General features: G+C 40.5%; 20 protein-coding genes and 1 long non-coding RNA gene across 44 annotated transcripts; 9 read left to right on the top strand and 12 right to left on the bottom strand.

Moving 5' to 3' along the window:
- Nucleotides 1-475: 475 nt before the first annotated feature.
- Nucleotides 476-7,874, bottom strand: LOC122396408 (ubiquitin thioesterase trabid). Of its 4 annotated transcripts, none has more exons than XM_043394769.1 (9): nt 5,934-6,087; nt 5,583-5,726; nt 4,070-5,124; nt 3,689-3,970; nt 3,304-3,505; nt 2,905-3,182; nt 2,601-2,830; nt 2,093-2,528; nt 476-796 (listed from the first exon to the last, which is right to left on the bottom strand). In XM_043394769.1, exons 3-9 carry the CDS (start codon nt 4,795-4,797, stop codon nt 718-720), a joined length of 2,235 nt encoding a protein of 744 aa, XP_043250704.1. In that variant the 5' UTR covers nt 4,798-5,124; nt 5,583-5,726; nt 5,934-6,087; the 3' UTR covers nt 476-717. The 4 variants fall into 4 exon arrangements, with proteins under 4 accessions (XP_043250704.1, XP_043250703.1, XP_043250705.1 ...); XM_043394768.1 differs by having other exon boundaries at nt 5,930-6,072; XM_043394770.1 differs by having other exon boundaries at nt 5,846-6,045.
- Nucleotides 7,875-7,876: 2 nt separating this feature from the next.
- On the top strand, nt 7,877-17,622 carry LOC122396407 (NADPH-dependent diflavin oxidoreductase 1). Of its 3 annotated transcripts, XM_043394765.1 has the most exons (12): nt 7,877-8,018; nt 8,117-9,580; nt 9,660-9,739; nt 13,260-13,380; nt 13,764-13,845; nt 13,979-14,118; nt 14,285-14,430; nt 14,617-14,702; nt 14,777-14,923; nt 15,000-15,308; nt 16,284-16,486; nt 16,575-17,622. In XM_043394765.1, exons 1-12 carry the CDS (start codon nt 7,930-7,932, stop codon nt 16,708-16,710), a joined length of 3,003 nt encoding a protein of 1,000 aa, XP_043250700.1. In that variant the 5' UTR covers nt 7,877-7,929; the 3' UTR covers nt 16,711-17,622. The 3 variants fall into 3 exon arrangements, with proteins under 3 accessions (XP_043250700.1, XP_043250701.1, XP_043250702.1); XM_043394766.1 differs by lacking the exons at nt 7,877-8,018; nt 8,117-9,580; nt 9,660-9,739 and adding exons at nt 10,187-11,166; nt 12,474-12,521; XM_043394767.1 differs by lacking the exons at nt 7,877-8,018; nt 8,117-9,580; nt 9,660-9,739 and adding an exon at nt 10,193-11,166.
- Nucleotides 17,623-20,049: 2,427 nt separating this feature from the next.
- Nucleotides 20,050-22,212, bottom strand: LOC122396413 (E3 ubiquitin-protein transferase MAEA). Of its 2 annotated transcripts, none has more exons than XM_043394781.1 (5): nt 21,921-22,212; nt 21,320-21,623; nt 20,934-21,246; nt 20,438-20,747; nt 20,050-20,356 (listed from the first exon to the last, which is right to left on the bottom strand). In XM_043394781.1, exons 1-5 carry the CDS (start codon nt 21,957-21,959, stop codon nt 20,255-20,257), a joined length of 1,068 nt encoding a protein of 355 aa, XP_043250716.1. In that variant the 5' UTR covers nt 21,960-22,212; the 3' UTR covers nt 20,050-20,254. The 2 variants fall into 2 exon arrangements, with proteins under 2 accessions (XP_043250716.1, XP_043250715.1); XM_043394780.1 differs by having other exon boundaries at nt 21,320-21,722; nt 21,921-22,210.
- Nucleotides 22,213-23,902: 1,690 nt separating this feature from the next.
- LOC122396411 (C-terminal-binding protein) lies at nt 23,903-53,597 on the top strand. 6 transcript variants are annotated; one of them, XM_043394772.1, is made up of 8 exons: nt 23,903-24,265; nt 44,813-45,256; nt 45,372-45,659; nt 45,744-45,932; nt 46,012-46,101; nt 46,244-46,400; nt 47,133-47,310; nt 49,404-53,597. In XM_043394772.1, exons 2-8 carry the CDS (start codon nt 45,059-45,061, stop codon nt 49,735-49,737), a joined length of 1,434 nt encoding a protein of 477 aa, XP_043250707.1. In that variant the 5' UTR covers nt 23,903-24,265; nt 44,813-45,058; the 3' UTR covers nt 49,738-53,597. The 6 variants fall into 6 exon arrangements, with proteins under 6 accessions (XP_043250707.1, XP_043250711.1, XP_043250712.1 ...); XM_043394776.1 differs by having other exon boundaries at nt 46,244-46,385; nt 49,404-53,596; XM_043394777.1 differs by having other exon boundaries at nt 49,238-49,493.
- Nucleotides 53,598-53,668: 71 nt separating this feature from the next.
- LOC122396412 (protein glass-like) lies at nt 53,669-60,410 on the bottom strand. The gene is made up of 7 exons (XM_043394779.1): nt 60,328-60,410; nt 58,905-59,093; nt 57,668-57,998; nt 56,918-57,190; nt 55,801-56,136; nt 55,119-55,286; nt 53,669-54,415 (listed from the first exon to the last, which is right to left on the bottom strand). Exons 2-7 carry the CDS (start codon nt 58,966-58,968, stop codon nt 54,250-54,252), a joined length of 1,338 nt encoding a protein of 445 aa, XP_043250714.1. The 5' UTR covers nt 58,969-59,093; nt 60,328-60,410; the 3' UTR covers nt 53,669-54,249.
- Nucleotides 60,411-67,989: 7,579 nt separating this feature from the next.
- Nucleotides 67,990-74,403, bottom strand: LOC122396073 (ATP-binding cassette sub-family D member). The gene is made up of 8 exons (XM_043394188.1): nt 73,511-74,403; nt 70,978-71,216; nt 70,531-70,908; nt 69,646-69,740; nt 69,390-69,573; nt 69,219-69,316; nt 68,453-69,112; nt 67,990-68,193 (listed from the first exon to the last, which is right to left on the bottom strand). The coding sequence occupies exons 1-8, from the start codon at nt 74,056-74,058 to the stop codon at nt 68,146-68,148; spliced, it is 2,250 nt and encodes a 749-aa protein (XP_043250123.1). The 5' UTR covers nt 74,059-74,403; the 3' UTR covers nt 67,990-68,145.
- Nucleotides 74,404-84,395: 9,992 nt separating this feature from the next.
- LOC122396279 (osmotic avoidance abnormal protein 3-like) lies at nt 84,396-94,133 on the bottom strand. Its single transcript, XM_043394518.1, has 6 exons — nt 93,879-94,133; nt 91,060-91,131; nt 87,058-87,830; nt 85,909-86,598; nt 85,066-85,562; nt 84,396-84,913 (listed from the first exon to the last, which is right to left on the bottom strand). The coding sequence occupies exons 2-6, from the start codon at nt 91,129-91,131 to the stop codon at nt 84,501-84,503; spliced, it is 2,445 nt and encodes an 814-aa protein (XP_043250453.1). The 5' UTR covers nt 93,879-94,133; the 3' UTR covers nt 84,396-84,500.
- A 570-nt stretch (nt 94,134-94,703) lies between these two features.
- LOC122396280 (cytochrome c oxidase assembly factor 7 homolog) lies at nt 94,704-95,866 on the top strand. Of its 2 annotated transcripts, none has more exons than XM_043394520.1 (3): nt 94,704-94,891; nt 94,956-95,099; nt 95,292-95,866. In XM_043394520.1, exons 1-3 carry the CDS (start codon nt 94,792-94,794, stop codon nt 95,753-95,755), a joined length of 708 nt encoding a protein of 235 aa, XP_043250455.1. In that variant the 5' UTR covers nt 94,704-94,791; the 3' UTR covers nt 95,756-95,866. The 2 variants fall into 2 exon arrangements, with proteins under 2 accessions (XP_043250455.1, XP_043250454.1); XM_043394519.1 differs by having other exon boundaries at nt 94,956-95,090; nt 95,292-95,854.
- A 1,461-nt stretch (nt 95,867-97,327) lies between these two features.
- Nucleotides 97,328-101,798, top strand: LOC122396281 (gamma-interferon-inducible lysosomal thiol reductase-like). 2 transcript variants are annotated; one of them, XM_043394521.1, is made up of 5 exons: nt 97,328-97,437; nt 100,207-100,368; nt 100,482-100,676; nt 101,168-101,323; nt 101,411-101,798. In XM_043394521.1, the coding sequence occupies exons 1-5, from the start codon at nt 97,360-97,362 to the stop codon at nt 101,510-101,512; spliced, it is 693 nt and encodes a 230-aa protein (XP_043250456.1). In that variant the 5' UTR covers nt 97,328-97,359; the 3' UTR covers nt 101,513-101,798. The 2 variants fall into 2 exon arrangements, with proteins under 2 accessions (XP_043250456.1, XP_043250457.1); XM_043394522.1 differs by having other exon boundaries at nt 100,485-100,676.
- Nucleotides 101,799-102,260: 462 nt separating this feature from the next.
- Nucleotides 102,261-107,691, bottom strand: LOC122396308 (protein sister of odd and bowel-like). Its single transcript, XM_043394585.1, has 5 exons — nt 105,798-107,691; nt 104,893-105,230; nt 104,236-104,397; nt 103,318-103,720; nt 102,261-102,494 (listed from the first exon to the last, which is right to left on the bottom strand). The coding sequence occupies exons 1-5, from the start codon at nt 106,663-106,665 to the stop codon at nt 102,388-102,390; spliced, it is 1,878 nt and encodes a 625-aa protein (XP_043250520.1). The 5' UTR covers nt 106,666-107,691; the 3' UTR covers nt 102,261-102,387.
- Nucleotides 107,692-110,217: 2,526 nt separating this feature from the next.
- Nucleotides 110,218-112,296, bottom strand: LOC122396309 (aladin-like). The gene is made up of 5 exons (XM_043394586.1): nt 111,814-112,296; nt 111,632-111,749; nt 111,089-111,558; nt 110,704-111,013; nt 110,218-110,621 (listed from the first exon to the last, which is right to left on the bottom strand). The coding sequence occupies exons 1-5, from the start codon at nt 112,170-112,172 to the stop codon at nt 110,379-110,381; spliced, it is 1,500 nt and encodes a 499-aa protein (XP_043250521.1). The 5' UTR covers nt 112,173-112,296; the 3' UTR covers nt 110,218-110,378.
- A 485-nt stretch (nt 112,297-112,781) lies between these two features.
- LOC122396523 lies at nt 112,782-163,868 on the top strand. 8 transcript variants are annotated; one of them, XM_043395029.1, is made up of 7 exons: nt 144,301-144,731; nt 151,238-151,748; nt 152,959-153,339; nt 155,032-155,330; nt 155,992-156,370; nt 158,319-158,434; nt 159,684-163,868. In XM_043395029.1, the coding sequence occupies exons 2-7, from the start codon at nt 151,667-151,669 to the stop codon at nt 162,024-162,026; spliced, it is 3,600 nt and encodes a 1,199-aa protein (XP_043250964.1). In that variant the 5' UTR covers nt 144,301-144,731; nt 151,238-151,666; the 3' UTR covers nt 162,027-163,868. The 8 variants fall into 8 exon arrangements, with proteins under 8 accessions (XP_043250969.1, XP_043250964.1, XP_043250966.1 ...); XM_043395031.1 differs by having other exon boundaries at nt 152,959-153,333; XM_043395033.1 differs by having other exon boundaries at nt 144,302-144,731; nt 152,959-153,327.
- Nucleotides 123,389-167,100, bottom strand: LOC122396525. Its single transcript, XM_043395035.1, has 4 exons — nt 166,927-167,100; nt 146,839-146,905; nt 130,563-130,788; nt 123,389-123,499 (listed from the first exon to the last, which is right to left on the bottom strand). The coding sequence occupies exons 1-4, from the start codon at nt 166,932-166,934 to the stop codon at nt 123,435-123,437; spliced, it is 366 nt and encodes a 121-aa protein (XP_043250970.1). The 5' UTR covers nt 166,935-167,100; the 3' UTR covers nt 123,389-123,434.
- Nucleotides 167,101-168,489: 1,389 nt separating this feature from the next.
- LOC122396404 (transcriptional activator protein Pur-beta) lies at nt 168,490-194,189 on the top strand. 4 transcript variants are annotated; one of them, XM_043394762.1, is made up of 8 exons: nt 168,490-168,891; nt 171,050-171,100; nt 181,031-181,149; nt 181,253-181,355; nt 181,801-181,931; nt 182,174-182,398; nt 183,065-183,244; nt 192,649-194,189. In XM_043394762.1, exons 1-8 carry the CDS (start codon nt 168,855-168,857, stop codon nt 192,964-192,966), a joined length of 1,164 nt encoding a protein of 387 aa, XP_043250697.1. In that variant the 5' UTR covers nt 168,490-168,854; the 3' UTR covers nt 192,967-194,189. The 4 variants fall into 4 exon arrangements, with proteins under 4 accessions (XP_043250697.1, XP_043250694.1, XP_043250693.1 ...); XM_043394759.1 differs by lacking the exons at nt 168,490-168,891; nt 171,050-171,100 and adding exons at nt 171,330-172,248; nt 172,517-172,811; XM_043394758.1 differs by lacking the exons at nt 168,490-168,891; nt 171,050-171,100 and adding an exon at nt 177,858-177,983.
- A 195-nt stretch (nt 194,190-194,384) lies between these two features.
- On the bottom strand, nt 194,385-195,782 carry LOC122396405. The gene is made up of 2 exons (XM_043394763.1): nt 195,286-195,782; nt 194,385-195,214 (listed from the first exon to the last, which is right to left on the bottom strand). Exons 1-2 carry the CDS (start codon nt 195,502-195,504, stop codon nt 194,387-194,389), a joined length of 1,047 nt encoding a protein of 348 aa, XP_043250698.1. The 5' UTR covers nt 195,505-195,782; the 3' UTR covers nt 194,385-194,386.
- Nucleotides 195,783-196,777: 995 nt separating this feature from the next.
- Nucleotides 196,778-200,485, bottom strand: LOC122396401 (nucleolar protein 14 homolog). The gene is made up of 6 exons (XM_043394756.1): nt 200,365-200,485; nt 198,328-200,100; nt 198,110-198,239; nt 197,869-198,033; nt 197,284-197,792; nt 196,778-197,207 (listed from the first exon to the last, which is right to left on the bottom strand). The coding sequence occupies exons 2-6, from the start codon at nt 200,052-200,054 to the stop codon at nt 196,961-196,963; spliced, it is 2,778 nt and encodes a 925-aa protein (XP_043250691.1). The 5' UTR covers nt 200,055-200,100; nt 200,365-200,485; the 3' UTR covers nt 196,778-196,960.
- A 528-nt stretch (nt 200,486-201,013) lies between these two features.
- Nucleotides 201,014-203,808, top strand: LOC122396403 (conserved oligomeric Golgi complex subunit 8). The gene is made up of 10 exons (XM_043394757.1): nt 201,014-201,152; nt 201,307-201,378; nt 201,442-201,566; nt 201,644-201,919; nt 202,052-202,265; nt 202,335-202,495; nt 202,559-202,834; nt 202,896-203,084; nt 203,168-203,323; nt 203,452-203,808. Exons 1-10 carry the CDS (start codon nt 201,098-201,100, stop codon nt 203,788-203,790), a joined length of 1,863 nt encoding a protein of 620 aa, XP_043250692.1. The 5' UTR covers nt 201,014-201,097; the 3' UTR covers nt 203,791-203,808.
- Nucleotides 203,809-204,166: 358 nt separating this feature from the next.
- Nucleotides 204,167-206,059, bottom strand: LOC122396313. The gene is made up of 2 exons (XM_043394595.1): nt 205,105-206,059; nt 204,167-205,026 (listed from the first exon to the last, which is right to left on the bottom strand). The coding sequence occupies exons 1-2, from the start codon at nt 205,725-205,727 to the stop codon at nt 204,462-204,464; spliced, it is 1,188 nt and encodes a 395-aa protein (XP_043250530.1). The 5' UTR covers nt 205,728-206,059; the 3' UTR covers nt 204,167-204,461.
- A 316-nt stretch (nt 206,060-206,375) lies between these two features.
- Nucleotides 206,376-209,399, top strand: LOC122396586 (ATP-dependent RNA helicase DDX24). The gene is made up of 9 exons (XM_043395124.1): nt 206,376-206,677; nt 206,768-207,478; nt 207,548-207,693; nt 207,826-208,118; nt 208,201-208,423; nt 208,478-208,589; nt 208,660-208,777; nt 208,849-209,026; nt 209,099-209,399. Exons 1-9 carry the CDS (start codon nt 206,492-206,494, stop codon nt 209,397-209,399), a joined length of 2,268 nt encoding a protein of 755 aa, XP_043251059.1. The 5' UTR covers nt 206,376-206,491.
- An 88-nt stretch (nt 209,400-209,487) lies between these two features.
- On the bottom strand, nt 209,488-230,378 carry LOC122396350. The gene is made up of 5 exons (XM_043394663.1): nt 229,956-230,378; nt 213,501-213,644; nt 211,752-212,053; nt 211,108-211,364; nt 209,488-210,795 (listed from the first exon to the last, which is right to left on the bottom strand). Exons 1-5 carry the CDS (start codon nt 230,266-230,268, stop codon nt 210,051-210,053), a joined length of 1,761 nt encoding a protein of 586 aa, XP_043250598.1. The 5' UTR covers nt 230,269-230,378; the 3' UTR covers nt 209,488-210,050.
- On the top strand, nt 210,955-213,844 carry LOC122396351. Its single transcript, XR_006259032.1, has 4 exons — nt 210,955-211,076; nt 211,152-211,407; nt 212,727-212,889; nt 213,053-213,844. It is a non-coding gene; the product is annotated as an uncharacterized LOC122396351 (long non-coding RNA).
- Nucleotides 230,379-287,142: the final 56,764 nt, after the last annotated feature.

Consider the following 287,142-nt stretch of genomic DNA (forward strand, 5'->3'; position numbering starts at 1 on the left):
TGGAATTTGATTATATATTAATTTAACACCTAAATTTCCATTCACCAGTATTTCCATCGCCGTGGATTCGCAATCCGAAACTGGCAAAAATTCACACTATATTTTTCAACAACATTTAATATAACTGCCTCGTTATAAACGTACTATTACGAAAATTAAAATTAAATATCGTCTATATAGTACAGAGCCGTATTTTTTTTTTTTGCAGCAGCATATCGAACTTATGAAATAACAACTAACCAAGGTTAAAGCACTTTCAGCCGTAACAAAAGTTAAATTTGTTAACTCGCTGCCTATGACGCGGAATCGTACTTTGGCTATAATAATTAATAGTCCAATTAATATATATATATATTATATATATAATATATATATATATATATATATATATATATATATATATACGATTAATAATAAATTAATACAACAAATACTCATATTAATTCATAAACATGCGATATAATTAATAGTACGGATCAATAAGATTTCGAATATTCAACGGTTTCGCTGACCAATATTAATGTACAAAATTTATACGGAAAAAATAATATATTGCCAATGAAAATTAGTGAGTCGTAACATCTGTACACATTCCCTGTCCACATTCAGAAAATTACATATCTTCGAGATCTTGCGTTTATGGATATTGCGGCAACAATGAAATTACGGAGAAAAGTCTTCTCGTGTAAATTTAGTAACTTAACCGGTTACACCTCGTTATTCGTCTTCCGTGTCGCCGTCGCTACTGTAATCTTGCAATACGGCTGGTCTCAAGAAGGGTGCATTGTTCGTTTGACTGCAAGGTTAATCATCATACGATTAAATTCAAATTTCCGATTCTTATTTTTTTATTCCCATTCAATTTTCCACACGTTCACACTCTTTCATTTTCACATCTACGCGATTAGTTTCATATACAACAGTCATCATTCATCCTCCAGTCATGTCAAGCATTCCTTCAACAGCATCAACATTCCACTTCATAAGTATCAGCTTATTACTGTATTTTTTAATCAAAGTTGCGACTCTGAACGCGAAGTAAATCCTTCTTTTCCTTCATACAGTCTCCAGACACAATCAGTTGCACTCATTTTCTTCCTCGACTGCCTCGTTCATCAAAAATTCATACATGGCTTGAATAGTATTGATTCTTCAAAATAAATTAACACTTTCCAATCAACAACTCCTAATGAAATTTCATTGCGAGAACAATACGACGATTTATTTCAAAATTTCTCTAGCGTCGATCGATATCGCATGGGTTTGATCGATAGCAAGTTCCTCGTCGTTTTTAGGAAACAAAGCTTGCGTATCTTGTCCGGCGGTATGTTGATTTTCTCTAAAAATACGTTTTTCTGTCTTCGTGGATGTAAACCTTGCGATCTTGATCTTTTTCGATCTATTTCTGTCGCTCCATGAACTTGTTTTCTTTACAAAACCGAAAATATGCTAACCACTCCTGTCGTGAATATTCTTCTTCTTTTATATATTTACTTTATTAACGCACTTATATTTAAAAGAATCTTTAAATCAATAAAAATTCAAGAGACAAGACAAAGATATTTGCTATGTCCTAGAAAACATGGGAAATGGGGACTTCCCAAACACATTATTAAATTGTTGAAACCACAGTGGGAAACAAATAAAATTAATCTTCAATGTTTGTAAGATTTCAAGTATCGTGAATTAAGGGATTCGTAAAGCCCCTTAATTCTATTTATAATTCACAAAACGTACAGTATATATTTACTAATTAATATATATTCAATAATAAAAAATATTTATAGTTGTTATTTTTACTCTTTCGAATAAAGAACTTATTTAATAAGCTTCGTATCAAATTAATGTCCTCGCAAGTCATTTCAAAGTTCACAAGGATTTAAATGAGAGGTTAGAAGTAACGAAAATAATCCGTGGACTCCTATTACATGAACCTACCCAATTACATAAACTGCTTTAACGAAAGTACCAACAAAAAAAAAGTCGACTTTGACCCAACACATGAGACTACCTCCTTAATCGCAAGATTAAGTAGAAAAGTCGGTTGTAAGACATCCGGTAAATATAGTTTAGATACAGAAACTATACTTACGCGAGCCGTCGATAATGATTTAACCATTCTTCCAACATTTGTGCTACGAGTAAAGGTCTCTTGTGAAGTTTTTGTTGCGCAACAAGTACACCACCTTCGGTCCTACACACGTCGAGCCATTCCTTTAAAATAGATTCCTCTCGGCCAACTTCCTCTGGACTCAGAAAATGTATTGGTAAGAGTTTGTGTTCACGGTCCATTAACGGCATGAATGTTGTTTGCATTTGTATTTGCAACTGCTGAAGTGGACCGTTGCCACCGCCTAAACCTACACCACCGTGAGATGAAATGGGTGGTATTCTAGATGACGTGTATGGTTCGATGGGAACTAGAGCCGTGAAATGACCACGTGTGTAACCTAAAGCAATAGGCGATCGGATACAAAACGAGGGTTCCCATAAGAGTGGAAGATAAACACCTTCAAATCTTGCGTAACCTATAACAAAAAAAAAAGATTATTTAGTCGCGTAACGATTAATTAAGGCACAGATTACGTGCAACAACCTACCTATGTCTTCGCCCCGAAAACTTTTAACATATTTAACACCATAAACAATAATAGGTCTCCTTAAAATATGAGCAAGAGCAAACACGTGCAACTGTTCCAACGCGCTTCCCGGCTGAGCAGCTGTTGCTAACAAGCTTTCCCAATCTTCTTGCCACTGAGTTTCTTCTAATGTAAAATCTAACATTCTAGATGCTTGCGACGCTTCGTATTCCCTCCATCGAGGGTAGAAACTGTAATAATGAAATCAGATATAATTAATCGATTCTCGAAATAACATTAGTTGTTAATTGCGGAAATTACTCACAATTGACCAGCTTGTTGTAAAGAATCGGCGAGAGCTCTTCTTAAAGCGTTATCTCGGTCGAAAACACCCCAAGTAGCTTGCATTGCTGAATCTAACAAACAATCTCCAGCAGATCTATTCCAAAGTGCATGTAAGCGACTTCCTAAGCGCTCGGTAATTTCTAAAGACCAATTCAGCGCTGGTGGTTCTCCATCCCCACCTTCTAATTGTTGTTGAGCCTCTTTATCTAATAACTCTTCTAACATTTGCTCTTGCACGATGCTTGGTAAATCTTCAACCTGACGAATTAATTCTACACTTAGATTTCCGTGTGATACGCATAATTTACATTACGTCAAGAAATTAATAGTTTTAATAAACTACAATACCCCGAAATAAGAATTATAATGTTATAGTAACCTCGGCAGGCAAAGCGAATGTAGCTATGTCAGTGACAAAATAACATGGAAAAGAACCCTTGCGCAATCGGATACTATTGGTGACGTGTCTGCGTACTTGAGCAGCCAAATCTGGTGCAACATAGCTTGGTACCCTTTTTATTCCAGAACCAGAACCTTCAATTTGTGATAATAATGTCGCTAGAATATCTTCTCTTTGAAATCTGTCAAAGTTATGACAAATTGAGTAAGAAGTGCTTGGAAAATTTTGTCTTTCTAGCACAATAATACTGTATACTATATAATATACGGTAACTTTTATTGCGCTACGTATATAACGAACAAGTTGAAACACAGCCAAAGAAAATATTAAAGAAATCGTTCGTCAAAAATTATTTTCCACTGACCTAATAGCTAAGTGTACTAGAGTATGTCCGACATCAAAAGCGCTACTTCTATTTAGAAGCAGAACTTCCGAATGCGTCAATTGACGAGCAGGATCGCCGCCACTTGCCAAATAAGCTTCGACGGGAGCATTGTCACCTTCTACAATGCCGAGACATGCATTTAACCAGCACCAATCGGTATGACGTCTTAATTGTTTCACTCTACGCTCGTAGTCGCAATTATTTGGGGATTGAGGAGTCGACAAACTGTCGTTTCTGCTGTCAGGATATCTATGCGAACTCCTACAATATAAAAATACTAATGACGCGTCTGAATAAAGATTATACCGTTGTACAAAGCTATCATACATGATGTCAAAAAAAATCGTAAAGTACATTTACCTTCGTCCTACAGCCATGTTCTCGTCTCTCTGGGTTTGATGAATATACGGTGCGTGCGGTGGAGACGACAAGGTACGCTGATTATGATCCTTTTCCGGACTCGGCAAAATAACGCCCATGTTATTAGGTGTTTTATCCCGTTTGTCCTTTTCTTTAGGATTACCACACATCACACACTTAGTGGCTTTTGGCCAATTTTCGTAAGTACACACAATACAAGACCACTTCTCGGGATGTAAATTAGTTTGTATATTGTAATATTTTTCTGGATGTAAATTTATCGGAGGTGGATTAGATCCTGAATTTGGTGGCGGATCTCCTAACCTGAGGGGTGCTAGATGCTCGTGCAAATTCGAGGCTATGGAGTGTATCGACTGATTAAGACCTTTAATAGATTTTTTATTTCCACACTGAACACAACGTGTGGTATTTTGATAGTTAAGGTAGGTACACATTGCACAAGCCCACTTTCCACCCGACGGTACATTTTGACTATAGTTTTGAGGACTAAGATTATAAGAATCCGTAGGACTTAAATGAGTTACTGGACCAGATGCAACATTTGATCCAGAGCGTTGCGGACTCTGATCTCGAAGACGATAAATGTCCTCACCTAATAAAGGTTTGGCACCCCTGCACATTGTGCATTTCAAAGATGAAGGCCAATTTTCGTATGTACAATATTCACAGGTCCATTTCGACTCCTGTTCATCGATCCTGTTATTCATTTTCTCTGTATGGCCCTTTATCGTGAAAAACTCTATTGTTTCTAACGCATAAACAGTGTAGTACCGACTCTCAAATCAAATGTATTTATAAAGCATGGAGATAGAGTTGAAAGTTACATTAAATATCTGACAAATTATCGGTACTTATAATAACAGAATTTTGCATATTTTTTGTCGTAAAATGTGGCGCGGAGGTAATTTCCATAAACATTGATGATACTATTCGTTAATCATAGAATGAAGTTTATGTCATGTGGTAAACATGTCGATTGGATATAAGAAAATAAAAGCTGCCACAGTAATGTGAATGTAGACAGCTACCAAAATCTGAAAAGAAAAAAAAAGAGGAGGTATGAAATCGACGAAAAACAGGCGTATACAAATAAATACGTGTGCCGTTAAAGAAGAACAAACGTTAATTTCATTAATACACATAGTATTGTAACCTTAACATATTTACGTTCGCGGACGACGCAAAACGAGATACTCGTTAAAAGAGCCTATTTATTTACATCGCAGATTCGGATCGGGCGTATAAATAACATAGACATAAAAACGACGACAGTATGCGAACGAGCATTTCCAACTAAGCATGATATAGAATTCTTTGGCGAGACTTTAAGCGTTTCAAAACCAAAACGCGGCAAACTGTAACAGAGGTTTGAAATGTGACTGACCTCTGGCGCTTTTATGTCGCGCGAGCGTCACGTCAAAGAGAAATGCAGACACGATTTACGGAACAAAGCGAATCCCGTGCGGCTTATAGATCGCTAGAGATATGCTACCTGGCAAAAATTGAACCTGGTGCCCCAAAAGTTGTTGTCACGCGCGAATAAGCTCCATCGGTGACCGATGTATCGGCCGATCGTTGTGAAACTGACGTGTGAACAGACGTGGGATCAAAGGTATCACACACTACGGCCAGCCCACTGTAATCGCATTTAAACAAGAGAGCAGGTTAAGGCACAGTCATGAAATCAATTTCCGCGAGGACGAAAGCCCGCGCCTTCTCTCCTCGCGTTGGAATCGAAGTAAACTTCTTCCCCACCGACGAAGACCCGAGGCACGTCACTCGTCGAACGGGTAAAACGCGACGTACGAAACAAGACGAGAAACCTCTCTCTGCACTCACTCACTCCTTGAAAAATAGACGCGCGATTTTCCTTGCGGCTGCACTTTGCGCCCCTTTCCCTTCTAGGAGTCAAATGCAGTCATGATATTTTCCTTCGAACTGGCATGCAAAGCTGCGGACTTCGCTGAGAAAGTAGGTTTTGACAATTATCCGCAAACAGATGTCAGTGCTGCCAACGTCATGTGACGATGCCTACCACACTCGTCGTCAGAGGGTTACGAGCATCAACTGATTCTCGCAAGCTCTTTAATACCACTTAATTACTTTACACTCGTGTCGAGTAAATTATTAATCGTAATAACTGTTTACGGATATCTTGACATTTTTTCAAATAGTAACGTGACAAATACAAGCAGTGGTTGGGAAACGGTTCTAAAAATAACTGGTTTCAAACTATTATATGTCGGCCCCAAACTAAAACAATTACGAGAAACGAACAATATTATGACAATGGGTTTCTAAACGGTTAATCGCCTATTCGGGTACCTTGTACGATCGATTAAACCAAGAATATTAATTTAATTGCCTCCAAATCTAATAAGACGTAAAATAGGGGTTACTAGATAAGTCTTTATCGATGTCTTCAACTATAATCGGATAAAAATCAACTGACCGATCACTATTATTGACAATGAAGAATTATCCCTGCTATACTCGTCACTGAATCCTAAAACTGCCATTTTAATCTTTAAACGATCAGCAGGGAAACTATCTGCTGCAGATCTAAAATACACGTGTACACGTGTCAAAATTGAAATTATAATCGAGTAACGAATAAACGAATAATAAATAAAATTTTATCTGCTACTCCCTATCTGAATAACGGTCAATTTTGGCGGGTACACGTGTATTTCAATAACCATGTATTAAATAATACACAGATGTTAACACGAATATACTAACTACGCACACGTATACGCGTATGTCTTAAATATACGTTGAAAACCATAATCACTAATAAAAATCAACCGAATATCGTAAAAGCACAAAAGGATGTTGATTTAAAATATCGTTACCATAGGGCTCGGGGGCCGTAGTATTATTGACACCTTCTAAACTTATCACCAGAGGGCTACAAGCAACAATCGATTCTCGAAAATTCTCTCACAGTATTTCTTTAAAATAGAAAATCCTTCTGTATTCAAATTTTCCCGCGTTTAACTCAACCGACGAATTCTAACTAGCAAACACCAGACAAAGCGAAAATCCCTTTCTTCTCGTGTTGCTTATTACTGAACTCAATTTTAGTCGGCACAGCCACTTCATTAGTAAAAGTCGTCGTTCCGTGCAGTTACGTCACGCGATTCTGTTAACCACAATCCTATCCGTTCATTCCTTTAAATTAGCTCGTCCTTGAAGGAGATCAGAATCCTCACACCAACGATCATCACCTTAGAAACACACGAAAACGAGCGAACTTCCTCGATTGCTACATATTATGGTTACACTGATTGTACCATGTCCGCTTCCGGTTTTTAAGTCACACCACGCACTTCTTTTTATCTTGCCCTTGACACTTTGATATCAATTTCGAGAACGTACGGTAACGTCCAGTATTCAGGAATATGCCAAATTATTGAAGTGCAAGACTCAATAAGTGTTCCTTCGGTACGTTGATTAAGATATGCAAAATGTTCACTTAAGAACTATTCGTTCAAGCAACGTACAGGGAAAGCTATTTTTTATTTATAAATATCTCGGGCCACAAGCCAAATGGGACTTAGCCTAGACACTTATCCTTGACATTTGATTGACTATGACTGTCACCGTACTCAATGCACATACAACTAATGCGGAAGGAAACAACATTTTTTTTTTTCTTTAAAGTTTACGTACCCTGCTTACAATAGTTGCGTTTTTCTAGATATCGTCTGCTAAGCGACCAATGACGTCACTTTGTATCAGCTGGAAATCACTTGCGTAATGGTTATTTACAAAACGGCACAATTTCATTCTAATAAATTTTTACACGAATGTTTTATACGGCATAGAACACTGAAATGAATAATATGAAGATCACAATATTGTACGGTAGTGAAACCGGCACTGCTCAAGACGTAGCTGAACAAATATGGAAAAGTGCCAAAAGGTTTTGTCATTGTCCTTCCTTTATTTTGTATACAAAGAACGCAGATTGTTTTGATTTAATATACACTCGTATAAATTAATTTCCGATTTCCGTTTCAGAAAACGTTTACGTAGTACAGTCTCTGCAATGAACGACTATGACATTCAAAATCTTGACACAGAAAAAATAGTAGTATTTGTGGCTGCTACAACAGGCCAAGGAGATCCTCCTGGTAACATGGGACAGTTTTGGAGACTTCTACTGCGCAAAAGTCTTCCCGCGACATTGCTTGCTAATGTGAAATATGGAATATTAGGCTTAGGTGATAGTTCGTACCAAAAGTTCAATTTTGCGGCAAAAAAATTAAACAAAAGGTTGATGCAATTGGGAGCAGAGGAATTGCTACCTATTGGACTAGCGGACGATCAACATGATTTAGGAATAGATGCTGTTGTGGATCCTTGGCTAGAAGAATTATGGACAAAGATTAATGATATATTTAACATTTCTACTCAGGATTTAACTAATGATCTAGATAAAATAATTGAAAGATTCGATGTTTCCGAGATAAATGTAAATTCTGTCGACAATGGATATTACTTAGATAATGATATTTACATGAATGAAGTAGTTACAAACAATGAAATGAGAATAGGCACAGTGATTGAAAACGAAAGAACTACCACAGAAGATCATTTTCAGGATGTTAGATTAATTAAACTTAAATCAGATGATATTAATTATCAACCTGGAGATGTAGTGTACGTTAGACCAAAAAATTCTAAAGAGCAAGTTGACAAATTTTTTAGCATATTAAATAGTAATAATGTACAATTAAGTCCGGATATGAAGATTCAAGTATCAGAGAAAGAAGTCAAAGTGCCTACTGTTTTAAAACAAACTTTGACTCTGCAACAAATTGTTGAACAGTATTGGGATTTAAATTTTAAACCACGGAGATCTACCATGCAAATATTATTCTTTATTAGTGAAAATGAATTGGAGAAGGAAAAGTTCCATGAATTTACAACTTCGAGTGGCCAAGAAGAACTATATAATTACATTAATAGACCAAGAAGAAATATTTTAGAAACGTTCGTAGACTTTCCTCATACAACCAGTAAATTAAATGTAAAGCTACTATTCGAGATTATGTCTCCCATAAAACCTCGTGCCTTTAGTATAGCTTCAAGTTTAAGAGCCACTGAGAATGAAATTCATCTCTTAGTGGCTGTAGTGAAGTACAAAACGAAGTTGCTAGAACCAAGATATGGTTTGTGCTCCAACTGGTTGGCAACATTAACAAAAGGCGATAGAATGATATTTTGGATACAAAAGGGAACATTTAAATTTGCATATGATAAACCAATGATACTTATTGGTCCTGGCACGGGTGTAACACCATTTCGATCAGTATTATTAGACAAATCAGCATTGCACAACGATTTAAGTAATTGTGTCCTGTTTTTTGGCTGCAGAAACAAAGAAAAAGATTATCATTGTAAAAATGATTTTGAGTATTTGTCGCAAAAAGTACATTTAAATCTGTTCTGTGCATTTTCTAGAGATCAAGCGCATAAAATGTAAGATTATTTTTAAAATCTGTGTGCTTTGGTATTGTACGTTTATTTTTCATACGACTGAGCTTTATGAATATTTCAGATATGTACAACACGTGATACGAGATCAAAAACAACTATGTTGGAATTTTCTTAGCAAAAATGGTAATATTTATTTAGCAGGTAATTCCAAAAACATGCCAAATTCTGTCCGCGAAGAATTCGTCAATTTAGTTAAAGAAATAACAAAACTAACTGATAAAGAAGCAGAAAGTTTTGTTAAACGATTAGAAAACGAAAATCGATATCAGGTTGAAACGTGGGGCTGATTAAAATCTTGTAAATAATTGTTAAAAAAATATATGTAAATAATACAATGACGTTTTAGTCCAAACTTATGTCTATGTATTTGTTGCACATGAAAAGATTAGCTTCCTTGAACCATTCAATTTAAAAAAAAGAATGAAGTTAATATTTTTATTGTTTTCTGAGAAAACAGCTTTATACATTTTGTTTGGACCACGTGGTATATAACTTTATTGCTTTATTTCTGGATCGTGAGTCTGATCGACGAAGTAACTGCAATATCAGAATTTTTTAAAAATACGATACTATCAACAAAACTCGGAATTATAACCTATATAAGTGTAACATATATTTTCTAAAATTCTTGAGATTGGGACAAATTGCGGGAATTCTAAAATGTCTGACAATTGTTTCTTCGAGTTTACGGAAATCGAAGTTAACATATTTCGAAAATTCTTAAGCACGATCATTAATCATATTATGGGAATGTATCGAATACACGTACGTCGTACGAAACTTCTTTGATATGATGCACGGTAATTGATAATTAAGAGCCGTATAAGTGATGTCATTGTAAGAGAAGTTACAAGCTACGGAAAAACAACGCCTTCGTATGTATAACAGAATACCTGTTTAATTGCGTTGACCACGGAATAGTAATTGCTCCATTATATAAATAGCATCAACCGTCATTCGTCGTACGAGATTTTTCTCTTTCTCCGATTTAAATATCATAGGCGCGCGCGGTGGCCGTAGTGTTTCCTCGGATCAGTTCGTGAATCTCCGCGCAGCGTGGTAGCTGAATTGCCGAACTCTAACCCTGTCTTATCTTAACCTATAAAAATAAAGCAGAAACATGGTACGTCGTGCACATTGGGGAACAGTTCTATTCATAACTCAACGCCTTAACCACCGGATCATGCAGTGATACTATAAAAGGTTGTTGCAAAGCCATTTTTTGCGAAGGGTAACACGAAGAGAGTAACTGGAAGGACACCACAAATGTTGATCAAATATCATTCGCACCTACGTTTCTCAACAATCAATTGAATCTTCACGATTGCCCGTCCACCTGATAAAACAGAAATCGCATTTAGACGAAATAGCCACGAATTATTTATCAACGACTGACCGACACGTGAAATACATTAACCTACGATATTGCACGGCCTTTAATTCAATTCAAGTTTTAAAACTCGGCGGAAAAATGGCTGGCAGTTACACGAAGAAGGAATTCGGCGTGGGTAGCGAGGAACAAACTTTGTTAAAAGATTCGAATGGGACCCGCATCGTACCTACGAAAGGTATATGATATTTTCTCTCTGTCGCTTTCTTTCTACGCTTTCCCGAGCCGTGATCGTTTTAATCTCGCTTCTATATTTTAAATAACGGGGATTCTACCCTTCTCGGAAATGTTTTTGTTTTTTTTTTTTTTTTTATTTTCATTACAAATACTTGACCAAACCGGTCCCTTGGCGGAGAAGATTTACACAGTGTATCTTTGGTGATAGACTCCAAACGTTTCAGAGTGTAACATTGATTTATTCAAGTACTTTCTTGTAAATAACAGTGTGAATTGAATATTTATTATGAAATGTTAAGTATTACTTGCGATAATAAGAATAAGTATAAAAATCGAAACGCTTTTCTCGCAAATTAGTAAATTGAAATCTGGAAAATAATTCGTAAAAATCGTAATCATAGATATTTATTTTATATTTTATTTTTTAATTCGTTTGTTTATTATTATTATATAAATTAGTGTTATGTTGTATAAAGAGAATGTTGAAATTGCTTGGCAGCTGTCTTTCTTCATTTTGTGAAATTCATCAAATACTTGCTTTTCTTCTTTGTTTTTTTAAAGAATTGATGATCTAATCAAATTTATCAACGAAACGATAAGAAATATATTTAATTTCTTTAATAATGTTTTAATAGATTGTAGGTATAATAATTTGTATATGTATACAACACATCTCAAATTTCGAAGTGTTTTTCTTAATTTGAAGTACCTTGAGGTATCGTTATCTGCATGTAAATCTATCTATCTCTATAAGGATATCCATTACATCAATTGAATGATGAAAAACTTAGAAAAGATAAGGAAATAGATAACAAGAAAAGATAAACGCAAGATATGTTTTTTGACATTATTTTCTAGCATTAAAACATAATAATATTACTTGCAGCTTGTAACTCTTGCTTTGATTGCAATCTCTATTTTCTGGTGACTCATATTACCTTTTGCGCGTAATTTGATCGTAACTTTCCAAATGAACACCAAATTGTACATACAAATCTATGCAGAATTTTGTACCCAAATTTTTAAAGAAATGTAGGAAATATAGATATATTTAACAAGAAGAACATGTAATTAAATAAACAATGCAGATACTTATTTTATGCTAAATGGTAAAACATGTTGATATTAAATTACAAAAAGTCATTGTTTGATTTCATTAATTAAAATTTTGGTATGCACAAAATATTTTGTATCATTATATTGTGTTACATGCTTACAGCATAGTGTTGTATATATTATACAGGAGTATAATTTAAACCGAAATGGGATACAAGTAAAACAAACCTTGTATGAATGTCTTCTCCATAGGTTACGTTAAAACTTCCTATAGTACATTTAGGGTTCACGTTCCAACTGGTAATTAATGTTTCATCTCTTTTAAAGTATAAGCAATTTTTTATTTATGTTCCCAATGTTAAATATTCTTGCAGTGTGTGCATTCATGCTTTGCATTACATAAGCTTATTGTATCAATATGAAATCATGTATATACAGGGTGCGTCCGAATAACACGTACAAACGGGAGAGAGGAAATTCCTTATAAAAAAATAAGAAAAATATGAGGAATGAAATTTTTTCATTATCGGCTTTGTTTTCGATATAATCAAGATTGAAAATCGGTCGAGTATTTTACGCAATTACGGCTAATTGTAAGATACGATTTAGCAAACAACGTATAGCATCTATCGTGTTCGTAAACAATGTTCTATAATTTTTAATAAGAATAGAAAAATCCTGTAAACATTGTAAATAAACACATTATTTATCGCGTAATATAAAGCGCGTGATATACACGACCAGTTTTCAAACTTGATTATCTCGAAAACAAATCCGAAAATTAAAAAATCTTATTACTTATATTTCTATATATTTTTTCATAAGGAATCACTTCTTGCCTGCTTGCACATGTTATTCGGATGCACCCTGTATATATAATGCATGTGTATAATGTTCGTGTCGTCTTCATTGAATTAATGAATTGCTTTCAATTGAAGCATCATTAAAGTGTTGTTAGTATATCTCTAACTGACGCAGTACTAAATTTATATCGAGCGTTGTGCAAATCATATAGAAGATCTGGATCTTTCATCTTAGGTACCGAACCTGTTCGGCTTTCCCCTGGATGGGAAGGTACAGGTAGACCTGACGACGAATTGAATTTCAAAGGAGTAACAATGGATCAAGCAGACCTTGAATTGAATCCTCCCAGGGATAGGTAAATACTAGTTTATATTTTTTACATATTTTTCTTTAAGTTATATTGGATAACAATTAGAGGTACCAAATTTTTAGCACTTTTGAAAAGGTGCTATTGATAAACAAATTTGACCAAAAGTATAGGAATATAAAGAGAATCAAAAATAAAATTTTCAATTTACACGTTTTTAAACGCGTTCAAACGTAGAAAATAGAAAATGTGCTTTGGTAAGCAATACTTATCTAAAATTGTACTTGATAGATGATCAGTCATTCTCATATAGTATTTCCAGCATAGTGGAAAGATGTAAATTGGAAAACCAGTCTTTTATTCCTTACTTTATTAATATATTTTAATATCCTTAATTGTTTGTACTAAAATGTTTGTATATATAAATTTAGATTAAATATAGTGTTCTGTATAATGGTACTTCATGGAATCGGTGCTTTGATGCCATGGAATATGTTCATAACAGCAAAAAATGTAAGAAGCTTCAAACTATGTTTTCCTTATATATTCTTTTTTTTCTTCTTTTTTTTTTTTTGCTTTCTAGCTTCTTCAATTTCCAATTTTATACAGACCACATATTTATGATTATATTAATCATTTTTTTCAGTATTTTGTTAACTATAAATTATCTAAGGACTATACAGGAATTGATACAAACTATGCCACAAATTTTCCCGCCTGGTTAGGGTTTGCATCGCAAATACCGAATCTACTCTTTAATTGGTTAAATGTATTTATACAATTTGGGTATGTATTTTCAATAACGCTCGTTTAACGTTTCATAACGTTTTTGTACTCGCAACGAACATAGACTCTAGTGTCTTCATCGTTCGGTAGATTATTGCAGTTTCTGATTAAATTAAATCTCACGAGACGACAATGTTGACGTTTAAAATGTGTGTTGTACTTTTAGTGGGAATTTGACAACACGTATAGTATGGGGCATCTTCATACAAGTTTTAATATTTGTATGTACCGTTATTTTGGCAATGACTGATAGCTCTGGCTGGCCTGGTATTTTTTTCTGGATCACCATGTCTTCTGTTATTGTATTAAACAGTAAGATGTAAAACATTTTGTTTATTCAAAATTTTTGACATAAAAGTCGTATGATTTTTCAAATTATAATAACATTCTACAATTGATCATTTTATCGTTTTTAAAATGCTATCAATTTTTCAATTTTTTTTTTAATTATTTTTCCTTTGTATGTACAGTAGTTTTATTTGTAAAAATCTATTTCAGCCGCTAATGGAATCTACCAAAATTCTGTGTATGGTATGGTTGCAAAGTTACCCATAAAGTACACAGGAGCTGTTGTCTTAGGCTCGGTAATTAAACTTGCGATAAAAACATTTACACAAGATATGCAGATGCAAATGTGTTATTTACACGCTATTTTCAGAATATAAGTGGAACATTCACAGCTCTGATTAACTTCCTTGCTCAATATATGGCACCAAATGCCCGAACTGCTGCAATATATTACTTCATAACGGCTCTGTTCGTTCTTCTTGCATGTTTTGACACATATTTTGCACTTCCAATAAACGTAAGATATACTCATCTCATAAATTTAGCGCCAGCATGAATTACACGGAACGTATATTAATTGTTGTCGTTTATAGAGGTTTTATCGATATCGTGAATTATTATACCAGAAGGGAGTTAATAAGAGACAGTTGGAAAATAGTGCAAGAGGCAAAACTGATACGCCGCCTTATTGGAAAATATTCTGCCAATGTTTTCCCCAATGCTTCAATACGTTTCTTGTGTTTTTCGTAACTCTTAGTCTCTTCCCTTCTGTTCAATCCGATATAAAGAATTCGGATGTTAATTTTATAGTCCCGACGGATTATTACAGTACCGTTATGTGTTTCCTCACATTTAACGTAACCGCCCTGATCGGAAGTTCTATCGCGTCGTTTGTTCAGTGGGTGAGTAAATTTATTCGAAATTTATTCAAGCATTTATTCATCAAATGCTTGATTCACAAAACAGTGAAACCTTTGTATCCGCGGGTTTCGGTTTCAAGCCTTTTCGCGGATAGTAGCAAACTTTATGTATACAGTGTTCAGCTACCCCTGGGAAAAATTTTAATGGGAGATTCTAGAGGCTAAAATAAGACGAAAATCAAGAATACCAATTTGTTGATTGAGGCTTCTTTAAGAAGTTATTAAAGTTTAAAGTTCCGCCTGTAGAACGGCGGCTTGAGAACAGCTGCGCGCGCACGATAGTGGCTCTCACGCAGAAAACTGTAAGGCTCTGGATACGTCAGTGAGTAGAGTCTCTCGCGCTGAGTAAGAACCACTATCACGCGCAGCTGTACGCAGGTTGCCTATCTACAGGCGGAACTTTAAACGTTAATAACTTCTTAAAGAAGCCTCAATCAACAAATTGGTATTCTTTTTTTTGCAGCAAACCGCGGGTTCGGAGATTTTACTGTAATTGTTTCGATAACACGAGTCTTCAATGGGTTATACAAACAGCGAAATTTAATATCATTATTAAATAAACAAAATGTTAAACTTTCCTACCGTCGTCTTTAAAATAATATTTAAAATGATTTCGTTAATTTAAAATAGCCAATATTATTTAACGCTTTCGATAAAATTCAAGACGATAGTAATACGTACACGTGGAATCTTTTCTCGCGTATCTTTTCGCCTTGCAGTCGAGAACGTTTAATATGTTGTATACTTGATAAGAATATTAAATTTCGCTAGAATAATGCATGCACGTCGAATCTAGCGTTGCAGTCGGGAAGGTATAATATTTTGTGCGTTTGATAAGGATATTAAATTTCACTGCTCGAGTAACAAATGCAGACTCGTTTTATTGATTTCTCGATCCAGCAAATTTATACGCGAGAAATATTTTTAATTGCCTAATTTTTATTTCCATTTGTGTAGCCTAGTAAAAGGTATCTGGTGATCCCAGTCGTTTTACGTATTTTGTACATACCATTGTTTTTATTCTGTAACTATCAACCAAACAATACTACAAGAGTATTACCTGTGTATATTAATAATGATTGGGTTTATTTCGCGATTGCCGTTACAATGGGTATAAGTAGCGGCTATTTCTCATCGCTGTCTATGATGTATTGTCCTAGGTGAGGCTCGTTAATTTCTCAACGAAGAGGAAGATACATTTTTCTATGAATATTTTCGTAAATTCGTAATTACATATTCTAATTTCAGAATGGTAGATTCCCAATATTCTGCAACAGCTGGTATGTTTGGTGCAGCATCATGCATTACAGGAATATTTACTGGACTATTATTTTCCGCAGTCATGCCCAGTTTGGTAGCACATATCTCATTCGAATCATCTTAATATGCGCACCATTTAATTATAAAGAACTGATCGCGTTTTAAAAGACGTTTACCGAACAGAAGAATCAAAAAGGCCACAAGAAAAAAAAATAATGAAAATCTGAATTCATTGACATAAAGTACAATCTGATTTTTTGTTGTTTAAAATATTTTTAAGATTTCTAATTTAATTGATTTCTCGTGCAGACGTGAAACCGAGAATAAATTTTATTTAATTGTACGATAATTTCGTCGAGTAAAAAGTAAATTATATATATTTATTAATTTGAATCTAAATGAACACGAAATATTTTATTTTTTAATAAAAAGTATTGGTGGTAAACAAGAGATATAAAAATTATCTGGAATTATCGAATTTGAATTGTAAAAGAACAACTTGATATTTCACGATCAACTAATATTTAAGATTTGAACAAAAAAAAATAGAAGCTTGTTATCACTTGAAATTCTTAATGTTTAATCACTGCCCCGATGGAACTATTGCTACTAGATTGGACCAATAAGCCTTACTAACCACGTATTACTAAGTTTTTCATGTGCATAAGTTGAATCAGAGCCACTAAAATAAGCCCATCAAAGATTTGTACATTTAATTATTTGCATTGGGGAAACAATTCTCGGTCGCCGCCTAATCTGATGTAATTTTCCTAATTCAGACAAATGAGCTTGAAATTCAAACACTAAGTCTTGTAAAATTGCCTCGTGTTTAAATCTCGATCTCATTTTCCCGAATTGGAAAAGTCACATTAATTTGGTGATAACTGAGAGTCGTTTTTCGAGTGCAAAGGGTCAATGATTGTTATTTACATAGACCGAATTTAAGATAAGACTGTACTTTGTTAACTTTTTTGTACCAATAATGTAATCGATCCAGAGCTGTACTGTATATAATTTGGATGACAAAAATACTTTACGATCATTTGCTGCAGTCTTATATGCTCGGTAACTGTAATAAATAACTTAAAAAAAAAAATATTTACAATTTTGTGAAAGCATACGTATGCATTTGAGAAGCACATCAGGCTACTTTTTACTAAAATACATGTAAGTTTTGCACAAACTAATTAACGTTTGACAAGGTAAGGCACATTGTTTTATTATAATTTATACGTTTATATTCTTATTTGTAGAAATTTCCAGGTTGTATTATCTTTTACAAATGTTATACCGTAGCGATTTTGCATACATTAACATGTTAATTTTATATTGAAATTTTTCGTAGTATTTAGAACTAATATTTATGGTCACTGAAACATGAGATCTGTTAATGCTCGTCATTTTAAGCAAGTTGTAACTCATGAAAGTGGGGTACAAATGGTTATGAAAAGATCTGATTATCAATAGTTTCTATAAAGGTTACGACAATAAGGTTTTGTTCCCTTTACCAGATATATCATTTTATATATTTTCGTATTAATTTGTTCGTTTTCTGCATTTAAAAATTCTCTTATAATATGTAATACTATATTCTTACTATGTACTTCTTTTTAATCAACATACTGTGCATTGAAACATGACTAAGACAGCATGTATAAATGAATAGTAACATGCCAAGGTAAAGTTACATGACATGTTACAAGCTCAATAAAGCTCCACTACAATATTTTCTGTACATTTATGAGATGTATTGTACTTATTTACACATATGTCTACTGAATCTTTTACACATACTGAACATTTAACAATAAGTTTATTTTCCTTAAATAATCTGTAAATGATACATACTGTTTGTATTATTTCGTTTATTTGTACGAAAAAATAAGTTCTCGTTTGATTGATAATAGCTTGAAATTTACTTGTATTGGGAATAATTACTTTTTACTAGTTTTAGTGAAACTAAGAAAAGTATACATCATTGAGCATGATTTTTGTTCAGACATAATTAACAGAATCTGTAAATACATACCGACTAAGTGCTTCCACATGTTGTAACATGTGATGATTAAAAGTTTACATTTTTATCATACAGGCTGTACCATCAAAACAATACACTTACTTGTCTCTTATTTACAGCAATATGGAAAAAATATGGCAGATATAATTTGAGATTTATTCCAAAACGTGAATACAATGCAACGGAATAATGTTTTCAAACTTCTCGTGCAAATTACTACGTATTCAGTTGTAGCATCGAGACCTCAAGTTGACCTTGAAGTTTACAAATTTCAGTCGAACATCAACTTTGCTTTCTTTGAGTTAAAATTTGCGTACTCATTATTAAATTATCGAGATAATCTATCCACGTAATAATAAATATTTCGTGATACGTTATTTCACGGAAGTTGAAGAAAAACGTGCGGATATCAATGCAAGAAAAAAAAGATATACATTTAAATGTGAAAATGGCTGATTCGAAAAAATAATTTTTATTGTTTTGTATTAATTGTTTGGAATTGTTTGGAATTTATATTATGCCAGAGACATATTTCTGTATCGTGAAGAAGTAACCGAGATACTTAGATGTGTTGTTTCCGGTGGAACATTCCGTATACGTTTGGTAACTTGTAAATTATACTGTTTCACCATTTATAATACCGTTTATCATCTATTTCTATCAACTTATACATAAATAATTATAACCAATACTCTTATAAATTTTCAAATTATACTTCGCTAAACTCGTTATCGTAATCGTATACTCACGAACTTAAATCTTGCTGATGAAGGAAAAAAGACTTAAATTACTTAAATTACCTCAAATATTGTATCCCACGTTGACCACAAATTTTATTCTAAAACATAGAATCCGAATTCCTAGAAGGACAATCCTCCGCATAAAGCAATTCAGACAATAAATTATAAATTAAATTTCATGATACCCATGAATAAAAGATCGTTGAATTTAAAGCTGATAGAGGCATAGAGGGGATATTTTTATATTGATTCAGCCGTGGACATGTTACATCCAAAATTGCTTAATGCATATCATATATTATATAGATTAGGCATTCGTCAGTAAAATACATACTTCAAAGTTATTTATTATAAAAAGGGTATGCAAGCGATGCATCTGTTTCTACGTAAAAATGGTATTACAATAAATTATGTAACAAGTTGACGATCAGGTTACATTAATGTTGTTATAAATCTTACCATTATTATGTCGAAATGTTTTGGGCATGCATAGTATAAATATAAACCACTGTAAGATACTTACAAAAGTTTATGGTTAAAAATGCGTCTTAAAACGTAAATCTATGGAATTGTTTTGACCGTTTAATATATTGTAGAGATGATGTTAAATAAATGAATAAGGACCATTCTGATTTCATATTTAATAACCAACTATATTATAATAATCTGCACACCGTTTCATATTGAAAAACTAGTACGTGTCCCGTTACACACATAATCTGCCCGCGTAGCTCTGTATTTTATTCTAGAAGGTAATCACAAATAAAATTTACAAAAACAATATTTCCTTAAAAATAGATGTTATTCCCTTTGTTAATATTGGTACACGGTATTAAACAGTAAATATTTAGAGTTAGAATAAAATAAGGATGCACTGTACATAGTACAAGTTGTGTTTAAATCAGATAATTTTACATAACATAAACTTTCTCTATTTTTTTATACGGAAACACTTCTTTGGTTTTTGGACAAATCACAGTACCATTATTTTCTTGAGCCATTTTCTCCAACGCCTGGAATATAATGTAACAAGTTAATTTAAGGAAGTATAATTTAATAAGGGTATTTTATGAAAAACGAATGGTTTAATTTACTTGCTCCCCGTACACGTATCCGTTTGGCATCATCATTGGTTGATTATACTCGTTTAATGGTTTACCGCTAATACTACAAACGAGCCTGGACTGCGAACAATGAGCGAAAGGCAGTGGAGAAGCTAATTCGTTAAGTGCTTCATTACATACTGGACAGTTTGGATTTCTGCCTTCTTTATTTGCACTGTAACACTGAGGTGTCTTTAATGCTGACAGACCTGCTTGTAGGGCCACAGTAAAGACACTTTGACTTGCCAATTGGAAAAGTCTATAATTTTCATGTCTGAACTGTTCTATTAATCTATCCCACCTATAAACAGTGTAACACTGTCAATCTAGATAGAAGGTTTTTATTCGAACAATTTATCACGATATTAGTTATTCGTTATTCGTAGTGTTCATCTTGCGAGTCCCGTATAAAATTTTATTCGTAACTCGAGAATAAAAATATACTTAGATACGGTATTACAGTGATGCCTTAAAAAATAATAATTACCGTTTCTCGTCTAGTAAATCTTTATACGGGCTGAGAGATGTATTAGCTGGAAAAGCTAACTGTCCCATGCAACACTGAATTTCTTGCAACTGATAATCATCATAATTAGCAAAACATTTTCGGGCATGCTTAACGGCATCGAGTCTTCTATCGGCTCTCACTAATTCTATAAACTCCTGTACTCTCAAATTGAATTCCATAGTACTTCCTAATTTCCTTAATTTAGATCGATTATCATGGCACCACCCAACGCATCTTGCAGTCTCATGATTTGCCAAAGACTTTTCGACCTCTCTGGATACCATAAAAACGTCTAGAAATATAGACGAAGATATAGAATTATATTCGTGTTTTCAGCCATTGAACCATATTAATAATCAACATACCTATGTTTGTTAAATCCCTAAGCTCGCTACTGTCTGCCAACTTGGTGGCAGTTTTGTAATAGCCTTTACGAAGGAAATATTCTACCAACATTCTATCGAGTCTCTGTCGCCGCCATTGATTTACAACACTCGGTGCGGTATTAGCATGTTCCTTTAAATGGTCTAATCGTCTTTTGCAGACCATTCCTGCTTGTAATTCCTCTGCTATAGACTCCTCTGCTTTTCTCTTCAGAACCTGAAGCCTAGCTACAACTCCTCCCAGTAGTCTGCTTATTTCTCCAGCAGGAACACCTGCTCCATCACCCTTTAACAATTCATTAGCTGCTGCTTGTACATGCGAGACTTCCCTATCTAAGGTTTTTTGTGCAGAACGAAATTTTTTATTGAGGAGTTCATAAGGAACCTAAAAATATTGTGTTAATTTATTCCTTTTCTTTTCGTTTCGATTACAATAAAATATTTATAAATTTAAAAAAATATGATATTCGTATATAATCATCGTACGTATCATAGGTAATAACGCGTCTTCGACTAATCATAAATAATTTTAAATAATTCGGTCGTAAGAAATGTAAAACAGAATTTAAGAAGCATTCGGTACCTTTAATGTTGGATGCTCGAGACTTTTAACATCTGACATATTGGTTATCTTCGAGGTATGCGTAAAGACGTATTTAAAAATCCGAAAAAAATTACGTCTAATATATCGTAACTAATATACTTTGCAGTCACGTATCATAGTCATCCATCTCCTTTCGCCCAAAATATCGCATGCGAGTATACAAGAGTAGGACAGTTTTGACACACGACTGTTTTAAACAGTCGTTAAATTTCTTGTTCCCTTTTAACAAAGTTAGTCAGCAGTTTGTTTACGCATGATGAAAACGTTAGTGTTATAATATAAATCCAGATGGCTCCATTAATGAAAGAAATAAGGGATGATCTTAAAGTGAATCATGAGATCCAACTGTTCGTTGCCAACTAAAGAATCGATTATCTGTCGTAAAATTAACGTCTGGTACAAACGTTGTTTGAAGGGATTATTATTCCAAGAGTTGATTTTTTAATTACGATTTTAAGATAGCAAATAAACCTTGCAACATTATAAGCAACAAAAGATCTACCTTACAATTTTAAGTACACATTCTGATATTTTCTTTTGTTACATTATGTGCTTATTTTAACAATTTTTGTTGTAGATAATTTTTCTTTTTAGTTAAGACTATAGCTTATAAGCGACGTTGATTTTTAAAATGATTTGATTGTCAGCACATTGTATATCTAGTGAATTACGTCATATTATGTGATAATAACGCCATCTAGCGAATCATGAAAGAGATAAAGGTAACTAGATTGGTACCCATCATCATCCGGCACGAATCATTGTCATCAAGTCTTAAGTTCTCAAATCTTTGTCTTAATCTTTTCTTTTACTTATTAATTACTTCTCTTGTTTGCAGTTATTGAAGTTACTACCTCCATGGATGGAGTCTACATAATTTGTAATGTATAACCAGATTTGTTTAATTGGGTTTAATTTACAGTATACGGCAGTGGTCAAAGCATAATTTTATTATAACTTCTTGTCACTTCATTGACGATATGTACTTTATACATATTTGTAACATTATTAATAATTACGTTTAATTTAGCTTCTATTCAATTTTCGTCAAAGCAGATATTTGTCAACAAAACTTCATACATATTTTTAATGTAGTAAACAATTGCAAGCAATTCAGCTTTTAACCAATTTTCGACGAAGTAAATTTGGTACATTATCATTATTTTACAGTAATAAGATGTATTGTCCATTACAAATACGGAGTGGTTTTTAAGTTTTGACAGAATTTTTGAAAACTATTGTTCAAAAGAATTGTCGTTCAATTCTCCAGAATAGTCTTCAGTTAGTTTTAATTTATAAGTCTGATACAAAATTTTGGTTAAAACAATTTTAAAACGATTTTTGAAATAGAAAATCTCTGTTATTAGTTTTTTCATCTTTTATGGTGTCTTTTCGATTTTCGATCCACCGTACGATAGATTCTGGCGATAGCATCGTGTCGACATAACGGACCAATGAGAATTCGGTCACGTGACAAGTTCTGTTTACATCTAACTTCATCGTTTCATAGAACATACTATACAAGTATACGATTGAAAAGATATCTAATTCAAGTAAGTTTAAATGTAAATTTAAAGAAAATTTTCCAAAGTACTGTCAACAACACGTATCTAAAGAAAAGAAAACAAGGACAATATCGTTACTGTACGTAAGCACTACAAACATAGGGCATTAGGGTTGAAGAATAGTCTGGTAAAGAAATTCATCGTGTTTATAATACTTAAAAGTAAATTTTCCATTTTATTATTGGAAATTATAAGCAGCGATGTATCAAAGGAGAAGAAAATAAGACGTTTCCGCGTGGTAATTTTGAAAAGTCTTGCAAGAATTCAGCCGATATTTAACCGTTCGGCAGCGTCGTAATCGGAAAGAATCGGTTATCCTCGGGTACATTCGGCCGGTGACGGAGAGTATCGGTGGCGCGCGCGAGTCACTCGGATGGCCGGGGGCCGCCATTTTCCTCCAGCGAGGGAGACAGTCGCGAGCGTAGTTCCGCGCATTGTCGACCAATTTTTTCGTCGAATCGAGGGATTTTCGCGAATAACTGGGGCGTCGGGCGGGCGCGCGTGACCCCAGTGCCCGTATCCGAGCGAGTATCGTTCCACGGGAGACTCGAAGTCACCCGTGGACGCCGGGAGAGCCCAGCCGTGTGAATCGGAATATAGAGTCGAGGCGCCGCGCGTATACTCCCGTAAGAGACACATTGTAAGAACGCCGTGTGAGAGAGTGAATATAGTTTGGTGATCGCAGTGTAGCCGGTGAAAATACACGAGTACCCAGGAGTACTGTGGCCCGAGGAATATAAGGGGAATCGCCTCCGACAGGTTAGTGGAGTGGCCCTCGCCGTGGCTCGTTTTTCTCGCGTAGATCGCGCCGCCGAAGAACCCAGTGTACGCCGTGTGCGTCGCTCGCGCGGCCCCTGGTGTGCACGGTGCATGCGTGCACACACGCACCGGAGAAAATTCCGCGGGTTCGTACGTGTGTATTCGTATGCGTTTCTATCTACCGTCCGTGCGCGTACCAGCGTACGGTGCATACGTAGTTCTTCGTTTAACCGTTCCACGGCCTTTACGTGTGCGTGTGTATGACACTCGGTGTGCGAGTATGCTAAACTAGTGTGATATGGCGGGAGACGCCGCGCCAGCACCGAGCCACGCGCCTTTCTTTTTATTCGGCCCTTCGCTCGCCTCACCACTGGCCCGATTATCGTATCCTCTCTTACCCCTAACCACTTTCCAACCATCGGAAAGTTCTACTGAATTTTCGTCTGTGCTTCACGGAACACCGATCTCCGTCGAGCGCTCGAGTGCTCTCCTTTCCAATGAACTGTGAAATCGTATCTTGACGTTGACCTTCGCCAACGTCTTCGGCCTTTCCGTTGGAAATGGTCGCATGCACGCGCTCCTCGCATTTCTCTCGGCGTGTTTTCCCAGTGCGGATCGACGGATGCGAGAACAGTCATCCGTATAATTTGCAAGTCCATTACAATATGTTAATATGGTAATTAAGTGGCTTATCCGTTTTGTTATCTTCAGTGACAATAATAGCACGAGTTTATTCGAAACCAATTATTTCCATTAAGCGAACTGGCCGTGCAACAAACACACCTCGGTCTCGTTCACGTTTTGTTAGGAAGCGCACGTGCGAGCGTGGGACGAATTTTCTGACACATTATCGTTCGAGTATGAAAATTGTTATGAAATATTGTTAGATGGCAGCACTTTGCGGCCGTGCTTCGAAATTTTGTTTTATTTACACAGGAAGAATCGCTCGTTGAATTTTCAATCAACCCACCACCGGTGTATACGCTCGCGCGCATCCCGACGTCGGATCGGGATCGCGTGACTCCTCTTACATTTTAATAAATCACCTTACCGAAAGTATTTGATTTACTGTTCGAGGGATACGCTGGTAGAGCAAAGTGGCCCCGATTCAGCATAGTTTCCGATATAAATCATTTATTCTGCTAAGTGTACATGTCGTGTGGCTGACCGCCATTTGGATAGACGCTTCTAGAATATCATTCATTTGTATCCGGCTCTTCTTCTGTCGACGATCCATCTTCCTCCACGTATCTATTTATTTCGCTGTACGTCAACGACGCTACCTTTCGCCCAATTACCGGGAAATTTTCTCAAGCCGCGATATAAATTAGGCACGCATCTCGCGCGTTTTCGCAAATTATCACGCTGCGTTCGTGTTACGAATTAGCATCTTCCAGGGATTCGGATATACTTTTTTGAAAACTATCGTCGTTCGTGATTATGGGTGACACAGCGAACGCGTGCTGGTTCCCAACTTTTTCAACCGTTCAAGTGTCCCCGTAACGTCGAGTGAGTTTTTTATACCAGTGGTTCGTGACCTTTTTTTTCGTTCATGACCCATTTTTGGCAATTTAATCGAACTTATGGGCCTATATTTAAAATCTCTATGTGCAAGTCGTGAACCTCCAGATATCTACGAGCCACTGTTTTACGCGTCTTCGTACAGCCCGCATCCTTTAATTCGATATAACACGTGTTTCGCTCTTATGGTGTTGATGAATCCTCCCAAGCACCCGTAGCCTCTTTTGTTCTTTCAAAGAATATTTTGTTACAGTATTTGTTCGTTAAATAATAAATTTACAACGCGTTGCCATATCGTTGGATCGTTCCTATTAATTGAAAAATTATAAATGACGCCACTTTAATTAGGAATGCTGTAAAATAACGGGTACACCATTATCAAATATCAGGGTCAGTGGTAGTCAATGCGTTAATAATTAAAAGTCAGATTAAAATAGTGTTTGACGTGTTTATTTTTTTTCGGATAAACAATAAATAGGGTTACAGGAATTTTGTTTACTTTTACTCGTTGTTTCGCGTAAATTAATTAATACGATAAAATAAGTATCGAAAGTTAGCGAAAGATACCGTTTGATAAATATATAACGTGACGATAAGGTCGATTTTGTAAAGTAGGCGCGGGTAAATGTTAAGAATTTAAATAATCACTATTTAGCATTTCTGAGGTAACGTTGACAATCGTGGCAATACTTAAACGCGCGCGTGTGCGTGTGTGTGTGTGTGCTTAGTTTTTCCACGAGTTCGACGTTCTTGCCGGACTTGGTTAACAAGCTTCCGTTCGACGCGATAAAGCATGTTAACGACCTACTAATCTGAAACGCAGGGTTCGAATGACTGCACAATATTGGAGACGCTATACCGCGCGTCCGATGACTATAAGCTTTTCCAAAACGTTTCAATGTCGTCCCATATACAGGGTGTTCTCGGCCAACCCTGGGAAAAATTTTAACGGGAGATTCCAGAGGCCAAAATAAAACGAAAATCAAGAATATCAATTTCTTGACTGAGGCTTCGTTAAAAAGTTATTAAAAAATTTCAAATCATTTCGAAAAAATTATTTTTAGTTCCGGGGGTCAATTACAATCATTTTTGATCATTAGATATACTCTCGAAATCCTACTCTTTTTCGAGAAAAAAATTCGACGAAATTAAAAAATTTCAAATCGCTCAGGAAAAATTATTTTCGGTGTTGGGGGGCAATTACAATCATTTTTAATCATTAGACATACCCTCAAAATCCTAACCAGTTTCGAGAAAAAAATTCAATAAGTGGATCAATTTTTCGGTGAAATTAAAAAATTTCAAATCGTTCTGGAAAAATTATTTTCCGTTGCGGGGTCAATTGCAATCATTTTTTATCATTAGACATACCCCCGAAATCCTACCCACTTTCGAGAAAATTTCGAGAAGGTGTGAAATATTTCGACAAAATTAAAAAATTTCAAAACATTATAATAAAAATTATATATGCAAAAGTTATTATTTATAATAATGAACATTTCGGCCATTAATTCAGGTGTACTTCGCTATTTAGACTAGTACGAATTATATACAAATTAATCAATCGAATAACAACATACGTAGAAACTATAAAGTCAAAGGTAGAGCATATTACTATACAGGATGTTTCGTGATATTTCTGCCAAACTGTACTTAACTTAGAGGTCAGAATGAGAAAGAAACGTTATATAAAGTTTGCGAATAAACGCTTTGTTTGAGAGTTAAAAGCGATATTACACCACTCGATTTTTACGTTTCTGGAACTTTAAAACAAAAAGTTTACTCGACGGGAGCGACTTCGTACGAAGAACTTAAGCAAAGAATTAAAAACACAGTTATTGAAACTCGGTGAGATACCGAGTAACTTCGTAGGGTAATAAATTCAATTGTCTATCGATGACAAGCTTGCATCCAAGCGGGACATCATTTTGAAATGAGATTTCAAAAATAGGGCAACACGGAGTATAGTTTGCAATTGTTTCTTAGATGATAAAAAACACGTATATGACTGTGTATAATAAGTTTGTATTTAGAGAGACGCATGGAGAAAAAGTTATTCGTTATCTAGATAAAAATGGTGGCAAACTGTGTTCGAAGATTAGCGATAAGTCCTAAAGGACGTCGGCGCCAAGCGGAATGCCGGATTGCGTAACTTTCGCCGAATTTAACGCGAATATGGAACGAACGTCGTGCACGTTTTCCTTATTTCGTTATGGCGGTGTGCGAGGCGCATGCACGTAACTTACTTATTCATCGTTGATTGTGTCGGTATTTAAACGAGCTCCCGTTCTGGCCTTACGTAATTTGCTGAACACGGAGAGCAGCGGTGTACGCTCGGTTGCTTATTCAGCGATGTTGTGACCTGTATTCACGTCGCGACACTTCTGTTTCTTTTTACTAGAAACCCACTCGTGGCTTGGGCCCGTGCGAGCGCGTCGTCGCTTATATTTACGTTTCCCTCGTCGCGGCGCCGCGTAAATTCATCTCCCGCGGCCGTCCACGGAGAAAGGAAACTAGCAGAAGCGTTATCCTTCGAGAAAGTTAAGTCGTTCGACTCGACGAAGGAGGTCGTCCCGCACCACCGTCACTGACCAGCCGAGTTTTTTTTAGGTCCTCTCGCGGTTCGGAAGAATATCTTCGTTGCCGACTTAGCATCTTTCGGCATGCCACCGAGATTCATCGCTTTGAAATAAGGTCCCGAGACTTCTTATCGAACTTTCTCTATATTCGGACGTTTTATGCGTCGATCAAATATCTAGATATTCGCGGCGTACGAATAGCGTGGTACGAAGTATTAGGTTAAATAAAATGTGTGGTCGTTAATACGTTCACTGACACGTCAGTTTTCCATATTTAATCCAGGACGATTGTTTCAATTTTTGTATAAAATTCGAACCGTTAAATTTTCAATCTGGCCCCACTGCGCGGCGTTTATTGTCGACGAGCGTTTCATGTAAACACGCTAATCCGGTGTTCAATTTCGCCTGGTCGACGCGCAGCCTTCCCGCGGACTTGTTATCCGCCGAGTCGAATCGTAATCGGGTCAAATAATCAAATATCGCTGGTCGCGAGACGCTCGGGCAGAGTTTTCGTGGTTCGCAAGATTCGTCATGTATCGATGATTCATGGTTCCGCGCCCGACCGGCGAGGTCGCCAGGGATCTGTTATTGTTTGTCGAGTCTCCCGTTCGCGCCGAAAGAGATACGGCGTCGTGTTGATTCTTTTTTATCGTTGAAAACTGTAACAACGATGGCGGCTTCGTCGCGAAAGTATTTCAAGCATACCTACCTATTAATCACTGCAAACTCGACGACCGAGGTAAGAGCACGCTTCGAGCGTTCGCAGAACTCGTTCGATTATATTTTCCCTTTGCCGGACGTAATGCGCCGAGCGAAATTAATTCGTTATACAACTTGCATAAGCCTTCGATGGGATACAGATGTGCCTCGGGTAACACGTAACCGCCTATTTAGAAATGTTATCGCGTGCACTGATAACGGAACGATATTGCGAAAAATTCTACGCACACCTTATTTCGCGATCTAACATTTCTTCGATATTTATAGCCTCGAGTACATTACAGCAGATAATCATTTCGCTGCTTCTAAAAAATTAACAATATCCGTGAGCAATGCGTTACAAATTACTATCCAGTAGATTCCTTTCTATTTTTTGTATAAAGAAATTTTTCATAAAAATACTACGTCTGTTATAGCTTTATATTTTTAATTACTAAATTTGTGCAATCAAAAATTGGTTGATATTAAACGTTCTTCAAGTACACGTTAGGTTATGTAATAAGTCCGTTCGCGTTTCTTCGTAAGAATATTAAATATTGCCAATTCTTTATAGAACTTACTCAACAGGTTATACTAATATTTTAAAATGTGATATACAAGGTGTTCGGCCACACCTGGGAAAAATTTTAGTCGGAGATTCTAGAGGCCAAAGTAAGACGAAAATCAAGGATACTAATTTGTTGATTCAAGCTTCGTTAAGGAGCTATAGAAACATTTTCAGACACACGGTATATTTTCGGTAAAGAATTTTTTTCTCGAAAGTACGTAGGATTTCGGAGGTATGTGTATTCACCAAAAATGATTGTAATTAACCCCTTCAACCAAAAATAATTTTTCCAGAATGATTGAAAATTTTTTAATTTTGTCCATCTTCTCGAATTTTTTTCTCGAAAGTGGGTAGGATTTCGATGGTATGTGTAATTACCAAAAATAATTGTAATTGGCCCTTGTAACCAAAAATAATTTTTTTAGAACGATTTGAAATTTTTTAATTTTGTCGAAAAATTGATCCACTTATTGAATTTTTTTCTCGAAACTGGTTGGGATTTCGAGGGTACGTCTATTCACCAAAAATGATTGTAATTGACCCCCGGATCTAAAAATAATTTTATCCGTGAATGATTTGAAATTTTTTAATTTATTTTTCAATAACTTTTTAACGAATCCAAGAAATTGATATTCTTGTTTTTCGTGTTATTTTGCCCTCCAGAATTTCCCTTTAAAATTTGTTCACAGCGTTGGCCGAGCACCCTGTATGTGTGACGAAAATAAATGTTTAATAACACCCGATCGATCTGTCGAATAGATCGGATACAGGCATTAAAAGAAAAAGTTAATTTGAAATCGCCAACGGAAGGAGGGATCGAAGGAAAGGGGCGTGAAAATAAAAGACGGCTGTAAACAAGGACGCAGAAAGCAGTAAAGTTTCTGTAGGCTTTGTCCTCCGTCGTCGCTCGTCTTCCATCATTTTTTGTCGCGTAATTAAAGCGTGAAATCGCCGAGAAAAGGAGAGGCGATATGGGCGAAAGCTGGTCAGACGAAGAGAGAGACAGAGGTATGGCGGGAAAGGGGAAAAAGTGTCCCTGTCTCGTACGAGGCTCGGGTGGAACCAAACCGCGGCGGTTATTATCGATCTCTCGGCATCGTTACACTTCGTCCGGGATCCGTACAAGTGCGGTAAAAGGCACGAGAGAGTGGTTACGTCGATTGTCCACGAGCTGCAGAGAAGCGACGTTCTACAGGCTGGCTCGAAAATAAGTGACCAAACTTATGTGGAGGGACGAGTGTTCTCGTTACCTTGCGGGATGATAAAAGGTCCCGCGGTCGTAGACACGGAAACGCCTCCCGCTTGAACCGTAGCCATTTTTTTTCTTTCTTAGGCAATCTTCATTCAATCCACTAAGTACCAGTGTTCTACTTAGACGGCATTCGAAACATTTTACTAACCTTAAAAATGATTCGAACTGTGGTACAATTTTTCAGGCATAAAAACAATGTTTTTAACAATGTATTCCGAATTGAAAGAACATTCACTCCATTTTCATTATCATTATCGAAACGTCTTGGTTACGTACACGTAGAATAATACATACACAAAATACATAAGGCGAAGGCGAGGTGCAGGTAGAAATGATGTTTTAAAACCCAACATCGGATGTTTACTGAAAGTATGTTTGCACAAGCTTACGGCACTGTTGTTTGTTTTACACCGTGTGCTGTAAAAGTGTCTTGATATTATTAGATGTTTCCAGGTGCCAGTGATCTATTTATAGAACGCGTTGTGACTTCAACAAATAGAATTCTTTTCGTGCAAAAATTGTTCTTATTAAGTAAAGACGGACGATAAAGTGGCGTGAAATTTTAAAAATAACGCCGCCGAATATGCACAGGCGAATATAAACAATACTTTTTAACTGGACTGTTGGAGATTGACGGAGGAGGTCAATTACATGGCCCGTGCATCCTCCCCACTTAAATTCTTTCGTACTTGGGTTCACGGGGACGTTGAAAACGCTTTATTTACGCCGCTCTCGCCGACAGTGTTCAAGATTATATTTTCAAAGTTGAAAACGTTCCGAGAATGTACGACACGTGTTCCGTTAGGGAAGAAAGCCATTTTCAACAGTTTACTAAGAATACCCATTCCAGTATTAAGCCCTTGCAAACTTGCCAGGCGTCTTTGTAAACCTCTGTCGCAAACAAAAGATGGCTACGACTCGGAAGGGGATGTTCCGTGTCTCTATCCGTGAAACCTTTTTCTCATCCTCAAGGTGACTATTGTTGTAAACTCGGTAGTCATCCTAATGAGAAATATCCGCTGGCGCCAACTACATTTACATCCATATAGACGTGTTCACTTTATACCTCAAAGTTCACATAATGTTTAAATAACTTTTAAATAAAAAAAAATATTTTATAACTTGTATTCCTTTTTTTCGAACAGCCTGTCACTGGTCTAGTAACATTTATCCGAGGAGGCAAGAACGAGTCTCCCTTGTCCCGTTACAGTTAACAAGCCAGATCGCGTTCTTCAAAGTTTGATCGTCCATGTTGGAAATACTGTATATGCCGGATCGTTCCGTAGAAATTTCAATGTAACAGCCTAAGTGGCATGTGGATGGGTGCTCGACAAAGAGGGAAAGGGAGAGCGAAAGAACGGCCTGGACGTTGTAACAGGTGCCCCCACCCGTCCCCTTGTTGCCCCCCTCCCTCTTTACCTCTCTTCCCACACTGTTCTCTTTAGGTTCGTTTCATTCGTCCCGTGTATATCTTATAACATTTCCTATCCTCTTTCCCTCCGTCGCTACTTAGCCTCTTTTATGTAAGGCTAGTAAACTGACCTGACTCAACTATTGGGTATGCTACAACCTACTGCTACGTCTCTCTCGCGAGGAAGAGGGGAGTAAAAGGTTCCATTCCTCCTTTTACTCGGTTTCGTTGTTGACTTTTAACGGGCACGAGGTTTCTTAACTTAAGGGGGGAGTCTCATATGAGACCTCAAAAAAAATCAATTTTTTTTTTTATTTCATTTTTTGAAAGTTCGGCCATACCTGGGAAAAATTTTAATGGGAGATTCTAGAGGCCAAAATAAGACGAAAATCAAGAATACTAATTTGTTGATGAAGGCTTAGTTAATAAGTTATTAACGTGTTAAGTTCCGCCCATACTGAATTTTTTTCTCGAAAGTGGGTAGGATTTCGAGGGTATGTCTAATGATAAAAAATGATTGTAATTGAGCCCCATAGCCAAAAATAATTTTTTCAGAATGATTTGAAACTTTTTAATTTAATTTTTTAATAACTTTTTAATGAAGCTTCAGTCAAGAAATTGATATTCTGGAGTGACGAAATTTTGCAATTCTAATTTTTTTGACTTAGTCAACCTTGAGAGCTGCAATCATCTACGCCAGTGTTTAAACACATATTTACTGTGGACGTGGTAACAACATTGAAAGTTAATAAAAATTAATAAATAAATTATTTTGTATTCCCAAAGGATAGCTTAGTAAACGTTACAGATGTAACATTTTCTTAAAAAAAAATTAAGAAAAATGGTTGAACTTTCTATCATTCACATGGGACTCCCCCCCTTAAAGGTGAAACATTTTCAATACGCTGTTGTTATTTATCGTACATCCTGTTATCTATGCGCGTTTGAACGACGAAAAAAAGAGAAAATCAACGCACAGAAGTAAAAATAGACGGTAGATTCGGTACAAAGGCAACGTGCAATTATATTATTAACCTAACCTCGAATGTCATTGAGAAAAGTGCACGCTTAAGCGTTCGCGTGTTTCGTGCACTAGAAACGAGGATAACGATGAAATATGTAAAACAGTCTCCGGCGAAGTATTTCAAAGAAACGACAACTCCACTTATTCAGTTAGCAATTTACGCAGCGTGGATGTTACGCGCGGCGTGCTCGCGGAGCCAAGGTTAAATCTAATCGAGTTTCTTTATTTTTTCTCTCTTCTTTTTTTTTATTGCGATCTCTAATATCGTCTGAAACTAATAAACGTTTGATAAATACTGGAGCACGTCGCACAGTGGGCAATTTAAACGATCTAGATCGACAAATTTCTTAAGAAACATGTCCGTGAATATTTTGTCACTATCTGTTTTTTTTTTTTTGTACATATTTACGGTTTTTAACGATAATATAAACGCATCGTAATATAATAATAATAATAATAATTCCGAAATCCTACGCACTTTCGAAAAAAAAATTCAATAAGTGGATCAATTTTGCGGCGAAATTAAAAAATTTCAAATCGTTCTAAAAAAATTATTTTTGGTTCTGGGGGTCAATTACAATTATTTTTGGTGAACAGACCTACCCCCGAAATCCTACCAACTTTCTAGAAAAAAATTCAGTACTGGCGAATATTTGAACATTAATAACTTTTTAGCGAAGCCTCCATCAACAAATTAGTATTCTTGATTTTCGACTTATTTTGGCCGCTAGAATCTCCCATTAAAATTTTTCCCAGGGTTGGCCTAACACATAATTCTAAAGATTGTACAGACATATTCTTTTAAAGTTATCATAATCTGTTATTTGCACTACCAGAATGTTTCTTACGTCGTACCGGTACGATTTACGAACCATGCTTAACATGTTCACTACCACGCATCCAGCTTATCGCATAGTTTACGTGACACGTATCTAATTGTGGAGGAGTATGAAAAAAACGCCAACTCTATTATTATCCCAACTATGCCGCATAAAATAAACATAAACACGTTATTTACTAATCATTACCATACGTTGCGTTTTACTCTTTCTCGTTGCTGAAAACATGTCAACGTAAACGCAAATAAATACTTTCTGTTTGAGATGCGGCAAAAGTTTTAAAATGTAACGTCTTAAAGGTCGAATTACAATTTCCAAAGTTTGCTCGTAAATTGCTACCAAATTCAAAATAGAAGACAGAGGTTCCACGCGTTTCTAATTCTAGCGCCCTAAAAAGATCACTGCAGGTCCAGCCCTCAAGGGCACTATCTTCATAGTTCCCTACAGTTTTTGTTTTTCGAGATCGCTATATTTGTTCCACGCAGTGTACATGGACGATACAAGTACCTATCGTATCCGAGGCTATTCCAGAAAATAGTTTTACGTAGTATGGCGGCCCTTCTACGACCTGACAATAAACATGGGGATTCATGGCATCCGTTGACGCCTACCTAACCGTATCTCGAGATAACTTTTCCCCTTTGAATACTTAGACGATACGAATTCCTGGAATGCGCAAGTAATTTCACGCGTACAATTTTTACAACGTTATTGATAAACTTTCAATTTTCATTCGCGAGAACCGTCTTTGCCTGCACAAACGAACGCTATACCATAATAGAGCGAATAGTAAGTAGACGTGATTACGGATGGCCAGGTTTCCAAGTGTAATAAGCGGCGCTATACCTTTTGCGTGTTCTAGACGTATTGTTTTGCGTTATTTACGTAATGCATGACCATTTATCTATTATTATAGCTATCCATGTTCGCAAGAGCGGCAGATACGAACAGCGATATCTATGTACATTCTCGATCCATTGTACAGGTCATTGTAGAAATCGATCGGGCCTGTAGCCTGAATAGCGCTACCAGTAATTACGCTTTTCCCTATACTCGAAAAGAAATCAGCGTTGCACGCGTAACAGTTTGATCGTTCCGCGCGCTGATTACGTAGAAATTGTCATATATCTTTTCGCGAGCCTGCTCGACGCACAGTGGCTAATTTCATAGATCTGGATAGACAAAATCAAAATACTAATGTTATCGAAACAGCCCCAGATCCTATAAATTTATTTCATATACAGGGTGTTCAGCCACCCCCGGGAAAAATTTTAATAGGAGACTCTAGAGGCCAAAATAAGACGAAAATCAAGAATATCAATTTCTTGAGTGAGGCTTCGTTAAAAAGTTATTAACAATTAAATTCAACAATTTCAAATCGTTCTGGAAAAATTATTTTTGGTTGCGGGGGTCAATTACAATCATTTTTGATCATTAGACATACCCTCGAAATCCTACCCACTTTCGAGAAAAAAATTCAATAAGTGGATAAATTTTTCGACAAAATCAAAAATTTCAAATCGTTCTAAAAAAAATATTTTTGGTTCCGAGGGTCAATTACAATCACTTTTTGTGAATAGACACACCCCCGAAATCCTAACCAGTTTCGAGAAAAAAATTCAATAAGTGGATACATTTTTCGACAAAATCGAAAATTTCAAATCGTTCTAAAAAAAATATTTTTGGTTCCGAGGGTCAATTACAATTATTTTTTATGAATAAACATACCCCCGAAATCCTGCGCATTTTCGAGAAAAAAATTCAGTACGGGTGGAACTTCAAACGTTAATAACTTTTTAACGAAGCCTTCATCAACAAATTGGTATTCTTGATTTTCGTCGTATATTGACCTCTAGAATTCCCCATTAAAATTTTTCCCAGTTGTGGCCGAATACCCTTTATACGTAAAATAAACTCTTAGGTGAGTCAAGGTAAATTGATGCTAATTTCCTTAAATACAGCACGCGGAGAACAAGATGTCCGTCGTGTGTCAATCTTTTTGTTTACATCAGTGTTCGAGCTTATGTTCAGTAACAACAATGAAATTGAAGAAGCATGACTTGGATAACGAACACGCGTTAGATAACTCCGCTGTATCACCGTATAACATTACCACATAAGCGTAGTGCCATGCCAGAAGTATAAAAGTGAATCCGATACGAATTCATTAAACGGTCTGCCCTGCAGCGAACTAGACGTCTTTTCAGTAAGGAAAATCACATTCGACGATTCGTGCCCGACACGAGTTTCGCTTAACGGATCGCTCGAGCGTGCCTCTCGAGTAGATCTATATTTGTTCCGTGCACCGTACGGTCTGGAAGCGTTCGAAACACTTGGTGTTGTTACCGTAATCGGTTCATAAACGAGCTAAAACAAATAGGGATAGGTCCGCGGAAGGCTGGGGGGCAAAAAAAAGAAAAAGAAAAAGGGATTCGTCGTCGCGATGTAGTCCGAAGGTGAAGTACGACCCCGGGATAATGGGGGTAGCGCATCGCCATTGTAAACAGACTTGGAAGCAGTAAGCAGCTCCGGGATTTAGTTCGATGTGTCGGAGGATGGGGACAGAGGGAGGTGGTTGAGCGAGACGGGGAGTCTGACGATTGGGATGAGGAGAGTCGGGAGTTGGATGGTTGGACAGCGGGGAGGGGTTGGTGAATTGGGCGGCGGGGGACGTATCCTGAAGAGAGGGGCAGACTGTCGAGGGTGGGAAGTTGCCGAGACATCGATCGAGCCGACCATTGCTTGCCACACTCCACTACTAGGAGTCAAGATGCCATATCCACTACGAGGAACTAAACTCCATGAACTACTCTCTGCTGCTCTCTACGCACTTGTCCTAACCCGCTGTAACTCTGTATAGGTGTGGGGACGGCGCGCGCGCGCATAGGTCGGGGAGCCGGTGGAACGAACGTACGCGACCGGTTGGAGACGAACAGCGACGGCGGGCGGGAAGGAGAAAGGTAGAGGGAAACGGGGCCCAGGAGAAACCGAGAAGACGCGAGTTTTTTTTTGTCCTCCGCGTACGTGTTACGTGGCGTGCAAGGCTGCGTAGGTGTATGGGTTAGGGGGCGGGGGGGTACGAGGAAACAAGTGTACCGGGGGGCCTCCGCTCATCGCTGTTTCCGCGAGGCTCGCGCGCGCACAGGAGAGAGAAAATCGTTTGTATACACTCGCGGGTCCCATGAGGTCGCCTATATACGCGCGCCGTACATACTTAGGCCGTTCGTGGACGACGTTCTTGCGGACGGCGGAGAGCGTGAAGTAAGTTATAAATTGGCCCTCTAATACGCGGACGAACTTGTTCCCGTTGTAACAACCGTTGCGACTAATGGGTTATAGCTCATTAGGTGTTGCTAATGGATTATCGTTCCTTTTAAGGCCTGCTCTGGGCTCTTCCCGCTCGAACGATTTTAAATCTTGTTCGGTAATTGACACGTCGGGCGTCGCCGAAAGTCGGGATGTATGGCATCTCAGACAGTTATTATTATTTATTTATTTTGTCACTGTTCCAACAGGAGGGAGTTAAAATGGTCAATTCTTATTTGTTGTTTCCTTTTCTTTGTTAGAACCTAAAAATTCCACAAAGACTGGAAGTCTCGGACTTGGTTTTTCAAAACGGTCCCGTTCGCGGCTTCGCGAGACTCGTGAGCGGTAGAAACAAATTTCGAGTAACGTTTGTTTTGTTTTAAACATGCAATGTATCGAAGGTTCGGCAGGCAACTCCCTTTGTTTCCTTGGAAGTGATTTATTCTATGAAGCACATCCAGAACGGGTGCGGAAACAATAAGAAAAGTTGGCTGGCGGTTTATGTGGAAAATTCTGATTCAGAGCGGAAGAGGATATAGGGAACCGTAAAGAGGAGGGGTTGGCAAAGTCGACGGAGTGTATGTAACTTTGAAACTTAACAAGGGTATATTCATCGCGTGCCCTACCATGAATAGGGGACATGAGCTGGCACATGTCTTGAACGTACTGGCATTGTTCTTTTTGTCTATGGTTCTCGATCGAGTCCTTCTTGACCCGACGTCATGCGAATGAACGATCCTTGCGTGGTCGCTGGAAGAGATAGCGAAGTCGTAAATTAAGCGAGGCGCGAAGTAGGGTGCGCGTCAGAGGACAGAAGGCTAAAAAAAAAGAAAAAAAAACACCAAAAACTAATACTAGTACCTTTCCTTTCTTTCATCGACTGTGTTCGGTAGCTGAAACAAGGGTTTCGAATTTCATACGACTCGAGCGTGGATGGGAAGAGTTCACTGTATCGCTTCCATATCGATTATATATCGCTTTACCATCATCGTTTCAAATATTATTGAACGTTCCTATCTTTTACACGACAATTTTAACAAATGTCGAGGACATCTCCAAACATGGAAAACTGGCATAGTACCGCTTTTGCGCGTACAGGAAATCTTTGCGGATGTAATATAATCAATATTGTCTATCTCTCGAGGGCAACAACTTACCCAAATATAGAAATTTATAGTTTTTTTTACAAGGTCTTTCGCGATTTTTCCCGGCAACCAATGTGTCAATAACGGCTAATTAAAATTTTCGACCAAGTTTCAAATCTTTACATCGAACTTTTTGGTAATTACGACACTCTGGTAGATCGCAAGTTCCGCGAGCGAACAGTTCGCCAAGGTGAACTTCAGATGCGCCGAGAAATGTTTTCAAAGTTAACTCGCGAAGTTGAATACTTCGTCTGCATGACGTGACGAGTTACTGCGGGAGTCGATTTGACCAAATGTCGTGTTGTAAATGCGCCAAAGAACATTTTAATGTCGTCAAATGTGATATATTCTTTTCCTATAACGTAACAAGTAACATTTTAAACGACTTTGACGAGACAATTTCTTAAAAGTACCATATAATTCTATGCTAAAAAACAATATCTGTTATTCGCGCGTATGCATGTTTATCTTAACTCTCTACAGCGATGAAGGACTCCCGTTTATGTAAATAAGTATACGAAGCTACAAAACAAACCGAAGAACTAAATCAATATGAATGAGTTTTTTTATACGAGTAGAACGTATATTATGATACATTGTAAAATTTACTATCTAGTTTTATTTTCAACAATGCCTTCACAATTAGACAGGGTTAGGTTACTCGAATTTTTTTCTCGAAAATGCGTAGGATTTCGGGAGTGTGTGTATTCACCAAAAATGATTGTAATTGACCCTTGGAACCAAAAATAATTTTTTTAGATCGATTTCAAATTTTTTAATTTCGCCAAAAAATTTCACATCTACTCGAATTTTTTTCTCGAAAGTGAGTAGGATTTCGATGGTATGTGTATTCACCAAAAATGATTGTAATTGACCCTCGGAACCAAAAATAATTTTTTTAGAACGATTCGAAATTTTTGATTTTGTCGAAAAATTTATCCACTTATTGAATTTTTTTCTCGAAACTGGTTAGGATTTCGATGGTATGTGTATTCACCAAAAATGATTGTAATTGACCCTCGGAACCAAAAATAATTTTTTTAGAACGATTTGAAATTTTTTAATTTTGTCGAAAAATCTATAGGAAAAAACATTTAGAAGCAATTGCATTCTGACAACTATTAACTTCTTACTAGAAGTAATCAAAGCGTTCGCTCTATTAACTTGTTAACTGATTGATATCTCGGTAAATAAGCATAGACACTCAGGAACGTGTTTAATTTCATTTTAAATTTACTGCAAAAACAATCGATCGATATCGAATCCGATTGGAGCAAAAAAGATAACGTTCACGTTATAATATAACGCAGAAAATTAACATTTCGTACTAATTGCTATATTGACGGTAATAAATCAGTCGTAGGTATCGGTTTTATGCAACGGTTTGGAATACTTTGCGACGCCGTTCGCTCGGAACAGTTAAAACGATATATTTTTGTTACTTCTGGATCTTTCTCCAGGAGCGCGCCGGTGCAGCGAATGTTTTTTTCTTCGCGGGAGAACGCTCGTAACTTCTTTCCGAACCACATACGCGAACCCTGAAAGATAAACCTCCTCGTAAGTACCGACTGGACCGGTTTCTTTTTTTGCTCTGGCATGCCATCAAAGGAGGGACAGTACTCGGCCATGCTGACTGGTATCTGTTACAAAACGATGCTTACAAGCTTCTACACGCGTATGTGCAAAGAAGGGCAACGATGAACGTTAAAGCGAACTCGTACTTTCCTCAGAATCTCGCAAACTTTGTCTTGGAATTTCGATCGCCGCTTAAAGTGGCGGGGAGAGTTCAGGTAGAAAGAGAGAGGCGGGGGAGAGAACATCCTTCTTCCTGAAACATTTCGAAGTGTACGGGTTTCACCTAGTCGTTTCCTAGTCACTTTTGCTTTCCTTTTTTTTTGTTTTTTTTTACAGTTTCGTTTCAATTCTCTGTTTCGTTTTACGGTTACGGCGAACAAGCTTTAAATCAACCGACTCGAAGAGCGTAACTCGCGTCGTCCACTGAACGGCGGAAAGAGCAAATCGCGACAAAGCGTCGTTAAATTCTTCTCAAACACTCGCGGTTCGGGGAAACAGACCCCCCTCCCCTCTCCCACCCCCCTTCGTCCGTTCCTCTGCACGCAGATGCGTGCGCTGTACAGTCGAAAATGTTATTTCCGACCGCTAACCGTTTCGCTTCGCGCGCGGTCACAAATTGACGCGTGCGTCTGTATAACCAAACGAGAGTGATATTCCAGTCGGTCAATGGCGATCGATTTTCTATGCGAAAGCTCGCGGAACAGTGGTAATTCCAAAACACATTACTTATTCCCGCAGCACCGGTAGAATGGGTCGGGATAGCCAAGACTGTACGAAGCGCGAGACGAAAGGAGAAAGAGAAAGGGATGGCGCGGAGGGAAAGGGAGAAGAGGATGGAGGGCAAGAGCAGGCAGGCAGGCGTTGGAGAACCGAAGTTTCGCTTTAGGAGCGGAGAACTTAACTGAGTTAACTTTGCTGCCGAACCAAACTTTCCGCCAACTTTAAGTAGTCGCCTCTCCTCTCCCTCCTCTCGTCTCCCTTCCTGCACTCATGGCCGTTCGCCCGCTGCCCGCTGGAGAGACGTACGCGGAGGCGGAAGGTACGGAGCAACAGCCCCTCTCCTTACCCCTTTCCCGACCATTCCGTCGTGGCCAAGGATGAGAATGCACGAACGCCGACACCGATACTCGTCATTATAATTGGACGAGTTTCTTCTCCTTCTCCCTTCTATTTTTTTTTCTCATTTTTGTTTTTGTTTCGCGCAACTTAGAGCAAACTCTCGCTACCTTTTGTAACGGCCGTTTTGTTTAAGCGTACTGTTTATTGTACGCGTTTAACAGACTGCGGAATCGCAGTCGATGCTCGCCAAGTTTAAAGGCTTACGGGCATCGATTGCACATGTTTCTTGTTCAAATCCGTCACGTTGATGGTTACATTAACACGCAGCTTTTTCTTTTAACACTTTGACTACCACTATGATACTAGAAAAATTCATTCTCAAGTTAGAATAGAATTTCTGAATTTTAACAAGGTTACGAAAATAAGTACCGAAACAAATTTTAGGTTATGTAGCTTACAATGTTTTAATCTGGCAGTGAACGTGTTAATCAGGATAATTATTAATAAATTCAACACAAATTACTAAAAAATTTGAACAATGCCCAACAGTGATTTAATCGTATTTACGGTTGATTTTGCGTTTATTAAAATCGTCAGTGTTTATCGTATAATATTTATTTACAATTCAAATATAATTTCGATGGTAAAGAGTCGGAACAACGTTTCTTTTCGTCGATTCCAAACGGTACAGTTTTCTTAAACGATCCCACCGAGAAAGTTTCGCGAGCCTATTATTAACGAACCGTCAACTTAATTTGCGAGGCCTTTCTCGAGTTTTAATTCTCCTATCGTTTAACATAAAAAACTTGCCGCGATTATTATCGCAACGAAGTCGTTTGAATTTCACGTGTCACTAACAAAAACCTAGTCACCTCTCCGCGCGGCAAGTTTTGAAACAAACTTTACTTTATCGTGGCTCGATTGTAGGAAGGGAGTGAGAGAGCGAGAGAGAAAGAGAGCCGGCAGAACGAGCTTCCCTTCCACCAATGGTTCTCCGCCAAGTAAAGTTGCTCCCAGGTTAGACAATAATTGGATAACTTCGCCCTCATAGCTCCCCATCCCACCACAGCAGCTTCACCGCCCCACCCTTGCCACGCCGCCCGATCCCCCCTCTCCCTACCATCCTTCGTCGTTGTATCTGTAACTCGAAAAACTCTGTTGCACACCCAAGATTAAGCTAAAGGGTTGAATTCAACCGCTTACCCGAAACGTTCGTTTTAAAAGCCCGATGAATTTTTAACTTGCTCGAAAACGTCTTGATAACTTTCGATGAACCCTCCCGTGGTTCGTAAAACCACAGTACCATTAGCCTCGTGATTCGTAAATGTTGATATTTCACGCTCGAGGCGGTGTCTGGTATTTGATCTCTCTCATTTCAGAGTCTAGCGTACGATTCGTGACACAACAGGTGTTTTTTTTTTTTTTTTTTTATTTCAAAGGCCTTGTAAACAAAAACAAACGTATCCGATTTAGGTAAATTAACTATAAAATTGTTATTGCGTTAAAATAATTAGTACGATAATGCTAAGTGCATTCTTGTTCTAACTAGTTAACCGCGCGCAACCGCGTATAGTAAATACAGCGTTACAAGTCTCTTTCTGAGCGCACTTCCTCGACACATTGCTCTCCCTGCCACTAACCGTGTATTACGTATGATATACGCTGCCAGCTGTCGAACAAGGGCTTAATCTCGCCTCCTTGCCTCTCCTCCTTTTGATGATATGAGCTTGCAGCATTTTCGCTGAGTTGGCACAACATGTGCCCAAGTCAAAGTGCTTGGGTTTGCACTCTGCGTTAGTATCGCATCCTCGCTTTCGCTGAGGCTAGCAGCGATCTCATTTTGTAGCCTTCTCCGCGGGTTGTGTTTCCGATTACTTGCGTGTATTGACCGGCAGATCAAACATTCCTCCTCTGCTCATCTTTCCCGTCACGGCCGTGCGTGAACGAATCTTAATGTGTATCATTTATCTCGTATTAAACCAATCACATGGAATGTTCCCGCTTCGGTGGGCCAGACTGACTGCAACCGTCGACAAAATCTCTGAAAACGCCTCGTAACTAGCGGATTTCGATCTGTATCGCACCTGCGAACGAGCAAGAGAAAATCTTTAAATCTTTCAAAAGTAATTAGGTTTCGATCGGTTGAATTTTAAATGTAATCGATTCGATAGGAAATTTTGTTTCTTCGTGCTTGATATATTCGACCTAAATTTTATCGTACAAAGTTGCTGAATTTTCCTTTTATGGGACAGAGAAAGTTTTCCGAGTTACTTTCGATCGATCAATGTTTTTTGACACCGTGCAGAGAATATTACAATTTCGATTATTTCGATCGTAAAAAGTACCATATCGAAGTACTTTCTTGTTAGAAGTTTGATTTATTTTTGATGATCTTGGTTAAGTATTGCGTGGTGACGGCGTCTGACGAGGGCGCCACGTGTCAGTTTCTCTACTTTCTTATGGAACTTCGCTGGTTCAGCATTTTTCCGTTCCGCCATATAAAAGCACCGGGGCACTAAATCGACGCTGATCCAGCATATTTTTCTGTTTTCGTATAGTTGCTTGCGTAGTAAACATTTTAGCATAAACAAATATTCTGGAAGCCCGTATTTATGGGTTATCGAACAGTTGATCGGTATATCAAGCGTGCGAACGCACTATGATTGGTTTACAATTCCTGCCGAAAATGGGCTGAAAATGTCGACCCACTAACCAACGCCAGGCACTCTATTAACAGTTCTGAAAACATTTGCCCCAGCTAGTAATTCTGTTCTCAATGTTCGGTGTGTTCTGTGCGATTCTTTAATTCCTCTGTTTAGGAACCAAGTGTAGGAAGTTCGTATGTATTTTTGTTTGCTAAAACACGGACATTGTGTTCTTGGGTTTTCTTACGTTTTCCGAGCGTTTCTTTCACTGTGCTGAACACAACGCAGTGCGCAGGTTAAGCCGGCGCGTTTCAAGGTAACCTAAAACGTTCGGTTTTGTACACGCTGTTAAGTGTTTCCCTTTTCGTAACGTAAAGTAACGTAAAATTTTCACGGATAATTAAATGTCGGTGTTTCGTGGATCTCGATAGATTTTCGAGCACACGATATCGCGTTCATGTGCGAAACGTTTGTAATTATGCGTATCGCATGGATTTCTCTTCCATGAAGAAATTCATGAAGGCGTCGAAATGTATGTTTATTAATCTAAAGTCCGTATTTTATGCGTATTGCATTTTTTTCTTTAGTGAAATTTTTGCTTACGTAGATAATATATTTGCATAAACGTTTTAACGAATCCTTTTCAGATTTTTTTTTTCATTTTTATTTGCGCTTCTATTATTTTCCAAACTTTGTCAAACATTATGTGTTTAACTTTGTTTTGTTTACCTTAGTTGCAAAATGTGTTTTATCAATTGCTGTAACAAGTTTGTTTACAAATGTTGATACAGTCGAATGAAGCGAATAGAAATAACATTTATGGTTCTGTTGCAATTATTCTGATAATTTGTCATTACATTAGCAACATAATCAAGAACAAGTTTAATGATTTATTTTAAATATTTGAATATATTCAATTTTCAGGAGACGGTGTTCAACAAGTCGTGATGCGTTGGAGGTTCGGCGGTCCTTGTCCAAAAACCGACCAGAAATCAGTGTTAGAAAAGCAATTTGTGTGACAAAGCATAAAAGTGCAAAATCATACTTCAAGACATACGAAGAGGCTTCCTTACCAGTGGACAATAGGACTTCATTGGAAGAAAACAAATATTTTTAGTGACACTGAGAGTACAAGTGAAAAATATAACAATTGGGGGGGCTGTTTGACCGATGGACAAACGGAAGATGATGCCCAAACGCCCTCGAATGGAGAACCTGAGGGGTCCTATTGCAAATGGACCCATTCAGACACGACCGTTAGTGGCTTTGTTAGATGGCCGAGACTGTTCTATCGAAATGCCTATCCTTAAAGATGTTGCAACTGTGGCCTTCTGTGATGCACAGTCTACATCTGAAATTCATGAAAAGGTAAATTGCTTGTGTTCAAATATATATAACGCTAAATATAATTTCGATCGTGGAAAGGATATATTTTTTTTCATAAAATTTTATAAAAAAAGACACAACCGTTCTCGTTCTATAGGTACTAAACGAAGCAGTAGGTGCGTTAATGTGGCACACCATAATTTTGACAAAAGAAGATCTTGAGAAATTCAAAACTTTACGAATCATTGTAAGAATTGGATCTGGGGTAGATAACATAGATGTCAAGGCAGCAGGAGAACTTGGCATCGCTGTGTGCAATGTGCCTGGTTATGGCGTCGAAGAAGTAGCTGACACCACCCTTTGCCTCATTTTAAATTTATATCGGCGTACATATTGGTTGGCAAATATGGTACGCGAAGGGAAAAAATTCACAGGCCCGGAACAGGTAAGATATTCTCAAATGCGTACATCTTGTGGATCTCCGTCTTGTTACGACTCTATCTAATTAATCTCGATGTTTATACGTTAGGTCAGGGAAGCAGCAACAGGGTGTGCAAGGATACGGGGTGACACACTTGGAATAGTTGGGTTGGGTAGGATTGGTTCCGCGGTTGCACTGCGTGCCAAAGCGTTCGGCTTCACTGTCATCTTTTATGATCCCTATCTACCAGATGGAATTGAAAAATCTCTTGGTCTTAACAGGGTCTACACGTTACAGGTTCGATATTAATTTTGGTTTTTGTTATAATGAAACAGCTCGTGCACATGTCTAATACTTCGATTGCGTTTTATTACAGGATCTACTATTCCAGTCAGATTGTGTATCCCTGCATTGTACCTTGAACGAGCACAACCATCATCTAATTAACGAATTCACTATCAAACAGGTACAATAGATGCAAAAAGTTTTCGTATAATTTAGATTTTTAGTTGTTTTTTTTTATTTGCATATTTGGATTCTTTTTTTAAACAAATTCTATAAAGCGTATACAGAGTTGTGTTTCGTTCACTTTACGATCTATGTTACAGATGAGACCCGGCGCCTTTTTAGTCAATACAGCAAGAGGTGGTCTGGTAGACGATGACGCATTAGCCGCAGCGCTGAAACAAGGCAGAATTCGTGCAGCAGCACTTGATGTACACGAAAATGAGCCATACAACGTCTTTCAGGGTCAGTCCTCGCAGTGTGAGTTTTATCTGTCCATACCTAACCCCCTTCATGCTAACTAATATGTCCCTTCATCTTCCTGGTCCTCCTTCATTGTTGATTGATATATCGAGCACGCGAATCGGAGGTATCATATAACTAGTAACAAAACTGGAACGACGCATAATAAGAAACGGCATTTAATCGGATACAATCTTAAGTAGATACGAAATATAATCGTTTGAGGTTATTACTCGATGTTGTATATATTTTTAAGTGCTCATTTCGTGTTTGACGGACGACTAGACAGTTCTGTATTTCTTATACATTTATTATCAATGCCTAACTCGTTTTATGTGGTACATTTTATCGATCGTTATTCATTAGAGAAGTATCAGTATCGAAAATCGATATATATCGATACCACCTTAGCGTAGATATCAAAATGGTTAGGTACAAAATAATTCCCTATCTGGTACGATATTAGTATTACCACAGATTTCCGATTGTGTCGTTTCCCAAAATGCCTTCGTACTTAAATGCTCGAAGTTGACGACTACGTTTCCTTTATGATTCATTAACCAAGTATCTTGTTCAACGTTAATGAGATCGTTAACGAATCATTTGTATTATCGTGAAAATATCGCATACTTATACGCTTTGACTACATTAAGATCGAATTTTTTTACTATAAACAGCAGACGGAAATGTCGATTTGATTCGTTAATATCGAAACGATACTAATCGAACGGATATCTGTTTGCATCGCAGGTCCTTTGAAAGATGCACCCAATCTGTTGTGTACGCCACACGCAGCATTCTACAGCGATGCAAGTTGCACCGAGCTTCGTGAGATGGCAGCCAGTGAGATACGAAGAGCCATTGTCGGTCGCATACCTGATTGCTTGCGAAACTGTGTGAACAAGGAATACTTCCTTTCCTCGACCGGGTAAGCATCTGTTCACATTAATAAGAGAACTATTATTCAGCTTGATGATGTTGATTCATGCTTGTGTTTAAATAAAACTTGTTTGTTGATTGAGTTGTTTCCAGCATTTTATTGTAATTGTAAAACGTTTTCGACTCTGGGTATTGAATCGTCCTCGGTACATGAGTTTTATGATGAAGATCTAAATAAGGAACTTTACAATATTTTTGAAAATTATAAATACTGAAAATGTGGAGCGCAACATATATATATATATATATACGCATTAAGAAAATAATATATATATTTTTATGACGAATAAAAAAAACGAGAAGAGAGATTTACATGTGTACTTTTTTATTTTTGAGATATCTAAGCATAATTATATATACCGCTAATTGAAAACTAGAATTAATTATAAGGCAGGTTTGCCTTTTTTTTTATAGTTACTTCTTTCTGTAGGGATGTTATAATTTTGTTTCGTGTAAAGTAGGACATTATGCATTGGTTGAATTTAAATTGAAATTGATATTTACAAGAAACTTTTAAAGCTATTGCACGCGTGTTTACAAAGATGGAAGTATAATACAGTCGAGCTAGGCGAAAATAGGGTAGGTTACTAGATGGTGAGTTTTTGGCGCGAGAGTTAAATCATGTATGGAAAACATCTATCGCTATTTGTACGTGTGAAGGAACCCTTAATTAAACAGTTTGTTTGTTATTGTTGAGCTTGAGAAGATTTTATACCGAGGCTTTCTTTTTTGAACATTTTGTCTTTAATCGGTATTGAAACCTGCACAACTATAGTAGAGAATTTAGCATTCGTGTAAATGTTCCTCCACACATACAGTTTCGCCTAATTTTTCAAACGTAAATCTCAATTTAAAGTGAGCATATATTTTTTTTTTTTTATTTTTTGATTCTTCCCTCTAGAACTTAGGTATATATGGATTTAGTAGCTTTTCTTTTTCTATAAACAATTATCTACTGTTTTTAGAAATTGCAATATAACGTTTCGACCGTTTGCAGGTTCTCTTCAGACGTTCTAATACATGTTTTCATTTTTCTTCGCGTGTACTTCTACGAAGAAGGGCGTAAACATATTTTGTAAGATCAAAAATAAAAATAAAATTATGTAAACAGAAATTTATGTATTTAATTATACAAACATCGAGTATTGCAGCTTATGTTTAAATGGAATTTTACTTTTAAAAATCTTGTAGTAGTTGTAGCGAATGTGATTTACAGATGCTAGTAATACTGATCGTTAACTTGAACTAGCTATAAAGAAGAAACCGTAATGAAACGACGAGAAATTTAGTTCTTTATATTGTTGATACTTATTAGATGTAAGATCGAACGCAGGAAATCCGAAGAGGGCCTGTAAAGGTTGGAAACGTTATCTGACAATAAAAAATCGCTGGAATTTTATTCATTGGTGGTAAATTTTATGCTGCCATTACAGAAAGTATCAAAAAGTAATATTGCTTTATTTATGAGACAATAAACTGTACTCATTTGTGTAACAGGATGTTCTAGTGGTTTGTTAAAGTGTGGCATACCAGGATGCGAATAACATTATTATAAGGAATTATAAACATATAAGACTAACAAAAGTAATAAGATAATGGCATGTATACGTGTGAAACCAACTATTACTATTGACTGCTTTTAACCAAACCCGTGCAAAAGAAAAGAGAATATTTTAAAGTTTCTGTTTTCTGGATCTTTACCATAAAACTCATGTTATCAAGGACGTCTCGGGATGAAGAGTCGAAAGCGTTTTATAGTCGCGATAAAACGCTTGAAGCGACTCAGTCTACGAGCAAGTATTATTCAGCTTATTACAAGAAAAAAAAAAAAAAAAAAGAAAAAGCGTAGGGTATACTTCAGTATCGTTGCATTTGTTTCTCTTACACCGGGGAAAAAGATATCGTAATTTTTACAGAAACAGATTTTCAAGCAGATGTTAACTCGTATTACACGGAAAGAGAATCGAGTGTGTAAAGTAACGTGGTTAGAAGCGTTCGAACCTCTTTGGATTTCCTAAGATCGATTGGGCACTTTGTAAAAGGCATTTATCGAAGTGGCCAATTTCTTTTCGCTTTCTCCAGCAGCTACCCTGAGGGGATCAACGGCGGATACTATTCCGGGGGGCTGCCCGTTCAACAGGCGCATTCAACGACTCCTCACGATTCTGCACCCCCACCTCCTGGTGGGCATTCCGTCGTCGGCGGCGGTGGTGGTGGGGGTGGTGGCGGACCGAACTCCTCTGCAGGCGGTGCAGGCGCCGGGGGTCCGACAGGCCCTACGGGTCCAACGGTAGGCGGCGGTGGGGCTGGAGGCCCCGCTTCAGCTCCTCCTACTGCTGGATTAACCGGTATACCACACAGCATAGTGAGCGAGCCTGACCCCCGGCCAAGCCCACCTGCACCGAGCCCTCGTTGACCTTGAACCCCCGACGTCCACTCCAGCACCACCCTCCGATCTAATTTCCCTTAGCCATTCGCACACGACCTCCGACGACAAATGGCCGATTGACTAACGTGTGTCGTGCACGATGTGCCCCCAAAAAAATGAAAAAAGAAAAATAATAATGTCCGCTGCTTCCGAGGAACTCGAGGGAATCCATCCTTGAGCAAGAGAGTGAAAGAGAGAACGGGGGGTAGGCGGGAAGAGAGAAAGTAAAAAAGGGAGTGAAAACAAAAAAAAACAAGTGAGAATGAGAGGGAGAGAAAGAGCGAGGTTGCCTGCGTACGTCAGTGTTGCGTGCATGCCCCGTGTGTATGTTTCGAGCTTGAGTCTGCGTTTGGTGGGCTCCTGGAATAGTGCATTTGATGTAACATTGTGACCAAACCAAATACAGTTGGGCAGTAATGATGACGAGAGGCGTGCTGCGAGTTGTCCTGGCTAGAGTTGGAAATGACAAGCGGTGGGAATGACAAACGTTAAGAATTCTCTGTGTCGTAATTTTGTATAAATCACTTCGTATTTAACGCGCACGTGACGCTGGACAACGCAAACGGGGTGGGTGGGGGGGAAAAAAAAAACGATATTTCGTTCTTCTTATTTCTCTTTCTTTCTTTTTTCTTTTCCCTATCAAAGTTCGAAACACCTTTGATCGAGAAGATTGGTATTAGTTCCTCGAGCCCATGATCAGTTCTTCCTACAAATACCCGCAGCATCGAGAAGTACATTGGCTAGTCATAGAGTACAAATCAAACATGGGTGACGTTGAAAACATCTGGCACGTAGTTGAAAAGTATGTTAAAGCGAGTTTAGCCTAAATGTCTGTGCAAATTTTATCGATGATATATGGCTCTTCCAGTCGATAGGTCGCGAGACGTAGGGAATAAGTATCACAGAATTGTTTTCTTTTGTATTCCCTACTCGTATCGGTTCCATTCGTAATCGTTTTAAGTATTTCATACGCGAGCGAAATAGGAATCTTTCATTTTTCTATGCAGATATTAATTCATTTGGAACATGAGATCAAACATGTTCTTAGCGAGTCATGCATTATTTTGCCACACTGTATTTGGGTTCGCGCATGCTATTTTAGTTCTTGTTTCCGAAAGAACCATACTCCCGAGAGCATATACGATTTTGGCAACACCAGTAACTTTGACAAACTTTGTTTCTTTCGTGGACGTTGTAACTCTCAATGTTTGGTATATTATATTTAAACCGAAACGTAGTTGCTCATAAACATGTTTTTATGTGTTGCTCGTGACCATGAAAATGCTGCGTACACGACAAAACCGTGATAAAGAAAGAAATTAAGAAAATGTCACTAGTAATGTCTCATTTGTAGTAAAGTGGTCAGAGGTTAACAAACATTGCGAAAAGAAAATGGAAACGTGCGTAATCGTTGGGGCATTCGCTGTGCCCGTTGGTAGTACTGAGTAGAAGTTCGTCAAAATTGAATGCCTTCTTTATTGTATTTTTAAATGTCGATATCAATGCAGTAGACGCATTTCAATTGCCTTACATATTCGTGTATAATTAAAGTAAGGTTTGTTTGTCTTCAGATACCAGTTGGTCAATGAAATGTACTAACAAACTTCGAAGGAGACAGTGTTCGTGAAAAGGAAGAAAAAATTTTCGTTAAATGTAATTTTAGAACTTTTGATTATTAGAAAAAAAGGAAGAAAAATATGTTGTAAGTCTTCGTGTGTTTTACAGTGGATTCCAGGTGTACGTGGACGACAGATGTTTGAGTTACAGAAATGTGATCTGTTCCATTAAACGCTATATTTTTATGTATACCAAGAGCAATAGTAGACAAAAGATATATATTTCTGAATGAGAATGATTTATATAAAGAATTTGTGTACCAAGACTGTTTTTCCGCCTTTTTGCGAATGCTATCTGTCTTTGAAAGTTCATTGGTGTTGATTGAATCTTTATGCGCGAGTGTATAGTAGAACCATTTACTTTAATAAACCGAAGAACATTGTCATCTTTGATTTCGTGGCATCTATTTTTGTACTTCTTTCGAGTTACATTCATGAATGCCTTAACGTTTTTGTAAAAGAATGCAGCATCTTCATCCGAAATTTGAAATTCGTAATATAATAGGTAAACGTAATGTAATAGGTATCATTTGTGTTTCCGATGGGGACGAAAAACCATTTATTATTTCGACGAAGGAAATACAATACCTATCGGTTAGCGGTCTTTAAGCGTGTGAAATTGTAAACGGAAGAAAGAGAGAGAAAGTAAGAGTACACGAGCGAAAGATAGAACGAACAGAAACAAGTTTTATTAATTGATAATTATAATATGATTAATTATTGTATTAAGTAAAGTAATGCGATGTTACGAACACTTGAATATATTATCGAAAGATAAATCATTAAAAAAGAAAAGAAAATGGAAAATTTTTTGAGAAAAATTATTAAAAAGCGATGATAATAAGTAAATAATAAAAAATAAATAAAAAAAAAAAATAAAAAAAAATGGAAAAAAAAAAGAGAGAGAAGAAGAGTATGAAAGATCTATTTTAGAGACACACATATCTATTCGGTTCTTTTTTATATGATTTCGTTAGAACTACAGGTTAACCCCGGAATAACGGCGTTGGTCATTCATTTCTTATTATGTAATTCCAAAATTTGATGAGATGCGGTCGCGAAGCGTTGAACTTGAACACACTGTGTATCCCGTGTTTCCGCCGGGGCACAAATTGCGAGAAGTGATATATGTATAGATAATTAATTTTCTATTCTCAGCGGTCGATATGCCAGATAAAAAAAAAAAAAAGAAACAAAAAAAAAATGGAAGAGTTTCGTTGTTATTTAAAATTGTTCGGAAGAAAAGAGAAAAAAAAAACATAGACTGAATCGTTTGGTATTCATCGATGCCTCTGGGATGCAACCTTACACGAGCTTTTTGCTTTGAAGCTTTCAAGCGAATGAAAAACCATTCCAACTGATGTAGAGATCAGATTACCAAGCAACACTTGATCGATAATACGAGGCGATGTAGGAGCGAACGAGAGAGAGAGAAAAAGAAAGAAAGAAAGAGAGAAAGAGAGAGAGAGCGAGCGAGCGCGAGAGCAAGAGCGAGAGAGAGAGAGAGAGAGAGAAAGAAAGAGAGAGACGTAAACAAAAAAAAAACGTAAAGCATTACAGACACATACAGCGTGACAGAGATGACATTATACATTTTTAAATAGAATACGCTACGTACACAAATACTAGAGGTACGTCTGTAGCGCGACGAGATGGTCCAGGAAGCTGCATGCTTATTTAGAGGACTCTATAGAGGTGAGGGCCAACTCGTCTTTGCACAGTCGTACCAGTACATAACGTAGAAACATTATACATACTTTTTTTTTTTTTCAAGAATATTATTACTTATAAATACATCATTATATATAAAGAGAGAACGAGAGCGAGCGAGAGAATTTTGACGAGTGAAGAAGAGATGCTACTCTAATGAAGAAGACAGAGTTGTTCTTATATAGTTTTAATTGTGAAAAAGAGGCAAATTAATGTGAGGGTTCATGAACCAATATCTACCCACTTAATTACCAACTAGCCAGCAACATGAAGCCTCCTTTTCCTCACCCCCTCTTCCCACAAAGAAATAACGTGGGTCCTGATGCTGTGGGATTACAAAAAAAAAAAAAAGAAACTCACATATTCATTCATCTGTTTTTTAATCAGTTGTTCTCATACGAATATTATATATATATTATATATTATATATATATAGAATATAGCGTATATTCTATATATATTATATATATATAGAAAGAGAGAGAGAGAGAGAAAGAGAGAGAGAATCGTTTTTTTTTTTTTTATCAAAATGGCGCCAAAACACCTTCATTTTACAAAAAAAAGAAGCAAACTGACAAAGAAAAGCCACATGATGAAAATTGAAGGTGGTAAAAACAGCAACATTAATATTATAATTAATAATAATTATAATAAATACAATATTTGTACAATAATCAACGGTGCTGTGGTGGATGCTGTAGGTCTAAAACTGCGATACCCTGTTCACCTATCCTGACCTGTTTGTAATAATTCGTAGCATATAAACGAACGATCGTGGGAGATTTTACAAGTCCAAAAAATCTCTAAAATACAACGGTGCCGACGTTCCCCGTTTTATTCGTTTCCTTCGATTCGCTGTCACGATGAAGGGGATGAGTATAATGAATTCTTGAATAAGTTCCTAATGCCAAATACAGCACATACTGCGATTATTACTTGTCTTATGTATCGTTTTAAAAAAATATCCAAATGTAAGCCCTTAAATAACAAAAGCGTTCACGTGGACGCTTCGCGAATTCGAGTCAGTCAGGTGGCAGAACTCCTACGAGCATCGTCTGTCGCAAATTTATTTATTTTACATTCTCTCCGGTAAGCTCGAGCCAAGTTGAATCACAGGTATTCGACAACATCGCGGCAGGGCCCGATCGTTGTCGATGATCGATATCGAGCTGTGTCACGTCAAAGAACCGCCATGGACTCTCATATGCCTGTTGAGATTGCCGCTTTGACTGAACCTCAGCAGACACAGCTTGCACTGGTACGGTTTCTCGCCGGAGTGAATTCGAAGATGCTTCGTTAACGTAGAGCTATCCGAGAATGCTTTCTTGCAGAATCGACATCTGAAAACGAAGGATCGCCAGTTAAAAGGTAAAGTTATTTACGTGATGCATATATTTCGTTTCACGCAATTGCTACGATTATTAACCCTCATTTGCTCGTTATTATCGTCCAGCAAAGTCCGCCATTTTTATATGGTAAAACGCTTGGAAACGAAAACCGATGAATTTTTATATAAATGTGCTTTACGTTAATCCAAATAACATCTATAATTTACTACGGTGTGATATACTTTGAAAAAACTTTTCAACGTGCATCAATGAAATAATTAAATTTATTGTTTCTTATTAATGATTTTCTTGTTTGTTTGAATCTGCTTTCAGGACACGTCATTTTCATCCCGCGAGAATCATTAACAGCAATTTTTGTTTTTCTTTTTGTGAACGTTATAACAATAATTAATAAGCACCCTCTAGCTGCAAGGTCTTCAATTTGCTTCGAATCGGCTGTAGATTACACGCGCCTGCACTAGGTCGCACCCTAGTGGCGAGTACTGAATTAACCTCGTCGTGCATGGGGAAACCACATGTATCATCAGTGGTATCCGTAGGCGCGAACGCGTTAACCTATTCGTGCACTCGTTTGCATAAATTTTGGAAAAATTATTAATTCGAGTGCCGTGTGGTCGTATGGAACAGAACACAACAATTTCCAGGCAACGGTATTCGCAAGAAATTTCATTCGCGTAACATTTAAAAAGCTCACCTGTATGGACGTTCCCCCGAATGCGTTCTCATGTGTGTCGTGACGGAACTGCTCTGCGAAAATCTTCGGTCGCACACTGGACATCGAAACGGTTTTTCCCCGGAATGGGTTCTCGCATGAGCGGTCAAATTCGCGGCTTGACTAAATGCCTTCGAACACGCATGACACCTTTGAACAAACGTAGAGTTTTCAACGTCGCGTTAAACAGAGTTTTGTTTGTTTTGCGAATGTGTTTAGGAAAATGGAAGCTATATGAGTGGCATGATGTGTTGTTGTAGGTGAATACCGGCAGTCGTAATGAATTTGCTTCGTGGAGGTGACAACGAGTAACAGGTTAGGTAACAACATTTATCTAATTCTAGTCGAAGCTCAAATATTGCAACTGGTATGATTATGGTAAATTAAAATGTATAAAGAAAATAATTCTGTTTAAGTTAAAAGAAACTGTCGAGTTCTAATTAAGCATGTGTTTGATCAAAGTTGACTAGTGTAGTAGGCTATATTTATCAGAGGATATCGACGACAGTGTTAATAACAATTGGCCAAAGACTAAACAAATGAAAAAAAAAAAGATCAAAAGGGAAAAATTACATTTCCCGTTTCGATCGTCGCTGGTCGAGGTTCGAAACCTGCATCGATCGAACGTATCCGAGCGATAATTGGATTCCGACCCGTCACTAACCTAAACGGTTTCTCGCCAGAGTGGGTTCTGAGATGCGTCTTGAGGGTGCTGGGACGCGCATACGATTTCCCGCAGATTCTGCAGAGATTAGGTCTGCCATTGTCGTCGGACGCGACTGGATTCCCAGTGGCGCCAATGCACAGCGCATGCTCGCTGGACAATTGCAGCCTGGAATGGCCGTGCGTCGGGGGATGAGAATGCGGATGGGTGCTGGTGCCGATCAGGCTATTGGCCGGGGGTTGATTCACCCTCGTCTGTTGCTCCACGGGATTATACTGCTGGGCGGGACTTAACAGGGGTTCCACGCCCCATGCCGACGAATAGCTCTGCTCGTACCTACGCGCACACACATAGAAACGACTGAATAACTCTGCTCTTGCACCCGTCGAGCGCGTGACCCTACGGGCAGCCAAAATGGCGGGGGGTTGTCTTGCCTTTTCGGAGAAACATTCCTAGTTACTCTATAATTTATACGTTGCTCCAAGTAATCGAAGTAATAATAAAAATAATAAGCAATATTTTAATCCGATTTTGAACAAGAGTTACCCAATTTTAAGTATTTTCCGAGATATCGGTCGCTCCGTGTTTAATTATTATTTCCAGCATATTTGCTACGTTTTTGTCGACTTGGCTATATTTTATTACTTTTCGGAGAACGCAGATTATCGTTTAACGCACGAATCGCAGAAAAAGAAGATATATACATGTATGATTTCGAATCGACGCAATTAAAAAGACTTCACCCCTCTTCATTTTCCCGATACAATCACGAAACGAACCAATCGGTTCACGTTTCGTTTCGTACGGCTTCCAATAAAGTCTCGAATTCTCGCAAACAGTTTCGCTGTATAGAAATGATTCAGAAAATAATAAAGGCATCCGTGTTACCCCGTAGCCGCTATTAAACGCCTCTAAATTTTTATTTGCGTGCGAATATATGAAAAACTTCCCTACACGAAAGCAGTTCAAGTGATTTCAATGTGTATCGAATTATGTTGTTTGAACCCTCACATTATTAATGCAAGTTGTTGACAAATAAATTGAAAATGGTAAGTGTAATTATTTGTTATAAATAAATAAAGTAAGAAATTATTAAGTATCGAGGAGTCGTACTCACCCAGAGTGCATGTTCATGTTCATCGTCATGTTCATGGAAACGTTGACCGACATGGCTGGAGTGGTCGCGTAATGCGTTGGAGGGACTGGTGGACCGAGATTCTGAGTGTAATCTTGAGAATAATGATGTCCCGATCCACCAGTGGTGTAATATCCTCCTGTGGGGCTACCAGGATGGACCACAGCGTGTTTCAGAGACAGCAGGACGTCCGCGACGCCTTCCCCGTTTACGTTTCCTGGTCTTGGCGCGCATTCCCCTCTGGTGCAACCCCAACTGCAAGTAGAAAAAAAGATTTTAAGGGAGCCTTTTACGTAAGAGCTCTAAAACTGCAGAGCGTCCAAGATAACCAGTTGATGTGTCTTCAAAATTGTTAATATTGCAAAACTATGAACAATAAGAAATATTCTTGAATTTAAAAATATTGGCGATACCTTTGTGCAACAGTCTGTCCGTAAAAGTAATCGCGATACTTGAGAAAGTTACGCAGACGGCAGCGTTATAGTTCCAAGTAGAAACGCCAGGCATTAATCGGGCGAGAGTACGCTCATGCTTATTGCATCGTTAAAATCTTATTAGACTAGTTTCTTCGTTCGAAGAAGATTGTAAAATGGAAATATTGAAGATTTGAGCTTCCGTTCTTGCTCTAATATTTTAATATTTTTAGGTTCGTCAGGCATGGTGTATCGACTACGACTGGGTCAGGCCATTTAAGTTCCAGCAAGAACAAAATGGAGGACTTCTGCGACTCACTTGTAAGTCCCCGAACAGGGACTGAAGAGGCCAGGTGGCAAGGGGTCCAAATCCAGAGGCGGCAAAGGGAAACCAGCCATGTCGTCGACCCAGAAGCTCGCCCCGAACTCGCTGACCACTTGATTCTGCCCCGAGTTCTGGATCTGATGGCTCTGATCGGCACCGATGTCCTCCGGGGAGTTCTGAAGGTCCTGCAGGCGTAGGGTGCCTTGCAGAGCGCCCAAAGTCTCCTCGTTTTGATTGTCCGTTAACGTGTCCTCGCTGGATAGCACCCCGAGGGGTCCAGTACAGAGGCCGGAAGGTATAGTGGCCTCGATGCTTCCCACGGAACCTAACAGTTGAGGAAACGTTAACAATAATGTCTGTGTGAAGCGATTATAATGAAATATGATGACGATGATAGGAGTACAATTGTAATTTAGAAGTTTAGTGCGTTTGCGAGACGTCTTGTGCTTGTGAGCTGAGGATTTAAAGAACGCAATAATATAGAATAGGGTGGTACTTTAGTAGAATATAATAGGCTAGAATAATTGTTTGGTAGAATAGAGCATTCGATTGAATAGTACTCTACTATAATAAAATAGAGCAGAATGGTAGTTAAATGAAATAAAAAGAGAATAATAGTTTGGTAGAATAAAATAGTACTTTGTTAGATCACTATAGAGTAGAATCTTGGTAAAATAGGGTAGAATAGTACTTTGGGGAAGAAAGAATTTGGTAGTATTTTAGTTCTACTGAAATAGCAAAGAACAGTTGAAAAATTATGACCAGTGTACCTGTAAAGTTTCATTAAAATCAGACACTTTGAGGACGTTGAAAGGAGCAACTAGCATTAAACTCGAGTACATGAACATTCTTTGGCAACAGGAGTAACTCTATAATTCAAATTACTATAAATTTTGTCTACATTCAGCCCCTCATGAGTAACATTTGAGCCAGAATTTGAACATCCCGAAAAAAGACATACAAAACGCAGAGCAAAAGATTAATAGTAACTCGTTCTGTGTTTCCACCATTGCCAAGGAATACTCACATACTTTGCCGAAGAGAAGAATCGAAGGAAACGAGAAATTCACAAGGCTCTAGGGGTGGTAGAACTTAGACCGTCTTCTGCACATCTTTCAGCTCACGTTTGCACAAGACGCACAAAAATACTCTGTTCGCATAAATTTGTTGAGAATTGGCACAAAACAATGGTAATTTGAACCGTGTTCGTGGCGACGACACTGTGGCTCACCTGTGCCGAGGGTGTACGTCGGCTCGGAGGTGTTCACCGCGTGATGATTCTGCAGAAACTCCATCTCTGTGAAATATCTGGTCGCAGCCTCCCTTAGAAACACCCCCGTTCACCCCGCCTCCCTGCGAAATACGCGGACGGATCTCCTCCTCTCCGCGGAGACGACGTGGTCCAGCCCCTCTGGTCGTCCTGGCAACCGCACATTGCTCCGTGAGTATGACCGACTTCTTCGTCAATACATTTCGCGATATTTCCAATTCGACCGCCGATACCGTCGCGATTCGCGAACGCTTTCAATGGCTCGTTCCTAATCGCGATATTGTTTCCAGGAGAATGGACGATTCGGGACAATTTCGAGCTCTTCGATTTCTCTGTGTTCGAATAATCGGAGTCTCAAGAGTTACTCGAATACTATTCGAACACTGTGAACTACAAATCGACCAAACCCAAATCGAGCTGGGCTTACTTTTTTACATTTTTCTGTATTCGAGTATTCAGAGTGAAGAATACAAAATACTATTAAGTTCATACAGTATTACAATACTTGAATTCTCGAATACTATTGGAGCACTTGACTATTTAAGTATCATTGGAATTCTTATGTGTTCGAGTGTTGTGCCCAATACACTGGTATCTAGATATTTGTAGCATTAAGGATCTTGAACTGCACAAAGATTTGAACATTGAATTACTAGAGTAGTATCAATCCTAATGTATTTACAGAGCCAGCTGGAATAGCTAAGACATTTCTCAAAATTTATCAGTATCATATCTTCAACAAGGTAAATAATAACTAATACAAATCAAAAATTATAACTGCAGAATTAAAAAAGAACCAAGTACTCGGAATGGAACTGTACAGTTCAACAAAATTCAAAGAATATCAAAAATTACATAATGAGTTCTCATTATTTAAGCAAATGAATATAACTACATTTATTTAACAAATAATTTGTTAAAATACAAAATTTTATTTAATTGCACTAACTACAAATTAATAATTCACTTCTTTATTTCTAATATTCTTTGTATTCCTTCAAACTTCACGATCGTAAATATTTCTTTATTATTTTACTATTTTATAGCAAATCAAGACTCTGCCCTCTAAAGTTTCTGAACAAATTATCGCACACTAGCTAAAAGATTATCCCCAGTGACTCAATTTAAAAATAACAAAATTATCATGAACTGTCGTTAAATTGTTTAAACATTATATCCTCCGTATGTCATCGTTAATACTGTCCCCCGTGCAGGTAATTAGCGAATCGCAAGGTCCAACCGTTAATCGCGTTGTTGCCCACCTGAAAGACTCTCAAGTTCCTTAATAGTAAAATCATATCAACGCAACTTCATGAATGACTTTTTTTATGAATGACTGAAAGGAAAATGCACGTGCATGTGGACCCGGAGCGTATAGAAGTACCTTTATGGCTTGGAAGACCTGCCCGGTTTCCTCTAAAGGCTTCTGCAGAAAATCTGCCAGATATTTTCATTCATAGCCTGAAAACCATGTGCATCTTCCCACGTGATTCGCGTCTTCGTGCTCGACGGGCTGAAACGAACATCACGAAATTCCTTGGCCGCTCCTTCTTACGTCCCCTAAAAAAATGGCACTCTGTTTCGATCCCTCGGAAATCTCAAAAGGCAAACGCTACCTCGCACTGTGGTTAATTAATTAACGTAGAATTCTAAACTGTAACGATCGGTTCGATATCTGCTGATACGATCTGTCCGAAACGCATCGAACGTCTTCACCCTTTGGCACCGTCAAAATCTACTTGGTTGCTTGGTTACTTCGATATTTTTTACATTCAATCTACACTACGAGTTTTAAAACACCATCACAGACACTTCTAATGATCCCATACGAGCTTCTTCCTGTTCTTGTACAGATTCTTTATCTTCTTCTCGGACATATCTGTAGTTCTCTTCTCTATTTGGACAGAGTGCAGACTCCTTTCGGTCCCATCTCGTCCCTTCATTTTACATCGTGAAGTTTTATCTAGAAACGCTGTGAAGACATAACAACCGCACAAGGAATCCTTCGACACTGTATCTTCCTAGGCACTACACTATCGAAGGGGAATCACAGTAACATAGGAACATAGAGTACACTAGAATTCGGTGGACCGATACTGACGACGTTTTCCTTTTCAGATTGAACACCGAGCCGAAGACGAGACGAAGGATCCTCGAGCAAACGAGAAGTCCCGAGGGCCACTACCGCGTGCTGGGTGCCATGCTGGCAAGATGCCCTGTCAATGTGTCTTGGCTAACTAGAGATCTACCACCTACTATCACCCACTCTCACCCCTTACTCACTGACTACGTGCCATCCGAGCCCCACTCCACCATGGGCCGGCCTCTTCTTCGTTCTCTTTTTTCCTCTCCCTCGGCTCCCTTCGTTCCACGTGCGTGCCATCCTCGTCTTCCACGTGCGTACCCCTACCCCAACGTAGCAACCTTCTGTCCATGCTTCTGCAGCAAGGTGTTTGCTCACAAGATTTGCAAAACGTTCGTTCGAACGGAAAGTCAATACTTTTTTAACGAGATATCTCTAGATATTTGAGATATTTGCAGTTACACTTTAGTCTTAACAACCTTAACTATTCTTCCACCCCTTGTCGCAAATATATTTTTAGGAATATCAGGATTATTTTTACACAATCAATCTTTCGGTTAATTTGTAGATGTGCAATCTTGTTAACTTTTTGTTGCAGAGGACCTTTCATTGTCAAATGACAAGGATATGATCCTATAAAAAAAGAATCCAACCCCTAAAAATCAGGACTTCCAAGTATACATTATATTTCATTAATAAGAAGTGCCTGTTCACTTTGAAGAATTTAGATTTATTGTATCTAGACAGTATTGTAATCTATAGTATTGTAATCTAGAAAGGATAATTTTCATATTATCGCTTAGCTACGTTTACACGAATTGTATTCGAGGTATGTCCTGATTAACCCATTTTGAAATTCATGGGTCATCTCGCCATAAGGATGACACTCGTATCAACGTGTGAAGAGTTAATTTTAGGAAAAGCTTGGCGCAAGTGACGCCGTGGCTGTAAAAAATGGTGGTCGTTGGGGAAGGAAGGCGCGAGGTTCGAGGCGATATCCATGTCCACGAGCGCGCAAGACGCAAGACGCAAGACGCTTCGAATACACGGGTCGAGCCGTCGTCGATGCCGACGACACGGGATACTAATCGTTCATTCGGCGATCGCTGATCGGTGATCGGGGGCCTCCATCGAGCCACGTCTCTGCTACACCGATATCCTCGTACGAGAGCGGGACGGGGAAGTAGGATATTATTTTCTTCAGATACCATTACCACGTCGATCACGGTGGTCCTGCCTCGCAGACGAGTGGCCCCGATACCCTCGAGATCACTGGCTTGTAATGCCTTCCCTTTCGTGGATTATTGACCAGTGAACGGTGAGCCCGGCCACGGGAGACCCAGACGGCACCTATTCCACTTGCTGCCGTGAACCGCCACCCTCTACGACTGTACCCAACTTGTGAAATCTACTTGGATCGCGGAGAACACTCTGCAAGAAGATGTACGGTACCAACGCAAGGATACCAAGCCGTAAACGAAGAGGTGGGATCGGAAGATAGGGTAGAAACACGAAACGTCAAGATTTATAGCTACGGATTTCATGACTTTGTTAATTAAAGCCTGAACAAATCCAAAGTTTCGTCATTTGGCTTGAGACTTTCTGCCCTGTGCAATGTTCCTTACCGTAGACGATGAAGAAACTATTGCAGGGTTTCCCAGGTACATGTTTCTCCATAAAAAGGTGTGTACCTTTCTTGAGTTCCCTGGTACAGATTCTTCAAGGTAAACACTTCCCAAGTGGATAAGTTTTTTTTAAAAAAGACAGAATTTAATCGTTTAACTTGAGGTTCTTCGCCGTTTCTGCGGCGAGTTTTCCTCCTCGATGTAACGAAAAGATCGAAACTTACGTTCGTCTTGGATATACGTTTCGCGAGATAGTTGACCTACAAATGTATGCTCACAGTTTGCAAAGAGTAATTATACCATATAATTTACTTCGTGCCTTCGTTAAGATCAAGTGTAAGCACGAAGCCTTTGCGGTTCGCTATTAAATTGTTACGTGTGCTCTGTATAGCGCATTTAAAATCGTGTTAGCGCCCGCTACGCGTTGATTTGATCAGACTTTTCGATCAAATATTCCCTGAATTGGGAAATTCAATTTCTATTTATGCATCGATTATAAGGTACACAAGATTACAGTTAAATTGGTAGCACGAAGGTTTTAGGCTCTTCTTATGAGCGGTTGCCTACCTCAAGCAACTCATGCCCAAGTTTCCCATAAAAAAAAACAACCTAACTGCCCATTCTCGTCTCCCACGACCCAAAACCGCCATCAACCGTCGTTCACCCTCCCACGTTTGGTCCCGCAAGAATGTCGCGGTGCAAGGAACTCCTCCAGGTCGCTGGAAACGTTGCAGTTCCGTGGAATTGCACGTTACGGCCGAAAGAGAGAGGGCGGGGTCCGGTTTTCTACGGGGTCCTGCGTAAATACCGTGGGCCCAATCGGCTGGAAGCGTAAGTCAATACCCAGGGTGTACACTCGGCGTGCTGCGGGCTCTGATCTCCTCTATGCGACCCTTCCCCCCTCCTGCTTCTCATCTTTACACCCTGTCTCACTCTTTTACACTTTTGCCATATTCGCTCTTGACAAACTCATATTATTTATAATTGTAGCAAGCTGTTGTACCAAGAAGCACATAAGTAGTGTAATTCATTGATCTTAAATCATACAATTCTTTATTTATTGCATGATCCTCGTATGTACAAAATAAGAGAAAAATTTGGAATTTTTTCTAGGTCTGCAGGGGCAAGGGACACGAAGAGAACAGGATCCCTGGTATTCCGGGCGTTTGGCGTCGGACAGCGCGGCAATGGGTGACACACGGTCGACGCCGGTACGCCGTCGTGCGGTCGACTTCCTCTTCCTGTGCCCACGTCGGAACTACGTAGTCAGGTGTCCGGCCTGACGGTCCCGATTATGTGGACATTCGATAGTCGGATGCGCCACGACTCGTGAGAGGCGATTGCTTTATCCAAGAACTGTGTGCGTTAAAAAAAAAAGGAAAGGTTCGACTGAACGTTCCACTCGTTTCCACACTACTTGCGGAAGTACACCTTTAGCGTCGGGCTCCTGCAGTTTGTTCCGCGGAAGTCAGGACTGGATTGATTCCAACCAATGCCCTAAGCACACCCCTTAATTGCTTAACTGAGAACACTAATTTCTACGTATTTAACAGTATTTACTAAGACTCTGTAGCTTAGTTTAGATGATAGGACATATACGGAGCTTCCAGAATTTAAAAATGAAAATTGTACGCTAACTATTAGGAAGGTTAGTGAAATTTTACAAAGATTGTCTTAACTATTGAAAGCTAGAGAATTTATTGTATAAATTAACGTAGATGCGATCTCTGCATTCGTTTCTGTTTGCACCCAATTTGGGGACGCGGAATCTTCCATTCATAGCCACAGATAAGGTCTAGGACGAACCAGTATAGTTCACCCCCTGGAAGCCACAATTACTCGCAGGCACACCTGTGTTTGCTCGCACCTGAAATCAAAGAGGCGATTACATCGTTACATCGGCGATTCGGACGAGGCAAACATGCGTCGTGCATCCGCTACGATCACGTGTGCGCGTTAGGTGATCACCTAACCGGCAAATACCTCTTCCCTAAATACTTTGGGCAAATATTCGTGATCGCAGGACGCAAAGAACGCTGAACATTTTTAACACTTTGACTACCTAGTCGCCTGTACAATTATTTTTTAAAAAGAGAACCGTAGACTGTTTTGCATTGGGGGCCCCAGCATATATTTATCGATGTCTCGAGTATACATAGTAAAAATAGTGAAAATTGTATATTTTCGTGGCTTTGGACCGGGAATACCCCCTCGATTTCGTACAGAGAACGTGTTCATCATCGCGACTCCCGAGTTGAGTGATTAGCCAACATGATAGGATGACAGTGGCCGTATTGTTCGCGATCGAGAGTTCCTCCTACCGGTCCCATCTCCCTGCGTTAAAGTGATTGCGTATCGGATAATCTCCGACGGTACGATAAACCCCGCTTTGAACGATGGAGATGTTACCAAATACGTCACGGGTACTTAATTACGTTTGCGGCGTACCACCTCTTGCGGCGGGAACAAGGTCGATGTTCCAGACTCCCGTGTAATTCTGACAGAGAACCCCCTCCTACCAGATTCTGTGGTTTTCCAGTTGCACGAAACAATCAACGAATCTAGTTTCCGTGATTCCAAACAGAATATAGCTTTCGAAGCGCCTAAAGCATTTAATACCGTGATATTTCCTATTTAAGTTTTAATTTATTTGATAGGCGCGGTTCTTAATTATTTCCTATGTTTCTGTCTCGCCTCCCCGGACCTAGATGTCGCACCCCATACTTTTGAGGTTACTAGCGACCGCGTTAAAACGGTCGAGAAGGAACACGATCGTTCCAGCAGGATACCCGCGATCGTTGGAGATTTGCAAACACGAGAGCCTCTTTGTCGCTCGGGGAATCCCATCGGATGACAAGATAGCGATCGTACGACCAGTTATTACGTTCTTTATTCCGCAGATCTTTGGCGTATGCGGTGACGGTGGCGGCTGGCTGGCACGCGCCGTGTGTAATTCAATCGGGTATTTCGACGAGGACGAGAGGAGGGGTGGAAGGAAGAGAAGAGGCAGGGGGTGACAGGGTGGAAAGCGAACGAGGTTTTAATCCCCGAGAAACTGTTACAAACGGGCTCCGCTAATCATCCCGACGATTCCTGTCTTATTTTCTTAGCCGGCTATTCGAACAGATGCAACTTGGTCGGCTCGCCGCTTCAACCCTTTCTCAAAATAACGAAACTCGATACGTGCCGAAGACGTTCGGTTAAATTGGCATCCGCGACGGCGGTTAGGTTAGAAATAACAAGGCAGTCGATGCCTCTTGGACGTACAATCCCGGTAATGACGTTAACTTTTCTGGAAGGTAGAGATCATTGTGTCTTGGTCTATTAGACTTTTGAACAGCTTTGTGGAATAGCCATTACCGTGCCTTTGTTTTTATTGTTTGTTGTTTAATCCATCAAAGTGTAATTAACATTCAGTTCTGTCCACATGAAATTTTACCTGTCTGCATGTAGAGCAAATCAAAATATATAGGCAGAAGTACTTATTCTATAGTAAAAATTGACTAATGATAACTTAAAATACAATGAAATTCTTATGAAATAGTAAGCATATTCATGACTTCATATCGCATAAACAATGATCATAAACCACAATGAAAATATATTTTCTCTTACATGGTGAACATTCCAATCTTTATAGCTCAGTACCTATTAAGTACAAACTTTTAACCTAAAAGTAATATTCTTACAACTTCTTAGAAGCTAACAATACAATAACCACATAGCAAAAAGTACAACTGAAAAATAAATAAAATAGAATGCTTACAATAGTGCAGACTATTATAAAGACTAATTAATATTTCCCCAATGAAAGGTACAACCACTAAGCCTAATAATATGTTGGACCTCCATGAAACAATCTCTTTTAATTTCTTGATTAAGTCATCTGTCTCCACTTTAAAAATGCTTTAAAATTTAAATTAAAAGTTCCATTCCCAGTCATGCCTATTCCAGAGCTAGCTTTAATTGCCTATGGATATTCTAGGCGTGTGTACTTGCTACCATTGTTACCGTTACCGTTACAATTTTTAAATTACATTATTTAAATTGTTAAACAGGATCTGTGAGAGAGAGGAGGACTTGAACCATGGTGCACCGCGGGGAGAGAGAGAGAGAGGAGCGTCTAATTGCGCCAGCATTCTGGAATTGCTTTAAAGCATTAGCTCGAACGTTGCAGAGAGGTATACAACCCCCCAAGATGGCTGCTCCCGGGCGTATCGACGTTTGGCGTTTGGAGGGTTTCCCAGAGGTAAGCTCATCGGAAATTGTGGGTCTTCCCTCCCCTGGCGTCGCCCCCGCCGCCTTTGCTGGCCCTTCAAAACAAAGAAACACACGTAATTAAATTTTTGTCCGGCGCAAATTAATGTGTGCGCCACGGTGGACACCGGCAGACCGCAGCTGCACCGCTGCCAAAGGAAGTTTAATCCACGATCCGACTTTTAATCGAGCCTCCCGTCTCTCCCAACCTCGCACCCTTTCTTCGTATCGTTTTCTACCTTTCCCGGGGTTCCCCGCCAATCGCCTCTCTTCCCTCGTGTTTTATTCCACTTCTCGTTATTTTTTTTATCATGCCCGTCTTCGATCATTCGTTTCACACTGTTTCTACTAAATTACGAATGTGGAAAGATCAATGATTAATTACGTACCGATAATATCAAGTTATTTTTCATAAACTGATAAGAGAAGGTCTTAGATTTTTTGGATAGCAATCGATAGCAATTATTGGAATTATGTTTTATTCCTTTTGCAATTTTATAATATATATATAGTTAGTAGCGTGACAAAGTTTCTTGATTATTGGTTTTCTAGGTCCATTATGAGGAGAAAGCTGTTTCTCATGAATTAAATGAATATTTCTAGAGCGTGCTTCTGTTTTCTCTTATTATATTTGATTTTTACAAAGATAAATGAGTGGAAACGTACGCACGTTATTTTGCATACACCTTTGCAAATATGCCATTTTTACAGTAATAAATAATAGTATTATTTTCTCAGATAATGTCTCAGCAATTATTTTTTTATATTCATTAGATGCAAATAATCACGGTTCCAGAAAAAAATGATTTATTGCTCGAATACACGTTATCTTAACAAGCTAATCTTTGACAAATGTGTTGTATCTAAAAAAGAAAGCCAAGACCACTTTCAAAACTAATTTATTCATATATACAAGGTTGTATATTAAAATTCGCGCAGAGAATGGGAAGTAATTGTCACATTCCTATCGACATATTTTCGTTGTTAATAATCCAGGAGTAATTAATTGTATGCAAATGTAGGAATCAAATAAATATCAAGGTACAGGTAATTCAAACAATTTTTATTCATATTTCACGTAATTAAATAGCAACTTTTCCTCATATAAAAATAGATTATTTAATCAGAAATCGCAGTTAACTTCTGTACAAAATACATTCTCGAAGATATATTTACAATTTCGCAGATTTCTACATGAATTTGCTAGAACGGTTTCAAACATCTCGCTGAGTCCTTTTCAGCTGATTCCAACTTTCGAGTCTTCCGGATGGATGTCACGAAATTCCTGCAAGAATAGAGAAACGCGTTAGAAACAACATTTCTGATTGATGTTTGCCTCTTGCATGTGTATACTTTTGTAAATGTATTTTATTTATATAGTGCACATAGGCTGACAACTTTTAGATTAAATAACGTTTAAATAGAGTAGGACTAGCTCATTGTAAATAGAACAGATCAAGCAAAGCCACGTTCCATTTGTAGCCATAAGGCTGGAGCAAAGATTGTTTTTGTTGACAACGGGAGGTAAGAGTTTCTGAACGTACGTGCAACATTAGGCTTCGTTTCACTTCGTGTTCCTCGGTTTGATCGAGATCATGGTTCACCAACAGGGTTGAACTTTCTGCGTCCAAGGGGCCGAAAGCCCAACTGCCTTCCCCGTCAAAGCGTAACAGCAGTTTGTGGTATTTCGCGAGCGAAGCCACACGGTGTGTGATGGTCAGTAACGTTATGCCTTTCCTCTTGGCAGTTTCGTATATGACCCCCTCAGCCTCGAGGCTCACTGCGCTGGTGCACTCGTCCAACAGAGCGTATTGCGGCTTGTGATAGAGCAATCGAGTCATCGCGAGTCTCTGTTTCTCACCACCAGACAAAGTAGAGTCCCAATCACCGAATGCATCTAGTCCCTCCGGTTCCCTCTCCGCCAATCCTCGCAAATCGACCTCTTCCAACAGTTTCAGGAGCTCCACGTCCGAGCAGTCCTCCGTCTGCGACTCTGCAGGATATATGATCTGGTCTCGCAAACAACCGACGGTCATGTACGGTTTTTGCGGTATATAGAACAACGCTGGCCTCCCGGAGTAACTCTCGGCTGGTCTTATCAAAGTGCCGCCGTACACTGGCCACAGGCCAGAGATAATGCGGAACAGTGAACTTTTTCCACATCCGTTTGGCCCGGTGATTAATATATGATCACCAGGTTTTATCTAGAAAAATACATCAAAATATATACACCCCTTTGTATTATTAGAAGTCGTTTCTTGGAGTTACGGTAATCCAAAGGTTACTTGGATTTGGCTTTAAGTCTCTTACGTGAATCGTTAACCTAGGCACAATGACTTCACAGTTTGGTGTAACTATTGGCACATTGATCACGCTTATACTGCCATCCGTACTTTCCTCGACGATTCCTGGAGAAATAGGTGTTTGTATATCAGTATTTCATGAGCTACGTTTATGTTACAGGTCCTAGGGACAGCTTACCTTTTATCACCGGTGCACCGTCCTTCATTTCAATTATTTTGTCTAAAGCGTTATTTCCAGTACCGTTCGCTATTCTCAGCGGACTACTAACGACGTTTCTTCTATATTTACAGAGCGCAGCGTCTTTGAATACATCTAACATCTCGCTGACTCGCGCCGCGTATCCTGCCAGTGCTACTAGTTCCTGCAAACAATTAAGTTATTAGATACTTTAATACTAGTCGCAATTGCGTCGCGATTTTAACTGATTTCTTACTTTGTAAGACGACATTAGTCTCTCCACGGCATCCGCTCCAGAGCTTAAGAGGTTCTTAGAAGTCGTCAAATATCTAGTCCTCTCGCTAACGCCGCCTATTTTGCAAACAAACAGCTTTAATGGTATTTAATTCGCTCGCAGTCTTAAAGAAAAGTAACTATTCCTTTCTTGTCGATTTCTTCTAGACTACTTGTAACTACTTGTAACTTATAACTTTTCTTGTCAGACTATCCGCCATCTTGCACATATACTACCGTTTGTAAGTATCAGAGCTCTTAAAGATTGGTCTTTATATGATACATTTACTGATATTATTATAACTATTCTTTTCAGACTATCCGCCATCTTGGACATATACTACCGTTTGTAAGTATCATAGCTCTTAAAGATTGGTCTTTATATGATACATTTACTGACGCTATTATAACTTTTCTTTTCAGACTATCCGCCATCTTGGACATGTACTACCGTTTATAAGTATCATAGCTCTTAACACTTTAATAGCCGCATGTATCACGCAAAGACCGTTGTTCGTCACCACTAATATTGTAGACCAAAGTGAGATACATGAAGATGGAATATTATTATAAGGAATTATAAATGTAACCTCAACAATAAGTTGTATGTATGATGAAATGGTGACTGATACAGGAGATTACGCACACGTGACAGTGGCGAACATCTGCTAGCCCGCAAAGTCACGTATACGTGACAGCGGCCGTCAAAGTGTTAAGAATTGGTCTTTACATGATATTTACAACTATTTTACTACTTCGTACAACTACCTAAAGAAGACTCGTACGAAGCATGGAGCATCAAGATCAACAAGAAAAGAATAGCTGTCTTTTTCCAAGCGCTATGCGTTTGTCGTCAACGTGTACAAACCGTCGCCGTCGTCATTGTCGCCCGCACTCCCTGAAGTGACCGTAGTGTAAAGTAACGGCATAGCAATAACGAGGAGTCCAGTGCCGGACCACACGTACTTCATAAGCAATTGCTCCAGCATCACGTACCACAATTTCACTCCTAGAACCCGTCTCAAATGTGAGACGAGCGACTTGTACGCGGTACTTAGATACCGATGCTCCGTACAGTGTCCGCCATAAAATGCAATCTCTTCCGCGTGCGCACTGATACGAGCATGGGCTTCTCTCAGCCGTCCGCGTCGCGATGCTTCTTCAGCCACCAGTTGACCAAACTTTGGAGAGGCGAGACGCAAGATTTGCCCGGTTAGAGCGATCACCGTGGACGCCAATAATGGTCCTGCAAAAATAAAAATGAAATTCAAATTTCAATATACAGGCGCGTCTCGATTATTGAGAATCATCTTGCCTTGTATCCTCCTTGCCCCCATTTTGGACGAGAACGAAATAAGCGCGAGGCCCACCAACGCGCAATCCAGCAACGGTTTGGTCAGACTCGAGTACAGGTGCGCCACAGAACTTGCCAGTTCAGACAAATCGTCTGTCAGTCTTTGCTCGGCACCACCGAGTCTATTGTCTAACGCCGCTACTCTATAATAAGTTTGCTGACTCAGATACATTTTGTAGGCATGCTCCACCAGGCGTCCCCTTTGAAAACAGAAGAGAAAACACTTGCTCGTCAATTTGAACCGCACGACAGCCTCGGAAGTTAAAAACAATGGATCAAGATCACGCGTGTATGCAGTGTTCGAAGGTAGTCAACTTTTCTATTATTTTTTTTAATACTTTTCTTATCTTCCAGACATTAAATTGTCCATTTAGGCGGGCATCGGTCCTTGGATTTTATTTAAACATATTAAAAACGAAAATTAGCTCCGTGTTTAATATGAAATTATATTAACTATAGATTGTTCATAAGGAATGAAATCTATAAATTTTTTAAAAAACGTATGGTATATTAGACTTTCGTATAATTACGATTTGATCGTTTAGAGTTATTTATAAATTAAATATCGAGTTATTCGTGATACTTTTTAAAATATATTTTGCTCATCTCTCTTCAAAACCCGTTCTGAGGGGAACACCCGCTCTTTCTATTTGTGAATGTCGGTTCGTGGTCACTGCGGGTTACACTAACCTCACGTGGGTAACCCGGTTTTTCACTTGGCTTAGGCAACGGTTACAGTCCTTGGATTCTAATATCTTCCTTATTATGCGCCATTGTCATTTTTAAATAACATTATCACAAAATATTAGTTCCCCATCAGGCAACAAAAACATTCGAAAACGGATCTTTTTATCGAGAAAGAATCAAATTACTCGGAAGGTAAATGTACCGATGACTAGTTTAGGTGTTTTAGACAACAGTATATTATGAATACGAAGCATCTAATTTATGTTATTCGAAGTTTTTAAAGCTATCCTTTTTAGCATATTAGTTACACTTAGGTTCTTTTTTACATATTATCTTTTTTACGATTTATTTTTTATTTTAAGTAAAACAATTTAAGGTGAGAATAACAGAGTCCTTCAGCTTAGCTAGATCATTTTAATATTTGTTATTTAAATGTTTGTTAGTCGATTTCTCAGGAGAAATGAAACAGTCAACTTCTGTTTTATAACCACAAATTTTCATTTTTCAGCTGTGTTTGCAATTAATGCAAACTTTGATATTCTAATGTCTGAATCCATTCTCCTTTGTGTTTCCTCATTTTGTTCAATTTGTGCTCTACAGTTGTAATGTGTAAATTGTTAAGAAGTACCTAATGATTCGAGCATAGTAACCTATCAAAGTGGACACCAAAGAATATTGAAAGTAAAGACAGTTTTTCATCTGCTTTAAACTTTAGAATATATTTAAACCAGACATGAAAACAAAGTATAGAAAAATTGATACAAATAGAAAGCATCAAAGAAAAAGGGAAGTAATAGCATGAAAAACATAACTAGCAAAAATCCAATTAAAATGAAATGAGAATACTTTGTAAAAGATACAATTAATTACAGCATTTATCATTTAGCTCTTTTCCTGCTTAATACAGTTAATGTTTGTAGTAACTCACAATTCATATCGTGTGACTAAATGCAATAAATGCATTTCATTGCGACTACATAGTATTCCTGTCGAAACAGACAATGATTTCAATCTTGGATCAAATGCAGAAGACAAATGTGCAGCAAAATTAGGTACAAAACAATCCATTCGTGCAGAGTTTCAAATTCTGCTGTATCTGAACAATGTACAGAGACATTTGGACCGGTTAACAGACCATCTTTGTACAAGAAAACTATTTCCCTTCTCTAGAAACAAGTTCCAAACAAGTCAATAATTTGATGAAACATTTTTTCATAATTTTTAAAGTTATAAAATGATTTATTTATCGAATACGATTTTGAAATTTATTTATTATAAGATTAGAATTCAAGTTTAAATGATAAGATTATAAACAAAAATTTATTTGATTTTAATTGAGAAATTAAAAAATGTTAATTACAACTGTCTGTTCTTAGATCATTTATCGTTTTCGGAAAATGATCTTGGAAATTAAAACGTAAATACGGGGCACGATTAAGAGTGTTGAACACATTGATTGCTATAGTCTAGATTGTCTAGTATCGTATTTTTTCAAATTATGCAAGGATTAGGTGAATGGGGCACTTTCCCCCTCCTAGCTATTTACAAATAACTAAATTCTATATTCAATTTTTAAAATAAATAATCGGTAATTAAACTTTGCTCTATCATTTTCGTCCCATTCTAGGTAAAATTCCGCCCACGCTCTTGGACACCCGTACTTGTTATTCTGCATCATTCCGAATGACATTATTTATGCACCGGTTACCGGTGACCACCACGACAGCGAACCTGTTAAATTCTCTTCCTTCATTTACACTTCACGAGCTCAACCATCGATCAAATGAATAAATCGATGCAAATATACCTAAAGCTAAGAGCCAGTCGGCCCTCCAGGTATCTGATCGCCGAGTTGACGAAAGTAGCGGGAAAAGCGATGGCGAACCATCTCGCTAGCATCCTCAGGAAGCCGCGTACATCTCTTAGCACGATCCTTTTCACTATCTGGCCCTCCAGAGTGGCGACGTAAACCGAGAGAAAAGTCCTCGTGAGGAGCGTGAGAGTGGCGCAAGTGAGTAATCCGGCTTCGCGCGTTCTCCATCCAGGGACCATGATCTTCAACAGCGCGATCAGCTGTTTAACGAAGTTCCGGTCCAGACCGACGTTCTTCCCCGCCTTGACCGGGGATTTACCGCGAACGTCGGTCTTGCACCGGTTGGGAACCATCGACGGGCTGTCATCTCGTTTCCTCGTTTTTTGCAGGTACGGCGCGATGCTCGAAGCGACCAACGGGTAACCGATCTTTAGCAGATACAGCGTCGTCACCGCGCCAACGACGCCACGCGTGAGCAGTTCCTGCCTGATGCCGTATTTAGCGGACGTCTTGTCGATTAGCTTCGAAAACACCGACGACATCCTGCCCGTGGCCACACTCTCATCGGAGTGTATATATTTATATGCACATATATGTATCTATAATACTATGCGGTACGAACGTATATACCGTGTACGCATGTGTATCGTGCTCGCGCGGCGTAACGTACGAGAATCACTTCGTTCGAAAGCGAGTCAACGGGAACTAGTCGTCATGTTGATCGCTTCTCTCCCGTGGAATACCGCTTATCGCGCGCGGATCGCCTATGCGTGCACGACGTACGCGCGACGAAACAAAAAATACACACTGGCACACGCTCACGACGACTCCGCGATCCACGTAGACCGGCCACCAGCTGGCGACTGCTCGTTACGTCTCTTGCTGGTTTGACGCTACGTTCTCTTTTGGACCCTCTCCGCGGCAACAGGCAGCCGTGGCTGGTTGTCTATCGCTGGACTTGGATCCGTGCTCGTCGATCGCACGTCACACGTCGCGATCCTGAAACTGGAGTTCCTAGACGACCACGCGCGAATTTTTCTGTCGCAATATCCACGCTAGCATAGTATTGAAAGAACCTTTATTTGAATTCTAAGGCAACAATAAGCTTCTTTCAAAGATACAAAAAAAACTGTTACACCGTAAACCTAATTGTTCAAGAGTTATGACATTTTTAAGTTACAGCAGAGTTCAAATTATATTCAAGCGGCGAAGTATTTGAAAAATTCCACGAGTCTCGGACCCTCTGCCCGTCCCCCATGGTTTTCGCCGCAAGGAATAGTTACGAGGAATGTAATCAGATCCAATCATTCGCATTTCCATCACTCACAATGAGATCACGACGAAAGATCGTGAAATCGTTGGCACGTTGAGCGGAGGGCAGAGTACAAAATTCAAACTGTAAGTGGTGAGTCAAAAATAACCATATATATATATATTTCAAAAAGTATTCGAATAACAAGCAGCTCATCGGTATTACCTGCTCTATAATATATAATTAGTCGACTACACTTAGGAGGCATCTTCAACATGAATGAAGTAAAAGCTATGAAATATTACAATTTGATAAATTAAAAAAATTTTGCTTCAATTTTAGATAAAACTTGCTTAGCAGGTAAGATGGCCGTATACTTTTGGGACCAACTGTACCTCCATAATGTGCGTGGCCTACTAGGGCTGAACAAGCGTAAAAATGTTTTGTATTAAGTTCCGCGGTGGCAGATTTTCTATTACTGTTTTGGACAAACTTCTATTAGCATCCGAATGACCAGCTCGCTCGAAACTTGACCACATGGTGCATTTCTGGATCAAAGTGCCGCTACTTAACTGTATCCGTAACCTTCCTCTCCTCGCTGCGGAGATAAGATTACACGTACACGCGGATTAAACGAGTTATTGGACATCTTCTAAACGCGACTTTCGTACGCGCTGCCTCGAGCCTCTTTGTCCTTTCCTATTCCTCGTCCCTTCCTTCGCCCATCCCCTCTGTCCCCTCCTTCGATTTCGCTCGGTTAAGGGCGAAATGTCAGTGCCAGTTATGCCGCCTGATCCTCGAGACTTTCGTCCGTCCGTGAGTCGTGGCTGGGCATCTACAGTTAACTCTTATTTTAGGCACCGACGTTGCGCACGGCTTGCACGTTTTCTACCGGCTGTTTCAAGAAACGAAGACTGTTATTGTTACTATACAGTATTGGGCACAAGCATTGGCGGAGTTTTCTATACGAGCAGTTACAATGGCGGGCATACAAGTACTCATTAATATGGAAATGTCACTTTAAAAACGACGGTTCCGACTGGGAATACCCCCTTAAAAGGAAAATCTAGTTTTTGTTCTGAATGCAAATGTCCAATTACTCATGTATGTGTTATACATTTAAAAAAAAAAACCAACCACAAGAGAATCAAGTGTTTCGTACATTATACTGTTAAATGAAAGGAGCTTTGAGACTAAAAAACATTGGGAAACGCTGGTCTCTAGTAAGAGTCTACGGACAGTCGCCGATCCTTGAGTACACTGACCTAAGCGTTCCGTGAATCGTTTTTATCTCGCGGACACTTCGTCTTCTCAGAGCTAAAAATTCGTTATCTAAATAGATCTTCCTGGTTGTAGTAGCATGGACGTTGAATGATTTATACAGTGAGTCACAAAATTATTGGCACAAGTATACAGGGAGTGTTCGACGCTTTCTTTTTCAAATGTATATTCGTGTCGATAATTTTGTGGCTCACTGTACCTTGTAGAGAGTCGTAGATCTTGTACACCGCGCGAAACTGTTCGTGTGCGTGTTTGTAAACTTGTTGACTATTTTTGGACGGTACGGGATCGTCGTAACGATGTAAATAGCGATGCCTAGAGCGAAGGAGGAAAAAAAGGAACGCATGTGTACGCATATCTTTTTTTTTTTAACAATTATTTCTTACGGTTATTTGCATTCGGAAGCAATGGTGTCAAAAGATACCTGGCCTTAAAAGAGAAAACTGGAGATCAGAATTGCGAATGGTTTTATAAAATTACACCTTTCACTTTTGTTTTCTTTTTTAATACAATTATCTAATTTTCTCCAGTCGGGCATACAGCTCATGAGCGTGTATAATAATATTTCTGGAATCGTTCTTGGTTTTGTTTGTGTTTCATTGCTAATCTTCAGCTATCTAATCTAATAACTTCGAATAGCAAATTAAATATCACAGCGATATCACATCGACGTAGGCGTAAATGATATCATACGTGAGTGCACGTGCACTGGACGCTTCTTCAACATCGACTTATACAGGGTGTTCGGTCATCCCTGGGAAAAATTTTAGTAGAAGATTCTAGGGGCCAAAATAAGATGAAAATCAAGAATACCAATTTGACAATTGAGGCTTCATTAAAAAGTTATTAACGTTTAAAGCTCCGCCTGTACTGAATTTTTTTCTCGAAAATACGCAAGATTTCGAGGGTATGTCTATTCACCAAAAATGATTGTAATTGACCCCCGCAACCGAAAATAATTTTTCCAAAATGATTAGAAATTTTTTTTTTCCGTCGAATTTTTTTCTGGAAAGTGCATAGAATTTCGGGGGTGTGTGTAATGACCAAAAATGATTGTAATTGACCCCCGCACCTGAAAATAATTTTTCCAGAACGATTTGAAATTTTTGATTTTAATTGTTTATAACTTTTTAACGAAGTCTCCATTGACAAATTTGTATTCTCGATTTTCGTCTTATTTTTGCCTCTAGAATCCCTCATTAAAATTTTTCCCAGGTCTAGACAAATTCAAAATTCCATGGTGCCATAAATTCGAATATGAAATAGTTTTGCAACACAGTTTCGCCAGAGCGTCAAATTTAAATATAAATGTTATCCTTCATACGCAAAATCGTGGTTAAAAAATTCAGTCGTCGATATGTAATCAGTTCTCGTATTCACAATACATCTGTTCAAATATGCACCAGTGTGAATATGTCAAAAAAATGGATATGTTTCAAAACACTATGCGACATGCTGTTTCGAAATTGTAAAAAATGTGACCTGCTCTATGAAAACGTGAAACGATTTAAATTCGATGTTAAATGGAGTGATGATTGTTACTCTTCTCAGAGTTGTATCTAGTTTATAATTTGCATAATTTAAAAATTTATTAGTATTAGAGTCATGGCGGTCGTCGATGACCACCATGGCGCTGAATGTTTCAAATTGACTTGAATGCTTTTCTGTTAGGAAAGGCCTTCGCGTAGCAACCGTGTAGAGAAATACGAACAGCAACAAGGTCAGCGCTCTGCTCTGATTCATGTTACGTGGCGGAGCGTCTTCTTACTCTCTCGGAAGCATCATTTTCTGCAATTTCACGTTCCGCCGAGGAAGACAGCTGGAAATTAAAGGCTGCAACGAAGAAACTTATTGCGCGAGCCAAACTCCGCGTTATTTTCTACTTTGCAAGTTCAAGTTGAGATCATGTCTACCGTGATGCAATCTCCAGATACGAGACTCGTGTTTCTTCGGCTCTGGATATCTCTCACGATCTATGATACGTTAATCGAAAGATAGCACTTTGTGATTTCGAAATACATTGGCGTATAGCAGACATCAAGTGTTATTTACATTAAAAAAATGCGCATACACACAACTGAAAGTAGTAGTAATTTTTGCATTGTTAGCGCTAATTGAACACTTCTTTTCTATTGTATTACCAGCGAACAAACTGTTGAATGACATTTATAAAAACGCAATTGGCATTTGCGTATCGGGAACAACGCCATTGCTGTGCAAATAATCGACGCGGATGTAACGATAACAGTTAATGAAATAGTTAATGTCATGAACTCCAGAAAGTGGATATCGATAGAAACGTTCTGATCGTGCATATTGCAATATCACGGTATGTTAAAAAGAATTAATTATCATGTGTTTCCTTGTTGCAGAAAAAGTTGCGTTTGTAACACGTTCTAGAATTGACCCGACTGCGGGGAGGACTTGTGTTATTTAATGTCGTGTTTTGCAACGGGTTGGCCAACGGCTGGATTGCAACGAAAAAGGTGTACTTAAAGCGTCATTAAAGAAACATCGAAACTTGGACAAATTTTAAACAAGTTAAAAAGAAGCAGAAGAACGGTCGTTGCGTGAGTTTTATTTTTATTTCATTTAATCGTATTATTAACTTTCGTTATACTTCTTGGGTATCGAATTCGATGTTACAGCCCCGAGTGTCGATCCTTTGAAATTCTATCATGTTACACTGTATCGTCTGTCACGAAAATAATTTCATTTACGACCGTAATTTACGTTTTTTGTATCTTCTATTATAGTCGAGTCGAAAGCGTTCTTTTTCGTGCGTGTACACATGTAACGCGAATCACAAAGGATTTTGAGATCGGGCACGGCGAGATGAAGCGTCACAACAGGGAAAGCGGACTCCTTTCGGCCTTTACTGGCTGCGATGCTGTTTCGCGCTTCGTGTAAAACAGAGAAAGTAAAAGTAACCCATCGGCTGGCTGGTTTCTTCCATCATTCGCTTTCGTTCTCTCCGAATGTTTGCGCTTAACGAGGGGACGCACGCCTCTACGGCGCTTCGACAAAACGTTTTACGATATTTTCACTGGCGATGACTTAGTCAGGATCAGTTTCTCGGACCAACGTAAAATGGCGGGCACCGTTTCTTGTACGTTGGAATGTTTTAAAAGCGAGAGTCGAGACAATATCGTCAATCCTTATCTAGAAAATAAACTAAAAATAATGGTAGCGCGTCCACCGATTTTCGCGATAGCCCAAGGCCGCATGCGCGACAGAGGAAACGAGGCAGAGTATGATTTATTTCGTAACGTTTAGAGCGTTCAGGATGACATTAACGATGTCCACGTAATTCCGTTTTCTTGCACTTAAATCTATATGTTAGTGTTTTGTTGATCGTCCAAGAGCTACATAGATAGACGGAGGTCAGAGTATTAATCTCGAGTACAGATATTTACACTTGATAAACAAAGTAAAAAGAATGTTTCGTAATTGACAGCGTTTTTAACGTTTACGTCAAACGATGGGAAAGGTCGTCGATGTTTCGTTGCATTAGCGATAGAGACTTGTAGTGAATGAAATTTAAAAGTTAAAATGGTAGGATATTTTATCGGGTTGTTTCACGAGCTCGTGTATTTTGTATTTAGTTCGATAGTCATTGAGATGCGTTTTATAAAGACCCTTGGATCGTCTTTATTAGTTTGAACGTGCATCTTTCAGCCAGCTTCCACGAGAGTATTCATCTTCTCGCGTGAAAGAAAGCGACTGGACAAGTGAATGCTAAAATGGCCATTGACACCACAGTGGCGTCACCTGTGAATGTTAAACGAGCCTCTCGCGTCCAAATTGATCCAACTCCCCTTTCAGTAAATTTCACAATCTCTGCAGAATCTGAGGAAACAACGTTTAGAACAATTTGAGATAAATTTTGTCCACTTTTTGGAACAATTTTAGATAAATTTGATCCAATTTTTATTTTACGTTTATACAGGGTGTTCGGCCACCCTAGGGAAAAATTTGAATGATTCTGAAGGCAAAAATAAGACGAAAATCAAGAATACACATTTGTTGATGGAGGCTTCGCTAAAAAGTTATTAACAATTAAATTCAACAATTTCAAATCGTTCTGGAAAAATTATTTTCGGTTGCGAGGGTCAATTACAAACATTTTTGGTCATCACACATATCCTCAAAATCCTACGCACTTTCGAGAAAAAAATTCAATAAATAGATAAATTTTTCGACAAAATTAAAACATTTCAAATCGTTCTAAAAAAATTATTTTTAGTTGCAGGGGTCAATTACAATCATTTTTTGTGGATAGACATACCCACGAAATTCTACGCATTTTCTAGAAAAAAATTCGAGAAGCTGTGAAATTTTTCGACGGAAAAAAAAATTTCAAATCGTTTTGGAAAAATTATATTTAGTTACGGGGGTAAATTACAATCATTTTAGGTGAATATACATACCCTCGAAATCCTACCCACTTCCGAGAAAAAAATTCAGTACGGGCGGAACTTTAGACGTTAATAACTTTTTTACAAAGCCTCCATCAACAATTTGGTATTCTTGATTTTCGTCTTATTTTGGCCTCTAGAATTCCCCATAAAAATTTTTCCCAAGGTTGGCCGAACACCCTATATAACGACTTATTTCGTACATTATCATTATTCCTTTTCTCACTTTCACAAATATATCGTTGAGAGTATACCGTGCGTTTGGTTATACTGTACGGCTAGTAGACTACTGTTATTAAACATTCCTCTGAAATATTCTCACGAACGACCGTAAATTGTCGATATTTAACTCGGCGTACAGTGTGTCTAAAAAGTGCAATTAAATACGCGCCATTTTTCATTTTTCTATTTTCTTTAAACAGATACCAGGAGTCTGATGTCGAAGATCGATTGATTTAAACACGCGGCGCAACGCGATGGCGAGTAGATCTCTCTCGGTCCGGTCTATTTTTCCTGCGGCTCTCGAACGATAAACGTAGCATCTGTGCCGGCTGAAAGTCTTACGATTAGAAAATCGTACGGGTGAGTCACCGGCAGGGTAGCCATTAGGAATGAAAATTCGCTTGGGGAACGTAATCGCGCAGCCCAATTATCGGGCCCGAATGACCGCGCGCATCGCGTTATGCAGACGCCGTTGCGGTTCACGGGCTCCATCTTTTCCACAGAATCGGTGGAAAGTAAGCGCGTTATTTTAGGAGAGAGTCACTCGGCTGCTCAATGAACCCGTGTAGCCGGTACTCTGTAATTTCTCTGGTGGTTCGAGAGGAGATGCTCGATCGTCGATCGCCTCTGTTCTGACACCGCTGGATCTTAACACTTTAATGGCCGCACGTATCACGCGATCATCGTTGTCTATCACCACTGATATTGCAGACCAAAGTTCACGAATATGCTAGAAATACTATTATAAATGTGTAACATCGACAAACGTATGATAAAATTGTGACTGATATGGTAGATCACGCGTACTTACGTGACAATGGCCGACGTCTACTGGCTCACAAAGTCACGTATACGTGACAGCGGCCGTCGAAGTGTTAACAGCGAATGCTCCTAGGCTTAAAAGGATCATACGCGTCAGGCATTATTTACTTCGTTAATTGCACGTGTCTTAATAGATCTAGGCATTTATTAACCTATTTGCCTACAGAATAATTATTATTCTACTTTATTATACCATTTAAACGAATAACAACTTAAGAGAGGCGAAACATTGTGACGCATTTACGTCTTAATTGTTCCACAAAACAACTTATTATAAGCGTTTATTATTTTCTTTGATCACCGGTAATAACATTTTTCTCGGTAGAGGAAAATAACGTGACACGAACAGAGAAGGAAATCGTGACTCATTTGCTGTTTTTATTTCATTTTATGTACAATCGCAGATAAATATAGTGCTGCCATCTTTCCGGTATTCGTACGGAGACTCGGTTATCGGTTTCGAATGTCTGTCCGGTTTCCAGTCAATTAGAACGGATGTAAATAGAAATGGGACGATTACTTTGCTAGACGTATAAAAAAATAGGAGTTATGTATTTGAAACTGAACGAAACATGATTGGATACCAGTACTCGACGATTTGTAAAAAAATTTAAAGTTTGTACAACTCTTTGTAACTAGACACAGCGAATATACGACGAAAACAGTTCTTGATCGTCGTCTCAGAGTACAGCATACGTCCTTTCAACGTACACGCATGATTCATTATTTAATCGCTGCAGAGACAAGGAAGTTGTTCGTTTAGGAAGAGGATAGCTCAAACTAGAACATAAGAATGGTTTTCTTAAACCGTTAATTATGTAGACCTTTAGATCACCTTCGGTTTGTTTTTTTTTTAAAGCACAATTTACTACGGCGAAGAATACTGATCGTTGAACAACTTTTTTTTACAAGATATTTTCATTAGTACAGTGGAACATTCAAACATTTCTTTCAATACACAATAGTGATTCTCATACTTGCAGAACAATGTGTCACAGAACGCCAGCACGCCCGCGGAACAAAACAATAGGACAATGGAAAACCATTATTATTCATGTTGCTTTGATTCGCAGAAAAGCAGGTTCGGTAACTGTCAAGTTATGTAAACAGATTAACCTACCAACAAATTTTTGCAGCTTTCCGACCTTACTACCGCCCTCTGTCACCGAGTCCTGCAATCTACGGACGTTGCAATGCGGAAAGGTGGCGGCCTTGATCGAACGACATGGTAAAAGACCTAATTACTGTCATCCGAACGATCAACAACGACTTCGTCAAATTGTTCTCATTATTTGCTTATCAAAAACACGTATCGATCTTTTATTCGTTACTATACAATGTTTCTACCAAAAGGAATTATATGTCTCACAGTCGAATCAAGAGTTTCATTTCAGTTTCGCGAGGCTGACTCGAACAAAAGGACCGGAAACGTTCTATAAAAATAAATATCGACGACAAGACATATAATTAATTCCTTTTACCGGGAGCCCCTTTTTATTTCGCTTTATCACGTCCCTGGTCGAAACGTTCTAACGTGACGAGCGCCGAAAATGCTCCGCCAAACGGCCGTTCCTCTAACTACGCATTTTTTTTTTTCTCGCGTCGCGTGACTTTCTTGCCCGTAGTTTCTCCTTTTTATACGCACGCGATTGCATCGCGCCTATTTCGGACGATTTGGAAATTTTTATCGGGCAACGTTCCCTTAAAAGTGTGTCGAATTGCAAAAGACCCAGAAGCGTACAAGTGTATTTATGCAACAGTAACCAACGGGGTTAGTTTCGTCGAAAGTAAATCATCGCGATCGTTCCAGCTCGAAGATTGTCTACGAAACGGTACCCATGAATCCCATGATATTCATACTTTTTCGACAATTCCTAAGATGGACGATGCGACCGGCGACTTTGGTCCCAACACAGGAAGGCAGATCTCGTTGTTAATATCATGTACAGGGTTTGTCAATAACAATTGTTCGAAATAATTTGTTTTTCCATTCGATGGGATTCGAAGCGTTTCACTTTTTTCGTATTTTATATGTCCAGAGCTATCAAGGTAACCTCGAAATTTTTCTTAATGTACAGTGTTTTAACCGATAAAAAGATGAATTCCATGATCTATAGAGGCCAAAATGAGACGAGAATCAAGAATAGCAATTTGTTGATGGAGGCTTTGTTAAAAAGTTAAAAAGTTCCGCTCGTATTGAATTTTTTTCTCGAAAATGCGCAGGAATTCGGGGGTATGCCTATCCACCAAAAATGTTTGTAATTGACCCCCGCAACCGAAAATAATTTTTCCAGAACGAATTGAAAATTTTTTTCCCATCGCAAAATTTCATACCTTCTCGAATTTTTTTCTCAAAAATGCGCAGGATTTCGAGGGTATGTCTAACCACCAAAAATGATTGTAATTGACCCCCGCAATCGAAAATAATTTTTCCAGAACGATTTGAAGTCTTTGAATTTAATTGTTAATAACTTTTTAACGAGGCCCCCATCAACAAATTGGTATTCTCAATTTTCGTCTTATTCTGGCTTTTACGCGAACTATCGACTTCTTCGTGACACCACTCGTCGCAGGACAGCCTGTACGTATTTCAGAACGACTTCCTGAAAAGAAGTACAACCGAAGTTAATTTACCATCACTTTTATGAGAAAGTCCAGAAACTTCTTACGTACCAGGTCAGTTCTATAAAACGATATCGTAGAAAGCAATTTAATGGGTCACGCGTCGAAGTATATACAGCTTCGTTATACCATTTCAAATGCCTCTAATAGCACGCGAATGGCCCTGGGCAAAATTTCTCAGTAATTGTACAGGGTATACCATAAAATCTGGACATTGAGGAAATGAATAGACCCTATTCTTTCAGCAATCCGCGACAACCACCCTAACGCGATCTGATATTTTTATTATTCAATCGAAGGTACCTCGTGAACGTCCATCGACGTCTCCCTGATCCATAGCTTCAAGGTTCCATCGTAGTTGTATCCTTCAATACGTGGGGGAACGTGCATGCCCGACCAACGTGGGTCGACTCTCGACAGCTTCGTTCTGGATCAGCCTCGTCGATAGCTTCTCGGATATCCTCTCCGACACAGCCTTATTCCCAAACTTAATGGTCCCGTTTGTACCCTGTGGGTAGGAGGGCAACGCCTCCAATATCCGCGGGGGGTTCTTCTTCGCCATGTTGAGGAAGGGACATTTGTTCAGCGAGTTCTCCTCCGCCATCCAACCCGGTCGAGTGAAACGTCCAGTTGGCAGACGTTGGGTAGGTTTGTAGGCATCCGCATCGCCAGTCACCGGCGCGCTACTTTGTAGATTAAGAGCGTTCAGTTGGAGATAGTTGCCTCCGGCCGGAATCGAGTCCTCGGAACCGCCGGACCTGCTAATCCGATTATTCAGCTCTGCAATGTTAAAAGCAACAACATAGAACGAAACACGATCTGTTCTTTAAACAACTAAAGACATCATCTGATTGTTGCGTTTAACCAGAACCCAAAGTGTAGATTAGTTGAACAGAAGGAATAAAATATTTCTGTTTTCCAGGGTAATTTACCAAAAGTTTTAGCCTCCCTGACGTGCGCCAGAAGTTTGTCGATTCTGTTCCGGCGGAAGTACGTGTCGGCGATGTCCAGCTTCTTCGCCTCCTCGCTGCTCTCCTCGTTGTCTGCGTCGTTGCTCACTTCGTCCTCGGCGGTTTTGCTATTGCTATTATTGTTAAGGTCAGGGGTGGAAGGCACTATGGAGTACGGTTTATTATCCTTGGGCACCAGCGACGGCGGAGGAAGAGGAATGTGGGGCGAGGAGACGTCCGGTAGTCGCCAGCGACCCAGCTCGTCGCACCACGTAGCCGCGGCGCGCACAGCGGCCACGTCGCGAAACGGACATCCGGGTCGCAGATGGGGGACCATCACGTCGCAGATCTGAGTCGTCAGCAGCTCTCTGCGCAGAAGGTCGCGACGTTCCGCGTCCCAGGAAGCCTGGAGGTCGGCCGCCTCGACCTCCAGTTGCCTCACCCGTTTCGCCATCCGCTTCAGAGCGTCTTCCGTGGACCTGTTTACGAGCACAGTCAGTCGACACGCTAATGTAATTTGTCATTGTAGTTTCTGCGCGTGGTTCAACGTCCTACTATGTACGAATTAAACTCAATGGGGCCAATTAAGGCCACCGAGGAGTTAGGCACCGCCATGCTGTTTGTCTACCCCACGATTCTGTTTGTCTATCTCACGATACTCTTTAGTTACTCCGTACAGACTATCCCACCGATGGTGCCTGACTTCCTCAACACACTGTTTCACTACCAGTAACAAAGACTCTAGAGTAACATTACCAAATGACTCTGCTCCGACTATACTACAGTGTTTTGACTCCCTCGGATCAACTTAAATGTACAACGCACCTAAGCTGACCGTAGACTTGGAAGACACTTCCGTTGCCCTCTTGGGCGCTAGACTCTAACGCCGAAGCAAGAGCCTCTAGCTTTTTTCTCCTCTTCTCCCGGCGTCTCCTCAACTCCGTGTTCGCTTGCTCCTCCCCACCGATAGTCAGTTTCTCCAGCCTCTTCAACACTTCTTGCATCGCGGCTTCGCGTTTTTTCCTCCGTCTCTCCTCGCGTTCCAGGTCCTGTTCGTCCATTGGCTGTTGGGAAACGGGTTTGGGAACCGCGTTGTTGATTACCCCAGCCTCGTAGCGGGACTTGAGATTCTCCAGTTCCTCACGGAGCCTCTGGGCCGACAGATGAGAATTCTCGCATTCCTTCTTCAGTCTCTCGACCTCCTCCAATTCTCCCGGTCCGGGACGCTCGTCGTCGTCCTCTTCCTTCCCAAGCATTTGCTTTATGATCGACTGGTCACCCGACTCTAGCATTTTGCGAAGACGTTGCAACTCCAATTGGTACTGCCTCAACAGAGCATCCTTTGGATCCTCGTTGATCACTGGTTTGTTCTTTATACATCTGGCTCTGGCTGCGTACCTAAGGGTGCTTAGAGTCTCCTCACCGTCTACGTCGCTGGGGCTCACGCAAGCGATCATCAATGTTCTCGCGTTACCGCCCAGACTGTCCCTTAAGAGTCTCGTCAGCTTACTATCCCTGCAAGATAAGTTCGAAGAGACTTTTAATTTGTCATCGATATCGTTCGAATCGAATAGCTAGTCTAATATTGCGATAGTAATCGGCTACACTGCTGTGTCTGGATAGAATCGATTGGCCACTCGAGCCTATTGATCGCGAACAGCTATCGCCACTATACCGGTAGTATAGCCCGCCGTTTCATCGTTAAAAGAATGACCGTTTGTATGAAACACGCAATATCAGTTAGCTGTGCTAGGAATGAAGTTTTTTTTTAACTTCCTAGTTTATGCTACATTGGTATAAATGTGAAGGTCGTACCTAGAGCGTCATAGCCATAGTTCAGAAAGTGGTCTTGAGCGGCCAATTGATTTTGTTCCGATTTACATACGTAGATTGCCTTTCAACAAACTAACGGGTTGTCCAATAAGAACAGTAGTATTGAAGTAGAAAGAAGACTAGAAAAATGAATCAACGTACCTGTATGGCACGTGTCGCCCGTGGCCAGCGGCCAGAGCACTGATCACGTTCCCTAGAGCGGAGAGGCTCAAATTAATACTGGCTGCTTCTTTCAGGCGATCGCCAGTGGCTCCCGTCCTCGCTTGTCTTTCCGAGCCAGCCAGGTCCACCAAGTGAAGCCTGCCTCTCTTCACCGTGTTCTCCGTTTTGCTGTCGTCGTTGATGGCCAGCGTCTCCAACGACAACGTCAACACAGCGTGGCTCCTGGAGCTGGCTGCGTTCATCTTGGTAGCCGCAGCAGCTCGTCTCTTGTCGCCCTGTTCGACCAAACGGGCGCACTCAGCTGCATCTTTGACGGTGACCTCCCTCAAACCACCAGCCACGTACGTCCCGCGATTTGGATCCTCCTTCAGGGTCAGAAGGTCGCTCATACCGTCTTGCAACAGGTCTCGTAACCGTTCGTTGTAGATCTCCAGGTAGCTGAGCAACGCCAGGTACCTCATCTCCGAGCTGGCGGTCGAGGTGGCTTCGAAGAGGTGGTCCAAGGTGCGCTCGATGAATCCACGCATCGTGTGCGACTTCCCGCAGCCAGTTTGCCCGTAGGCGAACACTGTACCATTGTAACCGTCCAGAACCGCCTCCACGATCACTGACCCAACGTTCTCGTACACCGTCTCGGTGCTGGCCTCTGGGCCAAAGGTTGCGTCGAACTGGTACACCTTGCCATTCCCGGTCCCGCCCGCTGGACACTCCAGTGTGCAGCATTTTGTCAGGCCGTCGATCGTCACTACATTCTGAGAAGATAAGCTAATGAGTATGAAGGTATGGTAACATTTGTATAAGTGTTCTCTGTGGAGGTGTGATTACTAGTGTGTGAGTGAGCATACAGAGTGTAGATGTGGAATTAAGGTAGGTGAAACACTATTTTATTGTTGTAAGGCTAGTTTACAGGTCTGTTGTTCTACAGATCTTAACAGAGTCGAAGATACTAGGGTCTGTAGTGTGGACTACATAAGTTAGTTTAATTGAGTGATCAATGTTTTTGACACTGCTTTCTTGGTTACTGTATTTGTAGCTCAACTAGTTGGGTGAAGAGGCGAATGGTGGATCATCGCCTAGGTCTATAGCTCGGCTAACGGATATCATCAAATGATGCTTGGAAGAAGCAAGACTATGGAGTTCAAGAGTAAGTTCAGGGTCCTTATTTATCTTGTCGAGCTATACCTGCTTTCCACTTGACTTACATCCGTTCTGTGATCAGTGGTTCTCAATTCCTCTATTCATCTGTGGTTACCACCGCGTTTTAGAAAACTAAGTCAGATTAAGTTATTTGAAACTACTTCAATCGACTAGCCAGGTATTACTTTTGCCTCCCAGATATCTTGCCTTTATGGAAGATATATAAAAGAGTTATACACAGTGGGAATAACCTTGAGTAGTCAATTTATCTTGATCTGACACATAATTTTAGACGTAATTTGAAAGAAGGATTTGTTCTCGGTCTAAGAATTATCCTCTATTTTTTGAAGATAGTATCGTGCACGCGACGTTCAGTGACGTGCAATAACGTATCCTTGAAACGACCTTGAGCTTCATATCTTCATAACCAAATGAGTTATTTATGTTCCCTTTTCGACAGATCTCTCCGCATCCTTTGGCAATATAGATAATTGCTATCCGTGACTGTGACTCGAATTCCGGTTCTGAAATTGTTCTTATCGCCTTCGACACGTGTGACCGACACAGAAACGTAAATGTCGCAGTAAATCAAGGTGTCGTACAAAATAATTCATAGGCGGATAAAAAAATATGCTTATTTCAGACCGAGCATAAGTTATTCGCGAAACTAGTCGATCGATTACCCCAAGGCGGGAATGTTGTGCAACATTGGAATAACATCGAACGCATTAGCGGAACGCGTCCATTACTCGCGGGCATCGGTTCGACGATAGTTCGCGCCCGTATCGATTCGGTTTCGCAGAAATGGTAAACTCAACGGAAACTCCGCTATCAATTTTTTTTTTTTATATATCTGTTCGCAGAAGTTAATCAGAGATCGCAGTTTAGGAGGCTTCCGGGTATAAGCTGCGTGTCCTTTTCGAAAGTTTTCGTTACGTGGCTTACATTCGGAAGCCCGGGAAAGCTAAAAACTCGCGAAAACATGGCGACGTGGTGTTAAAAGTTTAACGATACAGCAGAATGCCGATTAACCAAACATTGGTCACTTGACATGGCCGTCCATCGATAACCTGGATGTTGTCCAGAGTGTCGATAGTACAGATCTGGAATCCCCGGATTGTACTGGTCAATGGCAAATACGCGTTCTTCGTTTAGGCGATCAACTCCAATAACGAATATTGGCTTCGTTGGTCTGAGAACTGATCGTTGTTGATGGGAGAGCATTGAGGGGTTAAAAATGGCGGACGGGTAGTCTGGGACACTGCATATCTCTGTAGAAAATGTTATCTTGGTGGACAAGTAGTATGCCTTGTAACCGGGTTGTAATTGTTTCTTATATCGAGGTGGCACTGTTTACCGATCTTTTCTCTCGCTGAGGGATTTAGTGGCTTTATGAGCCTTGTCAGAGCCTTGCTCGCGTTATCAACGTCGCCTGTCTTGGCTTCAAACTCGGAAGAATGCACGCCTTTGTTGGACGTCCATCAACATTTCCTCCTACGGTCTATCGCTGGGCAACGAGAGCCCTAAGTCGTCGTTAAATTTACCATTCCATAATATATTCAGCGAGGTACGAGGAACGTTTGCACGCTAGCCAGGGAATCGGCGATCGGGGTGCACACACGGTGCATAGATAGCAGTATCGAGCCAACGCCGCGTACGTTTTTACGTATGTACGTCCACGTGCTTATCGATGGGAAAGAAATATATATGTCAAATCGATAGGGGGCACAGTCGTGTCACCTCTGCTACGCTCATCCATGACGATACACGTGAGTGACACAGTGGCGCGAGAACACACACATACACATATAAGATCGTGCATACGAATTTAGGTGTACGTGTGTGCGACTTCGTAGTATGACCAAGTACATAATCGAAGCAATTTCGTTCTCGGTACTTCGTTGTCGAGACCATTGTGACATTTATGAGTACTTAAGAGGGGGGACCAGAAGCTTCACACGTCGAAATGTAATTTAAATCAAAATAGGTTTAACTTGAGGACGATCAGACGAGAACTGAACCTCCAGATTCAGTAGAAACTTACACCAAACGCAATGTGGTTTGTAAGAAAGATGCCTTTACAATGTGGATGTAGAGATCAATTAGAGACAAATGTACAGACTTCGTCTGGTCAAACTAGAGTCAAACCATTGGACACTACAGTGTCAAACAACATATGCTAAAAGGAAGCACACACAAAAGATAGTCTTTGCAATGAGAGTAGTGTACATTCAGGCGACAGACTTCATCTGGTCAAGCTAGAGTCAGTCTACTCAACGCAGCTATGAAGATCAATTAAAATCAAATCTACGTGCTTCATCTGATCAAACCAGAGTCAAATCATCATAAGGAAGCATACACAAAAGAATCTTTGCAATGAGATTATTGTACACCCAGGCTGCAGACTTCATCTGGTCAAGCTAGAGTCAGTCTGCTCAACGCAGCTATGAAGATCAATTAAAATCAAAGCTACATGCTTCGTCCGATCAAACTAGATTTGCAATGGAGATATCAAGATCACATAGACCTAAGAGACCTTCATTCGTTTAAGCTGGAGTCCAAGAACTCTATGAGCCTCAAGTATCTCGAAAGCCTGTGGTGTCTCTGGAAAATCGCCTAGCAGGAAAATTGCAGCTGCGGTGCATGCCGTTGGTCGCGTGTTTTGATACGGTCGCTAGGCTACACCGCGTTCGATATGGCGACGAGTTTTCCACACACCTCGTCGGATAAACAAAACGAGAAATAAACGAAAGTGCACACGGTGCAAACTGGCTGGCGGCCTGGGTGCACGCGTGGAAGCTAAACGCAAGGTGCACGTTCCTCCGTCATCCTCTAACGACGTACCCTGCATCCCTGCTGCAGTTCCCGAGCGTTCATCGGCCGACATCTCACGGCCACTCTCACGGACTCGCTCATCTAAAAATAAAAGAGAACAATAGTTGGACTACTGGCCGTGTCCGCGGTCAGGATTCGAGTCGAGTGTTGGCTACCTATAAGATGGCCTTCGAGGCGAGAATCCCCGAGGGAGGGGACTCATGGTCTGAACGTGAAGGGGTTGGGAACCGAGTATACAGGGTGGGCCACGTGCAATAGTACAAAATGTTTTTGAAAAATTTTTTTCCCCCCACAAATTAAGTATTAAGGATGATGTTGGCCAATACTAGATATAATTAATTTTTTTGTTATTTGTTTGAGGGGAATGGGGAAGGGGGTACTTCAAATTTGATCTCTCAATCTGGTCCAATTTTTTGCTTTATTTCAGATTTTACAATCAGTCGTTGATCAAGGTATAAAAAAAAACATTTTTCAATTTATTATTTCATGGGTTTCGTGTACTTTGTGTGGTCAACAAACATCGTCCCTGAGCAAACAATCAATTTGTCATACGTAAAATCGACGTGTAATTTGGGGTTATCGCAGGGGGACAATTCTGTTAAAATACTTCGTTTATCGAATCGTACAAAAAGTCTATCAAGTATAATCTAATAATTAACATTTAACAAATACTTTAAAAAAAAAAGTTGAAAATATTAATTGCATTTGGTCGTCTTTTAAATGGACGAGACTTTTTATCCAACGCAATAATTCACTCGCTATCACTACACATATCTAATATGAATTTCAATCCGATTGTAAATTAAAAATTCATGAATATTGCAATGATTTTACCCGGGATGCTTAACCAGATCATATCTTTGGACATAAATATAAAAAAATGTACGCGTAACCGATGTAAATGCGACGTACGGTTGCGAGACATTTTGAAATATTCGAAAAGAAAAGAAAAAAAAATAAATGCCTAGAGAAATTACACGGAGGCCGACGCTATCTCGACGAGGATCGGCGTCGATAAATCAATGGCCGCCGTCAGATGTTTCCACAGTCCCTAATCACGGATTCAATCAATTCCGTCGTTTTCGACGCCCTTGTCGCCGACGCCACTGGGCATTGTGCTTTTCAAGAGCACCCTCGTTTTTGGTCGTTAAGTGTTTCATCGGTGCGCCACCGAAAATGTATGGGTTGCCCTTGAACCCGGTTACGCGTTGAATCACCCCGAATTATGACGTACGCGCACACTTTTGTGCTGGAATCGAGTTTGCCAAGCGCGACTCGACCAGACAGTGCTATACAGGGTGCTTCACAAAATGTGGACGTCGTCGATCAAGCAGAAAAAACGCAAAATACACAAATAAGATAAAAGACACTTTAAACACGACTGAAGATAAAATCGAACAGTATACCAGTGTTGGTCAAAAGTTATTTCGAATAACAAGTCGATTTTAACCATTGCAATACCAGAGTGAAGAAAGGATGTATGATGAATTGGAAAATAAATTGATTTATTGCAAGGAACTGTGTGGTAACAACGGGTATATAATAACGACGATGTGCAATACAGATTTGAGTAAGAGCAATGAAGCTGATGACCTGCGGTAATTGGGTGTAGGCAAGCAAGGGTCGCGAGGATCTCGTGGTTTTGAAATCGCTTTATTGCCAGTTGCCGTGAATAGAGATCCTTGGGCAGCCGTGTGCGTGGGTCCGGCTCCGTGGATCGTTCAAATAATTAGTTGTTGCAAGCCGATTTCCAAGAATTCTAGGACGACGATGACGAGAAAGTCAGAAACCTTCGTAACTATCCGCCATCGTTATGTAAACGCGCCGATAAGAGTGTCCCAATATCAGCCAAAAGAACGATGCGTATTTAATTAATTAATATCGAAGAAACTCGATTGTCTGGCGGGTGAATAATAGAATTACTATAACCCGTACAGACTTTGTTAATGTGTTTATGAGAAAGGTTACGTGACGCGATAGTTACGATCAACAATTTCCATTCGGTATATCGCGGAACTTGAAGAATGAAGTTCCCAAGTATAAGTTCAACGCGTGTAACATTCGTTCCGCGTGCTTTATATTGCGTTGGCACTTTATATGTAGATGAATTCTGATCACGGAGGGTAGATAAGAAGGCGACCCCCTAACCGAGTAAAGTCTCAAGTTTGACCTAGTAGAAGGAACACTTACGTTGGCTATAGTTATCGCCTATAGCGGCCAGTTGAACCGCGTAGCAAATAAGATTTAAAAAAAAAATCTCGTGAAATTATTTGCAAAATGACATTTTTTGACAATACCATTACCGCCATCTAACGACTAACCTTCAAATTGTAAATTTTGAAAATGCTTTCTTTTTTATATATTCTTATCGTTAATCGTAATGTGTATAAAACTTTTGACATTTTAAAATATTACAATAACGGAAATATAATTATTTCCCTTTAGCCAGAATTTATATTCACTGCTGTTATTTGTATGCGTGCATAATGACAGCCCTTAACGAATGAAGCACACAAATGAATGTAATTGCATATCGTGATCGGTTTCTTTAACAGCTGTTTGTGGCGCTGCGAATTGAACAGGTGTTCTATAAAACTCCTTGTTGCACTGACAACTTCGTAAAGTTCTTTTATGAAACGTGCGACGCGAATGAAAATTTAACTGTGCTTTGAAAAAATACAATTTCAATAATAGACAACAGTAGCGTGATAATTTTGAGAGGTTATTAACGAAAAGTTGAATCGTTGAACAAAACGATAATAAATGAACAAGTCGACAAAACTTTGGCATAAAACGCGTATACAATCGAGGCTGCGTTCACTACTTACTTCAACGGAGCACGTAATTTCTTTCTCGACATATGAATTGTTCTGTAATCACAATAGTGTACGTTCTCATGTGTCTTAAGAGTGTAATTCGAAACGTACAGTGTACCGAATGACGAGCACACCTGGACTGACACGCGAGTTCCAATGTTGTGAATTACCGACACCTTCGTCGTAGACTTGCGCTTGTTCGAAAAATCACAGGAATGCGCGCGCACGGCGGACTATCGTTCGATAGGTCGTCTCGAATCAAATATCGAAACCGTGTGCCATTGCATGTTTGCACAGAGTTTGGAACTGTTAGCCGTGTCGGTGCTTCGTATTCGGATTATTTTCTCCCTAACAATTCAATTACCAACGTTTCAAAGCTTATTTCCATAATAAAAAAGAGTGAGTGCACTGTTACATGAACGATTACACCGCCATCGACGGCAAAATGACCAAGTTCGTCGAGAAATAGCTATCGTCACAAGCATCTTCTGTTTCCTAATACCGTAACAGGTATTTCTAATATCATAACTAACTATACAAATTGTACATCTCCTCTGTGAATTAGATTTTAATCTGTTAGGTGTTAGTCTGTTAAATTTTACTACAGATTCTCTCGAAACATAAAGATTATAAAACCAAGTTAATTAAAAAACATTTCAAAATATTCTTTCCTCTTTCTTACAATTTTTTCTGAGGACCTATTTTCAAACTTTGTCCACACATATGTTTTGTATCGTTTAAAATGCATACAAGTGCAATGTGCTGTTTCGAAAGTTTGAATAACACCATCTAACGGGTCGTCCGCGAACCAAGAAGCACATTGTAAATGATAAAAATAAATGTGCCTGTGATTTCCCTCATAGGGCACGAATTTGTGTCACCGAGTGTATTTTTCGTGTCGAGTATATGCTTGTATTTACCCGATATGGCTTATAACTTAAAGGACGCCGAAGAAGTCAAAGAATATCTGAAAAATCTTTATATCGAATATCAATTCGGTTGCTATAGCGAGAAAAATCCCGAAGGTAAAAGCACTGCGCCGCGAACGATCCTAACCTCTCGATTCAAACATTTTGCTGGTTTTCGTAGTTTGTCATTTGTTGGGCGACTACAACGAAAGTATTAAGACCGACAATAAGGAGGCTGCTGATATATACAAGAAGACTTGCGATGATATGAATTATGCCAGAAGTTGTACAAAGTATGGAGATTTCGCATTGGTCGGTAAGTTTCGTACCTCGCGCATTTCCCAAGATGGAGTGCACGGTGTCCCGCGAAATTTGAAACGCGACGGCGCGTTTTCGATAAGAATAGTTTTATTATTTTCCGTTTTGTGGCGGTGCCCTTTGAATGTTAATAATTACATGCAACGCACGATCGATGTTATTGGAATCTTATATTTAAGGTGCAATATGTACACAATAGGTAAAGGATGCGAGAAAAACGTTAAAGAGGCGTACAAATATCTGAAGAAGGGTTGCGACCTCGATGATACAAAGGGTTGCTATCATGCAGGTGTTTTTGCGGTAACCTCGGAGGAACTGGAGAAAGACAGAGCTGTTCAGGTCGCAGATGGAGTGAGAATGCTTAAAAAATCTTGCGACTTGGGGGAAGAGAAAGCTTGCTTTCATTTGTCGAGCATTTACCTAAATGGTATAAAGGGACACGTTGATAAAAATACGAGGGAAGCCTACAAGCTGTCTTTAAAGTGTTGCGAAATGGGGAATCCCTATGCTTGTAGTAATATAGCTATAATGCATAAACAAGGTGACGGTGTGCAGAAAAATAAAGACCTAGCAACTGTTTTTCAACAACGTGCGGAATTGTTGTTCAACGAATTAAAGAAATACAAGAAGCAAATAAAATTCCACCAGGGCATTGATTTGTAATTGCGTTTTACCGATCGAAATTGTTTTCTGTATAGGAAAGAAATATTTAAAAAAATTGTAGATTTTTAAAACTCGCCGACTTTGTTTTGTGAACAAAATGAAATATCAATTTTGATGTTTGCATTTATTCTAACGCATTGCGCGAAGGAAATGTATATACAATAATTAATGTTCAAAGTACCTAATAGGAATAGATGAATACATTGTCATTTATCGATCAAATTTTGAATTTTTTCCCTTCCATTTTTAATCGATTACGATCTATGACACGGTGTAAAATATTGTTCATGGAAATATTTATTTTACTCGGAGGCAAAATGGTTTGCTCGGTAATCTTTCGTGTTTATTTTAATATATACTGGCAAGAGATTAACACCGTTTACCGAGGACGTGTTAGATCGAGGCGGGAGACCTAAAGAAATTATCCAATTTAAAAATAACACAGGGAAGAACCGAAGGTCGAATAAATTAAGCGTGTAATGACGCAGGCCCGTGAAATTCTGTTCGTTACGTCCACAATTTGTTAAATCAAGGTTTGGCTTCGGAGAATTTTATACACAAGTAGTTGTAAAGAGTCAAGCCTGCTTATTGTGTTTAATAACACGCGCCAGATTCGTGTTATGCTCTGTAAATATACATCGTGAATTTTGATCAAGTTTCACGATGTTCGCAATTACGTAGATCGCGAACAGCCCGTGCATCGGCGATTCGTGACACAAAACATTCACTTTCAGCGAGAAAGTCGTAGACACCTGCGTTTCACTCACACATTGTTAGGTTACTCGAAACGTTCCCCACGGAGGGCAAACAACCTGCACGTCCACGTTGCAACTAGAGAAATGTGTTAATAACGTTTCACTCGGTGCAGTCTGTTTATTTGTACCCGTACCTTCCTCTAGCCTAGGTTTTCTCATCGGTGTTTTTATTCGAAATGTAAACACAGTTCGAATCAACCGATAACTGACTAATGTAGGCGTAAAAACTATAAAAGTGGTATCTCTCGTGGAGGCACCACGTACGATTCAATAACTTTTATAAAAATATATCAACAACGTTGTCAACGACCTCTCAGCCTATTTAAACAAGATAAGCTAATTGTTGGCGATACATAGCTTTTCATTCGTATTGCTTCGTTTAACGCAAACGATATGGATTTATCGTTTCGAATATTGTTAGGTTACGTTAGGAGCTGACAGTTCTGCTTTGGACCAGAATTACTAGTTTTCAAAGTTGCCTTAAACGGTCATTTAAATTTCATAATGCCCTACGGTATTTCTCGACGTTGGCTCCGAGAAAACAGGTTTCATTGAACTTCCTCATTAACGAAACGCGTCGTGATTCTCGTACAGCATTAGCCAAAAGACGAGTCTTCGTCGCGAGGAGGAACAATGCAAGATACACTGTGCATCGTGCGGAGACATTTAAAATATTGCACAGCGTATTATTGATTATCCCATTTTACTCTCTAACCCTTCTTCCCCCTCTCTCTCTCTTAGCGTGTGCCCCTTCTATATTTTCGAAATCCTCTCCCCTCCTTGGCATCGGCCCGACGATGCTATAAGCAAGTTGGTTTAAAGCTGTGCCCGCTTTATCACCGGGCCAGAATGACCATGCGGTGCTACCTGTTCGCGTCGAGCTGCGCAATCGCAGCTTTAGCCTTTGTTGCCTTCGCCAGTGTTCCGGTGAGTCAAGAACATTCCTTTTTATTCAATACCATAAATTATATTTCCCTCATAATTTATTCTCCAAACAATTCTGTTTCGAATTTACACTCTTTTCATTTTATAACCTCGTTCCTGGTGGTAGAAACATTTCTTTTATCCCTCCAAATTTAAATAGTCAATTTAAGCGTTGCTCGTTCTTGCAGTATTTTTTAAAAGTAAAAATCGCCTTTCTTTTTCTCTTGAATTTATATTACTGTTATTAGAAGTGTCATAGCATATTAATACACTAGTAAATTATAGAAAATTTCCAATTGTCACACTGTAATTTGAATAAACATCGAGGACATCTCTAAATATGGTAAAACAAAATGGTGGAGATATTTCTTTTTTCCCTCCAAATTTAAGCGTTGCACGTTGTTGTAGTATTTTTTAAAAGTAAAAATCGCCTTTCTTTTTCTCTTGAATTTATATTACTGTTATTAGAAGTGTCATAGCATATTAATACACTAGTAAATTATAGAAAATTTCCAATTGTCACACTGTAATTTGAATAAACATCGAGGACATCTCTAAATATGGTAAAACAAAATGGTGGAGATATTTCTTTTTTCCCTCCAAATTTAAGCGTTGCACGTTGTTGTAGTATTTTTTAAAAGTAAAAATCGTCTTTCCTTTTTCTCTTGAATTTATGTTACTGTCATAGCATATTAATACACTAGTAAATTATAAAAAATATCCAATTGTCACACTGTAATTTGAGTAAACATCGAGGACATCTCTAAATATGGCAAACCAACGTAATTAACGTGTTTAATTATGTCAGCGTAATAAAACGCGATATTTGAAAAATGTTCAACCTTGAAAGTCCAAGACTACTTTATTTTAGTGTATCTTTTTAAACAGTGTTTCGTATATACTTTTGCACGGTTCGATTTAGGGTTCTGATACTTTCCTATTTTGGCGCGCTGCACATTGACGGTGGACATTAAAATGAAAGGGAATCCGGTTCTCCGATCATTTTTTTCCTTCCTGAACGTTCTGCAATATTTAAAACCTGTTTACAACAGAGATGTACTCGGTGGTTCTTTGTTCCAACAATAATAAAAGATTTTCAGCGCGACGATAAAAAAATAATAATTTATTTACGAATAATTATCGATGCTCTAATACTATGCAAGATGATTCATAATTGATACGCTTATTAGTGTAGAAAGAAAATGTAAACCAGACGGAAGATATATGTTGCGCGAACACGTGTTGTTTAAACTGTTTTTCAGAGCATAATAAATTAAATACAGTGCACGGTGCATCGTGTATCATTGTATTATGAGCGTATTCTATTATTGTATCGTTTGACCGCTTTAAGTAGAAGCAATAAACGTCATTTAGGTATGGAATGTTTAATACTTTCGCTCGTTGATAATGACCAAGGAACATTAATAAGTATTTAGATTATCTTTGTGAAAACCTGTTAACGACATTCTTTGTATTCCAGACAAACGAGTTTGCATAGTTTTAAGAGTGTAGTTTACATCTAGGGTGATTCACGATAGGGGGGCGGAGGCGACCATGAGCAATTAGTTGATTTTGTCACAGCTGTAGATTAGACTATGCCCAACACATTTCTAAACAATGTTTTTACGTAATCTTTTATTTTTAACGTCTTCGTTGCACAAGTTTTATATGCAAAGACTAAAAATATAAAGTAGCAAAGTGGAAAATAATGCTAATGCAAAAGCTAATCTTAGCATAGTGTGTTTACATAAGCAATCTTTTTCATTTTACACGGTAATTTTGTTCCAGGAATTATTGGTATACAATTATGAGCCGCCTTGTATAGTTATTGGAATCGATTGTTCAAAACCGCGGGCATTATTTGTTTGCAAAGAATCTAATCAGACTCTTGTCATCCAGAGATAATAATAAGACTGCTTCGGTATAATGGCAAATGGAAATTTTTTAATTTCAACGTTTTAATTTCAGAGATAACGAATATTAATACATTATCGATAAATATAATTAGCGACATTCCAAATTGATAGATAACATCGGGTACTTTGCTCGTGACGTTGATCGAGAAAATCAAGAATACCAATTTGTTGGTGGAGGCTTCGTTAAAAAGTTATTAACAATTAAATTCAACAATTTCAAATCTTTCTGGAAAAATTATTTTCGGTCGCGGGGGTCAATTACAATCATTTTTGGTGAATAGACATATCCCCGAATTCCTACCCATTTTCGAGAAAAAAATTCGAGAAGGTGTGAAATTTTTCGACGAAAAAAAAATGTCAATTCGTTCTAAAAAAATTATTTTTAGTTAGGGGGGTCAATTACAATCATTTTCGGTGAATAGACATACCCCCGAAATCCTACCCAGTTTCTAGAAAAAAATTTGAGAATGTGAAATTTTTCGACGGAGAAAAAAATTTCAAATCGTTCTAAAAAAATTATTTTTAGTTAGGGGGGTCAATTACAATCATTTTTGGTGAATAGACATATCCCCGAAATCCTACCCATTTTCGAGAAAAAAATTCAGTACGAACAGAAGTATAAATATTAATAACTTTTTAACGAAGCCTCCATCAACAAATTGGTATTCTTGATTTTCGTCTTATTTTGGCCTCTAGAATCCCTCATTAAAATTTTTCCCAGGCGTGGTCGAACACCCTGTATAAACTAATCAACGAAGTTTAGAACAGAGTATAGAAATTTGTTCGTTTTATAGTCAAAGGTGAATATCCTAAAACAGGCACACGGTTATCAGATATTTCCTCGATAATTGTACAGGTGGCTGGCGATGGGCTATCGAAGCAGGTGATTGAGGTGGACGTCTACTATGAATCATTGTGTCCCGACAGCATGCGATGGATCAAGAATCAACTGGCTCCGTCGTACGATGCTTTGAAGAATAACATTCACGTTAATTACATTACGTACGGAAAAGCATCGGTAAGTGAAGCGTCATCGTAAACAGTTCGGTCCAAAGCCACCATTTTTTTGATGGCCAGAATCCTAGTTGGGGGTTACCCTATTTCATGCAAAGGTAACGAAACGATTTGCAGCAGAAGAATCTCGAAGACGGCCAATGGCAGTTCACGTGCCAACACGGGCCCAACGAGTGCGAGGGGAACATGGCCCAGGCATGCGCGATCCACGCGATCCAAAATGAGGAACCGGCCGACAGAGTCCAGCAGCTCACCGAGGCCCTCGTTGTTTGCGCAATGACCTCGAGTTTACCGTCCACGGCCGTTCCCCAGGTAGCCATTTATCTTTTTTCATTTCCCGATGATTGCCTGGGCATTCATCAGTCCCATAATCGCTGAACGCATCGTCGACTCCTTGCGCAATAAAGAGATAACCATACACCGGGGATCTCACATTTAGTTGATCGACGGTCTCTGGACCGGACAAAAGAAGCGGGTTCAAGAACTTTCTCATTTCATTACGAGTGATTGATTATGCGACTGGTTCTGCTTTTACGACTCGTTAAAAAAAAATACAGTTTCCTCGATCGATTTGCATCGTACGAGACGGTGAAAAATGGGGCCCTATCGAGAGTGAAGTTTGTTTAAATTTTATGTGATTGAAAAGTATGTATTCGAGCACCCCCATTTTGGGGGACATTTTCTCATCGTTGTGAACATCGGTCGATTGAAAGCAAACAATTTTATGGGTATAATTTAAAAATTGTTTAAACATTGATAATTAAGGTTGCAACGTCCGCGAATAGTATTAATTGCATTTCCAGTGCGGTGAGACGGTAGGATTGAGTCAGCAGACGCAGAATAGCATCAGGGATTGTATCTCGGGCCCACTGGCCAAGGAGCTCCACGCGGCCAATGGGAAGAAAACGGCGTCCCTGACACCGCCCCTTTCCTTTGTTCCAACGATAACGCTGAATGGAGTGAGTAATTAACATCACGTGCACGTAGTCTTCGGAGAGGATCGTACGAAAGCTTAATCGCCTTTTCTCCGTTCCTTGCGTTCCCAGGTGTACAGCAAGGAGAATCAAAGGAAGGCGCTCGACAACTTCCTTAAACTGATTTGCGACAATCTGGAAGGGACGAAGCCCACTCAGTGCAGCGCCGCTTGAAAATAAACGGTTGCTCAACCCTTTCGCCGGCTGAAAACTCTCTATAGTGGGTCGTTGCTTTTTATACAAAGTCTATTGCAGTCTGCCAGCGTCGCTATCCAATCGAAACGTCGTTATAGCAGGCTATTAATAGCCTTCGTAGGACGAACTGTCATGGCGGACTTGGAGAATATTTCATGCAATTCCACTGTCAGGGGACATCGTTATTATGGTGTACGTTTAAATACTTTTCTGTATTAGAAATGCGACTGCATTCGTATCGGCAATAAAATCTTTTTGCGACGAAGAGGTCTTGGCATTCAACAAATTCAAGATGAAAGTTGAGCGTTCAATTAAACTCCAACGACTCGTTAAAGCAAACCTGGTTATTTGAACTCTTTACTACTATTTTGAACACTTCGGTTTTACTCTGAAACAAATATAATTATGTATGGTTCTTCCACGAGAAGAAGGCACAGTGTGGTTACATCCCCACTCGTGCTGCAGTTCGCTGATTGACTGTCACCGTTTTCAATCAATAACTGGAGTGGGGATGTAAACACGCTGTACCTTCTTCTCGCAGAAGAATGGTACTATGGGTGAGGTAGAACAATAGTATCAAGTAGGATGAGAGAGTGAAAAACAAATGATAATCAAAATCTCTATATTTTCTTGCTTATAATATATACAAAATGCCTATGTACAAAAATATATACGATTCCGTCGAACGTAACAGCGGCTATAGAAAAGTTGAGTACAAAAAGGGAAAACGAGTCTTTGGAAGTATGGCACGTGTGGCGGGAGGCCTCTGTCTTTTATAATCACGATTACAGCGTAGGAACGAGGATAACGACGAGACGAAACCAACTTGTCCTCGTTGCTTCGCTATAGTGCGCCTAACCGTCGATGAACACCGCGTCGTCCAGGCTGCTCAGCTCGAGGAACTGTTGCTCGATGTCCGAGCCGAGCTCCTGGAAGTCGGGCACGTCCTCCTCGCAGTATCCTGTAACAGAAACATTGTCCTTCGTGTATAATGGCTCCTACTCCGGGTCCCTCTGGGTCCGATCGACCATATTTTTATTCCGATGAATAAAATCGCGGCCGCGAGGGGGCATGGAATTTAAAGGGGCATACGGCGTGTGTCGCACGTGGCGGTGCGCCCGCGTCGTATGTTTTGGCGCGTGCGTACGTGCGTGTGCTCCGGCCAAAAAACTCGGGGAATATTATTTTAAGACTCGGTGTGGGGTAAAGGCATAAAGCGGCGAACCTCCTCTGAGATTAAGCATGGAGGAGCCCCGGGGCTAGCGCACTGTCATCGGCGTCGTTACCACGCGGCCATTCACCAACGGGACAGAAAAAGGCAGCACGCGCGACCGCGATACAATAACGTATTCGTACCAAGAACAACTTTGGCTGACTTTTTCTGTAAACGCCGCCTTGCCCACGGTTCAGGAGCACTGACTCCGACTATGGACGACGCCGACCAGCGATGGGACCGAGACGGTACGTACCAGAAGTCGAAAAGCTTCCAAAAATAACTATTTCACAATGGCGGACGTTTTACTTGCCCGTATCTTACTTTCTGTATCGCGTAAAACCTTCGGGAAGCTTGTGAACAATATTTGATGCACGTTATCCTACTATTTACACTATTAATTTTTTTTATTATGTAACAATGGTTTTTCAGGTGGACGTATACTTGAGGATCATCATCGTTGCTAACGGAGATTATTTTGATAATTGAAATCCAATTTTACTGTTTATAAATATACCATTTTAAAATTAATTTTTAGGTGTAAGTTGACTCTCGCTAATGTATCCCTTACCTGCGCCGTCCACGTGCGAGCAGCTGACGTCGTCGATGAGAAAACGTTTCACAGACTCGATCGGGACATACTCTTGATTGCTCTCAAGGTTCATGGAAATCCTATCGACTTGACACAGATTCGTCTGGAACAGGTCCGCGTCCTCGTCCGCGTAAGACTCGGAAGACTTATACGACCGATAATTCGATTCCGCGACGAAGGTGGACGCCGTTTGCGCCTGCTGTCTGGAAGTCGTAGAAATCAGATCGCGTCGCGGCGCGTTCGCCGGGTTGGCGGGATTTTTGGACTCCGACAGGCTGGGCAACGGCGTCGCGGGCTCCGAGTGATTTTTCACGTGCTTTCTGAGGCTCGACGGGTCCGTGTACCGTTTACCGCAGCCAGCCACCTGACACGCGTACGGTTTCTGCAAATTTAAATAAATATCTTCATGCAAACGCTGTAAACCAACAGAATTCATTGGAATAAGCAAGACTTATGCTTAAACATTTGCACCACATTCCAACATGATTCAGTTGTAATTTAATCCTAACCGCAAGTATGTATTACCGTTTAATACGGCATCGAATTAACTCTGTTGCCTTGGAATAGCTGCATAGTTATGTAAATACGCGTATCAAGAGACAACTAGTTCAGGAACTGAATACAAAAAAATTTTGTAATATAATTACTTGCGTTTAAAACCATTTTGGGATATTAAAATATTCCCCATCGAATATGAACACAATTATTGTAACGATTAAGTGTATGCAATATGTAGTAATTTAGACTTAATTTCTTTTAGTTAGATATGAAATCCAGAATAAATTTATTGCTCTTCCATATAGGAAATTTGTTTAGCAACTGGAGTTTGTTAAGTTACATACTGTTATAATAGATTGTTTAGTTAGGTGATCGGAGATTTAATTGATTAAAACGTACCGTATCGTAGTGAGTTCTCTGATGTTTTGCACGATCGCTGCTGTTACTGAAAGCTTTGGAACAACCGCGATGTTGGCAAGCGTACGGTCGTTCCCCCGTGTGAGATCTTTGATGGATCTTCAGGTTCTCCAGCCGCGAAAATGCCTTTTTACATCCAGTGAACTGGAAAGATTAAAGAAAATTTAAGTAACATAAAAATTTATTTAATTTTAATAAAATAATTACATCAAACGAGGAGTAAATTGTCGCAGACAATTTTTACTGAAATTCGTTTTCTTGAGGAAGTTGTGTTTCGAGTGCAATTATTCCGAGTCGTTCAAGGCCGAACTAACAGATAAGTCGTGGCATAGATAAGTTTAATCAAAGTACGATAGTACACTATCGATCATGTACAGGGTGTTCAGGTTGTTACTGTCCAGGAAATTCGTGCAAACGAGTAGTATAACGAACAAAATAGACCAGGACAAAAACCTTGCGTTAAGAAAAATAGTAAATAATAATCTACTATCCGAATTAATAAAGAAAGGTGGTGGGGACACTGATAGTTCCACTATATTAATATTAAAACTGTTCTGCCAAAATACCACCACGTGTATTTGTTTACGTCCGGTGACTCGACTTTGGTGATCCATAGATCCGTCGTTGAGAAGTACGTACCGGACATTTATTGGGTTTTTCTCCGCTGTGGACCCTCATGTGTATCAGTAATTTGTATCTGGCGTTGAAGGGTCGTGCTCGCGGACATCCCTGCCAGAGGCAAGCGAACTCGTCTTGTCCGGTTCCGGCGCCAGTGAAGCCCTCGCCATCTTTGTCCTTGTCCTTGTCCCTGTCCCTCTGAACTCGCCTCCCGTGCCCGTGGGCGTTCGACGACGAGGACTCGACGTGCCTTCTTTCGATGTGGCGCACCAGGCCCTCCTGTTCCGCGAAAGCGCAGCCACAATCTATCCATCGGCATTGGTACGTCGACGTCAGGTTGTCGTCGGCCGTCGAACAGTCTGGAATGCGTCGCGACGCTTGTTAGGAAGTGCTCGAGAGAGGTTCGTGCTTCTTAATTGGTCTGTGTTTATTTCTCCCCTTTTTAAAATAACATTCCTCCTTTCAGTGAGTTCCCGACTGCATCAGGGTACGACAAACTACCGGGTTGGACGAGTTTGGACCGGTTCGAACGCGTTTGAAAACTTTAATAATGTAATGCTACCTCAGAGACTTATATTTAAAAAAAATTACGCTAATTAATTAAACTACCCTAAAGTAAGCAAGATTCTATCTACTTGAAGCTCAAGCTTTACAGAAACGTTTAATAAAAATTATATTAAATACACAATATTTCTTACAAGTTACACAAATTAATATCTGCAATTAAAAATGGTATATTTAAGTTTCTTGCAGATGACACTGTTTTGAGCATTCCGACACTAGCTTCATCAGGAGTCTGACGACGCACTGATGTAGGACAACCCTATCTAACCCTAACCCTAACAAATCCTATAGCACGTCCAATACCATTCTAATTCAATACACTTTTTTCAGGTTCCCCGACAAGCACGAATAACATAACTCACCGTAGGATTTGCTTCGCCTCTCCGTCTCGGACGCAGCCTTCGACACAGGTACGCGTCGATCGGTCAGCAGCAGTCCCTCGTTCCTAGGAAGAACAACCTGGTTCCCAAAACCATCGCCTAAACCAGCGTCGTTGATGAACGTCATCGCTGAGACCGACTGTTGACCGGACACCAAGTGTCCCACCGCGTAGCAGGACCCGTTGAGATTGGAGAACGGGTCCTGGAGTTCCTCCAGGTAGGTCGACGAAGGCGAGGAGGGCGAGTCCACGTTGTTCAGCAGCGACGTGGGGTCGCCTCTGATCAAACTGAGGTCAAACTCGTCCGTAGCGGTTTGCATGGACCCGGTGAACCCTTGAACCTCGGCTTGCGAGTGCAAGATGAGGGGCAAGGACACGGTCATGTCGTCCTGGTACTCCTGGTAGTCTTGGTAGCCTTGGTACTCTGGGTAAACCGTGTTGCAGAAGCTGCGGGAGAAGGAGAACGCTGAACCCACTGGCGGCAGCCTTCCGTTCGAGCAGTCGGAGGCGTCGCTGTGGACGATGTTGATCCAGGTCGGCGTGGTCGCCTCGCTGCCCGTGCTTCCCGGTGACCTGTCCGTGGCGGAGTACTGCTGACAGGGGTACTGGAACGCGGCTGTCAGTTGCTCCCAGTCCGTGTACTCCCGTGGGCTGCAGTTGTTGGGCATTATGGGGGAGGAGACACCGGTGTCCGCGTGAGAGGTCGCCCAACAGGCTTGCTGAGTGTTGCTGTTCATAGCTGCGATCGGAGCTAGGTGCAAGGAGTTGAAACCCTCCTGCTTGATGCTTCTTGACACGGCGCGCTGAACGTCTTCCTCGTTCCTGTCCGCGTGGAAGTCTTCGAGGTGCATCTTGATGCACGAGTGAAGTCTGAAAATTTTGTCAGAGACGTTAGAACTTTGCGGTAACCGGCTACGAGAGGAAGTCAATGTCTTTGCGACAACGAGATACTATCCACTCTACACTCAGCATGCATGAAACACTGTGGAGCTATCGCACATTAACGCGTCGCTGGTCCAGATCAAGTATCACAGTCCTCACTTACAAGACGAACGATCCGAGGTCCTAATCCACTGTTATCGGTTATGGCAGATTCCAGGATAGCCTGGCACGCGCGGCAGCGATCTTAATCACGATGAAGAGGCAGGGTGGCCTTGTGAACGCGTCCACGCCACGCGATGTAACTGACCCCGAGATAAGAGGATAGGCCCCGGTCCGACTACACCCGTTCCCGCGTCTCCACGAAGACTATCGGCCAGGACAAGACATCGCCGCGTTTTTCCAGCAGACAACGCTACAACGGACGAGAGGATCTCTCCCCTCCACCCTTGCCGGCCTCTCTTGCCCGCGAGGAGCAAGGGAAGAAGCACGACGAGAAGGGTACGCGCCGCCCACTCGCGTGGCCGTTTCATTCCCCCTCGAGAGAGAGACGCGCTCGTCTTCTGCATCGCGACCTTCTCCCTCGGTCCTCTGACTTAGGGCGCGGGGCACATCTGCGCGCACGTCTGTCGTCTCCCTTTTTCGTGCCTCTTTCCAATTCGTGGCCGTCCTTTTTTCCGCCCGCTTACCGCACATTCCTAGAACGATCATGTTTTGGATTGTCTCCGCGCTCCTTCCCTCAGTTTCCCAACATTTTCTCGCACCACGCAAATCAGGCCCTGTTGGGCCCTTTTATATAACTCCTACAACGATAAGTTTCGATACCTTTTCTTTGAGCCAGGGTTCTATTTGTCATACAATGGGCCCACTGGGCCCTACCACGACTCTCTCGTTTACATACAACGAATAGTTTCGGTATAAATTTCTAACATATTTAAATCAAAAGTTTCTTAAAAATTGTCGAACTTCAGGGCCTGATACCCATTCTTATAACTTCATCTTCCTCACTGTACCTGTTACCTTTCAGTGGGTCTCATCGCAAAATCTTCGCCACGTTTTTCACGCAATGGGCCCACCGGGCCCTCCCGTGAGTCCCGTGTTGATCTATTCGGCAATTCGATGATCGCATATCGGGCATCGGCATCCCTTTGAGACTGTAGAAATATTCCGAGCCGAGGTGCAGCAAACGGAGTGAAAAGCAGAAAGACGAAGAGGGGGGAGGGGGTGGTTAGGCCGATCTTTCGTCGGTCGAACCCCGAGAATCGGGTGCGGGGCAAAAAACGTAAAACCAGCTGCCGCACACGCGTCACTTATTAACAACAGCTTCTTCGCGCGCACACATGAGGGCAAGTCGTTCACTCCTTCCTCCTATTACAGCCTACTATTATTTCACCGACCTCCCCGTTCCTCCTCCTTTCGTTGCCTTTCAGGCTTTCGCGCGAATACGCCCGATATCGCCGACTTTTATTGGGGATCCGTGGTTTCGGACATCATCGCCAAACGGGCGGCCTTTGACACGTAACTCGAGACGTTCGAGGATTAGTAGCCGAACAAGTGGAATTTATTTGGAATTTAAGAGGCACTTGAAGTCTAATCGAGCGTCTCGAGCGATGCCAGATACGGTTAAAATTTACAGAGGGAATATTTTAAAGAGGCACACATAAAAAATGTTCAAAATTCATTTTATTGTGGTGATTTGTAATTGAATTACTTTTTCATTGGTAAATTATTATTTACTTTCTAAAAGTTTCTCCTAGAGGGGGTTAGTTTTCACTGCAAGTGCATCAGGACGAATGAATTACGTACGAATTGACACTCCACTCATCGGCTACCTAATTGAAAACGCATTGTTATGATTCCAGAGCGATTCTCGCGACAGCGTTATCTTACAAGCTGTTGCTCCCAGTTTCTTCCAAGCGGGCGCACACAGAAGCATCTTCCATGCGTCCTCCTACTCACCCCTTGTATACAGACGCGCGTGCATCTTGACTCCTGCACGCACGCACACACATGCGCCCACAGTTGCATCTTATGGTCGGGTTATACGTCATATTACGGGTAGATAAGTGATAGAGTGGCACATGTGGCCTGCCAGCCCTCTATGCTTACATTATACATACTATGCCCGCTCTCGGCCACGCTTTTTTGTCCAGGCACCTGTCAACTCCGTTCGTACCATAGTCACCGCATGTGTACGACTGCCATTAAAATAAATATACTGGAAAAAGGATTTCGATCGTACACCCCATACGGATGCAATAACAGAAAGAGAGAATGGAGGGGAACGGATAGGTATCTTAACGAACGTTTAATCGGTGCGCGGGGAAAGTAAGTTTTGCAATTTAACACTATTTCCATCGTGCTTTTATGCATACCTATTTCGACCAAAAGGTGTCTTTTCACACCTTTTCTATGTGGATACAAATAACCGTAGAAAATAAGTTGAAATTTTAAAAGGTGTCTTTCGACTCCTTTGGTAGAAATAGGTTAAGAAAAGGACGAAACTAAACTACGGAGGTAGCGCCACGAGCATTCAGGGAACTGATACGAATCAGGAATAACATTAGCTCGAACGTTGAATCAGAGTTTTCATTTGCAATTATATATATACGTGAATGTTTTAAAAATTAGTTGAACTATTGAAATCTATGTTTTCATACTCGGAGCCCCGGTACGATCTCTCTATCTAAGTTGTATTTACATCCGCCGCTATCGTAACACGGAACGACTTCGCGTATATCTGTGCAAACTGACGATATAAAAAAACATAATCGAAAAGTAAACACGCAGTGGTTACACTGTACTACTATGTAACCGATTGCGAGCGTGTTTCTGCAGAGATACGGGAATACGTTAGGGCTACAAAATTAACGAAAGCAAATAACTATTCGTATTATTAGCCGAATAAATATAATACCACGAATAATGAATAATTATCAAACTCTGGCCGCGATTGGACGATTGGACTATCGACTGGCCAATCGGTGTCATTCGACGCTGGTCAGAGCAAGGAAGACCACGGAAGATTGACAAGGATCGATGCTCCAGGGATCTTATTTAAATTGTTGGGCTAAACTCGTCATTTTCTTGCATGCTTCTGTGGCATTCGTTCCTCTGAAAATCGTGAGTCAAGTGTCAGCCGAAAATGATGAACTATGTTTGAGAATTATATATTTAGGACGAGGGGTTTCTAGAACGATGGAGCGGTTAATTTGTGTTTGGAGTTGCGACGGTGTGAGTATAGTAGACAGAGCGTATTGGAAATAGTGCGGGACGCATCACGCACGTACGTGTCGGCGTTCAGCATTCGGTCAAGCGACGTAAAAATAGAAAGACGTGCGCTCTGCATGTGACTTCGTATAATTAGGTACCGAACCCGAGCCGTCGCGTTGTATATCCCATACGTTAGAAAGCTAGAGCATCGAAGAGTCTAACAAGGGACCAACGATCTGTAAATTAATCAGGGAACAGATTACGAGATTGTTATGTAATACTCTGACGAAATGCGACGTAAGACTCCAGGACACCGTACGATTCATTATTTTATTATTAATCGTAATAAAAATATTTAGACTCTCGTGAGTGCAGCTGATATACAGATATATACAAATATTAAACAATGTATCAAAACGTAAATATGGAAGTTTTATCTTAACCATAGTATTTAAATTATGTGTCTCGTTTCTTATCGAATACGAGCGCAGTAAGGACGAACTAATTCTTTCTCGACGATAGGGAAGTGTTGTACACGGCTACTGCTCCAAGCGATTGTTAAACATACAGGCGAGCGCTCGTCGCGCTTTTGATAGAAATTCATACAATTAGGAACTTCTCCGGGGAATCCTTTGATCAGGCAACCTGGTTTGACGTCGACTACCCGCGACATCGTTCCTATTTTCGTTTCAAATAATGCGATACAGGGACTGTCCTAAACGAGTACGAAATATATCGTTAGAATTTTTTATTCAAGACTTTAGACGTCGTTGAATCGAAAGTAAGAGAGATCATACCTGGAAAAGTATAGCGAGATATCTTCCTGTCGGATCCCACTCCATTGCAACTATTCTTCCGCCAACAGAAATATCATTGCACACCTGTGTCAGATCTATCAAGGGTACGGCAAGCTTTAGATCGTCGATCGATATTTTTTTGACATCGAAAATATTTTCTTGCAACGGTAGGGAGAAGACCGTCGCAGACTCTTCGGTCGATGCAAACAATAGAGTCAAATTGGGGCCGAAACACGCAGCCGCGACGCGGCCATTAGGCATTGTCCATTTATCTGCGTGCCATAACGTCGCTACCCCGGTATTCCAAACTCTGTACGCAACGATTTGTATACCGGTGAACGAAGTATCGCATAAAGTAAAGAAATACATACGGAAGTCGGTATACCTGAATACATTTCTACACGTGGCAGCAAACAGTTGAGATCCACAGGGGGACCAACGTGTGAAACACAATCCACCACTTCCTACTCGTCTGAGCGGAACACCTTCCCTCTTAGAAGTATCCCATATAATCATATTCGTATCTGCCGGTGAACAAGATACCAGCAAGTCACCCTGTGGATGCCACGTAACGCTTGTAACGGGTACATGATTTCTCCGCTTTAGCAATACCGCATGACTAAGGGAGTTACTAGCTGCACCCAATTCTATCGTCCAAATTAGGACACCCGCGTGACACGCCACTGCCAATTCCCTGCCAGCATAGGGCCTCCAGCTAATGCAACAGACTGATTTTTGAGCACTGTGTCTCAGTATCGGTACCACTGGTACTCCTTGAGAAAAGATACGTATACGATCGTCCCTTGTAACTACCGCTAATCGCGCGCAATTTGGATGCCAAGAAAGACATCTGATCTATAAAGTAATATTTAGACGTGCACTATACATCCCGTAAAAGCTTATCGTGTTGATTGCATGGATTCCTTACGAGCGACGTGTTCCAGTCCCTGGTTTGAACTACATCTGCGACCGATCCCGATCCACTGGTAGGCAAAATCTCTCTTTGATAGATTCCCTTGTCCATTAAATCTAACATCCATTTAAGTCTGAAATAAAAAATGTAATAATCTTCTACAAGCATTTAGATTAGCTTAACGTCATTATCAGAACCTTGTAGCTATCCAATGTATAGTCTTTGTAATTTCTCCAGGATCTGTGGACGCAGCAAGGTAGATAGCTTCGACCAAGCCCTTTTCCCTCCATACGCTAGCAATTTTCTTAAAGATACTATCATGTACCGGTAGAAACAAGTCGCCAGCGCAAACGGTACACGCTGTTTCGCGAGTAGTAAGACTATCCGGTGCGATCGAGACCTCAGGATACTGACGTATGTACTTGGCAAAAGGTTTCAACTCGCTTTGCATAGCATCGTATTCACAATAATGCACGGCATGTCCTATAAGGCCAACAACGGCTGTTTCGTCTAGCGAGGGAGACTCGAAGTCGTGTAGCGACAAAATTTTCATCATCTTTAACCGTTTTAAACGTACTCTGTTTATCTAACCTACAAATACAGACCGTGAATGAGGAAAACTTGTAGGGTGACGACTTCAAACACGAGATAATATGTTTCTGCGGCGGCGATGTTCACGCGAAAAGTTTGTACGATCGTCGGAACGAGTGCGATTTCGAAAAAACCGCTCTAAGATTTCTATTTTGACGGAAATATCGTTCTCGTACCTTGTTCGACCGGAGCCGGATAAAATGGCATGCGATAGTTTACATCGGTCGCCATGGCAACAGCCAATCGCGGCGCGGTAATCGCTACGTGTCCACGCACGCGCCTGGCAGCCGCCGTTCGAAACGTTCGTGCAGCGTAGAAAAATTTCGAGCCGAATATACGACCATAGGCTCGCATGACATACAATATTTGCGTGATCACGTTGTACGGTTTGGCATAAACGATCCATGGACACGCGTTTTTCGCGGGCAATCGGTTTCGTGTTGGAAAAACACGACGAGAAACCGACGTGCCACGACACGCGTCGAAGATGACAGAGGCGTTAGGTAGGGGAGCAGTCGGCGCAGGGTGGGGACCGTAAGGGAGGGGTGAGGTGGGGACAGCAGTGTGCGGTCGCTATTCGTGCGGCGTGGATTACGTATTCGAGTTGTCTTCTGCTACGGGCAGGCCTTGTTCGTCGGGAGTTTCGTTCCAAAGCTTTTTCTCTCTGGAAGATCACGGAGACGCATACGTCGGAGAACAGTCGATAAGATGCTACCGCGAAGGTAGTGGCGAGAACTGTCGCGATCGACATGATTTCGGTGGAGCTTTCGTCCTAGAAAGTCGGCCGAGATCGCTGGGAAGACGAGAGACAGAAGGGAGGAGGACCAGCTCGGTCTTCACGAGAGATGGGCAAGAAGGGTTCTAAGCGGAAAACCCGATGGAGAACTCTCAGCATTGGTAGTGAGTGTTTGATTGTCAATCGAATTCGTTACCGAACATGCGATCGTCGTTTCCCGGGCATGCTTTCGGGACCCTCCAAGTACCGCAAACGAGCTGTAAAGAATGCCACCGAAGCGATGTTCACGATGCGAGAAAAATCGTTCTACCCCGTCCGTAAATTGCGTTTAACGCGATGGTCAATCGTTAGTTTATACGGAATCGATAGTGAAGTAACCTGTACGAAAAATTCTAGTCGGCGAATCGGAATTCCCATCCTAGGGGCATTTTCTCCAGCTCTCGTGCGTACATCCCCACGGTCGCACGTTTCGACTACTCCATTGATCTGTTGCCAGAAATAAGTGCTCTTCCCACGATACACGTCCGTAAACGTGTCATCGTTGGAACGCAACTAAAAATTGCCATTTTTTTCGTCTGCTTGTTATCGAGCGTGCGGGGACTCTATCTGCCCCTCAACACCGCGTGACGCGAGTGTCTTTTCGTCGACGGACAAACGTTTGAGAAACACTTTTCGTCGATCCCGGTTGTTTCGCGTATCCTGTGAAGTGTTCGACGATCGAGATACAGCGGGGGGAAAAAAAAAACTGCGTTCCCGTCACGATAAACAAGGGCACGGGGACTATTGTGGCGCAGATGAACGTGCTTACGCAGTGGTCGTTTCGTCCGGTGATAGAACGCGTGATATTACAAACGAAATTGACCGTTCTGTCCGGGACCGAGCTGTTTCCCAGCCGACCATCGATCCATGCACCCTCCATGACTTTCCTCCTTCGTTGCAACGTGCTTGTCTAGCTAGAGCAAGAGCTCTACACGCGACCTTACGTACCGTCAAGCTGATTCTCATAGAAAGTCTCCCCTCTCGCTCTCTCTGTCTCTCTCTTACGGTCGTCGAAGGTGTATCATCGTCGTCGATGACCCCTTGCAATATACGCTGCTTCCATCTATGCACGGCACCGTGACATATCCAGTTTAAACTCGAGCGGAAAATCTGCACATTTTGTCCATTTCACTGAAACAGATTGGCTATCCATGTGATTCCCCCATTTGAATCCATGCGATTTGGAACACACGGACATTCCTAACCTCTATTCCGATAGTCGAATACACGGGTATCCGTCTAATTTAATGTGCCCGTGTTTTGGAACAGATGTTATCGTAATGTTTGTCGAGACGATCGGGTAACGAGAAAATGAGAAGAGGCGATTACGAATTACGGTTGTCCCTCGAAGTACGCGGTTTTTTCGCGGTCTTTACGATATAGACCGCCCCCCCCCCAGTGATACGTGCATCGAAGTTAAAGCAAAGTGTGGAAGATGAATCGGTGCCTTAGAAAAATATTTTTAATGAAACGCAAGAAGAGACGTGTTAGACCAAAGTTACAGTGTACTTTCGTAAGGTGTAAATAATACATGTATAAGTATGTGCTTTGTTTCCTTAACCCTTGTATTATCGTTTCCGGTTAACAGAGATTTGAAGAGAGGGACGAAGAGGGAGGGGAGTCCCAAAATTACGCGGGTACGTCGGCGTCCTGAACCCCCCCGAGTACTTCGAGGGACTATATTTACGGATATACATATACAATAATAATATAGCTTGAAAAATACACGTGTATTTCACGTTACACGGATTCCCTGCGCACGTGTTCCATCAGCACACGTTAATAAATATGTATATATAGTTAATAAAGTTCGAATTGAAAAGTTTGAGAACCGCTGCGGTAATCCAAGACGCAAATAAGTCGATGTATTTGTAAACGCGTGTACACAACATGTATTTATACATGTTTATACCCGAGTTGGCCATAACCAACTACATTTGTTATTGATTGCATAATCAATTAATTTAATTGCGATTAAAGATTACATTGTCGTCGTTAATTGGTTCTGGCTGCAATTACAATTGTAACTGTCGAATGTGATTGCTCGACAATTGCATTTACATCGTTGTAATCGTAATTGTAACGAAGAGATTACAATTAACTCCTTTTTTTACAAATTGATATATAAGAAGGTTTATAGTATTAAAAAAAAAATGTTATTACGAAACGTTAATAAGCAAAGGTGAATCAGAATATTACGCATTATGATTCACGTTTGTCACGATAGAAGAAACAACCTGTACACATGCAGATTATCGTAGATCTAAAAATCATAGATCTTATAGATCAGTCTACGCGACGGTTCATTCGTATGCGTGACCCGATCACCTGATGACAAAATACATGTACAATTTAAATATTTCGCCACTATCCTCGATATTCGAACCTCGAATGGCGGACTCTGGGTCCATTTTAACCCGAATCTGAATTTAATCATCGTATTTTTGTAAATTCTTTATTCGTTAATGTTGTTGTACAAGTTCACTGTAAAATTATTGATTAAACACCAAAACTTAATGTCTCTGAGAGTAATAGTTTGCATGGGGAATTTTTTTTTTTCGCCGAAAAGTTTGTTCACCTTCTCGAATTTTTTTCTCGATAGTGTGTAGGATTTCGGGGGTATGTCTATTCACCAAAAGTAGTTGTAATCGACCCCTGCAACTAAAAATAATTTTTTCAGAACGATTCGAAATTTTTTTTTCCGTTGAAAAATTTCACACCTTCTCGAATTTTTTTCTCGTTAGTGTGTAGGATTTCGGGGGTATGTCTATTCACCAAAAATAATTGTAATCGACCCCTGCAACTAAAAATAATTTTTTCAGAACGATTTAAAATTGTTAAATTTCGTCGAAAAATTTCACACCTTCTCGAATTTTTATCTCGGTAGTGGGTAGTATTTCGGGGGTAGGTCTATTCACCAAAAATGATTGTAATTGACCCCCACGGCCGAAAATAATTTTTCCAGAACGATTTGAAAGTTTTGAATTTAATTGTTAATAACTTTTTAACGAAGCCTCAATGGAGAAATTGATATTCTTGATTTTCGTCTTATTTTGGCCTCTATAATCTCCCATTAAAATTTTTCGCAGGAATGATCGACCACCCTGTATATAAAATTTTGACCAATAAGTATAATAATCACATTTTTTCACGATCATCAACCTTTTAGACGAATAGGACTCGATGAAATTAAGTTTACATGTAATTCTGATGCAAAAATAAACTCTCCTATCTTTGCACCTGTTTTAAAAATTCAAAGCGTGTCACCGAATACAGTCAAGGCTGAAGGAGATTACGAACAATGAAATTTTCGAAAAAAAGTGCTGAAAATAGTGCATATCAAATCGCGCAAAAGATAGTTTCGCAAATGATCGTTGAAAAGATTGGCTAGACAATGAAAATGGATAAGTGGATACCGCGCGAGCTACGTTCGAATGTTCAACGATAATAACTCTAATTATAATAACTATAGACAATGCGAAACGAAGCATCGAGCGAAGACAAATAGAAAGGATAAAAGAAAATACCAATCCAATCTGAGATTAGTTAATAACGATTAATTTTTATGCTTTTTGTTGCATAGAAATCAAAAATTTTGTGCGTAAAATAACCTCCATAGACAGATTGAAATCGATCTATGTATTTGCAATGCAACACAAGACCTTGTGCATCAAGTACGGCGATACAAAAACTATTGGAATATGAAATTTTATCGCATCGTTCCAGTTCCCCTGACCCGCTACCAACAGATTTGCATTTCTCTAAGCATCTGAATCATGTTTTACAAAATATATTATTTCGAAACGAAGACTCCACGGAAAAAGCATTATAAAAATTTCGACTTTCAATTTCTGACAAACTTAAAATTTGAAGTATCTTTGAGATAAAACCAACGCTTCTAATAGTTCCACGATGGCCGACTTCGATACAAACAAAATGTACACTTGTGTGCACAGAGATAGTTACAATTGCAATTATAAAATCTTTTTTAACCACGAATCTGATATCTAAACTAATCGAACTGAATTCTGTTTCTCTGTCTTACATTCTTCGCGATACTTCGGTTACTATGTAGCGTTAGTATACTTTTCACCGAGTCGAATTTCAGTATCCCGGAACGTGACCTTTGCAGGCCAAACTCTCCAAAGATAGAACAGCCTGCCTAGCCTCAGGGTTGCGTCGTTTCGAACTAGGCCTGGAACTATTATTCGGATCCCTTAACGTTTTAATATTTTATAAATCTCCAAATACCAAGAGTATCTGAAGATTCCACTATCAAATATTTCTATATAGGGTATTCAGCTACCCGTGGGAAAAATTTTAATGGGGGATTCTAGAAGCCAAAATAAGACAAAAATCAAGAATACCAATTTGTTGATTGAGGCTTCGTTAAAAAGTTATTAACCTCTAAAGTTCCACCAGTACTGAATTTTTTTCTCGAAAATGCGCAAGATTTCGGGGGTATGTCTATTCACCAAAAGTGATTGTAATTGATCCCCGCAACCGAAAATAATTTTTCCAACACGATATGAAATTTTTTTTTCCGTCGAAAAATCTCATACCTTCTCGAATTTTTTTCTCGAAAGTGCGTAAGATTTCGGGGGTACGTGTAACGACCAAAAGTGATTGTAATTGACCCCTGCAACCGAAAATAATTTTTCCAGAATGATTTGAAATGTTTCTTTTTCGTCGTTTAGGCACCTAATTAGATTTTCGGTAAGGAATTTTTTTCTCGAAAATGCGTAGGATTTCGAGGGTATGTGTAATGACCAAAAATGATTGCAATTAACCCCCTCAACTAAAAATAATTTTTTTAGAAGGATTTAACAAATTTTTTTTTCGTCAAAAAATTCAGTACCTTCTCGATTTTTTTTCTCGAAAATGGATAGGATTTCGAAGGTATGTGTATTCACCAAAAATGATTGCAATTAACCCTCTCAACTAAAAATAATTTTTCCAGAACGATTTGAAATTGTCGAATTTAAGTGTTAATAGTTTTTTAACGAAGCCTCAATCGAGAAATTGATATTCTGGATTTTCGTCTTATTTTGGCCTCTAGAATCTCCCATTGAAATTGTTCCCACGGTTGTCTCAACACCCTGTATAATATACGATTTGCAGCCAAGTGCGGGGGCATCTTTTGCACCCCCGCCAGAAACGGCCCTGCCAACACGTGTTTACGAATACGTCGTATTATTTCACCGGAGATCGGAATTACAAAGGCTAGACGCTGATTAATTTGTACTGTTGTCACTTGGCCCGTAGTGGAATTTCTTTATTTCGATGTCGTGTTTGGCATTCGCGGACAACATCGAATGACACGGACACGCGCGCGACCAATGTTAAGTCAGAATAGCGGTTCTTAAGTCGATTATTCTAAAATATTTTTGTATCAAGAAATTCAAAAAAAAAAACTATTTTAAAGTTCCAAAGTAGAATATACCACCTTTATAAATTCACGGTTCAATTTAGTCATTTTCAAAGTAGCACTCCCGTTAGATAAAAATTCTTGAGAATCATCGGGTTAGCTCTAACAACGATCGAGTATCACGGTGTTATCGTAGACGCTTTTACAGTGTCTGCCCTCTTTATCTTGCATTTTTTCCGACATCTCATATTTATGTTACTTGGATCAGCGTTTATCGGGCTACCACGTGTTATCTACGCGCGAGAATGTTATGGGGGTTCTTTGGTCTAAGCAGCTACAAGGTCTCGTTTCTATCAAACTACTCGTATCGATGATAATCGTGATGCTTAAATTCCAAAATAATATTCAATTGATAAAATTTAATTCGAATCAAACACTTTACTGTTAAAAAAAAGAACAAAATATTCTAAAAGTTTCGTCGACGCGAGTCCGGCAGAATTACGTGCACGAACGTCCTGGATAGTATTAGCAGAGAGTAATGGAAGTGTAATTGAAACATTTGATAGATACATTTTTGAAGATGAGAGTGATAACGAACACGCAACATAGGCTTATTCGTTGCTGTTCATACATAATGATACAAAGGTCTTAAAATTACTTCTTCTATCTGACCTTGCGTCATTTTAAATATCATTATATGTTTATCGATTTATAGCTACGCGTTAAAAATTGACAGAGACAAGCATGTACATTGAAATAATTTTTAACTCGTAAATACATCAATCCGAGGACTATACGCTTCACAGAGATTTTTATTTCGCACGCGTTTATATTTAGACTCATTTTCTTGCATTGGTGATTAACAAGAAACTCGAGGTTGTAATAACCGAGACAGACACAGTTTCGTTTACTTTCGTTTCTATCGAACGAATTATTATAATCGCCGAGGGTAAACAACGTAGGTCACGAGCGTAAACGAAAACATAAACACAGGCGGTGCAGCGGTCCGTCAGGTATTGCGTGTCCGGTTGCAGTTATTCGATACTTGGTTCTTCGTTCGAATGATCTCAAAAACTCGAACGCGACGTGGTTTTAGCGATCTACGTTTCGTTACAAACGCAGTTGGGCAAAGAAAAGTTCTTTCTTGTCTTTATAATTTCGTGCGTCTTTCCTGTTCGCCGCGAGTGAAAATGGCGCTCGACGAATATATTTTTCTGTGGCTCCGGGCTCTCGAGTAGCTAATATTTATTTTTAAAACTGCAATCTACCGGTGGAGTTGCGTAACAGATTTTTTCACGCGCGCAGGTTAATGTAACCAGTCCTCGCACGCGAACAGCGACGAATTTCCCTAGCGCGAAAAATCTTTCGAAAAGTCTTGGAGAAAAAAAATGGCGGCTAGCATTCTCGTCTCTTGTTTTATACGAAACGGCGGAAGAATGAAATCCCGTTGTATTTTTTTCACCAGAGGGTAACGCGCTTCTCTGACAGTGAAAATACTTTCTTGAAAGTTTACGCCGTTGTATCATTGCGCAATATTTTTACGCTGCTTTAATATTCATCGGGGCTTGAATAATTCGTCGTTCCTTCCGCGAGACAAATATTTTTTAACAGCCGCTTTCTACTTCGTAACCTACGCTTTGATTGTTGAAAGCGAGAGGAACCTTTTGCGTTGTACGGAATGAAAATTCGAGCGTTTTGTAGGTTAAGTTCGTTCACGAATTGATTACCAATTTCAAAGTCACGATTGATACGTTGTATAGATTGGAAGATTAAATGCAATCAGGATCCTCGTAACAGAAGCAGAGGTTTAATAAAATTGTTAGATTATAATTAATATGTCGTATATGGAATAAAAATTCGAGCGTTTTGTAGGTTAAGTTCGTTCACGAATTGATTACCAATTTCAAAGTCACGATTGATACGTTGTATAGATTGGAAGATTAAATGCAATCAGGATCCTCGTAACAGAAGCAGAGGTTTAATAAAATTGTTAGATTATAATTAATATATGGAATAAAAATTTGAACGTTTGTAGGTTAAGTTCGTTCACGAATTGATTACCAATTTCAAAGTCACGATTGATACGTTGTATAGATTGGAAGATTAAATGTAATCAGGATCCTCGTAACAGAAGCAGAGGTTTAATAAAATTGTTAGATTGCAATTAATATGCCGTACTATAGAGGGTGGCGTTACGAGGAACACAATGCTAAATATAATCGGTATGCAGTCAGACGCATGAAAGAGCATTCATACGAGAAGTTGAATCGTTCGCTTTAACAGAGTTGTTGGATCACGATAAATATTATGCATTCATATACAGGGTGTTCGGCCATCCCTGGAGATATTTACATGAGCGATTCTGGAGGCCAAAATAAGACGAAAATCAAGAATACGAATTTGTTGATCGAGGCTTCGTAGATTTGCAGAAAAGAATTTTTTTCTCAAAATTGCGTAGGATTTCAGGGGTATGTGTATCCACCAAAAACGATTGTCATTGACCTACGCAGCTAAAAATAATTTTTTCGGAACGATTTGAAATTTTTTTTTTCGCAGGGGAATCGGAATTTCAGGGTCAGACATTGCATTTTCGTTAAGAATTTTTTTCTCAAAATTGCGTAGAATTTCGAGGGTATGTCTATTCACCAAAAATGGATGTCATTGACCTACGCAGCTAAAAATAATTTTTTCGGAACGATTTGAGATTTTTTGATTCAATTTTTTTATAACTTTTTAACGAAGGCTCGGTTAAAAAATTGATATTCTTGATTTTCGTCTTACTTTGGCCTCAAGAATCTTCCATTAAAGTTTTTCCCAGGGGTGGCTGAATATTCTGTATACGGTGGCGCATAATAAAGAAGACGCCAAGTGCCATGAGTACACAATCGCGTATGCAATGGTAGTTCAATAATAAAATAAAGTACAGCGTGTAGAAGTAGACGCGAATACACGTTTACTCTGCAAGGACGAGTTACAACTGTATCCTGTCATTAACCTAACCTAACCGATCAAAGTAACAGAGAATCATACTCTAAAGTTCGCAGACATATACTACACAATATATACCACTACTTTTCAAACCTTGATGTAAATTTGTTTAACAATACGTCCTTTTTATATCAGATTGTCTTAGAAACTAAATAATAAAATAGAATATACATAGTCTGTAAATGTAGAGATAAAAACATACAGGGTGTTCAGGCCATATCTGAAAAAAAATTTTAATGGGAGATTCTAGAGGCCAAAATAAGACGAAAATCAAGAATACAAATTTGTTGATCGAGGCTTCGTTAAAAAGTTATTAACAATTAAATTAAAAAATTTCGAATCGTTCTGGAAAAAATATTTTTGGCCGCAGGGGTCAATTACAATCATTTTTGGTGAACAGACATACCCTCGAAATCCTACTCAGTTTCGAGAAAAAAATTCAGGAAGGTGGACAAATTTTTCTTTGAAAATGAAAAGTTTCAAATCGTACTAAAAAAATTATTTTTAGTTTCAGGGGTAGATTACAAGCATTTTTGGTCAATAGAAATACCCTCGAAATCCTATTCACTTTCGAGAAAAAAATTCAGGAAGGTGGACAAACTTTATTAATAATATTGTTAATAATTTTTTAACAAAGCTCCAATCAACCTTGTATACAGTAAAAATTTGTATTTGAAACCAGTGTTGGTTGTATTTTCCTCTCGTATCTTCGTACATGCGGTATATTCGAATCAGTATCCGCCATTTTTTATTTTTGTACCGGGCGCAGCTCGAAATATGTATTCCAATTCTTTCTGCGATCTCTATTTGAACACGCATTGATCACGATCATGGTTAAATCTCGTTTGAAAAATGCAATTGGATGGGGTACGATTCAAACGGGTCGAATTTTTTCGAAAAATGCTACGTCAACGTCGCCGTCGCGGCGCGCTGGGTTGTTCGAGAATCGATATCGAGGTGAGAAGCGAGGCTCGGCCGGTTACGTAACAAGCAATATGGCCCAACTTCGAGCGCACGTGCGTTCACGCGTATTCATCCACGTTCCTGCTGTTTTGTCAATGTTATACTTAGCACCTCTCCGCACGCGCCACGCATCTTAAGTTCATGACTATTTTATGATCATTCGACCGACCGACTGTTCCAATTTCAGAAAATGCTCTCAATATTTTTAGACTTTTTTGCACCCATATTCGTACTAAACTTATTCGCGAACTTTAAAAAGATACTTTCCACTAGGAGGCCATCTTTTCCAGAGCGATCTTTGGTATCAAATAATTATCATTCAAGTAACTTGTAATTATTGTAAATCAGCTTCACAGAAACAAACAGTTTAGTCGGAAGAGCTGTGAAAATTTTTAATCCTTTCTGAACTTATGGTTCTTGTCGGACCCCTTAAGTAGTCTCGGTAATTGACTCGCACTACTGAATGCTCAGACCACGTTCTACTATTCTACTCGCGTTCGCGGATCAAAGACCGTGTACCCGTTTCCACGGTATTTTGCAATACAAAGAAAACCATCATGCCTATTTGTACAGTGTTATTTAATATTTTTATTAAAAAATCAACTTGAAATAACGTATATTTCCATTAGTTCGTTGGAAGCTTGGATCTCCGCTTGTTCGCCGCGAAACGTTTCGCTGCATAATTCCAATTGAAACTTGTATACAACGGAAGTTTGTTGTTCGACGTAACTTTTATCTAGATAAGAATATTGACCGTCTCTGACCCGTCCATTCTAAATGACTTTCACTCTTCGTTCTGTTCGCCGTTCAATATTATCGTACTTTTACTTAGCAATAATGCTTGTCTCCAAAGTTTCGATTCAGCCCCCGGGGAGCATTCCCATTATACCTCAAGACGTCTGTACGGGGGTCGAACAGACACGTTATGGTATTCGTGGTCCCATCGCTTCGCTCTCATGGTAGCATTCATTTCCAAGTTCGAGCACGACGACGATCGAGGCGCGTCGGCTGCTCCTATTGATTTGTTCGTTCTCCATCCCCTCCTCCCTTACACGCTCCCACCCTCTTTCCGCGAAGATCTTTGACCCCCCTTCTCCCAAATACGTGTGTGTCGCAGAAAAAGCCCGTGAATGTCAAGGCGGGTCGCTGGCGAACGCGCGTTTTGGGGTGGCCCGGTTCCAACGGGAACCCCCGATGTCTGGAAAACGAAACAAACATTAAATCTTCCATAAAAAATAATGGAAACGTTACACGATGCGAATCAAGTAATTCAGATCCTACTTCCTGTTTAATTCTTTCAGATAACTGATCTAAACAGGAAATAGGCAACGGTATTATTGTACATTATTTTCAAGACAAATTCAATTCGCGATAAACGTACAGTCAAATTAAAATGAAGCATCAAACCATGATAAATACTTGGAATCCCCCAAAATAAACAACAATTGGGGGACGCCAACCAAGAGAATTTCACCGATAATTCTAAATTATTATTTTCGAAAGAAACAATGTTTTTGAATCGTGTTGCGTTCGTTCGTTTGAAATATTTACTCATCGTTGTTAATAAGCACTTGCGTGCAATTAGACGTATACTTGAAGATAATAAAATTGTGTAAAATTAACTAAATTGCATGGTAAAGTATGCTGTGAGATTAGGAAAACACGCTTAGGTAGATTATTCGATCGATGAACGTCGGTGCGGAGAACGCCTATGGGCGTTTGCGGCGGGGATTAACCGTTCCATGTACGCGGGAAATACTTTCAAAATTATTGTACCAGGACCTACTATCGAACTAGAAAAGCTAGGTGTGGGGGTACACTGTGTTTAAAAATTAGATGTGTTGTATACCAGTATGTATCATCATGTTCAAAACTCCAAAAGATCTCAAACTTCTTTCCTTAGTGATTTCATCGTTTATCTTGACTTACACCTGAACCTTGACCACTGACTCATTTTTGGAAGCTCTCTCTGTCTCCCCACCTTTCCCTCTTTTCCAACCCTGCATATATAACCTTTGCTTTTCCCAAAAAGAAGACTCCCTGATTCTGATTCAGTTACACGAACGTGCAAGCTTTTAGTCTAAGACTACGAATAGTCAAATTGTATTTCCACGCCATTAACCTAGCATTCCGACGGTTATTAAAGTACTATTAAGAGGAATACAACAGATGTTGAACCTTATAGATATCTTATAGCAGATAGCTGTCCTCCAAAACCAAGCTAACGTTTCTCTTTCGAGTCCACTGGCGCGCGAATCGCCCTATACATAGCGTACAGATCCGCCTCGCGGCGCGCTACGGTTTGAGAAACACTGTCTTGGATGACGTCGACAATCGGAAGGAAGAATTCCGCGGGCAAAAGCTACCGTTGGTAAAAAGCAGGAAGCGAATTTTTCCGTGGATCGCGTGGAAGCGTCGTTTCTGCATCGGCGTTGCACGTGTCGTGGATCGTAGACCTTTCTGGCGTTCCCGCGTATTACGTAACGAGCGGCTCGGGGGCCGCGCCGGTAATAAAGCGCGGCTTTACACGCGCTACGTGTGTCGCTGTGCGCAGATGTGTGCGTACCGTGTGCGCTGCACGGGCTGCGCATCGGTCTCGCCGCGTTGTCGCGATGCTAGGAAGATTTAGTGCATACTGCTCGCCACTTTTACCCTGACGATTTCATTTTCTTGCGGTGGTACTGGTCGGATGAGAGGAGAGGTCAACGGTTAAACTACAGGACGGCCAACAATACGCGTTCGCGTTACCGTCGAGCTCGTGGCGTGTGCATTTAATCGTTCGCCTTCGTTCCTTGTTCAAAAACGATAATTCCATCGCTTTACATGATTATCCTATCTCTGTTAGTGTCATATATTCGTTGAAATAGGTTTCAGTCTCGTCCCTCTGTTCTTGTCACCCGAGCGAGCGACTTGTGACGAGGGAATGGTGTATCGTCGGTTTTCATGGCAATTGCAGTCGGCGTTGCTGTTTTTAGAGGAAATTGTTGTACCGCCGCGTGGTGGCGCGCGCGTTTGATCGACGCACGTGGGAATGCAAGGCGCTGAGACGCGTCTGGTCCCGCGATACGTGTGAAAACTGCGTGCGGAACGGGCCGCCTCGGGTTCAGGTTATGAATAGCACGTGAGTGACCACGAGGGCCCCCCGTCACATGCACGGCCATTCGACTTTCGAATCGCTCGGCCGTCACGAGACGTTTATACTTAACTCCGAGCGGTGTGCCGCGCGACACGCGAACGGGGGAATCCCGCGCGGGGTGGACGAACCAGTACACCGCCGTTTTCGCGTTTTACGACGCCAAATTTCCGACGCGTTACGACACCGGTTGCGACCGCGGCGAATTTTGTTGATCAGAAATATTACGTCGATATAGTCAGGCTTCTGTAACTTTCCGTTGGAATGCAATCGCATGATCTGGATGCAAGCCCTGCGTAAATATGAATATTGTAATGATCGTTGTTCGAGTATTATTATTTGAATATTCAACGATTCAAATACTCCACAAGGGTTAATAAGAATATCGAGGAACGATAAATCATAGTGAATGTTTCTATTTCTTGAACCAATATGTGTCCAGTTGGTTATATCGATAATAGAGTCAAATTGTTTTTTAATATCTCTTGTTTGTTAAATATTAGGGTTACTTTCAGCCCCGTTGTATATTTGAATCGTTTTTAGCGAAACGGTGGATCGAAAGAAGGGAATTTGTTTTCGCGGTTTCGCTCTTGCATCGGGAGGTTGAAGAACTTTTGTCAATTTGCCAAATCTAGCGTCGCCGGACTCTTCTATCGACGCTCTCCTTTTGTGCTTTTCTGTTTGCATAGCTTCGACGTCTAATTTCAATTCAGAAATTGCTCTTCCATTGCCAGTTGAACGTACACGTGTTCGGTGTCGAGCCCTCTATTATGTAACAATTATTTTACAATAATTATGTAACGTGTAATGGGAAAGAAGAAGTAACGAAAGTTTGCGTAACTGGTAAAAGTGCAATTTCTTCGGAAAGCAGCAACGATAGTCGCAACTATCACTAAAAAAAGGAAACTAGAATGAATACCGGTATTGCAATACCAAAAATACCGAGTATCGATACTTCAGGTACCAAAGCATATCGAATACCGGTATTCAAACTATAAAAGAGTATGATATTGGTTCTGTAACTATCAAATAGAGTCAATAATAGCGCTATAAATATCAAATACTTTTGAATATTGAGCTCTAAGTACCAAACATGTTGAATACCACACTTTCAAGCCCCATATACTTTGAGTACTATTAGCTCAAGTATCAGTTGCTATGAGCATCAGTATTTCAAGCACCAAATACTATGTATATTGAGCTCTAAATATTAAACTCTTTGAATACTAGTATTTCAAGTTCCAAATACTCTGGGCACTGAGCTCAAGACACCAAATACTTTTAATGCTAGTATTCTAAGCACCAAATACCCTGAATATTGAACTCAAAATACCAAATACTTTGAGTGCCATTATCTCAAGTACCAAACACTCTAAACCTCGAGCTCTGAATACCAAACCCTTTGAATACCAGTGTACCAAGTACCAAACATGTTGAATACCATAATTCCAAGCACCAAGCACCAAATACTCTAAATATCGAGCTTTGAATACCAAACACTTTGAATACCAGTGGACCAAGTACCAAACATGTTGAATACCGTAATTCCAAGTACCAAATACTCTAAATATCGAGCTCTGAATATCAAACACTTTGAATACCGGTGTACCAAGTACCAAACATGTTGAATACCGTAATTCCAAGTACCAAACACTTTGAGTGCCACTATATCAAGTACCAAATACTCTGAATATCGAACTCTAAACACCAAACTCTTTGAATACCAGTATTTTAATTACAGAACACCCTCGAGTACCGTACTTTCCAGATATGAAATCTTCATTATCCCGTCCAACGCGATCCACAATTTAAATAGTCGATCGTATCTCGGTCTTTTATTTCACCGTCGACGCAACCGGCTTTTAACTTGTACGATGCACCAGGTATTTGAATTCTGGTATGCGGTTTCTCGGAAGCGTTACATGAACGCGCGAAAGCGATTCACGGAAGGCTCGCGTCTGGAAAATTCATAACGACCAACATTTTTATTTCCTACTTCTCCGCAAACATTACGTCTCGCCAATCGTCTCGCGCGTGTTTTTTTTTCGCGTCCTCGTTCGACGCGTCCGCGACAATCTTCCTTTCGCGGGCAGGCCTCGGCGGCGTACGCGATGCCTGGGATAATTATTCAATGGTCTAATGAGACTCGAGGAGTCGTAACTCACGGTGAGCTATTGCGCGAAATCAGTTGGCAGTGCACGGCCGCTGTTCTGTACAATTGCCAACGAAAGGGTTGGTCCATTGAGTTCATTGAGCACGGTTTAGTAACACTTCTTCAAATATTTCGGCGTTGCTTGACGCACCGAAATAGCCCCGTGGGTTTTCTGGCCGCGGAAAACGATTCTAGCCTGTTCGAATTCCGTCCCGCGAGGGATGAATTTATTGGGGCCAGGCGTGAATGAGTTCATTAACAGTTCACCGTACCGAAAAAGAAAAATTAACAGCCGCTCCGATTCGGAACGGATGTCGCGCTATGCGTCCCCTCGATCGTCAAGTTTAACTCTTCGCGAGAAACAATCCCGAAGCAGGTGGTTGTTTCGTATTGAAATCATTGGAAAATAAAGTCACTTCGTTAAACGCTTTCTTCGAGCAGTCTTTTGTTCCAATATGGACCACTGCATTTTCAGTACGGTCTATATTAGCGAGATGAAAAGTTTGCGAAGACGTCGAATTCAAAATTTATTTTAGCCCGATGGCTGCTTCAACGTCGAAGCATCGAGAAGATAAAGTTGATGCTCTCGGTTATAAATTTTGACGCGATCGTTCGGGGAATACCATCTTACATTTTCGATGTAATAATATTTATCGATCCCTGAATAACTTGGGACGGGGAATACTTTTTTTTTTCCCCACGCAAAGAAAAAAAAAAACCCCCCTCCGAGTACTTAACGACGTTAATAAGCGTAATGCACGCCATTACGGGCTCGTATCAGTGGTAAAACGAAACCGTGCGCGAAGATCCTTTTTCCCCTCCGTCTAAGCGTGTCACAACACGCCTTGTTTTCGCACATATGCCCGTCCCGGGTATCGAATTACCGAGAATGCCACCGGGGCATGTATCCACGTTTCCCAAAACAGAGTCGAAATCCTACGGTATCGCGTGTCGCGGGATGGTTATTTGTTATTTCAGACGGACACCGTGATTCCCCGTGGACGCTCGTTTCCAAGAAACTAGCGTTCCCTTCGTTTGTCTAGCTGTGTAAAAAAAATCGTCCCGATCCGGAGGATCGAGGGATGCGTTTACGCTACGAGGAACATGAGAAATTCTTGGCTCGACGTCGCTAAGGCTCTCGATGTTGACGTTCGTTTGCTTTGCTCTTGGGAGATGAATTTTCACAGACGGTGAAACGAACCGGTGACGTGTGATTTGTCCACAGCTTGGTTCAAACCTAATCGAATCTCATGTACATTGTACTGCACGTTAATTCGAAGACTATCCCTTAACACTAGATTTATAGGCATTGATCGCACGTATATTTATTGATACCTTTCATGTTGACGATTACCTTACAATACGATTTTTCTTTTAATTAGAATATGTATTCATGCTGTTGCATCAGTCAAATTCAACATAAGTTGTTAAAAAATAATATTTAATCTAGTATTAAGGGGTAATACCACTGTAAAAACCCGAAATTAAAAGTTTTTTGGTGATTTTTTTTTGGATGAATGGAAAAGTAAGAGGATAATGATATTCAAGAATGTTATTAACCATGTCGTTAGGGGTTAAAAAAAATATATTTATTCAAAAATAGTGCAAATAACGACACTGGAGCCACTCTCGCGAGGCGTGTTTTGAATTTGAGGTGCAATGAACTGGCTTTGTATCTGGAAAAAAACAAAAAATTTTCTATTAATCTACATGAGTGTAGCTAGAGAAATAAGTAGGGGATCTTCGATAAATTAATTTTAACATTATTTATTGACAAATTATTGCCCCATTTTTTCTACAAAATTGAACTTTTTACTTCATACTTACTCGCTAATCATACAAAAATTAATGTTTCCAAAATCCCCTACATATTTCTCTAGCTATAGTCATGCAGGTTAAAAGAAAAATTTCTTTTTTTTCCAGATACAAATTTGCATGTTGTTAGTTCCACTGTTTGCCGCAAAACGCCTCGCGAAAATGGCTCCAGCGTCGTCATTTTCCACTATTTTTGAATAAATATTTGTTTTTTAACACTAAACGACATGGTTAATTAAAAAAAAAATCGCAATAAAACACTTTATTTTCTACAATGGTAATATCCCTTAATATAAAATAATTTGAACTAAAGTATTTAACTATAAATACAAATATGACCATTCGATGGAATAAATTATTATTGGAATAAAAAGTTTGTCCATCTCTGCCCATAATTGTGGATTTATAGTGATCTCTTTTTTAGGCTTGTTAACGCGACAGTTAGTGACATCTGTCAAAAAACGTTGCAAATAATTTGGCATTGCAACATAACGTATCATAAGAGATACTGCTTTTATTGAGTTATCATTTATGCGAATAATCGTGTTTAATGCACTATAAATAGATCAGCAAATACCTATACAGTCACTGGTTGATCTGTTTACGAGGTCTTCGCTCGTTTCATACGTTTGAGTAGGTTTTTATGAATAATTGTAATCCCATTTGCGATGGTTCTGGTTCTCCCACTGAATTGGGAACTTACTCCCTTTATGAGATTCTTGACTCTTGTGTCCATTTATGATGCTCTTTGTCACTTCACCGGAATATATGGCTGCTCGTTCTATTCATCTGATTTGCTTGAATATCACGAAGCCTATCATTAAAGCCTTTCATTTACAATTCACTTTGGTAATAGTACCATGTGTGTACAAATTAAAAATTTTGTGTAATTTCAGATCTTGAGAGATTTTCACGTTGTTTTATGCCTTTCTGAGGCTCAGATCTTCCCTATTGTAAATATTCCAAGTAATTTCACTCGCTTGAGCACACAATTTCACTTGTCTTAGAGCATAACATTTCCAATTTTGCTCGTACCATTTGTTCAACTTTGTTCGAGAGCTATGGAACACACTAAGAGGAAAATTGTGTATCTAAACAGGATTAGAAATCGTACAGAGAAATTGAAAAGAATAAAATGTGTGAAAAATGAATTTTACGAACCTCGACGAGTCCGAACGGTGGTTCCAAAGTTCAGAGAATGGCTAGCTCTTTTTTCTTTTTTTCGAATAATGTGTACGATGATTCGAGGTCGTCGCAGCAGTATGTGCCTCTCGTGATTGCACGTACGAACGCAAGGAAGTCGCCAGTCGATGATATTGATTTGCTCGGGCGAATGGCTCGAACCAGCAATCCGATTTCGTGCTCCGCAAACATTGTCCACTGTACGCTGCGTGGAACGTTAAATAATTAACGGGGAACGCGACTAATAAATAAAAGGGAAACGCACGAGTCGACGGGGCGTAAAAAGGTACATGTAAGGAGAGTTAAATATAGTCGAAGCGCGATGGAATAAAATATAAACGATAACTGCAATCTATAATGGAGGTGCACGCATGCAAAGTGTGCGATAAAAGCGAGCAAAGGTCTGGGAAATTATTTCTGATAGCTAATGGAGAACATGAAATGGAAGTTTTCTATTTTATTTTTTTTTATACCGAGTGTTCGATCAACCCTGGGAAAAATTTTAATGGGGGATTCTAGGTGCCAAAATAAGACGAAAATCAAGAATACCAATTTGTTGATGGAGGCTTCGTTAAAAAGTTATTAACATTTAAAGTTCCGTTTGTACTGAATTTTTTTCTCGAAAATGAACAGGATTTCGGGGGTATGTCTGTTCACCAAAAATGATTGTAATTGACCCTCGGAATCGAAAATAATTTTTTCAAAATAATTTGAAATTTTTTTTTCCATCGAAAAATCTCATACCTTCTCGAATTTTTTTCTAGAAACTGGGTAGGAATTCAGGGGTATGTCTATTCACCAAAAATGATTGTAATCGACCCCTGCAATTAAACATAATTTTTCCAGAACGATTTGAAATTTTTTTTTTTCGCCGAAAAAAAGTCCATCTTCTCGAATTTTTTTCTCGAAAGTGTGTAGAAATTCGGGGGTATGTGTAATGACAAAAAATGATCGTAATCGACCCCCGCAACCGACAATAATTTTTTTAGAACGATTTGACAAATTTGTTTTTCGCCCAAAAATTTCAGCATCTACTCGATTTTTTTTCTCGAAAATGGATAGGATTTCGAAGGTACGTGTATTCACCAAAAATGATCATAATTGACCCCCGCAACCGATAATAATTTTTCCAGAACGATTTGAAATTGTTGAATTTAATTGTTAATAACTTTTTAACGAAGCCTCCATCAACAAATTACTATTATTTTGGCCTCTAGAATCTTTCATTAAAATTTTTCCCAGGTATATTTCATAGCGAAAATGTCGAGTCGTAAAATTTTTGTTATGGTATGATTTGAATTTTGATGGCATGTTTATTTTTTCGCCACGCTATTAATTAATAAAATACCGTAAAAAAGGGGGAAACGGTATGGTACGACGGAAGGTTTTATAGCATAAAAATTGTGAGGGTATCTTTCCCAATCAGGGCATCGACTTTTTACGGGAATTCTTCTTTCCGCCAGCAACTGGGGGAATCCATGCATCCTCTTTAATTTTTCACGTGCAACGGAATCGATTGAGCGACGGCTGCTCACCGAGATACATTATCGATTCGCTTGTTCGTTCTTGGAGACCGGAAATTCGTCCATAGACCGCTATCAATTAACAACGTTCGGTAATTATTACCTACCAAGAGATCCATTACCCTTGGTCGTTTTCTTTCTATTAAAAATACTCCTACTTTCTAAATTCGTCTAAATCAGGTAAATCTACAATATTTTTAACACAGTGTCGCTGCAATAGAAACACTTTCAATTTTAAATACTTTCAATTTTAAGTATCTTCAAATACCAATAAGTATTTCACGCGTTAGTGGCATAAAAATCGCTAGAATCATTTTTAAATAATACAAATCGAGAATGTACGCGAGTTCTTTTGCGGCTTCTTTGCACTCTTGGGGCGTCGCGTACATACTAGTACTTAACATTATTTTTCCTCGATGGACATAGCACCAGAGAGTCCATGAATTATTTAATCTCTTCGAAGATAAAATATTATTTATTATAGAGATTTAACTTAATATTTCTTATAACGTTTTCGATTAAATTTAAGCCTCTAGATATTTTTTTTTTTATTTTAATTTAATAACATTTAGCTTTTGGCAAAATTCAAACGTCAAATATATTTTCGTCTCGAAAAGCGTTTATCAAAAAATTCTATTCTCAATTAATTTGTTCATCTTTCTCCCATATTATTCAGTATTGATTAGCGATGCATCGTTGATCTATTTTTTTTTTTTTATTCTGATTCTATGTATCAGAAGCAATAAATCATTAGTACAATAAATGTTGAGATCTGAAGTCCACCTCGTCCAAATGAATAAATCGACGTTAATGTGTTCACATTGTTAGCATACTTGTACTACGCACATAGCGACGGTATACTTAAATCAATTTATTCCCTCATTAGCCTAAACACACGATAGATAAATGATTTCGTTTACTTTCAAAGTTTATGACGAGCTTTGTAAACATAATTTCACTGAAACAAAATTATCCTATTTTATTCTTCTTGGAATTAATTTAATATACTCTCTCATTAACTTCACTTTATCCCAAGTGTAATCGTCGGTTTAATAGGATTATGGTCTAAAGTTCGTCCACGTCGAGCAAATAAATTAATTTTAACAATATATTAGCATCGTTCGTACATCCGTGTCCGTGGAAGATAAATGTTAGAGAGTTTATCGTGTTGAACCATACAATTACACTTAATAAAACTCGTATTCCATATGTATCATAACAGTAACTTTCAAATCTAAACCAATCCTCCATTACGAAACAAATAAACCGAGCATGCATGGAGAATGATAATGCAAAATCTAGAATCTTACCAATCTCGTTTAAACAAAGTTCCTCCAACTCCCAAAATCAAATTTACCAATTTAACTCGAAACCTTCAGAGCTGCGTTTGCGTCGCGTACCAAGTCTGAAAATAAATTTACACAGCAATAATGTTTGATATATTGCGTAGCCCAATACACGAAACAACATTGCTACATAAATTTCGTTACAAGCAATTACTCAAACCGGCCGACGGGAAGTTAGACGGCAGTCAGAATTAGAAGTAGAATTAGAATTAGAATCAGAATCAGAATCGATCCTCTCGTTGGTCTCGTTCAACGTACAAATGAAGAGACTAGGTAGGGGTTAATGTCCTTGCCCGTATCCCGCCAAATAAATAAATCAACGTTAACAACACGGCTCTTATTGCTCCGGTACAACCACATTCGTATATCATAGTGATTGATGCGCGATGCGGACAGGTATGCGGTCTCGATCAAAATATGTAATAGCCGTCGCATTGCTAGGGGGAACCTTATAATTCAAACCAGTGGTCACTTTTGCCCAGCGCGAGACGCGTCGAAGAAGCAAAGGGGTATAACGAAGAAGCTGACTTGGCAAGGTGATTGTGCGACAATCGTGCCGAAGGTGTCACGAACTCGAATCTAGTAACCTCTCCTCGCGGTGGGGGAAGACAGCCAACCGATGTTTTCGACAACGTAGCTAGCCGGTTCTATAATAGTCCGACGTTCCAAATCACTTATGTCTGCTCGTTCTATCTGCGAGCCACCTTATAAGATCATCAGCCCGCCAGGACCACGATGAACGGCGTTCCTTCGTCGTTTTAATCGATTTTCCGTTACTCGAAACGCGAACCCGCGTCGCAGCTTAGAATCTGTTACTTCACGCTTCGCGAACCTCTGGCTCTCCTCTTGCCCACCATTGTTCTACGATCGATCCCTCCAGCGACTGGTATCTCTGCGAACTATCGTCAACGTTGAATATTATTTTACATGTTTCTCTACATGGTGTAAATCCTCTAGCCTCTACCACAGTTCCTCCGCGTTCCGCTCTTTCGTTTGTTTGGCGTGGGTCACCGACGACCCACGCTAAATGTATTTCGTTTCAGTCGATATCTTCATTACGATGCATGAAAAATGTATATTTCACGAATTCGATACTACTTTTGTTTGGTTTGTTCAGCGTGGGCCGTCGGTGATCCACGCTAAATATATTTCATTTCAGTCGATATTTTCATTACGATGCATGACAAATGTATATTGCATGAGCTCGATAGAAATTCGATACTACTTTTGTTTGGTTTGTTCAGCTTGGTTCACCAACGACCCACGCTAAATGTATTTCATTTCAGTCGATATTTTTACTACGATGCATGAAAAATATATGTTGCACAAATTCGATAGAAACTCGATACTACTTTCGTTCGATTTCTTTAATAATTCTGGACTCTAGTCGCCATTGTGGACTTGATATCCTACCCTACTCAATTTTGAAAACAACTCTTCGTCTTCTTCTCTTTACTACCACACAGTTCTGCAATAAAAATATATTTTTGTTTTTCATAGCGGTGGAAGACTGACGTAAACATTAATTTATTAACTTACTAACGGAGGATTGAAAGTAAATGCATGTTCGTCCATTAAAGTTTCACCGATTGTTTCATTTTTTAAACGCATTAGCGTGCAGACATGCTATTAATATTGATTTATTTATTTGCCGATGGAAGGCTGCTCGGCCTTCGCCCCTATTCGATCCGATACAATAATCACGTCTGCGATAAATATTTAAAATTCTCACTTGAAAACTCTCCACGACTGTTCACCTTGCGATTTCTGCCCACTTTGTTTCCCTTTCCTGGCCATCTATTGTTATTTATTTTCCGGCTGTTGGTTCCCCTGGTCTCGTATCGTTTTTCATCGACGCTACTCATTCCCGGGCAGCTCTTGGACTCTACTATCTGAATAGTTGAGCATTCTTTTGGTCTTTGCATCTGCTACCAGTTCTGCATGCTTTAATACGCTATGAGTATACAGGCACGTCGCACCTTCCGCGCGATTGATTTTTTTTCTAGCATTCTTGCGAACTCTTGCCTTCTTTGAGCCTGGTTAGCATCCCTGTCGCGTGTATTTCACTTTTCGATATGTTTTGATGTTCCTAACTAGCCTTTATCGCCACCATCCGTTGCTCTTTGTATAAAAGTTTAGCACTTGAACTGTTCTCGTATCTCCTTTCGCACAGCACCGTTCCTACATTCTGCTATTTCTAGGCAGTTGCGAACTATGACCAGAAGGCATAGTAGTTGCGGAATACTTTCGTCTTTGCATCTGTTATTAGTTCCTCGGGGCTTAAATACACCATTAGTTTATTTATGTTACAATTGCTGAAAAAATTGATCCTTTTCTAAATACTATCATTTTTTTTAACTATTACTACTATTTTTCACGTGGTTCAAACTTCATTAATATTCTTGCTGACCACTTTTTATATGTTAACCATTTCTACACAGTGATACGCTTCCATGATCCCACAACTCTTTGTGCAGAGTTCGGTATTTGAATATTTTACAACTATTCGGAACTTTAGTTTGTTCCTCTTTCAGTATTTCTACAATTTGCTAGCTTGCAACTCTTGTCCCAGCATTACTGATCTATATTCTGCTATTTCTAAGCAGTTCCGAACTGCACCTTAATGCCTACAGACTACATTCTTATGTACTCTTTCCAACTTAGATTATTTCTTTCTGCAGCCACCATTGTTCTTTTCCTCTGATATCTAGTATTCTTGCAAACTTTTACCAGTTCCGTGTTTATCCAAACAACTGCGAATCCAGCATTTTAGTTCCTATTTATCAGAGTTATTTCTATTTTATGAGAAATAGATTGATGCATGTTCCCAGTGTGCCTTAAGCAGTTACAAATTCTTTTGTATTAAGGTCATAGCTGCATACTTGTGTATTCTCTTCTTTGGATCTGCTTGAAAGTCCATTGGCTTCAGTCTTGAGCTCATTGTTCCTTCTACATGATCTCCATGCTCTGGGTTTCCTTGAAAACTTTTACGTTTCACGAATCTATTCTCATATTTTTTTCCAGTAAAGTGCATTAATAGTAACAATAATGGTAATGTCTTTATTGTACTCGAATTGTCGGCTGAAATAATACTAGACTTGTCTGACAAGTAACACAAAGTCGGTGCATTTCTCAAAGGACTGGTTTTCTATCCCACAGGATGAACATTTTCATTTCGTGCCAAAATCACAGGCGGCTCTCTGACGCGAACAAAGCGCGAACAGTCGGCCGCATAATCGCGGTCGTAGCCGCGAATTTTTACACGCCATAATTTATTTTAATCGATTCGTAACCTAAAGTGCATAGTTCAAACGCAACCGTGGAATGTATTAGAATTTTAGATCCGCGTCGGGCACCGTCGGGGCATGAAACGTCGTTTTTCCACTCGCAATTGTGAAATGCATCTTTCGAAAAGAAAAAAAAAAAAAAATTTCGTTTCTGTCGGCTTGCACAACCGCACGATAACGATTTAACGTCGTAAAACGGTTTAACTCGATTCCACGCGGTCTCTTATCGTTCCCATTGACTCGCGCCTAATCGCTGATTACGAAAGTCAAAACGAAAATGACGATCGAAAGCGGCTCAAGGCTCGTCGGGAACGCCATGCTTCCGTTTAAGTAGCTTGAGAAATTTCTGAGCCTTAAAATCGAAACGGGAACTTCTGGTAAGAGGAAGTGTGTTCTTTATTATTCGTGACCAGCGATGGGTTTGAACGACTCGCGAGTGGCACGATGAAATATTTGTTCAAGTTCTACCATTTGAATTAACCGTAAAAATGAGTATTCCAGAGGCCAAAATAAGACGAAAATCAAGAATACTAATTTGTTGATGGAAGCTTCGTTAAAAAGTTATTAAAGGTTAAAGTTTTATCCGTAATGAATTTTTTTCTCGAAAATGGATAGGATTTCGGGGGTATGTGTATTCACCAAAAATGATTGTAATTGACCCCTGTAGCCAAACATAATTTTTTTAGAATGATTTGAAATTTTTTTTTTCGTCGTAAGATTTCACCCTTTCTCGAATTTTTTTCTAGAAAGTGGGTAGGATTTCAGGGGTATGTCTATTCACCAAAAGTGCTTGTAATTGACCCCTGTAGCCAAACATAATTTTTATACAATGATTTGAAATTTATAATTGATATTTTTGATTTTCAAAGTTATCTTGCATAATAATTTGTTAAAAAGTACACATATGCACATAATGACATAAAAGTTTAACGCAAAATATTACGTTTGATGGTTAAAATTTGTATTTTTTTCAAGGAATAACAGGCAAATAGTGGTTTATCTTTCGTTCCTTATTAAAAATAGTGTTTTCGAATTTTGCGTGTCTTTGTTGTCAACTATAGAAGCGAAACATGGGATAAAGTAATACCTCGCTAACTGATCCTGAATCGGGTCAACACTTGTTCGGCTACGAACGGAAGGTTGCAATCTTCTTCAATTACTTCGCGAGGCAGTAGCGTAATTCAGAAGTTGCAAAATAGTGAAACTGCAATTACATTAGCGGGAACATATAGCGTCAGGAAAATTTTTGATAATTCGTTCAAACGTTCGATTTTGTTGTGTTAAAAATGTTACTCTTTATCGTCGCTTTATCATCGCCTCCGATAAGACTGCTTGCGATCAATAATGTTTAGCAGTCACGGTTAAAAGCGTGCTCGTATGAAATACTAAAAGACGCGATTTGAAATAGTGGCTAATCTCCGAGGATTTACAAACAAATAGAGAGTACTTAAATAGAAACAGATATCGTATTTATTTCTGGTTCGTTATCTCGGGGCGATTAATTCGTTACGATCGCGAGATTGTCGTTGATAAAGTGACAGATCCTGGATATGATTAGAAACTGATTATTAAATTGGAGAAGTTTAAATCGATCGAACACTTCAGGCTCTGATCCTGAATAAGCTCATCGAAGAAACTTTGATGCAATGTACGCGTCAAAGTGAGTTTAGAACAAACCGTGTATCTGGATAGCAAAGTAACTATCGTCGGAGTAATCAATTGCCTGGAAATCGAATATAGGATTAGAAAATTAAGAAGCTTCTGTTCGTTCTGCTTGTTATCTGATTAGTAAAGCGATAGATTAGGCGATGAACTAGCTACTTTATTTATTATTTAATTAATTACAAATAGAGGAGGTAGTAATTCCGATTATATCACGAGGATTCTACTAATTCCAGTTAATACTTGAGAATTTTTTAGAAAAAGAAACATTTTATCATTGTTAGTTTAAACTTCTAGATTCATTTGTTTGTTGTTCCAAAGGAAACATCAGGCTACAAAATGTAATGGACGCATACAGCAACATCTGTTCTGCCTCTTGAAAGGTTGTACAGCTTAGAGGTGGACAGTAGCCTGATAACAGGTTGGCAGGATAAGCTCTACAAATACAGATAAAATGTTCCTCTCAGAATATTTGGATGCGTGGGCGTGTTACGTAAGCGCCAATCCTCACGCAGGAACCCTAAACACGACCTCCAACTTTGCAGATTTGTATCGTTTGCGAGAATAGAATCTTATATTATTGCTAATTTCTAACTTTTATGGAATCAGAATTGATGAAAAGATAATTGAAAATGAAGAGAACTAAAAATACGCGTTGCTTGCATTTTTAAACATTAAAACCCTCCAATCTGTTTAGAAGTTATGATTCTTTAAACACACGCATGAAATTTCGGAATCGGAATTTCAGGATCAGACATTGTACTTTCGGTAAAGAATTTTTTTTCTCGAAAGTGGGTAGGATTTCGGGGGTATGTGTATTCACCAAAAATGATTATAATTGGCCCCCAAAACCAAAAATAATTTTTTCAGAACGATTTAAAATTTTTTAATTTCGTCAAAAATTTCACACCTTCTCGAATTTTTTTCTAGAAAGTGGGTAGGATTTCGAGGTTATGTCTATTGACCAAAAATGATTGTAATTGCCCCCTGCAACTAAAAATAATTTTTTCTGAACGATTTGAAATTTTTTTTCGCCGAAAAATTTGTCCACCTTCTCGAATTTTTTTCTAGAAAGTGGGTAGGATTTCGAGGTTATGTCTATTGACCAAAAATGATTGTAATTGCCCCCTGCAACTAAAAATAATTTTTTCAGACCGATTTGAAATTATTAATTTTGTCGGAAAATTCAACACCTACTCGAATTTTTTTCTCGAAAATGCGTACAATTTCGGGGGTATGTGTAATCACCAAAAATGATTGTAATCAGCCCCTGCAACTAAAAATAATTTTTTTAGAAGGATTCGAAAATTTTTTTTTTGTCCAAAAAATTTCGACACCTATCCCGTCTATTTTTCTTAAAAATTGTTTTTGATTTTTAATAAGCTGAATTATGGGTAACGTAATAACACAATTTATTAGTAGAAAATAAAATATATAAAATTCGAACGCTTTATATGTCAATATTTAGTATCGACGTCGCTGCTGTATAATTAATTTGATGTATTGATAGGAACGTTATGGAGAGTTGCTGTTCGAATGCAGTAAAATAGAAAAAAAAACGGTGGAAATAGAGGGGAAGTATGATAGAAGTGAATGGCGGTAAAGAAATGGAACACGAAGGAAGTAGAAAATAGAAATAAGAGAGGAACTTATCGGGGGCAGGTTGTTCATTTTGTAGGAACGGTTCGTGGTGCGCAGACGCTTTTCCATTTTCATCGATGATACAGTGTCGGATCGTAGACGCGAATTCGAGGCTGCACCCGGCAACAGATTCTCAACTGCGTCTATTTGTCACGTTATATCGACCGCTAATTTATCCTGGCAACTGCGCTACTAGCTTTTCTAGGCTTTTTAAACAAACGCCGGTCGGCGAACTCAGCCAACCATTCGGTATTGCGAAATGATTTCACATTGATTTTAACAACCATTCAACGATTTTATAACTAAAATTAACTCCTTTTTTACATTATGCATTGTTCTACCAAAATGGCACGACTAATTTTTTGTACACAAATTTCAGAAACTTTTGATTCTGTGTATTGATGGAAAAGTGGAATGCAAAGAATGCGGAGAGAATAGAGGCATGTGTGTAGCTAAGTTTAGTAATTCAGGAATCGGGTTAACTACTATTAATAGTAGTTTATTAATATACACATGTGAAATATTATGCTGGGTTGGTTATATAGGTTTATAACAAGATATCAGAAATAAACAAGGAAGTAGTATATTGGAACTAATATGAACATTTATGTGACTTAATAACCATCATAAAATTATTCATAAACATACTATTAACTGCTAAAATAGCAAGCAATATTTTATTAGATGTTACTCTAGCAGAAATGGAAAATATACAGCAACTAACTTTTAGAGAAATGTTATCAAAAATCTTCAAATAAAATCCTTGATGTCTCCGAAAGACTTCATAGGCATAGGTCATTAAAGTGGCTATTGTTTACAGAAAAATTCATTTAATTTGAAAAAATGAAATTCCCCTCCATCGACGTTTCTCCGAAATATTTTTTTAGCATCGTTAGAAAGAAGATATTTTCAAGTTAGGTAAATTGCACGCCAGGTATAATTTTATTTGAGGTAAAAATATTTCACGCGGTACACGTTGCACGAGGTGCATTGTACATTGCATAACAGAAGGCAACTTCGTTCCTTGCTCCGTGGCCAATCGTTCGTTCGCGCAGCCGCGCTTCCGTTTTTATAGTATCCACCCTCTTCCCTTTTAGCCACTACGTCGACTACATTGCCCGGCAATATTCCTTTTCTTGGGTCAGTGAAGATTTAATTGGCGATTTGCTTTCGCGATGAGGATTACCGTGGCTCGTTGTTGGTACTGCATCGATTTTTCCCTGCATTATGATGTGCAATGAAAACCCTCGTCCAAAATGCAACAATTCTATCGATAGCGAAAGTATTGCTCGAAATAAAAGGTCACGCGCGGGTCACCGATCACCTGCACGATGAGAACTGCACTGCACGCGATGATTACACTGTACACGATGGTATTATTAAATATTGGAACATGTTTCATAATAGTGCATCCCTCGTTAAATATATTTTACTCCGGTTGATATTTTCGTTACACTGCATAGAAAGTATACAGGGTGTCCGACAACCCCTGGGAAAATTTTAATGGAAGCTTCGTTAAAAAGTTATTAACGTTTAAAGTTCCGTTCGTAATGAATTTTTTTCTAGAAAGGGGGTAGGATTTCGGGGGTAGGTCTATTCACCAAAAATAATTGTAATCGACCCCTGCAACTAAAAATAATTTTTTCAGAACGATTTAAAATTTTTTTTTCCGTCGAAAAATTTCACACATTCTCGAATTTTTTTCTAGAAACTGGGTAGAATTTCGAGGGTATGTGTAATGATAAAAAATGATTGTAATTGACCCCTGTAGCCAAAAATAATTTTTTCAGAACGATTTGAAATTTTTTTTTCGCCGAAAAATTTGTCCACCTTCTCGAATTTTTTTCTCGAAAATGCGTAGGATTTTAGGGGTATGTGTATTCACCAAAAATAATTGTAATCGACCCCTCCAATTAAAAATAATTTTTTCAGAACGATTTGAAATTTTTTTTTCGCCGTAAAATTTGTCCACCTTCTCGAATTTTTTTCTCGAAAGTGCGTAAGAATTCAGGGGTACGTCTATTCACCAAAAATGATTGTAATTGACCCCCGTAACTAAAAATAATTTTTTTAAAACGATTTGAAATTTTTCATTTTCGTCGAAATTTCATTACCTACCTGAATTTTTTTCTAGAAAGTGGGTAGGATTTCAGGGGTACCTCTATTCACCAAAAATGCTAACAATTTACCCTTGCAACCGAAAATAATTTTTCCAGAGCAATTTGAAATTTTTTAATAATTTCTTAACGAAGCCTCAATCGAGAAATTGATATTCTTGATTTTCGTCTTTTTTCCCAGGGGTGACCGAACACCCTGTATATTACACGAGTTAAATAAAAATTCGATGCTGCTTTCGTTCGATAACGTCGTATTTTTAGTGGTAATAACATCGATTGGAATAAAAATTCATTAAAATGCATTAATGAATGCAAAGACTCTAACACCATTACCATCGTTTGGGGTGATAGTACTTGACGCGTTTTAAAGTTGTAGAATTTTACAACGCGACGAAGTAGCGTCGGGGAAAGTTCCCAAAGGAGGGTGGAAAAAAAAAGTTGAATCGCAGGGGTGAGCTCGTTGACATCGGACTATCGTCGTAACAATATAATCGAATAACGCGTCTGCGGGGTAACGTTAAACGGATTATTGTTCTTTTACCTCGTAATATCTTGACGGGACAAGAAGCACGCGACTACGCGTACGCATTAGACGAACGAGGGGGGGTGAATAAGAATGATAACTCATACTTTCGTTCCGCGGTTAATAACTGCTAAGAAGTTAAGAAACAACGTCTGTTTTAACTTGGCAAATATATAACCCCGGTATTTCAAGCTTCGCTGTTATTGGATTAACAACGAGCCAGAATAAATTTTTATTAGAGGGTTGATAACCCCTTACGAGCCTCCTCTTTTCCTAGCCCCCGCGACCGTAATCTTATTTGGTTAACTATACATAATTGCAATTTCCAGTGAGCGATAAAAATATATTAAAAATGTTTTTATATTAATAGCGGATGTTTTACACCCTTTATATTTTTTATATTACAAGATACAGTTATGATTACTTTTGGGGGGTGAAAAGTCAGCTCGAACCGTGTGTACATTTAACGTTAAGAGATCGGGGTTCGGGTTGTGTGGTATGAAAATAAACGATTGCTCCTGAGGTTGCAGTTTTAAAATTGCCCTTACGCGATGAGCTAACCCATTCAGAAGGTCGTAATTAATTATTGCGGGGCGTCGCGGGGTTCTTGAACCAAGAAAATAATTGCACGTCGAGGGGGTCGAAGGAAAACCGTGATACCCTAATCACCCTGTACATTCACTCTCGGTCGTAGACACCGAGCGACTCGCCTGACGACAAGACTCGTCTTGCGCAGATCCGCGAGCGGAAGTATGAGAACTGGCTTGGAATCACGCATGCGACAGGGGGTGTTGGCCGAATGCATCTGTAGTGGGGGGGTAAGTAGGGGCAGACAGACGAAGGAGAGGGGGTGAAAGGGGTGAGATGCACGTACAGCGTGGAAAAGTTAAAGAGGATAGAGAGTGGGGAGGGGAGAAAGTGTAAAAGCGATGGAAGGGGTGAAAAATGCAAACACCGAGGACCGAGGAACGTAGGGAAATATTTGGACAGGATGGATCAGAACTGGGGAAAGAGTGAATCATGAAAGTGGTGGTTGGAAGAAAAAAGATCGAGCGGAGAAAATTACTGACTGTAATTGTGTAACTTTAGTATACTTAAAATTGTAAATTCACTGTCATTAGGAATACTGTAAAATACGAGGCACATCAATATTTGTATAATTCGAGAAAATGTCGAGGACATATTTAACCACAGAAAAGTACTTGTAAAATAAATGGGAGGTCATTTAAAAACGTGCCATTAAATCTCTATTATTTGTCGCTAATGACTTTGCAGTTGGCGTTGAAGAAAAAAAAAATTTTCCAAGTCCCCCGAAACACGGTTTGGTCATTGTCGCCCTTTTTAATTAAAACTATTTTCCCCCCTAAAGAGGACGATTGTTAAAACAATCTGCGAGAGAAAAACGAGCTGTTGGGTCTGAGGGGAGGGGATGATAGTAAAAATCGCGAATAGGAAAAGGAAGGGTGATGAAAAAGAGGCGAAAGTTAGACGGTAACAAGATAGTGGGAAACAACGGTGGTAGAGAAAAGGGGTTGGCGGATAGAAAGCGTGCGCAGGAAGGGTGGGCCGATGCAAAATCGTTCTGGCTGCACAGTCGCAGGAAAATCGAAGCCAGCCGCGCCAGTGTGCCGCACACCAGCGCAGCATTCGCTTCCGTTTCCATCGAGCGACCATACGGAGCCATGCTGCTCGACGCTGGTTGACTCGCGACTCCCAATCGGGAGGAAGATCGCCGATCGGAAGTGTCCGTCCGCGGGATTAACGTCGGTGATACGTTTTGAACGCCCCGAGCGAAACCGATTCGTGTTACCAGTGGCTTCGATCGATCCCCCGGACTGATTCCATTAAATATCCGCCATTTTGTTTATGGGGAAACATGATTTTCATCGAGGCCGAACGATCGTCGCGCGATTTCGAATTCTTTTCGAACCCAGGGAGACTCGATGATCCCCGTGGTTCGGATTGGCTGCTGGTGTCACGTGATTATTGAACGTGATAGGGGAAAAATGGAAATTAGAGAAGAGCTAGGAAATTGGGAACTTGTCTCTGGTACTCGTATCATGTTCCTTTGGATGTTTTTCTCGTAGAATTACGTCGACTTCGTAAATGGGACTTAACGTGCCCCAAAATGGCAGACATGTTATTACGAGTATGTCACCAAATGGGTCGACGATATTACTGTTCTATTCTAAACCACATGCTACGTCATTGACTAGACGAGTCTACTGTTGCATGACTCGTGCATTGAGTCGTCGATCTCGAGTCTGTCGAGTAATATGTAGGTGAAATGAGTAATAAACGTGGAGTATGTACACTTTCGAGTCACGTTCCAAGCTGCTTCGTAATCGATAGGTGTACTTCGATTTAGAGTAGATTCCAATTTTGTTGCAAGAAGTATAATAGTTTCGTGTAAATAAAACAAATAACACACTGACATTGTCTTCTCGAAGATTGGACAAGGATCAAAGTTAATTAGAGGACCGAGCGAGTACGTGGAACGACGAAGTGACAGTTTCGTACGTCATCTGTCACGTGGGAGGAGGGAGGGGGGCGTAACTTGTTTCACGCAAGCCCGGGAAACCTGACAAGTATGATTTCAAAAATTTCCAACGTCGATAGAGACTCGATGGGGGAGGTCTGCGAAACGAACAACCCTCTTATCGAAATTAAACGCCCCCAATTTCGATATATTGTCTCGATTCTGCCAATCAAGTGGTCCACACCCTTCGTTGCAACATAAAGAGCAACTGAACGAAATTTCATCCGGATCCAACAAAAATAGTAGGAGTTACAGGGGGATCACAAACACACAGACGTTGTAAATATCAGCAGTTTTGATATACAGAAATTAATGATGTGTTCGAAGAGGACCCAATTCACTTGTTTGCACAGCCAATTCTGAATGTTTATTCCAATAAATCACTGCTTAAATGTTTATACAAAATGGCAGACGATATAAGTTAAGATAAAACGTTGAGCAGAGGCATAATTAACCCGTGATTTCGAACGATAAAATAGTGCGACGTGTTTAAACTAAGAACTTATCTTGATGATTTCACCATTCGTAAAATACCAGTAGGAGCAGTAAATCAATATGTTTTATCAAATTAGAAGCTAAATTCGTATTCGTAACAGCCTCGAACGATGGAAATCCGAAGTCCGTGCTATAGTCGACCGATTCAGGTCTCCGCAAATGTCATTATACCGATCGATGTGTGTCTGAAATGTATCTGTGTCCCGTTGCACGCAACTCGTTTCCACGGAACGTAATCGTAAGGACGTTGCAAGAGTAGGTGAGCGAGATAGCGGTCTGTTACGTAACCGACGATAACGAGCATGTTCTCCTCCGATAACGTGTTATCTACGCCGAGGTACTTAAATTTTAGAAGGGTCTAACCGGTGAGACAAAGATTCCAGATGCTGGAAACGCGAGCACAATTTGTGCTCAGTTAATAAATAGTTATATCATTTATTCTCTGTTATTTATATATTCCGTTGTTTCGCGTGGATTACTAATTTCATATTCCCTCCACTTATCATACGAAATATAAACCTATTCTCTAAGTTGGAGAGATGTCTACACGTGTACGAAAATTTTATCGAAACACAGACGTTTTCAAGTTATAGCTGATCAAACACACGGACAGGCGGGCAAATAAAAATTCCGATAAAGCGACGTTAGGTGTTGATATCCATTAACAAACCGAAAATTGTCAAAAACAAACAGAATTACAAAAATACCTAGTTTTTTTTTTTAATCGGAAACAATGACAAATCGGGATCATTCAGGAAGCTATAGTGCAAAGAAAATTCTGAAACTCGGTTAAGGTGAAAAATTGCGTTTTGCGGATTAGAGAAAATTAAGACACTGGAGGTGGAAAATTACCTCTTCAATCACGAGATGGAAGATCTACGTTCATTACTCGCTTCCCGAGAGAACAGAAAGACACAGTTACACCGTACTCGATTCTATTCAAGATGGAAAACTGCAACATTTTACAGCGAGAAAAAATAAAAAAAGATACTGGGATTCGTTTAAAACGGAGAATTCAAAATAAAAACACGCGAAAGGGGAGAATTGCATCCCTAAAATCACAAAATAGAAAAGTTCGTCGATCAGAATTAGTGAAAATAAAAATAAAAATTCTCAACTTACTCGAGGTGAAAGATTGCATCTTTTAAGTCGCATAATTGTGAAACCACGTGTATTGATTGCATCCTGTCTGAAATCAGAATGAAAAAAATTCTTTGAATTATTTAGGACTAAAATTGCAAGTGTTGCGTCAGGGGATGCAAAAATTGCGTTTATCGGTTGTTTCCTGGCTGGAAGCAAAAGTTAAGATTCCAGACGATCAATGAAATGTGTTACTATACCGGTATGCACTAGATATGATCACACACGGACTGCCACTAGTGACTATAACTCGTACGTAGGATGTATGGGAATCTAAAGCGTGCGTGGATTCCGTGGTAGCCGTGTCGCCAACAAAAGGGGCCGGTTCTAAGCGGTTTTGTTCGAGGGGGTTAAGTGAGAATTGTTTTAATATTCATGCAGAATTTCCGTGACTATAGTTCCGTGATACAGATATACAAATACTTATCAACGAAGATTTTTTTTTTGGTAGACATTCCAAGTTGACACTGTTGGTCAAAAAGTTTCACCAAACCAACAGTTTTCTTCGACACTCAAGTTTTATTTTGAATTTAAAAAATGGTCGAAACCCGATCAGAGTTCACTGTGACCAATTTAGTGATTTCGAAAATCTTGCACAACCCTGATAATCTTCCTGCTGAAGATATATTTCACCGATTTTGTAACGTCTCGTTTCGAAAGCTGTTATCACAGTGAAAAGTAGTCCACATAAATGAAGCAAGTATGACCTCTATATCTTCGAAGCACCTTCGTTTAGGGGGAAAAAATCATTATCAGTATGTCGGTGTATTGTAACTTCCGTTAGGCAAGATACGAAGATAATTAGACTGTTCAAGTATGTAATTATTATTACTCAGAATATTAAACGTGCTTAGTAAAAAATACTTAATTAAATGTAAAAGATTGAGTTTGATACGATTATAGTTGCGTCGAGCATCTTTCAAGGTTTATCACACCCACAGTCTCCAATCTATTTCTCTGTTACAAAATTTAAGGGATGAAAAGCATAAATTGCTCAGAAATATTTCACACACTTTGAGAATAGATATCTTTGACCAGAAAAATGATTCTTCGAACTTCCACGTTTCGTAAGATCCAACCAGTGTATTCTTACACTCGACGGAACGAAACCTAGTGCAATACTAGACTTTATTTGTACGGGCAATCATTGATTCATTTCGCATAACGATTTCTGGCAGCCTTTTAGGCTTTCGACATTTGGCTCATCGATCTATGCATCATCATTTTGTTTTGCAACTTCGTTCGCACGGATGTATGTCCATTCGATGGTTGACCTATTTGCTACGATCCTCTCGTGCGTATTCGAACAAACGTATTACTATCAATAGAATTTCGAAAAGCGATACGATCGTTCGTGCAACGCGCAACCAAAATGCGCAGGTTTATCGATCGTTTCATCGGTCTCGATCCGTCTCCGTTAGGAAGACACTTTTCCGTCATTTTTCTTGATGATATCTCGCTAGAAGACGCTGTTACGACACAGTTGTAACCACTTTTTGCTTGTAACTGAGTTTCACAAGACGCCTCAAACATTCATGGAAGTTCAAGTGTCAATGAGTTTTTTTTTTTAAAGGTGCCATTCACAGCTCTTTCAGTCACCAAAAATGACCCGATAGAACATTTTTCATATTCTTGGGTCGATTAATTTGAGAATGGAGTACCATTCAAAGTACTATTAACCAAAATTGATACAGTTTGAAATACGTAAAAAGAAATATTACCAAAAATGGTCCAAGACTAATCGGTTAACAGCTGAATTACATTTTTAATAACAAATTTTGATACGTTCGTGGTCACACTGAGCGTGTTATTTGCGTTGGTCGCTAAAGAGAAGCAGAAACAACGCGAGCCAACAATTTCCCTCGGTGTGTGCGTCACTGATTAAAGATCGCGGCGAGCTGGTGCTGCTAGCAGAAATTAGTGTCATTTAGTGGCGATGCCATAATTGCAGAGCGCTGAAGCGTTGCCTCTCGTTCGTGACCTTTCTGCGTTTATCGTTACCTCAGGTGAAGAATTTCTGGCCACCAATTGTGATCTCAATCGCGTTGAACGAGCACCAGGGAACTAGGAAGATTTTCAGATCTCAGTGTACAGTAAATTGCGGCCATTTAAAAAAAAAAAGGCGTAGCAAATCTCCTCCGGGTGTATTTAGAACAGTCGACTGCAATTACATTGTTCCAGAAGGTTTCGAATCAATGCTACGCAAAGTTCCATTGTGGTGCCATTTTTACCATTCTTGGAGGTGTGCTACTGGCACCATTTTTTGAAATAATCATTTCAATGTTCTTAAAAATGAATCTTCTTCCTTCTGTAGTAGTAGTTATATATCCAGTGGCGTCGAACCATCACTAGTAAAATTTCTATTTCAGATTGAAGTTCGTTTTCAAGCGAACAGACTCGATGTCACTTGAAAGCGGGCACTTTTGTACCACGTTATAAACTTGATTTACTTCGACTTGATCTCGTTAATGGTTATCATTTTACGAAGTTCCATTTATTTGTGTTACATTTATTAAAATAAAAAGAAATTAAATGACACTTGACACGAATAAAGTAAAATTAAAAGTAGTCGGAATAAGGTCGTGTTTGGACTCGTTTTCACCGTGAGAACCTCGCCAATTGATCAAAGATACTAATTTTTCAAAATTGCTATAGGCTTCGACGTACTTAGATTCCAACAAAAATGGCACTTCAATTCAGCATGGAATGCATGAATATAAAATGGTTCAATGATCTCACTGTTGTTAGCAGTTTACGTTTGGGTTCACGTGGCGTTCTAGGGTTACCAGTTCTGGTCCCTCCCCGAGGAAACAATAAATGGTGTCGCGTTTTATGTAACGCGACAATGAATCGCCGTGCAACCTACTTGGCAGCCAAGTTATCGTGCAACAAATAATACAGGTTTCTCTGTATTATTTCTGCCCGTCGCATTTGTTCTCGGGGGTAACAACGGGGTGTTGTCTGTCAAGCGTTTAAGACAATGTAATCGTTCTCTTACTCGAAACGAAACTGGTCATTCCATGTGCTGGCGCGCTTCGACCCCTTCGGTTGCCAACAGATTTAATTCGGCGTGTCGTAGTTCGAACGGCACATATTTATTAATTTGTAATCTTTTCGACGTTGGTTATCCATCGATCACTTTGGTCAAAAGCTCGATACAAGATTTCTACAAAATTAAAATTAACTCTTATCACACTGTACAATTAGAAAAATCTAAATATTTTAGCGAGTAAATAAAAATTCACCAGAAATGGATACCCTGAGAAATTATCTTTGGATTGAATATAAATTATCTTATCGATTGTTTTTCCTTTTCCGTATGCGCGAATTATCGAACGCTTGCAGTTCTGGAAGAAAGTCTTCGGCACACTGAGTGTAACTGGATGAAGCAAAGTATTTGAAGCGCTTTCTATTTGCTACTTAAAATACAGCCCCGGTACGTTGAACCCTCAAATCTGATTAAAACTAGAACAGCCTGCTTTGCGTGCACCGTAGTCGGAAACAGAAATGAACCAAATTCTTATCTGGATTAAAATTCGTAACGAGATAAAACGATTCGTTTGTTTTACGAAACAACCTTTTATCGAAGTTATTTCCGCCGAAAACACAAATCACGGACTCCTCGAACCAGCAAGATCGCGTAAACAGAAGTCACTTGGAGATTATAATATGAAATCAAGCACTCTCGTTTGAAGCGTTTCAGTCTCATATTTCTATTTTAAATTAATTATATAAACCACTGAACGTACCTTGGCCTTTTAAGGAAACCAAATACAGTCGAAGAGAGCTGGGTCCGATGACCTCTTTCGAGCCCTCGTGAAAGTTCAGTAGAAATTCGTTTCAGGAATTAGCTTAAAGGGTAAACCTGCTCCCAGAAGATCACTTGGGGGGGGAAAGCTTTCAAGCAATTTCTAAAATCACGTTGGGAAGCTTGGTATATCTATTACTGGTTCTAGTTTTGCAAAGTGTAGGTAGTTTGTATTATATCCTCTTGGGGCGAAATTTAGGTAAAACCTTTTATGTCGATTAAAGAAGTTAAAATCAACCAGGTATTTTAAAAAAATCAGAGTCATCCAATTTGGAGGACTTAGAAAGTCAGGATATTTGTCTTAATTATTATTAACTTAATTTGAGCTCATGCAACTTGAAAGACTACATCACGAGATCAAAAATCCAAACGATTCGTTGATCTGTTGGCTCTACGAATTTTCTAAAACTCAAGTTATTTCTGAAATAGCGTTCACAGTCTAGCGCAACGTAAAATGTTGCTAATTAACTAGTCTATTGAACGCGTCGGGGCTCATCTTCGAGGGAACGGCGAGCAGCAGCGGTGGCCACTGGTCCTCGTCCGTTTTCTATTCTAATTTCGATGCTATTCTAGTCCGCGAACGCCGGCCAATGGGCTACGTCCGCCAGTAAACGTTCTCCTCTGCTCCATCCCCCTCTGTACCCCGGTCCTCGTGTCAATCGCAGTCGTTCTCGAGGCATCGCGTGCGCCAGATTATCCGGGCACATCCTCGTTTTATCCGGTGCGTTATCACTCGCGTTACGTTTACCCTGAAACTGATAACGGCGGGAGAAAGGACGCGAAGATCGACCGCTGGCCGCGAAAGCCATTAGCGTAATCGCCTCACCTCGAGACCAGTGTCGCGGGAATTTTCTTACGCGCGAGGACAGAGACGAGAAACTAGTGCTCGTAGTGAATCGGGGTGCAGGAGGTGGTCGTCCTTGGTAGCGTGGGTGAGGAAAAGAGGACTCTGAAACTGCGTCGGTGGCGACGGTGTGACTTAGAGGGCGCGGAAGGGGAGAAATGCAGTGGCGTCGGCAGCGAAGGATCACCCACGTGATCGGCTCCTCCAATCACGTTCTACTATTAGCGAGGTACCAAGACGGTACGGAACCTTGAGGAAGAGGCTGATCATGGACTTGAACGAAGAGGCTTAGATCTTTTCTTTCGTTGTAGATAATAATGCCCCTAGAGATAGTGCGTACGCTTCGTTTAACCCATGACCAGTCAGGATCACGTTAAGCAGAATGTACGAAACCCGTACGCCTTCTATATCGTGGTAGCAGGTAGTTACGTTAATTGACGTCGATGGAAACCGCTCGAAGGGACAGTATTCGCGTCGAGAGATCGGAACATTGGCTGCTAATGGGTTAATGTGATCGAATTGTATGCAAGCTTCGTAGGTGCACCTTGAGAAGTATTATTGCTTTTTAATTTGTAGACAATATTTTATAATTTGAGCACGGTACACCGATTGATACCATCGTTAAATACCACTTGCACAACAGTCCAGGAGTGTTCGATTACTCGAGATTACTTTTTTTTTCATAATTTATGTATCCTGCTTCTTGATTCTTTTCTCAGATGCCCTCCATTTAGACTTTAGGTGTTATATTATGTAATATGATAAATAACGTCGTGGAAAGAACCAATTTCGGGTACTCGAACACCCTTGCGACCTACCCAAAACGAAACTTATAGCTCCACACGCGTAGCGATTAGGTGCTCGATGACATTGCTCGGGAATCTAATTGCAAGCTAGACCAGAGGCGACAGCCAAACATCCCATCGAGGAATGTCGAGCGCGATTTCTTCGTCCTCGTGTGACGCTTATCGCGAACGTATGATGTTGCTCGCAAATAACCGGGTGCACTCGTGTGACGAATTCCTGCGCAACTCGACCCGGGTACGTGAACGCGTTATCAGCCTAACGAGTGTTAACAACACTTGTACACCCGACGCGTGTGCATCCGCCATTGCAGGTGAACGAAACGTATCCGCGATAAATGTGACCCTCGATTCAAGAGGTATTCAGGGTGTTTCATAATTCATGGCGCAAAGGGTCTGGGTTAGGTCGATTCCATACGTTCAAAGTATTTTACTATTAAAAAATTGTTTAGAGGGGTATTGACCCTTAAATGATCCAGACTGGCGATGTTTTCGGAGTAAATTTAATTTTCTCGAGAACGAAGCCATAGAGTCTAATACCATGAATTTTTCATCCTGCACGTCTGTAGTGAAACGAGTGCACTATGTGGTAGCAACCGTAAATGCAAAATGGACCTTCTAACGTGTTGTTTTGTTTCCGTCGACAGCTCCGCCCGGCGAGGAAGACGAGGAGGAAGGATTGCGAAACGGTTACGTGAAGGACCAGGATAATGACACGAGCGGCCATAGTTTCAATCGGAATGGCCAGGGCACCTACAAGTCGAAGAGGACGGGGAACGTGGGCGGTAGCGGTTACGCGGGGGGGACCAGGTCCCACAAGGAGGATTCTTCGGGGTCGCCGTCGCAGCCCAAGATCATCTTCAACGAGGACGAGTACGCGAAAATCACGACGCCCAGGCAGGACATGCTGTTCAAGAAGGGCTACCTATCGCGCAGAAAGCTCTGGGCGAGCAACGCGAGCACCAGCGCCACACCCTCGACCACCGAGAGCCAATCAGCTTCGCACTCCACCGCAGGTAGAGGTATAGGTAGAAGCGTAACGCATTTCATCGAATTTCTGTTCTTTTTTGTCCGGTCTTTTTTTCATCCTTCGTCGCAACACGGATCCCCCAAAAGTCACATGGAGTTTCTCTTAGTTGGGGGGCGGAGGGGGATGGTTCAGACCCCCAAAAACGCGAACCAAACTCTTTTAGTTAGTGTGCTTTCAGTTATAGATAAGTATGAGAGGATAAACGTGTCTCGAATCCCGATTTTTCCTCGTTTTTTCGTCTTTAATTGTAGCTAGAAAAATGGAGCATTTGTTAGAGTCTACTTTAGAATGATATAAGAGGGGACGGAGTTGCTTGAATCCGGGGTAAAGATTGTCACTTAAAAGAGAGTATTACGTTCGTCTCCACGAGTCTGTAGATCGTTAGCACGATGGAGGTGTCTCGTTGGTAGTTTCTAGCGACCAGTTCATTCCTATCGACGTTAAGGGTTGTTTCAAGCTGTTGTTTACACGGAAGCTGACGAATCATTGATTCGATTAAAAAGCAAAAGTATCTCTCGCAATCTAAAGCCTTGATAGCATTTGGTCAGAATATGGTAGGCGTTGCAATACGAGACGGCTAGGCACACGATTTTGGAGTGGAACTATTCTGTTTTCTATTAAGGTAGCCGTGTCAAGAATCAAACATCTGGAAACTGTCTTCTAACATTGCAGGTAGGCAATCACGATCGAACAGTTCGGGGGTTGGTTATGGAAAAGCTAGAAGAGAGATGAGAGAGGGGAGATGAAGGAAGGAAGGTGTACGTGTTGTCCCGGGCCTGCTAGAGGACTCGTCGGTAAGGCTACCCAGCAAACCCTGCTTTAGACGTCAGGACGTTCGGTGGTCGGTCGAGGAACGTATATGGTGATCCTGGGAACTGGACCAGGTTGTAGCTCCTTTCTAGGCAACGATAGTCTAATTTGTTAAGGCGATACGTATAGGGTCTTCCAATAAGAGCGATAGATCTTTCAATTGTCACAGCCGCCATGTTTGTCATTCGTTTGTTCGAGTCGCGCGACATATAGATTCAGTCATTTACAAGTCATCGTTCTCAAGAATTAGGCATATTCCTCGGAAGACTTGGATCTTCGTCCTTACAAGATCCAGTTGACTCGAGAATCGAAGCTCACTTTCGGATGGATGAATCTTGGAAGATGCTAATCCTCAATCAACGAGATCCATTGTACCCACAAAAAGTTACGTGGTGTGGTCCTTTTTCAAACCGAAGAAGGTTCGACGATTTCATCTTTTCTTTAACGTGAATTGCGTGGATCTGATTTGTCTAAGATGTGGTTTCAACAAGACGGTACCACACGCCACGCTTCTGCTGAGACTATCGTCTTATTGAGATCGAAGTTCAACGATAAGATTATGTCGAGGAATGCAGTTATCGACTGGCGACCAAGATCTTACGACTCGACGCCATTAGACTTTTTCTTGTGCAGTTAAGTCGACGACCTCGAAGCACACATTCGTGTTATTAATTTGATTTAACCCCTACGAACACTCCTAAAACTACTATGCTTGATCTGCGTTCAAGTTCTAAACGATCCTTTGAGATTCCCCGTCCCCGAAGCATAAAACACTCGATAATTTACCGACGACTGCGCTTCACTGCCATACGTCAATAACACCGACGAAGCTGACCGGTCAGGACCTTTAATAAATTTTTATTCTCCCCTGGGAACACAGATGGTAGCGAAACGACTGAGGATCAGCTGTTGGACAGAGACTACAGTACCGGAGAATATCCACCGATGATGAAGTCCGGGGCGCACGTGACCTACGGAAGATTCTACGACCACAATAGTGGCTACTACTACGAGTACCCGGTAATGTTGCTTGGCCCTGCACCAGTTCCAGCGCAGGTCGGACCAAATATCCTAGCAGCTGTACCTTGTGATCCCGTGCCTCTGAGGCCGATAGAATGGATCAATCCTGCCTTTATGCCTAAACTACCTGGACAACACTACTGCATGATGGATTACCAGGTACGTCCTGAGCAAACGGAAGCCTTTGTTAGGAACCTTTTGCGAGTCTCGTTACAGCGAGAATCAAGTATGCTACGTGTGACTGACTTTTCCTATCTTTGAGACCAAAATACCCACTTGAATCGATTGAAAAGGAGGAACTGACATAAGTAGATTCATAGAAATATAGTGTGTAATATATCCACTGTCTTGGCCTCTTATAACCTTTAACACTATGGTCGGTTATAGACTGGCAAAAATAAAGTAATTTAAACTACCATTGGTTGTAGACCAAGACAAGAGCTCTATCAGAGTCCTATACCCTGGGAAGCTTAAGTAACGAACCCAATCCGCTCTATCTAGACTCCCACATCCTTTCCAACTGCTTTGCCACGCTACCTACTGTCCAGAACTTCTCCGATCCCTATGTTTCATCAAAGAACACGATGCAACTGTTGTGGAGGACCAAGACAAAGGCTTCACCAGAATCCTACTTCTCCTCTAGGTGGTTCTATAGGATTCTTATACCCTAGAAAGGCTAAGTAACGAACCCAATCGGCTCTATCTAGAGTACTACACTCTTTCCAACTGCTTAGCCATGTCACCCACTGCCCGAGACACCTCCGATCACCGTTTCTCATCTAGAAGAACCGTCTTAAGAAACAGTTGGTTGGAATTGCAGAGCGAGCAAAGCACAAAGGACTCGACCCTGGCGATGGAACAGGATAGCACGTTATTGCCGGTAGAGAACACGAACGGTATGTGCAACGAGAGCGGTACATGGAGCGCGAGCTGCAGCGAAAGCGTGGCGGGCGAGACGGAGAAGCAACCGGCGGAGATCGACGCGGCGACGAAGGATCAGACCGACGAGCACCAGATGGAGGAGCAGATGGAGTACCAAGTGGAGGAGCAGCCTTTGGAGAACGGTTTCAACGGTGAACAGTACCTGGAGCCGGTCCTGATGCAGCAACCGATGCACGTCTCGCACGTGATACCCGTGCCGCAACCGTACATGTACCCCGGCCATTACATGTTCGGTCCTCCCTTGGTCAACCTGAACGGTTAGTTGATTATTCGAAGTCTCTGCTCGGGTCGGTGGATTCTCGAAAGTTACTATTTAGTTTTACTCTCCTTTGCTACCGCATGGGTAGACGAACGCTCTCGCTCTCTCGTAGCTTTCGTTCTGTTCACGGACGGATGGACGGAACAACGGACGAACTAGCGAAGGTTGTGTTCTCGTGGCTGAGAGAATCTGCGCAAACACGAACCCCTAGGGGAGGGAGCGATGCATCCTGACGTTGCAGGTCGACGTTAACCCTTTCTCGCTCGGAAAAACGCAAGATGCGCGACAGTGTCGAGGGTTTAGTGTATTCGAGACACTTCGAAACATTTTTTTTAGCGAAAGGGTTAATCGTCGATTGCGTTGGAAGCTCCGATCCCCTCAGGATCAGAGTTTCGCGATGTTAGTCGATCCCAAGCCAGCTTCAGCGTTCACCCCTTGTTGCGCTTGACGTCGAGTCGTAAGATCTGCATGCTACCCCGGCCCTGTCACTAATACGAACCTCCGTGAATCGGTAAACGATAACGAAAGGTAACAGTAGCATGGCACGTAAATAACAATAGAACGTACGGACGGTAGATCGTCAAGCGCCCATAGTCGCAAGAATATCGGAAGTACGTATTGCGTAACGACGGTTTAATTGTCGGCCGCGTGAGAACCCACGCTGCCCGCCAAGAAGTTTATATTTAACTAGGAACGAAAGAGTACATAGTAGCGGATGACACATTGCGTGCTGAGATGCATCGGACGCTCCTTCCCCGCACAGCAACAGTCTAGGCGTTAGTACGTTTGATTGTACCTGTTTCTAATGTTAAACGAGAACAGTATCGGTCGGATGCCCGGCGAGGGGAAAGGGATATACCCAGATTCACGACTGCTGTCCCGTCCATCGGCATCATTGCTGTTTTATTACCGCCGTGCCTCTACCACAGTCAAGGTAAAAGGTAATAATTCGCAGAGACGCACCTTCTCTTTACGTACGATCGTCGATCGGTCAACACTGATCGACAAATCTTCAATAAAAATTTCTATCTTTCGTAATCAAAACCTCACCCCCGTTTTATGCTAAAAACTATTCAGCTCTAGTTTCGAGTGGAGCAAAGTTAGAATTTTTTACTTTTGAAATCGAAAATTTGTTCGTAAACTTAAGTAGTCTGCTAAAACTTTAGTTTTCCTGGTACCACTCTTCCCCATGGCGGCCATATTGGTATGTTCATCGTTCACCGCTTCACGATTTCCAGGAAAGCAATCCAGATGGAAATGCAAACAATGAATTTTCAACTTTGCTCCAGTTTTTAATACCGTGGAAGTAAATTGTAATTTTCGTCATTGGGGATCGTAATACGAATTGAAATTGGCTAATCGCGATCCGACGATCGTACCTAAAGTCAAGATACTATACACGCTCGGTATGTGTGTGTGTGTGTGTGTGTGTGTGTATGCATACGTTTAATTTCTGATCCGTCATTCTTCACTGCAATTCCGACATCGAGCATATATTCTCCAGCACGCAGCCGCGCACGTATAGCACAAGCGAAGAGGCGTATTCACCCGGGGGTCCATTGACTCATAACGATATCACGAGGATGCCGCTGTTCCATCGACATTTAATGTTAGAAATAATGTCTGCTGGCCGCGCGAGGGGCGTCAAGGGAGGATTTGGCCGAGCCTCGGCCAGCGTCGCCGAGCCTCGAATAGAAATGGTTTTAAATAGACACCGTGCGCGGAGCTGTTTGATATAAGAGGCGAAGGGTGAGGAGGCGGCCACGGAAAGCCAAGTTCAGTCTTCGCGCCCTTCGACGCGCGTCGATTACGACGTGGTTTCCGAATTCGACCCGGTGCACCCTGGTCGAATTCCGAGAGACGTTCGGTCGCATCGACACCCGCCATACTGCGTGTTACTACGTTGTCGCACGGGGAGATAATGCTTGGTGTTTTTGCTGTCCAAGGTGTTACAATACAGGGCGGGCCTATGATCAGAATTACGGGCGTGGCGGCTATGTCGACGACCTATACCAACCGAAAAAAGAAAAAAAAGGGAAGAAACCAGAGAAGATTAGCTGTGGTAAATATCAATCTCTATATACTCCGAAAAGGGGACAAAGATGTGTTTTTGCATACGAACACAAGCTTGCAAACCGCTTTACCAAGTACTATCGTACCAAGCAAGTCCATTTATACACATATATCCATTACAAATTAATGAAACTTCTCACATGAGATACTAGGGGGAAGTGTTCATAGAACACAATGAACACAAGAGGAAGTGAGAGAGAAAATGAAATTACAGAATATATTATATTTTCGGAAAACGATTGTAATTGACCCTTACAACTAAAAATAATTTTTTTAGAATGATTTGAAATTTTGTAATTTTGTCGAAAAATTTCACACCTACTCGAATTTTTTTCTCGAAAGTGGGTAGAATTTCGAGATTATGTCTATTGACCAAAAATGATTGTAATTGACCCCTGCAACCAAAAATAATTTTTTCGAAACGAATTAAAATTTTTTTTCCTCCCCGATAAGTTTGTCCACCTACCCCCTGTCGATTTTTCTTAAAAATTTATTTGACGCTCTACAGAAAAGTTGTCTAATACTTTATTGTAGGTACCCATGGGCTCTGCTAGAGAAAAAAGTTTCATTGAAATATAATCACTATTGTTGGAGTTATGGCTGTTTGGAAATTGGACCATTTCTATGGGGGTTTTCTCACTTTACGGGGTTAAGGAACAACTTTTCGAATATTTTTGGAATTTCCACATATTCTCCATCAAAATACGCGTAGTTCGCTTTTTTAAACATTAAAATCCTTCAATCCGTTCAGAAGTTATGGCGTTTTAAAGATTACGCATGAAATTTAAGGGGGACATATCAACGGTATGGTCAGACATGATATTTTCGGTAAGGAATTTTTTTCTCGAAAACGCGTAGGAATTCGGGGGTATGTCTGATCACCAAAAATGATTGTAATTAACCCCTGCAACGAAAAATAATTTTTTTAGAACGATTTGAAATTTTCTTTTTCGTCGGGAAATTTCAGCATTTATTGAATTTTTTTCTCGAAACTGGTTAGGAATTCGAGGGTATGTCTATTCACCAAAAATGATTGTCATTAACCCCTGCAACTAAAAATAATTTTTTTAGGACGATTTGAAATTTTTTTTTTCACCGAAAAATTTCAGTACATTTATATAGTAATAAATTAAATAATTGTATAAACGAATGTCCTAAACGTCAAGCATCAAACAACTGCAAACAAACAAAGGATTCATTGAAACTTGGATGATTCTAAAATTGTTTTTGTAACGTAGGGTAACACGGAGGACGAAGAGGAGGCAGAATACAGCTCCGAATATGATACTGGTGTACTGTCTTCCCGGCTGTCCAGGACAGCGTGTTCAACTTCGACAACAGCCACCAATCGGCCGCTGAACCCTCAAAGCCAGGAGTTCCAGTTGCAGCCAGTGAAGCTGGACGCCTCGACGTCCGCTACGCCGACGTCCGCCACCTCGTCGACCTCCGGTGAGGGTTCAGCCATGAATCAGTCGAGCACGTTGTCGTCAGAGACGGCGTCGATCGACCAGAACGAAAAGACGTGCAACGGTGTCGATTGCGACAACCAGAAGCAGGAGGACGAGCAGCTGACGGACAGCAATTCCGACCAAGCATCGGGATCGCTGTCGGAGAAGAACGAACCGACGTTGCACGACGCTGATCCTGACACGGAAACGAACGGATTGACGTGTTGCCTCGCCGAGAAGAACGACATTCTGCCGGTCGACGAGCTGGTCGAGGTCGAGTCTCCGTGCGTTAAAGAGGCAGCGAGTGCGAACGAGTCGCGCGAACGATTGACGGACGAAGCGATGAACGGGGTCGAGGAGACCCTGGTGAACGGGAAATTGAACTCGAGCAACGAGATAATGCTGACGAAATCATCGTCTTCGTGCAACGACGAGAAAACGTCCAAGACTGTACCGAAGGAGGAGCTGGAGAACCACGAATCCTTGTCGAACATCAAACTGCCAAAGAGGAAGTACAGCGCGAAGGGTACGAAGTTCGTGAGAGAGCCAACGCCTGGGCCCGACCTGGACAACACCGCCGAGCAACCGGAGAACGCGCCGACGAACGAGAAAGCGATGAACGATCTGACCCAGAGCCTGAACGGCGTGAACCTGTCCAACGACTCGTCGCTGAAGACGGAGTCGACGCTCGACTCCAGCGACAAGATCGACGTGTCGAGCAACTTCGCGTCGGAGAACGCGAGCAATCATCGAAGCAAGGACGACCACGTCGAGGCGATGAACGAGGACTCCGGTTTCGAAAGCCAGACACGGGTGTCGGACTTCCCGATCACGAAGGCGGTGACGGAGTGGCTGCGAAGAGCGAACTCGCCCGACGTATTCATCACGAACGTGTCGAATACGGACAACGAGACGGAGGACGAGGACGAGGTGGACGAACAGCCGCCAAAAAACTTGCAAGGCAACCCCATGCCTGCACTATCTGCTAATAGCGGCGCAGACAATGCGGTATTGTCGCGTGCGACTAGCTACGGCGAATTCGCAAGGATCAGCAACGTCAAGGGCCAGGAGCAGGAGGCCAGCAACGGCGGTTTGAGGAAGAAGAGGGACGCGAAGAAACGGTCTGGGGAACGGAGACGGGTCAGGCACGTCGAGGGCAAGCTGGAGAACGAGGCCATGTCGTCGTCGGATTCCTGCGGACAGCGTGAGGTCCCCGCGAACGCCGCGAGAAGGAAGAACAACCCAACGAAACAGCAGGACGTTGGTGACGTTTGCGAATTTACTGAGACGGATAGCGTTGCGGGTATGAGGGTTGCTTCAAGCTCTCGGATGACGGACTCGAAGAGGGTCAATGCAAGGCGAACGAAAAGACAAGGTAGATCCGGCAAGGATCCCGCGATTATCGATACGAAGATACGACGCATAGATGACGTGGACGACGAGAACGACGAGGGTATCGTGAAGGACGTGGTCAAGACGTACGAGAAGGGGACGATCATCGTGTTGGATGACGGGAAGTTGTTGACGACTTCCAGAAACGATGCTTTCACGACCGAGAAAACGACCAGCAACGACGGGGCGAGAGAGACGGCTAATAAGACGGAGAGCAAGAGACGGAACGACGACGAGAAAGGTAGGAGGATGAATTCCTTGAGCAGCATAGAGGAGCCTGACGTGTTGGAGTGCTGGGAAGCCGAAACGATTGAACCTGTGATAACCCCGAAGAGGATGCTGCAATGTCGAGGAGTATCGTGCGAGGGCGAGGCCGCCGAAGAGGACAACATCGTCGCGAAGAAAGTCAACCTGGATTACGTGCAGAAGTACTACAGATTGGCGCGCGGTAGCGCCACCAGCGCGGAGGAGGAGATAACCTCTAAGGTAAACGTAGATCCGTCTGCATCGAAATCAGTGCCAAATAAATCTGAGCAAGTGGAGATTCTGACGGAGACGGGCGTCCAGGGGGAGAAGAACGACATACCCATCGACGAAGCTTTCGAGATATACGAGAGCTGTTACACGGGGAATGACCCGTTTATGGGCATCGATACGAAAGTTTTCAAGTCACGAACGTTATACGATCAAGATGGCGAGGGTCCTATACCATGCAGAGGGTTTTGTTGCAACTTTCAATGATTGTTGAGAGCCTCGAATAGGGATGGGTTTACCGGTTTATCGGTACCTTGTCGATATCGCGTTTAAGTATCGACAATAAAAGAATGTACAATTCGTTATGTTCGATCCATTTATTTTCTTATTCGATCACGGTAAGAGCATTTACACGTTTCGGTTGTAATCGCGTACTACGGTTCGAAAGCATTTCCCTCGCTATATGGAAAATATTCGTCCGCTTTGGTCGGGACGATAAAAGGCCCAAGACTTGTGAGTCACGGGCACGGGAGCTTCCGATTGGTCGGTGATTCGTGGCCCGCCAATGGGGAAACCCCCGCGCCAGGACAAGTGCTGCGCCACCTATTATGCAGTTGGCGGCATTGAATTTGTCGCGAGTCACTTTCAATGCCTCCGCGCGAGCATACTGATAAGTGCTTTAAAATACACGTACAATATTATACAATAATGTTGTTCGACCACCAAAACAAAGGGTTACATTTTCTCTTGTGAGGGTGCATTTTTCAGACATCTGAAACTATCGTACGCGACTCTTAACACGTTAAACGTCGAGCTAACTGGGTTCATATTTCCGTCTACGCCGCGAGCTCTCATCGTGGAGAAACAGTGCATTTGTAAGGAGTTAGCTTAACTCGTTACTAGATTTTGTTGCTCGTAAAAGTAAAAACATAAATGTCATTGCAAGACGGATGCAAAAGTGATTCGAGTTCTAGAATTCTCATCATTAACCATAAAACTTTCTACAAAACGAGCACTTTGATTTTAGAGAACTAGCAGACCGAAAATTTGTCGCAGTATTTATTTTTGTAACATCGCTGATACTCACGAATCCTAATCAAATTTATTTCTTTTAACATTTCAGCTTGAAAATTGATTGTTTTAGTCATCCATATCTGTTGAAATTAATAACGAGTGCTGACACCCCTACGCTCGTTAGTGTTCTTCGAAAACTATTGATTGCTATAAAAATCTCATCGTTGCATTTCATGCGACGGCGGTTAACGTATTAAAGAAAATAACGCGAATAAAGTTATATGACCTAATGTATCGATGTTTGCGTACGCGGCTAATGCTCGAACATTCGATAGAGGAGACTGACGGTACTGCTGCATGTTAGTTATCGATACGTTTGTCGATGTATCGATGATGCAATGTTCGCGTTTAATATCGCCGAGTTATCGATATTTTATCAGTAACTATGTCGTTAAGCCCATCTCTAGTCACGAGCAATTCTCCACAGGGACAATCGCGTAACAGTACCGATGTCAAGGCCGTCCTTTTCTGAATAACGTATGCCTCTGACGTTGTGCTCATTGCTGGTATAGCGCGTATCGATGGACATACACACCACGCATTCATTATTACGTTCTTAATCGCGTTAAGGAATCTTGAAAGACAACCCTGTGGATCGACGTAAGTTGAGAAATTTACTGACTTAGAGGCATATGCTCAAGGGCAGCTGATGATGTAGCGGAAGCCTACGTATTGCTATTCATTTTTGTAAATAGCTTTTAAGAGATCGTTTGCAAATCGTGTTTCACGAAAACTTCGGTAAATTATTACGTATGCATGGAAGCATATACGATATTTTTTGACGTTATTGTCAATATAACTTGGTGCACATATTCTTCTTTTTTTCTTTCTTTCAAAAAAAAACAAACGAAAAAAAAAACCCAACGGTTGTTTCATTGTAAGTCTCATTACGAAAAAGTTTCATTATTAAGTATAATTTTTGAATGAATCGAGCTTATTGAGATTCGAGTAATCCGTTCTCTGAATTATAAATACGATGAATTGTTAAGTCTGAAACTCTGTGGAAAAGAATAAACAGAAAATGATCGAAGCATACTTGTGTCACGTTATTGCTTTCGTTGTTCTCGCCGTAATATTTTATAAGCATTACACGAATTATCCTACATCAAAGTGACTAAGGCATATTTTTTACAAAAACTTATCTAGAACGTAAATTTTAAAGCACGAGAAACAGTAGGGTTTTTCCACGTACCACGTTAAAAGACATTTTGCTTAGGGAAGTGTCGACTACTCGTAAACAGACCTAGGCACCTTTGAAATAACGCTGTCATGTTTCACGGTTGTTTCGTTTGCGACATACGATTGCGTTACATTTGTGAAATAACTTTTAAAAACGATATTTCTGTATTTAAACTAATGGAATAACAAAGTGCTATTGGAAATAACCGACGTGTTCTAAAAATGGAATGTTCTGTTTGTCGTAATGGATGGGATTGCAAATCTGTTCGCGTCATTGAAACGACGAAGTGATAACGATTCGAAACGAGAAAGAAATTAATATAAGAACCGTCCATCGTATGTACTTACAGTTTCAAATACACGAGACGATAACGATTTATTACAGTGTTTTCAAATTAATACATTCGCGATTAAAGTTTTTAATAACCGAGGAAGTATATTTTTAAATATCTATTTTAATAAATGCTCCCGTTTCTAATTTTCTAGTCCAAGAAAGTTGTATAGGGTCTTTTAATAAGAGATTTTAGGGGAGCAAAAACTGAATGCGTGCAAATGGCGCCGGGCGATCAGCTGACTGAGATATGGCGCGACCCGGGAACCCCCGTCGCTAAACTTTAATTGCTTGTATCTCGAGAACGAGGCCTCAGATTTTCGAACAGTAAAAGGCTTTTCGATTTCTTTTCGTACGGGGAATTTGTATGTTTTGGCTTTTCCCATCTTTTTGAAACATCTTGTATAAACCCTTAAAAAAACGCTTCCATAGACTCTTACCGGGAGTCAACGCTCAATTGTTTATGAGATGTTTAACAATAAAGATTGTAATCGTCCAATGATGCATTAGGTAAACATCCAGGTAGGTTAGTAAAACTCAAGATTCGAGTTCAAATATTCAATTATCTCTACGATTCTATATTAAATATATCGCATTGTTATGAATGAAATTCGTCAGAAGAACCTTAAATACACATTTTATAATAATTTATTATTTGTACATTTATTCGGAATACGAGACTTGGAAGTGAAGATACATTCGATAGCTCTCATTAAAAGACCCTTTACAATTATTTTACTTGGACTTTCATCATCATTTTGCAATATTCAGACTTTCTTTAAGTAATTTTTTATCTTTGATGCATCTTAATTTTGAGTGAGTTAAAATGAAGCCAACACTCGCTTCTTTACACATTTCGGGCGCAGAAATTTTCTCGTTTCTTTAGCGCGGTGCCTTTGAAAAACAATTTGAAAACCACAGATTAATACAAATTCTAATTATAAAAGGTATCCAATAGGTTCTCGTGTATCCATTATTCCAAATAAATCGATATTTCGGTTATTTCGAATCAACGTTGCGGGGAAACCAAAGACTGAAAAGTTATTTCAAATAGATATTTCTTATTTTCCTATCGAATGAAATTTGCCCAGGTCTGCTTGTAGACAATTTTAAACGTAAGAATTGTAATCCGTAACGTGCGTTCTTCGTTTTTAAATTTCCAGAACAACAAAAGAAATGAGACTAGCGGATTTCGGATACGGTTGAATAATTGTGCTATGCTTTGGATAATAGTGTACAACAGCAATACAGGATACAGTCATACATCCTGCTAGGTGCAGAGTAGTCGTTTGAAGATACTATGTGAATTGGTAAAGCAGCAAACTAATTAACTGTAATGGTAGCTGTTACAAGCTGACATAAGATGTATATAGGTGAAACTTATAAAAAAAAAAAAACTGAATTACATTACTGGTTTTTGTTATGTGAGTAAAGGACGAGCATGTTGTTTTGTAATAGATGTTTGAATCTGAAATAGGAGAGCACATTTCACCCTATACACATAAATGTACACGTACGGAAATTGCACTTGTTACAACATAGTTCACGCTTTAGTTGAGTTGTGTCAAGTAGATCGAATACCTCAGGTTGCATATTATATAAGTTGATTGATAGACGTGGTTCGTGAAAATCATATATACATACACCCCATATCATAAGGTGCGAAACATACCTCAAAAAACCTGTATATACAAAACTACTGATCATCCGAGCATTAGTAACATCAACTATAATAATAATAATATTAATAATAATAACAATAACAATAATATTAATAATAATTATAATGGTAATAATAATAATAATTATACTGGTAATAATAATGATAAAACTATTATCACAACAACAATATAGGCACAATCGTTCCTGCAAAGCTTTAGATTCCCTAGGCATCATATGCATAACATAATGTTCAGGACGATCCATATACTTATAGAAATTCATTGACATCCAAATACCATTAAAGATAAATATATTGCTATACTACATGCACGTTGCATCAATTGTGTGCCTTATTCTGCGGCTACCATTTTTGTAACCATTTCAGAGCATCCCCCTTGATATGAGAATAAGGGGTCGTCAAGTGATTTGTGAACAGTTGAAATTTGTTAAAATAAGAAAATGATAGCGATTAAGCGGAGCTTGTTATGTTCCGTGACGTTGACGGTTTTATCTGAGCACGCATACCGAAACAAGTACATTGACCTTTTTTTTTTTTTCTCATACGTCAACTAACATGTTCATTGCGTATTTACAACTGACATGCATACATTCATTAAGCACATAGGCATTAACATTACATCTTGCACGAGTCATGTTATCGTATAATTACATTTTAGTTGAAGTAAAGTAAACGTGTAAGGAATAAGTGTACTTGAATTTTCTTGTGTTTTTGCTTAAAAAATATGAATAAAATGTTTCAATTAACTTGCGGTATTTTTAATTCGTCACCAAAATATAATTCGCTTGTGAACGAATACTTTACGCTTACGATTGTCGCAAGCAACGAATAAAGCGTAATTTAAAAATTATATAATTAATATATCGAGGTATAATTTTCATGCATGTAAACTATTTGCTTACCTCGTCATAAAACAGTTGAATTTGTTGCGTCTACAATTTCTTCGGATCGTAAAAAGAGCGGGAACAATTGTCACAACACAAAGATTATATAAAGCCTAGGAATTACAATTGACTAAGCTTGCTTTTATGCGTAAAATACTTTTTGTAACGAATAAACTTTTCATTTGAACTAATCACGATTTCAAATTTCGAAAATTCATGGACGAGCATGGAGATGCGCCATAAAACAAAACACCATAAGATGGATTAACCTGTTGCAAGTCTACCAACGACATGTATATCATATGGTGTGAACATAGGCATGGAATCGAAATATGGAGATTCTATAGGCAGTGAAATTTAAAAGGCCTTTTATTATGTAGTGATATGTATATCAGATAAGATTACAATGCTACTGAGATAATTGGGAAAAATTTTAGGAAGAGCTTTAAACAGGAAAGAAATCAAGGCCCAAAACTAATCGCAGGGCATATTTTCTTTTCCCACGTGTGCCCACCGTGTCGTAACGAAAAAGCGCGCTTTCCACTACCACTCCCCGAAAATGGCGCGAAAACGCGGAAGACCACGCGAGAGAGAAGGGACACCCAAAGGATAGCACAGCCACTGCCTCTGATTGGCTTAAAGGTTCGAGAGGACGAGGGAAACATCGCGCGCGAAAAAAGAAATCGAAGATCGCTACGTCAAAGTCAGCAGAATATTGCTACGAACGAGTACCAATCTACCTTACGATCGATCTTTATAAAATTGTATTTGTTAAGTTCTTTCATTGTACTTAAAATACTGCTTTATTCGAATTCATATTAGCAACCAACGTCCATAAGCGTCTATAGTTCGTTCAGCGAGACGAAAGACTTGAATAAACAAAACCATATGACTGCGATACGATCTTATTGGTCCGCTCGTGTCTCTGGTCAGGAGTGTCTCATAGGTTTGTCGTATAGTGAATCGAAAGTTTCGACTCTAAACACAAAAATACTTGACAAAATGTTGACAAACTGATACCAGAGCATCCGTTAAGAAATTACTGCAAACCTTAGAACCATTAAATAGAACTAACAATTCACCACAGATCAGAAATTATTATATTAACTGGTAATTTGAGGCCCCCCCCACAATGCATAATCTAACACTCGCATCGTTACGGCCCTGAGGTGAGTCACGTGGTTTTGTTGATTCGAGTCTTCGTTTGCTGGACGAAGTATAGCTCTGTTGCCACCGAGACGATTCGATATCTCGAACGCAAGATGGACGCGAGCGCGATACGATACGATACGTAAGTACGTGAACGATATTAACCGAGCATACCGTGGTGCCACCAATCGGCTGGAAGAGTAGTCTATCAGTTGGTCGGAAAGAGATAAACCGATAGGAACCGCTAAAAAGAGCGAACGGGTGCGTGAGAGAGTAGAAAGTAGAGTTGGCGTTGGAGCGAAGAAGACGGGCACAGTGGATCGTACCGTGGCTATGAAGCAGTCTTATATAGATGGACACGCGCAGGTCTCACGACGAAAGGTCAGGAGTGTGTGCGTTCGCGTAGAGTAAGTAATAGCGGTATCTCACTCACTCGCACCGCGACGGGGATCGGTGGCGGAGCGCGAGTGAAAGACGAAGAAGCGAGCGAGCGAGCGAGCGAGGGCGAGCGCGAGTCGGGCCAGCGAGCGTGGAACGGTGTAGAGCGAGCGAGCGAGCGTGTGGTGGTGGTGGTGACGACTGGTGCCGTGGACGGACGGTCGGTCGGCGGTCGGACCGTGGTGTGTGAAGAAGTGAAAAATTCGCAAGTGGTGTGCTGGGTTGGTGAGCTGGCTGGTTAGTGGTGATATATCGGGGTCGCGCCACGGACAGTGCCGGGGATTTTGGTCGTCGGGGCCTGTTGCCGAGACGTCGAGGGACGACGCGTGGAACCGAAGAAAGAGACCGCGTTAAGAGCAATGTCTGACCGGGAAAGCCTGGACGATCAACAGCAAAGTAAGGATCCAGAGATTGCACGAACCTGCGTGCACGATTGCTCGACGTGTCCCGTATCGTGCACGATCTCCGATACGTGTTGCAAACGTGCGCGAACCGACATCTTTCTGTGGCTGTGGCACCGTGTGCTGCGACTCCGGTCACCAGGACCGTCGTTTCCATGAGCAAACGCGACGACCTCCGTCGCGGTTGACCCGCGCGGTTACTCCGCGCACGGTCCGTGAGCACCGCGGGCTCGCACACGCCCGATCGTTCCTTTCAGCCCTCGTGGCGTTCTGTCAACCGCCGAAAAGAATCGCTATTTTTCAACGATACCCAGGATCCAAGATGGCCGGCCGCGTATCGGCCGAGAGACAAACCCTGTCCTCTTTCCTCCTGCGTCGTACCCTCTCGCTCTCACCTCGTCTCTTTCGCACGCTCTCCGGTCTCTTTCTTCCCCTCTGGCTCCCTCTTTACCTCGCGCTTCGTACTCCTATTTTCTCTCTCTTTATCGCTTGTTCACCCCTCGCGCTCGCACGCACTCTCATCTTTTTCTACTTCGTGCTTTTAAGTTTTTCTTCCCCTTTTTCTCCAATTCTGTTTCTTCCCTTCCGCCCCGAGTCGCATTCGCAACAGCATGGGCAAAATTCTGTTCGTATAATAAATGACGAATGGAAACATGTTTGGTACATTCAATACCTTATGTTTTTATTGCACCGAATTTTGATGATACAGACAAAATAAATACATGGCGAGGGACAATGCATATGAACCACGAAAAAGGCAAAACAAAGGGTAGCTAGAAGTTTTATTCTAAGACCTAACCTCATTTTACAACTGAAATTGTAGTTTTCATCAAAAAACGTAACGGATCGAAAGTTGTTCATCTTTTATTTCTTGTTTGATGTGTGTGTCCAGAGTCTAGATAAGAGTTTTGCCCATCGCCGATTGCGTTGTGCACCAACGATGCCAGTTCCCTCCAGGTGTTCTTTTTTGAAAGTCGCGGCCTCTGGGAACCGTCCTCTGTTGTCAGTTCCGTGTGACAGGCACCCTGACCGCGCTAGACGAGACAACCGGAATGGTCCTCGAATGAACACGCGTGATGTAACTTGCCGATTCACATATCTGGCACACACGCACGGGACACAGCCACGGAAGTTGTACCAACACCGTGATAAATGCGCGCATGCAAAACGAAGGAACCGTCTGGCCACGATTCGCGTAAATTTCACACGTGCCATAGGCAACCCCCACCCCCAGGAGCTAGTGGATCTTGGCCTCGAAACGAAACGGTCACGACATGTATCTGCTAGCGACGGGAGTAATTCAATTTATCGTTTAAAAACGTTCAATCGATTCGAGGCTAGATAATCTTTCGGCGGTATCGGGTAGAAATTGACACTGGAAACGTAACACGAGCCCAACACCGATTCCACAATGTTAATATTCAGCGAGGCAAATGATCGATCGGTATTTAGTAACGCATATTGGCGCTCTACATATTTAATGTTTATAACTACTTAAATCAGAGATACGTTTGCCAAGTCAAATATAAAGAAATAAATTCAATCGATGTAATCTAGTTGACAACGTGAAAGATTATATAATACTTTCCATATACGAATGTTGCACCAATACAAAGATGGCAATGAAGTGGTGTATATTATTTCTGAGATTAAGTAATTGCAATGATCTCGTACACGTCACCAAATATCTATAATGATTCATGTTTTCTTTTTGTAAAGACACCATTTTCACTGTTTTATATCGAATCAATTATTCGTTATTATCTCTCATTTTCGATTCGCTGTTGTGGGATTCCAAAATGTCATGACTACGACATCGATCTCTCTGATTATTCCATTTGTTTTACTAATGTAACGTGGAATTTGATTAGGTTAGGTGTGTTGCGTTTTCTATCGTATAATACGGTATGCATTCATAAACTATATCCGTATAGCTTGAGATAGGTTTTTAATGTCGATTTTAAACGAACCATTGGAATTTTATAACGAGTTTTACGTGTTAGGTTATTACGATGTACACGCTATCTGGCGTACTTTTTCCGATTTATAAAACAGGAAATATTTAATGACATCATTAGCAAGTAGGACCACCTCAATGTTCATCTTTTCTTTGTAACCATTTCTAATAGTGATTTCTTTCTATTTTTCTTTAGAATATGGCAATCCAGGCGGAATGGATGCTGGCGGAGCTGACTTCGACCCTAGTGAGTAAATAAATAAAATATAAATAAGTTGATATAATTAATATTCATTGGTTCATATACCGAGCTAAAATAAGAACATACTCGGATTTTTCTTTGATGACATTTTTACATTTATGTTGTACTTTTTCATTATACTTGGTTTATGTTTATTTTTGACCATACTCCGCTAGAAGACATTACAATGTGCAAGATAATAGAAACATCTTGCATTATACTTTTGGGTTTGACAAAATTTCCGGAGAAAGATATCAATGTGGAGGACTGGCAACGAAGGGTGCTATTTAGATCTGTATATCTGTACGCCAAATCATAGATCCGTTTTCAGAATCTAGTCTCAAAACTCGTCTTCGTATACACTTCCCCCTCTGACTGCGGTAAAATGCACCTCCAGCGGAAAAGCTACATCACGAGCCTATTCTCGGTTCGCATGGCGCGCGAGACGCGTCGCATCAATTTCGGTGCGTTAGAAACGGATTCATCGAAAAATGGAAGACGGGAGAAGAGACACAAGTAGCAGCAGTAGCGGCAGGACGAGGAAAAGGAGTAGGGAACCGTACTAGCGCAGTCAGCTGGTCGTGACGTCACGCGATCATGTCGTGGAGCTGGGTCGCGTGGTGGGAGGTGCAACGGTGTCACGTGGTCAGGCTGTGAAGTCACGTGGCGCGCGTGGTTCGCGGACGCAGAAGCCGGTGCTAGGCGGTCGCTGATTGGCCAGGACGATTTCACCACCATGATGTACGCATTCCATCGGCATGACGGCGGGCTCCATGAATGACCGGCACGTCATTCGTGTAGGATTTCGCGTCCGACGACACGTCGTCGTCGCTCGGTGTCGTTCCTGTGTCCAGTTTCTCGTCGGACAATATGTTCCGTATGGTCGCGCGTCGTGCTGTGCGCCGAGAAATGGAAAGAACCGCGACCGCAACGTGCGCGACCAGCCAACGAAACGCGATGTGTCATCTCGAGATGACTGTGCTGTTGCGCTGACGGTTTTTTCACCCAGTTCTCGTGACACATCATCGCGGCGATTTCTCTCTACACCTTTTTTCTTCTCTTGTTCTCCCCCGACTCTGTGAAAGTTTCGAGTGGATCGCATCCGCGGTGTATTCTCGTTCGTCGCTTGGAAATCCTGCTTTAATCTGTCAGCGGTAAAGCCGGCTTGAAGTCCGTTGCACTGTGAAGATAGCGCGTGTCCGCGATCGGTCGGCCGACTCACTCACGAGTCGCTTTCGCGATCAATCGTGTTCAGAGCGACGCGCGTGAAATCTGCGAGTAATTTTCTGCCGGGACGGTTACGGGAGTGTCTTATTTTATCGCCGTGCGCGGAGCCGTTCTAAATCGAATAAGTGCTATTTAGAAAAATGTTGTGGCATTTTTCGCGACGAAAAAGTGACCTGTGCGCAATTTTTTTTATAGTTTATAGTGCCCTTGCCCTCGCAAGTACATTGAACTTGCAATTTACCAAGTGCCTTCATGAGAACCGTTTTAAGTGATGTTTCGTCGGTTTCGAGCAGCCCTGCGAGAAATTTATAAGTAATACCAGACCACGGATAGAACTTCTGTCGAAGTGGGCAACGATAATATAGTGGATTTTATTAAATAAGTGACACAATGGGTGAAATTATAGAAATATCGCAAAGTGATACTCAACCAGATGCTGTGAATGGCTGGGGCGATACTATGGGCAAAATACAGTACTGGTGTCCTGAAGGTAGCTGTTATTCATTAATCGTGGTAATTCGAGATTAATAATATGTCATTCGAGAGAAATACGAAACGATATTGATAGGCCACTATCATCAGTTTTATCTGTTCCAGTTTTTACGACGAATTATAAATGTTTAAGTAAAAATCACCTTTTTTCGATCGATTTTTAATTCTTCTAAAATTGACATAGCGTACACAAACAATTTTAGTACTATATCCTGTGAAGACGTTACGAAACGGCAGACCAATGATTCGAAGTTCAGGGCATATTCTAAATACGATAAATATTACGAGTTCTAATTCCCTTTTCGTCGTAACGATCACTCTTAAACATCCCTAGAAATTGTACGTGGACGGTCTAGGTTAGGTTGCGTGACGCAAGGTCTGAAACAAGCCGACGTCTGGTTTTCTTAAACGTTGGCATTTTGACGAAGTTGGAAAAAAGTTCTAGAAACTCGAAGCACGTTACTGAAATGCTTGTGATAAATGTTAAGAATTTCATATTCAAAATGATGGATTTGTTCGTTATAAAAAGAGAGGAATGTGCTTTTCACTCGTATCTTACGACAGTTGGCAAATCCCTTGGAATTCCCAGCAACAATCGTAGTTTGACAAACACAGAATATTAATTTAAACTAATTGGAAAACGATGTGCATGCAACTTGGAGGATCTGGGTGTCGTTCTTTATCAGCCTTTGTGTCTCCCACGGAGATAATTTACCGACCGTGAGAAAGATACGAACGCGGAATTCGCAGAAATCCATTGGCGCTTTCGTCACTCGTTCTAACGAATATTGTAACGTCATCAAAGGTTATGGGCCACTGCATTTCACGACGAATACGTGCACTTTTCTTCTCGTGCGTGGAAACGCGTCGTTTGAAATTTTTAGCACGATCAATCGTCGGGTCGGGAATCGTGCCCGATATAACCTCACATTTATCCCGACTCGGGGTTCATTAAAATTTGTCTCGTAATTAATGCTCGCTACGTCGGTGAGTTTACTCTTCGATTCTGCTGAATGATATTGCGACCTTTTAGACGAGCGTCGTTAGACTTTGAACGGTTGGAATGCTCCCGTGAAGCGATAAGCTCTTAGTTTTAAGTACTGACAAAAATTAAAGGCGGATTTCAATCGCTCGTTTTTATAGGGAATTTAACGCGGAGCGTTGGTATTTAGGCGTCTCGAAATTTCTGGTTCCAGGTAAAAATCAGGAAAACAATATCGAAGAATTGCGCTCGAATTAATTACTGCGATTATATAATATATATTGAGAACCTGAAAATGTTTAATCTTTTTCTTTTTGTTGTTTTAGATAATATTTCCATTTTAAATATGAACTATCGGTGATAACGAAATATCGGTTCTTGTGGGAGAAAGAAAAATTCGTTTGTAGGTGACTTTTCTTGTTGCTGGCAAAACAAATGATTAACCACGCTTCCGCGTCGAAGTTGATAAGCAGTATATCGCAAATATTTATTTCTATTCGCTCATCTATGAACGTATAACGTAACAACCTAAATATTCTTTGCCTGAAAGTAGTACTTATTATGCTGCTGTTGTTGATACTTTCTAAATTGAGAATGCAATGGCAATAACCCATGAGGGAAAACCACAAATATGGATGACCTTTGTTACCTCGAAGGTCGTGACCTTGAACAATTACAAGCGCCAGGGCTGTAGTGTCATACAATCGATAAAGATGTCTATCATACAGGCAAACGTGTTATTCGATTTTTAATTAAGGTAAGATAAAACTGAACTCTTCAGTTTTTAAATTAACTTTCTTATAATTGAACATTATACTCGTATAATCGCAACGATATCTTTTGACCTATTTCTAAGTTCATTGCCAAGATCTTAAATTTTTGCTGGGCCATGTATATTTAAAAATTTAACCATCGAGTCGTGTAATTTTCGGCGTATTACGCTGACCTGTTAACTACATTCTCATTATTATTCAAACGACGATGTTCTACATACGCACCAAGAGCGGAGTTCCTACTTCAATTTACATCTTTCTAAATTAATTAGGTCGTAGAAACACAATGCCAGGGCGTACCAAGTCCTACACGGTGTCCACGTGATGCACTTGAAGCGATAGTGATTTAGGGAAAGGATAAATTAATTAAAGCTGTCTTAGCATTTTAACTAGTTAAAACAACACGATTTATGTGTATTGAGAAGAAAAGTTTGAGAAAAATAGAAACATAGGATCCGGAATCTTCAGTTTGAAGTATCGACACAATTCATAGAATACAAGAACGTCATTTTATAAGCTGTATATGGACACAATAATAGTGTATTTTGCGTCCAAAAACATCAAAGCACTGTGAAGAGTAAATAGAAGTAGAATAGTCTGTAGTTCCAGTTCGAACAATATGAGTTGGCCGCTCAAGGCCACTGGAACGCCCTCCCCCCTACTGTAACACTTGACTGCCCCCCACTACTGTGTGTCTTGTCTCTTTGTGAAACGCACGCCCTCTGGCTCTTGAAAAAGAAGACAAGATACGAAAGTAGGAATCGTGTTCGATCTATTTGATTTTACACCGAACTATGAACTGCAACGTTCAACGTCAAAACTAAAGAACGTTATTGAATAATAACGTAAACAATTAACCGACTCAATAATTAAATCTAAAATATGCTTGACCCAGAAAAATTAAAGGTTTCCGATAGAGCCACAAAGTTGGTCAAAATGTAACGTCGCGACATTAATTAGAAGAAAGTTAAATCCCACAGTTTAATTCGAAATCGAACACGTTTGCCCGTATGATAGAAATCTTAACGACAGTTATCTCGATAATGGTTAAAAATAGAGTGCGCGCGACCTTTTTAGTTCAAGGACAGGAAAATCCTGCATGTTGTGACGTGGACATTCACGCTCGTCGTTGTGGCAAGTTGCCTATGTTATGCACGCATGGGAACGTACCTAAGAGTAAAATTTCGAGGGCCCCGGGACATAGAACATTTTTATATTTCGAACGCATACGTCGAGCCCGGTACGGCGGAAAGGGTTGACCTACATTTTCAAATTAGGTTTGGAATATGAAAAATTTTGCGAACCCGTGGCATGGTCGGGAGGCATTGCTGGAAAACCACTAACGGTACAAAAATTCAATGAGCTCGTGTCCATCATGAATCATGCATGCGGAGCGGTGCATTCATAGCGCACGGACGTCAAGCTTCAACTATTGCTGATGCGTAACGCGCAAGGGTCGGGGGGCAGGAAGGAAGCAAGATCAGAAGATATACCTAACGATGTGCTCAAGACGCTTTAAATCGCTTTGTACGCTTTGCAAAGTCTTGGACATCCATTTTAATGCGAAAAATTGTTACTGCCCTTGACCGCGCAGGGACTCGATATTTTTCTTCTTATAAACTTTTCAAAAAGTCAGAATTAAGGTTCTTTAACCCTTAAGTGGCCCCACAATCTCAACTGAATTATTTAAAAAAAAAAATCAACTTTTTTTTTTGTAGCATTTAAAAAATAATAAACTGATGGAGGATTACATCAATTTTCGCCAATTACATTGACATATGTTGTACAATATTAGTTTAAACTTGCGGAGGGTTGAATTCATCAAAGTCGAGACACACTTTTCAGCGACAATAATTAAAAAATTTGGAAGTAAGATTTTTCAAAGTCTTGAAAGCCCTGTCTCCAATTCTTTAATTACATATGCCTCGATTAGTCTGAATATCTAAAAAAATTGCGAAGAATTTAATTTCGTCGGCTGAAATGAGTCCATCGCAGTCCCTCCCCCTTCCAGGGAGCGTCGCCGTCTAGCGAACCTGTTGCTCCCGTGTAAACCGCCGGAACGTTCCTGGCCGTCTTCCGATTCGAAATTCGAACCGAAATCGGTGGAAATTTTCGTGGAAGACGAAGCTCTCTCTGGCGGGTGAGCGTCGCGGTGGGCTACGGCGGCAGCGGAGGCGCTAAGGTTAACGCGTCGACGCGCCGTGGCGTCGAAGGCAGAGCAACCGTCGTCGGGGCGGTCGTTCATGGAAACGGCGTGGCGGTGGGGCCGTTCTGGAAGGGAGAACGGAAATATGCAGTTCGTATTGAGGCAGGTCGGTGCAGCGCCACGAGTCGCGCTCCAGGCGCAGAGATCAATGCACCCGCCTCCTTCGCGGCTCGCCGTCGACGTCCACGTCGAGTCCGCCTCGTAAATCCGCGAACGGTACAGCGGGGACTAGCCTCGCCTGGCCCTGGACGAGAAGAAATGGGAAGATACCCCGGTTACGTAAGAAGAAAGCACGCGAAAGGGACGTCGTGAAAACCGCTGTCAGGGGGACCCCCCGGAGATGTTCGCGGACCGGTGTTCGACACTCTCGAAAAGTAACCGCATCGTAGGTTCGGAGGAAGGCAGTGATCGAAGGAAGAACATTAACCCTTTGGTTGTCCGAGTAGCGAGAATGGTCTGGTAGCCTTGTGGCTGTAAGCTCGCGGCTGGGGGAGATTCCGATGAATCCTTGGTCTCCCGATGGTGACCTAGGCGAGGCAGGTGCACGGAAGGTGGAGTCGAAGAGAGAGGGCACGCGAGATTGGAGGATGACGGAGGAAGGCGAGCCAGGTTGCGCGGAGACGCAGCTAGACGGCGACGAGGACGACCAGGGTGAATCGTCGGTGTAATGGTCGCGGGGGGGACATGCACCAGGCCCGAGGGAGACGAACACCTAGCCAACGATCATGACCGAGTCGAGGAGGATCGTCTGTCGCGTCGAGTCCGTATATTGTTCGCGCTGGTGCCGGCGCTGATAAATACCAGAGACTGTTATGAAGGGGGAGGGTGAAGAGGTGTGCGCGACGACGTATCGACGGGGATGCGAAGCCGAGATTCCGTCACGGAGTGTTCTCGACCCTGTCCCAATTTCCCAGCCCGAGGCTCGATAGGGACGATGCTACGGATTGACGAGGCCGCGCTTGACCGGGTCTCGGTGACGGGGGAAGGAGCTTCTCGTCCAGAATTGAAAATAGTAATCGATTAGGGGTAGCGGAGAGTAAGATATCGAAAGGGGGGTCAGGGGGGCAGGAGAGGAGGAGGAGGGAGGACCGGGAACGCGAAGAATGTGCAGGTGCATGGACTTTCGTAGCATAGACAGAATGTTCAAGAGCAGGATCTTCCAGGGCGACCTCAGCCCTGTCCCAATTCCAGGCAGCCTGCAACAGTCCAGTACGTAATCAGAGAAACCCCTTACGGTTTGATCGATCGTTCGTCGCGCTGTTCGCGCAGGGGATCAATCCTTCAGGGTTCTGACTTATGGGCCACCGCGGGAATTGGCTCGGATACCCGGCACCCCGCCCTTTTACTCGAAAATAAATTCATGAGTCGCGGGGGAAATAGCGTGAGTGCCAAACAATTGAGGAAAAGGGAATCTTTTTTTTCGTTAACAAAATTACGTATGCAATTTCATGCACCAAGAGTAGAAGGAAATAAATCTAGGCAGGACTCTACGCTAGTTTCCAATTGTTTGAAAACAAAGTCTCGTTTTCGTGGACGATTCGAGGGGTCTGGCAGTGAATGCGTCAACACATTCTCGTTTTACGACAAGTGTGTGTTTTTCTAGTAATTTCTACAATAACGCGAGAAAACAATTCTAATATTATCCACGTATAACTCCCGAAAATTTCAATAAAATATATTAATTACGTTGTTCACGAAAGTCTGCTGGTCGAACTGTAAACAAATGAAAACCAATGCTGGGGTTTTTTACTATCAAAGAAATGAAATTGTACTCTTACACGTGGCATTTGTTTTATCATTTTGGCACCTACGCTACTTTCCACGAGAACCCTTCAATTATTAAACAAACCTTTTTCTAATGCTGATTTTTGGTGCAAGAAATCCTATTTGCCCATCGATGAATTAACTTTTCAATTCCATAGCTAGATTGATCTAGGGAATTACGAGTTGCAGCAATTAATATATTAATAAGTATACATATGACTGATACCAGATTACGTGGCCCTCCCCAAAATCATCCAACTTTTCTCCGAAACATTTTAACGAACGCTAGTATGGTAATTCCGCGTGAAAAAAGTGAATCAAAAGTATAGAGTAAAGTTTGTTTCGTGCAAGCTCTTGTTTTCGAGGCGAACGACGTTGAAAATGTATTGGGCACGGACGCAATTATTGACTTTGTCATACTTAACGTGAATTATTTGTTTCGACTGGTTCTAGCTAGTTACAAGACGGTAAGATCAATGAAAAATAGATAATGCCGTGGCACAATCGATGTTAAAATACCAACGTAAGTAGAAATAACGAGTGATGGTCAGATATTAGTCGTACTCGATGGCATCGGTGCCCAACGAATATTTAAAATCAATTTTCTCGAGCACAAAGCGTCGTATCAAGAAATTTTATTCTACATTTTCCAGTCACTTTTTCTATTGTAAATTTAATATTTATTTATGAATATTATTATTATATATGTAAGGAGGTGAGAGGAATTGGACCAATAGAGAATATTTGTCATAGTTGAAAACAGTTATCTTACTCTTCGTTTGAGTCTTGCCATTCGTTATTCTTCAACTATGATAACCCGGGGATTTTTCACACACAAAGGATATTCTAAAATCTTTAATAGGAGATTCTAGAGGCCAAAATAAGACGAAAATGAAGGATACTAATTTGTTGATTGAGGCTTCGTTAAGAAGTTATAGAAACATTTCAGGCCACACGGTATATTTTCGCTAAAGAATTTTTTTTCTCGAAAGTGCGTAGGATTTCGGGGATATATGTATTGACCAAAAATGATTATAATTCACCCCTCCAACTAAAAATAATTTTTTGAGAACGATTTGAAATTTTTCAATTTTGTCGAAAAATTTCACACCTACTCGAATTTTTTTCTCGAAAATGCGTAGGATTTCTGGGGTATGTCTATTGACAAAAAATGATTGCAATTAACCCCTGCAACTAAAAATAATTTTTTCAGAACGATTTGAAATGTTTCAACTTTGTCGAAAAATTGATCCACTTATTGAATTTTTTTCTCGAAACTGGTTAGGATTTCGAGGATACGTCTATTCATCAAAAATGATTGCAATCGACCCCCGCAATCGAAAATAATTTTTCCGTGAATGATTTCAAATTTTTTAATTTAATTTTTTAACGAAGCCTCGAATTTCCCATTAAAATTCTTTACAATAATTCTTTATTTTAAAAATCGCTTAAAGTCGACATCCCCCAAGTAGAAATACTCTTTTAAATACTGAAAAACCGGGCACGCTTCGTCCTTAGTTACGAATCGATTAATATTCTCAAAACATGGACACCCATGACCTACATCCATTATTTCCTCTACGTCATCGCTGACCCAAGTACCCGTCTCACGAACTTTGTCCCTTAAAGTCTTTTTTTCCCCGATATCCCCGTCGACTGTACACGATTCGATCGAGTTCCTGGGTCGAAATCAGAGATGAGGTTTGCACGGGGGGGAAAGGATAAGATGACGCCGATAGCGCGAAAAAGTAGGTAGAGGTGTATCCGGCCGGTAGTGGGGTACCAAAGAGGTCATCGACCTCTCTGCAGCTGTTATTGATCGGCGAGGACTAGCAACATCGCTTCGCCGTTTTGTCGAACTCCGTTCGTCCTGTCCCGAAGGACCTGTTTTCTCCTGCGCGTAAAACCACGGATTCGACCGACGATTACACCTCGTTGCCCGCCTTGTTCGCGTCTTAATCTACGAATTTCGCTGCTTCGACCCAGAAAGCTTGAGGGAATTCAGCGGAGAGAGCTTCGAGCGCAGGCTGACCCAATAAACACTGGGTGACCTATTTCTGGACTCCCTATCCCACCCATTTCCTCGTCGTCCCCTTCGACAGCCATGAAACAGCCATGATGATTGCTACGGCCATGGAACAAGTGGGTCGTGGAATTTGTTTAGGAATATTATTACAACGGACAATAAACGTTGGGTAGCCATAACCAGCACAGGATGCAAAATTCGAACCTCGACGAACGTATTAAATTTAATGGATGATCACAAGATGGCCGAAACGGTAGACTAAAATTCGATAATACACAGAATTTCTTAGAAACGAGATTTATAGTCTGCGGGTCAGATGTGACTCCATCGTCCAACTGTTCTCTATTAAATCGAGGACTTTTTGCTCCTATTTTAAAATTTATTCACGTTCGAGGCTAACTATCTGAGACAATCTTTGTACGATAGTCACGGTGATTAGTCTAACTCCGTTTGTACGACGTTCCAGGTCAGCAGAGTCAGCAGGGCGAGCAGGAGTTGGCGACGAAGATGCTTCAAATTCAGAGTAAAAGATTCTATCTCGATGTAAAGCAGAACAGACGTGGGAGGTTTATCAAAGTAGCCGAGGTATTTTATAATATTCTTAAGGGGCTCGCGACGAGCCGCTAGCGGATAAGAAATCGTCTTAAGCGGAGAGAAAGGTACTGAAAGGTGATGGTTCTTTTTGCAGATTGGTGTAGACGGAAGGAGAAGCCAAATCTACCTGGCGCTCAGCACAGCGTCCGAGTTTCGGAACTACCTTTCGACGTTTAGCGACTTTTATGCATCCTTAGGTAAACTGCGATTCTCACAAGATTAACAACACGTAATATAGTCGTTGTCTTATCCTTAGAAGGATAGGATTAAGGGGAGGGAGGGAAATGTTATATTATTTATCGTCACTTGCGTCTTTAACCCCTTAAGGCATCAAGGAGATATTCTCCTAAGAAGCCAAACGAGTTGCATGAGTGAACAGTTTAAACTCTGTAATGGAATATTTCTTTTTCACTTTATTACTTGCTGATCTACTGCAAAGAGGCCATATTTCTTTAGAGTTCACTTCAACTGTTAAAAGGGCCTCTAAAAATCAATTGTAGAAAATAGAAAGGACAGCAGGTGTTCAACGCCTGTAACTTACTCTTAAATACGTTTGCAAACATTCGCCATGCCTTAAGGGGTTAAGAAAGATAACGTGTAAACTAAAGGTTGTCTTCTGTACCGGGTGTTGTAACCTTGCAGGTCCACCGAGCTCGGAGAACGTACCAAACGATGGGAAACTGAAGTCAGAAGTGATGACGAAGGATAACAGGCGGTATTACTTGGACCTCAAGGAAAATACGCGCGGCCGTTTCCTGCGGGTGAGTCACCCTGTATGTACCAGCCAATGCATCTACTTTGTACGATAGGTGATAAGGAGGGTCGCAATCAATCTGTCGTGGATATCATCTTGAGGTGCAATCTGTTTCGCAGGGTAAAAAGCACCCAGGATAATCGTTCTGAATTTAGGGATCGAGCGTTCATTGTCACCGGTGGATCTCCATCATCTACACGCACACGTTTTAAGGGAATCGTGTCGAAGACATTTATTGAAGAGCCAACGTTTGGTTCACAGGTGTCGCAGACGATCACACGAGGGGGTCCCAGGACGCAGATCGCGATACCGGCGCAGGGTATGATCGAGTTCCGTGACGCGTTGACGGACCTTCTCGAGGAATACGGCACGGACGACGGCTACAAGGGTGACTTGCCAGAGGGACGGTACATGCGCGTGGATAGCAAGAATTTCTATTTTGATATCGGCCAGAATAACCGTGGTATCTACATGAGAATTTCCGAGGTATATATACAGTGCAGACTAAAGATATACACTTGGGTGTATCGTAACGCGCGAGCCATCGCTTCAGGGGTGGATTCGGAACAATGTCCTATTTCAGTCTGCATTCGAGTCGCAGCCGTTTTTATTTACCGGCATGAGTATTCACCTAATTTTAAAATAGGCTGCAGCTTCGGGTGCGCCGTACGCATCCGAAGCAATTTATGCTTTGCTACGAACCAGCGTTTACAGAAAATATACGCGCGATACTCGATATAATCGGAGGATCGTCTACTCGAGCAAGAATTGTGCTTTGAACTGTGTATTTTGTCGCGAGTAGCTTGCAAAAATATCACAAGCACGATATTGGGGAAATTGAACCTTCTGTTATGACAACGAAGACTTATAGTGAGCAAAATTGCTTTAGCGAACGAGGCATCTAGGAAGAAGATGCCATTCTACCGTTTCGATACGCGTTTTCATTGAGTTTAGCAATTTTATTAATTCCTTGACGTAGTTGCAGTGCTCGCAACAAAGATCAGATTTGTATTGCAAATGCCTCGAGAACGTATTGATTTTGATGTACGAAAGTTCACGACGAGTGTAGCCTCGTCATTGTACGTCAAGGGGTTAATTTACCCATGCAGTTGTGATAAACATGACGCAAATGGGTAATTTTATTTTTTTCAGGTGAAGACGCACTTTAGAACAGCAATCACTGTACCAGAGAAATCCTGGGCGCGTTTCCGTGATATATTTGCAGATTACTGCGAAAGTATGAGGGAAAGGGGTGCCGGAACCAACGTTGGTATGAACAGCGGCGGCGGAGGAAATGTCTTGCCCGAGGGGAGGGGCTCGGTGGTGGCACAGGTACCATCACCATCGACCTCACAACAGCCTAACCCCAATCCAAATTTAGACTCTCCCTTAATGAAGTGAAAAAGGCTTTAACTTAACTCGAATATTGGAATTATAACCGTAACTCGTTTTCAAGTCATTAAGCGAACTAAAGGAACTTGTCAGAGTCTATGCCATCGTCATCGCCATTTTCATCGACATCGACATTGTCATCGTCATTGTCACCGTCACCATCACCGTCATCGTTATCGTCACCGTCACCGTCACTATCACCGTCACTCGTCGTCAACTGAAAACACCAAAACTCGCCTGGAATGGTTATATATTATCGCAGAGAAATCACAACCGTCAGCTGATCGTTGAGCATAAGATCCGCGATCGCGCAGATCCCGCTAAAGTGGTCGTGCGATCCGATCAAACGTTATCAACCGATCGATAATATCGGCGCACGTTGAAGAGAAACGATGAAGAATAGTGGAAGGAGGATAGATGATGACGTGCGTGCGCATACGCGTGCGCACGCGCGTATGTGTGTGTGTGTGTGTGTGAGAGTGTGTGTGAGTGTACGAAAAAAGAAAAAAAAAAAAGAAAAAACGAGTCCTGCCGCTCGTGTGATTAACACAGGAGATAGAAAAATAACGCAACGACGGGAATCGAGGATATAAGAATTATCGCGCGATAACGTCCTTAGGTGGATACGAGTTGCCATCGATTAACGTTATGAATGCTACCGTTCATTTCCTGGCTATTTCTTTCCTTTTCCACGCATTGGTATTCGATTCCTTTACTCTTCACGCTTGTTTCCGCTTGTGAGAAAGAAAAAAAAATAAAATAAGAATATGAATCTTGCTAAACCTCGATCGACGTTACGAAAAGAAAATATTGAAAAAGAGACAAATTCATGGCGGGAAATGAACCGTAGCGAGGATCACGTTACAATTGAATTTGATCGTTCAGAATTTATGAATAAATGAATTGTTATATTAACGATTATATCGCAAGGGAGAAAGGAGAGCGTGGTGTGGGGTAGTCGCGTTAGACAAAAGTCAAGCGTTGGAAAGCGGTATCACGTTGCATAGACTTAAAAGAGAGAATATCCTGGCGCGCGTGGCGACTCGGACGTTTCCAAAATCTCGTCGAATTTATCGTTCGTCGTGCTACGCGACGAAACTGGAGAGCCGATGTGAATTGCCAACTGGATGAAATTCAGGACTGGCGACGGATAAAAATTTTGGGAGAATAGTTTGTTCAGATATCGACCAGGAGTTCCGTACAGCGTAGACTGACAATTGGCAGCGTTACTGTCGTGAAAATTTGAATCTTTCGAACGTAGTATGGGTTTATTTCGCAATATCAAGCTTCGACAAGTTTTATTTGAAATAACAGGCATTTCGAAGCATATAATTTTTGTGAACACATTGGCCATTTTCCAGGAGTATTTCGTTATTTTATTCCTCAAATACAGAAATATTATTTTCAACGTTGTTTAAACAAAATAAGATGACATATTTTAAATAATATTTTAAATATTATTATTGAGAAAGTGCCCAAATCTGATGCGTATCTCGCTAACGGGGAATTCTTTGTAGCCCCTTGCAGTACCTTCGCGTGACCTGACGCTGTTGATTCGCTCTGTTTCTTTTCCTTTTAAACATTCACGGAACGCGCGCGCGTTATTCTTTGTCGAAAAGTCTAGTCGTCGGCGACGAAACAAAGTGTTTACACGCTCGCCGCGCGAGAACGTTAAATCACAATTTTAGACCGCGACGCCGCACACACTCGTTTACAAACTGAACGACGTCTCTATTAAAGTAATTATGAAATAATATATAACATAGGCGAAGAAAGGATGATGCTAGGCGAATACGAATCCCTATAATATGTATATTATAAAAAGTTAATTATGTTATGTTTTGTTTCATCGATTCGTACGAGAAGTGCGCGTACAGACACGAATGCATGGTGTCTGGATATAGAGACGCCAGTACAGAATGCAATACACGAGTCATAAATATATATATACATATATACACACGCGCGTCGATACATTAGACGCGTGACACGCATGCACTGAAAAGTAAAAAGGATACACTGTCACACAGAGGAGACACACGGGAAATCAAACAAGTTTCATACATACACACACACGCACACACAGAGCAAACACGAAATATTTCCATCATGAAAGATGAACGGTACAAGAGACGGTGTGCACGCGTACGTAATTTACGTTACGTTTGAGTGACGGCCGAGTTCTAACACAATTGCATATTAGGTATGTATTATACGAATGCATATTAGGTATTTATATAGAATCTATATAACTGTATAATTGTAACGAAATGCCAATGTCCATGGACCCAGGCAACTGTATCACCTGGCAACGCGTGGATCAATCGAATTGAAGGTGTTGCGGGCCTGCAGTCGCTTAGGTCCAATGTCCCTGGACGCAGGAAGAAAGATTAATGAGACAAAACGAATGGGAAAGGAAAAGGCAAATAATATTTCAAAACGAACGACCGAGCTGGTGGAGAATTAACGCAGTCGAGTTATTTCTCAGTGGAAATGGAAAATCTTAATACGCTTTGATTCTGCAACGCTGTGCTAATATCAACAATGATAAAAGAAAAGAAGAAAAAAAAAAGAAAAAAAAATAAGTGAAGAATATCTATCCGTTCCCTTGCGTTTCTTCTAATTGAAACGATAAACCGAACTAATTAATCGTGGATGTTTCGCACTGGTGCGGAATTAATCGAGCAGTGAACGGCATAGATGCATTAAACGCATAAAGTGCTATTTAATTAAAGGACGCGTACGGTTCGTGCGTTACCGGGCGCGTCTCACGTTTGAAGAGATGAGTAAAAATTTTATTTATTTTTTAGCAATGAACCTATTATCTATTTCGATAAGATATTTCTTTGATTGCATTTCCTTCTAAATCGACAATTTCGGCTGGTCTGAATTTACTTAGCACGTAGGTTTTTGATGATATAATGAAATATAAATCACAATAACAAATTCGAATACGCACGAGTGGGTGAACTGTCGAAGACGAAGATCCCCCGATCCTCTTCAATTTGAGAATAGTTTGAACTTTATGTGATTATCCTTTTCTTCTCGTTGTATTATTATTAATATTATTTTATTACTATTATCATTATTATTATTATTATTGTTGTCATTCTCTTTTTCTTTTTTTTTTAACGCACCGAACGATTATGTCGACGGAGTTACCGGACGTAGAATGAAATAGCTGACGCTGAAGAGTGAACCTCGAATCGATTGTTTGCACGCTAGTGTTTTTGACTGTATAACTTTTGTTTTGTTTTTTTTTTCTTGTATGCAACTTTGTCAAACATTGTTGAGTTCAAGGGGGTCGGTGTATAAGCCCGCGATCTGTGCACAAGCATATTGTCCAAACCCGAGCGTTCTGATGGAAACGGCAAAGAAAAGGCATAGAAAAAAAAGAAATCGTTCACTGGCGCAGATGGTATGACATTGTGATCTATACAAATTACAAATTACAAAGCATCAACAAGTAGTAGATATTTAAGATATAAATACACACACGTACACCTACGGTGACCTAGACGCATTGTCTAACTATGTTCGCGAACCGCGTGTATAGGCATGTACACACGGAAAGAAAAGATCACGTTATTAAAAGTGAGGACGACTACAACGTACCTAACTAAGCAAAACAAACAAAAAAGAAAAAAACAGAAAAACAAAAAACAAAGAAACACAGAGAGACAGATTATAAACAAGGAAGAAAGATCGTCTGACACGTAAAAAGTAAGCAAAGTAATATAAAAGTAAAGAAAAGATGAAAGAAAAGATGAAAACACGACGCTCCTGCCACGCAGCGAGTCCTTAGACAGCTTTAAGATAATAATTATAAATGATAAATAATAATTATTATTAAATAATAACGATAAACTTTCTATATGTTGAATCGTGTCTAGTGAGAGAAGTACTATTGAAGTAAAACAAAAAAATGAAAAAATTTACTATCGCCCACACACACATGGATTAAACACAGTTTATAATGACCATTAGTTGTCTATCGAATGTTCTCTTTTTTTTTTTTTTTCATATAGCGGAGAAGGTGATTGTTAGAGAATAGCTTGGTGTTTCGTTTGCTGTTTTACAAACGTTGTAATGGTTGGCGATCGGCGAGCCTTTTGCTAGATGTTGATGTCAAAAAAAAAAAAAGGCAGCCGAGGTCCACGCCTACGTTTATATTTGGTGGGGCTTGTCCACTACTGTTATCATTATCACTGCTATTATCACGTAGGGTTTCCATACCATGGCCCCCCGGCGTTTCGCAAGCTGTGCGCGTAGAACCAATGATGTCCTGTTACTAATTATACAATAATCGGTCTCCCGCGGGAGAGAGAGAGAGAGAGAGTGTGCATGTTACCCTTTCATTAATTCTACACTTCTTGTTAGTGTAGCTCTTTATCTATGGCGGAACGTTAGATTAATTGTAAACCTTAATCGCGCCAAAACTTTTTAACTCGCATTAAGCCGTTTTTCTCGCAGCTTGCGACAGGAGATTAAAATGCCGCGGTATGAAAACCCTGCGCTCGCTGCGATTATTCTTATTATCATTATTATTATTACGATTATATTGTCATTATACTTATTATTACGATTATCCTCTTTATTATTACTATTATTACTATTAGTACCATTTATTACCAGAGCACTAAGCAAGCGTGTCCCGATCCACCGATCGCAGGACCGGCCACGAGCGGGCTGATTTTTCTTCTGTTTTGTTTGTTTGTTTTTTTTTTCTCTTTATTTTTTTGTTTTTTTTTTTTTTCTTTAACCCTCTATTGCATAATGTGCCCGATCGGGAACCCAAGAAAGATAAGAATCCCTGTAAAGTTCACCGAGGACATTTTAGAGGATTTGCGTACCATGTTTTCTCGTAGGGACATCTAATAGCTCTGCATATTCAGCCACTTATCGTTTAGTTCATACATTAATTAATTCATGAATACATATATATATATGTATAAATAATTAAGAAATAATTTCTTCTTCGAGTGATAAAATGAAATTCAGAATTAGATCGATGGTTTGCTTTATAATAATTATTATTCGTAATCAGTGTAGTCTGAGCAAGGTTCATTAAAACGTTCTAGACCCCAAGGTTTCGGGTCCTCTTCGGTATATAAAGAAATTGTAAATATTAAAGAAAAAGAAAAAAAAAAGAAGTTACGTTGAAGTAAAGACATCAGAGTTTGGACTGACAATGGTCTATGTTATATATGTAAACAAAACTATAAAATCATAATAATTGTATATCTATGAAAACTGATAGAGTCATATATAAGACACAATGATTGTCATATGTACATACGTATTATATATAAAATGAAGTTCATGCAATAGAGGGTTAACTCGCACGTCGATTGTCGTCAGTCTGTCTCTCAACAAAAAAAAATCTTTTCACACCTTCCTGATACTACTGCTGTCTATGTTTCTGTCTTCTAATTTTTCATCGTTTCTCGATGGCTCCCCATTTCCCAGCCCCGTTCAACTTCTCTCACCTTCCAATCGGCCCACTCAGGTCTGGCGTAGAGTCAAGGTATAGGAAAAAAAAGAAAAAAACGTACGCGCAAAATGCAAACTCTGTGCAAGGGAAACGGGGCAAGAAAACGAACACAAGAATGAGAGAACAAGAATAACGACCGGATGACCGTACGACGCCAACCCGAAAAAAAACTTCGATCGACGACGTTTTAGAATTAGGCTCGCGATCACACGAAATCGCCCACCACCTACCTTCCCCCCCTCCCCACCCCGCATTTCTTTTTCGAAGGAAAATGGAGAAAAAAGGAAACGAAAGAAACACAAGGGGATCACCTTTTTGAGCGTGGCGTTTTCTTTTCTTCCTCTAGGCGCGCTCTCGCGTGTGTGCATGCGTGCGTGTATGTGTTCATGTGCGTGTATAGAGATAATCGAAGAGAGCGAGCTGTCTCTTCATTAAGGCAAGGAAGTAATAAATACGAAGAACCGATCGCGGGAATGATGCACCGTCGTGGGCGTTAGAAATCGATCGACCGAATGTATATGTACGCAGCGGCAATTTAACGTTGTTTTATTTGAATACTGTTGCTTTGCACCGCGAACAAATTGTGTACGTAATCGTCAGAATGTAGAGTGCAATTGGTACGGTGAAACTGTTACTTTAACCCTTCGCACTTACATCTAGCAGCAACACATTCCTCGAACAGTCCCGACTAATCCGTCAATTGCATCCTTCGCGTAGACAATGTTTTAAAAAAATGTATACAATGGTTTCGCAAAATTGTTCTTTCCTTAACGATGTTCCGTCGTCTTTGGTTCGAAAGCTTTTCTGAAGTTGCTGGCCAACTAACCCGGAAAAGTTCCAAGTGCAAGGGGTTAATAAACTATTTAGCATACTCGTAGATGATACGTTTTTTTTTCAATTTGATTTGAAAAAAAGATTATCGACTGACCGTTTAAACGTGTAAATGAATATCACTGCCTGATATGTACGATGGCCTTCGTCCGCAGAGGATTAATATTTTGGTGTAGCGTGCAAAGCATTTCTCATTGAGCGCTGTTAAATAAGTTTTGCAAATGCCAGCAGGTCGTGCCTTTTCGTCGGTCATGTTTCAGTGTTCTTTAATAAGCTTCGGTTAACGAACTTTGTAAATAGTTCTAAGGGATAATAGTAAGCACTCAGCACTCTGCATTCGTTTTTATCGAAGAATGCAAAGTAGTCGATAGGCAAATTCAAGCTTTCGCGTAATGGTACATTGTTTGCAAAATTATTGGCCCGTTTTTCTATGCAACAGCAGCGACGGTATGGCTCTGGATCTTTAGCTTTTTGCTCGGTAGAGTACAAATTCCTAAAAATCCATTACAACGTGGTCGAATTTTTTTTTTTTTTTTTCCAACCGACTTTCGTTGAACTTCAGGTGCATCGTTTCCGATATCGGGTAAACGTTACAGAGACGCGATACTAAGAACGTTTAAACGGTTCGCAGCTCTTAAACGTTATTTATTTCGAGGATCGATAACAGCATAATACTATTGTTATATAAACTAATCGAGTCAAGTTTTCAAAATGTTACGAGCACGAGGATGATCTGTCGGATACGGTTCATACTAATTATTTCTTCGGATCAACGTTTTCTCGCCATAGTTTGTAATATTTTAATATATTAATTATTAAAAGGGATAAAAAACGAGAGGAGAAGAGAGGGAGCAAGTCCGAGTCGGTTGGGGCGAAAGATCGGACCGCGTGGCGCACGGTTGACGATTGCCAGGCTCGCCTGCGATCGCTGATCGACGTACGTGGATCACGAACGAGCGACGACCTTTCGCCCGCGTTGCAAGGGAAAAGAACGATGGAGAAAAGAAAAAAAATAAAGAAATACTAAGAGTGTTACTAAAAGCGATAAAAAAAAAAAATAAAAAACGAACCACTGGGTACACGTATACACGGCCGTGTACGCGCGTATTTTGTTGGATTAATTGTATGGTCGAAGGACAAGATAGATCGCGATCGAACGGAAACAAAATGCATAGGCAGAGTGAGAGAGAGAGATGGAAAGAGAAGTAACGATAAGAGGAACCGATACTCATTTTAAGCACGACAGCTGTCCGTCTATTTGACTTGTGTGTTCGACGAAAAAAAAGTAAGAAAATGGAAACGAAAACAATGGGAAAAAATAGTAACAGTACTACTACGGCTCACACGTTTGAAAACAAAACATTTAAACAAACAAACAAAAAACAAAAAAAAAAAAATGATTCATCGCCTCGATGTTAAATGTAACACGTTTTACAAGGTAACAGAGCATTTCATTTTATAACATTTCTACTGTCTATACTTTCACCCGGACATTCTCACGAGTAGACGAAAGTAGTAGGCGGTCCATGTGCTCCCCACCTCCTCTTTCTATCGATTGCAAATGTGCTACGCGCAAGCACGTGTTTGGCACACGTTATCGCTGCAAGCGTTTCTTTCGACGATCAAAAGATCGATTGATCGCTAAAAAAAAATCACTAAACTGGTGCCCCCCACCATGTAGTCTGGGTTACTCCCACCTGGGTTTTAAGCAACCATTTTGATTTGAAAACGTTTGTACATGCCGCGATAACGAGTCCTGAACGCAAGCCATAATTCTTTTTCGTTTTTCACCAAAAGTGCAAGAAGAGAGCAGTGGCTTTTTGGGCGTTCGCCTTCGATATTCTAAAAAAAGTTATCATTTAGAGGTCTTGTCGATACTTAGAATTCGTCTCTAAACGTCCACGCGAGTTGTTTTAGAAAAGGACATTTTATATTTTCAAGGTGTAACGGTATGCGCATATTACGTGCATAAACATGTAGAAACTAAATGTTGAACTTAAAACGATTTTGATCGCTTCTGTTAAAAGGGAAGAAGAAAAAATAAGTAGGATTCGAAACCGAACTTGGTGATGATTATGATTAAATCAAAAGAGTAACATTACTTGAACTTTCACGATGAATGCTTCTTTTTTGATCACATGTTTTGTGTACAGGGCGATTCATACGACGGTCTGTACCCAATTACAAGGCGAAATCTGACGAAAAACGTTACAGAGGAAAGTATTGAAAGTTAACTTTCTGTGACTTTGCTACTCGGTGAACTGCAATTACACATGTTTATTTTAATTGTAACTATATTTTCTTTGAATCAGCTTTGCAAGGATAAAGTTTGTCAAAAAGAAGCGAATACTTTATTTGCAGTTATTTTCATTTTCCACGTTTGAAAATTTATCAAATATTTTGCTCGTTTGTTTTTTGATTTCGTTTATATGACTCACCCTGTACAACGAATAGAGTTCCTGGAAGAAAGAGTGAGTCCTACAAACATTATTTTCGATGTTATTGTATACAGTAATGAGCGTTAGAATCTGTGCTTCAAACAGATTCGAACTTAATTAGATACCAAAGTTCCTGAAATTTGTAACGACTGATGCTTCGAAACTTGATACGAAATATTGAAGCATGAGAACATAAACATCATTAAATAAATATTGCTAGATTAGGAATGTTTAAGCAAATATAGATAATTATCTAAAATTTAGTGTAAATGTATTTGTGGTAATTCGATGCTTAAATTGTTAATATTTTCTAATTTTCCATCGATATTTGATGTGATATGATTCACGATTCGCTACAAATTTTAAGAACTCCTGGTATCGGTTAATGTTCGAAGTTATTGAATCTAACGTCATAAATCTGATCTTCCGCCATTACTATTCAAGAATTCCCGCCATAACGATTCTGTTCATATCCAGTGTACATTCTTCCCGGTACTCTGTTATTGTTTTCTCTTTATAAATGGTCGTTTAAGGTATATCGATCGATAGAAGATCTTGCACTGATATGTTGGCTTCGATAGGTAACGCAGAAGCCGCCGGGTGGTGTTAAGAACAAAACGGAAAAACGGCAGGCCGATCAGCGGCAACGCGAGTCCCTGAAAAGACGCAAATCCTTGCCACGCCAGACAGAACAATCAACCTCTGTCAATCCTGAAAAGTCGATCACTCCTCCTGATTCCCAAGTCCCGATGTCCAGCGATGTCCCGATATCTTCTGGCTCCGTTGTAACGATGTCGAGCGCAAGCAAAAGTACGGCATCCGAGGAAAACGTTTCGAACGGTTCGACGGCATCGCAGGAGATCCAAGGATTGCCGCGCTTAGATACTGCGCAAGCTTAATACCGCGCAGGTTCACCTTCTTTGGCGCCACCTGTGCCTATATCCGTTCGCAAACGGAACCATCGTTCAATTTGTTCTGTTGCGTTTCGCAACGTCGTGTAGCGAATACTTCGTGCATAGTTTAGTTTCTCCGTCGACGCGGGTAATTCGAGTTAGTGTTGTTGAAACGGTCGTCGAGTCTCGAGTTCCCTTTTTGAAGCTTCATAGATATGGCGAGAAGAGTATTTAAGTAGTAGGAGAAGGAGCAGCGTGTGTGGCCCCGCGGATCACGAATTCGACAGCCCTAATTCACATAGTGAGTAAGAATAATTAATAAGATCTATCTGCATAAAGTGTTATTAGCTATCCCGAATAACAATGTATGGTTTAAGTCGTGAAGGCTCGAACCTCGAACCTCGAACTTCGTGTAAGTACCTATAAGCCTCGAAGTCTCGGTATTTAAGATTGAGCTTCGACAACTTCGAATACGTATACGTTTCACATCACTAATTCGAGACCTGTACAGGTGTAGTTGCTTGTTAATTTGTCGAAACGTTTAGATTAGTTTCGTACGAACGCGGATTTTGAGTTGCCGAGACAAATGATACGCGTGCGCGCGCGTTCAAAGGATTCTACTTCTCATGGACGGTTAAAGATTAACGGTAATATTCAAATTTCAAACACATAACTTAACGATACAAACGTTTTCAACGCGACGTTGATTAACGATGAATTTAATATCCGAGAATTTAAACACTTTTTTCAAACGAAATGTTAGGTATCGAACAATTATAATTACCTTCGTGGATTTAAGACTTTTGAAAAATTCAAACTATAGCTCTTTCGTACGATTCTCATTCGATGTACTATTCATTTCATAACTTGGAAACGAAGGAACCGTAAATTTTGTCAGAGCAGAGGAAAGAAGTCTCGAATCATTTGACCGCGAAGTTTCTGTTTGTTTTTTTTTTCTCGTTCTAATAAAAATGGATCGGTGTTGTTAGATTAACGTTGCTTGTTTTTGCGTGAGATATAGAGATAAGTTTTGTGATAAAAATACCTGATTAATAATTGGATTCGACCCGAGATACTCGTAGCACCAAGTAAAAAACAATTAAGTAGGGATAAACACGAAACGAGAACACCTATTGTACACGAGTAATGACTTAATTTAGTTATTACATTATGTTCAGAGCGATTAAATTTATATTATGCAGCCAAATAATAATTTAATAAAGATACTTTCTTTTGATACGGTAACTTTTAAATCTTGATTTTAATACGTTGTTTTTTAATGAAATAATAGTTTAAATAAATAAATACATTTCTCTGCGTTCGAAATAAATTATATGTATTAAAAAAAGGAAATATACATTATTTTTAATATCACGAGTATAAATAAGTTTCTAAATGTTCTAACTGTACATATGTATGTTTCTCATTAAATGTCTGAATTTGAAAGTAGAAGTTCTCCGAATAGTTTTAACCACTGAGGGAAATGTGACAACAAAACTGTTGCAGTATCTCTATCTTCCAAATGTATGCTTTCTAATATTCTTAATGTAGAATTTTTTGAATCAATTGTATGATACGTTGGTTCAATTCTTAATAAAATTATAACAGATTGCAAATTTCTTGGGTAAAGATCCAGTATATCTTTCTCTCGATCTTTGCAACATTTTTTAATATCAGTCAAAATTGTCTGTATAAAATTCATAACCGTAGGACAATACTCTAATTGTATTAATAATTCTTTTAAAAAGGCACATATTAACAAGAAAATACACGGAGACATACTGGCAAATTCAAACAATTGTTCTATCAAATTCATGTTCTCTGATATTAAATTATTACCATCTTTATTTACATCAAACGACGACACAAAATAGTTTAACAATGGTTGCTCTATTAACTTGAATCGTTGTGAATCGTATATGCTTTCTGTTGTTAAAAACTCCAGATTCAAGTTGGAGTTCTTTTGCACTGCATAGCATAATAATCGTTCACTTTCGTCACAGGGTTCCAATTCTAGAAGTTTTGAAAGTAATTTTTCCACATAACGTTTATAGTATGGATTTGTGGATGTTAAACACATCAATGCACTAGTAAGTGGCAATAAATTATCACTGGTTTCGCACGTATCTAAAACATCGTTTGTTAAATATTTTTCCAATAGATTTTTTAAGAATGCAGAAGTTTGCTTCTCATCTGTAAATATCCTTAAATGTTTAAAGACATCCGTAATTCTACACCAATCTCGTAGAACATCCTAGAACAAAATTAGGCTGTAAAATAACACAACGAAATTGAATAAACATTTCTAATCGGAAAAGTACATACAATTACGTTAAGTCGTACGGTATAACGCTGGCAAGCTTCTTTCGATACTTTGTAAGACAACAAATTCGTCAAAGATAAACACAATACATTAAATATTCTATCAGACGTTGGTAAAAATTTTCCTTCCTGACCTAATTTCTGACATTCTTCCGATTTTTCAAGATCTTTCGAGATGCTTTCGGAACTGTATATTATTGCTTTCAAAATCTTGCTATCCATACCTCATCGATACTCCTGGTCAATTAGTGAAACACGGTAATGATAACAAAAAAACCATAAAGCTTACATTGTTTTTTAAAATTAGGATGTAGGTAAAAAAATTGAAGCGTTGCTACAAGTGACGTTATTTCACTTTATAATAGGTTATCAATACAATGAACAAATTATTGTTTATTAAATAGGTATCGTTTCATTCGAATACATTTGTGTATATACCATTTAAATAAAATATACAAAATATTGGTAGAATTGAAATATAAACTTAATTTTGTGCTACAAAATAGTTATAAGTTTGTAGAGAAGTAGTTCCCAGTTTTGCCACTAAATGACCGATACTATAGTACCACACAAGTTCATATTACATAATTATATAAAAGTTTTTAAACAGCAAGCTTAAGGTGTAGTAAAATGATAGAATAATGAATTCAACGGTTAATAAGAATTATGTGTATAAGCGTGTTGTATCACAAAATCCTTCGATTAAGTATAACAATATGTCGAAAATTATGCAAAAGACAATTTGCAATACCGAGATCATAGGTACCAACACTCAGTATTTTACAAAGTAAAAAACATAAATTTGAATTATACAGTATGATTCGTAATAAGCTATATCTTTATGGTTGGGGTTAGGAAAAAATAATAATTTCGAAGGGACGACAAGTATAAAAATTACAAAAGTTTAAAAGAATATTTCAATAAATGGCACTTGTTAATTTATTTAAAAAATAATTTGAACTTTTTATACGCAGTTATAAAAAATGATTATTTTCAGTATCCTCGAATGTCGTGTAACAATATACTCAACATCGAAGGCATATGTTTAGTTTTCTCTACCACTGTCCCTTCAGCAAATTTTATTTTAATTCGTTTCGAGGATATTCGTGTAAATCGAATTATACATATAAGAATAACATTGCTCATAAAGATGTATCGTCCTTCCACGAGAAGAAGGCACAGTGTGTTACATCCCCACTCCAATTGCAGTCCACTGATTCACAGGTGTTGATTGAAAACGGTGACAGCCAATCAGTGGACTGCAGGAAGAGTGGGGATGGAAATGCACTCGGTGCATTGCAGTGTGCCTTCTTCTTGTGAAAGGACGATATGCTGTGTCCAGTCTTTCTCAAAATAAAATACAGATCTCAAGAAATAAATTTATATAAATTGTTTTATTATAAATACATCATTTATGTATGTACAGTCTATTGTCTTAGATATCAGTCTGCATAGTACAATTGTTGTATTGTATTAAAATCAAGTAGCGGGTCGATATATTTTTTCACGGAAATATTTAATTTTGAAATTACAAAAAATCTTATGAGTCGTTGATATAGCGGTTACGATTATTTTACCATTAAAATTAGCTTGCCCAGGATCATCAAATAAAATAATTATGATCTCGTAGAATTATTTTACAACCGTAGTATGCCTTCATACTTTGCTTTCATATCTTTTATTTCTTCCATTTCATCTTCTTCAATTCGCTTTGTTGCATTGCAGCATCACCAAAGATTTCTTTTACTTTGCGTTTGCGTTCCTCGTCATTCTTAATTTGTTGTTTGATTTGCAGTTTTGCTATGAAGGCCCTGTCCCTTCGTATTTCACGAACGGCGCCCTTCATCTCTTTCTTGTATTTATGCAATAGCTTTTCTCTCTCTGCTTTCTCTTTGGACATGGTCTTGTGCCTCTTCCCGTCGTATCTGTAAAAGCATTTAATACTTACAACTTACAAGAATTATATTAATATAAATAATGTAATCCAAACTTGTTACATACACGGTCTCGATTCGGGGCTCGTAAAGTCTTAGTGGTTTTGGCTTCTTCTTTTCAATCACCATATACTCTAACTTTTTATTTTTCAATTCTTTCAAGTCTTTTCGTAATTTTTTAATGTGATTCTTCACTTTTAACGGATACCTATCGAGGGCGTTTAACTTAAGTAAATTCAAAATTGGCTCAAATATTGTATACACTGCTTCTAATTCTTCAAGTTGGTTTTTGAATTCGCGTATCAAATTTACAGCTGTTAGTAGACTTCTTATTTTGAAGTCGTCGTCTAACTCTCCGTGTATTAAATCGGCTGCTTTCATAAGCGTGCTGCTGGGATCAATATCCAAATCAGTTTGATTTCCGTTAACTATTAATAAATTGCTTAATTCGCCCATTCTTTTAAAGGGTGGTATAATCTTCAGTCCCTGAATTACGTGCTTTGGTATAGATATGTAAATGACTCCACGTAAATAATTTATTACAGATGGTGCGAATCGCTTGCTTAAAAGCGTGTACTGCAAATATAATTTATAAACGTTTAGGATGCACATTATAACTTATTAGAGTAATACAATTTAAGACTTTTCTTACCTCTAAAACGAGCGTACATATGAAAAGACCTTTCGAGATATCTACTTTATTTTTAACACGGCATCTAAGTAATATTTGAGACATAAATATTAAGCAAGGAGTAACAACAGGGTGTCTAAAATCAGACGTTGGGAATATCAAAGAAACTAATTTGAAGAAAATAAGCTGAAACAAAAAATATTTGTCATAAGTTTACATTTTTTAATGTGCTTCTTTTAGTTGAATAATATAGCACGCGTACTGTATCTAAATCAGGATATTTCTTTTTATTGTTTTCAAACTCTTCGTGTTTTTCTTTAATTATTTCTTGTATAACGGTTCTAGCATTTTCTGGATTCATTTGCGCAAGATCGTACAGAAAAGGGGCTAATCTAAAATAATATATGTGTTCAACTGTAGATAATACAAATACTTAAATTTATAATTTAATAATTTTGTTACCAGTAAGCTGTGTATTACCTATCTATTATTTGGAAGCAATTAACTATGCTTTCGACATCGTCCTCTATGGCACAATCATTTAAGTGCTGCAGTAAAAATAAAAACAAACTTGATAGTTTTTCTTTATTTTTACCATCTAATGTCCAATGATTGCACTTTATAATACGATCTATGATAACCGACTGATATTCGGCATTACGATTGACCAATAGTTCCTGTAATTCTTCGTAATTTTCGGGTACTTTATAAGTATAAGGTAATTCTTTTCTCGCTTTCTCCATAATTTCTTTCCTTTTTAACAAGTCATCTCTAATTTCTTGCTTTTTATCATCATTGTTTAACCGATCGTCACGCGTATCATTTTTTGTCTTCAAAATTGACTTTCCTATTGCAGAACTGGAATTATTTTCCTTTGAAACAGCTTCGTTAGTTTTTGCAAATGTAACACTCTTTTTAGGCGACATACTTTCATCTTCGCTAGAAGATTCTTTTAAATCTGATAAATTGTCTTCATCGGAACTCGTAGTTTCCGAGATTTCTGCATCCGAATTTTCGTCTGGTTTGTTTTCTGTAGAACTTTTTGTTTTATTTTTGTTACTGTTCATTTGAGTGTCCGATTGGTCGTCTTTCTGGTCATTTATAGTTTTTCCTTCATTGTCAGAAATTAAATTGTTATCATTATCATTATGAGAATCATTACTGTCTGCATCATCGTCATCATTATTGTCGTCCTCATCATCACTACTAGAATCGCCTTCTGCGTTCTTGACCAAACTGTTTTCTTCGCCAATTGGTGCTTCATCATTTATAGTTTCTACCGTAAAACCATCATCAAGATCGTCCGCCGACTTGTGCCTAATTTCATTATTCGAATCATTTACAAATCCTTTCATTCTCGCTAATCGATCTGCTTCGAGAGCTTCCAGCTTTTCCTTCTCTTCCTTTATAATTTCTTCCTCTGATTTTAATTTATCCGACGGCATACCTCTAGCTTCAAACTTTAATTTTCGTACAGAAATGTCGTAATCATCAGCTTTTATCTTATCGACTGTTCCTTCGGGAATTTTATTAGCCGCCGTTACAATTGGAAGAAGATCCCTCCATTCGGAATCTAGTTTCTCGGTTAAATCTACAGTTTGTTCGCGTATCATCTGTTTCTCAGCTTTTCGTTTTTTTGATTCAGCTATAAGTTCATTTATGAGATCTTTTCTGGACTTTCCAGATTCCGATTTTGACAAAACGCCGCCGCCAAAGTGAGCTTCACCCACAAATTTATCTTCCAGTTTACCAGTCTTGTTCCCATCGTCGCTAGATTCATCATCGCTTTTCGGGTCATCAAACTTTTCAATCTCTTCTAAAGTTTGACCCCTGTGCGTTAACACCTCTTCATCGTTTAAACTATAAATATTTTTCTTTTTGTGAGCTTTCATACGTTCTTTGACAAATCTTGCCATAGCTTTGTCTTCGTCGTTCATTGAAATACCTTTTTCACCGATACGCTTATCTAAAAATATATTATCTTTATTTTTTAATTTATATTCTTGTAGAAGCGTTTTTTTGCGCTTGTTTATTGCTTTTGCTCGCGATACTCCTGGAAGTCCATTGTCTGCCTTGCTTTTTCTTCCCAAAACATTCTGTTTGTCCCTATTTATATGCACTTCAAACGGATTCAAGCGTTCTTTGTTCTGTTGACTTCGCTTTTGCTGAGAAAGCTCGGACAAAGATTTCTTTTTTGTTTTAACCATTGTCGAATACCTTTATATCTACATGAAGTGCATAAAAATTTGTATTCTGAAATAAAAAATGAAAGTAAACTTTTCCTTTTTCGAGTATATTCGTTCGATCTTTAAAATATTTATGAAATACTTTGGTATTTTAAGGGAAAATTTTAAGTTAAAGTTTCATTCATACTATTATTATTATGTTTTGTGTAACTTACAATATTATTAAAAAATACATTACGACACTAGTTATACGCGAGATAGTAATTTGAAAAAAAAAATTATTTCTCTTGTGAACATCGTAACTGTACATGCTTAAAATTATTCTTCTTACCTTTGTCACCAATAATTCAAATCTGTCTTTCACATATAATTACAAAATAATGTTTTTTTAATTTATAACCTTTCCTTGGAAATATGTGTCAAATTCAGATCAGCAATATATAATTTTTAACATGCACCGTGTAGTATTTGTATATAGTTAAAAATTATAATTATACAATTTGTATATAAGTATTTAATATAAATGTTAGGCAAATTCGTTGAAGTAGGTATCTAACGCCCATCCACGTGTATTTGACTTTATTGATACAATTTGTTAGTGTCGGGTTGATACTGGTTGACAACCACTGCCGATAGAACTTATAGCTTGTAGTTTCGATCTTGACGCAGTTCACATGGTACAGTGTGTGGAAAGGCTTTTGAGTTGAACACACTACAAACAACTTTCATGCATGGAAGTTATTGTTGCAATAAATGCTTTTTACCAAGCACTATTTCGAAGAATAAGTATCATAATATCATTACAATAAGGCTTTAAATTTCTTAAAAGTCTAGTTACAAAATTATTTTCTATACATTCTACCAATCAGAAATAAGAAGGCGCCTAGTCTTTTCATTGTTTCTGCAATATTATTGACAGGTTCTTTTTACGCGACAGTACCGCTATTCTAGTTATGAAGATATGTCAAGATCGAAAAATATATTGTAGACGTGTATGAGACATGTAACGTATAAAGACGATAAGCATTCCGAAAGAAAACATAAATGTGTTGTTTAAATAAAAAATGGATATCGAAACGGAGAATGTTATAAACCTTATATTTCCGGATGGTATAGAAGGTGACTTATGTTCATAGAGTTAAATATTGAAAATCTATTCACTGTTAGTGTCTCTAATGTTGTTGTATAGTTAAACTTTTTGAAACTATTGTAATTTTTTTTACCGAATTTTCAATTTTAAATATATACTTATAATGTATTTTTTTCAAAATAGAATCATGGAAAGAGAACCCTGAATTTTACCAGTATTTGTCAAAACTTGGTGGTTACGATGTTGATCAGCTTAGTGAGTAAATTTACAGATTTTTAAAAGAATTTACAGGGTTTAAAAAATGCTTATATTTATTAGGTAAAGAGCCTGACCATTTGAACGATGAGAGAACATCAGTATTGCAAACAACACAAGAGTTAGTATTTGCTAATTATAAAACGTTTATTCAAACAGCAGAAAGTTCCAGGGAGATATTTAAACAAGTAATAATAAAATAGATTTTGATAATTTCAGTATTATTAACGATATATTTACTGATTCTTTGTTATGTAATTTCAAGTTTAATCAAACCGAAAATCGGCTTGATGGGCTTGTACAAAAGATTCCCAAGTTTGTAGAGAAGTGCCAATTATTCTGTGATGCTTCTAAGGATATAAATGCTCATAGGAGAGTAAATAGTTTAACATTAACAAGAAATGCAGAGTTGCTGGAAGTACTTGAAATGCCTCAATTAATGGAATCTTGTTTAAGGAGTAATCAGTATAATGAAGCATTAGAATTATCTCAGTATGCACGTCAGTTAGGAACCAAACATGGAGATATTCCGATTATATCGGTATGATTTAATATAAAAAAAACACATAATGAAAAATGTACAGTAGTGCCCACATAAGTGTCCGCGCTCGGGGCCGGCCGCGGTCACTTAAGTGGACATTACTGTATTTCGCTTTATTCATTAACGATATAGTCCATAGTGGCAGAAATTGAAAGCAGTTGGTCAGGCATGGTAGGACAAGTTGTAGGGTCATTAAGAGGGGATTTACCGCTTCCAAGATGTTTACAGCTCGTCGGATTATTACGATCGATGGATGCTTTTACAGAACCAGAATTACGTATTAAATTTCTTCAAGCGCGTGATAGTTGGCTTCAAAGTCTTTTAAATGCTATACCCAAAGATGATCGTAAGTTAATTTGTTACTACCGATCGTTACGTGTACGATTTAATAACATTAAACGTTCATTTTTATTAGCTAATCTTCATATTACAAAAACAATCGAGTTATCAAGGATACATTTGTTTAATATAATAACACAATATAGGGCTATGTTTAACGATGACGAACTCATGATACCGGGAAGAGATCCGACTGTAAACGAGAGTGCCATATTTTATCATTGGCTAGAGGAAAAGGTACATCAATGGTTGTTTTAAGCTATGATGTGATATTATAGTTTAACTATTTTTTCCTCTTAGATATCCCAGTTTCTAATGACCTTGGAACAAGATTTACCTGGCGTAACGTCTATAGATTCCATTTTAGGCCAATGTACATATTTTGGTTTATCATTTGGTAGGGTGGGTGCTGATTTTACTGGACGAATGTCTGATATATTTGTACGTGTCATCGGTGAAAAATTTGAGTCCGGTGTTCGTAAAACGACAAAGAAGTTTGAAAAAGACATGGAATCATTTACACTAATTAATAAAACATACAAAACTAATATAAAAATGAACACTACAATAAAATCTGTAAGTAATTGCTTTCATTATTTATTCACAGATTTATATTATAGAAAATTATTTTCTGTAGGAGTATCCACCAGAACAATTAGTGGAATTTTACCCTTTAGCTGAATACTGTAATGGTCTTATATCTGCTTTCAACGAAATACGACTTTGTCCGCCGGTAGCACTTTCTGCTTTCTGTACAATCATTTTACAGGAGTCTTTATACAATGTAGCAAAATCTATATTAATTTTTTATAAACAGGAACAACAAGTAAATCCATACTTTTATTTTACGTAATTTTTTGGTCCATTAATTATATAATTATATGTTTGGTTTAACGCATTTTTTTTCAGGCATTTGCTGCAGCAGAAAGAGAAAATATGCTCAAATTCACAGAATGTTTAAGCGAACAATTGATTCCTTATGTACAGTACTGTATTCACGTTATTTTCCCACCAAATCAAATTGCGATTCATTTAGGCATTTCAGAGAATTTGCTACAAACTGAGGTATGCAAAGATGTCACATTAATTTCTAAAAATTTTCGTAAAAAAAAATTGAATTGCTTTCCTGCCAAATTATAGATATTATTTAACAATATACAAATACATAAAAATATTAAGTACATTTTCTACAGGGAATCACGTATTTAAATAGAGACAGTATCTTGGAACCTTTGGCTCTTTTATTACCGATTCCAAAAAACGGGAAAGATTCTATCTCTTCCTCATTACCTACCTCTAATACACAATCATTAGTAATGCAAAAAGTTTCCAATGAAGTATCTTTGACGTCTGAAAATACGGAAGTAGATGCAACTTTTGAACAATTGAAACAAATAAAACAATCTGAATTACACGAATCCGCAGAGCAAACAATGGTATCTACCGATTCGCAAGAAAAAACTGTGGTATCAAACAAAGATATTAAAATTAATGCAAATAGCTCGAGCGACGGTGCAAATCAGAATAGGTAACTGTAAATTGTTATCCGTTTCGCTCCATGTCGTTGTATACAAGAATATTGTAAATAAAAAAGAATAGTTTTTTAAGTTAATATCTTTCCATTTTCTGATACACGTTTACTAAAACTTCAATCCAATGCAAGAAACTGAATGCTTACATTTCTTATGAATTTATTAGTTTAACTTATTTTAATTATTTTTTATTACAAAATAAAAAATATTTCATTATTCCTATGGTTAATTGCTACTCAAAATGAAAAGTACAATTGTATTTTAAAAAATATTAAACCTTAGTGTTATGTTCAACTGTAGTAAATATTATTGCATCTTTTTCAAAATTTACATAAAATAATTAAACTATCCATAATTAATGTCATTTAGTACAGGGGTCTTGGTTAAGACCACTAAACATTATTACAGAATACAAAATAGATGTACAGTAGTGCCCACACAAGTGATCGCGGCTTCGAACATATCGAGTTGGTCGTTATCGATACATTGTATCGAGCGCCAGCTATTGTATCTCACTCGCACTTAACCTCTTTCCTTATCTCCGTTGAATTCCGAGAAGTAACCATGCCCACATAAGCGACCGCGGCCGGTCCCGAGCGTGGTCACTTAAGTGGGCGCTACTGCACAAAGAATTTTAAATAACTAATTTTTCATTTGTGTCATTCGAAATATCATGATTCCATAAACACTAGCTCCAAATTTTGTTCAGCTTTTGGTATTACAATATCACTAGATTTAACTGTAAAATGTGGTTTTTTAAAATCATTGTTGTAAATTTTAGTACTTATCTGTCTACTTTTCATAACATTTGCTTCTGACATATTGTTTATTATCAGTCTTTTATATTCTTTCCTTATTTTACTCTCATTATGATTAAATATATTTGTTTGTTCTAATTCGATATTTGATGCTGTGACAGGATATTTTGGATTTAGTATATCTTGTTTAATTTTTCTAACTTCTCTAAGCAACTTTTCATATTCGTCTTTCTCCTCTGGATTTTCTAACGACATATACGATCTTTTTCTTTTGAAATGTCTCATAGATATTTCGACACAAGATTTTTCCTCTGCGTTTCTATAATGATTATCTAAATGTGTTTGTAACTTTTTTATTTCTTCTTCCTCTTGTTTATGCCTCTCCCTTAATGCTTTCAAGCGTATTCTTAATACATCACAGTCTCGTTGTGCTTTTGTATATAGATATCGTATTCTTTCTGTTGATGTTTGAATCCGCCTAAACAATTTTCAACTTTAAAAATGTTTAATATATTAAAGTTTAAAAATCATATTTATTGTTGTTTATGATACATACGTATAATCTCTTGTTAACTCTCCTTTCCTAGTATATGTAATTTTTGATGTACATGTATTTTTTGTTTCCACTACAGTGCTCTCACACTTAATGGGTTTCTCTACTACAATAGGTATTAACTTGAATATAACTGGTTTTGGAGAAATAACAATGTTTGGTACATAAACTTTTTGATCAGTTTTTGCATTGTTATTCGTTACATTCGTTTTACTATGATTGATATTCTTGATAACATTCAACACATTTTTACTTTCATTCAAATTTGACACAGGAGGTTTATTATATTGCTTGTTTATAGTTATTTTTAAAATTGGTACTTTTGTTGTGACTTTGACATTTGAAACTTTTTTTAATGTATTTGTACTCATATCCTTAATACTTGGTACTGCTCTGTTGGATTTTGAATTTAGTACTTTATTAGAGTTGAATTTTGATAAAGCTTTATTAAATTGCATCTGGGTTACAGGAATCAGTTTCCTAATTCCTATATTGTTTAGAGACTGAGTTTTCAATTTAGGAATTATAGTAGGCGGTTGCATTATCAAAAGATTATTTTCTTCACTTTCATCTTTTAGTATGCTTAAGTTATTAACCTCCCGATGCATACTTGCATTTGCTTGCATGAAGTTGGCAGGTGAAAAACTGCTTTAAATTGTTGCACTGTGCTAATTTTCTGGACATATCTTTGCCCTTAAAATGTGTAACACATATACCATAATCATTAGAGGGATACTAAGTTTCTCTATTACTAGCTCATTTGCAAATAGTATCTTATTATGCAAAGGAAAACTACAATCTACAGAAACTTAATAAAACACATTACTTATTCAACATTAATTGTCATTGTAATCGGATAATGGTTGTACTTAAACTACGCTATACTTGCGATAAGTTCGTTTCTAACTATCGCAACAAAGAATTCGCACTTTTGTATTGTATACAATTAACCTCCGCCTGTAATATCAATCGTAATGTGTTAATTCAAAATAAAACAAACGATATGATATTACATATTGTACGTTAAGCAACAATGATGTTTGCCCTGGCAAGAGAAAGTCACTAGTTTCAGCACTAATGAGAACGTTTTATTTTTTAAGCAGGAATTTTAATTCGTGTCAAAGCTAGTAACTTTTTCTGCAAATGATAAAAATCATTATAGTTGGTATACAAGTCGAAAAAATATACTAGGCGTTAGCCAATCAAAAGGGGTCCACGCAAAAACGAAACCGTAATAAAGTAATCGTCTTTGTGTTGGTGTATAGTGTCTAACGTTGAGCACGTGCTTTTATGTTGACTAAATGAGGTTATAACGCTCAAAATAATTGTTTCCCAATCTTTTAATCGGTTTTTGTTGATTGTAACGAGTAGTACCAGTGTTGTAGAAACTATGTCGAAAACGAAAGAAAATAGCTTCAGCGGATGGAAGCCACTGAAATTAGACGGTTCTGTATTTACGGGTGGTATGGATGGTTTAATTGGCATAGAGGAATTAACTGATTATAAATTGGAAAGAACAGATAGTAAAACGAAAATTTCGATTTGCGAGGAGAAAAGTAATAAAGGAAAAGATAAGGTGAGAAAGAAAATGATTTTTACGATACTAACGACGATGAGACTTATTATTGTGGAAAGTCGGTATGGATAATTCTTGTGTGGTTTACAGGCGTCATCAAAGCGTAAAAATTTAAATAAATGGCAAGAAGATAGTATCGATAATGACGAGCCTGTATTAAAAAAAGTAAAGATTAAAAAACGTAAGAAAAGCAATAAGAAAATAATAACAAATCAGTCTGTGAAAGATGATTTGGATATTAATTCTAATGATGATTGTAATCAAAGTACTGATGATGAAAGTAATATGTATGATACTGATGTCCAAGTGTGGAGTAATCTAGGTGTACCTACAATTATAATAAAAGCATTAAGAGATCAACAATTTCATTCACCTACTACTATACAATCATTGACCCTACCATCAGCAATATTAGGTCACAGAGATATATTGGGTGCTGCTGAAACAGGTAGTGGGAAGACATTAGCTTTTGGGATTCCAATTATAAATGGCATTTTGGAATTGAAAAGCAAAGAGTCTAATAAATCAAATCCAAAGTCTATCAACTCTAAGAACAAAGGTTGGATTTGTACAGAAAGTAAAACTGTAGAAAACAGTCACAGTTCATCTGAATCTGATTATGAGGGGGATGATATTAATGAAAGTATAGGTTGCATACGTGTAATCAATAATATAGAAATTGATAAACCAAAAAATTATTTACAAAAGCCACTATATGCATTAATCTTAACACCAACTCGCGAATTAGCTGTTCAAATAAAAAATCACCTGACTAAAGTAGCAAAATATACTGATATTAAAGTGAGTATTTGGGAATAGAAAATGAGTCAAGGGAGTTAGGATTGCTCACTAAATATTTATGTTATTTAGATAGCAGTAGTGTTGGGTGGGATGGCTGCAGTTAAACAGGAAAGAATATTAAATAAAGGTCCTGAAATTGTAATTGCTACACCTGGTAGATTATGGGAATTAATACAGCAAGGTAATCCACACCTTAATCAAGTGGATTCGATTAAGTAAGTTTTATCGAGTACAGTAGTGCCCACTTAAGTGACCGCTTAACGGCCGCGGACGCTTAAGTGGGCACTGCTGTACCTTCTTCTTGTGCTCAGTTTGTAATTATAAAAAAATTAACAACGTTATAATAGGTATTTAGCTATTGACGAAACTGATAGAATGTTGGAAAAGGGGCATTTCCAAGAATTACAACAATTACTAGAAAAAATAAATATGCATAAAAACAAGTTAGAGAAACGACAGACGTTTGTATTTTCCGCTACATTAACCATGGTGCACGATATTCCAGAGTATTTGCAAAGGAAAAAAAATAAGCACCATAAAAGCAAGATATCCAAGCTTACAGCTAGTCAGAAATTGCAAAAAATAATAGAATTAGTAGGAATAAAAAATCCAAAAATTGTTGACATCACGAAAGAATCAGGTTGTGTATTTTTACATAAACTAATCAAACATGTTACAATTAGTGTAGCAATTCAAAACGAATGAAAATGTTTTTCCCTTAGGTACTGCTAGTAATTTAACGGAATGTAGAATAGTGTGCACAATAGATCATAAAGATTATTATCTTTACTATTTTCTGAAAAGGCATATCGGTAGAACATTGGTATTCTGTAATAGTATTGGCTGTGTAAAACGCCTGGCTACTCTTTTTGGGATTCTTGACTGCAAACCTTTACCTTTGCACGCCAGTATGCAACAACGACAACGATTAAAAAATCTTGAAAGGTAATAACATTTTAATAAATAAATCTTTCAATAAAAAACAGTAAACAATTGTAGATTCCAGGCAGATAAGGATGGATTATTAATAGCTACGGATGTAGCTGCAAGGGGTTTGGATATTCCGAATGTCGAGCATGTGATACATTATCAAGTTCCCAGAACAAGTGAAGTATGTACAAACGGGATTCTTCTTTTTTTCTGATCCTGATTCTTGTCTTTTACTTTTAATTATTTTATAGAGTTATGTACATAGAAGTGGAAGGACTGCAAGAGCACAGAAAGAAGGAATAACAGTTCTCATGATGGACCCATCTGAGAAACAAAATTACACAAAATTGTGTAAAACGCTTGATCGTAGTAAGTGATCAAATTTAATAATATTGCTAATTGATAATTCTGAGGTGAATTAATTAACGATTCAATTTCAGCGGAAGATTTACCTACGTTTCCTGTAGTAGATAGGCTGCTAATTGCAGTCAAAGAAAGAGTCGATATAGCTCGAGAAATTGATAAATTAGAATTAAAATGTCGCCGAGATAATTCACAAAAGGGTTGGTTACGTAAAGCAGTCGAGGATATGGATTTGGTCTTAGAGGAAGATGAAGAGTGAGATTCAACAAATTCATAGTTATCACCTGGCATTACTTCTCTTACAACGAAGATAATTTTATTTTTCAGAGAACTGGAATTAGAAGTGAAAGAAGTGGCAGATTTAAAACACCGATTGAAAGTGAAAAAGCGCCAGTTAGAGTCTCTTATATCGAAACCACTATTTCCAAAAGGATTTTCTGGAAAATATCTCGATACTAATATTGAATGTAAGTTAAACGAAGAAAACCAGAAAGCTGTTGACGTTATGAAACACGTTATCGAAGAAATTCCAAAGAAACGGAAGGAGGAAAATAAGAAATCTAGGTATAGGAAAACCATTCTCAAAAAGAAAAAATCAAAAAAATCGAAAATAAAAAAAGCATCGTAACGTGAATTTATACGACGAAGGGAAATAAACAAATATCTGATAAATTTTTATAGATCTATTTTATTGTCTACACTCGGTTTCTCGGGTAATCATTTATATTTTCCTATCGCGTTAGCTGAAACAAGTTTTCGAAAACGTTGTTTCAATTTTTTTTTCTCACAAATATTACATCGATTCTGTCATTTAGAAAAAAAAAAAACTTGAGCCTTTCACTCATTAAAATCTATTCAATTTCATTGCTACTGTTAGTACATATGGCAGAGGTATGTACATGCAACTATTATGGTTTCTACAATATTAAATGTCATTTTATGGTGCTCTTTATATAATATAATACACATTCAATTCGTAATTGCGCGTCGAAAAACGATCGACGGATTTTTCAATCATCAAACACAGCCGGTTAACTTATAATTAGGAATGGGCACGTTTGAGTGATTTTGCGATTGAAATACATCTATTAATTATTTGTTACCTAAATTAAAATCTACTGGATATCGAAACCGAATAAAGTATTCTGCACTTACTCAGCTATCGAATGTCAATGTACTCGATGTTCACCGATCAGGTAATTATGAAATTCCTGTTTACCTATACCGTACGCGAACACATTTTGCCCATCCCTGCTTATAATTATAAAATTCATCGTACTTAAAATATCGTGTTGTATATAACCTCGTCCTCCGTGCTGATTATCGAGTCGATTCGCTCGCTCGTTACCATCGAGTTCGCGTATCGATCGTTGCTAATCTTGCTCGGTAATTCCGCGGCCGAGTCGCGTCCTTTCACGATAATTTTAATCCTGGCCATCACGTGACTACCGGGACACTTTTGGACCTGCGCAGCCGCGTTCTCACAGATCTCCGCGTAAATATCGTCAGCTTTGGTCCTGGTTAGTTTTGGAAGGGATGGCACTGGCGTGAGACTGTCTCTGACTCGTGAATAATTGGGCTGAAGTTCGACGTTCGCTGGCATCTCTAAAACGCTCGTAGAAACCGATCTTTGTACAGGTTGCTTGGAGTTGGAATGACTCGGATGCGAGGTAGTTTCTGGCTCCAGACTGGAGTAACGCTCCTGACACCTAATTGCGACTTCGGGCTTCACCGCGAACGTAAACGAGGCCGACTTTTTCGCCGGATTTCTGCTACGACCACCCTGGGTAAATTTCGATATACGTTCCAGGAACCCGTTTCGAGAATTTTGTCTGGTCTGACTCTTCTCTCTGACGGTGGTCTTTTTCAGATGTTCCAGCCCGTCCTTCAAGCTCTGCAAGATGGGCTTCGTTTCCGTCTTGGGTTTGATCTTCTTCAAATGCATCTCCTTCAAGTTTTCGCTGGTCGGATGCAGCTTCAAAGGCGCCACTCTCGGTTCCGTTGCACGATCACCGACCGCCCGGCTGGAGTGGAAGAACAGGTTAAGCAACATAGATTATATATTTTCAAATGTTTTGCATCTTTCGAATATCGCGGTAATACGGGACACAGTACGGTATATTATCTTACATCGGTGATCGCGTATAACGTATTTCTGATCTATCGATATTCCGTTGATTTATCGATTGTTAAACGGTTCGTACCTAACATCACGATATTCGAACGACTACGAGCGTAGCAATGTAAACGGGGGGACTGGGAACGCGTTAAATACGTATAAAAGTATCGACACAGTGAATCAAAGGTAAAATAATGTTTACAGATATGTGATTTACCTGCAGGCAGATAGTAATCGTTGCATTTTTGGCGATGCCAACAGTCTAGCTTCCGATGGATAACCTAACCGCGCTCTTCTCACTCTCGGAGCACCGCTTCCTGTCACCACGAGTTCGAGCATTTCGGGATTGTGAACTGGCCTCTCTGGTACGATACATCCTAGAACTATGGGTCCTCGTGTCGAACTCTCCAGCTGCATCAAACCACCATATTCTCTTGGCAACGGTACAGGAAGAGGACCAGCTATCAAACGAACCTGAAAAACATGAATCTTCAGCGATGGTGACGAGACAACAACGGTGAGTCGTAATTGAGGTTAACACTCTGGTATTGCTTGTCAAATTTTTCTCGAACATTTTAATGATTCGACAAATATAATTTGAATATTTCATTTGAAAGAGTAATTTGCTAAGGTTCATAGAGTTTAGTGGCGACACTTCTTGTATTCGCCAGCAGAGGGCTATGCTCTCTCGCAAGTATTTGATCGACCTCATAGTTCTATATATACGCTCCTCGAGTGACTATTTAGTATCCTGTTGTTTAAAAGAGGGATTGCTAGGGTCAGGTTGTCTTTACTATATCAGACCTTTTTTTAACACAGATTCATTGACGGTAATAAAGAATGTATTAAAAAAATACTCACTCTTAGAGGTAAGGGTCTCTTCGCGAGGTGGTGCACTTTGTACAGCACCTCGTCGCTTCCGGTATCGATGCTTCCGTTTTGACAAATGGCATAAAATTCGCCTCTCGCCGACAATGGCGCAAACACCTCGCGGCCATGGGGATCCAAGCACTGCGCGTACTGATCCTTTTCGGAAGAGCTACCGGAAATCCCGAAGGAGACCGCGCTGCACTTCCTCGTGTCCTGGAACACCGCTATTAATCTTAGAATTTCTCCGGCCCTGATCGTAGTCTTCGTGTAGTGAGCTCGTAAATTGCCATTTTCTGCGAACAGACAACACTTTTTGTAACGCGGAAATAAGATAAATTCAATTACAAAAGAAACAAACATAAATAAAATATGGCCGAAGTCACCGAAAAATGGCAATCTTTATTGTTAGTTTTCGAGAAATCCGACCAGATAGTTATTTCGTTTCTAATATTTTCAAGTACTCTATCAGCAGTATTAATAGCTCCAGTTTCAAAACAGAAATCGAAACTCGGATACCGGGCGGTTTTACGTCACTTTTATCGCCGCTTTATGCATTTCTGTCTCTGCACAATCTATTTACCGCATTTAACTTTCTGCTTCCGCTACGAACGTGTAATTTGCACATTCCTCGTATTTATCTTTTTACTGGAGCCCAGAGTACGCACGTTGATATTTATACATGCATTTGGGTCAAGAACGTTGTTCCTGGATATTACGAAAGGTATTACGTTCACGAGCGTCATTATTTTTCATTCTATCTCTTTGGTCGTTGCTTCCTTGTACAATTCCCTCTATTTTTACGCGTTTGCCCGCTTCTATTATATTCTATCTATCTGCCACAGTTTGTTATTTCCTATTATTCGTTACCCCTTGCAGCTGTACCTTGCTCTTCCCTTAATCACTTTTATTCTAACTGTAAAGTTTTTTTTACAATCCACCAACACTTAACCTTTGTTTCAATTTCAGTTTCGATTGGATTCGCTAGATAAACCGATGAGTTCAACTTTATAAGATACAGGATTAATTGAGGTCACGTTTTATAACAGGTTATAAAACAGGTTTTATTACTTTCCCGGTTGTTATTGAATACAAAACATACAGATTTTGAGAGCGAATGGGTGTTTGCAGTGTAGGTATACGTTACACGCATTGGGCGTGCATTTATATTCATATATGAAATCAAGTTTTCTTTTCTTCGATTCTTCCCTTCACAGAAGAAGGACGTGTAGTAAATGTACTGTGTAGAGCCAGATCAGGCCCAGCAGTCTCCTAAGTGCTTATTTTGCTTACAGGTTGATTCACTTCTGAAGGGGATCGATTCGAACGGCTCACCCAGTATACAATTCGACTTACAGGTAAAGCTCCAGAACGAATTAACCGTGTAAGTCGAGGACTCGTATTCTGCAGTCCTCTCTCGTTCCCTTTTGTCCATTCTTTGGTTCCCTTTACGCCGTCCTTATCTTCCCTTACCCTGTTCTACGCTCTCTTATTGTCTTCTGCATCTCCTCTTTCGTACACACTCTCGTCGTCAATCTCGATCGGATTTTTTCATCCGCTGACCCGTGCTCTTAATTAAGGCCCCAGAGGGACACGAGCAGATCGGTAAAAAGGCGATGGCGCAAGAAGTTAATTCACGGATCGCTCGACTAACGAGGTCCTGCATAGCCCCGTGCGTATGTCGCAACGGCAAGTCAGATTCTAAGCCTGATGGATATTCGTGTCCGCGATATCGTCACTTACCCATTTTCGAGTGCGTCAAAATGTACGCCCGCAGTGGCGCCGCCAGTAGAAACGTTGGCACTCCTGCTCGCACCAGGGAGTCCACTCTTCTGTAAACGCGCGCGCCACCCGTTGTATTGGTGCCAGATATCACAGAAAACCATCCTGAAACCAAAAGAAATGGAAACTCAGCTAATTTGTAAAATAAAGCGGTGAACGTAAACAATTTTAACGCAATTTAATATTTGAATTCATGTTATAGGTATCTTTGGTCAGACGGTGAAAATTAATGCTACGTGTAAGTGAGATGTCGTAAGAGTTCGTGCTTTCGATTATAACGTTTAAAAGGAATGCCCCCTGCATAAGCATTAGGCGTACAGGAATAACAGTTTCTACGATTGAATGCAAATTTCACTTCTCAATTACTTGGGGAATAATGATATTCAGATTCTAACAGGGAACGTTTGCGGTCGTAGCTAGTATGTTAATAGAATTTATAATAAAGGAAGTGACATTTCAGTTTCATTATTATTGAATCTTTCGCCCGTATACTTACACAAAGTAAGTTCATTCAGCCGTGTATTTGATTTTCAAAGGTATTGCTTTGCACAATCGTTACGCTGAAAGTATTTGTTTCCTCTGAACTATCATTCATTGAATGAGAAGTTGAATATCTCTTCTCGTGAAAAATTTGACGAATGTATCGAACGTCAAGGCACGGCATAATTAATGAATAAGTGGCTGAATAACGCTGATAACCAAGTAGTAGTTTAAATTGATCCTCGTAAAGTAGTTGGAGATTTTAATTATTTAAAAATACAAGGAATGTTCCTTCCGACATTTAAATGTTAGCTTAGAAAATATTCATTCTCTTCGTTTTTATTGGACAGGGTACACAAGAGGACGGGGCAAAAAGATGAGAATGAACATACTTACACGCGTGATAAAAGCTTCATCCGAGATTTATGAAGATTATGTTAATGAAATGCAGCGATCGTGCTCGGTAGCGGGATAAATTATGAGCTCGTAATTTTGAGTACGAAGATGATGTTATAAGGATAAATAATTTTGCATCGAAGTTACATATGTAACGTTTAATAGCGGATAAATAGAAGCGGACTAATTATGATGAAAGTAAAAGGAGCCTATTTTCATATATGATTCATATCGTGAACGAGGACGTAGCGCTATTAATTTTCAGAATTAGTTATGGAATGTTAATTCTTAGAGTACGATAGAGCGCGACGACTATACCTGCGCAAGAAATACGTCTTCAGCTAGCTCCTGCGCAGGTATAGTTGTCGTTTCCATCGTTCTCCGCTGGCGGCGCTACTGGTAGTAAGGGGACACAACTATTCTTTGGTCCACTGTACATATGCTTTGTGTGGTTTCATCCCCTCCGCTGTGTGCAATCGGTGCAACGTTGCAGCGTCGCCATCTAGTGTTCGAACAGCGTGACAACGGAGGGGGTAACGCGAACTGAGTCATTGGTCCCTCGGGCGGTATACGATTCCAGTGTCATCGGGTGTACATTAATGCAGATAAGAGTTAAAATGTAAAATTCTCTAAAAATACGGTACCATCATTATTGCATCAGTCTGGTTATTTTATAGCCGCGTCTCGCGCACGGCTATAAAACGATGATTCGCAAAAAACAGCTGTAACTCAGAGGCAAGGTCGAACGAGTCATACGAACTTTTTAGACTCTTTCTACCCAACGTGGAATCCATTTACCCCAGAGATATCCTACCAATAATGAAACGTCTTATATACTCGCGTAGCTGATCCGGGGCATAAATCAGTGGGAACGTTTTCAGATATCGCCCCGGACGAAACAGATTTACGTTCGGGTTCGCCGCGCATAAAAACCACCCGGCCGTATTAGCCCATCGTCCAGCGCGAGTACTCAATTACCCCGGCTCTTACAAAGTCGTCCGTGGACAGCATAAGTTACGGGACACTAAACAAAATACCTTTGCAGCTTACCGTTTCGTGACGTTAACGGGCTTTGTTTCGCAGTATATTACGCGCAAGTAATTCACGCGGTATATCGTCCGGGCGGAACGTTTGCCGGGACGGGGCGGAGGAGGGTGGCGGCCGGGCGCTGAATTATATTACACCCTCACGCACATGCGTATTCGGCGAACGGGGGCCTACGTCTTGAGGCCGGTGTGTGCGACGGGTAACGAGAAACGTGAGAAGAAATATAACGAGATGCTTTTAAATTATAGTTAAACGCGTCGGTGAATACGGTGTGTGGCCTCGTATCGGCCGCTAACCGATGCACGTTATGCATATAAAATTACCCCGCGTTGTTATTATAGCCGGCGACGAGTTACAGCCCGCGATTCGGGTAATTGCGATACAGTTTAAGCCAGCGTGTCTCGATGTATGGAGGGGGGACACGACACCTAGAGGGATCTTAGGGGGCGCGCGAAGGAATATTTTAAATATAGAAGGATCAGAATGCAGCGACACTTTGCGCGCTCGCCACCAGAGGGCTACGCTCTTGATTCTCTCGCAAGTGCTCGAGTGCTTTACTGATTAGTTCACTAGATTCAGAGCCACGATTGTAATCAGAAAATATAAACTTTGGTCATAGAGACAAGTGGGAAGTCGGTTTTAAGAAATGATGGGGATTTGCAAGGCACTCGTACATCGATCATAGGAATAGAATGGCTGTAGCAATATATATGGGGGCACGAGGCTGGAATTGGGACTTCCTGGCTCCTGTCAGGTCGAAAACCCCGATCGAGCTGATGTTCTCCTATACCTGGGCTATTATCTCCATAGTAGTCCGGTGCAGAGAATTTCCGGCGAAGTTGGTGGGCCCATTCTGGTCAAATCCACTCACCTCACCTCCACGTGGGGCCCCCGGGACCCTGTATCGACTTACGTCAGTACAGGGTGCGAACGAGTGAGTGGTAAAACTCGGTTTTTATATAGCAAGACCCCGAGAGAAAAGATCGTTACGTAATCGGGAATTTTTTTGTCCATAAATCACGGGCGTAGAAATTCCATAATGGAAATAAAATTTTGTCCATGTTTGGATAGTGAATGTCGCGGGATTTCCACTGAAACGCGCCGGAAACCGTCGAGTTTTCTTCTGTCTGTAATTGGTCGCGTTCTCCGAGGCGCGCTCGCGCGAGCCGCGGGACCGGAATGCGACTGGTCATTGCGTTTCCGTTTAATTTATTCTCGGAGACAATGAGATCGTTTTGATCTTGGAAATATAGCGCGTGCATGGTTTTTCGGTTTCACTAACCCTACCTTCGCATATCAAACATGCTGAAACTTTTAGTGAATTATAAAATATTTTTCTTTACTAGATGTATTTTTTTTTTTAGTTTGTATTATACATGGTATAATATTTTGTATTGTACTTTGCAGTGAAATGTCGCGAAAGTCTGACGATCAGATTTATTTTCATCAGACCAATACTATTGGGTACCATAGATAAAGATGGACAAACCATTTGGTCCAGGATACACGAGTCCTAGTATAATACGAAATGAGAATAGTAACAATGTACAGAGTAACTTCAGGTTACATGTTCCTTCCTTATTGCGATCGTGAAGTTGTTCCCCAGAACTATACTTTACCGTTTGCCAGTTTCCTCGAACGGTCCACAAATACTTTCTCACGAATGTTTGAGATTGTGTGGATATTTCAATGCTACGGATATACTTCGAACATTTGAGTATACGAATGTTACTGTTCAACTTATTATATTGATTTTTAAGAAAAGTGCAGGGTGATTTCAGTTCTCGAGATACAAGCAAAAGACTATTGCGTATTCACTAAACAGTAAAATATTCAAATAGTATTCTGACAGTAAAATTCAAATGTAAATTATCGCGCGTAGCTTCCGAATTACGAGTTCTATTTACCAAACGTTTGAACGACAATTTGAACGAGTAGTCGCAGCCCTATTCGAGACTGGTTAAGCATCTCCATTTTGTTTCACGTTCGATTTGTCCTCTTGGGCGATCCAGTCGACCACAAACGATCCGCCGAAGAAAAGAAATATCAATCTACTTCCAGGTATTACCGTGCTTTGGACTATTGCTCGTGTTTTGCCTCGTTTTCTCCGGCCGGTATAAGATCGAAGTTGCCGTTATGTCATTCGTAACGGGCTTCCATGCTACGTCTTCGGGAATAACCATCGGTATGGTAACGTTCCAACGATAGGCGTGTATACTTACGCATGATTTACTGGCAAACGCCAATTTTACGCTCCGCGCGTTTCGCATTTTCCATTTCGTTTTGCGGATCATAAGTAACGCGCGTAATACGCTGTTCTGTTATTCTTGCTAATTTACGAACTCCTTGGAGACTAGCGCGCTCCCCGATGCGCGTGCAATTACGGTAACTGCGCGGCGATCAGCGTACAAAATAAAATTACGACGTTCTAAATGTTGTGTACCGTTCCACGTTGTTCATCCTCCGTCAAGTTTGGCACAAATTGTTCCCTGGTTCGTGCTCTACACTGGTTTTTTTTAGTCGTAATCATCCTGTATCGGGATCGGGAATCAACCACCGAGGGCACTTCATTAAACAGCAATTTTCGAGCGAGTTTATAAGTCGTATGCACGGTAAAACCGACGGAATATCTTTTATCGCGAACCCTTATTTGATGATCAAGAAAATTTATTGAATTCAAAGTGATAAATCGTTTGAATAAAACGAGAAGACTTCGGTGTAAGAACTTCCTAGAAATAGTGTTTGTGATGTTTGGAACAATAATCAATGACCTGGTGTATTTTTTGCATCTTGGAAACTAGTGACTGATGATGTGCAGTGTCTCTAGTTACTCAAGATGCCAGTTGATCAGTGTTGAGGATTGCAAATTACTTGGACTGCAAGTGGTACCTCACGAGGTTGAGTATTTATATCTCAAACCCTTTGAAATCTCAGGATTGGCAAGATGCATAAACGTTAGTCCTCCAGCAGGCTGATGAGGTTGGGCCATCATGGCAGTTTATGAGTTACGGTTGATCAGCTGGGTCCATCTAGAGACAGTAGTGGTTCGAACAAGCTTTGGAACCGATCGGTATAGATACACGGAGCCTACAGTATAAAGTGAAACAAATCCATACATATTTCTCTAAGCTAATGTCGAAGAAAGAAGAAAAACAAATGGACTCTGAAACCTATTTTCAAACATTGGGGGGGGGCCAGTGTACGGTACTGTGGATGACACTTCGCGTACTCGCCACGAGAGGGAGTTCTCTCTCGCAAACGCTTACCGAAAAGCCTCACTAGCAAGTCCAGAACGACATAGCAAATCGCCATAACATCAAAGGGAGCGATAAACCAGAGAAAGCTTGAGAACCACTGGTCCCAACAGCCTATCTAAACCGAGGATGAATGTTACAGCGTGTTCACGGACCCACAAGCTTGTCAACCACTTTCAAACGACGAATCTAACGAAACTGGGGACGCAAACGGTGATCCCAAGAGTCCCCTTATTCGGGGAACGGTCGGTGGAACTGTCTCTCTGAACCCCCCCCCCATGGAAAAACGTTTGGTCTAGAGATTTTAAATAAATCGAGGGAGGGGGGGCTCGCGTTCCACCGTGTTCGCGGTTGGTGGTCTTCCGTAGAAGGACAAAGGATGTAGCCATTTAGTAGGAAGGAAATACACGGCGGCGTGTTTCGGTTCGTCTGTAAAAAGCGTTCCAAAGTTCGAGACGATAGCAGGCGCGCGCCCCGCGGCGGTAATAGCCAGCGAGCCGCGGCAACGGGGACACGGTAGCCGAGTGGTTGGCTGACCGAAGGTCGGCTGGTTCTTTTGGTTGTCGCTAATTGATTTAAGAATGCCGCCCCGATGCGAATGCACGCACGCTGCGCCTCGAATCCGGCCTTTTAGCGCGCGCGCGCGACCGCTGATCGTCCGTCCTGGAATGCCACGGGCTTCCACGGACGATCCCTAGCCGCGCACGGACCTAAATCTTTCGCGCGAGCTCTCGGTTTTACCTCCCCCCCCTCGCGCCGCCTCGCGGTCGTTGTAGAATTTGTTTTTGATACGGGAACGCGAACACGGAGAATGCATTTGGACAACGGAGTCTTTTTTTTCGTCCTCGATGCTCCCCGTGAGATATTATTCAGTGCGCCGTGGAGATTCGGCGGTGGTAATGGTGATTCGAAATGGGCCTCGAGGATATACTTATAGACGTTGCTTATACTTGCAGAATCGTTTTTGTATTCAAATAGTTCGTGCATCGATGTATGAGCCGCTATTTAAATACGTCAAATACTCGGAATTAATGTGACGTGGGTGCATTCATCGGAATATTTAAGAACAATATCTATTAGCAAAGCAGAGACTTAATTCCATGCTAAAATTTCACTAAAAAATTGACTTCTGAAGGATCACGGATACAATTGCAATATAATTTTTAATAAAATTAGCACATAAAAGATTCCAATTATAAACAATCTTCTACTAGTTGCCCTCGCAAAGATTGATATATGTGTATGCGATTTAAGAGCCACCTGGCGTCATAGAGGGTCAAGTTCCATTGAAATTAAGCATGGCGGTACGCAGGATACTCCGGGGACCGTGTATTCCGGAAAAGAAGCGTCGCAATCGCATACCCCTCGTAATCAACAAAGAATTACACAAGAGGGCTTCCTCCACTTTCCATTTCCACGCGCGTATCCGACACAGTTGACGCGACTTGCTTAGATTCTAATCGAAGAGATCGTCGTATCCGTTGGAAAAGCGCCTCGAAATTTCAAGTCGAACGCGTGAACCCGGTAGCAATTTCGTGAGTCAGCCTCTTCCACGACCAATTAGTATATGCTACCGCGAAATTAATTACGCAATTACACGGTTTTTTGATTGATTATTCCGCGGGTAATGTCTGAGAAAGGACTGGGCCAAGCATGCGTCAAAGTCATTGTCAGATGAATGCACAATGCAGTTTGGTTCACCCCATTTGCCTCCGGGAACATTTTCAATCTACATTGTTGCAAACCAGGAAGTCATCCAGCAGGTTGATTATTATAATAGGGAAAAACTATTTGCCCCTTTAGAAACACAATACCTCGCATTCCTTTCGAAAATAAGAGAATGGTGGATCTGGAAGTGCTCGAAGGGTAACAAAGGATAGAAGTATCAAAGCTTTGACGATGTGTCAACGAATAAATGACTCGGTAGACGGGGATTTCAGTGATTACTGACTCAGTCGGTATTTTTAACGCGTACCAATTTCCCCGAGTAATCGAAAATGACGCACTGGCGGTTGACGCGTGCGCATGCGCGTGCCGATGCGTTACGAAACGGAAACGCATTCGCAGCACGTGTCTGGGTATAAATTTCAGGGCAGAGACGGCGAATAAAGGCCGTGTCGCGCGTTCGTTCCGTCTAGAAACTGTAAATGGCCACGAGGATCACGGGAGGAACTGTGCTTAAGGTTGTTACCCCTCGTGGAACCAGATGTTCGCTTGATCCAGGTGCGCCCGCAAGACCCACGTCACATTGTAACGCTCTTCAGGAATTAATTCTGATTCAGATTTTTTTTTTTCTGTGGCTCTGTGAAAGGAGACCTCCCTTTTCAATGAAACGGACAATGGCCCCCGCAACTCCAGATGTTATCTTCCCTTTGGGGCACGGGACTTCTAAACGTCTCTGCCCACTCCCGCGGCGAATGCTTTCACGGCGACGTCGTGTAGGTTTTTAGCGCTGCTGTAGTCCGGTTCTCGACGATATTTTATCAAAAATTGTTCGCCCCGTGTCGTTCGACCGACGCTTGTCTTCGGATTCGTGGCCGAGTCTAGCGTCAACGGGAGACGGGACTCGGTTCGAACGAAGCGTATCGGGCATTACGGAACACCAGATTTAGCCACGAAGCCGAAGATAAGCGTTAAATGACTTCCAAAACAAGTTTTCGTAAAATACCGACCATGAATTCGAACACAGTAGCCTTAAAGTCACGCGGGATGTGCTACGAAAGCATTTTGCAAAGGCAGTGGGTTGTGAAACGTTTGAAAGTTTCGAGAGAAGGTATCGAAGATAGAACTCGTAAAAATTGATTCACTATCCCTGAATTTAATTTTGAAATTTTCAAAACCGATCGGAATGTTAGATCGTGGAATTTAATTGCAAGAAAGTAGCTGTCATGCTACGATATTCTAATCGAAACTGATTAGAAATGTAGATTGTGGCGTTTAATTGCAAGAAAGTGGTAAGAAAACTCGCCGTTAATTTGATTAATGGGAAAGTGGTCGCTGAATTTTAAAATGCAACGGCGAACGTTGCAGCGAGATGCAGGAAGGTATGATTGATTTGTACGACTAGGATTCAAGATAAAAGCAAAATGTAAGAGAATATGAGGAGATGGGATGTCGACGCAGTGTATAACCAACGTGACAGGAACTATCCGTCTCTGTAACTTTTCATACGTTCATTATCTTAATCTCCCGAGGGACGAATTATTTCGTTTGTAATAAGCAAAAATTAAAATTAATCGTGACCCGTGACACCGATCGATCTTACGACAATATTGCGGCATTATATCATTGGTAAATTTAATTACGAACATTTATTCACAATTTCAGTAATGACTCTCGTGTTCCGATACTAAAAATACACGCATGCGCCAACACCCTCGAAGACATTAAGAATTTTAAAAATATAAAACAAGTTCATTTAAGAGTAGTTCGTGAGATTCTCCCGATGAAAATGAGTACAAACACGACCCCATTCGGACTATTTTTATCGTACGTTGTTGGGAATCATTTTTGAAAAATGTTCGAATATATGCAATTAATTATAATCGGAATGAGGTCGTGTTTGTACTCGTTTTAATCAGGAAAGCCTCAGAAACCTAATCATAATATTTTCATGAAGATATGATGCCAAAAATACAAATTTTTGATTTTGATATTTGACTCCATTTCACATATAGGGGTAGAGATTGTTTCACTTATCCGAGTTATATTGTATCAACGTAGTAACGTAGAGTTTTGTCTTCAGAATGATTTTGTCACTCGAACCAAACGTAAAAATTTTCACTCGAAAACGGGAATTGCCGCGCTGGGTACGCGATACATTGCCTGTTATGCACAGAGATTCCATATGCGCCGTACAAATGGTCTCGTTAGCCGTAAACTCATAAAAGACACGAATCTGAGGTGTATGCAGATAAAACCGGAAAATTGCTGTCTAACGGATTGCATTCGTGATATGTAGCTATAAACGAAAATTCCAATGTCTGAACTATGAATAACTACATCCGTTGGCTCCATGACATCGCTGTTGCGGAGTAACAGTTACTATATGTATGAATGCATGAGTGTAATCTCGCTAAGTATTTTTTCATGTTTGGTTTATCGGTTCTTGTTGTAATCAATGTTGGTAGCCACTTCTATTAATTGAGGTGCTTCTTTTCTAGAATAAATAAATACACTATCAGCGTGCATATAAATAACGTATAAATATGTAACACACATCAACAGTGTGTACACATATAATACACATTAATTGTATGGCGTAAGATAAGCTTCAGTGTGCTCTAATTTTTCTGTTTTCTACGCTGATACATCAAGTTTATAGTTTCCATCGTTGAGCAGTCTAATTATTTGATATTATTTTAGTATCAAAGAGGTCAATAATACAGTTTTAATTTGTGAAGTTAAATTAGCAAGTGATGGTCTGGGTTTTAGTGAATTTAGATCCATTAAGTTCCCAGATTATCCGTATATGTACTTAGAGTTCAGTGTATTTGACTGTTTTCTTAGTTTATCTGCAAGTTTTCAATTAGTCAAATGGAAGTATGTTAATAGGTTTTGGAGGGCTTAGAAAGTGTAGTTGAAGACAACTCATAAGAGGGCGCCACTAGAAGAACTAGTTCCTTTTACGCTGAGCCTTTAGGGACACCAATTGACTAACTGTGCTCTTCAAAAGATTGCAAAATATTACCTCAAATTCATAGATGTCAATATTGATATTAAACTGTTAAATCCAAGGAAAAGCTATCTATAGTCAATTGGTATTGATGTGACCCTGTTTGCAATGCACTTGTTTTTTAATAACCAAGTGGACCATCGTTCCTCTTGCCCGATTGTTGCAAAACGAGTCTCTTGCTCTTCTAACCTGCTTGATAATCCCCCCTGGTACAAGTTCCGCAAAACTTGGCATTCTTCGACGAACGCATTTCAACGTGGTCGCGGCGAAGGGGGGGAAAAAATGCAAGGGAGTCGAAGGTCTCCTGATGAGAGGAACGAGGCCGTCGACCCCGGCGAGAGCTGGAGGTTTACACGCCTAATAAATTACTGTAAACTGGAGCCCGTAGTCGTAGCCGAGGGTTTGCACGAATAGTAGTTAAGTGAGCCGGTGATTTGTGCGATATCGTCCATCGTCGCTATCAGTCCCTGGAATCGGATGCACGGTTGAATCTTCCTCGGTAATTTTATCCCGGTTGAAGGTTCAAGTTCCCTCGACAAAGATTCCGTTTTCCCCTACCTTTTACTACCGATTCGAACAGTAATCAGCGGCCTCTCTCTTTCCCGAGCAAAGTATCTCGTGCACGGAGTCCCCGGTTACTCGGGTGAAATTAAAATCGACGCATCGTCCTTGCCGATCATCGTCCAGCCGTCATTACAATTTCATAAGTAGCGTCCAGGAGGCATCCGCAGTTGCTCCAGGATCCATTCGTTCGCGGCGTTTCATGCGATTTCATTCAGGGTACGTACCGGGGATCAGCCACGTCCTTTTTTTGCGCCTTTCGAACGTCTTCATTTTGTTCCACCGGTTACTGCGTGTGTCCGGGAAAACGTTCCCTCGTCGCGATAAAAATGTTTAGAACTTTTTGCTGCCCGTCGTAAGCTGATTACAATGATTTATGGCGGGTACAAGCGTGCTTCTGGTGTACACTTTGTTGTCCACTGTGCACCGTGGCCTTCCTTTTGCTACCACGTAGCATTCGCGAACTGGGAAGCCTGACTTTGATGAATTTTTCTGCCACGGAAATAGCTTTTTGTCTAATACGGGGGAGCCTTTCGAAATTAAGTTTATTTTTAATCTAAATATCTATTGAAAAAGACTAGTTACACCCCTGCAACTAATAATATTGATATTTTGAAAGTGTTTGCGATTGTTCTACTCCAGTGGTTTGTTCAAATATAGACTCGGTCGCGTCTTTTTATTTCTCTAAGCGCATCATGATTTTTATGTCCCGCGAACGTTGGCATTAGTTCCGTGAAGGATCCCCGCAGATGGTAAAATAACTTGTTTACTGACTTTTAATTATTTTACGAGTCACGTCACTTTACAGCCATAACACTACATTTCAGGTTTCATCACCGCCACATTCTTCCCGGTTTTACGGCACTATTTACAAAGTAATAAACTTTCGTCGTAACCATAGTCCTGATTAGCAGCTATTAGTTTCTAATGAAAGATAATGCCCATACGTATATTTTATTTGTTGGCGTTTCATTAATATCTTCAAACAGTTATATCAAAGTTATTGTGCAACGTACCTACGAATGAAAATGAAAACGAAAAATAAATGATCCGTTCCTAAATCAATTTAATATGACACACGCAATATCAACTTTGTTTTTCTGAAGTGGCGAACGAGCCATTCAATTGGAAACGTATCAATTTATTTTATTGAAAATTAACTTTGTTACGATCAGATTGACGATCGTTGGGGGTTGAAAGTATAAAGTCTCGAGGGTTTGGTGTCGCGTACCCTTCGAAATGACCCAGCATGAATCGTCCATCCGAGTGGCGCGATGTTGGATGTAATCGGATTCGGATCCGGGCAGCGTCGATCGCGCATTTCATGCACGTGCGTCGGACAAATGAGATTAGTCGGGTGACGAAAGTGTACGGCTCGGAACGGAACCGATCGCGGCCGGTTGAAATTCCACGATGACGCAGAAGGAAAAGTGGCCGGTGGAACAGTTACTCAGGGATCGAGACCCGCGCTCTATTTGCTGCCAGCACCTGAGAATTTCTTGCTGCACGCGAATCACAAAGAGTCCTCGCTGGCTGATTGGCCCGACGTGAGATCGATTCACCTAATGAAACCACCTGAGGTATAAGGAAACGCGGATCTCCGCGTCCCGTGTTACACGGCGAAAGAAAGTAGCCTACGAAATACGAAGAAATCAATTTCACCGAACGACCGTACGCCGACGGACTCTAAAGGACAATGCTTGAAAATGGCCATTTTTGGTGCTCGTTGGGAAAGAGGAACTACATCCGTAGGGTAAAGCGTTTCCCAACCTCTTTTGGCTCGTATTCCTTCGTATAAAATTCCCACAGAGAATTATGTTTATTCTATAAGTTAAACAGCGTTTGAAACTCGCGGTATTGGCGCCGTGCGTCTACTGGTCACGCGCTCTGGCGGCGAGAACCAATCACGCGTTTTTTCTTGCATTGCTTTTAATGGGAGACTCTAGAGGCTAAAATAAGACGAAAATCAAGAATACCAATTCGTTGATCGAGGCTTCTTTAAGAAGTTATTAATGTTTAAAGTTCGACAGCCTTACAGTTTTCTGACTGAGAGCCACTATCGTGCGCGCGCAGCTGTTCCTAAGTTGCCGTTCTACAGGCGGAACTTCAAACTTGAATAACTTTATAACGAAGCCTCAATCAACAAATTGCTATTCTTGATTTTCGTTTTATTTTGGCCCCCAGAATCTTCCATTAAAATTTTTCCCAGGGGTGGTCGACCACCCTGTATAGACACAAGACTGTCGGATAGAATTGCTTTCGAATTCATGTGACTCCCCCAATCGTTTCAATATAAATATTAACACTTCGTCTGCCTCTTTCTCTGTGATCGTTTAAACACAAATCGAACAAATAACAGGTCTATCCTTCGTTCATTGTTCGAGCAGATAATTTTGCCCATCTCTGCGTCTAAATGCCGCGAAGACGTCGAACGGTCTGGCAGGAATGAATGGATCCGATGTCACGTGGGCACGGGTCCCGGAACGTTTTTTTTTTTATCATTCGAGGCTCATCGTGAATTGCGCGGCACTTATAGCGAATTCGTAGGCGTTAAATTATGTTTCCTTAGTCAATTTACTGTTAGTGCTTGTTCGATATAACCTCCATCGACCAGCACGGATCGCATATTTACGAGCGAGCCGTAAAGCTCGCTTAGACGCGTGTGTTGCACTATTTGCTACGATAAATTGGAGCAGGCCAACTTGTCTCGTGCTTGTAGGTTTTACGGAATGATCATCCTTATTGGCGGTGATAACGATCGTCTGTCGGAATAATTTACAACAGCACGCGTAGGAGACGATATAGAAAAGTTTCTGTTTTCCGTTGCGTCACGCGGATTTTAAATAATTGCTCGATATCGGGCATCCCAGTTTTCTAAATAATAACTGGCTGTTCGTTTGCACGAGGAAATTAACGATACGATCCCAAACGACAGGTAGGAAGCGAAACTGTCGTTTTTATTATGGACTACGCTTCATTTCAGTTTGAAAGGTCAGCGCATGCGCACCGGGGAACTTTCACGGTACGCATAAAAATTTTCGAATGCATCGAACTGTACTTTCCGCGAATTTCGTACGCTTCCTACGAGGCGCGTGCAACGCGAAACCATGTTTACTCTATGAATCAATTTATATTCCGGATGGAAAGGTCAGCCGCGCCACTCCGCCGCGAACCTATAGTCGTTCGAGTATCTGAAAACAGTGATTCATTCACGGTTCGTTCGCGTAAACAAGGGACGTGGGCCGATTGACCGACGCCAATAGTAAAAGTGTTGCAACGTAACACTTTTTCCCGATGAATCACTCGACGATTATAAAAACGAAATTCGTAACAGGATTTTTTGCGCGTGACGCGATCGTTGCCAACCTCCTTTCATCACGGTCGATCGAGTCAACAGGTTAATCGGATAGGCGTCGTTTCAATAACACCCGTTCTGTTGCAACTCTGGTAACAGGCTGGTATGCTAACTATCGTGCCCACTCGACTTTGGGAGATTTGTTTATTGGACCAACTTAAGGAGATATTTGGAGGCGTCGATTTTCAAAACAAAGAATTATATAATTACAATTTTTCAAGGCAACGCAACACAATTTCTGCGTAATAATCTTTATTATTACTCAAGTTATTGCACGTTTCCTGCAGTCTATTGTTTTGAACGGCTGCCATGATATCTAAAGAATGGATCGATGAATCCTCTTCAAATCTTTCACACGTATTAAGTAGATCCCCCATTACTGGAAGAAGTAAACGATTCTCTGTAACTCTTTGCTTTATGTGGTGGCCATTTTGTCGAACAAATTCATTTTAGTTAAAATGTGTACAGTACATTTTAAATTGTTTTAACCCTTAACTCTTGAGGACATAGTGACAAATTAAAATAACTAGATTACTAGATAAATAACTAGAAAATGGTTCTGCAACGTGGGAGTATTTTACTCTAAAAATGAGCGTTCGAAAGAGTTGATGGACGACGTCGGTGCGTTGATCCTGACATTATCGAAGTCGGAATGGCTGCGTCCAAGCTTGTTCGTGTTCGAGCGTTAGTAAATCGGGGCCCCTGCACCCGGTCATCATTTTCAGAAATCGGACATCGTTATGGAACTGCCGGTCAGACGAACAGCCATCGCGGTCTTAAACTTTCTCTGGTTTACTCTCGCCCATTCGAACTAATAGGTCCGCATTACCCCATTTTATTGCCTCGTAATTTCCATTTCAGATGTCAGAAAACCAATATAAAGGGTTCGCGCGAAGATATCGTCCGGAGGAGGTCGACGTCGACCGTGGTCAGGGCCAGTTTTGCAACTTATTGCCCTACAAAGTGGTTTACGATTCAAAAGGAAAGGGACGAGGGGGGGTCCCCGATAGCGCAACCGAGTTCTCTCGCCGGTGGAGCATTAGCGTCCACCGTGGGGCCCCGACTCTTTCGCGGAGTGCACTGTATAACCAGTTTCAGTGATCTAAGCTGGTTATCACAACCGTTCCCGTTTGCTTTGCTGGACATAATTTACGTTTTTCTGAAAATGTCTACCGGATACCGGGCCCATTAAAACCTAACCGCTGGTTGTCGGCGATTATGGTTCACTGTCAATTATAACCAACCCTCCTCTCCTTTTTTTCTATATATTTTTTTCGCCTATTTGGCTAGGAACAGGTTTCACGCGCACTGATATCGCTTCTAAAAATTGGGAAGAAGATTTCGCGCGGTTCGACGAGCAGGAAGTCAGAAAGTGACGAATATGAACAAATGCAAAATTTATTTCGTATCGTATTTTAAAAAATATTTTAATTTCTCAAATTTCAATACAAATTGATCCTGGTCCGTTACTCGTTAAGTGAGAATACAATTTTCATTTATAGAATTAAATATTTTGCAATGAACAGGAGGTGAGCGCGTTCTAAGAATAGTAGGTATATAGTCATTAACATGATCTAGGCCTGAACACGGTGGGTAGAACTATCCTGGACAGACTATAAACAAGTTCTCAGGAGAATTAATTAAATATAACGAACGTAATCTTTCTCGCTTATATAATTTATGGAGTCATGGTTAAAATGCATAATCGTTACGATCAGTTAACAATATTGCAATTGCACCGGCTAATACCGGCAAAGATAATAATAATAAAATTGTTGTAATAAACATTTTTTATATTTAAAATTGTGCACTTTCAGGAAACGTAGAGCCTATTTGTTATAAGTTTTTTTAAACAAGAATATAAGAAAATTTTTGAAGCTGTTGGAATATGCTTTTTGTAAATGATATTACGATCGAGTAAATTTATATTTTTGGAATAAAATTTTGCCTGTTTCTACCCTATGTGTTCACCATATTATATACTCGAGAAGTAGAAGATATACGGTCACTAATATGCTTCAGATTCGAATATGGTGGATCATAGAACTGTCCTGGGCATACTATTTAAACAAGTTCTCTGGAGAATTAATTAAGCACGGCGAGCATAATCCTTCTCACTCTTAGCGTGTTGAATTGAAGAAATTACATGGTGAAAGCATACATATTGCTTCGAGGTGCAGAATATTAGATTTATGAGATTTATAGTGCGAATATTCATGTTGTGCTCATTTAACTTGCAACTCGAGGTTGAAAAGGGAAAGGGAGGAGTGAATTATATACAAATAAATATAAAAAAAATGATAGAATAATCGAATACAGCCATATAGCCATTTGAATAAGAAAAACTAGGTTCACCCCTTATTGCATGAATTTCATTGTATTCTTTGAAAGAAGAAATTATTTATTGGTTATTTAAATATTTGTGAATCTAAAGATTTTGATATACTGAGTTATGGAAGTATTTATATTCTCCCCAAGACTCCCCAAGACGATCGAGAGTTAATACCTCACAAGTGGTTCTCCAAAAACTTGCATCATCGTTTCATAGAAATTAGAAAAGAATTCATTCCCAGAAGAAAATTTTCCAAAACGATCAATTCTAGACATACTCAAGGCAGTTTTATTCAAGGAATTTACTCGCGACTTACCCGGATAACCCTCTGGGATGACTATTTCCGGTCCCACCTTGACGTCGTGCCTATACCGATGTATCAATAAGGTAGCAGTGACTCGTAGCGATTTCTGTTGCTGCTTATAGAGCAACACCGGTCTGCCACTAGTGCCCTCGAGCCTGACCACTCTGGGCAACGAGAACCGATCGAGGAACTCTCGAAGGGGCATGTAACTGCCGCTGGAACTGGAACTACCCTCGGCTGTCGCCTCCCTGGAACTTGGCAGGGACTTTGGCAGCGAGGGCACCTCTTCGCTGGACATCGTCGAGAACTCACCGTGCGACGACATTGTTCTGGCGCACTTTGACCGCGCGTTCTACGACCAGATCGGAAACGAGACCAGTCCCCTGGCACTATCGCGCATCGTTAGACCTAGACAGAGTCTAAATCAATATTCACTAGAGACCAGCTACGCGGGGAAACCTTTTTGGTACCGCACAGGAAGACTTATCGGAACGACACGTTCAACCTCACACGAACAGATCTCGCGTATACTCGGAACAACATATTTTTTCTCTCTTTTTATCCGGTACGGGAACTCGGCAATTAGCTCGGAACACTTTCCTCGATCGTGTCACTGCCGGTGTCTGGCCGTGGCTGTCACTTTCCACTCAGCCGGTCGTAGAATACGAACTATCACGATTCCACCTGAAAAGGATCGTGCAATACCAGGATTCATTCACTGTACACTGACTGTTACCGCGAGCAACAGCACGCAGTGAGACCAACGATCACGGTACGACCGAGCGTCCTTGCGAAAACATGGATCGGGGTCGTTCAATCTCTGGCGTTACGAATCCTTAGCACCGCGTCGACTCTTTTCTTGAACGCCTTGGTGTCCTTCGCGAACTGTCCGCCGTGGACGTTGCACCGGTCGCGTCGAACGATCATCTTTTCCTCACGCGCGATGATTCCAGGGAGGAACAACCGTTGCGTCATTCTACCCGAGCAGCTGACTCGGTCGATCGCGTCGCGATTTCGACGATGGGTCCACGGTGCGATCAAAGATTCCGCGGAAAGACGGATCGCTCTGATGGCACCCGATCCGCTGGTTCGTCCAACTGTTCCTTCTCTCTACGGGAAAGAGGTGCCCCGCGGTTCGATTCCCGTGGCGTTTATGATTTAATGTAGCTGGGTTTTATCTCCTCAGTATCCAAGAACTCTCGAAGGGGCACGTAACCGCCAACCTTCAGACTCCTGGGTAGCCGGGTCTCGACTGCATTCCGGTAGTCCTGGATGCCAGAACATTCGAGTATCAAGGAGTCTGAAGCTGCAGTGGCCCACGAGGCACGTGCAACATCCTAACCGATGTATCGGTTTCCAGGACTATGACTAAAAGAATTTTCTCTTTTCCGCAGGAGTACCCGATCCGTCGAGGGTCCAAGTGGAGGAGGCGAGTTTCGCAAAAGAATTTTTTCGATGCACGGGTCACAGTGGTCGCGGAGGCGCTGTGCAGACTCCGGGGAAGAACCGATCGAACCGGCGGACGCGAAGTCACTGAGCCCAGCGTGACTGAGCGGAGCGTAAGAGGCCCGCTGACACCAACACGCTCGCAACTTGTATCGAGCCGCCTCCACTACACGTACCACTGTCAGTGGCCGTACTACCAGCATCGCTTGGCGAACTTTGCCTGGAGTACAGGCTAACAGAATACGCGCCTATGCGCGGCCGACCTACGAGAAGTGGGCTTATTCAATACAGGTTCCATTGTGTTCGGGGAGCTGTTCAGTCTCCGACAGCGGCGAACCGCCCTTAATAGTTTCTCTGGAAACGTAATCGGGTGTGGTAAGTGAAGTTGCTGCGTGTACGCGTCTCCGGTTACGAGTATCAATAGTTTGACAGCGTACAAGAGCGCTGATACTGTTCGCTACCGGCGAATTAGCCGGAGAGTTGCATGCGTGGTTGGAGTCGAGCATTCGCGGTTTTTGCGTTGCTCGACGCCCCAAACAGAAGGAGATTTTACCCGAATCTTAGCAAATTATTATAACCAATTACCAACCTCTCACCAGTCGTCTAAAATCATAAATTCAAAGTCACAGACAAATGATGCAGTTGGTTGTGCTAATCATACAGCAAAAAAATCAACTGCTGTAAAACAATAATTGCAAGGGTACCCTATTTTACCTAGACAATATTTATTTATAGCACAGATACCATTTGGTAAACAAATTTTCATTTTTTGAAAGTCTTACGGGGACGATTTCAGGGATAATTTAACGCCTTAAAAAGTAGCCCCCGGCAACAAATGCACAAAGAGAAACAGGATCCTTCTAAAAGATGATCCAAAGTAAAACTTTATGGCGCCTGTGAAACCCGTCCTCGCGTCGCCTTCCCTTATACAGTTATCTCCGACACTAAAGGGAAATGGTACATGGCCCATTTCGCTAAATGTATATTTAATTGTATCGTTTCATTCGCTATACCCCTATTTTCGATTCGCGATGCACGCCACCAGATAATAAAAATCACGAAGGAACGACAATGGTACCTGGGAAGCTTGGAAAGTGGAACGACCTTGAGTTTCATTGTCGATCAGAATCCACCGCGAGAACAACGGGCGTTCTCGGTTGCGTCACAGTTGGGAGTGATACGAGTTCGCACGATTCTTTCGCGACGCTTTTTTTTTCTTTATTCGCGAGAATCACACTCTTTTGTTCGTTGATTGCGTATGTCACGGCGCGTAACAACGGCGTGGAAATCGCGTTTCTTGCCACACCGTGAAACGCGAGACGCTTCAGGGACAGTCTTCGAATCAATGGTACTCGTGATTTTTAGAATATTTTACGGGGAAGTTCGTTCGAACGGTTCGTTCTTATAGAAAATTACGTCGCTCGGCGAGCCATCGCGATATTCAAAGCATTGGAACGGCGCTGCTAATGGGCCAGGCAAAACCAGCACAGCTCATCTTGATAAACATTTATGAGTACAAAGTCGCTGGACTCCCGTAGCTTCGCAATGCATTATAGTAGCATTTATTTGACCGTTATATTTCTTTATGGCTTGTTGGACAAGATTCCTTGGGCATGCATAAGAAATCGGTACCATTGAGACCCCTATCGTGGTCGTTGTGTCTCGAAAGGAGTCGCGTCGTGCGTGTTATTTTTTTAAAAATACATATTAATAAACTATTTAGCCCATTAACATCCAAGCAACGATTAAATATCGGTTTAGCGCTATGAATGGTAAACTACAACGTATCCCAAGTTAGGTATCGCGCTATAAAGTATAGGTTATGCAGTTTGCAATTGCTCAAAAGCAAGATGGCGTCGTAGAAAGTTGCACAGATTTGGTCCGGCAACCGACGTGCTAAAACTAAACAATGAGCTCTCAAGGATGCTATAGAAAATAAATCTACATAATTAAATACTAATGCTCAAAAGCAAGATGGCGTCGCAGAAAGTTCCATAGAAAATAAATCAGTACAGGACTTATTCTCTACAAAGTTACAAGAATAAATACTACGACGAAGTTTAGGTCACGTAGATTCCAATTGCCAAAAAAACAAAATGGCCTCCTAGTACCGGAGATTCGGTTTAGTGGTTCGATTTCTAAAGTGATTGCAACGTTTGCGCGACCGAACGAATCCGAATTCTAGATTCCGGGGAATCCGTTGATCCTAGGAACGGATGGAAGGTCGCTGCACGCGTAAGCAAGGATACGTGAAACGTCGAGTTTATTAATACCGTCGGTAGCGATGTCACGGTCCATTTAATTCTATATTTACCGCGGTCGCGTTTAGTAGGTACGCGAGATAGCGTACTAATCTGTGGAAAGGATCAGTCAAGGCGAGCCGGTGGGTCCATCGAGATCGCGCAACGACGATCTTCCCACGGTAAGCTGGCTGCCGGATCGTCGGAAAGAAGCGTAGCCGCCGCGGCGCGAGCGCAGCCTTGCAAGGACAAGGACGCCATTTTAGATGTAAGCGCGCAAACAATTATTATTACCCGGTGAGCCAAGGGTGTGGCGGCATCGGTGTTTCTCTCTGAAGACAAAGCACGCCTGGACGCCTGGCCGCGATCGAGTGGCGGTGGTGGTGATGGTGGGAGGGGGGAGGGAAAGAGAATCGGCGCAAGGGACGATGGAAAGTGGTATGAAGATGCAGAATGCGCGATTAAGGACTTTTACGGGGCCCCAAGGTCAGGGACGAGGAATCGTAATAGAGTGCAACAATTATTTCACGCGTTTGTCTCTTCAGCCGCGAGCGGTACAGTTGCACCGCGAGCACTAAAGAATCGCTCTGAGCGACGTTCAGAATGCGAACGAAATCAGTCTTTTCGACCATAAATTATGTGTCGAGATAGCAACGATAGTCTCGGAGCTTCGTGTAACGTGAAATTTTGATCTATAGGGAAAATAATCGTTTTCAAAAAATTTGTTCCACCTCTTTCGTGTATCAGAAGTATTAGCAGTACAATAGAGTTACGAATAAATGGCATATTTACCCCGATCGACAGGGGCTTGGTGCAGAAATTTTTCGACAAAATTAAAAAATTTCAAATCGTTCTAAAAAAATTATTTTCAGTTGCAGGGGTCAATTACAATCATTTTTGGTCGATAGACATACCCCAGAAATCCTACTCACTTTTGAGAAAAAAATTCGAGTAGGTGCCTAAATTTTTCGACAAAATTAAAAAATTTCAAATCGTTCTAAAAAAATTATTTTCATTTGCGAGGGTCCATTACAATCATTTTTTGTCAATAGACATACCCCAGAATTCCTACCCACTTTTGAGAAAAAAATTCGAGTAGGTGCCTAAATTTTTCATCGAAAAAAAAAATTTCAAATCGTTCTAAAAAAATTATTTTTAGCAGTGGGGGTCAATTACAATCATGTTTGGTCAGTAGACATATTCTCGAAATCCTGCGCAATTTCGAGAAAAAAATTCGAGGAGATGTGAAATTTTACGACAAAATTAAAAAATTTCAAATCGTTCTGAAAAAATTATTTTCAGTTGCAGGGGTCAATTACAATCATTTTTAGTCAATAGACATACCCCAGAATTCCTACCCATTTTTGAGAAAAAAATTCGAGTAGGTGCCTAAATTTTTCCACGAAAAAAAAAATTTCCAATCGTTTTGAAAAAATTATTTTCAGTTTAGGGGGTCAATTACAATCATTTTTGGTCAATAGATATACCCCAGAATTCCTACCCACTTTTGAGAAAAAAATTCTTTAACGAAAATATAATGTCCAAGAGTATTAGGAGTACTAGGAATAGAATACCAGGAGTGTTATGAAAGTTAGAATTGTTGGAAGAAGTATGAGAGTTAAAAGCATTAGGAGGTCTGTGAGTGTTCGGAAGAACTGGAAGTATTAGAAGCAGTAAAATTAGTAGCAGTGCATTGCTCAAGAGTTTCGTGAGGACTAGAATTATTGAGAGTATTAGAAACATTCCAATAGATAGTTTTAGCGGGTTAAACAGAGGCTGTGAACTTCGTTGCTCTTTACGACTTATGATTTGATTCAATTTCTCTCGCGTTTACCAACAGTGTTCAATGTTACCCTCTCATCACGCGTTTCTCCGCATTTAGAAAAAGAGGAACTTCCTTAAACGTTCACAGGCATACAGACCGTGGAATGTTTGTTTTTCACGATAAAACTCTGTAAATGGTTTTACACATTTGCCATGTTGTACATAGTTTTTATCCGTGGACGCGTCTTATACTTGATGTTACGTTCTTATAGTACTCGGGGATCATGCTTTGGCTCGTTTCATCTCTATACAAGTATTACGCTACTTCGGTAGGCAACCTTACATTTTTAATTTATATTTTGACCTTCGTAAACGCGAATATTCTTTTGTCAAGTTATTATAGATTATTTAGAATTGTGATTTTTGACATGACCAATGAAAATAGAAATTGAGATTGCAGTGATTCGGTGCGGATAAGATCATCGTGTACCGTTAATAAGAACGTTAGCCAGAGACAGGTATTAATACTGGCTTTGGGTTTATGATTTAGCTCGTTGCGGAAAACGATCCAGCTGGATCAATAAATTCTATCGCTGCCAGGGGAAAAACAGCCATATGTTTATCAACATACTGTCTAGAAAGTCTACCTGTCGTTAAATCTCTAAATTAATCTACGGGTTATTAATCAACTTTTCACCATGAGCTACTCGAGCAAAAATAAGACTGACATGACTTTCGTTTACAGAGAAAGTTGGCAGTAATTGAAATAATCAGTCATGCTACGGAGAGAGTCATTTCCTGTTGTTATCCGTGTCTTTCTGCACAATTGTTGGTAAACAAAACTATAAATCACAAGCTAAAACGAGTAACAGTTTGCAGGAACGTTTGAGCTTTTTTGGGGGGGTCAGGGTCAGTTTCTTCATTTCGTACTGAAAAATAATCTTAAATTCTACGTACAGTGCTGTGTATTGCACGTCTGAAAAGGTTAAGGGCAACGTTATTCGGTCACCAGCGAGGCAACGGTTCGATATCGTGCGGATCGATCGATTCACGATTCACACCGAGAATGGCACGGCCGCCAATTAGGACGCACGCGCTTCGCATTTTTCACTCGGCGTTTCATATGAAATAAATGTGCTAACTAACCAATTACAGCGGTACTGGCCGTTCTGCTCATTAGTGTCACGTTAAACCGCTGACCGCACCTTTCGCGCACCTCGCGATCCGTTCTCGCATGAATACGATGACGATGATGATCCATCGTTCCTCGTTCCCGATAAATTCGACCGTTTTCGTACGGCGATCGTACTCAAAATGGCGAATCTCGAACCGAAACCATCACTCTATAATTTCACTCTAGAAATTCTAAATAGAAATAAAGTTTTGACAAATGAGGAAATAATTTTCATATTGTTCGAGTCCAGTAATGAGTTTTCTATTAGTTTGTCTGATATAAACAAATTCGTGGTCGTACTCCAATATTGAATATCTCATAAAAAATTAATGGTTCTCGAGAGCGTCGTTAATTTTAATTTTTCAAAAAGTCAATGTTTCACTTGGAAGCCTTTTCTTGTTATTACTCCTAATGGCGATATAATAACGTTGGTAAGTATCGAGATTTAGAGCAATAACTAAACGCAATGGTCGAAAGGTTCTCGTAAGTCGTTGCCACCATTACCAGTTTATTTTCCGGCTACCTGAGGAGAAATTGTATGGTTATTTCCTCCGATTAGGCGAACGTAAGGAGGGACCGTGGTCGAACAGTAGGAATTCGTTTCTAAGGTTAACCCCGCTGTACTGGGAATCCCATCCCTGCAGCGGTCATCGGCTTCTTACCGAGAACCTCGTCCATTTAATTGGACTTGGCGCGAGGTCATATCGATTTCTCTTCTCAGATTTCGACAAAAAAGACCGTAAAATGTCGAAAGGGAGACAAATTATGGGACAGCAAGGGGATCCAACGCGTTTAAACGTTGAAAAATTGTCTACACCGCGTGTATCTCGATACGAAAATGTCACAGAAATGGTATACACTCTGTCTTTTGATGTTGCATTAAAAACTTTCAGAAAAAGTCAAATTTCCATTGAATTTCGTGCGAGAAATTACAATTTGTTGTCTTTTAAATATTGTCAGATTTTTCAATAATTTGTTGTCTTCGTTTTGACGCCATTTTCTTCCACTTCAAGTTCTTTTAAATATTTATGTTTCGCTGGTGTTCGTGAGAGTGAGAATCCAAAGTAAAATTTATGTCTTATTGCCTTTAATTGATCCGCGATAAAGTTACTTAAATATCAAGGATCACGGTTGTCTGCAAAACTTTATTAAAATTCTAAGAACTCTTCGCCCAACATCGAACCAATTAAGCAAAGCGATTGAAGTGGAAGATGGAGCAGGTGTTGCGCGAAACCCTCCTTTTTTCAGAGAACATCTTCCATTAGTAGCCGCAAAAGCCAAGCATCACGGCTTTGCGTACCCACAAAGCTGTCATGGCGTATCTAGCGATAGAAACGTGTACGAGCTACTTCTTATTCGAGTTAAAATTATAATAGCGAGTTTTAATATACAACGCGTCTTGAAACTCTAAATGCAAGTTCGACTCGTTAATGGAACCCGCATGAACAAATAAACAAGTTTCAGGAAACATATATTCTTTTTTTGATACTCGGTGATTCAATTCTGAACGTTGGAGAAAAGAATTTTGTTTAGTAAAGAATAGTAAAGTAGTAATAGTGTATTAAATTCATTTAATAGTGAAAAAGAAGTAGAAATTTTCCATTTACGACGATGTAATCGAGAAAAACAAGCGTCGAAGCAACTGGAACTTAATCCGTGCTTGTAGATGGCGCTGTAGTCGCGTTGGTGGAAGAATGGCTCGAATATTATAAAATGATACATAATCATTGAGGACACGCAAATTGAACGATCTTCAATCGATCAATACCACTTTTAATCATTTTTCAATTGCTTCGTATTGTTTTTTTTTTAATTCTAAATTTAGATATTTGAAAAATAGGAAATATTCATGGCGTAGAAGTTGGCAGGGAATTGTGGTAGATTTGTTAAAATATGGAAGAAGGATCGTTTTCTCTGGATGGTTCGTAGCCATTACTACTCACTTGCTTACCTGCAGATGTAATTGCTAGGTACTTGGTATTTTTATCGTCTTCACCGCCACTTTAATCGACCGAGCACTCTTCATCTTATTGTTGTCTGGTGTTCTCGCCTTTAAGGCGAAAAAACGAATGCAGAGGAGAAGCGTGCACTCTTAAGAATTCCAAATGGGAATGGACAAAGGGCAATATATGTTTGAGGTCGCGTGTTTTTCATCACTCGCGCTGTCAATTGGCCGCAGCTACTGCGAGTAATCTGAATGCCATCATCCTGCGTGTCCCTACTACATAAATTATTCGTCTGCGGCGAGGTGTAACGGAGAAACAAAATTTTTGTTCAATATTCATCGTTCGAATTTAAATAACTTTTCTTTAATGACAAATTATTCGCATACCGAACAATTAATTTGCAAACACGCGATGCTATAAATTCAGTACGAAATTTATTTTTCGACCCAGCGCAATTACGGTCGAATAATCAGAATATTTTCGGTTTTCTAATTTTTATTAACTCCTACAAAACGAAAGATAATAATTTCTAATTGAACTACTTTTAAATTAAATTTTTAAATTTCGAATTTTACGAAAATATGAATAAAGTGAAAATCGCACGTTTTTGCGTTCGATCGTTGACTTTGGCTATCCTGGCGATATCGCGATGGGTCCGTGGTCGAAACGAAAAGTGCAGAGATTTATTTCGAAAGTCCCGCGAAACTTATTACTCGAATGGTCCTTGATAGCGACCGCACGAGGCTCTATGCAAATGTGGATGAAACGGTACCACGCGCCAACCGTGAAACCGATAAGACGAAACGGTAGCGCGAACGTTATCGTTCGAACGCGCCACGTATAGCAGGTTAGGCTTGGACAGGTCGTTGTGCCCGTAAAAATCCCTCCGATATACGACGGGACGTGTCGTTACGAAAAGAATCCGCCTTTTTATGCGCCCACGCGAAAGCTAAACTCGACGTACAATGTACACGTCTGTTTAATGCTTCCCAGAGCTTTCAGATCCTTTTATTGAACGACACGTCCTGCTGACAACGTCCGACGCGTTCTTTCTTTTCCTAATGTATGTACTCACTTCCTACCGTCGTTGTAAGGAGGCGTTGGGCGTACATTCGCGACAAAAATAAGAGTGACAGTGATATTTAACGCCCTGGGCCCTGGTGTTCTTTTTTCTTGAAATAGATATTCAATGGTGCTTATACAGTTCCTTAGATTGGGTCAGCCATGTTGGATTTGGTATTATCAACTTCAGATTTGTCTCCTGGAAGAGGCTTGTTGTACATGTACTGTGCAAACCTGAAAAGTTGACACTTGCCACAGTGGCAAGATGGTTATATTTGTAGCACTGTTAGATCAATAACAACGTGTATGTTAGCGTAGGTCTATAGAGAAGGGTTTATATTCGTCAATTTTCTCAGGTGCCATCTTTCCAGCTTTACACTATACAATTTTATACAACAGAGGCTCGAATAGATGAGTATTTCATCCACAATAGTTTTCGTCCCCTAAATATGAAGTTTTGAATGCATAAGTGGACCCTCTTGGAGATTAGAATTTTATAATTATGTAACAATGGCGGCCAGTGGTCTTCGCGAGACCTTCTGGCGTCGTTTCGAATCGCATCCGAGATTCGTCGGAGATTAGCATCGACGTTGTTTTATTGACAAAGATACCATTCGAATGCAAGGTGTTGCACGGTGCTTGGAATTAGCATAAAATCATGGAGGCACACGTCGCGACACGCCAATTCAAGCTCCGGAATTGCCCCGTCCCGGCGATACTTTTGTCTGCCGATGAATTAACATTCCGTCGGTGTCGTTCGCCTCATCGTGCTACTTGCAACAGATTATTTACGCGCGTCACACGGTGCAACAGGTCCGAGGGAAGATGCTCCGACTGGGACAAAGATGGCGGCGTGGAAAATTTTTATTGTTTCTGTGGGAACGACGGAAAGCCATCGTCTTCGCGATATTACAAATATCTGACTAGATATTTAAAGTAATAATTTTATAATATTTAAAATATTCATATAAGACTTTTTTTATATATTCGTGAATGCTGAAGAATACCGTAGTGTGACAAAATTTCTTATTATTCTGTTTCAATGTTGTTTCGTGTTTCTTTAGCAAATTGACTACAGATTGTAAATTCTGCGCGGTTTTTTTCAATTTCAACGAGTATCCTAACTGGTACAGCAGTTTGCAGGTCGTGCTAATTCCCTGCGACGAGGAAGTCTCGCACGATCCTCCGGTTTTCGTGAATTGTACACACGGAAACCCTTCGTTTCGATCGAAATGTGTTTGTTCCGTGCATTAGTACATCATAAAATTTAATCGTCGGAATTCCCTGTATCGTTTGCACAGGAATTCTTCGCGATGTCGCGGCCATAGCGTTAATCGTGCGCCAAATTATCGATTCGACGCCGAGGATTTCGTTGCAGGAAGTACGTATACAGATGGTTCTGCTAACAGTCCGTCAAGAACGGAATACTAATTGACCAACGGCATATGCATTGAACATTCTGTTCGTCGAATCGATTATAAAATTGTTCTTCCATACTCTTCGGTAACGGTAGACTTTTAAATAGTCGCAAACAATACTTAGAAAATTACTGTTAGTCGAAACTTATTGGTGTCAAGGATGAAGTGGTCGCAATAGTAATTTGGTAAGTGCTGTTCGAATAACAAAAAGTCAAGTAAAAAAGGTCGATTTTACAAATTTTGGTTGAGGATTTTTTGGTTCAGGATGGCGGTATTGTACACACATAACAATAGCCTATAAATAATGGGGGTATAGTGATTCCCGTGCACCTACGCTACATTGTAACGACTACCTTGACCCACTAAAAATGACGAAATGCAAATTTTCTTTTATCCCTTTGCTACAGCGGAACATAAATTACGACGTCGTCATAGTGGTGAACCTTGAAGTGATTAAGAACGTTTCAGCTTCAAGGAGGTGCACAATGATGCCATCACGCAAAAGGGAGCCGAAAAAAATACTGGAGACAGAGTATCCAAACGTCAAAATGTCAGCAATGTAGTAACGTTGGTCAAAATGGCGACGAAGGAGTAAAAAATACAAAGCTGACAAAGTTGCAAGACTCCTCAATTATTAATTCAGAGCCAAAATAAATACCAACATAAAATAGTAGAAAACATAATTGTGTTGTACGAGGGTTGACCTCGTATATGAATATATTATTCGATCAGATTCGTAAATTAATGGCCGTGATTTCCAATATCGTAAACTTTGAGCACTCCGTTCGTTGATTGAGCTACATTGTTAAAATCCTCGGCATCGGGACGTGACTGTCAACTTAATTAGACCGCCTCCTTTTTCCTGATCGCGTGCAAGGAATCCTCCCGAGCTTAAATTGGATCACGTCATGCACCGCGTGTTGTAATTCCGCGTAATGAGGTCGCTTTTTTCAACTGACTTTCTGTGAAATCGCAACGTGTCACACGCGATTTTAAACGCAATATGGGTCATAGAGTACCCAGCAATTCTCATTGTTAATATTTCTCCGCTATACGATGTTTTAAAAGCAAAATAATTCTCAGACTTCTGGAAAATACAATCAATTGGTAATGATCTTTATATAATAAGTTCAGATTAAATGTAAAATTGAATTTTTAGTATTAAATGATCCTCAAAAAGATTCATTGGCCTTAAATATTTTCGGTCGTTGAAAAGTAATTGTAAATGTTCTGCAACGTGGTGCCAAAGAGCAACGTGGTTTCTGGTACCAAAATGGCTTCTGGAAATGATGTTTTTCGAAGAAATCGTCGGCGCAGGAAGGCAGAGAAGTGCCGTTGGAGAGTTTCGGGAGGCGCGCGGATTCTCCATATGGGCGGCGATGAACTTTTCAAGGTTGCTGGCCGATGACGACGACACGAAGGACCCCGAAGACGTCGCTGACTCGACGAAAGTTTATTCTCCGCTTACGTCACACGCGACGCTGCATGCACGTCAGGTGGCAACGACACCTCGCGATGCAGCTGCAGCCCTCGGGGATTTTGCAGGAGGCGTGGGTTAACCAGTTTTTACCCGGACGACGAACGGGGAGGGGAGGTGGGGAGGACGACGAGAAGGCAGTCGTGTATCCGGGCCAACCAAAATCGTCGATGAAAGTGCAAACGAGAACGAAACTGGTTCCTCGATATTTTGATACGTAAGAGATGCTTCGACCCGGCATACGGAATCGACTCGAATCTAAAACGTGCCTAAATTCATCGGTTCAGCCATCGAGACCTTGATTCATGCTCATAGAGTCGCTCCAGATAATACGGAGTATAATCATGGGAAACATTTTGATAATGCAACAATCACAGGCCCATACCTCGCATAATTTCAAGGACGAAGGTCCCAGAGGTACAAGTTCTTGCAAATAATTAGCCAAATGACAATTTGGAGATGCAAAGGTGGAAGACTTATCGTGTCATTGTCCCACAAACATCCCAAGCAGCGACGAACAAATACAAACATGGCGACGCCTCGAAGCTTGCATACGGAGGTTAAAGTGATCGAGCCAACCCATATATAAATTCGAGAACTTTAAAGCATCGTATCGCAACGGCCACGGGCTTCCAACATGATTCAAAGCGCAGGTTGCCAAGGATTCCCAACCCTCGGTAATAGCGTGTATATTTCAAGGACGAAGGTCGTCGGTGGGGTATAAGTTTTCGTAAATAATTAGCCCAATAACAACCCCCGAGATCCCCGTCCTGTCCGGAAGACTTATCGTCATTTTCGAGCGTAATGGCGGTGTGCCCGTTGTCCCACAAACATCTCGAGACGCAACGAACAAGGACAAGTATGGCGACTACGGCCATCGGTGAACACTCGGGACCCGCGAGGTCAAGCTCGCGAACGGAGATCCTCCCGCTCATCAGCATCGGATTATTATTACGTACCGTGACCATTCGTGTGTACACAGCCGCTCACACACTCACAGCCCGCTCGCTCGGTTATGTACACTCGGTTACGACGCGATTTGCTCGGCTTAATGTAACGCGAGCGACACGTCGAGTAATAACTTTATTTAGATACACTTTCGACCGGTGTAATTGCACGGCAAATGTTCCCTCCGCGCTCCCTCCGCCTCTTTTCCTTTTTTTCTTTTCTCTCTCGTATCTATAAACATCGTCGTTTACGACACTGCTCGTTCCTATGCACACACGCCGTTAATTTGAAATCGTTATAATTAGCGGCGAGCGGGACCCCGTTCGTATTAAAATCCACGGACGGCGGCCTTCGCGACGGGAACACGCGCTCTTAGGCCAACGGGCAACCTTTCAGGGCCATCGAGCACGTCTTCGTTTTCTGGGGCCATTGTCCCGCGCCATTTTGTCCCCGCGGCCACCTCGCGTCCGCGCTTTTTCACGGAACGTTGCGTTTCAGCTCGAAACGTTGACACACTAATTAATCGCAACGTTGTCTTTAATTTTTTATTTATTTAAAAAATGTGACTCCTCCGGTGCAACGTATAAGTGGAAAAGAAAGACGATTTGACGATTAACTCGCAACGATCGCTAAATTATCGAATGGAACAATAATTTCACAGTCATCGAACGCCTTAAACTGATTCAAAGTGGTTGCTTAGCTAGCGGTAATCTTAATTAATGCGAGACGCGGGAAGAGACACTTGTGCCTGCATATAAATTATCCATTAATTTAATAGATACTATATCAAAAACTATTGGCGTGTCGTTCGGAGATGCTAATCGTGAGCGGGAATATTAATTGATAGAAAGCCTTTTAATGGCGAATAAGAGCAACGTGGACCGGCGTGGTTGCAGGGAGAATACTCTTCGAAAGGCAGATTAGAAACTAGATACCCGTACGCCAAATAAATGAAATGTTCGTTCGACGTGAACTGGAAACCGAGATGGCTGGATTATTTTCATTAATTGGCGTCGAGATTCAATTTTGAAAACAGCAAATTCTGATTTCGCTTTCGCGATTAGTACGATTGTTATCATAGTCTCGAGTCTCGGGCTATTTTTGAATCAAATTAGCAGCTGAAGGATTAAAGATGGCCTCTCAGGGTAGAAAACGAGGACCTTGCGAACAGTACCACCCGATAGCTAGACTATAGGCCTCAAGGTAGTCTCATCCCCTGTCACATGCTCGAGCCACACTTTCAGAGACCTTATTAAACCTGTTGAGGTACGCACGGTATCATCAAATATATCCCCCGAAGATGATAACGCGGCTAAAAGGTGTCTTCGTCTCATTAAGCTGAAATAAGAAAGAATTCGAAGACGATCAAGATTAGTAAGTAATTTAAGCTCCGGTTGTTCCTAACACCGAGTTTTAATCTTAATGCCAATCGTAATAGTTAATGAGAATTATCAAGTCATTCTATGGTTAATCTCAATTCCCAGTTCACATTAAACGAGCAAACTTGTTATTTATTCCACGTGCAATTACCAGCTTCGTTACGTGTCTTTTTTTCGAGTCTTCTGACCACATTTCTCTTGGTCATTACGAGGGGACTTTTTCATTGATCCATTTTTATTATAACAAGGTCACGTTTAATTATCTCTTCGTAGATTCTCGATAGATGCAACCTGGTTGGTTGCATTGTTACAAAGAGTGAAACAGAAGGTGGAAATGACAAAAATAAGGTTAGAGTCAAACGTTTTAGCCCCCTCTTTTGCAATATTGTTATCCCATTTTGGAGACAGAGGTAGTTGCGAAAATTGTGTTACTTAATAACTAGTACTAATTTTAGTTTCATAATTTCGTTTGTTGGAAGAATCTCTTGGCAATGTTAGACGTATAAAATAGTAAGCTAGATGTATTTCGTTTGGATACACCCGATAGAATGAAAAAGAAAATGGAAGGTGTCCATAGACGTCCAGCAGCCCTGGCGAATTATTGCTAACGAGCTAATCGATTAATGTCGATTATCGGTTCCTCGTCCAGACGCGTTACCTTGCAACATTAATTCTCCTTTTTACGGGTGTCCCCTGCGCGATAAGGCTGCTTATTATCGCGGCATCAGTCTCAATCATAAAAGTCCGCGCTAAGTTGTGCAAAACGAAGACGAAGACGCCATTTAAGACGAGGGATGCAGCCGTTTTAACGCAACTATGGAGGCAAATGTTCCTATCCCGCTGTTTACATGTCGGCCATTATGAACCCCTCGGCATCTTTAACAAGACGCGTTTGAAAATTTCTCAATACAACCACAGATATCTTCGTTAATTTTTATTTAAAACAACAAACATTAATTAATATAAATTAAATTCATATTCGTCATTTTTTTAAATCAAATTTCTCGAAAAATGGTTTATTCAAGTAATAGTTCACCTATAAAAGAGTGTAACTTCGTTATTTTCAGGAATATTTTAATAAAATTTTCTTAAATCTTTAATTAATGCCAGCCCTTTAAGTATCCCTGGATGATAAATCTTCCATCCGAAAGATAAAATAACGAAACAAAGGGGCGAGGGTGTGGAGGATCATAAATAATTAATTGCTTATCGAGATTAGACGCCACGAAATCAGAAATTAATTATTGCCCACGGTTATGTGCGAAAACGTTCTGTTCATCCTGCGCGCATTTAAAGAAGAGTGTGAACGTAATTAAAGAAGTTAGTAATTTAAACGCTAAGTATAATATTGTACCTTTGATAGGAACACGACTATTGAGAAAATTAACGTGAGAATGGAACAAAGACAATCTTCGAGATTCAATGAAACGGTGTTTAGATATCGAGTATTTATGTATGGGAACAGTCGTTGCAATCGAAGAAAAAAAAAGAATTGTAAGTAAATTTCTTGCACACAGCGTGGGACCGAGGTGTACACGTTATATAAGAAGAGATAACTTCGTTCTTGGACGAAAGTACATTTTTTTGGACCATCGGTGTACTCATTTCGATATTTCTAATTTGTGCTTTGAAACATCCTTAAAACTTAATAATTATTAACAACACCAGGGTTGGATTATGCTTTTACGTGTTTTATTTTATTATTAATAATTTTAATAGCACAGCAACTAGTGGCCTCAAAGAAATTGGGTTTCATTTTATTTTTTAAGTAGCTAATGGGTTTGCTATATTTTTTTCTTTGATTTTAGTAACCGCCCTTGAACATTTAAAGGGCGAAACAAGAAAACGTAGCGTTTTTTTTCGACAGACTACCGGTAAAAACTCGGCATGGAAGCGGTTAACCTTCCAGCGGGCGCTGCTAATACTTCAACGCGAGCGGCCGCGTGTCGTAATTTTTACGACTGACCAGTACTTTACGTTTAAGCATGTTATAACTGCAAAAGAAGGATCACGCGCGACGGCAAATAAATAAAACTTACCGTAAATCATATCATCGGAACGAAAACGAAATTGGCAACACCGGTTTTTCCGTACGAGCTGGGAATCCCGCGGAACGTCTCTCTTCTTTTTCTCGAAGGTTCCAAATAGGGTTGTTTTCTTCCGTAGCAAATATTCAGCAAAATGGACGTCGTTGTAACTGTTACCAATAAAATTTGTATCGAAATTTTTCGACCCGAGTAACTAGTCTTCTCGCGATGTTCGTTTAGAATTTGCGTACGGGGCCAACTGGTTGTTTACCGCGGTAAACCCACAATAACGACTTCCGACTAAACTATTTAATTAACTAATCCGGTTTGCGAATCAATTCCGCAACGAACATGCCCGCACGTTCTAGCAATACAAGTAAAAGATAAGTCGACTGGCTCTTCCAGAGAAAAACGTTCTGAACGATCAACTTTGTTGTAGAATGTATGCACGGGATATTAAGTTCGATTATTTTAATTTCCTTACAATTTCTAGTCATCAATTTTACTTAAAATTCAACTCCATCTTCATTTCAGTGATAGAGGTTACAAGATTCATCTTTTTCCATCAACTTTATTTATATATAATAGTTGAAACATAACAGTGGAGCCTATAATCGCTTCCAATTAAACCTCACTGCCCCTTTTGCTTTTTACTTCGAATAATTGAATGTTAGCGCCATCTACCTCGACGGTAGAGGTTAGAGACCTATTTTCTCCACAGCCACGATAATAATCGAGAATGGCTCCACCATCTCGGCCAAAATCTTGGCCAAATACATTCGACTAATCGCGCTTGTACAGCAAACAACTCGTAAAACCTTCTAAACAGCCGTTAAAAGTAAATCCCTTCGGTTATTCCGGTGCCGCGGCGTCCATTTTCTTTTTTTCGCCCGAACGAAAATCACGTCCGAAGTCCCGGGCAGAAGGGTCTGGGCAAAAAACGAGGGAGGAGGGTACGATTTAGCGCAACGATCTTGGAGGCGCACGGGCACGTGAGAATTAACCAGCATTTGCATTGTAATACGCGTCGGGTAATCACTATGATTGCGGTGGGCGTAGCCAATCCTTAACTTTAATAGCCTGGGTTGCCCAAAAGCCCCCTCGTGTCGCCCCGGGTACGCGTGCATGTGTGGCGTGAAACTTTTATCGTTTCACCGAGTCGTAATTTTTGCGGGTGCACGGTTTACGTACGTGGTCCTTAAGAGGGTCGGAGGTATAATAAGCGACGTGCTTGCCTTCTCCGTGGCCTTTATTTTCAACTCGTCGACACCGGGAGAGTCGGGCGCGCAACACCCTCCAGGAGTCCAAGGGCTACACGCGAGGAAAATACTTCTACCTCCGCGACCTAACATAACCAAACTTTTTGCCTCTGGGAATCTCATTGCAACTCTAGGAACTATTATACGCTGAATAAACAATAGAAAAATGAAATAATTAGAGAATGGAGCTGTATAGAGATATTGTATAATAGTGTGCTTCCTTGTTTTCATTTGTCGAATTGCTATGATAGTTTGTTTCAAAGGGAAAGTTAATATGTTCTTCAAGTTGCTAATTTGTCTTTCAGGTTGCTACAAAGTTGTCTCTATCGGTGGAATTCCTGACACGAACAACCACCATAGTGTTCCTCCTCGACACTGTTCCTCATCCCCAATCTTAACGCATCCTTTTTCGAACGGTCAGGTTTTGAGAACGTTTCGATGTGTGCACGTGTGGAACGTGTGTCGTGGAATCAACCACGGTGTTCCGGAGGAGTGATGCCAACCGACACGCTTGATCTACCTGACTAGACGACAGATCGTTCGGGCACGATTACGCGCGACTTGACTTTGGCATGACTCCGAGAAAGCAACTTCCCCGACGTCGAACGTGTGGTCCGCCTCACGGCGTGACTTGACACACGTGTGCCACGCTTGGTACACGTTGATTGAACGTCGTCGATTCCTGGGTCGTATGGGCACTATGAGCCAGAGACGTGTAACGGTCTGCAAACTATGTTTTTGTGCCATTTCGCCGGGAGAGAGAGAGGAAGAAAGATGGTTTCTTTTGACCGTTCGGCGTGGAAGACCGCGGTCGTGCTCGCGGATGACGAGCCATCGCGTTTTTCGTTCCTCCGACGCCGGCGAACGGTACAACGGTGTCGTACGTTTACGAGTTTAGGGTTGTTGTTTGTTGTTCGTCTCTCTCTGAACCGCTCGTGCACCGTCGAACTCGATTGGAACCTCCTAAAGCGGAGTTCTTATTTCTCCGCGAGCACATTTTGTATAGTTTATTATTTTTCTTTCCTCGTTACGGATACTAGGGAATTTCTGTGGAATGAGATCTCGTGATAGCGATTAAATTGGTTGCATATCACGACTAGCACCGAAAGATGGAACGTTCTATCATTGGGGGAGCGAGTAGACGTTAACAAATTACAGTGTGCAGAAATTATATACAATGTGGCAAAATCGGCGTAAGTATCGGGGGTTAAACATAAAGGTTATGGCGGCTTGCACTCTGCCGCCCCCAACGTCGAGTAGAAATAATTGAAGAAAGACCGTGATACGTCGGAAAAGCAGTAATTTCGTGATCGTGATTTTTTATCAGCGCTTGTTTACCGAGATCAAACTTTAGATATGCGAGGTTTCGTGTACGTATGCGATGGATGGAACGAGTTCTTCGTAGAAAATGTGTTGAACGGAAACACCAAATTTAATTATTAATAGAGTCATAAATATGTACACTTTATTTTATTATTGTTAACCAGTCTTTGTTTCCAAAGAAATTTCGCATTCCACTCTTTCGTAGCTTCATTGTCCTGGAAATCGAATATATATTCAAATTTTTATTCAAATATCTGTCCCACTTATTAGCATTTTAAGAATTGAAATTCTTTCCTCGACGTTGCGCCAACATTCTCTGATTCATCATTGAAATATTCATTGCTGAGTCGTATAGTTATTCATTTTTGCTTCCCGGTATAATAATCAACAAGTATTATTCACGTCCGGTAATACCTTTCCAAATGAATATTAACGTATTCGAATCAAGTAACGCAATAATCAAACTGAAGAATATTACAAATTTTACTAAAAAAAAATCGAGTAAAGACACTTCGTCTACAGATTTTAAGTATTCACCGTACAATTTTTCACTTATCGAGGAGTGTGAGTGTACCGTAGGTCGAGTATGGCCGAGTTAGGGTATCCCAGCAGTTCATCGTCCCACGAGGCGATGCCCCAACAAAATGGTGACGGTCGTCGTCGCAGTACCTAGGTCACGATTCGTCTCGGTAGCCCCTTTCGCCGTTAGAAGACGTTTAAAAACAATTTGATTCGACGACCAGCGATTAAACTCGACCAGTTTCCACGGTCCAGCTCCAACCTAACTCGAACGCTATCCGATCGTTGGCCGATGTCCACGCGGAAAGATCGGATCGCCGCCATTGCCGTCCACGCACGGTTGACGAATAATCGCGCGATAACAGGGCCCTGAAATAGGAAAAGCGCGGATCAAAAGAGCCGCTTAATTTTCTCCGTATCGAACGTGGGTCCCGTGGACTCGCGGTTTGCATAGCAGGTCATTGAATCCGTGATTTGGCAGACTCCTCACGATCCTTGCTCGTCGTGTACAGATAGAGGAGGGAAGGTATCTTGTCGGAAGTAGACATTGATGGCCGATAGCTCTCGTCCCGACGTAGACTGAACCGGGGACTGCTTCGAAACTGCGTGGCACGCTGTTGAATCGTAAGATCGGAGATCACGCGAACGCCAGCAAGGGACGGTACCAATGGCGCACCAACGGTACAGACGAGGACGCGAAAGAGAGATCGAGCCAAGAGAGTCCAACGAGTTCCAAGCATGTCGGCACTAACTTGTATTAATGTTGCCGATCAATTCTAATAGACGTGGTCGCATCAGCGCCGCACGTGCATTTGCATGCGTATACAGGGTGTTTCTTAATGCGCGCTGCCACCACGGGGCTCCGACAACAGCCACGCTCAGGCTCCGGAACTTTCCAACACCCCTCGACCTTTCGAACGAATGAACCTTCTTTCAGTAAAATCGAAATGTTCGGTAGTAGATCCAGGGTGAATTTTAGAGACGATATTTTAAGTTGATATTACTGTTTGTGGGAGTGGTTAAGTTTTGCGACACTATTTTTGAGATCCACTTGTCATAATGGCGACAACAAGCAAGGTTAAAATGAGCCTTTATATTTAAAATGAATTGATAAGTTAGTCGATCCAAGTAATTTATTGTAACAACACCAGCTTTACTTTTTGAGGCAACATTTATAATTAGTTATTTTCTGTATACATCTGTAACTGTCACTCTTAGAATAGAAGCACGGTCGAGCACTCGTGAGAGAGCGTGGCCCTCTGCTGGCGAGCGCAGGAGGTGTCGCCACAAAAATTAACCTCTTCGACTTGCACCACTCTTGCTTCAACTCACTTCATCTATATAAAATAATAATAATTTAATATCTGTACCGAATGGAACTTGAGGTTAATAGTTTTGCTAACAGTGGTACCAAAGAACGATGTCATATTGGAAACATAGTTGACCCTGGACAAAATACAACGTTGTGCAGCATCCGTACGACGTAACCGCTTATCCTGCCTTCGGCCAAACCGAGTCCCGGACTCATTCTCACGCTACCAGCAACAAGTTGAGGAACACCCTGTATACCCTCGCAGTTAGCGGACGTAGTTACGCTCAACCGAGCGGCATAAATCGCAGGTCATCGCGATCTTTTCGTGTCAAAGCACACTGAATACGGCGAACCGCGGGTGAAAAAACGTGATAGTCGATTGGTCGTCCGCGCGTTTAGCTTGCGACGTGGGGTTAAGCGCGCGATTTCGCATTCCTGTTAGGCGAGTGGCACGATCGGCGTCCCTCATTACGGGAATTATGTGCATGGGAAAAATGCCGGTCGGTGGGATTTCCTTCTACATTATTTCTGCCTCGGCGTTACTACTGAATTGCTAGGGGGGGAACGCGAGTCCGTGTTCCTCTTTTTTTTTTATTACCGCGATAATGTTGCTACTTTATACGCAACGTATTCTATCTCGATTAAATTAATACATTTTTTTTTTTTTAACGAGCTGCGTGGGCCTTGCGTGCACGCAACAGTTACGCGGAAAGCGTATTATAATTTAATTCCAAGTGGTCGTGGCCATTTTACCCTTTTTTCGAAGCTCGATCGGCGATACTTTTGGAGTTAATATTCCTGGACGAACTTGGTTCGGTCTTCTCAGGGTAAAATTGATTTTAATACTTTTTTCAATACCTGGACAAGTGATTTATGATAAATCAGTAATGGCGGACTCGGTTCGCGTTATACTTCTTAACAGTTGGTTTCTCACGCTGGAAAATTAACCAGAGATGCTGGACGCGTTGTTTTGCTCGTCTTCGGTTGACCTAACGATTTATCCGGGAAAGAAAAACTTGCCTGGCAGAACTAGCATGACTAAGCCGCCGGTGACCTCTTTCCACTGGTTAATCCGTTCCATGACTAAATAGGATTAATCCTGGACGCGGAGTTCCTGGTTACGACCTTGGTAACCTATCACGCCTGGTACAGTAAATACAATATGGCTATCCCAGAGATAATTATTATTGTCTCGTAGCATGTTGCGATATCCTGCGGACTCACGATGGTCGCCATATTGGTGTTACAGTACTACGCGCAAAAACGTTGGAACGAAACACTTGATCTGATACTTCAACAAAAGGAGAAATGTTTGAACCTCGTATTCAATTAATCTCATAAAATTTATCACATGGAAACGAAGCAAACTTAAAGATTTGCTTTTACACGATTCTAAAAAGGGAAGAGTTTGGGGGGTGTGAAATGATTCTCGTGGCACAGGTATCCGATCATTGATTCATTGGTCTATTCGGGGTATCGAAAGGTTCGTTAGCGGCAAAAACATCGTAAACAAACCGTTGGAAATCTGGTTTCCGGATTGACCGATCATACGCGTCCCCCCCGTCATCGTTTTGGCAACGGGGCGCAATAAGAAACAGTGGCGAGCCGAGAAAAACGTAACAGAATAATGACAGGCAACATCGTCGGGGAGGCGAGCCGCTACCGTGATCGTAATTGACGTGCGCGCATTGTTTCGCGAGCTGCTTTGGCAGCGCGGAGAAAGAAGTGGCTGGCCAACTCTCTGGGCCTTCGCCCCCCTCCGATCTTTTGCTCTTTTTATTCGTTCCCTTCCCGGCGAGTCGTAAAAAACACTGTATACTTTCGCAGAGTCCACGAGGAGATATATAAATTACACGTCTGGTCCCGGGAGCCCCCGAGGAAGGTAACGGTACTCGCGGGGGCCTCCGATCTTAGCCTGCTTCGACGTCCTCTTCTGCCTCGTCTCTTTCCCGTGACACTGAAAAGAGAAGAAAATCTGTTTACCGGGGGAACTCCTACAGCGTCCAACGCGGAGCGACAGAGACGCAGACGCGAGTCGATCGACCGCCACGATTACGCGGAGGTTACGTCAGTATTCTATCGGTGAGCGCGCGGAGGCGCGAGCTATTCACCGGTGTTCCCCAAATCGCTCTACTTTTACAATCGAACGCCAGGGGGCAATCTGTTCGCGATCGGGGGAACCAATGTTCCTAGTAGTGGCTGAACCTGTGGCACGAAATCATGTTGCAGAAATCATTTTACACCCTTAAATCAACGATTTCCTTTAGCAATAGTAGAGCAATACTGTATCAAAGTTCTTAACGTTTGAAATACTTGTTTACATCTCCTATCTTTGGTGACTTTGTTTGTCTATATCTTTGAAATTATCGAATATCTGCGCCTGATATTTGACAGATCGTATCAGAGACTCGTACACTATCACTGTACAAAAGCATATTAAAATCCAAGATGGTAGCCTTGAAGTACGACAGTTGTAGGAATATATTTTTCTTGCACTGTATCGAAGCTAGCACTTATCACTTATTTAGTCTTCTAAAAAGTTTGGAAGCCATTGACTGCACAGGGTTCGTAAAACGAGAATGACACGATATTTACGAGTTTATTGACTCTGCCCGGATGATAGTGTTTGCAAGCACATAAATAACAAGCTACACGTATATTAGAGCGAATGCATTGCAGTGTAGAGTAATTCTAGTCGGTAATGTTACGTTTTCACCGTCCATTCGCTACGTGTTTTCAACTTCCACCGCTTTTAGATATTGAAGAACAAGATCTTCTATTTGACGGATAAGATCTTCTATTTCCTGCACTTATCGAGTAATCAGATAACCGTCTCTTGCTACAATGTTATCGCGATCGAAGTCGGTTAGAGTTTCATCGATATGATCTATCATCATCTTTGGATAAATCAGTTTCATATATTTTAAATTAATAAGTAACGCGGATACAGGGCGCACCAGGACGTATGGGCATAATTCGAAGCAGACGCTATTAATCACTTTTGAATAAAATTAAACTTCTTTTTTGAAAAAGCTATCTTTTTGTATGACTTTTGTAGAATAGATAGAGGACCATTAAGTACTAGTGTTAAATATATAGAAAGTGAACATCAATTTTGTAAAAATAGTTTGATACTCGATGGGTTGTCAGTAACCCTAATTCTTTTCTAGAGACGAATCTACTAAAAAATATATTTGACGTTCCGTGGTTTGTGCACCGTCGAAAAGGACGCGTTTGTCGATCCGTTTAATGGCCATCCTCGGTTTCCGTCTCGTTGACTTTTCGAATGTGCCTCAGCAAGCAATGGGCGTTCCGGAGTGCCCAAAAATGGTGGTTCCCCGGGCCCTTTTTGCTCGTGGGCCGCGGTACGAGATGCATGTTGCATCGATGGCTAAGGAGCCACGTGTACCAGTGTTGCTCGTTACCATTCGTCGCATCACGTACCATTATTTTAAGGACTAATTAATGTGTTTGTCCGTCTGGATTGGATCCTCGATCCGTTCGTAGCCCGATATATGGTAATGATCGAAAACGTTTGATTTAGAACCGTGTCGCTGCAGTTTTGGTCATTCAACTATATTCGACATTTTTTTTCCCAACCATTCGAGTTACCAATTTTTTATCAACTTGTACAGAGTTCAACGAATTACACATGTACGCGACTAAAGGGTTTGGAGCCCCGAAGGAGCACTAGGAAGGCTCTATACCGTCGTTGACCTTCGTTAATCAGAGTTCTGCGCTTCCTAGTGATAAATAACGTCGCCTGCCAAGTGTTGCACGGAAGACGCGACGCTTATTTGTATACAGGCTGTGGCCCTCGCTACGTGGATCGCGTAGGTATACCAAACGCGAAAGAACTAGACAAAGAGAAACCGAATGCAACGGACGACGTCAACGAGGGGTCTCCGATGCCCCCGGTACCGCGAAACGCCTTTCGATCGGACGGTTCAGGCGTGAAAATAACTAAGAATATAAGCTTACCGAAAGCATTAAATAACGCAGCCACGGCGCGAAGTGAAAGCTGCAACGCAACTCCGGCTCCGCGAGCAACCTCGGTAACCAGAAAATCCAACAGATCTCTCATGCATCAAGTGTACCGGGATACCCACACTCACGGACAGGTAGTTACACGCCTTCCGAGACCACCGTCTAGCTCGAAAAAAAAAACCTAATCCCGTGATTAACCGGGCAATAAACATCTGCGAAGAGGGACAACTCAACGCGGAGTTTCGTTGGTAACTTTAGAGCACCACGCTCCCTTGTTGGGTACATTAGCACCGGTGGATTCATCATTTGCGTTTCGAGTAGCTCTAAAAGTAGGGGAAATCTAGGGAATTTTTAATCACACGCCTCATTTTGTAGGGAATATAGGAACACAAAGAAAGGGCTAAAACCTTGATACGATATATTAGTAACACTTCCCGTATTCGCCACCAGAGGGCTACGCTCTCTCACTAGCACTCTTCTTTTCCTACTCAGTTCTTCCAATAGAGCAAATACCATAATAATATTCCAGAATTGATTCGAAAGAGTGATACTTGAATGCAATCAAGTTGTTCAAAACGTTTGAGCAGATATTCAATCTATTTGCCTCGTTATTCCAAAGATTAAAAATCGTCGATATAATTAATCTCCGGGCTAAATGACGAAAGACGAACGATCCCAGCAATGGCGGTCGCGTGAGACGGGGCTACACCCACACCTTGTTGGGACAACTTTCACATTTCTCATGATCCCAGTCTTCTCGTGATGTGCCTAGATTCCAGTCACTTTTGTTTCAACTCCTTTCATCGCGTGCTGACGGTGCGTACCCGTGCGACTCGGTGTACGCAACATCCAGCGGAACGATGGAAAAACTGAAGACGTTATCATTGCTCCAATTGTGCGCCATTGTTCCGTAGGACCAAGTTGCGCGGTACTCTTGCCCAATTATATTCGTGTTTATTAGCAACGGGTTGTGTAATTGGGACGGAACACAACATCGACGAGATCGAGACGCGTGTTGGTGCTTTGTTTAACAGTGAAACCGAGTATATAGAGGATTAACGAACGTGCCAAGGAACAGGTACCTAAAACTGTTGTGTAATTACCGAGCCATTACACGGTTCGCGCTCCACCCTTGGATCACCATGTTGCCACATAATCGAGAATCGAAGCTAATCTTGGGAAAGTCGTGACCAGTGGTGGCAGCCACGGAACCTTGCACTTAGATCGCTGGATCCACTAACCGTTATCGCGATAAATACGGCGTTGTCCCCGCAGCAACAGGCCGCAGTGTTTCCAGCGTTGGCGAAACGCGTGAAAATTCGCCGTCATTACCGATTTGCCGGTACTTCCGGGGCAACGGAACGACGCTTCACGGGAGAGATTTCGTTGACAGAGAGCATCGCGACGAATCGAGCCGGATGAAAGATCGCGCTACCGGGAGGCATTAGCTCGCCTCTCGTTTCGAGACGGTCGCATCACCGTCGTATTTATGTGTCTCATTGTTCTCCGGCCGGGCAGGGACAATCGGTATACCAAAACGCACCTGTGTCAATTGCATAATATAAAGTAACGGTACGACGAACGAAACGTGACCACGTTACACGAACAATGAGCCGATTCGTAGCAGCGACGGGAGCTAAATGCCCTTCCATTTTTGTTACCCGGTAGCCGATACCACCGCCAAACGATCGCAATAAATTTTATTCGAGATCGTACGCGATCACCCCGTGACGATACAGCAGTGGACGTTCGGAACAACGCGAGACGCCGCTATGGCGCTCCGTCGATTTATTGGGATCTATGACAGAGTCGGAGATATTTTATCCTCGAATGCTTCCTCGAAGTGGACGATGTTTTCGAAGAAAACTATTAACGTTAGCACATCGCAGGTGCTCCGAAAAGATGGATTTCATTTTGTAATCCATAGAGTATCACGAAATGCAGGGATGTCGAAATGCGCCGGTAGCGGTTCAGTGACTGAACGATCGTATAACGTTGATATCGAAACGAGCTAGCAAAGATTTAGCGATTGATATGACGTTATAGAAACGAACCGGCGAAGATTTAGTGGATACAGAATTGAGCTGGTAAAGATAACGAGGCGGAATGCCCGACGCAATAGTGATATAGACATGAATTGGTAACGATTTCGACTCATTTCCCACGCTGACTTGGCTGCGTGTGAATTGCTGGAAAATGAGTATATTATTTGGGTGAAACGTACGAAGTGTACTGTGAAAATTGTTGTTGGAAATCATTTTTGTAATTATATGATGTATCAAATATAGAAATTTTAATAGTCAGAATCGAGGGGATGGAAGATGGACAATTCTGTTGCTTGAATCCGGGGTGAATACTATCACTTGTACAAGGGGCATACTATCGTTCTGATAAGATCGTGTTTAGACTTATTTCTATTGGGAAAATGTCCTTAGTCCGTTTTACAAAGATATAATTACAAATATACAAATTTTAAACTTCATGAATGCATGGATGATTTTGTCACTTGAATCCGGGGTGGAAATTGTCATAGGTATGAAAGAAATACTGTAGCTTGCATCCAGACACGGTTATCTATGGAAAACCTCACAAATCCATCAGTAGTGTAAATTAAAATAAGATCGTGAACAGCGACGAAAGATTCTGTGACTTGAATCCGGGGTGAAGAGTATCACATGTAAAAGGGACACATCATCGTTTCGATAATGTCGTGTTTGGACATATATTTATCGGGGATATGTCGTTAGTACATCTTACATAGATATAATAACAAATATAACAATTTTAAACTTCATGAATGCATGGATGATTTTGTCACTTGAATCCGGGTTGAAAATTGTCATAGGTATGAAAGGAATACTGTAGCTTGCATCCAGACACGGTTATCTATGGAAAACCTCACAAATCCATCAGTAGTGTAAATTAAAATAAGATCGTGAACAGCGACGAAAGATTCTGTGACTTGAATCCGGGGTGAAGAGTATCACATGTAAAAGGGACACATCATCGTTTCGATAATGTCGTGTTTGGACATATATTTATCGGGGATATGTCGTTAGTACATCTTACATAGATATAATAACAAATATAACAATTTTAAACTTCATGAATGCATGGATGATTTTGTCACTTGAATCCGGGGTGAAAATTGTCATAGGTATGAAAGAAATACTGTAGCTTGCATCCAGACACGGTTATCTATGGAAAACCTCACAAATCCATCAGTAGTGTAAATTAAAATAAGATCGTGAACAGCGACGAAAGATTCTGTGACTTGAATCCGGGGTGAAGAGTATCACATGTAAGAGGGACACATTATCGTTTCGATAATGTCGTGTTTGGACATATTTTTATCGGGAATATGTCGTTAGTACATCTTACAAAGATATAACAATTTTAAAGTTCATGAATACATGGATGATTTCGTCACTTGAATCCGGGGTGAAAATTACCCCCCAAAGGTGTGGATGCTTGCATTCCGAAGTAGGTCGAGTTTATACTCGTTTTCATCGGAGAAACCTCGCCAATTCATCCATACTACCTTCACGATAATGACAAATACACAAATTTAAATGTCAATCAGAGAAAAAATGCGATATCTAGTGTGAAAATTGTCACTTGAAAGGTGGAATCACTACGTTACACTCTGCTGTGGTTGAACGTCTCGCGACTCACCGACTTTCTCAGCATCGTCTTCACAGAAACGGCGCATTATCGCTATTAGCGTAATACGTATCCCACGCCCAGGAAAACTGGCGGGCACATTCTGTGCCGTGGATCTCGTCCATGAACTCGCTCGAAACGCTCGATTTACCGTTCACTCGAAGCCGTTTCTCGTTCATAGATCTAGGATAGCCGCGGTTTTCCCGTACTAATTCCGTCGGTCTAATCTCCTATCACAATCTGCGCGTGATAAGAACACCCGCCCCGACCCACCCCGTTTCGCGGCCAACCCCCTGCAGCCGCGGATCTTATCGTTATGCCGATGAACGTAAATTATTATAATAGTTTCGCGCGGCGATCGTAACTTTGTGGATCCTTACGCTCGCCACCGCGAAATCGATCGTTTATTTGCCGGGGCACGCGGCGTAATCGTTGTAACGCGGTTAAACAGCGTTCTTGCGTACGGTTCGCGTTACGTCCGGGCATCATTCTTACGAGATAATAGCCGGTCTGCGGCCAATCCAATGCATAATAAATGTCCGCGAATCCAGAAAATTGTTATCGCTCGCCGGGGCCCGTGTTTGTTGCGATAAGCGACGAGGAAGTAATTCGTTAATCTTAGGAAGAAATATCGACGGGACTTTTTCCTTCGATAATATAGATTCAGTTTTATTGATAACCGACGGCGGAGTTAATGGAGAAAGGTCCGAGCTTCCGTCGATAAATTACACGCTAAATTGTTGCAGCTTGGTTTCACCGTTATTCGTAAACAGAGCGTTCGACGACGAGTTGCAGGCGCTTCAATTTGGTTCTTTTGCGCGTTGATGACACGTGGAACGAAGCGTGTGCACTCCAAAATTATTTATAAATTATTTTAAAATTTGCCCAAGCATGGAGGCATTGCAAATGCAAAAGCATAAGAAATACTTAAAGTAAAATACGAATTATTATATCTAGGGGTTGAGACAACCCTCTGCAAGGCTTCCAATTCATTAATTCTATCAATAAAAATATAAATTTGCATGAAGTCTGTCCAGAGTTGGGCGATCGAATACCGCTTTTAAAAATGGCGCCCCCAGATGGCGTTCTCCAGCCGTCGAACGCTTCCCCCAAAGATGAGCGGACCCCGTAGTGACGACATGGCGGCGTGCTTCTTCCCCGTCCGTTCGCGATTCCGCAAAGAAGAAAGTAACAGTACTCGTACTGTTCGCGGGGACCGCATAAATCTCGAGGTTGCAAGCAAATTGTCTAGTCCGGGGATAGAACGAGACGTGTAGAAGGAGCTACGCGTTGCGCGGGCAAGAATAACAGCTAACAGGAAACGTTGTACGTGGCCTGTTGTATCTGCCGTGTACGCGCTTGTAGCCGGCTATGGTAGTCCCGTTTGTGTTGCCGGATGCTTGCGGCAGGAGAGATCCTACGGCGGAACTCGAGCCTCGATTTAATCTCTCTTTCTCTTACTCCCGGGTATCTATGCGAGATGAATCCCGCGGATGAACGTATATGGCGTACGGTAATTGTCTCCATAGGTGACGGGGGTATCGGTCGAGGGATCCGCTCGGTGTACAAGTCCTGGAGACGCGTCTCGCGGATCCATTTCACGGTCAACCGTTCCATATTGACGCGGACGTGTCAACCACCGTCGAGCTTTTCATTCGATCGCTCACGATCTGTTCTTTATGAACATTTTGCAAGTGGAAGATTGGTATACAGGTGTCTAGGTAGTCGCCATTTTTAAGGAAGACTAATTCAGTAACTAGTAAAGGCTCTAGAGATAGTTTTATTGTCACTAAAGATGTCACAGGCTTGTAAATCTCATTTGTTAGTAGCTAGGTTTGTGGTACAGACGTCTAGGTAGTCGCCATTTTTAAGAAAGACTTGGTCAAACTGCAGATTGACTAATTCAGTAACTAGTAAAGGCTCTAGAGATAGTTTTATTGTCACTAAAGATGTCACAGGCTAGTAAATCTGATTTGTTAGTAGCTAGGTTTATGGTACAGACGTCCAGGTCTTCGCCATTTTAAGATTTGGTCAAACTGAGGCTAGATTAGTTCAATAACAAGTAAGGGTTAATAAACGGAGGGTTTGTCGAGCGCTTGTGAGAGAGACAAGAGTGTAGCCCTCTAGTGGCAAGTACGGAAGGCAGTAAACTTTAAAATAGAAGTTATCAGAGGGTCAGACTTAAATTCCAATGTATTTTAGCCAGTCAGTCGATAAAAATACTCTTTTTTTATTACCAGTCGAACAAGAACAATCATTCAAACTATCTATCAGAGAAATTGCTTTTAAATTTCTATTAAATATTAAACATAATATTTGAGGTTAGGTTTAGGCGAGGATAGCCATCCCAACTATGCTCAGAACAGCGAGAACGACGGAATAGGATTCTAACACGCAGATTAGATCTGATCAATATCCAGATTAGGATCTTATTCCACGGTACGGTGGTGCCACGAAAGTGGATTAAGACATAAGTAAGCGTACGTCGGAGAAAACACAAATTAGTATTACATTCGAGACAACAAGCATACTTTCGACACAGAGAGGCGAGCGTACGCTCGACAGGGTACATTATTCGACACGAGATACATTTGACGATAAGTTAGCACTTTTTCGTGTAAACAATCAGCGCTGGATTTGCATATCTACGCGAGACTGAATCGCGAGCAACCGAACGCGAGATATGGCGCCAGGATATCAAGAATCGAGAATTCCTCTCAGCTATATTCCTCGATTCTCCTAAACTCACAATTTGTTATCTTATAAGATCCAATGTTGACTTTTTTGAAACATCTCTCTTTAAATTATTATTTAATATGTTCACTATATTTGGTTCGACAGATTCCACCAGACTGATTATTTATTCCTCTCCTGCGTCTATACATCGCGCTCGGTAGATTTAAATAGGACGATCCCCTTTTGCGAGGTGTTCGATCTACCGAATGAATGAGTCATTGATTTCAATTGCGGTTCAGACACCTTTGGACACAAGGGGGATACAGTGATTGAAATCAGGATGATGTAACGTCGTCATGGTCGTTTCTTTGTTCATCTTGGTACTTCCGGCAATTCTGCCGTTACGTGCAACAAAACCGATGAGAGGAATCGAAACTCCTGATTGCGATTAAACGTTCCTCCCCCCTTCGTTAAAACCTCTCGATTCAGTCCTTAATTGTTTCCTTCCAGCGTCGTTCGCTATACAAAAATCCAAGCAATCAGAGAAGTTATTATTTTACTGATCTTCCCGGCGATTCTTTCGATAGCACCGATAGGTATCGATTTTAATATCGTTCCACCTTTTCCTTTCATTGCGCCCGTCGAGTTTGCGTGCAGGAAACGTTTCATTTCCTGTTCGGTATTTTTTGCTCGCAGCGTAGAATTTATAGAAAATATTTTTAAATGGTAATATTAAAACCTAGCGTATGGTCGAGAAGAAAGTTCAAGTTAATTAATTACTCTCTCATCGTTTTAATTTGCCTTTTGAAAATATCAAGCAATATTAGCTGTTAAAATTCGAGACTATGGACGCCTCAAATATCTGTGGCGACAGTTCCCGCGCTCGCCACCAGAGGGCCACGCTCTTGCCTCTCTCACAAGTGCTCTACTGACCACCTATTACGAACTGCATTGGCTAGGAACTTTTCCCTATACAGCTTCCTATTAGTCATCCCTAGATTCAGTTAATCTGAAAGTACCCTTGTTGCAACAGAGGTTAACTGTCCCTTAATCACTAGACAAGTAACAAACAGAGCTCCATACAGTCGGATCTATCTTTTCCACGCATACCAACAGTACCAAATAAATCCCCAGAGAGACAACCTGACCGTTTAACAATTTGCAATTTGACTGTTCCCCTACACCCTGGGGTAAAATTCCTCGCGATATAAATCCCCCATTCAGGTGTTTCCTACTTTGTTAAATATATGTTGCTTGTAAACTGAACTCCTTCAACCGCAGAAGAACATACGGTTCACGGTCGTGTCGTAAAGCCGAGCAACCGCAAGCGCCTATAGCGCTCTCCACGGTCTCGTTCGTAACCTGCATCCTCGTTTATTGGAATCAATTGCCTCGGCTCCGGGGATCCGCTCACGATCCTCTTGGTCCCCCAGCACCTAAACGGACACACCAGAGGCGGAGCCCCTCGACGTCCATCGCGGAATGAAGTGTTGCTTTCGCGGATGAAGCAGTTTACGTTGGACACGATATCGCTTACAGCGACAATTTAGCGCCGCTAGTTAGAATTATGCGCGAAACCGAATACTCGCGCTCATATTACGCGATAGGGCGATTTATAGGCTAGATGAATCCGGGCGCCCCCCTTGGCTCCACGGCCCACGGAGCACGAATTAAGTTTCCCAGCAATATGAGACGCGAATATTCAGAGTCGTAATTTCATCGTATCTTTCTACTCTATTACGGAGTTCTCATGAACTCTAACTGGACTTCCCCGTTCCCTCGTTCATCGATCATTTCGTTCGATAACTGTTCGGCTCGTGGGATCCCCCTGTGACTCGAAAAAATTGGGACGAACTATTCCATGCGTGAATGGGGTGAATGAGCTTCGTTTGCATCCCTCTCAAGTTGCAATGATGTAATTGATCGCAAGGTTTAACTTCTTTGAGCCTTTGGGTACACATACAACACATACAACATAGAAAATGTGATCCCCTGGAGGCCTCATTAGTGGACCATTTGATCGACGAAAGAAACTCAAAATATGAAAATTGATATTATTAAAGATAACGACGCAAACTAGTCCCCCATCATTCAAATTCAATTTAATTCGGTGACCTTAACAAATTGTCCATGAGAAATCAGTGAACCACTTTTTGCTCATGGTATCCCATTAGAGTACAAATTGACTGTTACGCGTCTTCCTCCTGTAAAATAGGAGAAAGTAAGGTCACTGTGTCGCGTGTACGACGCGGCGGTATTATTGTTGAATATTAAGTTCGCGTGTAGCATAGTTTTCTGATTGTGAGACAGTGGGTAAAACTTTCGTTGCCATTGTTCCGCTATATCGAGCATAACGTTGAAATAATGCAAATAATCAGTGTTGCATTTAGCGAGAATAGTAACAATAATAGAAAACAATTGTATTAAAAGGTTGCTCCAGGCATTTCTCACCGCAGACTAGACGTATCAACTAAATTAATCAATGTGAAGTTTCCGAGAAGAAAGTCGGGAAAAAGTGACGCGAAAGTACTTATCGCTGAAAGTACGTGTACTTCTATTTCAAGTACATTCGCGCGAGCCCCGAGTCACTTGTTCCTCGTCGTTGACCAACTTCCTGGACGTCGTGACATTAAATCATGTCGGGGCTCGAACCAATTTTTCAAGCCGGATAATTACACAAGTCACAGACAGCAGAATGTCATGGCCGCTCCTATGTTTTCTCATTTATCGTTTTCTAGACTGCGACGTGAATAATAACCAGACCTAAATGCGACAAGTGAAACGTCTGCATAATTCATTGTCCGTGCACGATGATTCGTGAACGTAACGAGGTTATTTCACTTTTGAATAGATCGCTTTCTGTGCTGGGGATCACGGATTTCGATCAGACTCGAATATATTGTAGTTCACGCGAAATTAAGGGGGGTTTAAGTCATCATTTTGAGGGTTTCGAATTTGTTTAAAAAATACAAGACGATATAGTTTTTATCATGCCCCTTTCAAATAAGTAATATTTTAAATAAGAAAATAAAGTATTTAAAAGGGTTAATTTGTTTGGGACACCCTGCACAATTCCTGGGGATTTTCACCGTCCAATCGTTGGTATTCCCCAAGTCACGAAGAGACTTTTCCTACCCCTGTCCTTACCCACACTGGAGTGCATCGTTCCTTCGATAACGTTTCATCTATCAACTAATGTAATATGCTATACCAATAAACATGATATCTACCTCCCATAAAATTCAACAGAAGTTAACATATCGGTTACTTTGCTAGAATTATTCGAGCAGCCGGTGCCCGCGATTATTTGAACCGACGTACATATTAAATTCTTTCGCCAGCAATGGTCGCTTAATATTCTCGTCGAGAGCAAACAAACAGCGCCATTAAGGACTCCCAGTATTTACACTAAACTCAACATTGATTAACCCTACTATATTACAGCGGGGTACCGCATTCCCCGTTGATTTTTATTTCAGCTGTTTCTAAAAGATGGTAGCACTTTGTTATTTATGTTTTCTAGTAATCTTCCGATAGGGAAAAGACCTATCCAGTAGCAGGGCTGAACTTGTTCGATGCGGTTGTGTTATTCATTAGTAAGAGTCCTGGGGTACCACATACAGGGTGTCTCGGTGGAAAATATTGTCCCATAATTTAAATAAAATAATTTGAATAAAAATCTTCCTCATGCCATTTTTTTCTAGGATTTTATTTGTATCGAAGAAAGTAAAACGAATATATATAATAGTTCATAAAATTAAAAATATGTGTTGTACAATAATTATTACGAAAAAGAACTTTGCAACTTTGGTATATGGTTCTCTTTTAATGCTCATTTTGTCTGATAATAATTACGTATATTCATAATTTGTAGAATTTATTTCGCGAAGCACAGAGTGCGAACGAAGATACAGAATTTAAATTAAAAATTGTACATCCTCTCGTTATCGCAAATCGAGGTACGCAATGGCTGTGCAACGCTGAGCGTGAAACGAGACGAGTTCATATGGCTTCATCCCGTTGCATCTGGACGGGGACGTGCACGACATTCGCATTGCAACATAATCGCAATTGCAAAAACACTGCAACCAACCGACTTGCCCAACCAGCTCTGCTCTCGCGTGTGTATATACAAAAGGTTGAAAAATTGCATAGTTTTGTTTCAGCGAAAGAAACTATTGCACCTCTCCCTCGCAGAAGCGAAGAAGCCATTGAAAAAAGATAGAATCAACAGAAACGAATATAAGTGGGTGCATCCTATAAAATGAGAATTAATTAAGAAAGTTGTTATGCTTTTTGTCTCAGTACTAAACACAATTCCCTTTGAATCAATATGGCGTAAGGGATTAATGTGGTTCACAAACACACAGATAAAAATTGCAAAAATGTCCAGCATAGTTTGAATATCCTGTAAACTGTGAGCCCAGGTCATAATGTTTCAAAGAATGTATAATTACAAAGTTGGAATTTTATTTAATTATTATAGATAGGTCGTAAAGTAGAGAGACAGAAAGAGAGGCGTACGATGCTCTTAAACGCGAGTCTGGTGCATTCCCTATGATACGTCATTGTCGCCAGGCGTTATGAACGCTCGCTATCCGGGACTTTTATTTCCATTAGGGTTGTTATAAATCAGCTTTGCCCCGCGATACGCACCTAACCGCACGTACACGCGGCATTCTTAACAGTATGTCACTGTCGCGCAACGTCATGATCTCAATGTGTCCTGCAACCAGCGTTGCACGCGCGTGCACTACGCGTCTTTACGCTCCGCGGGTCACGCAAGCGCCGCGTTGCATAACCACGCGACGCTTTGGTCCATCGGAGACCGTTTTTCCTTCGCTGCGGGAGTGGATGCTGGCCAGGAGTTTTGGTCCACTGTGCTTCTGTTCTCGCACACGTTCCTATAGTACGCCATTTAATGCCCTGATTGGTCATTCACTCGAGTCATTAGTCTCAAATATATACGACACTTCTCGCGCTCGCCACCAGAGGGCTACGCTCTTGTCCTTCTCACAAGTGTTCGATCGAAGCAGGGCCTGCTAGGATTGCCTTCTGCTACAACTGGAACAGCTCTGAGAGTTTGAATTGTAGTGGAATTATTATTCATGTGTGAACACAAGAGAGCTTGAGTTTATCAAATTAAGAAAATAAACTGTTAAAGACACACATAGAGAGAACGTCCGATACAATGGCGTGGAGCTGATGATTATAAATAATAACTAGGATTCTTTGGGGCCCAGTGAACATCAGACGCACCTTGTATCCCCACAGGGCCGCGAGCCGTTTCGTAACGCGGGTCCCACAGAATTATGGCAACAATAACGATACACACCGGTGTCGCGTTCGACGACAGAAACTCAGCGGGCGAAGATGAATATCTGATATGGGAATCCTCGCGTCGTGTGAACGCGGGACAGTTGTACGTGTGCGGGGCGACAAAGGCCGCATGGAGAACGACTCCGTAACGCCGCCATTGTAGTCCGATGCAAATCGCGAAACAACAGGCGAACAGCCGAGGCGTCCCTTGGCGAGCATATAGGAAATGGAACTTTCTTGTTCTCAAGCGTCTAGGCCCGTTTTCTGCGATCGCAAAAAAAAAAGAAAAGATAAAAGGCCCCGAGCGTTGCTGGTTTCTGGACGCACGCGATGGAAATATGGATTTATGCGCGAAATAGGAAAAACCAGGGAGTGAAAATCTCTTACGTAATGGCGTGTACCCATAGACATCTTGCTCCCGGTCGTGTAGATCGTATCTTCGGTTGATTAGGCATGCCCCGGGTGTTGGGAACGATGCTCCGCCGGGAGTTTCACTTTTGTTCACCACGGTCGTTACCCGACGAGTGAGGAAACCCCGGTCTTTGGCAGAAAAGTGCAACCAGGCACCTGGATATCCGGATGGATCTTTAGAGAGTGCTTAATTACTCGTTGCTGATTTCTTATTCTACTGTGACCAAGTCGCGCTCCAGTTACGCGAATAACTATGATTATACGAGGCATATTAATCGTTTGTAGTCTAAAGACAGTCTCACAGGCACAGTTTAAGCCTTAAAAGTGAGAAGAATAAAGCAACGTACACGTTACGACACTGGAGAACTTTGATGGTTGGACTTGCGAGGATTTTTTGGGCTCTTTGAAAATGGCGCGCGTGCAGAGGGCGCCCCTGGCGGTACGTGTCGTCGCCAAATTTTCGGGCCTTTTAAACGTCTGATAAGGCGCGAATGACTTCGTCACGTTTTATGCAACGCTCGTTTGATATTCGAACGAAAACGCACGTGAGAATTGTAACTAATTGAACATTGTGCAAACGCGACGGAAGAAGGCCGTGCATGAAAAGTTAACGGCCTTGTAACGAAAGATTAACTTACCGGAACATTTTGCAAAATGCAATTACAGTATTCGTGTCTATGAAATGGGTTTTTTTTTCACTTTCGATATTACGTAAAACGACATTGCGAAATTTACTATTCTGATGTTTCTCGTCGTGATTCTGGACCCTCTATGATATTCGATGAAAATAATTATTTAACGTTCTAAGAAGTTATGGCTATCGATCTTAAGGTCATATTTGTAAATATTTGCCTATATTTTATTTTGAGTATAATAATGGCATCGCGAGCAAGCGTTCGCATCAGTGGCTCTTATTGAACCATGAACGGAACCTGACGGACGTAATTTATATTTGGGTCTGCAACCGCAAGTGAAACGAAACTTTGTACATTGTCTATTGAACCATAAGTGGAACCGATTTCGCCGGGACCGCAATTGGAACGATTGCAAATGAAGCGACGCTGTTTTCTCTTTAGCCACGTGCTCGGTACTGAATTGTTTATCAAAGGTTTCTTAAAAAGGATAATCTGATTACCATTGCAAATACCAAGTTTTATTTCTATCACTCGAACAATTATAGAAATTGTATCCTTCGCTTATATCATTATACTGCTTGAGGATATGCGTGTTTCATATATCCGGGGTAGAATTGTTTCATATATCCGTGGAGTACTGTACACCGTCTAGAATCTCCCGAAAAACGAAATCATTTTGAGTCGTGTATACAAAATATCTCTAAAATTTCGCCTTCAATTTTCACCATAGTTTTTCCACCATAAATCAAAATTATATTATTTCGTAAGTTGGTTGTGTAATTGCGTTTGTTAAAATATTTCTTTAAACCAAAGATTTCTGCTCGTTATGTAACACAGGCTGATACGAACACGATATTGAGCTCTTGCCCAATAATTTTCGCATTACCTTATCTCCTGGGCAGCGCACCATCATTTTTCTTAGCACGCATCGTGGGATTTATCTTCCGTGCGATTTCTGCAAGCGAGACTGGCGATCCAGCCGACTATTCGCAATTTCCATTTCCCTGTACGCAACCTGTCCGACGAGGTATTCTTCAGCGTATACTCTCACTTTCCGTGGCATCCAGCGTGGTCCTCCCACAGCGAGGGCCACACGAAGGTCTTTTACTCTCGCGAACGCGCGCAGATTTATGAAGCTTTCTCTCAACCGTCGAACAACAATCGGCTGTGTTTCGTTCATTTTTATTTCGATACTAGCCGTTACTAAATCTTCCTGCGTACGAATAAAATATGTACGTAAAATCTACACGTGTCCGCGTATTAAACATTGCTATAAAACAGAATGTTTCGAAATTTAATCTCCTACTTCTTGGCCATTTCTGGATCTTCACTGGACCACTAATCATGATGTTAACCTCACTGTTGATCATCGATGACCATAAGCTGATCATTAAGCAATCAACGTTCAATTAAAACCATCTCGAAGTCGACAAATAAGGCCTTTTTATAAGACTGGTGGTCCCGACAAATTATTTCATGAAAAATTAATATTTTCGTAAACTGATAAGCCCTTTTATTATTCGTATGCCACATATTGTTAAGCATTTTATTTATAATTGTTTAATTCACACCATCGTCGACTAGGTACTCTGTATTGAGTTGACATGCAGGGATTGGTAGTCTCGTAAAAAATTATTTTAATATTTGTCAAGATTTCGTATCGCGCGAGCCAATGATTAATAGCATCACCATCGTGAAATCGCGTTTTACGGGCAAAAAGACGGATTTCTCTGGCATCGCGAACATCACTCAGGGGCAATCTTTCTAGTGCCTCTCGCGGTACGTGGACCTCCGCAAGGCCGAGTTCAACATATCGGAAGGTGGCATCCTCTCGAACGAACGTGCATATCGCTATCAGCCGTGTATTATGACGTGATACATGACGCGGGCCACGATAACAATCGTCGAAAGGCATTCGAAGCCCTCGCACGATGTTCCGGACGGCTGGACTAGCCATGGAAAAAAGGACGAACGTAGGATTCCTTATCGATCCTGTTCATCTGCATAATCTGGTCGCTCGATAACCTACGACCGCGTAATTTATCGACAGTCACTCGCCTGGCGCGAGTTGGTCTTTTTGTCGGGCGACTTTTTCCCCGGGGCGCGCGTTTACACGTGTACTGCTCGCCTAGGAATTTGTTCGCGACGTCTCACTCCCGAGGAACAACCAATTTCGATGAAACTTTGTAGCTTTGAAGATAGGTTAAAAATAAGGAATAGATTAAAGGTACCTAATATGGTCTGTGTTCTTAGTATGACCACTCGTAATATTTCACGAGCACTAAAATATACTGTCGGTGAACTGAATTAGTTATCAGATGTATGTAGAGACACGAAGTAATACGAATAGACGAGTAGAAGCAGAAATTTTTCGACGAAAATGAGAGGTTTCAAATCGTTTTGGAAAAATTATTTTCGATTGCGGGGGTCAATTGCAATCATTTTTGGTCAATAGACATACCCTCGAAATCCTACGCATTTTCGAGAAAAAAATTCAGTAGATGTCGAAATTTTTCGGCGAAAAAAAAATTTCAAATCGTTTTGAAAAAATTATTTCTGGTTGCTGGGGTCAATTGCAATCATTTTTGGTCAATAGACATACCCTCGTATTCCTACGCATTTTCGAGAAAAAAATTCAGTAGGTGTCGAAATTTTTCGGTGAAAAAAAGATTTCAAATCATTCTAGAAAAATTATTCCTGGTTGCTAGGGTCAATTACAATCATTTTTGGTCAATAGACATAGCCCCGAAATCCTACGCTGTTTCGAGAAAAAAAATTCCTTACTGAAAATACAATGGCTTTAAAAAATCATAACTCTTGAACGGATTGGAGGATTTTAATGCTTCGAAACAACGCGTATTTTGGTGAAGAATATTTAAAAATTTTAAGAATACGGTTGTCATACATCAGGGGTTAATAAAAAAAAAAAAAGGAAAGATTCAATATCAAAGAGGAGGAAGCAGGTGCTTTTCTGTGAATCTGTTTTAATTATTCTTTCTCCCGGCTATCTCAGCCGTTAATCTGTACAATCTGGTAGCCAGATAACCCACGCCCCCGTAATTTATGGACGAGCATACTTTTCCAGTTTCAGTTTTACACGTGTACCGCTCGGGCCCAGGTATTTATTCGCAACATCTCACTCACAATCAGCCACGCCGCTATCAGCTGGTGACAATTGCCCCTTTTCCACCCCGGTCGCCTGGTAATTGACGATTTAGGTGTAACCTAGTATGCGGTCGTTTGAATTCGCCTGGTACCGGTAAAACGACTTAATAAATTCGCGCAGGTCTATATAGAGAGTGTGTGGCCAGAGTGTTCACGGTCCAGCGACTCCGAGCTTGGCCACTGATACGCTTTGATACGGTTATTGTTGATAAATTCCTCCCTTTGTGCCAATCGTGCGTTACCTGTTTGCCAGCCACGGTTCTCTGGATTGGGATCTATTGCGATAGTACATTGAGTAATTCTACGACCGGGTCGCCTCGTTTGTCCTGGACGTTCCGAGATTTCGTCTCAAAATATGGGAGAAAAATACACAATTCCATTTTACAATTGAGATTTTGACACTTGCGGATAACGATGTTTAAAGCACTGATTTATTATTGCATAAACGGTGGTTGAAAATTGTATCGAGACTCATTTCGAAGAAGAAAATCATATTAAGTCCCGTACGAATGATCGCTTGCGTTAGCCAATAGGTTAGTAACGAAAACATCAGAGGAACAAAAATTGTAGGATATAATGAATAATCTTTGAACAGTTCCCATCAAGGAGCAAATAAACGAATGGTCCGGCCTCCATCATACCTGCGGATGAGTTGCAGTTTCTATCGGGCTTAACGATTCTGTAAGGCTACCACTATTTGTCGAATTAAATCACGTTAATCCATTCGTGATTCTACGATCGAATTGCAGCACGGCAGTCGCAATCCAGGACCAGATCCTTAGATCCCCTCGAACACTCGTTAAGAACATTCCGCGACCGGCCTAGACTCCTCTGTCCCTTCAACCAGTATGCTAGGATACGATCTAGCTCGAACGTATGGTAGTTAGACGGTAGTTCGAGTGCGATCTCACACAATGCGCTCGTGATTTGTCGACTTTGGATGAGATCGATGCTGGTACGTGCAATTTACCGGCTGTGTTCTCGTATAGTCGGCTTCAAAAATCCGTGTCTGCTAATTAACGACGGAAAGAAGCGTACGAGCCCCGTGGGCTCTGGTATTTCTCCACGGACAACCGCCAATAAGATCGTTTGGAGGAACACTGTTCACGGTGACAACTGTTTCTTGAATTTATTTTAAATTTTTTATATCCCCCTTCAGGAGAAATTCTTTGTCCACCATTAAAAATAAATAGTTAAACTGGAAGGTCGATGAACTCGTCTTGAATTTATCCTGCGCACCGAGAAAGGTAAATGGAAGAAAACGGATCTTCCGATCTTTTTTCTCGAAAGGCCTCGTTTCCATTAACTCCCACCTCGAAATAGTAAAGCTACTAAAATAGCTGGTCGTCGTTGAAAAATCTTCCGCGAACCGTCCAACACGGTAACGGGCAGGCGATCTTATCTGCCAAAGTTACAACCGAACGCCCAAGTACTTCATTCCACGCGATCGAACGAAAACCCACGGAACGGTAGTTCGACAAGGATATTACAATGGCCGCGCGATTTGTCGGTCTCGCTATCAGCCTGACACACCTAAAAGCGTCCAGCAGAAAATCACGAAAAAGCGCGATTTCGTCGTGTCACCGGCCGTGGCGGGTGACTTGTTGCCGCGGCAGTCGTTCCGTCCACGTACACAATTGCTTACGATAGTAACTTGGCACGAGTCTACGGAACCGAGCTCTCCAGGCGCGGACAATACCTACGCGTCTGTTGGAATGAGTTAGCAGCCGCGTCGGGCAACCCCTGTTACACGTACGATCGCCTTGGGTCTGGAGAACACTCCAGGGTGATAAATAGGAAGCTCCTGAAAGTAAATGGCTGGATATTTAGGGATATTCGGTCTTTACGGAAAAGCAGGCATTTATTTTTAGGTATAAATTGTCTCGAAATGTTTCCTCATCGATATTATAGCGTCAGTTTTCCTTTAAATCAATCAGATTCACGTTATTCTTCCATAGTATGTTTCTAATTGTCGAACAGCAGCGACGCTTTACGGCGCCATTGTGGCTGCGCTATGCAACTGCGCAGACCAAGTGAGGAAACTTGTTTGAACACCGCCATATTGAATTAGATTTTTGAGGAACCAGAGAATAAAATCAGTAGTATTCTAGATTCTTTCCTGAAGATTAGGTGTTCTAACTTGTATTTCCAATATTACAAACGTGATCGCAACTTGTAACATTCCACCAACAATCTCTGTAATAATTTGTACCGTGTGGGTACACGCTTCGAAGTCATGTTCGCTTCACAATATTGCTAGAAAGTTTCCAAGATATTTACAACCCGACGTCTCGCTGAAACATTGCTGTCATATTGCAAACGCCGCTACAACATTGTAACGATATTTCTAAAACGTTCCATGGTCTATTGTTCCGTGGAAGCACGCGTCCATAGTTAACGCTTCCGATCCCCCTGGTACACGACGCGCCATCGACACGCCCGATGAGGTATCGCGGAAACTTACAAGAAAGAGCGGGAGTCGGGCTTGTAAAATATTTGGGAACGTGTATTTATTGGCGTATAACTCGGTCCAGTCAATCTGATAATTGGAGGCGGTCGGCCATTGCTCCTGGTGAGCAGTTCCTCGATTGAGAGCCCGGCTGCTCGATCGCGTACCAGGCACTCGAAGTTAGAGCCGGTTTCGCGCATTGCTACCGTACTAAAATATTGTTCGCCGTGGGTGGCTTTATGGGCTTTGCTGATGTAAGGCCCCTTCCGATTCCTTCTCTTGTCAGATGCAAACTTATTGATAGTTGCACCGTTGTAGTCTACCGGTCGGTATCGGGCTGGTATGCTGCTATCGTCAGGCCCAACCTCGTATGTAGGCATCGCGGGTATATAAAGAGTGTCGTGATAGAACAGGGCTCCGTGGTTGGTACGCCACTGCGCCGCCAAATTGAATTTATACCCTCGAACGCGGCGCCCATTCGTCCTTCGAACCTGACGCCGACCTAACCTCAAATTGCGCCGAGTCCAGCAATGCTGGGTGGCTGCGCGCGCAGAAGCTTCGATTTCTTCCCAGCATGCATCAAACTCGATATCCGAAGAGTTGAATGGAACTTAAGAAATAGTAATTGAAGTTTAAGAATCAGATTATTTTGAGAAATATTCAAATTCATGGAAATTGCAATATGCAGCAGCCACAAAAAGGTTAAGTTGGGGAAAAAGTGTTAATCGAAGGTTATAAATGGACGACATTAATTGCACCGGACAGGTGATTCTAATTTTACCAGCGTTTGCAAACGATCCCCGGCCGGTAGCTCCTCATAAACGTACAAACCCCGTTTTGCGCCTATATATCATAAGAGACAAATTACCCAGCCCCGCCCTCGGTTAAATGCTTAATTCATGGAGAAAATGGATCGAGGTTCACTGAAAACGGTGGCGTCGATTAAATTCACCGCGAGCTTGATTACAGTAATCTACAAGGTTGTCATAATTATATGTCCTAAAATATAACAGGTGCTCCGCCACCGGTTTAGTTACAATATATACTGCGAAAATATCGCTTCTTATTTAGTCATCTTGTTGCGAGACGCCTGACGAACGTCAGCCGATTTGCATAGTCTCGCTGCGGCAGTAATTTCCGACACCCTTTAAAAATTTACCGTATTAATCGTAACGAACAAAAAAAAGTAAACTTATTCCCTTCGTTTTGCTCCAGCATTAGACGATAATAGCACGAAGGATGTAATTTAATTTAGTTTCTTAAGGTAATTGCAAACAGATCACGTTGATTCAAAACCAAAACGACGATCGACTTATCGAGTTACAGTGTAAGAGTTATTTGAAACCAGAACGGTTGTTTTGGTTTTGAATAAACTTCTGCTATTTGCACTTAAAAGATTAATTAAATTACGTCCATCTTAGCTTTTAACTTTAGTACCCGCGGTATTTTTATTCGACGATTTTATTTGCCTAATAAAAAGAAACTGGTCGAACGTATATCTGCATTAAATCGAGCTGACGAGGCTGTTTCGCGATCCGACCGAAAACATCCTCGATCGCAGCGCCATCTCGACGACTTGGACCAGTTATAAGAATCACTCTGTACTTTCATACGGCCAAGAGGAAGGAGATTTTTAGGTACGATCACGTCAGGTGGACTGTGCATCGTGTCGTTCCCATCGCTGCTCATCGGTGTACGCCGATCAAAATTAATTGGAGCCAGTTTCGTACCGCGGTTTCATACGCAACGGCGCATTGAACCGGCTGGAATACCCGCGACAGAGTGACAGTCGCGTGACAAGCGAATCACGCGGGCAAAGAAAACGTGACAAGCAATATCTGTTTTATCCGGCGTTGCCGGTTGATGATAAACGACCGCGCGCGATTAGGCAAAAGGAATAGATCCCCCCGACGGACGCGAGCATGGCGCTCCGCGGGTTTTTTTCCCTTTTATCTTTTTTTTTTTTGTTGTTGCGAACTTTCTTTCTTTCCTTTTTTTTTTTTACAGCTACGCCCGTATTTTCGCCCCGCGTAATTTATGATCGGCCATTACCCGATGCCGCGATAGAGTTTCTTAAATAATTTATACGCTACACGCCCGTTTCATTCGTTTACCGAGGCGCGCGGTTCGCGAGCCGGGGTCGTGGATGCGCTTCTAGGAAATCGAATTTTTCCATCGGCGGATTAATCGACTCCCTGACCTAACCTTACCCGCGTACGATGTGGAACGAGGTGAAATTCCTTCGGGGGGGACTTGTTATGAGCGCCTCGATACCCCGACACCGCTTCCTCCGGACCCTCGATCCACTCTTCCGATGCAACGCCACGGGTTCTTCCCTTGTGCAATTACTCGATGCAACGGGGAGAGAAGAAACGAGATGAAACGGTCGGAAAAATCGAGCGCGCGGCTACGGAGGTTATAAGGTTGTCCGGAAATTAACTGGAGACTTTGTAATTTCCTGTTCGATAGCGTGATGGTTTTTGCGATAGGTTATTGTAATCGTACGAAATTTAGGAAAACTTTACGTTAAAAGACGTTCCGTGACTCTCTGATCACGTTTCGACTATTATAAAATAAAATATTTGGGTTTAGATCGACGATCGTTCCAGTTGTCCCGAAGTTACGAGACGTTAGCGACATCTACGGAGGAAGGTATGCGCAAGGTAGATGCGCAGAAGATTGTTCGACTGTTTAGAAACTTACAGAGCTTATAACGCTTTCTATTTCTATTATAATAAATCTCAAACTTACAGACAAAAATTCTAAAAATCTCCAATTAAAAGTAGTCCAAAAATTGTACTGTATTTTTGTATAATTGTTGTGTATAAATATTCTCGGTTGGTGTGACGCGAGCAGAGCCGATAAAACACTCTGGTGGACGTAATATTTCGTCCGGTTGGCGTCCACCGATCCGAAATCTGTCCGCCGTACGGGGATGGGTTTAATCATACGCGTAGCATTCCAGAAATCGCCTCCATTAGTGCGCCATTTGTGCGGCATTAATCGCGGGAAGGAGACCGATAATCCCGAACCGTTCCACCGGCAGCGTTCGCCGGGTTACAAACGAGTCAATTAACCTTAATTGCCGCGTAATCGTTTTAACTATGTCCCTACACGACTCATCTCTTTATGTACTCGCGCTGTACGCGTGCACGGCTAATTATTCCACGACGCACCGAATGACGATAATTTCAACGGAGGTGCAACGGCGTCGCGCCGCGGTCGCAAAGATGGCCGCGGGAATTCTATCGAGCCACTTTACGATCGTCGTTGGACGGTTCGCGAGTACGTATACCGCTGTAATAATAGCCCCGAGAAAGAACAAGGACCTCTCGTGTGCTGCTAGCCCGATCGCGGGCAAGTCTGATGCAACATTTCAGCGTTTTAACGATTCGGGATCGTAAAACGCGACGTTCTGTGAGAACGATATTAATGGGTCGAACAAGGGTTGGGAGGGGGGGAGGAGGTTGTACGCTATAGCGCTTGATAACTAACGATTCGATTTGTTATGGGTTAGGTTCTGTTCGTCCAAGTTCGCGTTTTGTTAATTGGCGTCTGTCGGGTTCAGTTATTGGAAGAGTTATTGGAGCGTTTCTTAAACCCTCGACAGTGTCTCTCAACCATTTTTGACTCGTTGACAACTTTCAAATGCTGTTCACGGTCGTAGAATTCCCTTATGGTATGCGTGCAATCTTCGTTTAGTGTATTTGGGATCGCTCTTTGTACAATTTATCTTACGCAAAAGGTTGAAGATTTATTGTATCATAAGTGACAAAAATATATTCAGCTGACAAGTATTTCGACGCAAGGTGTTGTTACTTATTCGAATATTTGCAGTAGAGACACTATTTTCGATACTTCCTCGTTAAAATGCTGTGCTTGTACCTCGATAAAACGCACAAAGGACTTCTTCCCCTAATATTTACGATTCAAGCAAGTTTACGGGGCACAGATCGAATTTCTCTTATATTTATCAATATACAGGGTATTTCGATTGTTTTGGATGCCCTAAAAAGAACGAATTTTTATTTTTACGTCAACTATTAATGCAAAATAAAGAGTTTTATGCTTCGTATTATATTGCAAACAAACTAGCCTATATTTCAAGTCAGAAAATGACTAATAAAGCTTTTATTTGAATCTAACAAAAGTAGTAGGGGTTATAGGGAAGCTAGAAATTTTATTCCTCGAATAAAATGTCACTGGGTCCCATCGCTGTTGGATGCAAGTACGACAAAATTCTAAAAGGAAGTGCCGGCTCATTCCCGACGCGCTAGACCTTGTTGATATTCTCCAGCACCCTCGTTGCAATTTCCTTCGCGGCCGTCCCGAATTTCCACAGCGATCTGAATTCCTGAAGCGGCTAGAATTCTCAAAAGACCGACCGGCCTTTCCCTTTTCAAATGAGCGTGCTTCTACGAAAGTAGAAATCTAGCCAGCCCCGTGGTTCACCGTTCCACTTTCTAACGATTTATCGAGCCGGCCAACGATCTTCGGTAATAAGCCTGGCGCGGTTCGCCTTTAGCGGATCGATCACGTAATTTCGCATTGTCGTTTCGCAGCCGTCGTCCTCCATTGGCCGCTTTTTTCATCGCTCTTAAGAAATACGCGTTTTCTTCTACGAACAGCTGCCGGTGCGCGAACTTCGCTCGTTGCAACGTCGATTTTTTTACTCCAAAAGTAGCCATACGATCGCTGAATAAAATATTAATACGGCTATTTAATCTTCACTTCTTGGAATTTTTCTTTCTATTCAGTGCTCAATACGTAAATTATAATAATTTTATTTTTATTTTAGTTAGCTATTAATTCTCAAAAAAGTGCAGAATGCACTTGCAAAAATATAAGAGATACTCAAAGTGAGGTACGATTTATTATATTCAGGGGGGGTTAGGTCTGTCCAAAAGCTCGCGAAAGAAGGTAGCCTTTCTCCATGGGTACGATGGGGTCCCCAGCCAGCCAATTAGTTATTGTGGCAGAAATTAACGACGCGCATCAGAGGGCCAGGCGTCGCTGGGAGGGGCGTAAATCCACGTCCAGGGACGGGGTTTAATTATGATTAACTCGGCGTCGCATTAACAAGTAGCGATCCGTTTGACAAGTAACGCCCGTGAAATGTATACCGGGGCCCCGATGAAGTCGCTGACCCGCGAGGTTCCGCGGGTCAAGGCGGTTAGACAGCCATCTCGCCACGTTCAATTATACTTCATTACGTTCGATCGACGCCGCGGTCGTCATCGGGGAGCCGCTTTATCGGGTCGTTAGCGACGTTGCGCTTGATGTCTCTCCAATTTAACGCGCGTCCCGTCCCGTTAACGGTGCACCGGGACTTTTTTTCGCGTTCCAGGGGGGGGGAGGAAAAGAGGTTTATCCGTCGTTTCGATCGCCGGGGACCTGGGAGCCATCGCATTCCTGGCCCAGAGATTATTCGCGGGACAATGATGGAACGGCAATATCCGCGTGATTTCATGCCCAGGGAAGGAACGATAAGGCTACGAGAATCAATGTGTGACTGAATTACAGCGCCTAACGGATCCGCGGTCGCGGAAAAAGCTTCGACCACCCATCTCGTCCACGGTAGCAATTCTGTTTACTCGTGGAATGTATTTGTGCGTGAGATTATATAGCAACGCATAGTCGGTTGGGTGTTTTTACGGTGTCGTTCATTTGTAATCCTGTCAGGCTGACCAGGGGTACTACTGAAAAATCCAGGAATTTGTTTAGAGGTATAGTGCGGTACGTTGTGTTTCCTGTTTTATGCAGGCTCGAGACAATTACCTACTGACATACTGTTACATGTGATTATTTTATAGGTTCTTGATTTAAACTGAGTCAGTAAACAGTTCAGTAGATGTGCATATACGTTTCAGTTACAGAGGCTTGAATTTTGAGCTTCTCTAGACGAAGCTGTACGCTAGGTGAAGGAGTCACCTCTCGTGCTTGCCACTAGAGGGCGGCTACGCTCTTGTCTCTCTCGCAAGCGCTCTAAGGCAGAGTCTGGTAGGATTGCCTTACCGATGAGTTCACTAGAGTCAGGCCCAGAAGAATAATCAGAGAGTGCAAGTGAGATTAGAGACTGTAAGTCATCGAGACAAGTAGGAAGTCAGTTTTAAGAGCTAGTGGGGATAACAACTAGCCAATTTTTAAAGCATCACTTGTATACTGATCATAGGAATATAATAACAGTGGCAATATATGACTTCCTGGCTCCTGTCAGGTCGAAAACCCCGATCGAGCTGACGTTTTCCTACATCTAGGCTATCTTCTAGATTGGTGGGCCCACTCTGGTCAAATCCACTCACCTCACCTCCACGTGGGGCCCCCGGGACCCTGTATCGCCTCATGTCGGTACAGGGTGTGAAAGAGCGAGTGGTAAAAATGCTTGCTTCATCGAAGACCTGGGAAGATGGCGGATCTAGCGAAGGGTCTCGATAAAAATCCGGGAACATAACTCGATCTTTGACAAGAACACAGTTGAACTTGGCACAGAACACAATTGTACCAGCCGTCGTAGAGGGAAGCCAATCTGATAACCCGTTTATCTTTCTTGCCAGAAAGCTTCTTCCCTCCCGTCACGTTCAATGAGAGAAGACACGCCGCAGCGTTATCTGTCGGGGATCGAACGTGCACCAAGGTTGAAAGTGTTGGCATAATACGCTGTATCGGACAGCCTGGTCGGGAGGCATAGTCGCCTGGCCTCCCGGTTAAAAGTCTAGGAAGTTGTTACGTCATCGAGCCGTAGGTCATCCCTATTATATCGGAATTTCGCTGGCGAGATTGGTGCCAAGCCGGGACCTTAACCGGTGCTAGGCGACCGCTCACGATATTTATTAACCCCGGTTGCATTGTCACGGTTTCGACGTCCACGGGGAATCTTACGAGCCGTTACCGCACGCCGGAGATCGTGTAAACGCGGGGCACACGTGTGGGAATGGATCTACCACCGGAGCAGTCGATCGGAAATAATTGAAAAATCCAACTTCGGACACGCGGGCTCGAAACGTCCATTAAGCTTAATTGGGATTTATTGGTGGGATCTTTATTATGGATCGGTAGTTCTTCGTTCGGGATATTCAGCTTTTCGTTCTCGTGACCCGAGTTCTTTGTACCGTTGCACTTATCCGGGTATGACGAATTCAAATCTGTTGACTCTCGTTTGTGTCACTTATTTGCAATTCTCACAGAGTGTGTTTATAGTTTGATGGTCAATAGTTGAATAGAAACTTGGTTGTGTTATAGAGGATTTGGTTGATAGTTAAATGATTGTATGATTGTTAAAGTAGAAACTGAGGATCGTTCATTTAGATGCATACAATTTGCAGTGTAGTCAGTCAAGGTCACTTATCAAGATTACAAGGTCATTGCTATTTGTTTGAACAAGTTGTATGTTAACCTTTCACAGGTTTCGATATTTTAAGTTAGGATATTTCTATATTTTATTCTGCAGTACACTTACATGAGATGTAAATCTGTTCAATATCCTCAAAATATTATTAAGGAAGCACTCTATTCAGTAATTTTGTTCTCCATTTCTGTCGAGCATAGTATTAATTGCCGGTGAAAGTTTCGAGTAGAAAATTCACTATTCCGGCTTTTCTCGTTCAAGCATAACGTTTTAACATACTACGGTATTCCCGACGAAATGTACTGGAAATATTCGCGTCTTATGTAAATCGCTCGGTCCAGATTAATTTTTAAATCGACGAAAGATAAATCGAAACAATGAACGCGCTCGTGTCGGCGACTGTTGCTTTTTCATTCCTGGTGCTCGATCATCGATGCACTGGAGATTATGTTTCACAAGTAAGGGTTGTGTAAAAACTCTCTCTCGCTGTTACATCCTACCGTTCCTTAGGCTTGCTACCATTTTCAAACGGGTTTCGAAATTAGGGTCTTCTGATCGCGAAGAGGAACATTTTTCTGGACTATTATTTAAAGCAAACGAATCTGTAATTAAAAAATCGAGAATTGCCTTAAAAAAAACAAAAAGACATTCATATTAATTATTTCAAACTTCCTTTAAAAGAACTGGAGTATTCTTTCATAGTCTAACCTAGATAGATAAAGTTCTGATACCCAAAGCAGTTCGTCAAAGTCATCTAATGACCCAGAATAATTGCTTTATGCCAATAATCTTTGAATAATCTGATAACAAGGCGTTGTCTTCGACAAAGAACGAACGAATTCCATATTTCGGGTATTCAGCTGTTCAGCGGCTCGGCCGCCATGTTGGATCTCCGGAGTCTGCGCGTAGCTCTCGATCAGATAAAAATGCTGCGCATTCAACGGATGCCAATCCGTTCGACATATTAGCCATGCTCTTGAGTAGCCTCGGTGTTTCTATAGGAATCCTCAATTGCTCGAAGTCCGAGCGGTTAAAGAACTCGCGGAAGAATGGGAAAGGTACCGGAGTGGCTTTGTGGCCATGTTGAGAGCACTCGTGGTATCTCTGTAACCGCGTGTTCCTGTTCGACCGGCATCGGTAACTGATTTCGAGGTCGTCGATGGACCTCAAGTCCTTCGGCAGACGATTTATCAAAGCCGAAAGATCAGGCCAGGTGAGCAACACACGCGCGATCATAGACGCGAAACACGTATCGCGCGGATAACGCTCCACTCGTACACGATGGCTTAACAACGCAATTTATCAAGGGCTGCTTTCATCCCGGCCATTCTATGTAGCAATTAACGTGTCCACTGCGGGAACATCGTATTTTAAAGGTTTACGGCGCCGACACGCCCATACAAAATTCACTAGACGCGCAACAACGGTTACTTTTATTTAGAAAGATTTATCTGCCCGGCGACGACAATGCTCGATAGGTGTCGAACCGCGCCCAGTCGTCTCCATTTTATTATGTTTGACAGTTTGAAGTAATTTGAGAGTGTCGTTGTATGTTCAGGGAGGTTCGACAAGTCCACCAAATTGTATTATTTTAAAATATAATTCCAACGATTGCAAAGGTGTTGCAAGCTGTTGGAGTATGGGTATCCTCTCATGAATGGGGAAAAACATTCAGCTCCTATTGAAATACCCTGATCGTATGCAACCACGGGTAGTAAAGTGCAAATTGGTCGTCGCGGAAAAATGGGTTTGACACGGTCGGTATAATAGAATTAATTGGAAAGGTATTTACCGCGAGGATTTTCCGCGACGAAGGTGAAGAGAGCCTTCTCGAGTATCCCCGCGGCAAAAGGAGGATGCCACGCTGACTATTGGCATCGGGATCAAAGCGGCACTTAAGGTTAATCGCGGAACGCTTTTTCGTGGCAACGGTGCCGGACGATGTTCCCCGATAAACTCTCCACCCCTCCCTCCCCACGATGCCATTGAATGCCCGCGTGCCCCGCGTCTCCGTACAAACCGATACTCTGTTTCATGCCGGGGCGAGGCGATCCTCTCTTCCAGTTTAGGAACGCCGGCCATTAAGCGGTACGCGCGAGAGGAAACATACTTTAGACATTAACATTGCAGTCGTACGGTGTCGGCGCGTGTTAGAGCCCCGACTTTTCACCGCGGTGCTGCTATTCTCTAATGGCATTCCATGTTAAAGGACAATGAGAGAGGCGAGCGTGTGCACCGGGAACGTGAAACTTTATCAATGGCGCGGCTTCTAATGGAAAAAGTCACGGGGCCCGGCCGCTTAACGCGTCCGCGAGTCACTAGTTGCAGAGTTTATTCGGTGGATCCGACAACTCCATGAAACCGAGGTTTCACGACCGCGTGAGGCTAACCGAGACTACTTTAGCGGCGTCGTATTTAGAGACTCCTTTAACGCGCTCCGGGGCACGACGATCGCGTCATTCCTGCGGCTTGTGAACAGACCTCGCCGCATTTTTACCCAGATAACGAATAGTTTTGTCAATTAATACGTACGCGTACTTTAAAACCCAATGCCCGTGGATGCAATTTCGTTTTTACTGAATGTTGACGTCCAGTAAAACTACAATGATATTTACTCTGATTTTGCACAATTTTAGAAGTCGAATAGATTGTGTTGCCTTGAATCGAACATTTGTTTAGAATAATTCCACGATAAATATGTTAAGAGATGCCAATAATGGCGGACAATCTATTCGCTGGTTCAAACAAGAAAGTATCTTCCATAATTATTCTTTGCTTCTCCAGGGAAGCGTAATTGCATGCATGATCGTAAGAATTCGCGTCAATTTATTTAAAATAATTTTACGGCGACAGCGTGGGGCGAGAGGGGTAATTATTCCGGATCAACGGAAATAAACTGGAGATCGGCGAGCGACGAAAGTCGGGTCCGCCCGGCGGGACGATTCGGCAAGAATGTTAACGAATCGCGGAATCCCGAAGGCAGATGGATAACGGCGGTGTCTCGGTCGTTTCGAGTCGCAGATGGGCGCTGCCCTGGCCACCATGTTCGAATCCACGGGGCCGTCGTCCGTTCCGGAGCCGAAGGGTCGTCGAACCCGCGTTCGAATCTTCGGTGCACAGGCTGCACAGGAGTACCAGGAACCGAGAACAAAGTACCGGGTACCATTCACCGTACGAACGACGTCGTCGGGGGCCCCCTCGCCCGATAAGGGCGATCAGCCCCCACCTTCGACCGCGTCGGAACCCGTGAGCGTCTCGTCCCACAAACAAGGAGACGGAAATCGCGGGCTGGACGTCGTGGCTAATGATGCTGCACTCGGTTGTCCGAGTTGTACGCCAACCGACGACGATGTTCTTTGCTTATTCCGTACTTTGTTTGTTTGATACCTCGCAAGCAGGTTGGAGCAATGACCCCCCTCCGAGAGAACGGAGGATGCTCGATGAATCTGGACCGATGGGGCCAATTAGTGGTCCCGTCGGGGTTGAAGTGCTTTCTTGTGTTAAAATTAATATTCGACTATTCTTTCTGTTACGTGCACATTCGTTGCTTCTAGGAAGAAGTTTCGAAGATTTGGGTGCATCAGAATACGAATTTTTGTTTGGGATTTCCTTTGTTTGCAAAAATTTTGATGGGAAAATCAAGAATACCAATTTGAAACAAGGTCCAATTTAACTATGTTTAAATCGAGGAACAAAGTACTTTGAATGCCCCTGTGAAAGAAATGGCTAAAAATCTCTATTTAGTATCTAAAATACTAACCCTAAAGATGGAAGCTATAGTTGCAGCCATCTCTATCTCCATGTTAAACACGTAACATTTTTGCTCGACTAATTTATGCATTTTTGAGACTACAGTCGCGCAATTTACGTTTTTCTGCGACTGCAGGAATGCAGCTGCGGTGGATATGCGGTCGTTCAGCGCGTATGACACAGTTCTTATTAGGGGTTGCAGGATCGAGGGAACTCGAGTTCCCACGCAGCCTTGAATCCTATCGGTCCAGCGCCACCTGCGGAAAATAAAGTTATTATTTATGGGACGATCGACTATTTAACAAGTCGCGAGCAATTTAATTAGCATAACCAGACGCGGGGAAACTGTCCGTGAACCGTGTTCGCGCCGGTCCTGGTGTCTACCCGTGGTCCGCCTTCGCGATAAAGAGCCATCGGGATCGCGCGATGTGGATCATTATGCCAGATCCGGTGATAACTGTTGGTCGTTCTTCAAGATACTTAACGGTTCTCGAGTTCGCACGGAAAGCGCTGATTCCTCCAGGGAGCATAGTTTAAAAAAGTTCCCTAATGTCACTAGGAGATACAAGGAGAAAGGGTGGGGGGTGTAGAGACATCGTCTGTGGATCAAATAATCAAATAGTAATTATAAAAACTTTGTCTCTACAATTTATAGGGGTTGAAATTTTTTAATTCTCGAAATTTCGAATTTCTTCATAATTTTTTTGAAGCCCCCTTCCTTAGAGCTCAATATGCCCCCCTTCCACCCTTCTGATAGAAATTTAGCGATGTTATATAGTTAGTATTTTTAGTTGATCCTTTTTTAAATGAATTCCATAAAAATATAGAGCTGACCTTCGTTTGACCTCGACGACCCAAAACTGTTTCTCTGAGGAATGATTTTTTTTTGCGAGTAACGGGTCGCGAATGATGGAAGGTGCACCTTGTGCATTGGTGTTGGGACTTATGACGAGGACTAGGCACAACAGTAAAATTTTACGGTTCCGTTCAGTGGCCGAGAACTCATCAGTAACCGTGGCCTGTTAGTTGCCGGGTTGCTGAACGACTGCTGGCGTTATCGCTCGGTTATCGATTGGTAACACTCCGGTTGCTAGTAGGTAACTGTAACTTGATGGATCATACGTCGTAGATCATATGGTTTCCAGCATGACCGGCCCGGAGCGATCCTGGACAGGATGTTCCCATGCTAGTTGACGTTTCACCTGTTTCTTTTTCGCTCGTTCGCGGAGGAATTAACGTTGCGCTGCGTGGATGCTACGCAGACGCGGTCTGCGGATGCCGTAAACCCCTGGACGCGATCTATTTTATAAAATAATTAACATTAATCTTCCGCAAGAATGGTTTTTGCGGGAAAAGTGCGTCGCGTTTTGCATTCTCAGCGTCTCGGGGAGCATCGTAGAAACCGGTAGCAATTAATTGCTAAAATATGCGATGAAACGAGCAATAATACGTGAGATTTCCTGCTTCGAGTGTAACAGCGTATTCAATTTAGTCGTCAGTGATTACATAATGTTTATTTATCCAACTTACAACAAGAACGAAGCAATTAGATTTATGTTTAACAACAAAAACCAAACGTAACGGTTCGGGATGAATCATGTAATGATATATTTAGTTTTTGTTATTATATATTATACGTCGACACGCGGATGGATAATGAACGTAAAAGAGCACCTGAATGGGAACGAAAATTAACTATGAAACACAAAGGAAAGGATTTTGGACGATCTAGTGTGCTTCGTTAGCTCTATCATTATCAATAATTATATTTACAGCTCTAGAATTAGTTCATTTCTATAGTCACATCCATAGCTCTAGAAAGGTATTGGTTCACTTTTAGAGTTACATCCACAGCTCTAGAAAAGTACTAGTTCATTTCTAGAGTTACGTCCACAACTCTATAGCAGTTCGTATCTATATTAAAGCTCTAACAGACAGTTTTAACCCTATAGTTGACGTCAATCGACCTCCATCGTCGTAACATCTTCAATTACTGCATCCTTGATACTCAGGGAACGTTTGCACAATAGAATGCTTCTTCCACGTCAGTCATTTCGTATTTGAGGCAAAGTAGCAAACACAGCACCGGTAGTTCGAGCACTAGATCCATTGGATCTTTAAAAATGCGGATAATGGAGAGGTTCCACCGTGCTTGCAAGTTTTCGCGGTGGTTTCGTTACGGTCCGCAGGAAAATTTCATCAATCAGACGCATAATGTGGTTTACGGTTCATGTTCCCTCCCGCCAACGCCGCGATTCCAAAGCAGTCTCACAATGTTATGATCGATCGCGGCTTTTAGGCAGACACGTTATCGTGTACTATCCGTACGATCGGATCCAGTGGATCGTTTCATGCAACGGGAACCGACTCCCGAGGAGACCTATCAATGACGTGACACGTTATGCATCATTCCGTGTGCTGGCCACCTGTCAAACGTCTGTTAAGCCGTCACTGCGAGAACTATTAGTCCCGCGATATCAGATTTTCTACCGAGTCGAGCCTCCC

The sequence above is a fragment of the Colletes gigas genome, unplaced genomic scaffold, assembly GCF_013123115.1.
Source record: "Colletes gigas isolate AHSC1104 unplaced genomic scaffold, ASM1312311v1 Colletes_gigas_Sc00007, whole genome shotgun sequence".
Lineage (NCBI taxonomy): Eukaryota > Metazoa > Arthropoda > Insecta > Hymenoptera > Colletidae > Colletes > Colletes gigas.

Coding starts and splice junctions, on each gene's coding strand:
- LOC122396401 (XM_043394756.1), bottom strand. CDS start 200,054: ATGGTTAAAACAAAAAAGAAATCTTTGTCCGAGCTTTCTCAGCAAAAG. Junction 198,034..198,109: donor AATATCCTGATTTAGATACA/GTACGCGTGCTA, acceptor TTTTTGTTTCAG/CTTATTTTCTTCAAATTAGT. Junction 197,793..197,868: donor TATGTACGCTCGTTTTAGAG/GTAAGAAAAGTC, acceptor TTATATTTGCAG/TACACGCTTTTAAGCAAGCG.
- LOC122396350 (XM_043394663.1), bottom strand. CDS start 230,268: ATGTCGTCGCACGGTGAGTTCTCGACGATGTCCAGCGAAGAGGTGCCC. Junction 213,645..229,955: donor CATCCCAGAGGGTTATCCGG/GTAAGTCGCGAG, acceptor TTTTGGTTTCAG/GATGGTTTTCTGTGATATCT. Junction 210,796..211,107: donor CGATTACTATCTGCCTGCAG/GTAAATCACATA, acceptor CTTCCACTCCAG/CCGGGCGGTCGGTGATCGTG.
- LOC122396411 (XM_043394772.1), top strand. CDS start 45,059: ATGGACAAACGGAAGATGATGCCCAAACGCCCTCGAATGGAGAACCTG. Junction 45,257..45,371: donor CATCTGAAATTCATGAAAAG/GTAAATTGCTTG, acceptor CTCGTTCTATAG/GTACTAAACGAAGCAGTAGG. Junction 46,102..46,243: donor ACGAATTCACTATCAAACAG/GTACAATAGATG, acceptor TCTATGTTACAG/ATGAGACCCGGCGCCTTTTT.
- LOC122396280 (XM_043394520.1), top strand. CDS start 94,792: ATGGCTTATAACTTAAAGGACGCCGAAGAAGTCAAAGAATATCTGAAA. Junction 94,892..94,955: donor TAGCGAGAAAAATCCCGAAG/GTAAAAGCACTG, acceptor TGGTTTTCGTAG/TTTGTCATTTGTTGGGCGAC. Junction 95,100..95,291: donor CGCATTGGTCGGTAAGTTTC/GTACCTCGCGCA, acceptor TGTACACAATAG/GTAAAGGATGCGAGAAAAAC.
- LOC122396405 (XM_043394763.1), bottom strand. CDS start 195,504: ATGGATAGCAAGATTTTGAAAGCAATAATATACAGTTCCGAAAGCATC. Junction 195,215..195,285: donor CCGTACGACTTAACGTAATT/GTATGTACTTTT, acceptor ATTTTGTTCTAG/GATGTTCTACGAGATTGGTG.
- LOC122396073 (XM_043394188.1), bottom strand. CDS start 74,058: ATGTCGTCGGTGTTTTCGAAGCTAATCGACAAGACGTCCGCTAAATAC. Junction 69,574..69,645: donor GACTAATGTCGTCTTACAAA/GTAAGAAATCAG, acceptor AATTGTTTGCAG/GAACTAGTAGCACTGGCAGG. Junction 68,194..68,452: donor AACGAAGCCTAATGTTGCAC/GTACGTTCAGAA, acceptor CTATTCTTGCAG/GAATTTCGTGACATCCATCC.
- LOC122396279 (XM_043394518.1), bottom strand. CDS start 91,131: ATGAGCGAGTCCGTGAGAGTGGCCGTGAGATGTCGGCCGATGAACGCT. Junction 86,599..87,057: donor GGGCGACACGTGCCATACAG/GTACGTTGATTC, acceptor CTTATCTTGCAG/GGATAGTAAGCTGACGAGAC. Junction 85,563..85,908: donor CAAGTCTACGGTCAGCTTAG/GTGCGTTGTACA, acceptor GCTCGTAAACAG/GTCCACGGAAGACGCTCTGA.
- LOC122396413 (XM_043394780.1), bottom strand. CDS start 21,959: ATGTCAGATGTTAAAAGTCTCGAGCATCCAACATTAAAG. Junction 21,723..21,920: donor TCGAGCATCCAACATTAAAG/GTACCGAATGCT, acceptor CAATATTTTTAG/GTTCCTTATGAACTCCTCAA. Junction 20,748..20,933: donor GATTTACTAGACGAGAAACG/GTAATTATTATT, acceptor CACTGTTTATAG/GTGGGATAGATTAATAGAAC.
- LOC122396404 (XM_043394758.1), top strand. CDS start 177,878: ATGTGCAGGTGCATGGACTTTCGTAGCATAGACAGAATGTTCAAGAGC. Junction 177,984..181,030: donor AGGCAGCCTGCAACAGTCCA/GTACGTAATCAG, acceptor ACGACGTTCCAG/GTCAGCAGAGTCAGCAGGGC. Junction 182,399..183,064: donor TCTACATGAGAATTTCCGAG/GTATATATACAG, acceptor TATTTTTTTCAG/GTGAAGACGCACTTTAGAAC.
- LOC122396412 (XM_043394779.1), bottom strand. CDS start 58,968: ATGGAGTTTCTGCAGAATCATCACGCGGTGAACACCTCCGAGCCGACG. Junction 55,287..55,800: donor TCTGGCGAGAAACCGTTTAG/GTTAGTGACGGG, acceptor GTTTGTTCAAAG/GTGTCATGCGTGTTCGAAGG. Junction 54,416..55,118: donor TCGGGGGAACGTCCATACAG/GTGAGCTTTTTA, acceptor CTTCGTTTTCAG/ATGTCGATTCTGCAAGAAAG.
- LOC122396586 (XM_043395124.1), top strand. CDS start 206,492: ATGTCGAAAACGAAAGAAAATAGCTTCAGCGGATGGAAGCCACTGAAA. Junction 206,678..206,767: donor GTAATAAAGGAAAAGATAAG/GTGAGAAAGAAA, acceptor TGTGGTTTACAG/GCGTCATCAAAGCGTAAAAA. Junction 207,694..207,825: donor AATCAAGTGGATTCGATTAA/GTAAGTTTTATC, acceptor ACGTTATAATAG/GTATTTAGCTATTGACGAAA.
- LOC122396523 (XM_043395026.1), top strand. CDS start 152,439: ATGTCGAGCGCGATTTCTTCGTCCTCGTGTGACGCTTATCGCGAACGT. Junction 155,331..155,991: donor ACTGCATGATGGATTACCAG/GTACGTCCTGAG, acceptor TTGGAATTGCAG/AGCGAGCAAAGCACAAAGGA. Junction 156,371..158,318: donor TCCCTTGGTCAACCTGAACG/GTTAGTTGATTA, acceptor TTGCTGTCCAAG/GTGTTACAATACAGGGCGGG.
- LOC122396281 (XM_043394521.1), top strand. CDS start 97,360: ATGACCATGCGGTGCTACCTGTTCGCGTCGAGCTGCGCAATCGCAGCT. Junction 100,369..100,481: donor TTACGTACGGAAAAGCATCG/GTAAGTGAAGCG, acceptor AACGATTTGCAG/CAGAAGAATCTCGAAGACGG. Junction 101,324..101,410: donor CAACGATAACGCTGAATGGA/GTGAGTAATTAA, acceptor TTGCGTTCCCAG/GTGTACAGCAAGGAGAATCA.
- LOC122396407 (XM_043394765.1), top strand. CDS start 7,930: ATGAATAATATGAAGATCACAATATTGTACGGTAGTGAAACCGGCACT. Junction 14,924..14,999: donor ATTTTGCACTTCCAATAAAC/GTAAGATATACT, acceptor TGTCGTTTATAG/AGGTTTTATCGATATCGTGA. Junction 16,487..16,574: donor TCTATGATGTATTGTCCTAG/GTGAGGCTCGTT, acceptor TTCTAATTTCAG/AATGGTAGATTCCCAATATT.
- LOC122396408 (XM_043394771.1), bottom strand. CDS start 4,797: ATGAATAACAGGATCGATGAACAGGAGTCGAAATGGACCTGTGAATAT. Junction 3,506..3,688: donor CTAGTACACTTAGCTATTAG/GTCAGTGGAAAA, acceptor TAACTTTGACAG/ATTTCAAAGAGAAGATATTC. Junction 3,183..3,303: donor CATTCGCTTTGCCTGCCGAG/GTTACTATAACA, acceptor TTAATTCGTCAG/GTTGAAGATTTACCAAGCAT.
- LOC122396525 (XM_043395035.1), bottom strand. Junction 130,789..146,838: donor GATGCAATCTTTCACCTCGA/GTAAGTTGAGAA, acceptor CGTTCCACGCAG/CGTACAGTGGACAATGTTTG. Junction 123,500..130,562: donor CACCGTTCGGACTCGTCGAG/GTTCGTAAAATT, acceptor TTCGTTTTCCAG/ACATCGGGGGTTCCCGTTGG.
- LOC122396308 (XM_043394585.1), bottom strand. CDS start 106,665: ATGCACCTCGAAGACTTCCACGCGGACAGGAACGAGGAAGACGTTCAG. Junction 105,231..105,797: donor GAGGCGAAGCAAATCCTACG/GTGAGTTATGTT, acceptor GACGCATTCCAG/ACTGTTCGACGGCCGACGAC. Junction 102,495..103,317: donor CTCGCACGTGGACGGCGCAG/GTAAGGGATACA, acceptor TTTCTGTTACAG/GATACTGCGAGGAGGACGTG.
- LOC122396313 (XM_043394595.1), bottom strand. CDS start 205,727: ATGCAAGCAAATGCAAGTATGCATCGGGAGGTTAATAACTTAAGCATA. Junction 205,027..205,104: donor GAGTTAACAAGAGATTATAC/GTATGTATCATA, acceptor AAAATTGTTTAG/GCGGATTCAAACATCAACAG.
- LOC122396309 (XM_043394586.1), bottom strand. CDS start 112,172: ATGATGAAAATTTTGTCGCTACACGACTTCGAGTCTCCCTCGCTAGAC. Junction 111,750..111,813: donor ATACATTGGATAGCTACAAG/GTTCTGATAATG, acceptor TTTTTATTTCAG/ACTTAAATGGATGTTAGATT. Junction 110,622..110,703: donor ATCTCGCTATACTTTTCCAG/GTATGATCTCTC, acceptor GTACTCGTTTAG/GACAGTCCCTGTATCGCATT.
- LOC122396403 (XM_043394757.1), top strand. CDS start 201,098: ATGGATATCGAAACGGAGAATGTTATAAACCTTATATTTCCGGATGGT. Junction 201,567..201,643: donor CCAGGGAGATATTTAAACAA/GTAATAATAAAA, acceptor TGTAATTTCAAG/TTTAATCAAACCGAAAATCG. Junction 202,496..202,558: donor ATCATTGGCTAGAGGAAAAG/GTACATCAATGG, acceptor TTTTCCTCTTAG/ATATCCCAGTTTCTAATGAC.